General features: G+C 43.7%; 24 protein-coding genes across 30 annotated transcripts; 16 read left to right on the top strand and 8 right to left on the bottom strand.

The window, feature by feature from the left end:
* Positions 1–301: 301 nt before the first annotated feature.
* LOC310811031 (exostosin-1a) lies at positions 302–32,869 on the bottom strand. Its single transcript, XM_083679002.1, has 11 exons — positions 31,028–32,869; positions 8,213–8,306; positions 5,154–5,261; positions 4,808–4,927; positions 3,466–3,598; positions 2,282–2,400; positions 1,912–2,007; positions 1,648–1,737; positions 1,353–1,513; positions 916–1,087; positions 302–491 (listed from the first exon to the last, which is right to left on the bottom strand). Exons 1-11 carry the CDS (start codon positions 31,960–31,962, stop codon positions 306–308), a joined length of 2,214 nt encoding a protein of 737 aa, XP_083535128.1. The 5' UTR covers positions 31,963–32,869; the 3' UTR covers positions 302–305.
* A 6,805-nt stretch (positions 32,870–39,674) lies between these two features.
* Positions 39,675–48,105, top strand: washc5 (WASH complex subunit 5). The gene is made up of 29 exons (XM_083679000.1): positions 39,675–39,729; positions 39,986–40,220; positions 40,402–40,547; positions 40,641–40,725; positions 41,032–41,132; positions 41,255–41,447; positions 41,686–41,838; positions 41,991–42,104; positions 42,308–42,479; positions 42,691–42,818; positions 42,919–43,048; positions 43,363–43,475; positions 43,718–43,884; positions 44,039–44,114; positions 44,266–44,376; positions 44,495–44,635; positions 44,757–44,837; positions 44,951–45,052; positions 45,255–45,434; positions 45,522–45,646; positions 45,866–46,028; positions 46,163–46,265; positions 46,399–46,478; positions 46,594–46,697; positions 46,808–46,937; positions 47,137–47,233; positions 47,378–47,531; positions 47,655–47,742; positions 47,844–48,105. Exons 2-29 carry the CDS (start codon positions 40,035–40,037, stop codon positions 47,898–47,900), a joined length of 3,480 nt encoding a protein of 1,159 aa, XP_083535126.1. The 5' UTR covers positions 39,675–39,729; positions 39,986–40,034; the 3' UTR covers positions 47,901–48,105.
* A 369-nt stretch (positions 48,106–48,474) lies between these two features.
* nsmce2 (NSE2 (MMS21) homolog, SMC5-SMC6 complex SUMO ligase) lies at positions 48,475–51,100 on the top strand. 2 transcript variants are annotated; one of them, XM_083679024.1, is made up of 7 exons: positions 48,475–48,590; positions 48,711–48,842; positions 49,091–49,203; positions 49,467–49,617; positions 49,747–49,841; positions 50,005–50,111; positions 50,428–51,100. In XM_083679024.1, the coding sequence occupies exons 2-7, from the start codon at positions 48,728–48,730 to the stop codon at positions 50,549–50,551; spliced, it is 705 nt and encodes a 234-aa protein (XP_083535150.1). In that variant the 5' UTR covers positions 48,475–48,590; positions 48,711–48,727; the 3' UTR covers positions 50,552–51,100. The 2 variants fall into 2 exon arrangements, with proteins under 2 accessions (XP_083535150.1, XP_083535151.1); XM_083679025.1 differs by having other exon boundaries at positions 48,492–48,504.
* A 12,698-nt stretch (positions 51,101–63,798) lies between these two features.
* lratd2b (LRAT domain containing 2b) lies at positions 63,799–65,189 on the bottom strand. The gene has a single exon (XM_083679022.1). It carries the CDS (start codon positions 65,175–65,177, stop codon positions 64,353–64,355), a length of 825 nt encoding a protein of 274 aa, XP_083535148.1. The 5' UTR covers positions 65,178–65,189; the 3' UTR covers positions 63,799–64,352.
* Positions 65,190–65,268: 79 nt separating this feature from the next.
* On the top strand, positions 65,269–73,818 carry klhl38b (kelch-like family member 38b). The gene is made up of 5 exons (XM_083679008.1): positions 65,269–65,369; positions 65,652–65,742; positions 71,098–72,448; positions 72,538–72,643; positions 72,836–73,818. Exons 3-5 carry the CDS (start codon positions 71,099–71,101, stop codon positions 73,123–73,125), a joined length of 1,746 nt encoding a protein of 581 aa, XP_083535134.1. The 5' UTR covers positions 65,269–65,369; positions 65,652–65,742; position 71,098; the 3' UTR covers positions 73,126–73,818.
* A 3,746-nt stretch (positions 73,819–77,564) lies between these two features.
* On the top strand, positions 77,565–84,541 carry fbxo32 (F-box protein 32). Its single transcript, XM_083679013.1, has 9 exons — positions 77,565–77,753; positions 78,422–78,537; positions 78,628–78,677; positions 78,776–78,868; positions 80,977–81,070; positions 81,587–81,771; positions 82,050–82,232; positions 82,683–82,826; positions 83,324–84,541. Exons 1-9 carry the CDS (start codon positions 77,650–77,652, stop codon positions 83,411–83,413), a joined length of 1,059 nt encoding a protein of 352 aa, XP_083535139.1. The 5' UTR covers positions 77,565–77,649; the 3' UTR covers positions 83,414–84,541.
* A 1,242-nt stretch (positions 84,542–85,783) lies between these two features.
* On the bottom strand, positions 85,784–88,721 carry prelid3a (PRELI domain containing 3A). Its single transcript, XM_083679027.1, has 7 exons — positions 88,618–88,721; positions 87,893–88,061; positions 87,490–87,579; positions 87,247–87,317; positions 87,011–87,113; positions 86,646–86,722; positions 85,784–86,322 (listed from the first exon to the last, which is right to left on the bottom strand). Exons 1-6 carry the CDS (start codon positions 88,647–88,649, stop codon positions 86,651–86,653), a joined length of 537 nt encoding a protein of 178 aa, XP_083535153.1. The 5' UTR covers positions 88,650–88,721; the 3' UTR covers positions 85,784–86,322; positions 86,646–86,650.
* Positions 88,722–90,213: 1,492 nt separating this feature from the next.
* elovl4a (ELOVL fatty acid elongase 4a) lies at positions 90,214–92,935 on the top strand (the record flags this gene model as incomplete). Its single annotated transcript, XM_083679018.1, has 6 exons — positions 90,214–90,280; positions 90,447–90,634; positions 90,817–90,897; positions 91,600–91,771; positions 92,029–92,156; positions 92,612–92,935. The coding sequence occupies 6 exons, from the start codon at positions 90,214–90,216 to the stop codon at positions 92,933–92,935; spliced, it is 960 nt and encodes a 319-aa protein (XP_083535144.1).
* A 6,633-nt stretch (positions 92,936–99,568) lies between these two features.
* On the top strand, positions 99,569–103,287 carry mtcl3 (MTCL family member 3; the record flags this gene model as incomplete). Its single annotated transcript, XM_083679001.1, has 6 exons — positions 99,569–100,285; positions 100,420–100,644; positions 101,126–101,284; positions 101,505–101,576; positions 101,702–102,898; positions 103,177–103,287. The coding sequence occupies 6 exons, from the start codon at positions 99,569–99,571 to the stop codon at positions 103,285–103,287; spliced, it is 2,481 nt and encodes an 826-aa protein (XP_083535127.1).
* A 1,980-nt stretch (positions 103,288–105,267) lies between these two features.
* On the top strand, positions 105,268–114,684 carry mtcl3a (MTCL family member 3a; the record flags this gene model as incomplete). Its single annotated transcript, XM_083679426.1, has 7 exons — positions 105,268–105,624; positions 105,759–105,926; positions 108,749–109,027; positions 110,082–110,546; positions 110,981–111,060; positions 111,211–112,936; positions 113,718–114,684. 7 exons carry the CDS (start codon positions 105,268–105,270, stop codon positions 113,943–113,945), a joined length of 3,303 nt encoding a protein of 1,100 aa, XP_083535552.1. The 3' UTR covers positions 113,946–114,684.
* Positions 114,685–118,883: 4,199 nt separating this feature from the next.
* Positions 118,884–121,190, top strand: echdc1 (enoyl CoA hydratase domain containing 1). Its single transcript, XM_083679017.1, has 6 exons — positions 118,884–118,899; positions 119,410–119,655; positions 119,745–119,887; positions 120,003–120,055; positions 120,159–120,239; positions 120,353–121,190. The coding sequence occupies exons 2-6, from the start codon at positions 119,421–119,423 to the stop codon at positions 120,774–120,776; spliced, it is 936 nt and encodes a 311-aa protein (XP_083535143.1). The 5' UTR covers positions 118,884–118,899; positions 119,410–119,420; the 3' UTR covers positions 120,777–121,190.
* Positions 121,191–122,444: 1,254 nt separating this feature from the next.
* LOC310811037 (E3 ubiquitin-protein ligase rnf146-like) lies at positions 122,445–125,540 on the bottom strand. Of its 2 annotated transcripts, none has more exons than XM_083679012.1 (3): positions 125,452–125,540; positions 124,620–124,679; positions 122,445–124,469 (listed from the first exon to the last, which is right to left on the bottom strand). In XM_083679012.1, the coding sequence occupies exon 3, from the start codon at positions 124,456–124,458 to the stop codon at positions 123,373–123,375; it is 1,086 nt and encodes a 361-aa protein (XP_083535138.1). In that variant the 5' UTR covers positions 124,459–124,469; positions 124,620–124,679; positions 125,452–125,540; the 3' UTR covers positions 122,445–123,372. The 2 variants fall into 2 exon arrangements, with proteins under 2 accessions (XP_083535138.1, XP_083535137.1); XM_083679011.1 differs by lacking the exon at positions 125,452–125,540 and adding an exon at positions 125,290–125,412.
* A 174-nt stretch (positions 125,541–125,714) lies between these two features.
* On the bottom strand, positions 125,715–126,887 carry LOC310811306 (uncharacterized protein; the record flags this gene model as incomplete). The annotated part of the gene is made up of 4 exons (XM_083679425.1): positions 125,715–126,217; positions 126,418–126,490; positions 126,636–126,690; positions 126,862–126,887. The coding sequence occupies 4 exons, from the start codon at positions 126,885–126,887 to the stop codon at positions 125,856–125,858; spliced, it is 516 nt and encodes a 171-aa protein (XP_083535551.1). The 3' UTR covers positions 125,715–125,855.
* A 1,055-nt stretch (positions 126,888–127,942) lies between these two features.
* Positions 127,943–136,924, top strand: wdtc1 (WD and tetratricopeptide repeats 1). Of its 3 annotated transcripts, none has more exons than XM_083679004.1 (16): positions 127,943–128,210; positions 128,865–129,010; positions 129,288–129,371; positions 129,542–129,588; positions 129,691–129,802; positions 130,030–130,217; positions 130,960–131,142; positions 131,287–131,381; positions 131,476–131,591; positions 131,685–131,760; positions 131,879–131,972; positions 132,164–132,334; positions 132,463–132,698; positions 133,153–133,315; positions 133,859–134,051; positions 134,433–136,924. In XM_083679004.1, the coding sequence occupies exons 2-16, from the start codon at positions 128,945–128,947 to the stop codon at positions 134,628–134,630; spliced, it is 2,022 nt and encodes a 673-aa protein (XP_083535130.1). In that variant the 5' UTR covers positions 127,943–128,210; positions 128,865–128,944; the 3' UTR covers positions 134,631–136,924. The 3 variants fall into 3 exon arrangements, with proteins under 3 accessions (XP_083535130.1, XP_083535129.1, XP_083535131.1); XM_083679003.1 differs by having other exon boundaries at positions 133,150–133,315; XM_083679005.1 differs by lacking the exons at positions 133,859–134,051; positions 134,433–136,924 and adding an exon at positions 133,634–133,851 and having other exon boundaries at positions 133,150–133,315.
* A 944-nt stretch (positions 136,925–137,868) lies between these two features.
* On the top strand, positions 137,869–140,653 carry LOC310811047 (transmembrane protein 222-like). The gene is made up of 6 exons (XM_083679026.1): positions 137,869–138,096; positions 138,390–138,474; positions 138,614–138,645; positions 138,919–139,018; positions 139,211–139,341; positions 140,198–140,653. The coding sequence occupies exons 1-6, from the start codon at positions 137,978–137,980 to the stop codon at positions 140,283–140,285; spliced, it is 555 nt and encodes a 184-aa protein (XP_083535152.1). The 5' UTR covers positions 137,869–137,977; the 3' UTR covers positions 140,286–140,653.
* Positions 140,654–141,139: 486 nt separating this feature from the next.
* Positions 141,140–143,059, top strand: LOC310811305 (trophoblast glycoprotein-like; the record flags this gene model as incomplete). Its single annotated transcript, XM_083679424.1, has 3 exons — positions 141,140–141,399; positions 141,710–142,067; positions 142,472–143,059. The coding sequence occupies 3 exons, from the start codon at positions 141,140–141,142 to the stop codon at positions 143,057–143,059; spliced, it is 1,206 nt and encodes a 401-aa protein (XP_083535550.1).
* Positions 143,060–144,682: 1,623 nt separating this feature from the next.
* Positions 144,683–149,426, top strand: kdf1a (keratinocyte differentiation factor 1a). Of its 2 annotated transcripts, none has more exons than XR_014554453.1 (4): positions 144,683–144,948; positions 145,495–146,654; positions 147,333–148,195; positions 148,599–149,426. XR_014554453.1 is itself a non-coding variant. In XM_083679010.1 (4 exons), exons 2-4 carry the CDS (start codon positions 145,514–145,516, stop codon positions 148,688–148,690), a joined length of 1,308 nt encoding a protein of 435 aa, XP_083535136.1. In that variant the 5' UTR covers positions 144,683–144,948; positions 145,495–145,513; the 3' UTR covers positions 148,691–149,426. The 2 variants fall into 2 exon arrangements, 1 of the variants encoding a protein (XP_083535136.1); XM_083679010.1 differs by having other exon boundaries at positions 147,333–147,407.
* Positions 149,427–152,286: 2,860 nt separating this feature from the next.
* nr0b2a (nuclear receptor subfamily 0, group B, member 2a) lies at positions 152,287–153,538 on the bottom strand (the record flags this gene model as incomplete). The annotated part of the gene is made up of 2 exons (XM_083679023.1): positions 152,287–152,546; positions 153,004–153,538. The coding sequence occupies 2 exons, from the start codon at positions 153,536–153,538 to the stop codon at positions 152,305–152,307; spliced, it is 777 nt and encodes a 258-aa protein (XP_083535149.1). The 3' UTR covers positions 152,287–152,304.
* Positions 153,539–161,525: 7,987 nt separating this feature from the next.
* Positions 161,526–164,631, top strand: gpatch3 (G patch domain containing 3). Its single transcript, XM_083679009.1, has 7 exons — positions 161,526–161,951; positions 162,210–162,658; positions 162,818–162,992; positions 163,187–163,246; positions 163,488–163,609; positions 163,868–163,995; positions 164,379–164,631. The coding sequence occupies exons 1-7, from the start codon at positions 161,528–161,530 to the stop codon at positions 164,557–164,559; spliced, it is 1,539 nt and encodes a 512-aa protein (XP_083535135.1). The 5' UTR covers positions 161,526–161,527; the 3' UTR covers positions 164,560–164,631.
* Positions 164,632–165,128: 497 nt separating this feature from the next.
* On the top strand, positions 165,129–169,321 carry gpn2 (GPN-loop GTPase 2). Of its 2 annotated transcripts, none has more exons than XM_083679015.1 (6): positions 165,129–165,208; positions 165,828–166,299; positions 166,646–166,802; positions 167,150–167,310; positions 167,732–167,862; positions 168,375–169,321. In XM_083679015.1, exons 2-6 carry the CDS (start codon positions 165,880–165,882, stop codon positions 168,445–168,447), a joined length of 942 nt encoding a protein of 313 aa, XP_083535141.1. In that variant the 5' UTR covers positions 165,129–165,208; positions 165,828–165,879; the 3' UTR covers positions 168,448–169,321. The 2 variants fall into 2 exon arrangements, with proteins under 2 accessions (XP_083535141.1, XP_083535142.1); XM_083679016.1 differs by having other exon boundaries at positions 165,156–165,295.
* Positions 169,322–172,362: 3,041 nt separating this feature from the next.
* Positions 172,363–190,495, top strand: LOC310811304 (AT-rich interactive domain-containing protein 1A-like). The gene is made up of 21 exons (XM_083679423.1): positions 172,363–173,488; positions 176,752–176,961; positions 177,272–178,135; positions 178,215–178,322; positions 179,115–179,358; positions 180,148–180,237; positions 180,506–180,676; positions 181,471–181,801; positions 182,496–182,641; positions 182,988–183,103; positions 183,382–183,591; positions 183,767–183,968; positions 184,231–184,357; positions 184,470–184,672; positions 184,918–185,062; positions 185,540–185,668; positions 185,777–185,897; positions 186,059–186,232; positions 186,290–187,022; positions 187,251–187,381; positions 188,067–190,495. Exons 1-21 carry the CDS (start codon positions 172,577–172,579, stop codon positions 190,020–190,022), a joined length of 7,323 nt encoding a protein of 2,440 aa, XP_083535549.1. The 5' UTR covers positions 172,363–172,576; the 3' UTR covers positions 190,023–190,495.
* Positions 190,496–193,155: 2,660 nt separating this feature from the next.
* Positions 193,156–196,209, top strand: LOC310810474 (2-iminobutanoate/2-iminopropanoate deaminase-like). Its single transcript, XM_083678245.1, has 6 exons — positions 193,156–193,297; positions 193,868–193,970; positions 194,277–194,331; positions 194,421–194,489; positions 195,443–195,498; positions 195,647–196,209. Exons 1-6 carry the CDS (start codon positions 193,233–193,235, stop codon positions 195,707–195,709), a joined length of 411 nt encoding a protein of 136 aa, XP_083534371.1. The 5' UTR covers positions 193,156–193,232; the 3' UTR covers positions 195,710–196,209.
* Positions 196,210–196,464: 255 nt separating this feature from the next.
* LOC310810511 (uncharacterized protein) lies at positions 196,465–206,913 on the bottom strand. The gene is made up of 4 exons (XM_083678303.1): positions 206,561–206,913; positions 200,862–202,061; positions 198,225–198,329; positions 196,465–197,978 (listed from the first exon to the last, which is right to left on the bottom strand). Exons 1-3 carry the CDS (start codon positions 206,646–206,648, stop codon positions 198,250–198,252), a joined length of 1,368 nt encoding a protein of 455 aa, XP_083534429.1. The 5' UTR covers positions 206,649–206,913; the 3' UTR covers positions 196,465–197,978; positions 198,225–198,249.
* A 2,015-nt stretch (positions 206,914–208,928) lies between these two features.
* LOC310811436 (matrilin-2-like) lies at positions 208,929–219,253 on the bottom strand. Its single transcript, XM_083679588.1, has 13 exons — positions 219,162–219,253; positions 217,724–217,903; positions 216,687–217,259; positions 216,269–216,391; positions 215,945–216,067; positions 214,094–214,216; positions 213,219–213,341; positions 212,948–213,070; positions 212,073–212,195; positions 211,467–211,877; positions 211,039–211,191; positions 209,262–209,354; positions 208,929–209,143 (listed from the first exon to the last, which is right to left on the bottom strand). Exons 2-13 carry the CDS (start codon positions 217,857–217,859, stop codon positions 209,088–209,090), a joined length of 2,160 nt encoding a protein of 719 aa, XP_083535714.1. The 5' UTR covers positions 217,860–217,903; positions 219,162–219,253; the 3' UTR covers positions 208,929–209,087.
* Between the last annotated feature and the right edge of the window lie 1,788 nt (positions 219,254–221,041).

Raw genomic sequence — 221,041 nt, 5'->3', positions numbered from 1 at the left:
CGGCAGTCATGGATTAGACTCCCTCTGCTCAAAGTCATCTACAGAGTTCCTTATCGGTCCATGGTCAGGTGTGCATATGGTATATAGTGTGTACAGCTCGCCAACTAGGTCTTTATGATACACAGGTGACACCAGCAATGCACATAGAGAGTAGAGTGGAAGACAGGCTCTATGGTGTCCATTGTCCACAGGACCAGGCCTAGACCTGACTGTCCTCCCCTACCACGGCCCTCCCTTCCCTGGGAACCTCTGTCTCTGTTTGCCCCTCACTCTCCATCCAGGAGGCACGAGGGGGCTCAGGCTGGTTATAGTCTCTCGATGTCCTTGTACTTCTTGCGCAGTATGGACACCTGGTCCTTAAATAGAACCGGATCCAGTCTCATCTGGGAGTGGACCAGAGGCATGGTGCCAAACCAGCTGGCAAATTTGTTCATGCAGGTCTGCCGTTGGGCAAAGTGGTCTGGGTCTGCCCAGCGAGAAGCTCTGGAGGTCTGCAGGGGGAGAAACAGCAACAAAGGAATATTAGAAGATTAATAATGTATTACCAGTTAACTTCACCCTTCATGGTTTATTGTGATTATTTTATAATTTAACAGTTTTAGCCAGGAAGCATTTACAACAAGAACAACTACAGTGGTGGAAAAGTGCTGCATCTGTTAAAGTCATTAGGGAACTTTACCACAACAAGAAAAGGGCACAGTACTAAGTGGATTTCCTGAGGCAACACTACATTTACTTCAAACCACAGGAGATACATAATCACGCTTCCTTCAAAACAGAGGGTTGAGTTACTTAGCGACAATTTCCACTACGGCACACACAGAGGGTTGTCTATACTGTAGCCATGATTTAAATGGCGATAGGCATGTCCAGTGTTTTTACTAAGACTAAGACTAAGTGGTCTCTTTATCTCACCTGTCCCATCATGGTCTCCTTGTACTGTTTCTTCTGGGTGACCTTGATGGGCGGCAGCTTGGTGACAGCTGACACCAGGAAGTTCATGAGGATGTCTTCACAGTTGGACAGCTGGTCCACCATGCCCCTCAGACTGGTTGGCAGGTAACTGGTATACAAGTAGTGATAATATCTAGTGGGGAAGGACAGGCACAATCAACTGGGTTCACAGTCAGCTCATCCAACTCATACTGGTTTTGACCAGACCCCAGTCACACATGTCAAATACTTTAAAGCTGCAGTTGATTTAGTTTGACTGGTAAATGGAACCAATGGAACAGTCCCAGTAGTTTAAACTCCCAGTTTAAATCAGGCACGCCTCAAATGCTTTAATGTATATATTTGGTATATGTATTTGACATGGCACCCACACTGTAGCTCCTGACTGGCTCTCTCACCTGTGGTATATAGCAGCCCCCGTCAGCACCATGGAATAGTCATTGGTCCATTTGGAAGTGTAGCCCCATCGTTCCTTGTTGCTGTCCCAGAAATGACTGCGTGCCGGGTATCCAACAATCCTCTCCGGGAAACTCTGCCACACAGTGAAAGCGAAGTCCACCTACAAAGGGAGCAACATCGGTGAACATCAAAAGGATGCAAATTAATCTGCTATTCCTCTGCCTCCTAGCATCTGTATTATGTGACAATATGAGTTTGTTTGCATTCAGTTTAGGCAGTTGCCTATTGCATTACCTCAGTAGTGGAGAGCACAGTATCCTCATCAAGACTGAAGACTGCATCTGTTGGAATCGTCTCATAAGGCAGGAATCGACTGCCCATCACCTGACGGGACACAAAAACAAACACTCTTCATTTCAGAAGCAATCAATCAATGTTGACTGCTATACATTTCAGAATGCGCTTATTAGACAATTCTACAGAATATATTCATGGCATATTCATGTATATGAAGTTCTAGAGCCAGTGTCAGCGTCATGTGGCAATAGGGATTCTCACCTTGCTCTCCCCCTCTATGACAATGATGGGAACGGTGGTGGCAGGCCATCTGTGCTTGGCTGGGAGGGGCCTGTCACAATTCCACAGGACAATGATCTAAAAGAGGATTAAATACATTTAAACATGCAGGACTTGAAATGCTTAAACCTTCTTGTGTTGTCTATACAATATGACAGTAATGTTATAAGCATGGCTAGCGAGCCAAACTCAAATGACTTTAAATTCCTGGAAATAGTTTTTGACGTTGAGACCTAAGATTTTTTAAAGAATCTTGCTGCAGAAGCTAAGTCTATTTCTAAGTACATTCTATGACTCATGTCAACCAACCACATACTGACACACAACTACTTCACATTGTGTTTGGGATTACCTGGGCACAGTACTGTGATTTGGTGACAGCAGCCAGCAGCTTGATAATGGGCTGGGATTGGGAGACCAGGGGCGTCACAGCATGGATGACAGCCGTGAACTTGGGGTACGGTTTGATACCTGGAAAACAGTCAATGACAAATCATAAATAAGAAATATGTCTTGTAATACTTGTAAACACCCATGACGTTGGATATGCATTTATGACACATTTGATCATATGGTATGATTATTACTTGAGACAAAATCCTATGAAGTCATACAGTAGCTTGCATTGAGAGTCTCTGTACTGGATGTACTATGAAATTGTCCTTCAATTCTCCACTCAGAATCGTATGTCCTAATTGCACTGGTGACACAAGCTCCTCTCCCTCTGTTGGCTTGCAAATCATCAGGGAGTTGGGTGCCATATTTATACAGACACAAATAAGCCTCTGACAGCTGTGCTTGTTCAGTTTACATCTGGTGAGGCTTTAATTGGGGGGGGGGGGGGGGGTGTTCAGGAAAGGGTGCCAGTCACCTGACAGGTTCCCCAGTTGTTATGACAACTCCCCAACAGGCTGCGTGTCTACTAATTAATCAAGAAGAACTTCCCATGATACATGGTGTCCTTAATTGGTGTTTCCATGACGAATGATAAATTAATAAAAGATTTGACTTGAATAATTCATATCGATGTCACTGCGGGTTATTCCCAATGTTTACTTTCATACACACCAGAGACACTGATCCAGCTGTGCTATGAATTCAAAACACACAAATCCATCAATCAACCAGGCGGAAAGAACATGCATAATCTGTATTGTTTCTTCATGGAGAAACAACATATATCTATTACATCCTAATATGTGATTTGTATGCAACAACAATATTGAAGTTGTAATCATGTTGTTGACACTCTCTGTGTGCAATTCCCCTAATCTTTTATTATTTATGATTATTCCAGTCTATCTTTGAGTGTTTACAATTGGTGAACCTACTAATCTGAGGCTTTATCAGCGGTGTGAAGTGAAAAAAAAAACATGTTACTGGGACACAGATTACACCTAGCCCTAAACTAAAGAGCATATTCAACGGAGAGCCTCATTGAAAGTGCTGTTTAGTCCAGGATTTGGCTGAATCTGTATCTGGAAAACAGCCCCAACATATCCCATATTAACAAGTGGGTGAGAGAGTGGGCCTCACCAAGCTTGGCGTAGAAGAAAGGGAAATCCCCCAGGTATGTGGAATACTGTGGCAAGGTGAAAAGACCCCCAGGGACGGCGTTCCACATCAGGCTGCTGCGGGCCGTGTGCTGCAGAACCCTATCCTGGATGATCTGTCAGGGGACAAGGCAGGGTGTGTTATTAGGACAGTTTACAGAGGAAACATTCTAGAGGGACAAGGTTGCCGGATGGAGGTTCAGAGCAATGCTGTGTGACCATGAAGGGTTTGAGGGTCTAAAAAGGGCAAAGAAACATCAGTCAGGAACGGTCCGAAAAAATAGATAGATAACAGATAAAGATAATGAGAGGAACTTATCAAACATTTTAAAAGAAAGCAATCCATCCTTTCTGTATAGCACCACTTCTATCTATACAACAACCCTCCTTTCCTCCTCTTGACACAGGACACTGAGCAGATATCAACTAAGATACAGCGCTGCATTCTCCGACGCTCAGGTTTAAATGTTGAAATGTTAAAAAGGAAACCTTGAGCTCGTCAAACACTCGAGCTATGTCCTGAAGTGTAATCAAGGCCTGAGAGTCGCAGCGCTTCTTACAAACACCTGTTACTGTTACGGTGATACGATGCGATAGGGATCTGTAGACACAGGACTGGCCTGGGAGTCAGATTACCCAGAGACAGTCAAATAACCACTGGTAGCTACCCCACTGCCCGTAAAACTCCCTGCCCAGTTTCCCGGCGCCCTGCCGCCCCGGACTTCCTTCCTCCAGGGAGTGGCTCGGGTAACTCTAGCCAGAGAACTACGGAACGTTGCCTCTTTCTGGGAACAGTTCCCTGACATGATTGATTGGCCAGAGGAAAAAAAAAATGTACTGCAGAATATACAGTACTCTGTACGACACTTAATTATCCCTATTCATCTTCACCGTGGTTAGTATAACCCACATTTTTTTATCACCACTGACACCACTGTTGAATTAATGTACATACAATTGGCTTATTGTATGAAACATATGGAGCAAATCAGCATGTGGCGCATTTACAAGGACAGAATCCAATCTGAGGTAATTAAACAAATGTATTTGATTGCCTAAGAAGAGTAATCACTCCGACAGTAATCACAGTAATAGGATCACCAGGGCTTCCTTCAGCACACTGTAAACTTTAGTCCTTATATTACGCCTATAGCAGTTTTAAATGTTGATTTCACAGTGTATCTTGTCATTTCCTGTGGACTGATCAAGCGCTAAGTATCTAACAGGGACTTAACATACACCAACGGAAAACATAAATCTAAGAGTGCCGTAGTAAGCTAGTGAGCTAATGTTCCTCCGTAGAGCCACACTTGGTGGCCGCTCACCTCCAGAGTGGTGAGAACGATCCTCTCCACAGAGGAGAAGTAGGCCTCCCACAGGAACTGGGTCTGCTGCCTCAGAGACAGGATCTGGTCCTGGTGGATGGAGCGCACAGTGGAGGGGATCTGGAACAGGGAAAGAGCAGTCAGCACTATGCAATCACAAGGCTCTTTCAACAGAAGCCTGAAAAGCCTTGCATGCAAGGATTAGCAATGGCGGCTAATACTACTGTAGTATCAAAGTGTAATAACGGTTGGCTCTTTCACTATACATTTGACACGACTGATTACATATCTAAATCACTGATCTATCTGAAGCACAGATGAGGTTTACATTGGAGGTAAAAGGTACCTGCAGAAGCAGCCGTTCATCCCCAATGACAGCAGCAGTGTTCCAGTCGATGATCTCAGAGAAGGGCAGCTCCCAGCCATTACTGAGCATGACTGGTACACAGGCAGCCTGCACACAAACACACACAGGGAACACACACACACACACACACATTGTTAAGGGAAATGCTTTACTGGCTGTGGTAGCATTCAGGGTATTAAAACAACTTTCATTAAAAGTGAGGGCGTTAGGTTAATTTTGTTCAAACATAGTTAAGTAAATGTGTTCTTAAATGCTTCAATGGTCTTCCCTGGTCTCCAGGCAGTTGGGTGATGAAGAGCATATTAACACACTACCATTATAGCCCTTCTTAAACCCTGTGTTTGTCTTAACAACACGGTCCTGTAATAGCAGCTTCACGGGGAAAGCAGCACATTGGGAAGTGTAGACTGCCTAACCAGCTGTTCCTCTGTGTCAGCACTAATGGAAGCTAACGCAATGCAGTCACCGTATAATAATGCAAATTATAGTCCAGAAAATGACAACAAATCATTACAAAAATTAAATCAGCAGTTGGAGGTGCTGGGAAAGTACACCATCTGCCTGTCTTGTCGCTGCCTCCTGCCTGTCTGTTTATTCAGCATAACATCCAACATCCATTGAATTATGATACTGTGGCATATTTCATTTTGACAAAGTTATTTACCTTTGGCATCTACTCATTACAATAGCATAATGTATTCTATTCCAAAAGGACCCTTTGCTGAAATTCTGCTTCTGAGATTATAGCATAGGCTATAAATAGTAAGCACTAGTGTTAGCCTATTTTCATGTGTATATGTGTATGCAAATGTATTTCTGTGATTGAGTGCACATACATGTGCCCGGGTGTGCGTGCATGCACTGAAAAACACAGTTGAATCTAATCTAATCTTGAATCTAAAATGATCAGTCTTATCAGCTTTGTCAGTGCCCCATGCAAGGACCCATATGATATTGGTCACAGTGACTGAAAACTTCAACCTGTGTGTGTGTGTGTGTGTGTGTGTGTGTGTGTGTGTGTGTTTGCATGTGTGTGGTGTGTGTAGTGAAAGTATGTGCCTGCGTATGAGAGTGTGTGTGTGTGTGCGTGTGCGTGTGCGTGTGCGTGTGCGTGTGCGTGTGCGTGTGTGTGTGTGTGCGCGTGTGCGTGTGGCCAAACACAGCCTGTTGCCCTGACAGGGTGTCCTGTCCCTAATCTGTTAAGCTGGGTGCCATTCAGTGATTGGCCCTCACCAGCCCTCTCCTGCATCATCCTACTGCTATAATCCCCTCAGTGTCATTAACCAGACCCACAATCTGCTGAAATATGGCCCCCCTCACACAGTACTGAAGCAGCCTAATAGTGCTCAGCCAAGGAATCATACACACACACACCAACAAAACCTCATTAGACACCAAAACCTGTGTTAGAGAATAGTCAAGCATCCATAAACACAACACAAGTAATTGGCCCCTCTGTTTCTTTACCCACCTATTTGCATACATAAAGTGAGCAAATTCACCACACTACAGAATCTGACCTTCTCCACAGCAAAGGGAGCGGTACACGGTGGTTCTGTTTGATGTAGATCAGATGTAATAAGTTACTGTCACTCATGTTTGTTTGCGGAGGTGTCATGTGTACAGCACAAGCCGAGGGCATGCAGCAGCTAAACCCTCTGAGGCCTGGCCTCGGTTCAAGTTTCAGACGCGGGGTCCAACATAGAGCATGTTAATGAAGCTTGAGTAGCTGAGGTTAACACTGATGGAAAGTGACAATGCTTAAATGCTGTTTACTTTAGTCATAGGGTAGGGATTATGATTGACACACACACAGACGTTTCCATGATTAATTAAATCAGTGCTCCCGAGAACACACACCAATACATCTGGTTCATATGATATTTCTATTCCAAAAATTGACTATTTCCATTGACCATTGGCTCCTACTCACTGTACAGAAGAATAGCAGTAATGTTAAGTCCCTGCTTTCCTCCGATGCCCAGGCTGAAAGGCATAGTCTGTGTGATTGCTGTTTGGGGCTTTTTTTTTTTTTAAACAGGCCACAATGCAGACAGCTATTTCGCGGGGGCCTTGCACAGCGGGATGAGATCAGTCCATTCTGGCCCTCAACCAAGCTGTTAACAAGCTGTGCTGTTATTTTTCCTCTTTTTTTTCAGCAGTGTCTTACAAAAGATCAATTATGGGCAGAGTTCTAAGGCTAATGGCAGGCTGGGGAGTGCAAGTCTCAGCACTTTCACTGGCTACAGCCTTCGTCTGCTGTCACTGGCCCTGTGTGAATATATATTGGCCATTGTTAACTTGGCTCCTTATACAAATGTCTATTTCCCTTACAACTGGTGCTGGAAAAGTTTCTGTCAAATGAATACATCTCAATGGACATGAATACAATGATTCCAGTGAATGCTGGTGTTTGAGCATCTTTTAGACCCTTTAGAAATTACATGAAAAGTGGCTTCCACCTCAAAACAAGATAATGATGTCCCAATTTGGCAAAAGGCTTTGTGTGGAACAAGAGAAACCAAAATGTGCACCCACAGATAACCTCCCATATTTGAGCAGTCCTTGTATGGATCCCCTGTTGGTGGTGGATCTATACGGGGTTGCCAGAGCAGCACAGCAGATCCCCCCTGGGAGTGTCCCTGGTTGTTCAGGACACAGTCTCCGTCTAATTAGACGCCTTGAACTCCAATTTAATAATGCAGGATAAGATGCTGCAGTCTCTCTCTCTCTTTATGCACAATAGCATACATACACAGCTATTTCATTTAAGGAAAAAATGAAAATCTTCCGGCACAATCAAATTTCTAGGGGAATGAATGAGAGACCCAAACAAGGCAGCATATATATATATATATAATCATTGTATTTCATTTGAGGGCAAAACAAAAATCTAGGGCACAAGGTAATCAATATTACCACCTTGTAGGTCAATGACTCATACAGTACACACCTAGTACGTGCGTGAGCATGAGTGTCTGGATGAACAGGTTGCTCGTGTCCTGCGTCATGAGCATGTGGGTGTCTGCTGTGCTCACCTGCAGTGCCTCCAGGAAGCGGAAGGAGCCCAGGCGTCGTCCTCGGGGCACCAGGCAGAAGGTGGAGTTGTGCAGCAGCTCTCTGTAGTCATACCTGCAGGAGCGTGAGACAGGGACACACGGTTAGAGGAGTTCTTCTTATTCTACTACTTGTTGTACCTACAGTACCCTGGGGCACAGGACAAGGAGGAGAAGAGGAGATCCAAGCTATAGCATCACTCGTCTCTGCTACCTGGTAGCTGCTAAAGATGCTCTCAAGAGTAGGTAGGTGGTCCCAAATTAAAATCGCATGTCTTGAAGTAAGCATAGCCTAAGGCCTAAATGATAAGCCTAAAAGACCCCTAAGACAACCTTTTCAACTACACCCGCAGTACCTGGCTGTACCTGGAAGGCAGTAATCATTTCGTGGAAATTGTATGCTTTCATCTTACCCGCTAAAAAGCCCTGACCTCTCACCTGCACCTCTGAACATCCCTCCTCTCTCTCACAATCCCCCTCCCATGCCTCCAATCTAAGCCTCAGTCAGCACTTGGATTAAGGAGCTGCTTGGAATTCCTCCTGTGGGAGTGTGTGTGTGCAGGTGGGTGCATATGTGTGTGTGTGTGTGTGTGTGTGTGTGTGTGTGTGTGTGTGTGCGCGTGTCATGCCCTGTGAGCCTGTCTGGGGCTGCTCTACTCTTCTCTGACTTGGTCCTAATCAGCAGTGCTGTGCATTCCTCTGGCCCCTCCGGGCCTACCTGATCCTCTCTCCACCGCGGATCACTGAACTGCCAAGATAACCCAAAAGGGTTATCACCACCATCACACAGCCCATCCTCCTCCTCAGACAATAATGACCCTTTCTTAGGCTGGGTTTACGGTAAAATACAGGTGTGCCTTTATTGTGAAGATTAGGAAACCAACTTGGAACTTGTCTTGCCCTTTAAAAAAAAGATTAAGTGATGTAGAAACAGAAACACACAGGCAAGACATTCCATCACTCCAACACACATGCCTCGTCACTGGGTGACTGCACATGACCTATAGCTGGCACTGTCATCAAGAACCAATTTCCTCATTGATGTCAAGCTCTGCAGTGAGCGATGTCTCAGAGACTCCTATAGAGACCCTGCAACAGGGCCCCTCACTGGAGACAGTTAGATCATGACCTCTCCAGTCGAGAGATAGATAGAGAGATAGATAGATAGAGAGAGAGAGAGAGAGAGAGAGAGGGGGCAAGGGAGAGAAAGAGTAAAGAGAGAGAGAGAGAGAGAGAGAGGAGACACAGAGGGGTATGGGGGAGAGAGAGTAAAGAGAGAGAGAGGGTGGGTGAGTGAGTGAGTGAAGAGAACTGAAAACCGGGCTGCTATGCAGAATTACAGGGAAGTGTTGGAGGGGCCAGCAGTGATGAATCAAATGGGGAAATGGAAAAAATGGCTGAGGGCAAGAAGCCATTTTACAACAGCAGTGAAAGAGAGAAGACCTGTGGCCCTTTTTCTGGCCTTTCTGACATTTCAGCAATGCTCCTGTTGTTCATAATATTTGTTGACAGTTTGACAGTTAGCGATTTAGAGAGAGTCTTCCGCAGCTGTACTCCGTTACTGGAGCCACTTCTAGCAAGGAAACTAGATCCAACAACATCAGCACAATAAGAGGGAGATCATATTGGAGATTCAGCCGGCTAATTCTGCTCAGCGCTCGGATGAGACGGAGACATGCACAGCAGATAATCACTCAATAAATCTCTAGATCTGCAGGAGTCATATCTCTATCAATCTTCTGTGCTATTTTTAGCCCCCTCTCTCTCTATAACTCTCATATTCTGCATTGACTGTGTTGTTATCGAAGTGACCTTGAGAGTTGGAGAAAACCCATATGTCTGTTGTACTAAGGCCCAGGGGAGAGAGCAGAAGGCACAGTTGGTAGATGCCCTTCTTTCCAGGCTAATTAACATCAGAATCAAGTCCAATACTGTATACACATGCTGCTTATATAATAATTGGGCATAAAAGTCTGCCTCAGTGAACCCACTGGTCTACGAATGAGAACATATGCAGTCAATCATGGACTCTCGTATCTAGGCATCTCCATTGTAATTTGAATCGCATCAAACTAGAAAACTAATGCTGACAAGAATCCAGACAGCTGTAAGACACTCCAGATCTATGTAATGACAACATGGGTAGACAAGACGACATGTTCACACACACACTAAACAATGCCCTGTTGATTTAGCTCTGTTATGTTGATGCTTGAGAAGGTTGCCTTAGAAACAAGACAACCTTCTAAAAAAAGCCAATAAATCAGATAAAAGAGAAACTCACAGAGTGGCACCTGACAGATGTGGCACCGCCTATGTGTGTGTAATTAGTATGTAATTAGAACACGAGAAAGCCTGCAGTTATCTAACTTGGAGACCAACGATACAGGCATGTCGAAGATTAGATGCTAGAATCAGATGCTATTCGTAGAGCATATAAGTGAAGTGAAAATGGGGAATAATTTTGGCCCACAGCAGGCAGAATCCATGCTGTTCTTCACATGCCATTGCAGCTAAAATGTGGACTCATATCTTGACTCTGGGCTCAGAGCATGGTCGTATGAAATTGCTGTGCTACCGAGCACAGTGAGCGGTAGGAACACAATTCTAGACCACTTCTCTGCTGCATATTGAATTGCTGGGTTCCATATAAGCCTGGTGGCCTAAATCACTATTCAGTCCTCATACTGGGTAAAATGGATTCACAATCACAAGCAATTCATAGGCACTAATGTTTCTAACTGAAAAGGCTTCACAAAAAAATGTCAAGGTTATAATGAATGAACTGCACATCAAGGCAGTGACGCACCTTCAATAGCCTCCCAGATATAAACTGGATTATAGCTTTCATAACAATATAAAATGGTATTAAACTGCTAAAAATCTGTTGCTTTCAATAGAATGTTATCATTAACCAGTATGGGTCACAACTGCCAGAAGGCTTTAAGGATTTTCCCCTTCTCTGTGTTTCAGAGTGTACTACCGATCCCTCTAGTACAGTAACGTGCATAGAAATATGTTTCGGCCTAATCTCTGAATAGCAATGCTCTTAGCTGTCGCATCAAGATTACATTTCACTGTATTGATCACATACCATAAGCACATGTATGCCAACATCTGGATGCGTAGTGATGCATATAGATGACGAACTTGTATGGGGTCACAATGCACTACAGAGGTTTTAGAGGGATTACAGACAATGCATAAAAGCTGCAGTAAAACAGTAAGCTTGAGGCCATTCGAGGTACACAATCACATAAAACCACTCATCAACGCAATGTACCTAGAGAAAATGGTTCTTTTAAAAGCATCCTAGCTAAAGCATTTCCAATGCTATAAATGGTGTAGTATTGGTATTAATGGCATTTTCTGTCTCTTCAACTCTGAGAATCCACCATTATAATTTAAACAACTCTGACTCCACAAACTAAAAAAGGTCTAAAAACCTTTTTCTTTTTCTTTTTTTAAATCACACAGACCAACACTGGACTTGACTGGATTATCCACATGAAAGCAGAAGCACCATGGGAAAGAATGAACCTTTTGCAGTCCACAAAACAAGTGTATGTGACAGCCTGTATCAGAGACTAGCTGGGTGTGAGTTGCCCATACATCACAGAGCCTGTCAGCAGTAGGCGAACCAGATGTTCCTTTCCCTGCATACCTTTTCTCCAATTCCAGATGGCCTTTGGGAAGGCAGCCTCAGTCTCAGGGTAGGATGCGTCACTGCAGAGCTATGCATCTCTCAGCTCATGCTCAGATACCAACTGTTTAAGCGAGCCAAGTCTTAGAAGCCTATTTCCTACTTGTGAAAAACCAAGGACTGGCTAGGTCAGTTCAATAGGAAACTTGTAGGCTATCACCTCATGAACCTCCACGCACACACCAAAACATGACTGTTTGTTGGCCACAAATGCTCAAAAGAATAGCAATAAACTGTGCATACTTGCACATTGAAGCATATGTTCACAGAGTCAGTGAACATATGGAAACAACACATATGCCCCAGCTGTCATATCTGATGTATAATATAGATTTCTTACATCTCAAATCACTGAGCAAGTCACTCACAATTATATATCTTTTGTTAATCAAATGTTCTTTCAGGCGAGGAAACCGTCAATATGCTCTCAGCAGTGTGCCAGGTCAGCCCCTTTAATAATAGAGTTGTCTGAAAACATCAATTTACCATACAATGTTGACATTCATTAGCACAGTTTCTGCATCATTCAGCTACTTTCATAAGCAATGATACATTGTCTGCAAATGTAGCTATGTAGAATTACTGAGTGACTTAGATTTACTGCACATGTTTTCCAATAACAGTCAGGCCAAAGAGAAAGCTTTCCTTCCTCCTAATGACAGGGTACTAACAGAGTGCCTGTGGCTTCGGCCAACACCGACACGTTCACAAGGGTTTTAAACTTAACCAACCGTTCAATCAAAATAGCCACATTGTTGGCTTTTCCTGACCACCAGTTAGCTTGGTAAAGAGTTGCCATCATTCACTATTCTACATTCTTTCACTTCATTACAATGTAAACCGTTTAACAGCCATAAAGTGGGGCGTGGACATCAAACACCACTCTTAAATAACTGAAAAATAATTAGGAAAAGTGAACAAAAAAAGCAATTATGTACGCCTACACTTTTCCACATTATAGGCTATACGCCTAGCTTAAACACATTCCACTCTTACAACTCAGCTACTTGAGGCAATGCAGGTTACATTAATCTCTAAAAAACAAAGTTGTACACACCCTCCTGGGATTTGAACTCTAAAGCAGCAGGATTTAAAATCCATTTGCTTAAGTAAATCTTCTACTAAAGCCATCTTCACCTCTCACTTGGCTCTGAGTTCAAAGAGACGCCTAAATAGACTTTTTACTCATCCTTTCTTTGTGTTTCCAAACTCCCTCTCTGGAGAGTGTCTTGGAGAGGTCTGACCAGAGCAAAATAAATAAAGAATCGCTTGGGTGAGTCATAAATATAGGCCTTCACCCCAACTCCAATCATCAATGGAACATATTATACTGTCAGTCCTTCGCCAAAATCTCTTTTCTTTCAGAGCTACTGAAAGGGAACGAGAGGTATAAGAAAACTAGTGAGGAGCAGTCACCATCAGTTCCTGCCTTCTCAGTTGCAACAATAACAGATGAGATGGAATATAATTTCCAAACACTGCTGGAGAGAAGAGGGGGTGTAGGTGAGTACAGTCAATACAAAGATCAACTGGTCTCCTAGCAACGCAAGCAGATGCTGTATATAAAGAGAGGGTTCATGCTGTCAACTGCAGAAGGAGGAAGACTTTGCACAACTCATTTGATGTAGGCCAAAACAATATACATTGAAATGCAGACATACATAATGCCGATTAGCATCTTCAACACTTCTGGTACTGGAAGGCTGAAGCTAACTGACTTTAATAGTGGCGGGCTGTATTTGTAGGCCTATAGGGTGAAAGCAGTCACTGAGACAGACTAACAAGCTGCCTGCCAGCCCTGATGGAGCAGACAGTTGATCCTGGGGTCTAGTTCTGCTCCAGCACCCACATACCCACATGCTGCTGCAGCTCTGAACCTCTCCAACTGCCCCCTCCCTTCCCTTATCAGCACGAGTACCAGTCCCTGGGTGCTCCGAGAGTCCACACAGGATTAGCCTCTAGAGACTGGGAGAGTTAGGGCCCTTGCACACCTAGTCAGGGTATTTTGTTTTACGCTTATGAAACAAAATAAAAGCACCATTCAAAATGAACTGAAGAATAACTAAACTAACAAAAGAGAGAATACATACATGAGAACTGTGGGTTCTTCTCAAAAAAAGCTTTATAAAACCTTGTGCCAGTCCAACTAATGCTCAGAGCTCTCCTGCGCGAGTGAACAAGCCTTGAAAAACACTGCATCAGGCTGAAGATGAGAGAACCCGAAGGTTTGACTCAATGATGAAATGAGATCACTCAGAAGGATGCAAATGTAGGGCACTTCTACTGTGAACAATTGAGAGTCTACTCCCCTGTGGAAATCATAGAAGAGGCAGTATCCTGTATCTCTATGAGGGATGGAGAGGGTGGTTTCTCAACAACAACTCTACTTGTTCACGCAGAATGCTGTACAATATCAAAGAATGCTCAGATACAACATTTTGAGTTAAAATCTGGGTTCTCTGTTGACAGGACCGTGAGTTAAATCTAATGAATTGCAGCCTCAAAGGCAGTGAATGAAAGTTGACAGTTGAGAGGGGAGAGAAAAAAAACAACCAGTCTGCATGCATGCACACACACACACACAAAATTACAGGCTACATCTCACACTAAACTTCACTTTCAACACACATCAGAGTCCCAGTCACTTCTGTACCAGACTTTGTTAAAGCCTAGAACTCACAATTTGTTCCTCCACAGCTTCAGACTAGAACAGTCAGCCACACCAGGAGGCTGACACATATTTCCATATACATAAACACGACGACGGCCTGCTGCTGAGAGTTTCCATGTTTATACAGAAGGTCTGAGGTCTCATTTCATTTGTTTTGAATATGAGTCTTTTATACTGCAGTGGCTGCTGGTACATACATGTGATGTTAATAACTATATGCAAGTCAAGATGGTGTATGAGGATTCAATGGGAAGTCTGGCTGTAAGATCTGTCCCAATGGAATGTGGAAACATAAGATGCTCAGCTCTATTGCGCTTGTATGAGGAATCTGGTATGCTGCAGCTAAATTTCAATGTGGACCATTTGACCTTGATAGTGTACTTGATATGTATGACTGAAAGAGAAAACATTAGTGTCCCTGAGAGTAATATTGGTGTGTGATCTGAGGGACAACCTTCCATTTCAATAACCAAAAGTTCATCTACGGTTCCAAAATGAAGTGGTGAAGACAGAGGACATGCAATCAAGTTAAAGATTTAAACTACTGTTGACCTAAAAGGGGGAAACTGAATTCCAACTCAAGGAAGCTTAACTAACTGCTTTAACTGCCAAAATGCAACACTGCTAAAATAACATTTAAATAGAGTGCTCAAAGGGACTGGACATTTAGTCCTTCATTCTATGAGTAGAACATAACTGGTTCACCACCAGATCATTCCATACTATAGATGCCAATCCCTCTTTTAAATGGTCTTGCATCCCCATTACCCTTGTTGAAGTAGTGAGGTTCTATGGCTTCTCCAAACCCTCCTCTGTGTTTGTGATGCCTGTCGTAAGAGTGAGAGAGGTCACTATGGAAAAGCTACGGTGACTGCGGAGAGTAAAATCTTCGTGCAGCAATCGTTCCTGTTTGTTCTATTTGTCCAAAGTCTTTCCTTAATGGAAATGGCCACGTAAGCCTGTAACAAACATTTCCTGTGGAACATTCATAACCAATCACAACGGAATTCTTGCAAAGGAAATCTCAGGGCACCTCAGGACACCATGTAGGGACTAAATAGTAATATAATATGTGTTCTCTCTCTCTCTCTCATAAAGCAATAATAAAACATCTTAATGGATATTTAGGAACATGTTTAGAAAGAAAAGATATAGGCTTGATAAATTCAACTAGAAGTAAGCCTGAAAGTTAACAAGTACTGACGAAATAGCTGCAACAGTACAACACTGTTTAGAAGAAACAGAATATTAACCAATGAATCTATTTCTAATCTTTGATTTTTTTCTCTTTGTTCCAGCAATTAAAAAAATTCCAAATCACAATCAGAGGCTCATTCTCTGGCAGAGTTCAAAGGGAGCCTCATAAAACATTTACTACCATCCAGAGTGGAGTCACCTCTCTTGCTTCATCACAGTTTGACATGACCTCGGGTTAATTTATCTTATTATAGCACAAATAATTCACTACCTCCTCTCTATCAAAGCTCACCGTACAGACATGCATTCATCACCCCGCATCTGTTAAGGGGAGTATCTACAGAGTGCCTTCCATAAAACAGGGTGAGTGAATGTCTATTAGGGTTAATGAAATGTGAGTTAATGGAACAATCGTCAAAGTTGGATAGTCAAGGCTTGTGAAGTCTGCTACATAAAGACGTCAGATTGATGTTTGACCGTGACCAAGTGGGTATTTCCTATCTGCCATCAATACATCAAGATATATTGATCTAACCATGCTTTTCAAAAGGCACTTGGGGGGGAAATGAGGGGAAACATCAAATGACACAAACATCCTGTTTAGAAAAAAAAGATTAATCAAACGTTCCTTAGCTGAGAGAAATTTCTGAAACTTCAGTACTTCCTGAAAGAGATATGTTCCATTGGAGAGATAATTTCAGGACAGGAATGTGTTTGTTCCTGGGCCAGCCAGGTCACAGAGGGAGAGAGGGAAAGAGGGAGGGAGTGAGAGTGAGAGATGGGTTGGTTGGAGGGACAGAGAGAGAGAGAGAGAGAGAGAGAGAAAGAAAGAAAGAAAGAGAGCTGGGGGCTAAAGGAACTGAGAGAGGACAAGTACTAGGTTAGTCTTCAACAAAATGACCATCAGCTCCAAAGCCTAGGGATCCAAATGCCTTTCTAAATTCACATCACGGTCCATAGGACTCAACAAACATAAACAAAACCCTAATCCTTTGTCAAACATAATTTTGGTTCAGAGGAGGACAAAACATGTCTGACACTGAAGATGTTTCTCTTTCATGTCAAAGTAACCATGACTAATACCCTTGACAAGAGTTTGTAAATCCCAAATTGATGATATCTGCAGCACTCAATCACAGATACCATCAGATGGAACCAGGCTGGAGGCAAATCAGATCCCATATCCCAAATGACAGAGAGGGATTGAGATGTAATCCAACTGAACTGCAGGGCCAGGGCCCTGGGCTGCTCTGGGATAATGCAACAGTAGGTCTACCCCAGGGTCAGGCTGTAGGGGATGACATCACACAGGTCATCTGGAGGGTAAAGCCTGCTCAGTGTCACTTTAACCCCCCAAACGAGTGCATTCTTCTGTCAGCGTGAGCTTGTTATTTTAATCCCATGAGTCACTGAAAAAGCATGCCGAAAAAACACAGGACAACATAAAAGACAGGCGGAATGTCCTAAATACTGATGGATGCAACATCAGTGGCATCATAATGTCACACAAAAGATTTGGATATAGGCTACAGTATGTCCAAAGTCGAAGTCGTCCACACAAACACTAGGCTATCATGACATTTGTCAACATCCATTTAAAGTGAAAACCCACAAAACGCATCCGACCCAAGATGCTGCTAGCGACAGCCTAGAATTCAGGAAATTAATGTCTTGGAGTGTGAAGTAATGACAAGCGTTCGTCTGCAGAGAGACAAAATTACGATTTCACTGAACTGCCAAAAGATGTATAAATACAGCCTCAAGAGGGAAAAGATGATTACCTCACAATTACCAAACCACAGACGAGGTAATTCTTTCTCCGGGAGTAAGACAGATTATAATGTAATGATAATGTAATGACAGCAGAGGGAAAACTGGAATGAAAGTGATGTACAAATTTACAGCAAACCACCAATTGAAGGTATTTGGCTCAAATGTGTCGGTGCTAGAGCTGAAGGCTGAGAGGGAGATCCCTTATTCATATACTCTGCTGATCTGATAGGTAGGTAATATCTTCTTCAGAGCATTCTGCACAATAGCATTTCAATACAGAGCCTATATTTTCCTTACAATTGTTCTAAACCTAAGATTGTGAAGGGATAGGAAAATTATGAATCAAAACGACAACCCCCATTTGCCATCCAGCATACCCCCACCCAGTGGGAGTGACCACACCAGCCCCTCCCTCTCGTGCTCTCACAACTGGGGAGAAAACTGGGGCTTGCATTTCACGTCCTGTAAAAGAATAGAAATGAAAAATGAACGATTTTCAAGTAGGGATTTTTCCTAATCGAGTCCAGGTACAAGTACTTCTGTCCTCGAGTACATGTTCTCATCCCTAATGGAAACTAAAGTACAACACCCATATGCTAAACCAACCGACAAAGCACGGGCAAAATGTATTCCTGTCAGCAGCCCATAATCGTCTGGGGTCAGGGGGAGGGCAGGTGGGAGGAAGGGGGCGTGAGGAGGGGGACGATAGGCCCATGCAGAGTAAGAGGCAATGATGCTCCGTGAACACACTCAGAATGATGCCGAGCAGGAAGCACTGGGGCTAGCACCTACATGTGAAATCCTCTGGGGCTAGTACACCTACAAGGCTCATCCAGAGAGCTCGACACCCTTGAGAGTAAAAAATAAATTTAAAAAAATGGGTAAGATAATTATGTACAACAAAACTACTTCTTTGTTTAAAAGGGGCAATCTGTAATTGGTACATACAATTTTGGACTTTTAAATTAATTATATATTGATTCTTGAATGCCTCATGAGCTTAGTTCAACTGCCTTACCCCCATCAGAACCCAAAATATAAGCTTGTTTTACTCAATTGTTTGTAATTGTAAACAAACACTGTATATAACTACTTTGATCTCATGGATGCTCAATCCTTACATTCATAGCTCTTCTATGAAATTGTGAGTGGTTACAATTCTCCGGCCCCATCCCTCAGCAAAAGTAGCGGAGAGCCGGCTTTGTTGTTCTTTGAATTACAGATTGCACCTTTAATACACACTGATAACATGTCTGCTTTTAATTTTGTTTTGCTCATCTTTTATTAATTTCATTGTAAACTCATGATTATCAACATAATTTGCATAATAGGAATGCCGACTAAAGGTCTATGGCATTTGAATAGTCAGACAAATCTCTACAAATAAGGCCTGTTAATGAATTCCAAGGCCAACAGCACAGTGCTGTTAATTAATCCAACAGCGGGAGAGATCAAAGAGTGCACTTCCTGGCCAGGCCTCTGGTTATGACCTCACATAGGAAAGTCAAAAGTTTCACAGAGGTGGCAGGATTTTATGAAGCTCAGCCAACCGAGCAAACCGAGAGATAGTGTTCCCTGCTGGGAAACCAGGTGCCATATATACCCCACTGTGGAGTCTTCAACCAGAAAGTAAGCCTTACTGTGCTTCAAAACAAACTGCTCAAAAAACTGTTTGAAACTGTTTGAAGAAGGCCTAATTAGATGTAGAATATCCTCAAACATTTCTAATGGGTTCTGCAGTGGAAAAGCAGTAATATGTCGGACAGCTGTTTCCATAGTATTAAGCTAGCTCACCATGTTGAAAGGAAGAATGTAAACGAGGGATAAGTAACCTCCAGGAGGAGTTAAAAGGAGGAGGGTTTTTCCCACCGTTGGCCTGGTGATGTCCAGACAGGTTCGGAGCAGTTGTTCTTGTAGGAAAATCAGTGGGAAACCATCCATCCACTGTGGAATGGTGCAACATGATCTCCAACAATCACCAGCATTTTCCAACCAGTCAGTGGCCAAGACACAAGTCCTCTCAAGCAACGACGGCAATAAGAACAGCGTGGGAGGCAAATCAGACATTGTGATGAAAAATCATATTGCATGCAGTTTCTTATCAGCCCAGAACGATCTGTTCTCTTAAAAGATACATAAATTACAAAATGATGTATAATGACTCGTGTAATGAGTGCTGAGGTTTATCCGGTATTAAGGATACGGAAAGTTTGCCGACTTATCATCCCAAAAGTTTGCCACCTAGGCGAAAGCAAGCAGCATTAATGATGACGAGAACTATTTGTTTGCCAATAAACATTCCAATGTCAGCTGTTGTTTTTCATTAACCGAGGAACACAGGATGCCTTGTTACATCTACAGGCCAATCGCCAACCTATACACAAAACATGTCTGGCACTTCCATAGAAATAACATTTTCTGTGGCAATGGTCAATGAAAGTCCTTGTGACATCTAGCATTGAATATATGATCTGACACTGGACAAAGTGATAAAGGAATTGTACTGCGTCTGTCAACCAGTCCGAGAGTCTAGAGAACAAACTCCAGTTGGCCCTGAGACGGTGCCAACCTGACACTGGCAGCAGCCCTATCTACAGTGGTGATGTGGAGTCTCTCGGCTGAAGGAGATAGCGTCTGTGTGCAAGTGATCTGTGTGCCCAGCCTAGCTACGCAATGTTCTGCTGTCAAGGCATTGGCACACTTTGATGCCACACAGGCACAATGCCACTAGACTTGGTGGTGGTGTAGATGAACATGTCAAGGCAGGTCAGGGAGAATCTGACGGCGCCACAACTGCAGTTAAAGAGAGTGAGTTGACGCTTCAGGGCAGGATGTCATGTCACTTTGTCCAATAGTCACACATTAATAAACAACAGCTCACATCCATTACTTCAATTAACTATCAAAATGAGGCAACACCATTGTGTCCATTTATGTCCAGAATTAACATTCACTTTTAAATATTACATGTGTGTACAAACATTATGTTTCTGATCCAAGAGAGGACACTGAGGTACTATAAGAAGAATTGGGTCAATATGGTGCCTCCTAAAATTCACTCTGTTCCCATAAGCACTCAGTCACAACCCTCTTGTGTAATGGGCAGGCTACAGGTTGTAGCTCCCTAATCTATGGACGTTACTAAGGCTGATTAATATTGCAAGTAATCCCCCACAACGCAAAAAACAGGCGTATAGGCCTCAGTGGCAAAGAGTCAAAGATACAGTGCATGTCTCCTCTCTGCTGCAATGCAGGATTAAAAGCCATAGGATTTGCCTGTGGTCTTAGCCCTGCTTAATTCTCCATGTAGCTTTCAGAACATATTTCATTGTACATGAGGGATAATTGCGAATGCCTTGTCTTACTGAAGAAGCAAGTTATCGCTGGCTTTGAAGCAGCGTAAATGCAGAATCCTGGTCACGCACCCAGACTCTGCTGTAGTGGTGCGGCTGCCTGCACATGGACATATCTGCTCTCAGCATTCCAAGTGGAATACATCACCTGCACTGTGTTGCCAAGGTCCACATATACATCATCCTGTCAGAACACGGGGATACTCTGGAGGGAGAGAGCTAGGTAAACAAATGACAATGCACTCTGCCCCTCCCCTCCCCAACCCAGCATGCCGGACATGCGCATGCACGCACACACACACACACACACACACACCTAAAAGGCATCACAGTGTTCAGTGACTGGAAACTTGCCAAGTGACCAGACTAACAGAATAATTGAGTCCCAACAAAGACACTGATCAATGTTGGATTCCATATCCTCTAATTTCCCTGTCCGTTCCTTTGAACCGGAACAAGGCAGCGCAGATAGTCTTGTATTGTAATAGGGAGAGTATTTACAGGAATTGTCCTTGGGAAGAGTTGTGTGAAAGTAATGCTATTTAGTATCATCACTGAGACAGCTGTTGAGTAATGGTGGTATAAAAGGTAAAGTTTCATAATGAACCTCTTCTTAGGACAATGTAAGTGACCGAACATAAGGACTGCCATTCTCAAATTGCCATTCTCAAACTAGCCAATCATTCAAACCTACTTGAAAACTGACTACTAGTTACTTTCTGATTAATAGTGCATAGAGTTTCACATTCACTCCCACAGAATACCATTAGACACAGAAGGGGTATTGAACAGAGCCAGATCTAGGCCTAGCTCTAGCTAGAGAAGTCCCTATGGAGGTACTCCAAGCCTGTAGCTGATGAGCGATGAGATTTGAGAGTCGGTGGTAATACCCTCTCCTATTCCCCTATCTGCCTCTCTATAAATCTGAGCAGTGAAAAATGAGATGGCAATCAATTGAGAGGTGGGGGAGGCAGGGCAACGAGAGACGTTCTTGGAAATGCTGAGCGGCTGGTACGTTCAGGGCTTCCAAGATGAACTACAAACTCTACCTTCCCCAACACAACTTAATATGATTAAAGAGCAATGTACAAACATTTGTTAATCCATTCCCTTAACTAATCAAACTATGAAGACATGTCAGCTTTTGAGTGAGAGAGAATGAAGGACTCCCACCCCGAAATGGAAGAACAGGAATTGCCTGACTGTCACCATCAAGATGATGACTCCATAACAGAGGCCATCACTTCCATCTCATCTTACATAAAACCGTCAGGCAATCTTTACTATTAGATAAGACATTGTGAGTCACATGCATGCATAGTAGTAATACTTATTTCCAAAAATAATTATAACCAAAAATTGTTAAACTGAAAATGCACTCAACATTCCGCTCCAGTTTGAAATAACACACTAGAGATGGAAAACTCTGTGCAGTTGTCACTGCATCTCAAATGACAATCCTGGTCCTGTGATTGGACCACGTCCTTATCCTCCATTCTTGTTTCCAAAGCCATAGCTATATCATTTACTAGGCTGTAAGCCCTTCAGTGTGAGCAGCCAGTAATCCACACGGTTCAGTCCAGTCAGTCTCATACGGTTAAGAAATGTATTTCTGACTTAATTTCCCTCAAATTTCATTTAATTTGACACAATTCGATATGCTCTGATGAATTTCACATTTTGGTTCTCCTGGGTCCTTTTACACAGAACTGCCCATATAGAACCCTGCAAACCAATCTGTCTAGTTAAATCCCACCCATCCTCGCAGCTCAAACACATACTGTAGCTACATTGACTCAATGTTCAACCCTGGTGCTGGGGACAAACAGGGTGTTCAGTAGAGATGTGCAGGTTGGCTTAAGACTCGCCCATCACTACTTCTATGGACTAATAAAATGTCGGCTGTTATGGATTGGTATTTTGTTTCCACTTTATAGGCTTAGTCTATACATTCCTCTAAAATTAAAATAGAATCTTTTATGTTAATTCAGATTTTTTATTCCGCTTGTTTGCACTACTGACTGTCTATCCTACTTTATATTTGCAGTTCGGGTCGGGATCATTGTTTTATCTGCACGATAGCGGTTCAAGCGGGCTCGGGCCATGTCTACGAAACTGCGGGGTGATTGCGGGTCCATAAATAGCCGACCTGCGCATCAATAGTGTGCAGGATTTTGTTCCAGCCCTGAACTGACACACCTGGCTTCCACAAGCAAGCACTAACAAAACATGTAACACTTTCCACAAGGCACACACACACACACATACCCACAAATGTTTAAGTGTCACCAGAAAAATGTGGCCAATGCATGAAATATGACAGACGTGAAAGTTCTTGTAGGCTATATCAATTTATTCAGCTCTACTCTATCGTGTCAGTGAAATATGCACATCCGTAGAGATGTGAAACAATTCCATGCCTCCCACTCAATGGTGCCTTCCCATCATTCATTGTTGTCACAGTTTATTGTGCCGTTTTTCCTTCAGGGACTGAATCTGTTTACAGCAACCAATGCATGTTCAGGAAGGGAACAGCGGAGACAATGAAGACAAATGATGTTACGGGTATCAACAACAGGTATGAGATTAGTTGCATACGGTAAAGTGACAGTGCAACTACAAAATAAAAGTCCTCTTAGAAACTAGTCAGCTCTATTATCTGAAATCTGCGGAGCACATTATTGGCTACTAAAGCCTGACGCCATTATGGGAAACAAGTTGAGCAGACACAGAACTTGTTGGTTTGCTGATGGTTGTGTGTATGTTCAGCAGTAGTTAAACATGGCCAACACTGATGGATGTTGGCAGGGGAAAACATCTGAATACCATTAGGCCTACCTCAGCACCTCTCATCAGAGGCTCATTATCATGTTTGACCTAAAGCTTTGGTTTAAGATTCGGGCTACTTGCTGGTATAGCAACAAATCAGACAGCTACATTCTGTGAGAGATACTGTAAAGAACACATAGCTGAGAGAGAGAGGTCAGGAGCCTCCATTATAAAGGCTACCTCCAGTCCAGTTCAGTGTGGTGCACATAAAGAGTAGAGTATCATTAGGGTTGACTTGACCCCGTCTTCACTTTCAGAGCATTCCATCGTCCTGGGTCTTAATTCTATGCCTGGCTGCTAACTGACATGTCCAGGCTTGGCTCTGGTGCCTGGGTTGGAGCTTCGTCAAAAAATATATATGTGGGAGTGGGATTAGGGAATAGTGCTGAGAGTTGAGGAACAGTCTTTTCTTTCTTTGTTTGTTGCCTTGCGGCATTTTTAAAATGATCCAAATTCAAGGCTTTCATTCGGAGATCTGACAAATTTGACACCCCTCCTCCCCATCAAATCCTAGTCATAAATTGCAAACGTCAGGCAAACATCAGAGGAACCACCTACTTGATCTAAGCTCCAAGGGCTGAGATGTTTTCAAAGGCATCAAATTTGAGAAGTGACAATTGTCAACAATCAACCTCCTCCGCAACCTCAGCCTGGAGACATGAGAATAGCCCTATGGAAATATATTTAAAAGTTAAGCTCATTAAAATTGAAAAAAGCTAATTGTCTCACAACCATAGGAACTAGATTTGAAAAAAAGTATCCATATTCTGGACTACAGGAAGCGAACAACAGCGGTGTGTGGTATGTGTCAATCCTCATTAATTTACAATCTAAACCATGGGGGTGGATATCCCTTCTCCTATTGCAAATGCTACGGATACACCTATCCATTCAAATGCCATTCGGTTGCCTGTTCAGCCTTGTGAGGAAAATTATCTGCATTTACGATAAGGAGAACCCAATCCATCTTGCCTGTCCATCTTATTGAGTCTACAGGCCACAAGAAAGGTCATACTGCTACAGGGGAATGTACAGGAACATGACACAAGGTTGGTCCACTTCCTAAATGTTCATGCTGTCATGCAGAGACAGCCCTTATCAACTAACATCTTTACAGCATGTGCGCAGCAGGCACAGAAATTTAAAAGCACCATGCGACTGAAGGGGATCTATAAAACAAGTGAGGGTATTTCCTAACACCGAAAAAACGCATCGTGGAATGTAATGCCAGATGCTTGAGGATACATTGAAGTCCCTCATTAAAGATTCCAAGCACAACTGAGTGAATGCCAATACATTATATCTGACTGACACTAGTTATCAAAGGCAACTGTACAGGGACTGCTGAGTGTCTGATGAGACATATTGTAGGCCTATCCCCTTTCAATTTTCTTGTCACATCTAAGCCAAGACCTTATCCTCTGCTCTAGCCTTAATCTTAGGTCTGCACACCGATCTCTGGATAAGGCCCAAACCAAACATTAGCTTTACTCATGTCATCATTACCCAAAGTAACCCTGGTTTTGTCAGTACTGTCCAACTGATTTATTTTTTATTTTATAAAGAATTATAGATTATAATTGTATAATACTATATACATTGTAAATGGACCCTGCACAGCAACAAGTCATAAACATAGGGAAAATCCAATCCTCTAGACTGAAAGGAAATAGGCCCGTGCTGGAGATTTCCATCTCATTAAATTGAGTTTTATTGGGGAAACATGAGCTGGGTCTCTAATTATGTCAACAAATATTATCCCAGACAAAACCGTGGACACGCTTTTATATGATATGGTGGTCAAGATGGGGAAAAAAAAACACCTGGGGGAAAATTCAAGAGGTGGAATGCCCCTCCAGTCATGCAGATCTGCCATCACATGAAAACCATTCTGCCGTTAATATGCAAACTCGGTTCTAGACTCCCTGAACATTCCTAATGAGAACCTAGCTTCCCTCTTACCTGCTCTACCCCATCAATGTCAGGTAGCACACTTTTGTGTTGCACACACCGGCTTAGGACGGACACTAATGAGCTAGAACTGTCAAACAATTTGTGATCTGAGGACACACTGTGCACAGTACACACAATGTACATTGACAGTGAACTCATTAGCTCCCTAATCACATTTAAGCCTAATTACTTGTAAAGCACCATAAACCAACTAGGCCTACATGAGTTTTCCATTTCTGATTCAAGATCTCCTCCTGATGATTGACTAAGTGGGAAAACAAAATTCATACTAATTACTGTGTGTTGTGGATCGCCTCTTCCCCGGTATCTACAGTCATTACTGTGTGAGAAACATCGCTGTTGTTATCTGCACCACCTGGCAGCTGAGTCAGGGCTCAGTTCCACTTCCTCTACATTTCCCCTCATCAGTCAAGTCAACAGTTACCAACAGTGGTATAGCACGTACAATGCGGCCATAGAAAAGGAGAGACAGAGACTCTCCTGGAGGCAGAGCAGATCAAATGTTAACCTAAAACTGAAAGCTCACAGCATGTTTCCAATTAAGAGGCACTGCCAAGCCAGGGAGAGAGAGAGAGAGAGAGAGAGAGTGAGAGAGAGGGAAAAAGAGAGAGATGGAGAAGAGAAAAACACATGGGAGCAGTGTGATGCGAGCGCTGACGTTAGTCTGTGTGAGATGTATTTATAGAGTAGGTTTAATCCTGGGCATTGGCTGAGCCCTTGTGATGTGCAAGCCAACCTGATCTCTCCAACCCCCTCTGGACAGAGCAGGGTAATTGTGGGCAGTGGAGGAGGCTGGCAGGCAGGCAGGACCTGTCTCTCGCTTCCAACCAGAGTAACACTAATAGGATGCCAATGCTTGATAAACAACTACAGGAGGAGCAAGTGACCCTGTAGCTCACCTGTCCTGTTTATAGTGACTCTGACTCACCTCACAGACAAATGTGCTACATTATGAGATGCTATAGAGCTAGAGCAAACAAGAGGTTTCAGTCCTGGTTTACTAGCGCTCTTCCTACTCCCTTGAGACCTGGGACGACATTGAAATGACATGGTTATTCCCTACTACTTTGTCAAATGACTGCAAAAACATACTGGAGAGGCCCCAGCTTATCTGTGGCACAGCAAACACATATGGCAACACTTATCTAAACACAGGGGAGAGCAGCTAGGTTCAGGCCCCATCAAGCTGCTGCCACTATGTGGAACCTCTAACACCAGTGGACCTCACACAGTAGCTAAGCACAATTCATAGCTGTTAGCTTCAGCTAGCCTAAGCCACAAATGTTCCTGTAAACTGTACCATAGAACCTGCTTCAGACCTTTCATCAGCATGAGGAAGAATACTGAGGTAATTTGATAAGATGAGTGAAATGAGTTTCAATTAAATCCATCATTTCATTTAGTAGTTGTGGGGTTGAAGATCCTAAGCATTTCTAACATATTTGATATCTCAACAATACTGCCATTATGAGGGGTAAAATGCATGTCAAACCTAACCTAGGCTCTCATATCAACTGACACATTGGCTTTATTTGCTGCATGCCTGCCTGCTCCTCATGTTCTCTCACTCAACAAATCGGAAAAAAGGGGACAATCTATCTGACCTGATTTTCCATAAATTCCTAACATACCCACGGCTCCCTTTTTGAAATGTAGATGTGCAACTCAATCTCATCGAGTGGATATGCAATGCTCATCACTTTCCCAGAGGAATGTCAGGAGCGCAGGGTAGGAGAATGCCTGAGCAGCTCCCCAAGCCCTCCAGCTAAACTGGCTGGCCACAACTCTCATTACCTCTCAGGCTACACATAGACAGGAAAGAACTGAAGTGCTTTCACATATTGTTTCCACATTAAGTAGGCTAGATTTGGTAATACCTCATTCTCACAGAGAGAAAGAGAGGTTGGATAGACAAAACAGCAAGGAATTAGTGATTTAAACGTTCTTCGTACTCAGGCATGCATCAGGGACATCAACTTGAGTTATTATATGGTTATTACATGATCAGAGGCTGCATTCAGGCAGCGACAACTTCCTTATTGTCAGTGAGAGGGGAAAGGGGGATTTGTTCCACAATGGGCCACAGCGAGGGAGAAAAACAATTACTTCCACCTAGTTAAACCACAGACTGCACTGTCTGACCCATTCCCCAGCAAACAAGGCCAGGCTCATAACCACAAAGAATCTGATCAGTGGTTTCTTTATGGGAAAGGATCTGACCACACACACATGCACGCACACGCACAAACAACTTCCTTTTTTTCATCTAGTCTAGTTGGAGACAAAGGGTTGAACTATGCCCTACAAATGTCAATTTCCTTGACAAATACTGTACACATACAGTCCTTAGATAACAGAATGGAGAATGAAAAGAAAAAATTAGCCTAGACATTAATCTTCGGATTTGAAATCAATCAGTGCAGGTCGGCGTTATCCAACAGACGGGGACTGTAACCTCCATCCAAGAAGAACCTTGCCAAGAATATCATTAATCCATCAAGCACTTTCCAAGGAGGACCTGCCAACTCATACACATCTAACTGTGTTTGGGCCTGAGTAAGAACATGTGAGCCTGCTTCTCAGGATTCCTGTTGAGGAACAGTGTTACAAAGGATTGGGGGACTTTTAAAGTGATTAGACTGGATGATAAAGCCGGCACTGGGGTCAAGGTGAGGTCCTCACGTCAAGTACAGAATTCCTCGACGCAAAAATACTCCCATGACTATTTCAGTAATTTATTGATGGACACAGAAATGCTCCTGATGATTTGGAGCGTCTATGAATAAATGCATAAAGTAACAGAAACATTCCAAGTAGAAAACAGTGGCGGAAAAGAAAAATCTGATCAATTATTCATGATCAGCGCCATAAGCATTTCACATGAACAGTCATGTTCTCTACAACAACTTTAGAATTCATCCAAATAGAAAGCCTCTGGCTAAAATGACTCTTCGGTTTAGTAGAGGCACTGGGGCAGAGACGAAGTAGGAACTAATGTAGTCCTGGAGAAGGAGTGGTTTCTTGCACGCACACCTAGATAAAGCCAGGGCAGCTTCTAGGTACACCTCAAAACTATCTTCCTTTCCTAATCGTCTCCCCTTCATCAGCACTAACTGGAATAATAAATAATAGGTTAAACCATAGTAGAAGCATATTATGGAATCTGTTCTCACTAGTCAAACTGTCAGTGTGGCTGAAGTGAAGGAGATGAGGGGAAGAAGCACCTTCTTCTTAAGGGTTTATATCAATTGTTATTCTTTTCTTTCTTTCCATAAACTCTTTTGTAGATTTCCATTTCCCTCCCTCTGCTTTTATTTCCTTGAAATATTTTGTCTGCCTGTATGTTTCCTTTATCCCCATGGGCTCTTCTGTAAAAGAGACTCAGGTCTCAGTAAGATCTCCCTGTATGAATACATTTTTTTTTATTTTTTTATTTTTTTATTTTTTTTTTTAAATGGACTACAGAGACAACCTCCAGTGACTGGGTTTGGAGAATTGCTGGGGCTCACACCATAGGGCACTGATGATGACACGCTGACTGCACACTGCACAGCCTCACAGCGAAAGGAAGCTGTTACAGCCCATGGGCAGATTCCCACAGAGAAAATATGGCCTCTTCTCTCAATGCTACTTAAGACAGGATTAATTTTCCTCTGGGTTATGATGCCACTGTGTCCCACTGTGTGCAATCACTCTCAGCATTTGGCAAGCAGTGAGCTGGCACAGACTGCTGCAGATTGCACACGTCTTAACAGTGATGATATTCTACCCCAGCCTTATACCTAAGCAGACCACACACGCGAGGCCTTTGAAGCACAATGATAAACAAAAAATGGATCCACACACAGATTAACACCCAACTAGCCAATTCAAAGACATAAAGCGAGTGTGACCTCATTTGACCCTGGGTCTCTAATTAAATTGAACAATTTCTTCTCTGAGAGGGTGGGAGAGCAGAATGCTTGCCTTTTGTATCCATATTTCAGCATTGCCTAAAAAGAGTGCTCTGGGTGTCTTCGTGACTAGTCTAACAACTCTATAGGAGAAGGTTATAGGCCTATTTAATTATTCTAATCTGTGTGGCCAGCATACACCATGATCAGCTGATACAAAGCAGACTTTAACTCAAAGGGGTTGACAGTGGGGTCACACTGACAGAAAGTGCCACAACAGAGAGGTTAAACAGGACACAGGCATTCTTGGGCGATGGAGTGGGGTCTGGGAAATGACTGTGCAAACACGGGGAGAGCGGCTTTCCCCACTGGCACCAGGGCATTATTCCCCTTAATCCACTAAAGAGCCACAGTCAAACACACAGTGCGCCGCAGTCACCAGTAACAACACTGCAGGGTCTGGGGGACATGAATCTCACTGACAAAACAGAGACGCCAGTTTATTCATCAGGTTTTAGCCCCTGTTAAATGCCAGGGTAGTGGGTTTCCTGGCTATTGAGGGGGATTTGGCCTCACAGCAGTATGCTGCTATAGGGGACAGGACTATGACACCAGGACTGAGGGGGAGACAAACAGGTGAAGATTCGGCATATGAAATGTATACCTGATTAAATAAATTAAATAAAAAGGAAGGACAAACTCATCAATGCCGAATGGCTTGTCATGCCCTGATGGGGCATCAAAGCCAAAGCTAGAAGTGAACATAACTGAATGTCATACTATGCTATGTGTAGGCCTATTACAAGTATACTAACTAGTAATCAACTAGGCCTAGTTCAACTCCCTCGCATCTAATTCGATTCAGCTATTCACTCTACTGAATGTAGGCCTAGTCCCCGTCCTGTCCATTTCATTAGGCGTAAATCCATTGTAAGGATGACCTACAACAAGGTTAAGAGTATCATGTCTATTCAATAAGAGGGAGTGTGTCAATATCAATTGAATCAATGGACAATGCCCCTCCCCCCTCATGTCCCAACTTTGTTTTCAAAATCAGATTATGTCTGCTTTATAGACACCCACAGTAGTCTCATGACTAATAATCTGCTGCAGAGTCATATGACACTAATTGAAAACAAATCACCAGGGCCTAATAATAACGGCATTGTTGAGTGTTGAGGACTATCCCTGAATCAAATTCTATGTAAGGTGTTAGGCCTAATGCATGTCTCAAATGTCAGACAAGCTCCTCAACCGTTCTCATGCATGGACAGTTTGATGAGGTACCATGTCCAGTCATACACACAGATCAGACACTCTCAATGCTCTCCTGTGATACAGGGGAAAACCAACACTCAGTCATGATTCCAAACATGGACATGTTAGTGTTAGTGATTGACTTACCTGTCATACTCTGCATTGTCTCTGTCACAGCGGGCATCTTTGTGCTTCTGCCAGTCTTTGCCATGTTTACAGGTGGTGAGGAGAACAACGTCCTCAGAGTTATGGACATGATATAACGCATTCCTTGTGTCTGATCCAATTCCAGTGAGGTACCTCTTACCCTTGAACACAAGCATGTACTTCCTGAAAGGAGGAATGGTATTGTGTTTTAAATATCCCCTCTCCCCTCCTGTCCTAGGATGCTCTTTAGAGAAAAGGGGGATGGACACGTCGAAATCGGGTCTGAAGTTCTCTGTGCTGATGCTCGCCTTGGCCAGCATGGCCTGGCCAATGTCGAAGCCCAGATCCTCTGTGTAGTCCGGCCATGTCCCAGAGTACAAGTTGAAGATGAGGTGGTTTTTGCCATTGTTCCATAGATGCAGGTTCTGGACCTTTGTTTTCAGGTTGTGCACGTACTGTGGTGATAGCTGGTCCCTGTCCAGAGTGTCTAAACTCAGAATGAATAGGCAAGCCTGCCCCGGGTCAGAGGTGTACAACCTGGATGCCTCAATGGAGGATAAAATATTTTGGTAACTCTCTGACATCTTTTCTCCTTTCTGCTGTGGATAAACGTAAACTTTAAATCCGTGTTGTTTGCACAGAGAAAAATCAAAGCAGGAATCCATTCTGCATCGTTTCCCCGTGTAAACGCCCGAAGCAACATCCCTCTTCTGCCTTGGCGATATGTGCACATTGTAATCCTCGGTCTCCCCTTGATCCCAGGGACTGAAGGGCTGCAAAGGGTCCGAGAAGTGGGGCCACTGCGAATTGCGGCTGCGTTCATCACGCCGGTTCGTCCTTCTGGATAACGGAGCTTGCACCCCTCCAAAGTAGAACAGGAGGAGGAGACATGCACCGGCGGAGAACAGAATTAAGTACCGTTTTTTGGCCTGCATGTGTCCGATAGTCTGGGTCGAGATATTTACAAATAAATCCAGTGAGCCCCGAAGTTTCGCTCTCACCACTTCCAATTGAAAGGCTCCGCCATCTTCCCCCAGTCTGTAAGGGTTTTGCGCACACGTCTTCCACCTTCTTCTGATTCCTTACCCCAAGCCAAGGATTGATCCAGCGCATGTGGGCGATTTTTAATGCTCATCTACCTCTCTCCTCGTCAATATTTGATTATCTATGTTCCTGCACTGTGGAGTCTACCCCTCCCCCTGTGAAGTTAGGGATCCAAGTGGCACCCTACTTTTCTTTGTTTACCTGTCTTTACTAAAGGATCGTTTTCAGTGTTCAGTGTTTCTCCAGGTTGAAAACAGGAGGAGGCACTTTCAGTAAGATACAGCTACCAAAATTCAGGGACTTGAAGACGTCTTGCCTTGCCTAGCAGTACAGGATCCCCGTCCGCTAGTTAGATGCGCACGGCGGCGACAAGAATTTTGGCGAACAGTGATGTAGCCTAAACATCCCGTTTGCCCTCAGAACGCTCCTCCACTACGTTGAGCGACTTCATGATTTTAAACATAATAACAAATGATAGCACAGACCGACGCACTTTATCAATAAACTACAGCCAAACGTAACTAGCTCGTTCAATAATCTTTTGTGTGAAAACAATCCTTATGTAGACGCATGTCGATTCAGCTCAGCTCGGCTCACATAGTTCAGTTCAGATGCATTCATAGCCAGTCCTATGGTTATCTCTCAACCAAAGAAAGGAAAACTTACAGTCTCTTGAGTCGTCGGGAATTATGGCTAGATAATTCTAAACGGTGTGAGAAGAAACATATCCATCAATTCCTTGGCTTTGGAGTACATTTTAAAGTGTTTCGATAGTTCCGATTGCCACACAGAGAAACACATTCCGATCCCACGACGGCTCCTGATGATGTGACGTTCTTCCATTACGCACGGGCTATTTTCATTGGTTCTCGTCATATCCGAAACAGGCGGAGCTTCCGCTGCACCCATTCACAACCAGAGCCTATCCAGTCTTGGCACCAGCAGAGCCCTGGGAATGTGAAAAAGACTACAGCTAAATTTTCATTGCCAGTGCCCTCTCTATTTTTCACTTCACAATATATTTGGTTTCACTATGCATTAATAACATTGTGTAATACACTTTCATACTGTAATAACAGCTAGTGATTGAGTTAAATTAATCCAAATGTATCATTTTGTGATATAAGGAGCTGTATTAAAAACAGAGCATACACAGAAGCATCAATATTTGCAGGGGGTATTTTGCTAATCATTGTAAGCACTCAGAATGCAGAGTGTCCTTCAACAAACCTTTTGGTCATTGATTCATCTAATGGATGACCAGCATCAGAGGTGAAGGTTAAGACCCCCTCCACTGGATGAAGGGCATACAGTATACTGTCATATACATCATCTGCACTGCCATATTTCCATATAACTACCATGTTATTACTATATCATTATTTCATAGATGAGGTTTAGTTAGAGGGAAATCAAGGTAGCCTAAGCCTACTTGGTCCTTAGGCATGTCCCCTGAAATGTTTTCACAGCTGCTGTGGTCTGAAAGACTAGAAGTGATTCTGCAGAAGAGGGAGAGAGCAAGGAGGAATTTGAAGCTGCGTTCCTCAGGAGCTGTGGAGCAGTATCTGTGCGGCCCTGCTCCCATGGCCCAGTGATCAAAGACAAGGCCACCTCCTCTCTCTCTGCATAACATTCCTTCCACCCCTTCTCTCTTTCAACCCCCCCCCCCCCCCACCCGCCCCCTTCAACTCATTTACCAGAGGACTGTGCTGTGACTGATCACTAGACGTATAACCTAAATACGTTTGATGTGCTAAAGAATATCAGTTGCATTTCCATGCCAACTTCACGGCCCGCGGGGTTGTTTGCTGGACTTCTAGACTGTGATTAGTCTATACATGTATGATGATGTTGTATCATTGGCTCACTGGAACATCAAATGACAAATTCTTAGATATGGAGCTCACAGATTGAACATTGAGATAGATAGAACCGACACACATGGTTGGATTCCATGGAAACATGTCAAGCTAACAATGATTCTGTCTGGTTGCCTATTATGTAAGTGTAATGATAATATGGATGAGATCCCCCCTGCTGTTGTTTTCCATTTGTTGAGCTGAAAACTGCCCAGATTTGGAGCAGCAGGGTGACTAAGCCATAGCAGTCCTCCCACTGTGTAATGCATGCAGCCGCCAATATCTCATTCGGATGCACCCAGGTCAATTTTGCCTTTCTCTATGAGAACAACCAAATGGAGCTTAATTATTACCTACAGTGCCAGGTTAGCTTGAAGTCATTTGCAATAATGTTACTTTTCCACTAACTAACAAACGGTGATGCTTTTGTTTCAGCCGCAATGTTGAATGGGGTCTGCAACATGTCTTTTTATGATTATAAATTGAGCCAAACATTGTGTCATTTGCATACGTCATTGTTAGAATTTCTTTATGAGTTTGGCTCCTCTATACTATAGTACTTCAGTTGAATTACATGAGTTCTAGAGACAAAGTTCAATAGAATCTGCCCTGGGTACCCAGCAGAGTGTCTGACCCACATGTCAGACCAGCTGTGCTACAGTACCAGGGATGCATTTAGCATGTGTATGCTATGTGAGCTGACGTGTACTAAACAAAAGGATAAAAGTAGTGTGTGTGCGTGTGTGTGTGTTACCAGATTTATACGATTTATTGACTAAGCCAGAGGTATCCTGTAGTGTGATTCATAATCAAGTGTGAGCATCTAGATGCATTGGATTTCCTATCCTATCCTATCCTATCCTATCACTGTTAGGACTTGAGGCCCGGAGTGGTGTATTGCATCTGACTGTATGGCCTTGAATGTGATGACATGGCTCGCTGATTGAGAATGACAGCATCAGTGGAGCGTCATCCATCTGGGTTCTTATGTGGTTGAATACATACATTTAATTTAGCATTTCAGCACAGGCAGGATTCACCTTTCAATCTCAGCGGCAGATTCGTTCAGTACAGTCAGCCAACTCTCTTCACATTGAAATCCAGTTAATGAACACTTGACAGGCCCCCTCTAGTGTGAATGACAACCAAATACAAATTGCAAATGATTGTATTTACCCAAGATACAAGCTCTTGCTGAATCCACAATGACTTATTATTCACTCACTCACTCAAAGGCAAGCGTATAATCATATTTGCCAAATAACAGCAGCTTCTACCTTTATGATGTTACAGAATTAGGATGTGGAGCACACTACATTTCATGAAAAAAAAAAAAAAAAAACATTTCCTGCTAAATGAATCAGCATCTGGTTTCAATTACCTATATACAATAACTAAACAATACATGAATATTGAATGGGCAGCTTCTACATGTATGTGATCTCACATTTGTTTTAATTTCTATTACGTTTATTTGACATGGACAATGTAGAACAAAAAAACATAAATCTCAGAAGCTGAGATTTGATGTGTTGTACAAGATGTAGGCTACAGTATATAGACAGACAAACAGATAGATAGACATACAGCTAATTTTTATCTGCAGTCCTTGGAACACCAACAGCAACATGCACCCACCAGGGATGGAATGCACCAGTCTGTTAAAATACAGTTTCAAATGTGCCTAAAACTGATAAGGCACAGATAAAAGAGAGTCATCCTCAACTGTCTTCTTTATTTTTTTTCTCCTGAGGATGATCTGCCATTTTGCATGTCACAGAAGGAGCTGTCTCTTCATGCTGAGTGGCAGCCATTAAACCCTTCACACAGAAACAATCTGGTCCTCTTCAAAATTCAATGACATTTGCAAAGCCGTCAAAGGTTGAAAGATTGAAAGGCTCTTTGGTAACAAGCAACGTCTGCAGTTGAATCCATTTGTCTACTAGTGCATTGTTATTTAGTGACTCACATAAAAGGTTATGTTTGCACATGGTTCAATTAGACATCTCATCTTAAAGTCCCATGTGGGTCGTGGAGGCCATTTATATGCAAATGGATATGACCGTTGTAATGAGTTCTAATAAAAGGCAGCTGCCTGTTCAAAACCCATTCTACAGCCGTATCACCAGGGCAGAATTTCTGTGGCTTCTTTTTCATAAGTGTTGTTATAATATCAGCAGCTCAAAAAGTAAAGCACACCAAAAGTAGACTCTGCGCTGATACATTTTTCATAGGCTTACAGAATTTAGTTGACCCCCAGGCCTGTTTGAGGTTGCATTTGGTCCAATGCGGTCCACGGCTACAAACAAGTTTGTCACCCCTGCTATAGGCTATGTTTGCAACTTGTCGTCAGAACCTTGGTGCTTTAAATGTGCCTCATTAGGCATGTAACAGTTGGAGTGGATGTTATCTAACAGAATACAGAATTGTATTGATTGCTTTGGTGTATTGATTTTTTGTACAGTTAAAAAAATACAGAGCCCAGAGGATTACAGATAGAATCATTATTCAACACTTATTTCCAATGTGGTCCTCGGATAAACTTCAGGTTACCATAGCAACTTCACATTTATTTTTAAATCTCTGTGGTACATTTGCGGTTTCTACACTATGGGGGAGTTCCACACATCTGCAACAGCAAGCTGTTTCACAAAGTTAGTACAATGAGCAGTAGATGGAAGACTACAAAGGGCTCTGGGTCAATATCTCAATAGAACTGAGCCCTGAGCAGAATAGCAGTCACTTGAAGGAAGCTACATCAATCTCTCGTCTTATTGGCATATTGAGATTGTCCTCATTCTACAGTACTGTTCTTTTGGATACAAACAATAATTGGATTACGCAATAACTACTGTCTTTCCCTTTTATCATTCAGCAACACAGAGCTCCACATTCTGGTCATGAATAAAATATCAACTGTGTGATAATGTATAAAGTGTAACCTTGAACATATACATTCATAAATAATTTCATATACATACAGTACATTTCGGAAAAATGTGGAAGTTGAAAGGGAAGTGAGAGAGAGCTCAAATGTCCAGTGTTGCTCAATTTGGAGTTTCTTGAAAACATTTAGATGTTTGTGGACATCTGATGAATTGCAGGAAACAGCATACGATGGGGATGTGTTTGATAGCCATTTATTGTTTGCCATTGTGAAAATCAATAACATTTACCATGATATTCTCGCCTTCCTCCTTATCGAAATTACATCAAATAATGTCTCCAGCATTTGGGATTTACAGGCATATAAGTAAACTACTACATACTCAATCATACTCACTGAACACTTTATTAGGAACACCTGTACACCTTCTCATGGTGGAGGTGGTGTAATGGTGTGGGGAATGTTTTCTTGGCACACTTTGGGCTTGTTAATACCAATCAATCATCGCTTGAATGCCACAGCCTATTTGAGTATTGTTGCTGACCATGTGCATCCCTTCATGGCCACAATTTACCCATCTTCTACTGGCTACTTCCAGCATGATAATGCACCATGTCACAAAGCAAGTCATCTCAGACTGGTTTCATGAACATGACAATGAGTGTTCTTCAGTGGTCTTCCCAGTCACCGGATCTGAATCTAATAGAACACCTTTGGGATGTAGAACGGGAGATTCACAGCTTGAAAGTGCACCTGAAATATCTGCAGGAATTGCGCGATGCAATCATGTCATCATGGACCAGAATCTCAAAGGAATGTTTCCAACATCTTGTGGAATCAATGCCACGAAGAACTGAGGCTGTTTTGAGAGCAAAGGGAGGCCCTACCTTGCATTAATATAGCAATCCTAATAAAGTGCTCAGTGAGTGTATACCTCAATGCAAAATATCCCCAGTGAATGTTACAGGATCTTATACTGCATTGTTTTAACAACTAATGCAATTACGTGTTATTGTTCAAATGCTAGCTCATACAGTACATGACAGCTCATTAGGCTCCATAATTAAATCTGAAATATTTCCTAGAAATATTAGGTGACTTAAACTAAGGCAGAGAGCAGAGAGCAGAGAGCGAGCTTCTTTATCAAAGGTCTGGAAGATCAATCAATAAGAAAGGGACTTCCAGATGAACAGGCTTTAATCACCATACTACAGTTCAGATCCATGTGAAGGTTCCCACCATGAAAATGACTCCCTGGTTTAATCACTAGCACTGGTGAAGAGAGTCAACTCTTTCCGAATAGAGGGCATACAAGGCCTGAGGGACTCTCTCTCTCTCTCTCTCTCACACACACACACACACACACACACACACACACACACACACACACACACACACACACACACACACACACACACACACACACACTGTGAGTTCAATCAATTACTTATTACTGAATTCTAATAAGACTCCCATTAATGTTTAAAGCTCTGTTACCCTTTCGTGTAAATATTCATAACTAATAAAAGTCATCTGACATTGTGTTAAGTTCAGAGTCATTTGCATTGACTTTATCACAGGTGAAATCACCATCATTTGTCAGTCAGGGACATGCACTGTCATTTAAAAAGGTAAAAGAAATCCTCAAGGTTCCAAATGGTCAATAAAAATGACAAAGAAGAAAAACAAATTCAGAAATGCCAATTTGTAATTCCTTTTTAGAAGTCCTTGTAGATGACCTGTTCTGCTGAGCATTTGACCCTGGAGTGATCATAAATTAGTAATAAATCTCATGTCCTAGTGAGGGCAAAGCAGAGGAGGGTTGAGGGGGACAGTTATGGTCCTGCACAGAAGGTTCAAAGAGGGTCAAGGACTTTGGTTCATCAACCAATATGATTAACCCCTGTTGCACATTCCAGCTGGGAAACTGCTGTTGGTCTCAGGGACAAATAGCCTCTCAGCTCTCTCAGTCACACATGTATTGTTCTCACCTGGACTATTCCAGACCCATACTCTGACAAAGGCAGGTGGAGCGATGCTTCAGAGGACGGGCTCATTGTAATGGATGGAAGGGAATCAAACACATATCAAACACTTTTCCACATTCCACTCCATGTATTACAATGAGCCTGTCCTCTCATTTCTCCCTCCAACTAGCCTCTCGCATTTCTAATTGGTTAAAAACGTATGATATCTTGTGGAAGTTAAACAATTCTCTGCAAAATATTTTATATATAGAAAAGATCTAGGTATTCTATTCACTGTTTTCATACTAATTAATTATTAAGCTATATCATATCAGGGTAACCATAACCAATGTGTGTCCATTAACAGGAACTTCTGTCACCTCTAACATTAAAACAGTAATTATGTTGTAATTAGAAATGCATTGATGTAGTGCTAATAATAACTTCAGACAAGTAATGTCATGTTAGGTTGCTTTTACCCTCCAGGGCAAATATACCATGTAAACCAGGCATAAAAAGATAATTTCCTGCAGGCCTACTGTCTGGTAATGACAGAACTGCAGCTCAGGCAAAGATTTCATATGTCATATGACTCAGTTGCCATTAGTCAGCTGAAGACTAGCATTGTAATCATATTATTATCTTCAAAAGATTGCAAGACTTGTTAGCATTTGGTTGCATATGCACAGGCATCATGTCTACATTTGTATTGATAACACTGGACATGGCTACAGCGGCAGAGCAAGTATCGCAACTTTTTTCCTACTGTCCTTTTGTGGTTTGTGCTCTACTGTCGCCATCTAGTGTTCAAAACGTTTTTTGTCTGATACATACCTCCTTGAAATCATGTGGCGTATCATGTGATAGTAAACAGGAATTGAAATGGATCCGCTCAACAATTAGCACCAGAAGTATACGAGCCCATAGCTAGCTTTAAACCTAAAGGTAAGTGTGACAATTTTGGCATTGTGCACGGAAGATCTTGACAGAATAGAATATTTACAGCGTTTGTGCTCGAGCCGGTTATTATAATTCATCGCTTCCTTTCTGTCACCCCATTCACATCATACTCATTACCTCACTTTCGCTCAGACTATAGTATGTCTCAGACTGTCCAGCTAACGGGCAACTAGGGATAGCAAAGTTATAAAACGTGGTTTAGGCCTTGTTTTAACCCGTGTAGTCCGTCTCCCCCTATTAGGAGTGTGCAGGAACCCGAATTGCAGATAGGCGCTCGTTCTTCCTCCGCCATGGTGGATTTTCTTGCGGAGAATAACTTGTGCGGACAAGCTATCCTGAGGATAGTATCCCGGGGAAACGCTATAATCGCCGAGCTCCTCCGCCTATCCGAGTTCATCCCTGCAGTATTCAGGCTCAAGGACAAGAGTGACCAGCAGAAATATGGAGACATCATCTGCGACTTCAGCTATTTCAAGGTGCATTTTGATTGTCTTTCTTTCTTGTCTTTCTAGTGATAGGGGATCATCATTTTTGGTGGTATTTACACAAATAAATATGAACACAGTCAATGTTTGAACCTAAAGTGATGTGATGTAGTCACTAATGGCATGAATTAAAAAAACTTTCTTGATTGTGCTGTTGTCACCCGTCTCATAGGGTCCAGAGTACTATGAGGGTAAAATGGAAGCTAAACCAGAGCTTCAGGACCTAGATGAAGAGTTCCGAGAAAACAACATTGAAATACTCTCACGCTTCTACCTGGCCTTTGAGAGTGTCCACAAATACACTGTTGATCTGATCAGGTAAAATTCATAAAAATACCAACGCAGCTGTCTTACAATATAAAGTCGAGCACCATACTTTAACATGACAAAATTACACATTCTTCACTCCAGGTACTTGGATGATCTGTATGAAGGAGTGTACATTCAGCAGACCCTGGAAACTGTGCTACTAAATGAAGATGGAAAACAGCTCCTAGTAAATCACCTCTTATCACTTCTATTGTACTGTTTGGTACCTTTTAAAAAAGAAAAACAAATAAGCACATCTGATAATCGGTGTATCAGAATAATGCCAGCAACTCTGTGATGCTCCCCAGTGATTTATTGCAGATGCACAAATGTATGTCATAAATAACTGAGTAGCATTACACAGTTGCGGACACATTGCACAGTAACTCCCTTCACTGTTTGTATCTTTACCAGTTTTTAGACTGTGTCATTGGGTCTTACAACTTCTGCAGATGAAAGAATGACTTGATGTGCTGTTTCTCATTCCAACTAGTGTGAGGCCCTGTATCTTTATGGAGTCATGTTGTTGGTCATCGACCAGAAGATCGAAGGTGAAGTCAGAGAGCGGATGCTGGTGTCCTACTACAGATACAGGTGAGACTATGATCAACACGTGCTATTCTCTTAGGGGGTGCAATGCTTCCATGTATTTCATGTTCACTGTATTCACTGTATGATTAAAACTGACATCTAATCCCATAGTTTATTTTTTACAGTGCTGCTCGCTCCACTGCAGACTCCAATCTGGATGACATCTGTAAACTCCTCCGCAGCACCGGCTACTCAAGTCAACCTGGGGCTAAACGCCCAGCCAATTACCCTGAGAGCTACTTCCAGAGAGTGCCTATCAGCACCACCTTCATCAGTATGGTGATTGGACGGCTTCGCTCAGACGATATCTATAACCAGGTAAAACTGGAGGTCTAATCCATGTAGCTTGGACTGAAGCTCCCAGGGCATGAATGGAATTTGAAATGCAGTCGTTTTATTCGAGGTGATCCATGGGACAATAGCCAATTGACATGAAGGCGTATTCAGCTGTTGGAGCTATTCATTGTCATGGTCATACAATCATCAGATTCTTATTGTATGATATTCTCTTTTTTTCCTTCTTCATGTCTCTAAACCTTTCTTATATGTCCATCAGGTTTCTGCTTACCCATTGCCTGAGCACCGTAGCACAGCATTGGCTAACCAGGCAGCCATGCTCTATGTGTGCCTGTACTTTACCCCGTCTATACTACACACTCAACAAGCCAAGATGAGGGAGATTGTGGACAAGTACTTCCCTGATAACTGGGTGAGAGAACAGTATTAACATGAAATTAAATGCTAATGAAATGTTTTCAGTGAACCTGTTAAAATGATTGTAGTTGTATAGTGTGTATCTCACCACGCCTCCAACCATTCCTGCTTGTATGAAGTATGTTTATCCACATTCTTTTACTACAGGTAATCAGTATCTACATGGGGATTACTGTGAATTTAGTGGATGCATGGGAGCCTTACAAAGCTGCAAAGATTGCACTCAACTACACTCTGGACACAGCCAACATCCGTGAGCAGGTATACTGGTCTACAAACTACCACTAACTTCAAACAAAGCATTATTGAGTTATTTTCCCATTCGAGTATTGTATGAAAATTTTAGTCCCATCACATTCCTCCCAAGTTGATGTGACCACCTTGAGGCAAACATAACTGCTATTGTATCTACACCCTATTGCCATACATTACAATAACCCTCCTCCCTCCTCCTCCCTCCATAGTCCTTCCGCTACGCAGCCAGCCTGGAGACCCTGAAGCCTCAGGTGCAGCAGCTGCTTAAGGAGGGCTTCCTGAGGGAGGAGATCGTCCTGGACAACATCCCCAAGCTGCTCAACTGTCTACGGGACTGCAATGTTGCCATCCGCTGGCTGATGCTCCACACCGCTGAGTCAGGTGAAGATTTGGGTCACAGAGTGGTTTAAAAAGCAGTTCACATGCGTTCACATTTTTTAAATTAAAATGTTATGGTTATTTTCTAGCGAAGGGTCCCTTTAATAGTGTCTTATAGTATATTGAAGGACTTTGGTATGATGCTGAACAGAAAGCCCTAAGCATAAAAATATGAGGCAATATTTGTATTATTGTGAAAAATGTTGCCTTGCAGCCTATGATCCGAACAACAAGCGACTGCGCCAGATCAAAGATCAAGTAATCAACGACTCCAAGTACAACCCTAAGATCCTCTTCCAGTTACTTCTGGATACTGCTCAGTTTGAGTTTACCCTGAAAGAAGTAAGTCTAACAATATATACTGCATGTAAAGGCAAGTCAATTTCAAATGACATGTCTTTGAATATTCTGCTATAATTACAACATCTGTGTGTCCTCCCAGATGTTCAAGCAGATGCTGGCAGAGAAGCAGATCAAATGGGAGAGTTATAGGATGGAGGGCTCAGAGAGAATGACAGAGCTGGCTGAGGTCTTCTCTGGGGTGAAGCCTCTAACCAGGGTTGAGAAGAATGGTAATATGCATAACAGAACATCAGATGCAATACAACCATGAAGGACTTAGGAGTTAATACAAACTGCAATCCCTCTTTGATTCCCACTGCATGGAAACACATTTAAATAGACTAAATCAAGAACATGTTGTTAATTTATGTTAGGATACAAAAGCGTGTTTCTCACTATGCCAGACCAACCTACTACTGTACTCTCCTATTACACTGGTGAATGTTGCTGAAGTGTCCCCTGTTGCGGATGTGTCTGTTGCGGATATGTGTTCTGTGGCGGATGTGTCTGTTGCTGAAGTGTGTGTTGCTGATGTGTTCCACAGAGAATCTGCAGGCCTGGTTCAGGGAGATCTCCAAGCAGATTGAGTCCTTGAACTATGAAGACTCCACAGCTGCAGGGAGGAAGACGGTACAGCTGATCCAGGCCCTGGTTGAGGTGAGCGCCAGAGTTGGAAGAAGTAGTTGATGTTTGAAGAAGTAGGCATGTTTTTTTTTTTTACCTCTGGATAAAACTTCTACTAAAGTCTAGATGTTTGTTCAGTTTTCGATGTAGAACGTTTTGCAGACCCTTGATGTGCTTAACAAAGGTTTTGCCTTGTATTTCGATATGTTACAGAATCTCCAGTACTAACCCTTACTGTTCGGACTCATGTCATGTCATTGTGTTACTTGTTCCAGGTGCAAGAGTTCCATCAGCTGGAGTCCAACCTTCAGGTGTGTCAGTTCCTGGCGGACACACGTAAGTTCCTGCACCAGATGATCCGTACCATCAACATCAAGGAGGAGGTTCTGATCACCATGCAAATTGTTGGTGACCTGTCCTACGCCTGGCAGATCATAGACAGGTACTAAACACCATAGAAATATTACTAATATATGTCCATTCTATGAATTATATTTCTATGTCATACACATTGCCTGACCCAGCTTGTCATGGCACCTATGGCTAGCTAAATGATAGATGTTTCTTTGACTATTTCTCACTTGTGCTTTACACAGCTTCACATCCATCATGCAGGAGAGCATCAGAATGAACCCATCAATGGTGACGAAACTACGAGCCACATTTCTAAAGGTGAAGTATTCAGCAGTCCTACCACTGATCTAAAACCTATATAGATCAGTTACTCCTACACATATCCATAGAGGACAGGATAAACAAGAGCTGAGTATCTGAAAATGCAAATGTGCAGAACATTTAATGTTTTGTATTTTTGTGTTACCAGTTGGCCTCTGCCCTGGACCTGCCCCTCCTGCGTATCAACCAGGCCAACAGCCCAGACCTGCTCAGTGTCTCCCAGTTCTACTCTGGGGAGCTGGTGGCTTATGTCAGAAAGGTACGGCAGAGGAGTTGCCATTTCTACCTCTAGAATTACTTAAGAAGAAGTGGAGTAAATGGACCATGAATGATTGTAAGGAACTGTGACATTATTGCATTTCTTCTCTTCCGAAAAGGTGTTGCAGATTATTCCTGAGAGCATGTTTACTTCCCTAGCCAAGATCATCAAGCTCCAGATTCATGACATCATGGAGGTGCCCACTCGTCTGGACAAGGACAAGCTGAAGGACTACTCCCAGCTCGGAGCTCGCTATGAGGTTAGACTGGTGTAGGGATACACTCTTAAGTGCAATGGCTGATTAGCGTCATAGCCCTATGTTGTTATAGGATAAAATCTGGAAGATACAATGTGTCACTCACAACTTCATCTTCTTACAGGTTGCCAAACTCACTCATGCAATCTCAATTTTCACTGAAGGAATTTTGATGATGAAGACCACACTTGTTGGCATCATTAAGGTAACTATCGAAGGGGGTTTGTACGGCTGTTGTGTTTATTATTATTATTTTCAGAATTTACAATGTATGCCTAAATCAATGCACATATCTCACCTCTCATGGTGTTACCTCAGGTGGATCCTAAACAGCTTCTGGAAGATGGCATACGGAAAGAGCTGGTGAGAAGAGTAGCATATGCCCTCCACAAAGGCCTTATCTTCAACCCTAAAGCCAAGGTGAGATATCTGACCTTACCGTAGCACAATGTTAACCATTTCACAATGCAATTCATTCATCTGAGCTGTTTACATATTCTCTATTAATACATTTGAAAACAGTTCACTAATTAGACAAGAGCTGTATATGAAATCCCACGATCAACTCAGATTAAACTCATGACTATGAATATTAATTTTGCATTTTCTTACACCTTTTTAGACTAGTGAGCTGATGCCTAAGCTGAAAGAAATGGCTGCCACCATGGATGGGTTTTACCGGTCATTTGAATACATCCAGGACTATGTCAGCATCTACGGTCTCAAAATCTGGCAGGAAGAGGTGTCACGCATCATCAACTACAATGTGGAGCAGGAATGCAACAGCTTCCTCCGAACAAAGGTTAGTCTCAGAAATCTTAAAGCTGCATTTGTTATAGATCAACCAATTGGTTGAACAAAGTGTAACACTGATTTGTTTGTTAATCAGATCCAGGACTGGCAAAGTGTTTACCAGTCAACCCACATCCCAATCCCCAAGTTCTCATCTGTTGATGAGTCAGCCACCTTCATTGGACGACTCTGTAGAGAGATTCTCAGGATCACAGACCCCAGGTAGGTCTCATTGGAAGTAGAAGTCAGAATTGTAGAGTGATGGAAGGTAACATTGGTGCACTGTGGTTGTAAGACATGGCATGATCATCACTATTTTGAAGGAGCTTTTTTTTTTTTTTCATTAGAATACTCACCATGGTAGTATTGTTGGACTGTGACATTGGCATGGCACTGTAACAGGCTGCAATGCATATATATTTATCTGACAAATGTTTTCAGGGTGACCTGCTACATCGATCAAATGAACACTTGGTATGACATCAGAACACACCAGGAGGTGACCAACAACAGGCTGTTCTCTGAGATCCAAGACACCCTGGGGACCTTTGGGCTGAACGGACTGGACCGACTCCTGTGTTTCATGATTGTAAAGGAGTTGCAGGTAACTTGATATCAGTTTATTAATGAGGAAACACAGTCATTCTTTAAAAGGCTTTAAAAATGTTTCCGTGTCAAAAAACATTGTAGCATACCTCTGTTCGCTTGTCTAATTGGCATGTGTTATTCTCCCATTAGAACTTCCTGACCATGCTGCAAAAGACCATCCTCCGAGACAGATCTGTGGTTGACGTCTTCAAGGCCATGCTGAGTGCTGTGAATCCAGTGAAGGGCATTGTGGGTATGTATCAAACATAGAAAATATCATTGTAATTCTATGGAATCAACAGCTCAATAATAGCTGTGTTGTGCTGTTTCAAGTCTGTTCAAGTCATGATCATTCCAATTTCTTTATTGACTTATTTCTATCTCAGGCAATGCCAGCAAAGTCTACGCCAATGCTATTGCCAAAACACAAAAGATCTGGGGGCCATACTCTGAAGCAATCATGAAGGTACTGTGTTTATTTTGAAGACTTTAGCAACTTAACCACAACATTAATTGCAGTGTGAAAGAGTATGAATTAAACTTTGTGAAACTTATTGACCCAGATATATTTGTTTATATAGGTTGGGCAGATGCAGATTCTCAGACAACAGATTGCCAACGAGCTGAACTTCTCCTGCAAGTTTGATTCCAAACACCTTGGGGCTGCACTAGAAAACCTCAACAAGTCAGTCCTCTGAGTTGGATAACTGTAATTTTTCTACACAAAGGTTTAAAGGAATCTAGCATGAATCAACCTTGCTTGCCTTGATAATGATGCATTGTTTCATTTGATAGGTCTTTGCTGGCTGACATTGAAGCCCACTACCAGGACCCCTCCCTGCCTTACCCCAAGGAGGACAACACCCTCCTGTATGAGATCACTGCCTATCTGGAGGCTGCTGGCATCCACAACCCACTCAACAAGGTATGGAGATACTGCAGAGTAGTTGCTGGATGTCATCTTTTGTTTTTCAATAACAAATGCTCTACGCTACTGTATATCATGGACACAGCATTTTGACCAGCGAGGTATCTTTTAGAGTGAAGTACTGTTCCATAACAGGGATCCATTGAAAAATGCTGCCACAATATACATTTGGCTTATTGCTGTTTATTTTTTGTAGATATACATCACAACTAAGCGTCTACCCTACTTCCCCATTGTGAACTTCCTCTTCATCATTGCTCAGTTGCCCAAACTGCAGTACAGCAAGAATCAAGGTGAGCGTCCTCTGACGTGTTCACAAAGTGATATTTATTTTCACTGCCTTATTGATTTGTTTATGGATCTTTTTAGAATTATAATGGGAATTGCATTCACGTTGTCTTCTTTTTGATTGTGTATGCATCTTTATTTGTGTCCAGGGATGACTTGCAGGAGAGCTGCAGACCCAGTAGACTGGCCACCACTGGTTCTGGGCCTACTCACCTTGCTCAAGCAGTTCCACTCCAGATACACAGAGCAATTCTTGTCTCTCATTGGTCAATTCATCCGCTCCATAATGGAGCAGTGTACCAGGTACTGTGACCTTGTTGATAATGATAAAAGCTATTTCAAGTAAATTACATAAATTAAATACATCTTTGATTATATGCATTAATGATTTGCTAACCATTGTATTTTCATATTCTGTCATTGCAGTCAGAGGATTCCAGACATGCCCTCAGATGTGGTGGGAGCGTTGATGTTCCTCGAGGATTATGTGCGGTACACCAAACTGCCCCGCAAGGTAGGATATCAACAGAACATATGAAAACATTTATATTCTCTGGAATATTCAATTGATTAACAAATAATCTGTTTTGTTTTGTTGTTTTTGTATCTTAAAAGGTTGCCGAAGCACACGTGCCCAGTTTCATCTTCGACGAGTTCAGGACAGTCCTGTGAACCTGGATGAAAGCTTGATTATTGTTGTTTGATTCGTTTGTACTTAAGCTCTTCAATACTTTGACCAATAATGTCTTAATGCACTAATACAACTGTAAATAGTTAGACATTTTTAATAACGCCATGTGTTGCCAACTCTGTGTACTGTCACTTTGAGGTATGCCATATTGCTTCATGAAACAACATGTTTTAATAAATCTAATGATTCATATTTTGTGGATTGATTTTGAGTTCTGTGTGCTGATGTACTCCTAGTTTGTCTATTCCTAATGCAACTACATTGGTGTAATACTTTGTGCGGTCACAAGATGTAAGCTTTTTTATGGGCTAGCGCAAGTGATAGACAGTCGAGGAAAAAGCGCAGTCCGTGTAATATGCAAGAATTAATATCATTAAATTAACTATTTATTACTTCTATTCTAAGGTAAGCAATTAACTATGTATTAGTTATATTTAAAAGTGCTGCCCCCTTTCTTCCCACCTCATCAACATGCATGTGCAACACTGATGATATGCTGTTTATTTTGAGGACTTTTATTTTGAAGAGCCGGCTGACAAGTACGTGTCACTAAACCGGAAGTTAATGCAACAGAAGCCTTTCCGGGTATTTTTGTTTTTTGTGTATTTCTATAATATTTACATGTCTAGTTTTTAATCCAACACATTGTTAATATCACCTGTTTTATTAAGGTAAGAAATGAAGCTAGCTTTTGATTGGCATTAGCCATTTGCCAGTTATGCTTATATGTGACAGCTTGAGTTAACTAATCCTATGAAGTCGCACGATCACTTGCACCTCTCTTGTTTCAGGCAAGTTTGATTCCAAAATGTCTTTAAGCGCAGTCAACTCCACGTTGTCCAGTCTGAAAACATGTCAGACTGACATTGGAACGGGTATGGACATTGTGACAGACGTGGCTATGGACCTGATAGAAACCCAGGGTAAGTTTAGAAGCAAACACTAAGCCAGCTAACTACAATATGGGATGGTCTGATAACTAGTTCATCTACAGTAAAACATGATCATTTCTGAAGATCCCACCGCTGTACCTCAATAGCAAGACCCCTCCATCTATCTCATCAGCAGTAATCAGGAAGTTTAGCTGTGCTGCTAACTTCATCAGTCAAAAAACTTTGAAAGAGTCATAGTTGTTGATTAAAGATTTCAAGTAATTGAAGTGTATATACAGGCGCTGAAGACAATGCTGGCCTCAAGAAACTGGAGGTGATGATGCTAGACTGTGCCAAACTGGACAGAGAGATCAACTGCTTTGTTGGGGTTGTTGAGCGCATTACTGCAGAAGTGAGTATAGGCTCTTCCCTCACATTATGTCAATTTTCATTACTCCTTAAACACTAGCTATTAAATGCTACCTAGTCCTACATGTAGACAAACGCACACATTTCAGACAAGCTGTTGCTTATTATATCAGATCATTATGTCTATTATGTGGTCCCTGCAATTCGTAACTGTTCCTCAGGAATAGTTAAGTCCTCCGTGCAGAATGTGTGGATCTGGAATGCACCCGTGGCTATAATGCCCTCTGATAGCGAAATAACTTCTAGGTCAGGCAGCAGCCAGAGGCTATGTTTGGTCTGAAAGCCATGGTGAAGGACCAGTTCACAGAGACCATGAACAGACTCTCTGACACAGACCTACAAAACCACCAGAAGGTGGTAGCCTTCAAGGAAAGCATCAGAGATTCACTCAAACAAGGTGAGACACACTAGTTCTGAGTAGACTACCATATCATGAACAAAGCAAACTAGTATACATGTAAAGATGTTACAGTGTAGGCAATGTCAATTGACAGGCTGACACATTATGCACGCCTTGTGTTTGCAGCCAATCTTGATGCAGCTAAGAACATGGAGGAGGAGCTTGATGAGGACATTGCTGTGACACAGAGTGAAGTGAACTTCACATGTCCCCTTACTCAGGTACCACGTCTCTCCTGTCAATAAGATGTTGCACTTTGGAAATTACAATTTACACTAAACCTTAGATAATATGGTTGTTGTTGTTGTTTCCTTGCTTGAGTTATAGGTAGTGTCATTGCTGGATTTTTATGACTATGTAATGTATGCTGTTGTTATCACACAGCTTGAGATGGTCAATCCAGTGAAGAACAAGAAATGCAACCACCAGTACGACCACAAGGCAATTCTGGGCTTGATCCAGGCAAGGCACAGTCAGAGGAAGAAATGCCGGTTAGTAATGTTCTGTAAGAACGGTTCACAGATGTCTTTCATTTGTTTGTTCATTTAATCGATAACACACCTTGTTACTTCAAGCCATTATGACACGAGGTGGGTCTCTCTGGGCTACTGGGGCTGTCTGTTTTCTGTCATCTCTTAAGCATATTCATGGGTTAGTTTTTAGTCACTGTGATTTCAGTTATATGGATCCTTATGGTAACTTATAAGGACCACTGACACAATTGATAAGTCTGATAATTTTCAGTCATGGGATATTGTCCTGCCTCAACCCCTGTATGTTATTAATGATGTTCTCTCCTTTACACAGTTGTCCTGTAGTGGGCTGTGGAAATACAGATGTGAAGCAGACAGACCTGGTAGTGGACCAGGCCATGAAGAGGATGATTCAGAACCACAAGAGGCAAAGTGCAAAGAATACAAGTCCTTGTTAAGTTATTTCAGTTGGTGGGTTGAGCATGTTTGTCTAATGTTCGCCTGACTGAATGTTCATGTGTTATTGTTTCATTGCCTTTGTTATTTGTTCATCACAGAAATGCACTGTTTACATACTGTTTTTGTTCTCTAAGAGTTAGTTGTGTTTGAACTATCTTGTACTGTTCAATAAAAGATTTGTCTGCATCTTGTATTTTATGGCCACTTTTTTGGCTTTATAGCATTGGTTATTTTATAACTTTGAATGGTTTGGGGAATTGAATTGTAATGATAAACCCTGCCAAACTGTTGCCAAATAAATTACTATTTGAGAGAATGGACTACTATTCCTGCTATTCCTGACAAAACTTCTCACAGCACTGTGGATCTAGTATGTTTTACTTGTGTGTGCAGCATAGCTGTGTTGTGACAAATACAATTTGTTTGCCTGTGGGACAAGCTACAATACTGTACAATTTGTAAATAGAGAGTGAAATGTTTGTATTTCCCACATTAACCTATAAATGTGTATGTTTTTGTATGACCAAGATCATTAAACTAAAAATAGTTTTAAAGTGTCATTTATTTACTCTACATTCAGTTGGGGGCATAGATGTATTAGGTTGGGGGTAGATTCATATTTGGTAGTAGTAGTTAATGTAATGTAGTAGTAAGGAGTGCCATCTAGTGTTCAGAGAATTAGAGTGGGATTACTAACTCAAAGATCAATAGGTCAATTGCATATTTTATGGCAGTGAATTCAGCTGGATAAATACCAGGTTTCCAATGTAGAGAAGAGAAGATGGATGAAATGATATTGATATTGGTGATATTGATACCAACGTAAGACACACCTGAGGTCAAACAATAACAAAAAAAATGTTTTTCAATTTGTCGTTAATCTATATTTTGCAGTTGCATCTGAAGGAGCCACAGAATGCTGATTTTAGCCAGTAGGCCACTGGAGGGCAGTCTCCTCTATGGAATACGTAATTGGATCAAGAAAGGTGATTTTGGGTTGTAATGAGAGTGGTTGCATACTTTTTGAGGGTGTTGAACCAAAAAAAAGAAAAGTGAGTTTCCTAAATAGCAACAACAAACAAATAAAAAGATAAGGGCCCTTCTCTCCGGGTTATTTGAATGCATGAAATATTTGGAAATGATAAAAGCCTGGTTTTAGTTGAAAGTGCAGTTTTATGAACAAAGACAAGAAGGAAAACATATTTTTTTATGACCACACACTGATTGTGTTAAATCTGTGAATGCACTTGAGTGATTAAATCCCTCTCCTCCTGCCTCTCCTGGCTCTTTCTAAAGGCTCTTTGTTCAAGACAGAAACAAACAAGGAGAGTGTTGAGATGAAACTAGGTGAAGCTAATCTTTTAATAATCTGACGTCAGGTTTTTTAATACGATTTCAGATGTTGCTTATTGTTTCTTTCCCAGTCTATTTGTAAAGGGTACTTCATGCTGCACTAACCTGAGCCAGAGCTTTCTGGCAGTGAAGAAATGTACCAACAAATAACGCCATGAGTCATTTATTCCAGCAATCTGGGTCACTTTGAATTAGCTTCTGCAATTTGCCAACTCAAATCAAGTTGTTGTACTCTTCTACAATTAGTTTGCATCACAGCCAATTTCAAAACAATCTAAATTGTAGCAAAACCACACACTGGACTGGCTAGAATACACAATGGAGACAAATGGTGTTACAGCTTCAGCACCTAGTAAAATAATGTCTTCAGTAGAATTATTCATTCTCCAGAGAGGTTCACTTTTTGCAGTCCAACGGCATGTTTGATCCTCAACTTATCCTTCAACACCATCCTTTCATCATTCTGGCCCCAGCATCTCTCTTTCTCCACACAGGCTGCTGGTTCATCTCTTAAAGGCAGTGAGGGACTGTTTACTGTGTCATTTCAAAAACATGCCTGTCCTCCTCCTCCTCCTCCTCCACCTCCTTCAGAACTTTCACAATCACCCTTATTAAACACCACTGGAATGTACACACTGATAGCATAGGCAGAAGAAGTGCTTAGGGAGTATCCTCTGACCTTGACTAAAAGGGGTGTTTTCCCAGAAAGCTCTGCACAGCATCACAAACAGAAATGTAAGCTGTCTCTCCTTGGCTGGCTGGCATGGCTGCATAGTGATAATACTAACAAGGTGAAATTGTTATTAGGGGACACATAGGAACATGGTCTCCAATTCAAATTACCTTACAAAAATTGGTTTTCCTTACCACAGCTTCCTTACCTAATCGTTTTGCTTCTGTCTGTGATTTCAGCATTAGTCTCACAGGCAGGACTTGACAACAATGAGTCACTGAGACCAACATTTGCAATTTGCCTCATGCACACTATGGTTGTTTCACTGGCTGCTGAACCCTGACCCAAGAGCACTCAAGCACAACAAGTTTACACTACCAACATGGGATAGGTGGGCATCATCATGTTAGGCCCACTTTCCCTGATTGTAGTTCAAACAAAGGTAAGGACAGTTAGAAATAAGAGCTACTACTATGTCCATCTACCATATAGACAGAGGAGCTTGTCTGTTTCAAACAGAGGTTTTCATTTTATGAGCACTGGTAAGCAGGGCTTATCTCCCTGTGGCGGCGGCAGGCAGGCAACACTATTAAAGACAAAGCGGCAGGTATGCCCTCAGCCAGTGTCCAGACAAAAGCAACATCCATCGGTCTGATTTACCGAACCAAAGCAAACCTGAAATAATGGCCAGTTCCTGGACACAAATATAAGCAGATGCAAGTACAATCAACAGAATTGTGGGATATTGGGATTCAGTTTAGAGTCTAGTCAATGTTCAATTGTAAATCAAATCTAGCATGGCAGAACATTATTGGGTAGCCTACATTGTTGTTTGTTTACGCGACAAGCTCAGACACAATAGAGTAACCTGAAATAGCAGTTGTTATTCAAAACACATACACCCTAATTCTGAAATGGGACCAGTACAGGCGGTTCTGGCAGGTTTGGGGTTATTAGCTTAGGTTCTCAGCACATTGCTCTCTTTATGCTGCCCTGTAATCCAGTGATCTGTTGTCCCGGCAACAGCAACGGCTACTGTTCCCCCACGTGGCGTTCCAGCCCTGGGATGAAAGTACCAGGGGTACGCAAATAAACCACTAGGGCCCAATAGGATATCCTTAGAAATCCTGTATACCATGTATTATGCTACAATGAAAACACTACAGTAATGGGCTCTGTACAATTCTGATGCTCAAAAACACTAGTTACAGATGGTCTCTGTTGAACAAAATGGAAAATCATATAGTCAGACACAGGTATCCATCGAGACCAATTTAATGAGGTTTATATTGACGAATGCCTATTGTCAATAGTTTATTATGGTGAGAGATTCACTTCTAACTCATTGTTTTGTTTTTGCTATTAACATTAACCAACTAAGTAAATAAGTGCTGTTGCTTAACCCTCATGGCTTATGCAGTTATTGCATAAATCAATGGATGTCTGGTTTTTTTAGAACACAGGGATAAGAGGAACCTGTCTTGTTGGAATGTGGAATGTTGGGTCTGAGAGCAAACCCCACCCACCAACATACAAATGAACATGGATACACACACACACACACAACAAAAAAACTCATCCAACATACTGGATACTTGTGGAATTAGTCCACAACCTTTTGCATAGCTCACAAGCTTTTTTTTTTTTTTTTTTTTAAATCGCTCTTGCAAACTTAGAGTGAACTCCAGTCCACATAATACCCTCATTCATGTACCAATAGCTTGTGAAACAATGGTAATGATGTCATTTGTAACTGCAGTTGGTTTGTAAAAGATCACTGCAAAACACATCTGAACATTGTGTTAAACAAAAAAATTGTGAAATCAAGGGATGGAGGCCTGTGTTTAGAATGTTTGTGATTCCCCGCATATTGGTCACGTTGAACTAATGGCGCAGGGTCAGTAAGTCATCAGAGGAATGGAAGTGGACCGAAGCCAGCCAGCGTTCAGCCCAGCTATCTCTCTCTCTTCTCTCCAGCTCTCCTTGTGTTTCTTGGCCTGGTTATTAGCCCTGGTGTCAAATCAAAACAAGGCGTCCTGGAGGAGCAACGCAGCATGGAGCCTGATTCAAATTAAAAACCTTGTCAGTAAACAGGCTTTACATGCCAACCTCAACAGGGGTGGTCAGAGAGCGCTACCCCTTTAACAAAGCGACCGAAGCCAAGACGCTGTTATCAAAGTGATGTTTAATAGGATGAGATTATGGTTGAAGCAATGCATAAATACATGAATGATTAACTACTCTGCCTTATCTCTGTGTAACAAAACAAGCTTCTCAACAGGCTCTAAAGTTGTTTTTACACCACTGTCTCCACTCATTTTCTTTTTCACTGCTTACCAAGTGATATACTTAGTTTTTAATGTTCTCTGATCTACCCCACAGTCATTGTAAAAAGGCACCAGTCATTAACAGCTAGTGTGATTTGAGACTGAGAGAGAGAACATGAGGGGGTTAACAGCCCAAACCTCTGGATTGATTTTCAACCAAACGAGCTGAGTTGCCGATTAGCTGAGTGCCTACATCTGATCAATTATTCCAGAGAAGCAGGAACAACAACTGGTGAGGACCATCAGCTGCGTGCGAAATTTAATTCACTTGCAAACAAAAAGCTATCCAAATTCAGCTCAACAACAGATGTCTGTTAGATATTCAAGTGTAAATTTGCTTTCATAGCAGACGGCGGACACCGCATCCAAATTGCCCGCGGCGCGTGCAAGCGTCGACCATCCCACTATAAATAGTGTCACAATCAGCCGCTACCGTCAAAAGACTCCGTGTGCGTCTAGGCTGTTAGGTGCGTTAACGGATGCCTTGCCTCTTTTTCAGACGCATGCGCCTGGTAGTTCCATACATTGCGGTTAGTTTTGGTGTTGTCTTTCTGTGCCATCTGATGGATCATATCAGGACAGGCTCTGTAGCGACGTTGACGCAAGCGACGGAGTATATTACACAGAAAACACACCTGCCGCGCGCGTGCCAACGTCATGCGAGCTTTGCAAAATTCTTTCACGCTCCCATTCTATTCAATCATTTCATCCATACCACAAGTGTGCGCCTGCGAGCACATGTTTTACCCCGTGTTTCAAATAGAAACTGGTGCTTTTTGAGATGCTACACTCCAAGCGATATTTCTCATCCTGATATGAACCGTCAGATGGCATAGCAAAACAACACCAAAACAAATCACAACTACAACTTGGACGGACACGGCTGATTAGGACACCCAAATTGATTATAGCGAGAGATCATTTTTTCACCTCGACACTTACACACTCTGTGGGCAATTAGGATGTGTTATGCCGCCAGGACTCTTACCTCATCCCTGTAGGTTGACTCATCGTTGTTAGTGATCAGGCAAATTTGATGATGGAGTTGGAGCTGTGCGTGGCCAGACAATTGTGGGTATGGTGTTGAATGCTGAACTGTAGTCAATGAACAGCATTCTCACATAGGTATCTCTCTTGTCCAGGTGGGATAGGGCAGTGTACAGAATGAAAGCAATGGCCTCATCTGTGGATCTGTTGGGGCAGTATGCAAATTGGAGTGGGTCCAGTGTGGCAGGTAGTGTGGAGTTGATGTGGGAATTAACCAACCTCTCAAAGCGCTTCACGATGACAGACATGAGTACAACAGGGCGGTAGTCATTAAAGTCAGCTTGGTCTTTTTGGGAACTGGAACGATTGTGGTCACCTTAAAACAGGTGGGGATTACAGACTGAGACAGGGAGAGGTTGAATATGTCAGCGGCAGAAATCGATAGCACACTGTCCTCATGAGCCGTGAGAACCTTTATGGGGGGCTCTGTGTTATTTCCCTCAAACCGAGCGTAGAAGGTGTTGAGCTCGTCAGGTAGCGAAGCATTGGTACACATGCTGTCAGATTTCCCTTTATAATCCGTAATCGTCTGTAGTCCACGCCACACTACCTCTCACATCAGTGCCCTGGTGTTGTGATTCAACCTTGTCCCTGTCTTGCCTTTTACGGTCTCAAATGTTTGAAGCAACTGAGTATTCTAATAAGAAGATGAGCCCCAGGTGTATACTAATTGATAAATCTAATGCTCTAGTCGCAGGGGTAATTTTGGTTGCAATTAGGATAATCTCTTTCATACCTGTATCTGAATTAACGAGAGACAAGTTTATGGTCATCTCGTTCTGAATTTTGGTTGCAACTGAGCCCTGATCATTCCGGTTGGGAGGAGTTGAGTGGAAGTTTGTAAACACTTTCTGTTTGCCCTGATGTGGCACAAATACCCACCGTGACTTTGACAAACTCCCACAAAGATAATCCTCAGCGTTGTCATGAGTCAAGGATTGTGCAGAAAACCGTGACAGCCAGGGATGATTTTCCTGTCCTGGATGTGGTGAGGGATGAGGAGGGACAGACAGAGAGAAGAGAAGTGAGATTCAGCGCAGGCATCTCTGTTTGTCCTGGTGGCTTAGTGTGGCAGTGATTGTGAGTGGCAGTAGAGGGGAGAGCGGTGGGTTTGCAGGCTCAGTCTGAGCTCTGATGGTAATGCATGTCACATTGATGATCCCCAGAAGAGCAGAAGTTGGGAACGGGGTCAACTCCTTATCCCGTCATGTCATGCTGTGTCACCCCATTAACAGACCAGGCCTAAGGGTTTTTCAACCAACTCTCTCTCTTTGCTACAGTAGTCAGTGCTTGTTTTTTGCTCTCTTATCTTCTCATGGTTGTCATTCATACAGTACTGTATCTTATCTTACGTAGACATATATACTATATATAGCTCTTTACAGCTCGAGCCTTGACTACTGGACCTTTGGCATTAACTTGTTAACATGGACTGACATTGGTAAACTAAAATGACATGAAGCTACAGTAGGAATAGAATATTGTTTGCCCTGTCTAGGTTAGGCTACAGAGTGCTTGATATCAAACTTCAATGTCTTGTTACAATGTCTTGTTACTGTCAATGTAACTTATGTAACTGTAATGCAGTGAAATGTCTTGTAACTTGTAACTGTGTTGTTGGTGCAATATTACAGATGTGATTAAAACACCCACTGGTGAGGTAATACATCCTTTGGCTGCAATATGCTGTCTCTCCTCCATAGCATACCACACACCCATATTCACACTGCCAAAAGAATGCCATCACTGGGTGGCATGGGATTTAACGACGCAGAGGTGCCCAAAATCTGTTGAGAGAAAAAAACAACCAGTCACTCCCCCTCGCTTTACTCCCCTCATTAGCTCTAACTCTAGGAGAGCTAGCTTGCACACTGATGTATCATTAAACACTCTTAATTGAACCTGAGGATTTTTAACGTTCCATCCGTCAAGTTTTTACTGTGTGAGTGTGGGCTCAGTTATTATTCCCTGTTCTGTATACCACAGAGGCCTCTGACTGCATGGGGACTCGACGCTGCCAGATTTACACAGGCAATGGGAGATTGGCTACTTAATATAACAAGGGGCACAAAAGCAGTCACTTGGTGTGGGCACGATGCTTCATCATCAGGGGACATCAATAGCATCCCAAGCAGGGGCACAAATTAGCCAGGCGGGCTGCACTGCATGGGAGCAGACAGCTGGGCCATTCGCTCAGCCACAGAGGATTAGCAGAGGTTCAAAATGTGACACAGAGGGGATGAGTGTCACAGGCAGAATAAAGAGCAACCATGGGATTAAAGGGCTTCCAGACACTCCACCGACACTCATGAAGGGCTTAGCGGGCTATGGATATCATTAATGAATGAATGACCATGGACAGCTTATTATATCACATATTCAACAACACACATTAACACTCAATGAGGAGGAGCGAGGAACATCTGTCCACAAGGCTGCATTGGTGTATTTAACATACCCAACAGAAAGGGTGATCACATCCTCTTGAGGATTTGGTAAATAATTCATATCAAGTCCGTAGTGAAAATGTTATGTTATTCTAGGCCACAATGCGAGTAGTTCCAGCTCTGCATTCAAATGGTTAGCATGTCTGGTGATTCAGGGTCCTGTCGTGTGTCTGCTTCAGAGAGGAAGTGAGTTTCACTGATAAACACGGTCTCCAGAGAGGATAAAGCACAACCAGAGAATGTAAATAACCAGCAGTCAGTTCACAAACTATCAGCACTGGGGCTCAAGAAAAGCCCACCATGATAACGTGAATGCCTTTGAGCAAAGGATATCCTGGAAACAACGTCAATGTCTGATAAGGATGTGTTTGGGAACATGAAGCTACCGCAAGGAGTTCTGACTCTTAATCATTGAAGACAAACACCTATCACTTGTTTTGACTTCACGGTGAACATACTGTACTGTACTGTTTTTGTTCGCATAAGGGCTATAAAGTAAAGTTCAATAATCACGTTACGGCCAGAGAAAACAGACCCTTGCACTTTTTGTTCTATTTTCTGAAACTATAATGAAAGTGTATGCTGCCATTGTGTTATTCTCAGCCCCATTGTGTTTGTGCCATAAGGCATGGGATGTCTTTGAAGAGGTTCATTAGGGTGGGTCTCCTGTGTCCAACTGTGTCCGACCCACTGCATGTTCCTCCATGTGGAGTCCCACCATTGTCCCAGTGGTCCCTAGTGGCCAGGAGGAAGGGTGGGGAGCTCTCCTTTCTTCACATTATCTGATAAATAAGGCATAATCTCCATTACGTAACAGTATAACTGAGATGATGAAAGCATAGAAGCCAACAGTACAGTAGGCCTATATTTAATTGAACAAAATGGCTGCTCATGTTTTCATATTTTTCTAATCTTCAAAATTAACTATATGGTATATTTGCATCAAAAACAGCAAAATAAGGGAATTCCAATTCTGTAAATATGTTCTGCCTCTATTTCTGTGACTGTATTCATCTCACTTCCTTATTTCGTTCAACACAATGAGATTTTAATCAGACTAGTGTGAGGGATTTGTGATTGCTGTGGGGGGCAGGGGGTAATATGAGTGTGTAATTAGTCTCATAATTAAAGGCAATAAACTGCAGCACACGTGGGAAATCCATCCTATAGTATGTATGCAGTTGTACTGTAATTGCCTGAGTTGTGACTGTTTTCCTATAGAGCCACACCACAGCTTTCACATATCCATGGACAAGCCACATTAGAACACATAATACTGTTAGTAGCCTAAGGATGAAATAAATTGAAGAAACATGCCTGTGTGTGAGGGAGGGGGGTGCACACTATCCAATGAATCAATTTCCTTTCAACTATCACAGAGGTGGACATAAACGCTTTGCATATGAATATACAATATAATACACTCTGAATATCGCTTGTGGATAGATGGCCACTACCACTGAGGTTGAGGGTGTCACATAATTTGCGCATAGCATTTATATCAACTCTCGCTGATGAATTACCATTGAAGATAATTCTGCTTTGTTAAAACAGAAGCATGTCTGTGGATAGACAGAATAAGTGCATCAGCATCCTACCCCAAAAAATATGGATATCATCAATCATTTAAAATCCAGAATGTTTCTGAAATCATTGGTAAATACCCTCATTCCAATTCTCATACTGTTAAACAACACAGTCTAATCTATGCAGTGGAGGCAGGGAGTAATTTGTATTCTTAAAATGTTGATGTGCAACAGCTCAAATTTCTTGTTGATCCAGTTAGTGAATAATATGCAGCCACTGAGTGTGGAATAAATTGGCTCTCCTACTATTTGTTTCAGCGGTTGGTTATTATCATCGTCCAGCGTCTCGCCTCCAGTCCTTCTTAACCGCCTGGAATTTCCATAGCTTTGATTGACCCAGCGGGATGTCACATCGCTGTTATGCACACCTGCTTCGGCAATGGATACCCAGAATGGATGATATGATTTTCAGCAGGGGGGGTTGGCAGCCGGGATAGAATATGAAAATAAGTTTAACCTTACTATTATCATTTCTTTGGTGGATAGACTTGTGACTGTGACAATAACAACAGGGTTATCTTCTCTTATCCGCTAGAACAGTGAACCTGATTGTGTTAAAAAAAAAACAGTGTAAACATCAAGCCTTCAATAGCAGGTAATTAATGTTTAATCACACTCTGCAGACCTCTTTGACAATATGGCCTCCCACTCATTGGCCGTGTGTTCATGTGACTTCCCTCTGGGCCTGTGTGTGAGTCAGCTCCCTGTTTGTTCTGTGGTGAAACATCAACAGGGTTCCCCCTCAGACCAAAGACGCAACAACACAACCTTTTACATAATTCCCTGATATTTAATTTTCATAAAGAGTCATAAAAAGTCATTGAGCATAAACATATTGCCTCTAAGTGAACTTGTCAGACGTCAGTGATTCATGTTTGGTCATATTTTTCATCAGGGGCTACAAGATTAGAATGGAACATTTTTAGTGAGGGGTGGAGAAGACACTTTCTGCACCTGACAATTCTGCTGAAGGTAAAGGAGTCTTTCAGAATAAAATTAAAAGAGGAGTGCTTGAAAAGTTGTTTTTACTCCTAGATCATTGAGGATTGTTTAAAAGACAGCCGTGAGAGCTCATTAATTCCCAACAAGAGACTGTCAGAGGATTATCACGATTGTTACTAGGTATAGTTAAATCACCCCTCACAAATCCCCATTGAAAAATAGTATGAGCTGCACAATAGGCCCCCTTACCACTCCTCTCAGTTAGTTACCCTGTTACAGAACAGAGGAGGCCATTTTAACCATTTACATAATTGCTCCGTTTTTTATTTTCAACATCCGTTCACACTCATAATTAGTCATTTGGGCCAAAGATGCAGGGCAGAAAAAGCTTAGATGAGTCAGGGAAGGAAACTGTTGATAGTTATCAAATCAGTGAGCTATAAATAATTGAAGTGACAAAGCAGAGGCGTAGTTTGCGCCAACATTCAGAGTCACATCAGAGTTCACTGTCAAAATGGTACTTAATGCCTCTACAGGGGTGGCATGGTATCAAAGTAAAGCAAGGGATGATTTCATCAATGTTCTATTCACTGTTGTTTATGATTTCGGTATCTAAGAGAGACCTAATCAGGGTCAGACTGTCCAGGAGGTTGATTAAGCATTTCCTGTGTGTCTCATTCCTCTGTCTGTGGGACTCAGACAGACCCAGAGTGACTGGACATGCCAGTTCAAACAATATCTGCAGCCTCCATGGAGCTGGAAAAGAGGAGGGAACCAGACCATTGTGTGACTAGGAAAACAAGTCGCCACGGAGACAAGCAAGGATCGGAAGGCAGTTCTGCAGTGCATAGTAAAGTAAACACAACTCTGTCCAAATCAGACCTTTGCCATCCACATTAACCCTATGCTGGTTGGTTGGTGGTCATCTAGATCACTTGCAATTGCCTGATTTTGGGGTTAAAAGCAACACATCAGGCTAGATCAGATTAAATTACTGTACTGTAAAAGAGTGATGACATGTTACACTCCTCTGTTACTACATTCTCCCTTCTCACTCACAGGAAATACATGTCATCCAAAGTACAAACAGTTGTAGGCATCGTGCAATTTCATCAGATTATCATCTAGCCAAGCAATTTCAAGTCTCAGGAAGTAGAGGCACTATCAGGAGAGGAATTTCCTTCCAGCCCCTTAACTTGCAACGAAGATATGTTGCAAATTTAAGAGAATTCTAATGTTCATGACCATAATTGGGCTTTACATACAGTAGCTCCACAGTAAGAGTGCGGGGAGGTTTACAGCGACACAGACACACGCACAAACCTCAAAGACAATTACGGAGGCATGGCCTAATTTCAAAGGGTATCAGAATATCAAACGAGGAGAATGTTGTCAAATTAGGATTTAAAATCATATTTTAACTTTCAGATGGCAACACTAATCAAAAGCTGTTCTTATCACCCCAATCTATCTTATCTTATAAACACAGTCAGCTCTCCCAGCAGCGATGAATAAATCCTCTCCTTCTTTGGCAAACATCTACAGATCTAATTGGCAACGTCACTTTGCAGTGCTGAGATGCTGTTTGTATGTGAGGAATAGCAGATATGATCATGGGGCATAGAACATCCCTATATCTGAGACAACCCAGGGTGCTCAGTGACCATGTGGTTTCGACTAAGGCCAGACCTCCCAGTAGGGTATGGGCTCCAGGCCCAAGGAGACACACAGCACCATCAACAGCCATCGGCTTTAATTAGGAAATTCAAAAACTGAGAATGTTCCTTGTTTTTTCATAGTTTGTTTCATCAATTATTGTGCTTAATCGTAACCTTTTCAAACTGTCTCATCATTTCAGCTTTATGATAAATCATACAGGTGAATTAGGGGTCTCTGATAATAAACTGTATTGTTGACAACATTGTATCTCTACTACAGTTGAATAGTTAATTTAAACTGAAAAACACAGTGTTGTTTGAAATGTACTGTAGAAACATACATATTTGATTTGTTACTGTTTGAGACCACAGAGGATTGAAGAAATGCAAATGTTTGTAGACTTCCTGTCCAATAAAAGAGTTTAAGATGTAACCTCGGGTCCAATAAGACCTCACCTGGAGAAAAATGACTGCTGCATTATCTTAATGCAAATATGAACCATGGAAAACAATTAGAAATCGATCTCACTACAGGCAAAAGGAGGCCTCATCACTGAAACTCAATGAAAAGCAGTCTCACCTAAACAGTCAAACAGAAACCATCTCTGCTACAGGAAACGGATATACAAATGAAATGACAATGTAGTATGCAACACTAATTAACAGAAATAACCTTGTCTGACATAACACATTTCAAGGAGTCAGTTTACAGGCAAACATTTGCTTAGCCTTATGAAACGGATTACAGTAGCTGGGTATACATTTCCAACTACAACACTCAGGAATTAGATCAATAAAGCCAAAGGAATGCAACAAACTGGTTAAACAACTTCGTCTCAACTCCTTCAGGGGTTAAACTTTTTTAGAGATTTTAGAGGTGGAACTGCATTCAAAATGAGTTGGCGCTCAAAGATGAATGTAGAGGTGTTGCTTCTTTTCACTTATGCAGTAAAAAAACAAAAAACACCATACCAAGTTAACCACATATGTACCTATAATACTATACTGTAAGTGGATGGTCTTTTCTTTTAGATTTTGCAGTGGATGTGTAAATGAAAATTGCATAAATAGGTCTACAGTACCACCAGTCCCTCAACATGATTACTTTGCCTACAGTACTTTATTGCTTGCCTGTGGCTGCATTTGACAAAATGAATTGCGCCACTACTCTGTGCAATCAATTAAAAACTAGTTATATCAAAGAAAATAAGCATTTAGATTAAATATATATTTATTTCCATCTCCTCATACAAACACTTAATTCCAAAAATAATTGTTTAAAACCCATGAATCAATTAAAGTGCGCATCGTTGTGGTTGTGAATACAATAACCACACAGGAAAGATAGACTTGGTAAAGCTGAGATATGAGGGAATAAAGCCACAAAGGGGAATCTTGAGAGTGAATTGTCAATGGATCACATTAACTTCTCATTTCTACTCCTCTCTACATTGGTCTCCAACACCTGAGTTGTACAGGAGCATTTTCAGCAACCCTTATCTTACAAAGTTCAATTTCACGTTGCTCCTCTTTAGAATTGATTGGGGGGGGGGGGGGACAGTGACAGTGACAGGTAAACTGGATTACAAATGTGTGCTTTTGTCCAAAAGGTTGCTCAGGTGTAACTAAATTAACGCACTTCATTGGTTGACTAGGCCTCTCCAACCAAGAGAAATGCTTTGGTTTTACGCAATAGGCCTACTGTAGCTTAGATCAACAGTGTAGGCTAGTAAAGCATAGTTACAGTCAGCTCAGTCTCTGAATGCATCAATTAACACTGTGGTCATCCTTGATTTCATCATTTGAATTGAGGTGATTTGCAAGCTCTTGGATCACAGCATCTTTTCCTATTTGGTCGTTTCTCCTCTTTTCCATGATCAAGTCCTCCAAACTCTGAAATTCCAGGACATGGCTCTTCTTTTCCGAAAATAGTAATTTCAACCTGTAAGGCTGCTTTCCAATTCGAATCTCTCCCCCAATTTTGAATTCGCGTTTTCCAAACCTGCACCAAGCAGCAAAGCATTCAGAGTTTCTCCAGTACAGCTCACTGTCCCTCGCCCCAACTTGCTCCATTGCGTTCTGCACCACCACCTCAGGTGGCAGTGCGCGGAATTTATAAAGACCGTTTACTATTCTGCCTCTTTTGCCTTGACTTGCATCTGTCAGAAAAGTATTCTTTATTTCGGCCCTGTGCAAATGAACGACCTGAAAGTCCCCGACGTACACAGCCCAGTGAGGGTACTGCCCTGTTGCCACAAACTCCAACAAGTCGCCCGGTTTGCACTTGTTCAATAGATTTTCGGGCGAATACGTGCTCATGTCTGAGACTTTGACATTTCTCTCGTACACGATTTCCTCCCGGTAATATACAACGCACTCCAGCTCGTTGCGATTGTCATACTGCTTCTCTTCCTGGTTCTGAACCCTCTCGGATACTTCAATATTTTCCTCCTGTTCGTCGTCATCGGCGGAAAATATATAGGACACTCCGATCCGTGGACCTTCATCATCTGCTGGGTCGAACCCATTCGGGTCTGCGGTCGGAACTTCAGCATAACTTAAATGTGTCAGTTTTTCAACCTGGTTCCCCATGCCACTTCCAGGTGGATGACAGAAAAAAGACGTTTCCACCTGTTACAGGCGGGGTGAGGTGCTTTGGAGACGTAATTCGACCAGAGCAGAACTAATTCCAAATTGAAGGAGGGTTCCAATCCATCTCCAAATGCATTCAGTGAAGAAGAATACGTTGGAATAATGTCCAAGGGGGATATGAATGTGAACCTAGTAAGAAAAAAGATACATGTAAGCCGATGGCTAAATAGAACAGGCCTAGCCTACAACAGAGCTCTTGTCAAACTGTTTCCTGTAGTCTCTAGTACGTTCCAAACAGGTGTAACGCACCTGTTAGCGTTCATGTAAACTCAAGGAAGCGCAGTGGTAAACAGCGATTAGACTCACCCGCAGGTCTTGAGAGTAGGCTACATCACTGATGACCTATAATGTATTATTAGCAAATGTAAACAACATATAACATTATTTTGATTCGGTGCTCTTCCAATATTTCAGAGGCTGAACTGAAGCTGTCAGGTGGACTAGCGGACGCGCACTGAGAAACTACAGCGCTTGTTGCGGCGAGACTCACCACGGCTGTAATTGGGTAAGGTTGTCACTTAAAGAGACAGCGCGCATTTATTTGACTCAAGAAGAAAAGACCACTTGAATACCGTCCTACACTTGTCTCCCATCCCTGACCAGGAACACTATGTTAAATTATTGGTGACAGCATTTGGGTAGCAAACCATCATTCCTGCTACTGATATATGTGGTGTTGAATGGAATGAGGAAAGAAAGCCAATACACCATTTAAGAGTATTGGTATCGGTCTTATTTCTGAATCAAAGACTTTAAGTTGGGTTACACAAACCCATAATTTTTCATTAACATGGTGATAGAATAATAGTGATGATTTGCTTTTCAGAAAATACAGTACTATGCATACAGTACACTATTATCTTCTTAACTTTTAAGTCTACTGAGTAAACCACCCACTGTGTACCTCTTGATGAGTCTACATGTAGTGGAACTTATTCATCAAACCAATGTTCAATGTTCAATTGACTTATTATGTTAGTTGCAGTCATTTGTGTCAGTTCTGTATTTGTAGCAGTCATTGTGCATCAGTGGTTCCTGTCTGATTACTCTGGGTGAATTTCCATTACTTCTTGTATTCCGAAAGCTGACATTTCAGTCTCTGTCCCAGAATCCTGCCTGACTGCCTGCCTGCAAGGGCACCAGAGAAGAAAGTTATACAATTCTTCAAAGACCAAACAATTGCGCAGGTTTCACCCCCAGAAAGCCACTGTTCTTTTGACTCCCATGGTCTCACTGCTCTGTCTGCTCTGCACCTGTCTGCTTTCAGTGTCACATTTAAGACAGTGGCTTCCGCTGCAGGAGGTATCAAATAAAATAACACATTTCAACTCCACAGCCCACTAGGCTGACTGGGGCACTATCAGAAACATCAAGGGAACCCAGTTCTTCTTCTATGGTGGTGAAAGCTCTCTTGAATTCTGCAAAAAAAAAAGTAACAAAGAAGAAACAGCTTAGTATGAAACGCCGAGGCTGTGTGGGGCTATGAGTAAACAAAATTCATTTACCACAGAGCACTTTTTGTTTCCAACTGGCGTGCTTTTGGTTACATCAGAAGAATTTTAAGCAGCTAATAGTAAGCCCCTTTAAGACCCCCCCCCCTCTCTTGCTCTCTCTGTAGGTTCCTGCAGGGACTGCTCTCCATCAAAGGTAGATTACAGCTCTCAGGGCTTGGCGTGTATCTCTTTTGTGTTCTGCTCGGGGAGAGAGTGCCCGTGTCAGTCTGACAAAGGGTGAGGGGCTAGGGATTATTATCTGATGATCTGAGGCTTCCCACTGATTGTAGTGATTCTAGAGCATAGTCCAGTCATTTAGGACCCACAGATAATCTAACATTTCGGTCCCGTAGGAGATCCTTGTTATGCTTTGTTTGAATGAATAAGTAGCTGAGCATGAAATTCTTTGTTTCAAACTGTAAACATTGTTTTATTTAAATCCAAAGTTGCTTTTTCCTAGTACATGTAGAAAATGTCACAGGTTTTGATTGAACATGTTTCTAATGTTTGTGTCTTGAACACATGCTTTGCTGTAAAACTGACCACAGTGGCCCACAGGAAGTTAAGGAAGGCTAAACCAGACCTCACTAATAGGAGATTTTATACTATGTTTGGCTGACACCTAGTGGAATAGGGCATAGCTGATTCACAATGGCTGCTTCTGAAAAATAAATGTTTGTAACTTCAAGTAGACCTATAGGCTTACGTATGTACTATAGCTGTATGAGTAAAAGGAGAACAGCCTTCTTTAAATAATATACACAAAACCTACCACAAGTTATACTTAAAAAAATATATTGTTCACTTTGGGTGGTATTAGTGGGAGGAGGCCTGGTAAATAGGTCAAGCCAAGCACTACAGTAAGTTCAGTGAACTGCAAGATGTGTGTTCAAATGTGTCTGTGCTCCTAAACTGAAGTGACAAAGTTGTAAAATTCAATCCAAATCAAACCCAGATATTTTAGATAGGATCACTTTAATGTCCCAGAGGGGGGAATTGCCTTAGACACACAGTACTGCTGTATACAAAATAAACACATTCTAAAGATGGAGTGGGAAGAACAAGAGCTGAAACGAGGGAGATCAAGAAACTTGCTGTTTTTTTTTTTACAAAAGATAACCAGCTATGAATTGACTCACTGAGCTTGTATGATATGATGCTTGATGAGCAATATACAATAGACACAAACAACACTGAATGAGTAGAATGAAATGCAGAATAGCATTACCTTTTAACACTCTTACTGATAGACCACACTATACCATTTACACAAAGACTCTAAATCCCCTCACAAGAGAAGCCTTTGAATTTGATGAAAACAACACAAGCACATAATTGTGCACAGAAGATGAAAGTGAATCAACCGTAGCCTTGTCAAAGCATGGATACTCCCACTCCCTTCTGTTTCCGGTATACTTAAAAAATTTCCCTTTATTTGCCTCAACCGATGGTCCACTCAGGTGCAATTAGGCTACATTTTCTGTCTGAGACTGAGGTACCATCTTTCAAAGGGTTTGTTGAATAAGATCTATGTATTGTCAAGAGGGTAGTAGTACAGTAGGCCCTACATAGCCTAAGAGGCATGCACTCTCCAAATAAGCATTGTGTATAAAGAACACAAAAAACAGGCAGTGAGCTCCCAAGCAGTACAGTCTCCCAAGCACCACAGAGTCTCCTGTAGGAGTTGACAAAGGACAATCCTTTGCCCTTGATTTTGAATTTCCTGCTTTGTCTCACATCAATGATAATTAGTGTGATTCAGCTGGAGGGAAGTCTCAATAGCATTGGTTTTATTAGAGAATGTGCCTCCACTGACTGGGAGATAATCATTGGTAATACCAGGACGTCGTCCTCAAGGGTGGGTGAACAGAACAGTGATGCAAAAACACTGCTTCAACTCTTATCCTAACATCAATGCAGGGCTTCTCCTTCAATCTCCTTCCCCTTGTGCTTTTGACCAGAGGGTTGAGATAATAGATTCTAAAACAGGATATAATGGCCCATGGCTCTTAGAAGATATTTTATTTAAAATGATTTTTTGGGGGGGGGACAGCAATACTGAGTAGCTTCTTTGATCTGCTTGTATGCTTAATTCTATACTTATTCAGGATGTAAAATCAGAGCTGTACCCTGAGCTCAAATATGTACTGTAGAGGGATGACAGAGATATGTCTAAGAGGGTCTTAGATTTTAACAACCAAGTTCTCTGGTCAATGCACCTTCAATGGTCAATGCGTCTTATGTTAATGTTCTCACTTCCATTTGCAATCACCCCAACCCCTCAATTCACCTGGAAGGTTTCCTGGATTTCATGATAAGCTGAAAACCCCATATCTACAATAAGACATTTCTGAAAAATTCTCTCACTTCACACATTGGAACACTAGATGGTGCTATTGTTATAAACAATGTGTTTTTCTGGATGAAAAAGATCAACAACACACTCATAACCACTGTCAGTCTGGCCTCTCCCGTCTTAGTAAAGATCTGTATTTACATTTGAGTCCAACTTGGGATACTAGGGAACTAGGGAAAATATGGTAGGCTACATCCGTTTGCTCTGGGTGTAGGGGCTATACAGTACTTGATATATCTCTACACTAGAGGAATAAGCACAAGCTAACCACAAGCTCTCTTTAACAATCTGAACCTGCTTAAAGTAGCGTGCCTGCCAGTAATGGATCACCTGGCCTGGGTGATGATAATTGAGTGAATCAATTGAAAGGTTAGTTATAATAGCTATAACAAACATGCCACTGCTTTGCACCAGGTTGTTGTGATCCAACTATTGCATTCAGCTGTTCCACTATCTCAGTACCAAGCTTCAGCCGTCATCAGCTCAGTGTGTTTACTCTGCTGTCACGGTAACACAATCCAGTTCCTTGTCCAAGCACCTGGCCAGCGCCTCCAATAACTAGTGGGTATCATCCCTGTTTATGTCTTTGTAAACACACGTGAGCATCGGGCCAGGGCTGAGCAGAGGGGAGGCGAAGAAGAGGGAGGCTCATGAGAGGGGGGGGGGGGGGGGGGGGGGGAGGGAGAAAGAAAGAGAGAGAGGGGGGAGAGAGAGCGAGAGAGAGAGAGAGAGAGAGAGAGTGAGAGAGTCACATGCAAGCCTGGCTGCTGTGGTGTTGCTAAAGACCCAGGCCTATTTTTAGGGCTGGAATGTACACAGAGGCCTCATGGAAAGAGACCATAACAACAAACATCATAGAAAGTGTCCCTCCAAACAGCCCCCTCCTTAACTTGCAGACTTAGCACAGCAAGAGAAAGAGACAGAGAAATAGAGAGAGGGGAAAGTGATGGAAAATGTCAAGTCCTCACAATTTTGCTGACAGCAAAGAGCAAGGAACCCCACGGATGCACTAAACAGACAGAGCGTAAGGTAAGGAGGACCATGCAGCTGTGCACAAACTGGATGTTAGAAACAAGGATGATGAATAGTTGTGTGGTTTCTCTTCCCAATTTGCAATAACCAGAGCATGTTTTATGATTCTGTTTGATGTGAAAAGAAAATGATCACTGAACTTTTGATCAACCTGACACCTGCTTTTACGCTTCGGTTAGGAGCAGACTTTAGCATTTTTACGATTTTCAAGTTATCAACCTCAATATGATACATACTTTACTATGTATCATGAAATAATGATTATTATGAATTGTCTAATTTAAAACAAATTGTTCAATCATTCATTAGTGGACAGTTTTGATCTGTACATCATAACAATGGATGGAAAATCATCATGCGAAAAAGGCAGATGCCTTATTTTCCATCTTTGTTTCTGTAATCTAGAACTCTTCAAACACTCAGGGCTGGTTTCCCGGACACAGATTAAGCCTAATGTTAGAATATACTAAATATTGTCTTCAATGGAGATTTTCATTGAAAGTGTGATTTAGTCCTAAGCCTAGTCCTACTAGGCTTAGTCTTTGTCCGGGAAACCGCCCCTTCGAGTGTTGCTTTGAATATTTATATTTATATCACCGGCCATAAAACACTGTACACTAACTAATACTGGCCTATGACAATGTGATGCCTCAGAAATAGCTGTTTATTAGAGGGGTGTCTGTCATGATCCAGCCTGAAAATACATGAGCAGCTGTCTCCAGGGTGATGAGACAGAGACAGACCTTTCCCAGTAATGATAATAGCCCTGTTGAATGTTGGTGTCTGAATGCTGGCACTGTCAAGGAAAAACTGCTGGAGCCAACAACCACTTCAATAAGTTAGCTTTGATCAGGAGTCTTGTGCTATCTGCATGCTTTGACATGATTCCGAGGACCCTGCTCAGAGTGCAACATGTGTCTCTGAAAACACATCAAAACCAACGATAAAACTACTGTGACATTATCGCTCTCCTTTTCAGAATGGACCGACCAATACTTGAGGTCTTTCACTACAAGGACAAGGAGCAATCATCACACCTTCTCTTGCAACTAAACAGACTGAGACAAGAGAGGCTTTTCACCGATGTGCTCCTCTGTTCAGACAACAAGGAGATCCCCTGCCACCGGAACGTCCTGGTGTCCAGTAGCCCTTATTTCAGGGCCATGTTCTGTAATAACTTTAAAGAGAGCCACCAGACCAGTATAGACCTGAAGGGAATCACCTCAGCCATACTAAGTGACATTGTTGACTATGTTTACACAGGCCTCATCAGCATCACCATGGAGATGGTGTTGCCTCTGATGCAGGCGGCGTCCATGTTGCAATATGGCCGTCTGTTTGAGGCCTGCTCCGCGTTCCTGCAGGAGCAGCTGAGTCCTGACAACTGTCTGAGTATGATCCGTCTGTCTGAGATCCTGCACTGCGGCAGCCTGAGGGACAAGGCCAAGGAGATGGCGGTGCGAAACTTCTCCGATGTGGCCACCACCGAGGACCTCTGTGAGCTGTCATTACCTGAGCTGATGGGTTACCTGGAGGACGACCGCCTCTGTGCTGAGGAGGAGCAGGTGTTTGAGACCCTCCTGGCTTGGATCCACCATGACCCGTTCTCCCGACGAGGCGCCATCCATGACCTGTTCAAGAAAGTGCGTCTGCGTTACATCCACCCCACCTACCTGTTTCAGTTCATCGCCAATGACCCTCTGATCCAGTCCTCCAACATCTGCACGGAGATCATCGACTCGGTGCGGCGCCTCTTGTTCTCGGTCAGCACCAAGTGCACTGGCGATCTGAAACCGCTGTGGGTGACCCCGCGGCGCTACACCTGCCGCGAGACCTTGGTGCTGGTGGGCGGGCGTAAGAACAACGAGCAGACGTCCAGGGAGGCCCTCCTGTTTGACGAGAGGACACAGCGGTGGCAGTGGCTTGCCAAGCTGCCCATCCGCCTCTACAAGCCCTCCTACGTCTGCATCCACAGTATCCTCTACGTGCTGGGGGGCCTCACCATGAACACCAAGGAGAGCGTGGTCAGCACCACCGTCTATACGCTGTCACTGAAGACCAACCAGTGGAGGACGGCTGAGCCCATGCTGGAGCCCCGCTTCGCCCACCAGAGCGTCTCCTACCTGCACTTTATCTTTGTTCTAGGAGGCATCGGGCCTGAGAAGCAGGTCTGTGATACAGTGGAGAGGTATAATAGTATGTTCAACCTGTGGGAGGCCATGGCTCCTTTGCCTACAGCTGTGCTGCACCCAGCTGTGGCAGCCAATGATCAAAGGATCTACGTGTTCGGGGGAGAGGACTCCATGCAGAATCCAGTCAGAATGATTCAGGTAGTCAGACTCTGTTATAGACTGCACATTTCTGAGATACACAGTGTAACATTGTGAGGAAAGATTGACATACTGTCCCTCTTTTTTAGGTGTATCACATTGCCAGGAATTTGTGGTCCAAGGTGGAGACCAGAACAGTGAAGAATGTCTGTGCTCCAGCCACTGTCATTGATGACAAAATCTACATTGTGGGAGGTAGGTGGGCCAAAACGACGTGATGGATATAACATGAACATATAATAATACAGTACAGTACATATGCATATGATATATTATGGATATGTTTTCATATCAAGACAAACATGATTAGACTGATAATATTTCAACATTTACTGACAATAACAAGCCAGCAGCTTTTTCCCTAATTGTCATTTTGTCCTGTTGCAGGATACACAAGGAGAATGATAGCTTACGACACTAAAGCCAACAAGTTCATCAAGTGTGAGAACATGAAGGAGAGGAGAATGCACCATGCTGCCACCGTGCTCAACAACAAACTCTACGTGACCGGGGGCCGCTGCATCAACGGCCATGACGTCATAGAGGACTCTGATAGCTTTGAGTGCTATGACCCAAAGACAGATGTTTGGACCTCCAAGGGGACACTCCCGTACAAACTGTTTGACCACGGTTCTCTGTCCATGATATGTGTCTCAAACAAACCAAACCCTCCCTGAGTGCTGCTCTCACAATCGAAGAAGTATTTGAAATGCATTTGTTTGCTGCTTGTGTGCGAGACAGGCTGCTCAGACATCCATGATGTCCTTCACTGTCCTTCCTATTCACATTCTACATACGTTCACCAATGGACAAGAGTATTTCCAGCATGACTTAGATTAAAATGAGTTTGTACTTCTTATGGAAGCCATGTGCAGTGTGTTGTGTTATCTAATTAAAGGACATTGTTGTATATATGATGCCCAACTGTTTGGCTACACGTTGCCAAGACAGTTTTTTCAGGAGACCAGTGTCTTATTATTACAAACCCATGCTATAGGCCTACCATGCAAGTGAAACAGTGACAGTGTTACTATGCTTGTTATCATTGCAAACACATAGAGTGTGCCAGCATGATTCATGGTCTGTTATTTGAGAACATTTAACATTTATTAAAAACATTCCTCTGAAGTGACATTGATGGAATTGCTGATCTTATATTGAGCTTTTTATACAACCCACTTATCAAAACAAGAAGAAAACGGAATTAATTAAAAATAATTGCATATGCATATATTCTGTATTTTAATTTGAAAAGTGATCAGTATGCTTAGTCTAGTACCAGCTGATGTTGTCTGGTAATTGAATTCTTACTTTGATGTGTAAATTGTTTGCTAGTGTTGCAAACTGAAATAATTGCTATGCATCCCACATGTGAAGCTCAAAGACATCAATGTCTAAATATTTGTTTCTTGGAGTTTTTTTATATTTGTGTTTTTTGTATATTTATTGGTTAATAAAAGACACGTTTAGCCACAAAGTGTGGCAATATAAGTCAGTGTTAACTTTCAAATGTACTTCCCTGACTCTTCAAAGCAGAGCTTAGTCAAATGACACCAGATGCAATTTGAGAAGCACATGTGTGTCTCGTGTGAGGCCTGTATGAACCTGATCATGCTCCAGTGTACACATGAGCTGTACAAGCCCAGACGAACTCTAGGGGACTTCTTTCATGAGAAAACATGAGCCATCCATGCACCTTGAACAACCATCTCATACAAGAAGCTGAGAGCAGGGCTGCATAGTGGGCCTATCTCCAAAAGCAGCACATACATACGTACTCCTGATAACCAACATTTCAGTGTCCCAATGCTTGGCTCACCATGTGGTATACTATAGAATGTACAACAGTGTCTCTATCATTTTATGAATACATACATGAATCATTATCTAAGTTACTGTATTGAGGCTGGGTACTGTACAAAACATGTTCTCAACAACTGCTTTACAAACTAATATCAGAGCTAATTCACATGGAGTAAACAGTGGCGATACAGCATTTATTATTATGAGGACTCAGCTGGAACATTCCGTGCCAAAGTTGCTCCCACCTTTTCAACAAGCAAATGGAGGGTGAGGCTGAGTGGGTGGGGGGTGGGTTGGGGGTTTTGGAAACTATAGGTGATCTCATGTTATTTTGGGAAGCAAACAAGGGGGGAATATTACACCACTTGAATCATGTGGCCCAATAGGTTGTTGCTGCTCTGGCTGGGAGAGCCTAACTGAACTGTTTCACAACCAACACAACCTGAACCTGAGCAAATGATGAAACCTGCCTCTCTGAGGGAGAGGGACAGCAACAGGTGGCTTGCCAGTTGTCGCCTGACGGTCACAACAAAAACAGACAGCGACAGACAGAGAAATATGACAGTACTGTTATCAATGCTATGACCAATTATTGACATAGGCAACGAACAATAACTTGTTGTTTTGCCATTCATTATGTGGGGATGTTTGGGATGTTTGGCAATGCAATGCCAATCTTCAAGGAAACCCCCTTGTAGCATTTTGCACCATGAGCCGAGCATTTCTTGAGAAAATGTATTTTGGGAGTTAGAACAAATGTCACATGTCGCAGAATATAGTTACAAAGCAATTGAGGTCAATGGTTTCATAGTACAGTTAGTATGAAAGTATGAAAACAGCCCAAAATGATTACATGTACAGGTCAAATGAGAAGCACAACTGGGTAGAGGGAGTTGATTGTGTTAATTTATTCCTAGACTAAACAGACATGATTCATAGTCAAATCCTGCAAGACAGCTGAATAAATGGTTGTCCAAATAGTTTTTGAGGCTGAGGTCATCAGCCTATTTCCCACACAGCCACTAACTGCTTGTTTGACCAGGGACTTTCCAAAATGCATCGTTTAGCCCCATCTGGAAATAGCTTTCAATGGACCCAAGGGTTGTTGGCATCAAATTAGACCCAAGTCTATCACTACATATGCATTGTATCAGAGTTCTATATCTTTGTGCTCCAGATTAATCTGGTCTTGTTTACATTTTTATGAGGTGTGACTGTGCCTTTTGACCTTTTGTGCATGTTAGGACAATCCATTGGATGATCAGACATGAGTGAGGCACCTGCTCTGGGGCTCCAGTTACTCTGCATCTGGGGTGGGGTGTAGAGGGTGGCGGGGATGGGACTGCACAGTAGCCGTCAGCCAGCCTGGTCATGCAACACCCACAGTCGCACAGTCATGATGCATCTCTAGTGAACCTGAATGAAGATGTACTTTACAGAGCAGCACATAAAGCACACTTTATACAGGACAAACAAACACATACACACATGCACACGCACACACACACACACACACACACACACACACACACACACACAGACACACACACACACACACTATTGACTCTGCTGCTTAGCTTCTGAAGTTAAATGTTCTGTGTAAGCAGTTTCAGTGTTTAACACTCACAGAGCTTACGGTACATAGTAAATCTATAGGGAAGACTATTGTACTGTAAGTGAGTTTCAGTACTTGGTATCTCTGATTAAACAATGGGTTCAAAGTCATAGATTAGATAGTCAACTGCTGTATTATAGCGAGCACACTGCTTGCCTGGAACACACAGAAGCATTGTATCTTCATAACATATTACACATACACTCACTGAACACTTTATTAGGAACACTATACTAATACTGGGTAGGGCCTCCCTTTGTTCTCAAAACAGCCTCAATTCTTCGTGGCATTGATTCCACAAGGTGTTGGAAACATTCCTTTGAGATTCTGGTCCATGATGACATGTTTGCAACACGCAATTCCTGCAGATTTTTCAGGTGCACTTTCAAGCTGTGAATCTCCCCTTCTACCACATCCCAAAGGTGTTCTATTGGATTCTGACCCGGTGACTGGGAAGGCCACTGAAGAACACTGAACTCATTGTCATGCTCATGAAACCAGTTTGAGATGACTTTTGCGTTGTGACATGGTGCATTATCATGCTGGAAGTAACCATTAGAAGATGGGTAAATTGTGGCCATGAAGGGATGCACATGGTCAGCAACAATACTCAAATAGGCTGTGGCTTTCAAGCGATGATTGATTGGTATTAACGGGCCCAAAGTGTGCCAAGAAAACATTCCCCACACCATTACACCACCTCCACCATGAGAAGGAGTACAGGTGTTCCTAATAAAATGTTAGGTGAGTGTACAGTACACATCATCCAACATGATTCCAACTTGATCATGCTAAAACATCTGTTGCCTGAAAATGCTCAGTTCAAAGCTTGAAAATATGTTTTATTTTCCCTTGTGAAATAGGCCCCTGACAAAGTTAATAATTAGGTTCATTTTAAAGACTGTATCTTAGGAAGCTGCAGGCCACTGTAAGAGGAAAATGTGTGTTCGTGACAGATTGATCCACTTTATGATGCAGCTGTGGAAGTACTGGAAGTACAGGAAATATTGTTTGAATACATGAATTGTAAGGACATGTAAATGACAGTATGTATAGAATTTTGGCACAGGCCCTACTTTGACAATTCCTAACTTCCCTATACCTTCTTACACACATTGAAACTAGGCTGCTTATTTTGACATTCACTACTGTTGACAACTGTTTTACAACTTTGAGGGGATGAGCACACACTGAGATACAGTTCAAAACAACCCTCACTGGCAACAGTTCAAAATAGCAATTATAAATGTGTTTTGTTTCGAAACAATGTGTCTCTGAAGATCCATAAGGAAACTCTGCACTGAAGTAGAATCTTGAGAAAAGCCATGACTATTTTTAACCTCATGGGTAATTCTCAGAAATCATGCCTGGAGGATTGTTTTTCTTTGGTTTTTCTGTGGTTTTAAGTTGATCAATAATGTTTTCTTGTGTGTTTATCAAGCAAAAAGGTCTTATTCGGCAGTCGACAGGGTTAATGAATGCTTCGACAGGCGAGATCTTCCCTCAAATAACATTGGTGATTATATTCCCTGTTCCCTGAGTAGTTTTGCAATAGTCTAGATGATAAACAAAGCCACGTGTTGCAGGATAGTTTCCAAAGGGGGCGGATCTCAAGTGTTTCCGGATTCTTTACTGGAGGATATAAGAACAGCTGCGCATCCAAAACATTAGACTAGACATCAAAGACGATAAGGGGAACAGGGATACAAACACACTGTTGTACATAAGAGCTCTGCGACATTTTCAGAACTGTAGTGTTCTTTTGATACTATTATCTTGAACTATGCCTTTTCTTGGACAGGACTGGAGATCGCCCGGTCAAAGCTGGGTTAAAACTGAAGAGGGATGGAAACATACCTCATCAGACGACAATGAGTCCGACGTGAGGTCAGTGACGAATATCTATGTGATAGCTTAGTGTTTTTAGGTCTTGATCAAACTGAGTGTCGCAGCATCACCAGAAAGCTCTTGAGATGCTGAAAAAGTTATGTGCGCCATCAACCTACTGTAGGCTACAGGACGTAGCAATGAAACAATTCCCATCAAATTCAATAGAGAAAGAGAGACAGAGAGCGAGAGAGAGAGAGAGAGCACTGACACCCAGACGCACTACTTAAATAATAGGTTATAAACTCTGGCAATGTTTTCCCGAAAGTCAGAATCAGTTGTCACAAACCGAGGTGGTGTCCATTAACAACAGTCCTATAGAGAAGTGCGTGCTCTGCTATTGTTTATTGCATGCCCAAGCATTGTGCTATAATTAACTGCCCTAGTGATGGGATTAGCGGACATCTGTTTGAGCTCTTGTCTTATGCCATCCAAAACATTAACATCTAGATGTTATGAAATTCACAGCTTGAACCTGTATGAAAAAGATACTGTAATATCTCGAATTAGCCATTTAGACATGCAATCAGTCCTTGATTAACCTTTTATGATTATACACTTGGTTTAAAAACAATGTGATAGAATGGTAGGCTAACATGTATTTTCTAAGACTCTTGGAGTATACTGTATCTTGGAGGTCAAATGTAACTGTATGAGGTCTTTTCCAGTTACTGCAAATCTGAGGAGGAGTGTTACAAGGAGAATCTGATACTCTCCATCACCTATGACATGGCAGCCAAGAAGAGAAAGAAGGACCTGATGAACAACAACACAAAAATGCCTTGTAAGTGTTAATTTAAAGACTCAGTAATAAGGCTTTACATACTGCAATTATATGTACAATCCTCAATAACATTCCCCCTTTTTTGTTCAGATTTCCACAGAGAAAAATGGATTTATGTCCATAAAGGGAGCACTAAAGAGGTAATTACTCTTTTTTAAGATTACCATTATAGACGTCAACATACTAGTATCTTCTGCAGTGAATTGGAGACTAATGCTTGATCATTTAATTATCAAAGCGCCATGGATACTGTACACTGGGAGAAGCATTCAACCGCTTGGATTTCTGCAGCGCCATCAAGGACACCAGACGATTTAATTACGTTGTGCGGGTGAGTTCTCCTTTTTCTTCAAAGTGTCAAATGGCATCTCATGATGGGGGTTTTATCACAAGAGAGTGAGCGCTGCGGGAAAAGTGTGAAACTACAGGCTGGGCGTGTAGACCTCACTAGAGTCCTTATCACTACCCTCCAGACAGGAGCCCCTTTGGAGATGTTCTCTCTCTCATGTTGTTCACAGTGGGTAGTGTGGAAATATTTATGAGTGTGTGTACTGCACTGTATGTGTTGGGGTGGTGAGGACATATTTTTGTTTCTCTTACTGCTGACACACAGAGAGCACCCTAGAGCCATTAGATATGAACACAGCATTATACTTCTTTCTGAAGAAAGTCCTACAGGTTGACTAATCATACAGTATAGTATCATATGTATCATATCACAGCCATATCAGATCCTGGATTACGTACAAATAAACATGTGCTCCCAACCATGAAAGCTGAGCAGTAAACAGTTAGATGTAAAGGTCATTGTGACAGAGGGGATAAACCCAGGGAGGTGTGATGGGAGTTCACCACGAGGCAGTGACCTGTCCTGGGTGACAGCTGTGTTGTGAGGTGAGACCACACAGCTTATGAAACTGGACCTAGGAGTCAAATGACTCAGTTTCTCCCCTCGCCCCTGCTTCATTCCCCCACTCCGCTCTGCTCTCCCTCTGGGTTAGGGGCCAGAGCCAAGCCGAACCACTGTTCTAATCATTGTTGCTTTATCACTGTAATGTCTACTCCGTGGGGGACGGAGAGATTAGTTTTCCACTTTGGCGAGACAGGGCTGCAAAGGGATCAGCGTTATGATTTTTTTGATTCTTTTGTTTACCTCCAGAGAAAGGGAATTTTGGTTAATCTGCTACACATGATATTCCTGAGATGATAATAGAATAAATAAGCTATTTCCTGTAGTAGTTACAGTATATTGTGTATTTGGGAAGACAATCTAATATAATTACAATCACTCTCAACTCACTCTAAAACAACAACAAAAACTCTGAAAAATGTATAAATTCTCCTCTTTATACGTTTTAACTCTATAGTATAAAGGCTGGTTGAGGGTTGAACTTTTAGTTTGTGTTGTGAGTGGAGGCAGTCACAGGAACAATAGGTAACGCTAGTATCGGGTTTGGACGTATTGTCCCAGCCTCCTAGGTCATGCTTTACTGGTGCTGCGTAATGGGCATTTGTGAGGCTCACTTAGCCTGGTTCTCAGTTACACCGATCAGGTTATCAGACAACCACACAATGCTGAGATGTAGGGAGGGTAAGGGTTTTATTGTGACAGTTCTTGCTGGTACAATAACCATAATGGAAAAAACAGGTACGTACTACATGTATTGGGCGCCATGCACTCTCTGTTAGTGGAAAACTGAGAGACCCAAGCCAAGTTGACGTTTAGAATACAAGTGAGTGGTTGCTAAAAGCAGACACACAATGTCCTGTCCTGCTCCACACTGAGAGAGACACTCTTGATGGGGCTGTCAAGAGCAAAGGGAGGGGGGGGGGGGGCTTGTGTTGTTGGGGTGCTGCTGACAATGGTCACATGTTCAGGGTTGAGCAAGGGGCAGTGTTTCTTCCATGATGTCAGTGACTCTGTTGTTACATACCAGACATGCCACCATGCCTGGCCTGCCAGGGCCTGGGTGCCCAGTGGAACCACAAAGTCACCCGCTTGGAGACCCCTTTTCTCTCTATATCTATCTCATGGGGTGTCTTGTGTATTAAACACAACCTGTCTCAGCCAAGCCTTGTGTAACAATCTTCTAGTGGCTTCTTCGTTAAAGAGACAGGGATAAGAATGCACACACACAGGCATGTGCACATTAACACAAAGGCAGACAGACAGACACACACACACACACACACACACACACACACACACGCACACAAAGATGACCCTGGCAAGAATGTTGACCTATGCATCCCTTGAAACTGTGAGCCTCTGTAGAGTTATATCCAGGTGGAGCGTGTCCAAATACCTTCATCTATCGAGACACTCGCATTTTGTTTTGAAGTGAGCCCAGTCCACAGGGAAGCATAACAAGCTGTTAGTAATGGAGGAACAGAGAGTCTCTGAGTCTGACAGCCTGATATTTATGTGTTCTTCTCTAGCTGCTGGAGCTGATCGCCAAGTCCCAGCTACCCTCGCTGAGTGGAGTGGCCCAGAAAAACTACATGAACATCCTGGAGAGAGTGGTGCAGAAAGGTGATCTCTCATTTTCTTTGTTCTCTTAATCTCTCCTGACTCTTTTTCTCTGTCTGTCCCTCCCCATTCTTTCCCTCTCTCTATTGTCTCTCTGTCTCACTCTGTATCTCACTCTTTCTTTCTCTCTCTCTCTACTCTTTCTACTCTCTCTCTTTCTCCCTCCCTAGTTTATTAGTTTATATCTGCATACTTCCTCTCATCTTGTTGACCAGGTTTCTTCAATCACAACCTCAAAGGGCACATTCTGTGGTGGACTGATAAATACAGGATACTTAAATGTTATCACAACAGATTAATCCTTCAGCTCCGTTGACACAGATAGCTTGACCAACATGTTTAATTGTCCCTGACCATTCGTACCAATTGGGAATGTACAGTAATGGTGCCTGACTAATACTAGGGCTGGGGAATTTCATGATTACTTTCAGTGGAAAGAATGGCAGTCAACAGAGCCCGCGAGTTTACTGGTCTTTCTGCCTTTTGTATAAACCTGTCACCTGTGCTCTGCTCTTCCAGTGCTTGACGACCAGCAGAACGTGCGTCCCATAAAGGAGTTGCTGCAGTCCCTGTATGTGTCCCTGTGCAGCCTGGTCCAGGACATGGGCAAGTCTGTTCTGGTAGGCAACATTAACATCTGGGTGCATCGCATGGAGAACATCCTGCAGTGGCAGCAGCAGCTGGACAACATCCACATCAACAGGGTGAGCAGGAGACTCTAATAAAATAGACCCATCATCACACAATAAATGAGGAAATTCAACAATAAGAATGTATACACTGTATTTGGAATAGTGTATACAGTGCATTATTATGGGGAAGTAGACTAGTAGGAGCTGAAGCAGAAGCTGAACATGTTTTAGGCAGTGCAAATGGATAATATACAATAGCAAACAACAAAGTTGCACAATCTCCTACAAACACTAGGCTGTGTGAGAGGTTGACAGCTCTTGATGTTTGTGCCCCCCCCCCCCCCCTACAGCCCACCTCTACGGGGATGACTCTGACAGACCTGCCTGCCAGCCTGCAGCTCAACATCATGCAGCGTCTGACAGACGGTAGAGACCTGGTCAGTCTGGGCCAGGTGTGTCCAGACCTGGGGGTTCTCACTGAGGACCGCCTGCTCTGGAAGAGACTCTGCCAGTACCACTTCACAGACCGACAGGTATGACTCCCTGCCAAGTCAGACACCACACACACACACACACACACACACACACACACACACACACACACACACACACACACACCACACCACACCACACTCCCTTATCTCAACAAGCATCAGGGGTAGTAAAATACATCTATGGGAACATCTAATTGTATAAATGGCTCTCTTGGGCTTTTAAGCCTTATTGAATCCAGATGCACGCCACATACTTCAGAAGCTATGAAAACAAGCTACTCTATATGTAATTGCTTTTCTGTGATCTGCAATCATGCATTGCAGATCACAGAAAAGCAGTTACATTTTAGAGTAGCTCATGCATTTACAAATCAGTCAGCATCTCTGATACACTAAATACCAAGAGGAAAACATATACTCAACATACGCACACTCAGAACATACAGTACAGAGTCAGGCTGTAATATGTCTATTGTTTCATCCACACAGATCCGCAAACGCCTCATGGTGTCAGACAAGGGTCAACTGGAGTGGAAGAAGATGTATTTCAAGCTGTGCCGGTGCTACCCTCACAGAGAGCAGTACAGTGAGACCCTGCAGTTCTGCACACACTGTCACATCCTCTTCTGGAAGGTAGGAACTCAGCTGTCTGACAACACCCAAAGTCTGTCTCTGTCTCTGTCTCTGTCTCTGTCTGTCTATGTCTCTGTCTCTGTCTCTGTCTCTGTCTCTCTCTCTCTCTCTCTGTCTCTTTCTCTCTTTATCTATCAAGTGTCTCATTCTGTATTTTACTGAACTGACCGAGTTATTTCACCAATTCAGTCTGCTGTTGTTTTATTAAATCAAGTTAGATGCAGTGCATTAGTCACTGTCTGCCATGTATACAGTAATAACACGGTAGTTACACTTTATTTACATAACAATATAACCGTTTTGTTCCTTTTGGATTCATTGAAACAATAGCATTCACCAAATGTGTCTTTGAAGTAACAAGTAGAAAGTACCACTTGTTACTGTTAATAAAATAAAGTATGATTCAATTATCAAGTTTTTGTCTCAACAAAGCCTTCATTCATAAAAAAAATCATGAACCATAATCTGTGTTTTTCTCTCTGTCTGTGTGGTTCCAGGATACAAACCACCCCTGCACAGCCAACAACACAGACAGCTGCTGCGTGCTTCTTTCTCCACAAGGCTTCATCAACCTCTTCAAGTTCTGATTAGCCTCAGGCCCTGAATGACTTTGTACATATTGTTGGATTCCTAGGCGGCCTTAGACTGGGCACAGGCAGTGGGAGAAATATGCAATCAACTTTCTGTTGGAAGAACAGAGACGTCTGAGATGGAATGAATGTGACAAGAGACTGATGAAAGAGAGTGGGGAGAAGAGGATGTAGCGATATGGAGTACTCTCAAGTTTAGGAGTTTGGTCCTGTTTTAATTTGAATTCAAATACACCCCTTTTTCCTATCTGAGTGCAATTATAACATGAGTCACTTTAAAAGTTTTCTTGAATTTTGAATTTGCAAGATTTTACTTGTTTTAGTTTTAAAACTTAAAAGCTTTATTTTCAGTAAGATAATAATAGGAAAATATTATAACTCATTTAATGTTTGGAATTAGTAGGCCTACTTGAAATTGAGCCAAAAGTATATTATTAGTATTTCAACATTTTGGAATGTCATTTTGGGAGGCTCTGAGAAAGTTTGCAATAATGTCCTCGTAGTTGAATTAAGGACATATTTCAGGGGGACTTGGTCATGGTAAAGATTATGAATGTTATCCTAAGGGAATATGTGTTATTCACCAAAGCTGACTTGTGTGATATACTTTGATATGGTGACATGCATATCTTTTCTAAATCCTTTTTCCTTTTTTCACTTTTATACATTTAATATTTTCAAAGGTTTTTGTATGAATGTTTTAATTTGCTGGTGTAGAAGGTGTACTACAACAGTATCAGAGTGCGGTATTACCAAATATATTACAAGTACTAAATGATGATGGTGTGCCTTAGAAAAAAAAAGAACTGCTGGTTAAATACATGTTTTGGATATTTTCTTGTGTTCATTGTGTCATTAACAGGTGCTTTGTTGACAAGAACTGAAATGGTACAAAAGAAGCAGTTTTTAAACCAAATTAGTAGAGTGCTTGAATGACATTTTCATTTATGGCCACCTGCATGATGCTACTTTTTTATACCCAAATATTTTCATTGTCTAATTTATTTTGTTTTCTGATATACAGACCTTTGTTAATGTTTAAAGGAAGCATGGAACTACTTATTGAATGGTTCGATCTTGACTCCGTATTCACACTGCCCTGTGTGGCAGTAAGAGTAATGTACATGCAGTGCAATTCTAATGTGTCATATGTTCTGTTGAATAAATAAATAACTGAAAAATGCTTATGCTTTATGAGATGGATTTGTTGTCACTTTGAACATTTCACATGAAACATTTTGTGAAATATGAATTGAAAGTTCATCAGAGCCATTTCTGAACTCATTCCCACCATTTGTAGCAGTAGGCCCAATGCTGCTCAGTTGTCACAGATTTAATACAATATACAGTAATATTTCTAAAGACCCGTTAATAGCATACTTTCAATACTTCAGAGCTGCATAGAGGATTGTGGTTACAGCAGATGTTTCATAGTGACCTATAAATTAGTGACCACCATAATTTTATTCGTAGCTTAATAGTGTCATCTGCTGGAAACTTATGTTTACTGCAGCTTTCTTACTGGTCAATGGGTAGACATTCTGTAGTAAAGTAATGTTTGCATGTAATGTAATGTATGCCATTTAGCTGACGCTTTTATCCAAAGCGACTTACATTGCAGTGAGTGCATACATTTTTCAGTATATATGGTCCCCGCATGTTTCAAGATAAAAGGACAAACAGATCAAAATAGGTTTCCTGTTTTGTTACTTTTTAATTGTGACATGTTTTTCTCCATTTTTTTCTCTCTCAGTCAAACATAAACAAACATACATTTTCATAATGTTATAACAAAAATAATTAGCTCTCTAGCATGAAATTAAATGCATTCAGTATAATTCAAGTAAACATGCTTTTACGAAAAAACGTTTGCACAATAAAGTTGCGCCTAATATAACATAACCTTCTATAAATAATATGTACTTACTTATCCTCTTTGTGTTTACTGCCGCATAAGGCAAAGACAAGACTCCTCCACTTCTGTGGTACACAGCAGCATTTAACATATCAACTTGATCTTCAGAGTGAAGTCATTCACTTTACGACATTGACATTTGGAAGCGTGTGCGATCAGCAAAGGCATAATAGCATTAATCATTCAACGTTCTATCTAAAAAGCTGCATTTTCAGCTACTTCTCTAGCCTTTAGTTGACCTATTTAATTTACATGAGTTGGCTGTACAATCATTTACACCCTCATAAACCCAGGCTATTTATGTGCAAATACAAATTTTGCAAGATTTCAAAGAAACGTTTAGTTGAAGTAGAAAAGACTAAGCACCTCTCATGTTTGTGATACCTTGAAGAAAATTCCCCTATCATGTGCATACATATAGTGTATGACAATGTACTGGATAGGGAGAAAGATCATTTTCATAGCAAATATCAGCAACATTTCTTATATGAACATGTGCACATTGTCAGTGTGGTTTTTCACATGTTAAAGAGTGGGCCGTTACATCTACACAACACCATATCATACACAAATATCCAAGTAGTAGGTCCTGCTGGACACCAAAATGACCTCAATCTCTCTGTAGGGGTACTGTCTGTATCTCTGGTTGGATCGAATAAAGTCTGATTTGGCATCCATAACCCTTTTGCGTTGTTGGTCACGCAACAGCAAGCAACTTCCTTGACTTGAGACCTTCTGGGAGTCCTGCATATAAGGAGAGATGCTATGATGTAGTCTTCATACTCCATATGGATGAGTTGCCTGAGCTTCCGGTGCACATACTGTACTCAGAGTGGATTCCAGGAAACGTGTGCAGATGCCACCCCCGAAGCCACAGGCTCCTAGACAGGGTCAGTTCAGATACCCAGCTGTGATGGGTGAGGTGTGGCTGTTGAGTCTGCACTCCCTGATAATGTAGTCTACACTATGGCACACTATGGCCTTCCAAGTCCTGCAGTCAGAAAGAGAGTACAGAGTGTTATCAGACAGCCAGAAAGTAACTGGAAGACAGAGAGTATGGAACACACATAGGCCTACCCACAACCCACAGATATACACATCAGACAGTCACTCCTCATATTTTGTGGTCATGTTGAATAAGAGGACTAAGAAGCCAAATCACATACTGTAGGTTGCTTATTACATCAAGCATTGACATACTCGAAACAAGTTTTGAGATTGAGGCAATTTATGTAAAAGGAGAAGAAGGCATCTGACATGAGGCATGCATACAATCATCTGCTTAGCGATGATAGAGAAGAAGAGAGTAGTTACCACAGTTAGTACAGGTCACAAAGTGGAACATTCTCGCTTTCAGAGTTTTGAATGATCCACTCAATAGCATCCCAACCCTATAGCAACACACAGAAGAAAGGAAGACCAAAGACCTAGAGATTGCATTCAAACTTGAGAGGAAGACATGCAGTCATATTGAGAAAGGTTTTTCGAGACAGTTTACCTCTCTAATTAAGACATCCAAGTCAAAAGCATAATATACAAATTGCATGCTGAAAACACCCCGGAAGGTTCACACTAATATATCACATAATCAGATTTTTGCTCATTTCCTTGATTGCAAAGTATGCACTCCCCTGTGAAATATAATTACAACGATTATAAATTACAGGATAAGCTCTTACCTTCCTAGCATTAGCTGACATTCTGAGAGCCATCATTCCTTCCAGGTAGCTGCTCAGACTGACCCCTTTCACTGTGATGATGGCCTCCTGAGTCAGGATCGTCCTGGGGGAGACAGAGGGAGAGTGTGTGGAAATATTAGAATTAGGGCTCTGCCCAATGCCATTCACTCCAATGATAAATGTTATAAATATCATACAATGTGAATTAATGAATGAGGGACCATGTTTTTACTTACACCTCTGGATTGTCTGGATGAGGTCTGTAAACAAGTCTTTCATCAACCGACACCAAGTTTGTCAGAGTTATCTGGAAAAACAAGAGCACTGTTAGGTAGATCAGATTCAACTGTGGAACTGATAGATGTTGAACGTATGACATGAACAACACATCATGCTTCATGATAATGTCTTATCTCATTAGACCACACAGTCCACATTATTGATTTCAAGTTCAACTCATGAGTGTGCCACCAACTCACATTTGTAGAACAAAGCTCCATCTTCTTCTCATCAGGATCCACAATGGAATGCTCCTTCACATAGGTGTGAGTATGACCGGCCCCTATAATCTAAGGCAACAAGAGTCATGAACACTTCAGCGGAGAGATTCATCAGAGAACAGTATTAAATAGCACAATTCATAAAATCAAGTGAGCTTTACAAGTCAAGAGCACTATATCAAAGTGATATCCTTTTGCATGCTGAGTAAAAGAGAGTGTGTAAGGAGCGTTGTTCCAGATCTGTACTCCTCTATTGTTTTCATGCTATACATGGCATACAACAAGGGAGTTGACTGAAGCATAGATACTGTAGATCTGGGACCAGGCTAGGGTTAGGGTTAGGGCTCAAGGGGATGATAACAGAGATTACTGAGTGACTGACCGCTCGGACAATGCCCGGTAGGCCCCACTCCGTGCTGAGGAGTCTGTGGCTGTGGAGGCGCCCATCCGTGTCCAGTTTCCTGTCCAGGACGTCCACTCCAACCACGTGAGGGTTCATAGGGTTGGGGTACTTCCTCATGGCAGCCTTGATCACTGTCTCCCAAGGGTAGCTGGAGAAATTCAGACAATTGATGAAGATTCGGCACACTATCACCAGAGTAAGAGGGCAGTGTGTCACACTTGAGAGAGCAAATAAGTACTTACTTTCAAAATTAGATAGGTAATAAAATGTGGCCACTGACACTGGAATACTGTTAATTTACGACTTCCCACGCTGTCAATGAACTGACAAGTTGAGGGACCCAAGATTGCAACAATGTATCACTGCATGATTGGTTACGGGGCTGCGATTGGACGACTCTAAACCCCAAAGGTTATCCCGAAACTCTAATGTAGCCTAATCTTCATAGCAATTTATCGAATCAATTTAGGCCCAAATTTAAGGACATTCATTTCTTTGACATAACGGCGTGCATGTAGAAGACCTTGCTATGGGCCTGGATGGGTTGGTGCAAGAAAGCTATAGGCTATAGGACAATGAACACAACAGCATGATGATATTCTGAGAATAGGCGATTTGCTCAGTCAAACTCTATGGCTAGGCCTGCTGTTTATTATTATAAATACGCAAGTGCTGCAACAATGCCGTTAACGGTGGTAGCCGACCTGAAAACGTGTTCCGTGCTCCAGATCTTCATTTTGCAGTTATACAACTGGCCTCATCTGTACGATTATTCCCTTCACCCAGCGAATCTTTCGTTATCGGTCCATTTTCTTTTTTTTTCGTTTGATAGATGGAAACGACAGTGACCAATAGACAGCTCAGGCCTTTCCTCTGTGCGCTTCCGTGCATCTCAGCTCTGCGTAAACACTGCGCAAAATGTCCATTAACCACCCCACGGCGCTTGAGATCTAGGAGGGAAAGTAGCACGGTGCGATGTATAGAACAAGATGAATAGCTCGTGTACAAAAAGGCCGGTAACGGCGTAATCCCGCTGCTCCATCCGTCTCCAGATATGCGCATGCGCATCCAAAGACCTCTCCGCTATTCCTACGAGTGGCAAGAGAGCCGCGGCCAACGCAGTGAAGGGTTGGGGACGGTTGGGTGTATTATGGTCCATCAATAAGGAATTTATGCATTATATAAAAAGGTCTTGTATTTCAGCATAATCACGGACGAAATAACATTTTTCGGTTTTCATTATACGACGGAATTGTTATATTGCATGACCTTGCACTGAATGTCATTATAGAAGAATTGTTATCCCTTGACACGGTAAGATAATAAGCATCTTAATTTTCATCATATATAGTACGGAGAGTTTCGGGAGATTTCACTTCGATATTCTTACAAAATGTCTCATTCATTCTGTTTATTATGGATATCAATTTATTGTGCAGAATAAGCCTGGATTTTTTTAGGCTTCACCAAAACAGCATCACCGTGGTGCACGGGCCAATATATGTTATGCTGCAAAATGCAAATCAGTCATCTTGGTAGGTTATTGTATCAAATAGAGTCGGCCATAGAGATATTTAAAATGTTCCTCAAATTAATCCTTTCATTTTAATTGCGCAGAATGCTTTATTCATTGAAGATTAGGCGCATGGCAGATGCTGCTATAGTCTACCGCTTATCCAGGGTGAAGAGGGGGCGTCTTTTATTTAGGCTACAGTTCAGATAAATCACGTATGGAATTATCAATATGCATTGTAGGCCTATATGCGTTGGTCCACTATCTAGCACACTGAATACTTGACCTAATTTGGTGTAAACTCGGCCATGTATCTTCAACTGAATGAAATACGTATTGAACGCCATTTAACGGTTCGCCCGCTCCGACTAAAACCTGCTGACACATGCTCCCCCAGCCTTTGTGCGGAAAGAGGACCATTCCTCCATCACAGCATAGCAGCTCCCCATCACCCACGTCCTGTTTGTAATGGGCCTCTATGCTATAAACCTGATTATTTTGATTAAAGAAGGCTGTGTATAGGCCCTTACCTTAGAATATGGTGAAGTGTTTTGAAAATCATTTTTAATTAATGAAGTTAATGAATTAATGAAGTTATTGCAAATACTTCATGCTCATGAAATACACTACAGAGATTGTCAGAATGAATGAATGAATATCTCCAGCAGTTACTGGAGGTAAAATTCCATGATATAATAGGGCTACATTTATTCGTATATTAATGTGTGTTTTAATCTCTCTTTTATGTGTTCTCTCTTCTATCTTTTGCAGGACACTGGCCACAACCATGGAGATTGTCACACATCTGATAAATGACACCATAGAATTCTATAAATGGGCTCAAACCATCGCAGGTGATCATTGTCCACTGATTTGGTAGAAGCGTGCGTTCATATGTACTGTGTGTGTGTGTGTGTGTGTGTGTGTGTGTGTGTGTGTGTGTGTGTGTGTGTGTGTGTGTGTGTGTGTGTTTGTTTGAGAGAGACTCAAGTGCTGATAACATTGTAATATGTGCCACAGACAAGCGAGTGGAAAAATGGCCACTTATGGACTCGCCCCTCCCGACCCTGGCCATCAGCTCATCGTACCTGCTCTTCCTGTGGCTGGGGCCAAAATACATGCAGAACAGAGAGGCCTTCCAGCTCAAAAAGACTCTCATCGTCTACAACTTCAGTATGGTCATCTTCAACTTCTTCATCTGCAAAGAGGTGGGGGCGCTCATGGAGCTGTACAGCATTTACACCCATTTAAAAGTCTCATTTAGATACACAGAGAGACACATTGGATTCCCTTTTTCCACGAAGGAAAAAACATCTGTCTGTCTTTATTTTTAGTCCTTCCGCTCTCTCAGTTCAATTGACAGATCTGTTTTGATCCGGTCTATTTCCAGCTCTTCATGGCGGCGAGGTCGGCAGGCTACAGTTACCTCTGCCAGCCAGTGGACTACTCTGACGACCCCAACGAAGTCAGGGTGAGTGCCTCCCTCCCATTATCTGCCTCCCAGAGAGGACCCCCCGATATGATAAGCATCTGGATCACGCCGACCCCTGATCCTTACAGCGACTGAGAGGATGAAACAAGACACTGCTCCTATGCCAGGCAATTAGAAACATGATCAGCCCCCATTTAAATAACCTAACCCTCTTATCAGATGTGGAGGTGGGTGGGGTAGGGGGGATTCAGTTTCGCTCGCTTACTGCTCCATGACGTTTACACCCTGACACATCAGCCACGAGTTAGTGTGTGGATGCTGAAGGTCAGGGGTCATGATGATAGAGTATTATATACAGTAGCAGACATAAACTTCCCCTCACAGGGATCATGACTTTTTAGCTATGCAATGAATGGCCTGTTGGCCTTGAGATGATCATCATCGTCTTCATCACTCATGGTTTCCCCTTATCTAAATGATTTACTGTAAAAGCACGGTGGTCTGCATACAGTGTCTGAAAAAAAGGTTTCTTTTTTAGTTATTTCTAACTCACGTCATGGCTAGACGAGAAAGCATATTAGCTAATTAGTATGATCATGCTGTATGACCTTATGCACCCGCATCTAGTTAAGTTACATGATTCAGCAGTGCAGAATATGAGGAAGTAGGACCTACCGTATATACTTCATATCTCTATCACTTTCTCAGTCCTCTCTCCTTCTTTCCCTCTCTGATGAACAGATAGCTGCAGCTCTGTGGTGGTATTTTGTATCGAAGGGAGTTGAGTACCTGGACACAGTGTTTTTCATCCTGAGGAAGAAGTTCAACCAGGTTAGCTTCCTCCATGTCTACCACCACTGCACCATGTTCACCCTCTGGTGGATCGGCATCAAGTGGGTGGCAGGAGGACAGTGTGAGTATCTCCCAATATCACTGCACTGGTATTAGGGGAAATCTGTGTGTGTGTGTGTGTGTGTGTGTGTGTGTGTGTGTGTGTGTGTGTGTGTGTGTGTGTGTGTGTGTGTGTATGTGTGTGTGTGTGTGTGTGGATGGGTCGGGGGGGGGGGTGTAGTTCAGTTCAGTTTACTTTATTAGCTTTGTTCACACTATTTATTGTATGGACCACAGCTAAAGGAACTTATTTCCGTTGTCTGATTTCCCCTCTTGCAGCATTCTTTGGTGCACACATGAACGCAGCCATCCATGTTATTATGTACCTCTATTATGGACTTGCTTCCTGCGGACCAAAGATCCAGAAGTACCTGTGGTGGAAAAAGTACCTGACCATCATCCAGATGGTAAGAGATCTGTTTACAGAAGCTCAAGTATCCCATACTCGAGTTATAGACAGGGCCAAGAGTTTTTTCTGACCACATGACCTGGCCAGGAAAAACGACTGGCCCGTCATAGGAATGTAAGACAGGTGCTTGAAGTGGTCATATAAATATAGTTATGAAGCACTATGCACTAATGCGCATACCACATAATCGCAAGGTTCCTGGTTCAATTCCGACCCTCGACATACAGTATCTTGCATGTCATCCCTCCTCTCTCTCACCCATCCTTCCTGTCAATCTCTACTGTCTCCAGCCCAATAAAGCAGAAATGCCCTAAAAACATGTTTAAAAAAGAAAAAAAAAAGTGTAAGAGATGTGTGGTATACATTCAAAAATGTATAATATATATATACAGTAACACCAAACCTGTATAACTACATGTATGACCATATTTCCCCTGTCTCTCCCTGCCTCAGATCCAGTTCTACGTGACCATCGGCCACACGGCCCTGTCCCTCTACATGGACTGCAACTTCCCCCACTGGATGCACTGGGCTCTCATCTGCTACGCCATCACCTTCATCGTCCTCTTCGGTAACTTCTACTACCAGACCTACCGCCGCCAGCCCCGCAAGGAGGGATCCTCCAAGGCAGGCAAGGCCCTCTCCAACGGGGTCATCAATGGTCTCTCCAGGGCTGGCAGTACCAATGGGCTGGTGGGCAAGGCTGAGGAGAAGCCTGCCGCGGTGGAGAACGGGAACGGGAGGAGGAAGAGGAAGGGCCGGGCCAAGCGTGACTAGAGGGAGAGGTGGAGAGGTGACGTAGGCAGTCAGGCCTTGATGTGGATGACCCTAACAGACTCAGAGAATCAGGACGAGGAGGAGGAGGAGGAAGTGTGGATGTGTTTTTGAGGCGTGGTATCAGACCATGATCTGGGTTGGTATATGGATGGATAAGATGATAACTTTAGCCTGTAGGGGAAGGAGATGTTGGAGAGGCAGAGGCTTGGTTCATGTCTTTTTCAAGGTGACCATCATCACAACTACAGTAATAACAACATAGTTTCTCGTATGGTAAACATCAAACAAAGTGCTCCCTCTATTTACTGCGGTGTGGAAGTTGACCAGGGATGTAGTGGTAAAAAAAAAAAAGATGGGTAAACACATGACACCCGAGGGAAAATGACACACATAAACACTAATGTGAAAATCTGCTAATGTTCGCAAAATGTGGGTTAACACCATCCATTATAAAAAAAGGTCAGTAAATAGTGTTTACATATGTTTGCCCACTACTACATCCCTGTTTGTGACCGACAGATGCGAGTGAACACCGCTGTAAAAAGATAGGAAAACACTTTACACACATCCAGCGCAGCATCAAATGTCAGTTTATCTGGGCTTTGTTTTGTTCAAACTAATCAATGTTGTATGCCTTTTTACAGAATATAATAACCCATAATGTGTATCATTTTTGTCCTTTGTCCGGATGTGTTAGTTCATGTTATGTTAGGCCATAATGAGCAGAGAAAGACAGTCTTGAGTTTACAAACAGTACCCCTAAAGAACACAAACATTCCAGCAGCAAGTCACCTGGGGTGTCTCTTTTAGACAGGGGATAAGCTGTTGACAATACAATACAAGGTCTTAGAGTACAAAAGGCTATTGAATATATCGTTATTGATTTGATGAAACAAAATCAATACATATTAATTTGATCATTAATATGTATCATCAATTTGACTGGTTTTATTTTGTCACCTGTATACAGTAAGTAATTAAGAACATCATTTATTGTTAAGGACAGTCGATATAAATGTTGTAATGCAAAATGTAGTTCTTTCCACTTTGACAGGTTAGTCAGTGGAATCTTGTCAGAAATGTTTGCTTATGTTTTTTTTTATGGTCTTTCAATGTCCCGATTGCCTCTACAGTGCATACTGTATCACTACTTGTCTTACGCAGTGGACGTGTTGTGTGCTGAACAGTAGATCTGTGTCAGGAGATGGTTCACTCTGAGAGCTGCTATGGATAAGGGCAAATCAAAACTAGTCAAACACAATATATTTAATGAGGGAAACTTGGATGTGAATGAGGGGAGATAGTATTTACACAATAAAAGCTGGTGAACTTGCTGTGAAGGACAACTATCGTTCTTAAATATGATACTGTACATGTACCATAACAATAGTCTGCTTTTCTGTATATCATCAAATTCAGATTTGTATCAAGTAATGTAATGAAATGTTATCTATTGCATTTATTTATTGATAAGTTTGAGTGTAAATATGGATTTCTGAAGGGCAAAGTGCTTGTCTGTTTTTGTGTTTTGGGATTTTTTTTTTTATCAGTCAGTGTTGTACATATGCTGTGCAATTTTGTACATTCCACATTTGGAAAAGTACCCAGCTTATCATGAAAAGACATTTCTTTTCCAAGCAGCTTCCAATGTATGTTATTTTTTAAATTATCATGACTTCCTCAAATTAAATTAAACAGAATGCCTGTACATTTTTACTTGACATTATTTTGTCTCTTTCTCGCACACTTGAGTTTATTACATGACTGTATATTTATTGATTAAATGTAGTATTTGGTATAGTTTGAACCACTGTTCACTGTCTTCTGTCCTCCACTTGCTTCTCAAAATGCATTGGAGAAAGCGAGTGGAGGATGTAGGGGAGGACGTGAGGAATTGAGGTTCTAATAATTGAGAAAGGGCCCCTGACATCATCAGCATCATCACTCCTTACCATTTCCAGCCCTTATAAACATGTAGATACAGATGAACAGTCTCCCTGACTAGGGTTCAAACTATATGAAATACTATATTTAATCAATAAATATACACAATTGAGAAAGGGTGAGGGTGGATGTGAGGTGGTCTCAGTTAGGTCTTGCTATTCTCCAAGTGTACACAGGAGGGCGTCATTGTCACATTGAATCTGACATTTCTTGCAGAAATCTTTAGCCAGATAATGAAGAAGGTTTCACTCAAAATTATATTTTGATAATGATGTTTTTTCTACAACATTATGTTGGGTGTAAGGTTCAAACTCATATGCTATGTGACGTCCTTTCCCTATCTACAGCTCACATACTGTACATGGCATTGTGGTATCTTTAATCTATAATCTATTGCTAGCTGTTTCCTGGCTGTGTGATCCTAGGAGGGTAATCTCTCCACCTACTCTTTTATGTCTCCTCCCATTCTGTATTTATGAGGGCCCTCTAAGGACCAATCAGAATCCCTCTTCTTGTGCCTCTCTCATCCCAGAGACAAAGGTTTCCATGGTAACTATACACAGTTGTCTTCTAAATGAGGCTCCCACCCCCTCTCTGCAGGTCAACTGTGATCCACGTGGACTCATACACAGTTGAATTGAGTGTGTTTGTGTGTGTGTGTGTGTGTGTGTGTGTGTGTGTGTGTGTCTGTGTGTGTGTGTGTGTGTGTGTGTGTGTGTGTGTGTGTGTGTGTGTGTGTGTGTGTGTGTGTGTGTGTGTGTGTGTGTGCATGCGTGCATGAGTGTGTGTGTGTGTGTGCGTGCGTGTGTGTGCATTGTTACACAAGAGAATTTATGAGTGGGTTTTTTCTAATGGCAGAGAAAGAGATGAATGGCTGTTCTTTGTTATGTTGTTACCCAAAGCAATACTCAGAATTCAATACCAGAGAAACTGTAAATTCAGTAAGGCCTCCCCTTGGGGTTCCCTCTATTTTTACTGCAGTTTCACCATTTCCTCAGGATACAGAGAAAGAAGATTCCATTCCCTCTCCAATCTCCATTTCATCTTGAGTTATGTAGGCACGATAGGAACATCTCAATTCTAAAACATATTCACATTTTCTGATTCAAATGTCTGAAGTGAAAGTCCATGTAATGTGGATTGTCCATAAGAGTAAAAAAACAAGCAGTTCTCTACGCCGCCATACTCCCACTTCCTCTCCTCCCACATGCAGTGCATTGATCCTTCAGGGCATGGGCATAGCAGGCTCAAGCCTGGTCTGTGCTGAACTTGTCTAAAATCCTCCATGGGATTCCACAGCATAAAGTAATCCTCTTTCTGCCTGCCGGAAACTGCCGGAAAAGTGGATATAGAGAGGACACCAGAGACTGGTGCAGTGGACTGGAGAGGCAGGGTTTTATCTCTATCTGAGGAAAGTCTACCGGTTATTGTCGCCTCATGAGGCCCTGCAGTGAGTCATAAGGCAGAGTGGCAGCCACAACATCAGAAAATCAATATTCGGTCAGACTTTTCATGAATCTACTCTTATGATTGTGTAGTTACACTGTAATTATCTCTCCAGTAACATCATTGTATTAACATGTTACATAGTAATTTGGTAACGACTTTGGAATGACATAGTCATCGAGTAAACACTGGCCAATCCCTTTAGGCCATCGTGGTCATTAGGAAGCAAAGAATGAGTTATATTTACATTGAGGCTGTACCATAGGCTACAAAACCCTGCAAACAAATATGAAGGATAGGCTACTATTCTAGATATCTCCCATAATTTCAAACAATGCAGCAGTCTGGATGTCTGGACATGATGTCATTGTAATGGTGTAGGGGGAAGGGAAGGGAGAGGAGGGCATGGGGAGGGGAGGGTGAGACAGGCCAGGGGGGTAGAGGAGGTGTTATTTTTGGATGTGAGTTCATCAAGGGCTCTCTCTGTGTAGTGATGCCCTTGTGCTGATACAGCTGTCCTTGATGCCCTCACAGATGTGCCACAGTACCTCACAGTCAGCTCATCGCTACAGGGTCATTCATGTTTCTGTTGCATCAGTTATGAATCCCAATTCAACAATTGAAACAACAAAATATGAGCTCTGGACAATTGCAAGACAATAAGTAAATACAATCAATTCAATCTAATTTGAAGGAAGCGGGATAGACATTTGAGCATTAAATGAATATGCTGTAAACAGAGGCATTAGTGGGACAGGCAGTGTTGAGTGGATTTCAGCATGACAGCCCTGGGGATACGGACATCTGTCATGTGATGATTAATGACAGGACGGTCATGGGGGTGGAGGATTGGAGAGCTGGAGGTGGGGCAGAGACAGAGTAAACCATTGGTGCAAACCCCAAAACATCTGTGACCCTTTAAAACCGGACCAATACCCCTGAACAAGCCAGCTAATTGGTTTTAGAATATATTGCCGGGCAATTAGATTGTGATTGCAAATGATAAGTGTCTTGTTTTCAGCTGCACCAGTAAAGGGTAATACAAGCCTCAATGGGTCTATAGGAAAGCTGCTGGCTATGGTGTTAAGCATTCAGAGCAGAACCAATCCAAGATCTAACTCCAACTTTTCTTCAATTCTACCCCCTCAAACTTGTTTCTTGGGACAGCAATTCAGTTGTGTGTTAGCGTGAGGAGGTTGAGAGATGCCCAGCGTGAATCTGGAGACTGAAGCACACCTTGGGAGAGATGGCCCCCTCCAAATTACATCTGTAACTCTTATCTCTAACAGCATACACTCTGTCCAAACCAAACCATTCAGCTTTGACAGTTTCCCTGCTCACACAGAGCCGTTTTGCAACACAGCTTGGGGCAGAGGGAGATTTTCAGAGGGCAGCCAAGAATTAATAGAAAAATGACAAGGTTGGCTGAATGTCTTTAGTACAAGCTTGTTTGGAAACACAAAGGCACAGAGTACAAATCTCTCCTGACTCCAGATTTTGAAACGAGTCTTAGCTTGATCCTACTAGTACAACAAACACACCACAGGTTTATATCACACCAACTATGACCAGTTATGTGTCCTTGTTATAAGGCATTATTCATAGACATAACTAATAATTTGCACAGGAAACTAATATAATCTCATTAAAATGTCAATCATCAGCACTGCAAAATCATCTTTTCCTCTATGGTTTAGAATTCCTTCAAAAAACGTGTTCATATCATAGGTCTCCATTAGGCATACGATATATTGGATAGGGTTTGTCCTGTGTGATGCCAGAAGACAAGAAGGACCTGCTGCGGCAGCTGAGTCCTTCCGACAGCAGCATGTAGTGCTGTGCAGGGCGCGGCAGACAGGAATCGCTGACATCATTATTTATAAGCAGGCAGGCACGCTCTCTTTATTGGTCTCCGGTATTAATGATTCTCTCCTTTTTGCCATTTAGAATTACATGTTAAATTGGTAGCATTTTCATAGATGATGCGCTACAAAAATGGAGGCCCAATATGTTTGTATCTCTTGTATTTGAATAATGCCCTAATCATGGCCCCCAACAAAGAGTTTCAACTTCATTTCCTGGTTAGTCCCTGCGTCCCTCCCTGAGCTGACGTCATTGCATGAATATTGAAACTGTTTCGTCGGATGCTCACCGGCAGCATCCCTTCTTCTCATCACTGTCGCCGGGATCCTACAAAATTTCTTCTGTTGGTAAGATGACCTTTGCTTTTGAATTCATTATGACATTGGTTTAGAAATAGCCAACTTATATGATTGATATTTTTTTTTTACAGAGAGCAAATATGTTTCAATGTTTCAGTGTTGTTCTTCATCACATTGTTACTGCTTTAGTGTTCATGCTTTCTTTCGTTGTTGGGACATCTCTTCTTGTTATCAAAACCCTTAGCCTATATAATTATTGTATACTGGCTCTTGAATTTAAATACGCTTGGCTTAATTTTCACCCATTGTACTATATCATTATTTGGAAATTGGACCTAAAAAACATAATTAGGCTACATCCAGATGCTATATTATACAATATAGAAGTCAATTGATCCATAGTCTTATCCAAAATCATTGTTTCTATGGGATAGGCTACAGCGAGCATCGTGCAGCTTGTGCTCCTGTCGTTCCTTTATTTGTTGCTCCTTTCCATCCGTGTGAGTAATGAATCATCGAACATGTTGGGCAGCAGGAGTGAAATGACTGGCTCGAGCCTCGAACGTGGCAAAGACTTTCCCTTATTCACAAGACTTTTTCGAGGTCAGAGCTCTGCTCTAATTAATGATTTGTCTTGTTGAGGATAGCACCAAAGTCAGATGGCCATATGCGCAGCCCCAGTTCTCTTTAATTGGATGATGAGATTTACAATTACACGGCAATTCCCTGGTTGTAGGCCCTGCATAATGCGAGATGCAAATTCGAGATGGGTTGACTCCATTGGCCTACAATCCTATGTATTGCACAACACAACCCTTGTACACAACCCCAACATGGATGGGTTGTTGAATGTAATCACTAAGTGCACACTTGGCACATACAATATTCAACCAATTACGTCATATCTCTCGAAATAGCTTGGCCTCTTCAAATATTTAAACCTAGGATGCATACAGACGCAGGGATATGCGTGAATCAAGCATTCGTATCATCAGATAATAATAATGTTTTGGTAACGGGTTTTTTTTTCATCTAGAGGGACACAAGGATATGGATGTACTGAACGTCCGCCTATGACACCATGAACCCCACCACAAGCGGCGCTGCCGATGCGCGACAGCCAGACAATAGCAACCGAAAGCAGCAGCGGGCTTCGTCTCCGGCTGGCATCAAAGACAGTGGATCTAAAACGACACAGAAAAGCACCACACCGTCAAAGCCCATCATATCAAAACAAGGAGGGCGAGGCAGTCGAGGCCATTCTCCCGTCTCAACAGCCACTGGCAAAGAGAGACAATCTTCCAAAGGCGCGGCAGCTGTCCAGCCCAGTGGTGCTGAAAGTCCTACGTTGAGCAGGGCGGCGACGAGAGGCAGAGCCGAAGAACGCAGTAATAATTCCGAAGACTCACGTTGCACTGACACATCGAGTTTAAAGGGAGACACGAATCGTGTAGTTTCCGATCAGCCTTGCTCATCGAAATCACCCAAATTAAAGAGCAAAAATCCGAGAGGAGAGGCCTCCGCGACCGGCAATAAGAAGAGCTCGAAGGCCACTGTGGGTTGCGGGCCTGGCTTTTGGAAAGAGGGATGCTTGCAGTCTGAGTTGATACAGTTTCACCTGAATAAAAGCTTAAAGAAAGGGGAAAAGATGCAGACCAAGAAATCTCCCTCCCCGGTCTCGGAGCCGGAGCTGTCCCCCGAGGCCGTCGTTTCCGAGCCAGTGCCTCCTCAGCCAGACCCAGACCAGTACCTGCAGGATGAAATAGAGAAATTGGAGGATGAAAACGACGATCTAAAGGTAGGCTATGACAGTCGCACCTGGTCGATATTAAAGTGGGCTTCATAACAGAACAGGCCTAATTGTTAATAAATGAATGTCACGTCGAATACCACTAATTTTGCCATATATCACTTATTCATTGTTTACGTCAGACCGAAATAGAGGAAATGCGAGCAGAGATGGATGAAATGCGAGACACGTTCTACGAAGAAGACGCATGTCAACTGCAAGACATGCGACGTGAGCTGGAGAGGGCCAATAAGAACTGTAGGATTCTCCAGTACCGTTTGCGGAAGGCGGAGAGGAAGAGGATGCGGTTTGCACAAACTGGCGAGATGGACGATGAACTGCTGAGGAGCTTGGAGCAAGACCTGAAGGTATGGTCTTCTAATGGCTGTTCACAGTATAGCCTACAGGTGTGTGACAGTGGAACACAAAAGGGATATTCCTCATACCATTACAAGAATTATAATGAGCCTGTCCCCCGATTTCTGCTTCCACCAGCCTCCCCTTAACCCACCCACCCACCCTCATGAGTCGACTGTGCTGCTGCCAGTATTCATAAATCGCGTGCCCCAAAGTCACCAGATCGACTAGACAAGGGGATAAATCAATTATCTATATTTAATATGAATTCCATGCTCAGTCTGCCTTTCCATACAGTTTGGCCGGCAATTCACCAGAATGTTTATTTATTATTATTATTCAACCCTTATTACAGGTACTTTGACTGAGAACTGGGTGTCCATTAAAGTATAGGTGATCATTAAAGTATCAGGGCCATATTGGGAATTTAGCCAGCATATCCATGTCCATTGAACTTGTCAATTTTTATGTCCATGTGTGGTATTCATATAGGTTGCGAAAGATGTATCAGTGAGGCTGCACCATGAGCTGGAGAACGTGGAGGAGAAACGTACCAAGACAGAGGATGAGAATGAGAAGCTGAGGCAAAAGCTGATAGAGGTGGAGGTGACCAAGCAAGCCTTACAGAATGAACTGGAGAAGGCCAAAGAGGTGAGGAGGAGAGGGAAGGAGAGAGAGAGAGAGAGAGAGAGAGAGAGAGAGTGTGTGTGTGTGTGTGTGTGTGTGTGTGTGTGTGTGTGTGTGTGTGTGTGTGTGTCTACCTCGGTCTATTGTTTCCACTGACTGAGTTTCCACTGACTGAGTCCAGTAAATACTGATGATATCACTTCCCCCTCATCATCGCTGATGATGTAATCTTTATTTCCCAAAGCTGTCATTGAAAAGAAGAGGAGGCAAGGATGTGCAGAAATCAGAGAAAAGGACTCCACAGACACCAACAGAGGTAAGTTTCAGATACTATATATACATACTGTACATACACTACTGAATGGGTAATGCATTGATGTTCAATCACAAAAGTTTTAATATGGCAAATACAAATGAACAATGTGTTTTTTTTCTCCTCAGGAAGAAAATGAGGATCTAAAATGCCAGCTGGCCTTCATCAAGGAGGAGGCGGTCATAATGAGGAAGAAGATGGCTAAGATAGACAAGGAGAAGGACCGCCTGGAGCAGGAGCTTCAGAAGTACCGCTCCTTCTACGGAGATGTAGACAGCCCCCTCCCTAAGGGCGAGGCTGGGGGCCCTGCCACCACCAGAGAGTCTGAGCTGAAGCTACGCCTGCGCCTGGTGGAGGAGGAGGCTAACATCCTGGGCAGGAAGATCGTGGAGCTGGAGGTGGAGAACCGCGGGCTGAAGGCGGAGCTAGACGACATGCGTGAGGACAACCTGGCGGGGGCCTCGGCGGACCACCCCTCCCGGGAGCAGGGTGAGGCTCTCTCCGAGCTCCGACAACAACTCCAACTGGTGGAGGACGAGGCCGAGCTGCTCCGCAGGAACCTGGCCGACGTGGAGGAGGAGAATAAGAAGGTCACTGGCGAGCTCAACAAGCTGAAGTACAAGGCGGGGCAGCATGAGGGCTCCCGGCACGGAGGAGGAGGAGGGGGGAGCGCTGCGGACGTGGCCAAGGTGGAGGCCCTGCAGGAGGAGCTGAAGGCGGCACGACTGCAGATCAATGAGCTCAGCGGGAAGGTGATGCAGCTGCAGTATGAGAACCGCGTGCTCCTCTCCAACATGCAGCGCTACGACCTGGCCTCCCACCTAGGCATCCGGTCCAGCCCCCGGGACAGCGATTGTGAGAGCGACGGGGGCCGTGACGACGACTCCTCCTCCTCGCGACTTACGCCCCACCGCAAACGCGAAGGCCCAATCGGCGGGGAAAGCGACTCGGACGAGGTGCGGAACATCCGGTGCTTGACCCCCACCCGCTCCCTATACTCCCCAGAGAGCCGTTTTTTATCCAGGAGCCTGAAGGACCGGCAGCAGATGATTGACATCCGCATCGAGGCAGAGCGGTTGAGCCGGACCATCGACAGGCTGATAGCAGACACCGCCACCATCATTGCAGAGGCCCGCGTCTACGTCACCAATGGGGAACTGTTTGGCAGGATGGACGATGAGGAGGATGGCAGCCGTATCCGGGAGCATGAGCTGCTCTATCGCATCCACGCTCAGATGAAGGCCTTCCGGAAAGAACTGCAGGGCTTCATCGATCGCCTAGAGGTTCCCAAGCCAGAAGACAGGGAGACGGAGGAACCACTCTCTGTGAGTCACACACACACACGCGCGCACACACACACACACACACACACACACACACACACACACACACACACACACACACACACACTGTAGTTCGATAGATAGTTTGATATATATCGTGTGCATGCTGGACATGTTTTGAGATTAATATGGCATATTCATCTATTTAGTCCTGAATGTGATCTCTGTGTTTTTAACATGCTTTTTACACTTTCTCTCTTTACAATTATGTTTTCCCATCTACTATCCCTATTTTTTTTATTTTGTGTTAACCCACCCAGATGTTTCAACCTATAATTTTGCTGATTCTCATTCTTGTATTGTTTTCCTCACTTTCGTATGCCACCATCTTTAAATTGGTATTTCTTTTCACCCTATTCTTTGTCCTGTAAAGTCCATTTACCATAGCTTAGCTTTTTTATTTCGTTTTTTTTTTATTTTATTTTTTTATCCATAGCTGTTTTTTGTTTGTTTACATGCCACCCATGGTCATTCAAGGTACAGGACACATTTCATTTTCCACGCATGGCCCAAGTTATCCAACTACTCAGAAGCTTTCAACACACTGGAGACCACACAGCTCAGAGACATCATGGGGTATTTACAGTCGGTGAGTAGACATTAGGTGAAGGGTCCTGCCTTATCTTATGTGTCCATAAACCTGTGACAACATGGAAGCGTACAGTATACAGTCTCAGCTACAGTGTAACAAAGTTAGAACATGTTGTAGTATCTACCAATCAATAGTCTCCTTAACAAATCATCTAACAGGTAGGTGTTAAGCTGTGAAAAGAGAGGTTGATGAGCTCTGGAGTGTAATATGCTCTCCACACTCCTTGGATATTTCGGTCATTTAGGTCACCTGACCTAGGCCTTCTGTAAGTGAATGCCCTGCCAACAAGGCGAAATAAGCGCCTGACTGACGTGCAATCACAGAGAACCAGACGTAACCTAAACTATTATCACAAGATGCACACAAATATCCTCGATGTTTTTATGTGTGTGTTCACATACTTTGCATCCGAAATAGGTGTAGACATCATGTCACCGTCTGCCAAATTCGAGTTGCCCGACATCGGAATGTCTTTGACAGTTATATGACACTCAATCTTGTCTCAAATAATGCACTAGGTCTTAATATAAAGCCAGAAATGTGCTGGATATGGAGTTGTTTATCCGAAAGTTCGAATTGCCCCCGCGATGGAGGCGGGACGGGTCCACTTTCATCCCACCGCTGGGATTCTACGTCATATATTAGGACCAGCTGTGAGGGAGATGCGCACGGGGCTCTCGCTGTCCCTGCTAGAAAAGTTGTCAATGAAGGCATCAGTAGACCTCGTTCCAGCAAGTCTTCTGATTCCGTGGGATTATGCAAGGACCTCTCAGATTGTACCAATATTATTAACTAAAATACTCTACTTTTGACAGATTATTCGGGCATTTTGAGGACCTTCAGGATATTTGGACATTGCAGAGCAGGTAAGACATTAAACGTCTCCATTATCCCCTTAAAGAGGCTTTAGGAGTACCATGGAAGCATTCTTAAGATAAGAAAATAATATAGCCTGCTTGGTTTCGTGCGAAAACAATCTCGAATTTGAAGATGTATTGGGCAATAGGCACTGGAGCGCAGCAGCTGGCGTATGAATTTGCACGTGAACATCATTTAAAAAAAACAAAAAAAACAACTGGCACGGCAGAGCGTGTAATGCGCGTAAACTGATTCATTGCCATGGACACGGTCACAACTTATACCACTTGATCCTCCTTGAATTTCTTTGAGCGGCCGACCTAATGAGACCTCGTCTGAAAGTGAGCAGACGTGATTAATTTATGCCTCAGGTTGTTTCCGTCAGAACTACTCTGAAGACCCGGTAGGGTTATTGAGGAAACTATATGCATGGTTACAGGAGTAAAAATACTCCCAGCTCTTACATCAGTGGGCTATGTATATTTTTGGGTACTCGCTCTGTCTACAACGGCAGTCGTTATTGGTTGCCTTTACTCGTGCAGGGCAATAGGCTAGGCTATAATCATTCCCTAGAATTCAGCAGTGCATGGTAGCAGTATGTTTTCGATTAGGAAGAAGGATTTTGCTACTTTGATTTGAATGCTACAAGACACCAAGAGATCATTGGTGTGGGGCGATAGAGCAAGAATCCCAGTCCCGCACCAGAATGACAGCTTGACCTTGTAAAAGCGCGGTGACATGGAAGGGACAAATGCGCCCTGTGCAAGTGGAGCGGCCGGGGCTGCTGTGAGAGAGCGGGAGACGGGCGAAATGGCCGGGTTCGGATAATTATGTTGCAGCGACATATCGGTCATCAGAAGGCTGTCATTTTGTGTTTGCTTTATAGGCTACTGGTTGAGAAATGTGGAATGCGATCGGAAATGGTTCAGGGTTGCATGCGAGCGGCGGCGGGTACGTGCCAGCGCAGGGCTGGGAATTCGTTCCGTGTTCAAGGCTGGAGAGAGAGAGGGGCAGGGGAAAGAGTCGAAGTCCGCTCAGGACACTCTCATCCCCGCCCACAGTCGGTCAGTTCTTCGAGCAGCCTCAGCCTGGGGTTGGAACGCTTGGAACATCGCTTGAGGCTCGGGGGCACGAGCCACAAGCTCATCACAACCGCCTAAAAAAGAAATTTGTGGACTTGAGAAAACGCCATGGACAGGACAAAGAGGAATGGATGAGGGAGAAGGAAGTGCTTCTAAGACAAGTTGCTGACATTCAAGTAATTGAAATTAGTTCGAGAGATTTTTCGAGAGACTTTAAAGTGAATAAGGTTGACATAAAGTAGCAATTTGTCTATCTTGATTATGTATTGTGGTGTAACCAATTAAAAGTTGTTCTATGTCACATTCCCAGGGTGGGGAGAACAGAAGGATTTTGTTGGACTTGAAGTCGGTTCTGGAGGAGGTTCAGGTGGAGGTGAAGAGAGAGGAGTCGAAGCGGTGCGAGCTACAGCTGCAGTATACAAAGGACAGATGCGCTTGGGAGCTAGAGAGAGCAGAGCTGAAATGCCGAATTGCACAGGTACAATAAGCCACATCAGATCAATCAATTCAATCATCTCTGCCTCAAGTGGCTGCAATGCTTTTGTCTTGTCTGTGATCATCCTTTGACGAGCCAACTCATGCAATAGGTTTGTTAAGCCATTAGACAGAAAACAGTACAGATGCTCAGTTTCAGATGGCATGTGTGTTTTTCGGAGTGTATAAATAGTAGTTGCCACACTTGTCACTTAGTTGGAGAGGTGATAAGTATTCATGGCACCAGTCCAAGTCCAAGTTCTGCTTAGACAAAAGCTTTGCACTGTGAAGGAGAGAAGCTTAGTATATAGTCTAGTCGGTCACACAGTTTCACTTCCAGGGGGCTCGTAAGATGAGCTTATTTAAGAGCAGCTGTCTGTGTTAACAATAGGTTAAATGTTTCTCAAAAGGAAAAGGAAAAAACGTTTGTAGAGGATTGCATAGCAACACCATGTCTTGATACGGCATCTCTCACAGGGCATATCCACTGCAGGATTAGGTTACATTTGAATGCATCATTCATCCCGAGCATTTCTGGAGATCTTGTGTTACTTTGTGAAAGGAGAGCTCTGTATAGTCTGTTTAGTTTTTTTTTTTATCCATCCCTTGTGTACATAAAAGTTCAGATGATATCTGTGCATTCTTTCAGACTGCTGCCTGTGTCCTTTGTTTATCTGTATGCTATGTATCCCCTCGGCCTAAGTCCCTAGGTCTAATGGATTGGTCACACATTCACAGATCCCATTTAGTTTTGTGCCCTCACACCATGTTCCCTGGCATCCTTATAAAGACACAAGCCAGCCAGTGTTCTGTGTTTATGAATCGCGTTGTGGCAGTTTTAATCCTCTGCAGAAGTGTCTGCCATGATGCCAGTGTGAGTCATCCAGATCACAGACCGCTGAGATGCCTGGCTGTCCTTCACTAGAGCTCTGACGCAGAGGGAGCTAGGAAGATGTACTGTACTGCAGGGGATTGCGCGCGCGCGCGTGTGTGTGTGTGTGTGTGTGTGTGTGTGTGTGTGCGCGTTCATGCGTGCATGTGAATGCATATGTGCGTGTGTGTATGTGTGCATGTGTTCAAAAGTGTGTGTGTGTGTGTGTGTGTTTGTGTGTGTCTGTGCAGCATGTACGGTATGTACCTGTATATATACACAGTAACTGCTTGTCCATTCACTCGTGTCAGTATTCCATTTTGATATATTCCATAGCACAATTTGTCTTTCTGTGAACCCAGTATGTGACTCTGAGAGAAACATGTCCCAAAGGAAAAAGTCAGGTCCATGTCCATGTCTCCGACCAAAACACTACCAATGTTTAGAATTCACTTGTTGTCCTCTAGAGGTTTGAGTAAATACACAGTATTCTATAATTGATTGCATAAATAGATTGGGAATGTTGGTTTGGCACAGTGGGGATAAGCAGGCCAGGGAGGGGTTAGTTAGTTCCATTGTAAAAATTGTTTTCTCCCTGAGCCACATCCTGCCACAGCTTATACTTCTGTTTCTCCCGGCAACCATGTCTTCACCACCAGGCATCCCAGGCCGGATATTTGCAGGCATATTTCTCCACATAGTTTAGATTTTTATAACAGAAACATCTCCCTCCCTCCATGCAACCCCAACCCCCTCCCTTGAGGAATGTGACATTGTGAAGCTTTGGCTGTGTGTCACCTATTTATAGAGGGCACCATGGTGTCACCGTCACCTTTACACAGACTGTACAGTCCCAAAACAGCAGGAGATGGCTGACTCTAGTCTGTGTGTGTGTGTGTGTGTGTGTGTGTGTGTGTGTGTGTGTGTGTGTGTGTGTGTGTGTATTTGTGTGTGAACATTCATGCCTAGTGTATGAGAATCAGCCTCTATCTCTGTTTTGCTTTTCTGACCATCCTCATTTGAGCTCTTTCACTGTGTGTTAATGTTATGGTTGTGAATAGACTGTAGACAGCTCCAGTCACCCTTGCACTGCAATTGTGGAGAGAGTTCAAAACAGTTCAGACAGACAGAAACACTCTGTTCATACTCCATCATTTTATGGCCCCTAGCTACTGGCAAAAATAGTAGCATGACAGAGAGCCGTAGTTGGATGTGTATGTCTTCTACACAGAGAAAGGCGTTGTCCTGGTGTCCATCCAATTCTCAAGGCCTGCATAGTTTCTCTACAGACTTCAGAGAAAAGCACATATTGCCCACGGACAGAGAGAGAGCTGATACTCCTAACACACACTAACCCACCCTTAAACACACACTAACCCAACCACTCAGAACAGAACTAAAGTCCACTTGAACTGTGAATGAGAAAACAGGGGTCTTGACTGGGACTAAACGGCAGATGTCCATCTGTGGATAGAGAGGCGATATTGTCAGTCTGTTCATCAACTCCTCTCCTCCACACCCCCTCCACACATAGGCACAGGAAGTAGCTAACTGTTAAATTGGCCTTGCTGGAATATCCTGTCAGACGAGAGAGAGAGAGAGAGAGAGAGAGAGAGAGAGAGAGAGAGAGAGAGAGAGTGAGAGTGAGGGGGAAAGAGAGAGCGCAGGAGGAATTGGCCATGAACTCCTGTGAGTTATGCAGGATGTTTTTGTCTGTCAATCCCCTCCTCTCTGTCTGCTCCCTTGTCATTCACTGAATTCTCTCTCTCTTTCTCTCATCCCTCTGGTCCTTCATTTCCCCCCCATCTCCTTTCCTGCCACCCCCAATGTTTGCATTTTTCTCTCCCTCATTCCTTCCCTCCCTTCCTCCCTGCCTCCCTCTCCCTCTCTCCCTCTCTCTCTCTCTCTCTCTCTCTGCTCAACCCTCTCTCTCCCTTCCCTTTGTTCCTCTGCAGTTGGAGGTTAGAGGAAGTCCAGGTGGTGTGGAGGCGGTGCCGGTGACTGTACCAGCGGTGGCGAGAAACCCGGAGCCCCGGGAGACATTGCGGCGGGAGCAGGAGGAGCAGAAGAGGTTGCTGGCCGACACCCACACAGCCGCCATGGACCTGCGCTGCAGGCTGGACCACAGCGAAAGGGGCTGGGTGAGGGAGAAGTCGGAGCTGCTGGAGCGCTTCGACTCAGAGAGGAAAGAGTGGGAGAGCCAGCTGGGAGACATGCAGAGGAAGATCGAGCAGGTGAGACTCGGAGCACTTCTGAGACCGAATGTGTTTTGTGAGATAGTACCGTTGGGTTGGGTTGAATTGGCTGATCAGCAAAAAATTTGGCACTGTAGTTTTATGGTAATGTATTTTTTATAGCAGCACTCATTTACAGCGGGAAGCATGCAGAGAGGAATGGTGACATGTGGTTTGGTCGGGCCTTTCAACATCCAAACATGTTACTGTGCACTGTAGGCCTTATAACTCTTACCCTACCCTTCTGATATATGGTAGATTTATGGGCTGTAAAAGCCCACGATGCTACTTCCATACACTGAGGTACTTGACCTCTCCTCCTACTCACCCTTTGAAACATCAGGCCCATCAAAACAAACTGATCCCTGGTCAGTGCAGCTGCGGTGGGGGTGGAACGGAAGGAGGCTCTCTGTCATGCTCATGTGAGGAGGGGTGGAAGAGGAGCTGAGAGGGTTGGGTGAGGGTGAGAGTGGGGGGTGGTGTCGGGGGTGGTGTGTGTGTGTGTGTGGGGGGGGGGGGGGCAAACACAGGATCCCCCACAGAGGATTTAAATCTGACACACTTAGCCAAGGAGATTAGCTCTCTCTAATGAGGGAAGTAATACAAAAGGACTGGACTGAGGGCTAAAGCACTGGAACAGTCGGCTTTGATGGAACATGTGGGTCTCGTTTGGCCTCCCAGGAACAAAAAAAAACGGAAAGAAAAAAGCAGCTGAAAAGAGAAAGAGGCAAAAAGGCAGAAGTCCAGGCATTGCATAACGGCAGGATGCCAGTGCTCATGAAATATGTTTCAGCTTGGGACTGAATGGTTGGAGGCGAAAGGCCATCCAATTTGTTTAGCACTCTTGTGTAAGGACTACGGTCTAACTTCCAAGTTGTTGTTTTTGAATGGCTACATATGTTTATTAGATCAGTTATCTTTCTTCGTATAGGATAGGTGGAGAATATCTGCCATGCTGAACAGTTGGTCTGACTAGCAGTGTGTGTGTGTGTGTGTGTGTGTGTGTGTGTGTGTGTGTGTGTGTGTGTGTGTGTGTGTGTGTTCCATTCTTTAGTTGTATAATGAGGTGAGGGCAAGACGAGAGGGAGAGGAGACAGGACCGGACAGCAGGACACACGACAGCTCAGCTGCCCAAAGGCTCAGCTTACATTCCACCAGCATTGAGTCCAGTCTGCTCGGCGAGCCCCCCTCGGACCCCCATAGCGGCTACAGCAGCCACTCCGACCCCCCTGACCGTCAACGCAGCACCGGCGGCAGCAGCGATGGTGACTCACCCCGTCGCTGTGACGACAGTGAGCCCAATGACGACTGTTCGGCCCAGAACGACCTCCGAGACTCTGTCTGTAGCCAGGATGTAGACACAGCCGAACTGGAGGCCATCCTGAGGGGGGTCATGGGGCGAGGGTTCGAGAGAGACACTTTCTCTTCCAAAGGGAGTGTGAACGTCAGTCCGCCACAGAGCACCTTAGAGATGTACTACGGGAGTGACAAGAAGAAGAACATGACTGCTCTCAATGCTGTGAGTCCACGATGACGCTACTACGGTGAAATCTTCCTTCTGTCATTCCTCTGCCTTTTTCACCCCCCCCCCCCCCCTCGTGCTCGTCCTCCATGCCCTGTCTAATCCTTTCACTGTCTCTGTCTCCATGTCTACATTCCATCGTCTATCGTGCGATCATCCCTCTCTCTTCTCGTAGGCCTTCTTTAATCGCTGTATCTGTTTGCTGCCATTGCTCTTTAGTCTCCTTTTGTTCCTGTTTAGATTTAAGTCGCTCTCTCTCCCTCTCCCTCTCCCTCTCCCTCTCCCTATCCCTCTCGCTCTCCCTCTCCATCCTTCGTTCTCGCTCTCTCCGTATCCCTCTCTATCTCACTCACTGTTTCTCCCTCTCTCTCTCTCCCACCCCCTCTCTCTCTCTCTCTCCCACCCTCTCTTCCCTTCCCTCTTCTCCCCAGGCCCTGAAGGAGATAGCCAGAGTGAGTGAGGAGCTGTGTAGCTACCAGGATGAGATCAGGAGGAAGTCTGGGGATAAGAGGTAATAATCCTTCAGCTACGTCAACACACTGCCTGCCATCAATGTGGACACGATGGCACTATGAAAACGACTCCTGTATTAAATACCTGGGATGCTTGCTGTGCTCTGTCATGTCATGAGTTTCTTCCTCTGTTCAATATCCTATCCTAGGAGCCGGACAGAGTCCCTGTTCTTCCCAGAGAAGAGCCAAAGAGTGGACAGCGTTCTGAACAGACTGGGGATGGACGAGCCTGCGTTGGACCTCAATCAGCTGTGTGAAGACCTCCGGTCCCTGGAGGAACAGAACTGGACCAGCTGGGCAGCCATCAGCAAAGAGCCAAACACCAAACAACCCCCTGAGAAAGAGAGCGAGGCCCCTCCTACACCCCCTCCGCGCACCACCTCCTGGTACCTCTGCAGTCCCACACCTCCAGAGCAACAAGAACTACACGTCCCAGAATCCCACACGGGCAGGAAGTGCCACAGCCCCTGCGTGCTCATGGACAGGAAGTGCAACAGCCCCTCTATTGTCAGGAAGTTTGAAGCAATGCTGCAGGAGAATGAGGGGAAGATTCTGACTGATATTGGGATGGCGTCCTGCACGGCGCCTGCTAACTCCAAGTGCAATATTGGCTGCTGCCATAACCGGTGGTCCGGCGATGGGAGCAGGTTTGGCAGCAGTAAGTCATCCACTTATGTGCCTGTCCAAAAATGCCTCTCTGAAGTCAATATTCTGACTGTTGGGAAAGACTTCAACCTCGACCACAGACCTGCTGAGAATCCAAAAAGCCCAGAGGGACATATGCAGCCCATGAGACAAGATGTAACTGGCGTTGCTGGCCTCTCTGTTAATTTAAGTATACCCTCCTTGGAGTCACCACATCCCCACCCTAACCCTCAAAGCCCCCGTAGGAATAAGATGCTGGAGCAGAAAACAGCTGAGTTTAACCGTACTCTCTTCCAGGCTGGGATGGGCCGCGGGGTCGAAGAGGACAGTTTGACCTCGACAGATGTCTCTGCGGGTCTTAAACCAGTTTGTCCAACAGTGTGTGCTGAGGTCACACCCAGGGAGGCCACCTTTGACCTCCGACCTCAGTTCGCAGAGGGCAAACATAAGGTGGTCCCCTCTGATATCACACCATCGAGCTCAGAGGTAAAACACAGCAAAACCCAGTCTGACTCCACACCACAGTACCCAGAGGTCAAACTGAGGAGAACCACCCTGGACCCAGCACCACAATATCAAGAGGTCAAAGTGGGGGAAATTACCTCTGACCTTTCACCCCCACGCCCAGAGGCTGGGTTCAGGGATATCATGACTTCCCACACACCCACTCATTGCCCTGAGGTCAAACACAAAGTTACACCCCACAACAGTCCATCTAAGCTCTCCCCTGAATACAATGTGCCTGCTAAAACCCATTTGGCTCCGGGTGTGAGTGCCAGTCCTAAACGGGATAAAACCCAAGGAGAGAAGCTTCACCCTCCCAAGACCCAAGGGCCCACCGCCCAACATCCTACAGAGTCAAGGTCGAGGCAGCCTGGGCACGCCACAGTGCAGGACACCCCCAAACCTGGACCCCGTGTTCTGAATGAGCATCATCCCTGGAAACCCCTGACCCTGGCAGCCTACCCGCGGCCCGCAGAGTCCAGGTCCAACTACGGAGCGGTGGAGAGGATTCTGAAGAGCTATGAGAGTTCAGCCTGGAGCAAGCAGTACCAGCAAGAGAAGCAGGACCAGCGTGTCCAGCCCAGCCCCAGGCAGGAGGAGGACCTCAGAGAGCTGCTGGACATGTTGGACATGGATCATGTGTCCCATCCTGCTTCCCCCAGACACACACATACACACCACAGTCAGGCCAAGTCGCATCACAGAGGGACACGGCTGACTGTGCAGGTTAGTACAGCCGGATACACACATGCATGCATGTGCACACTCACAAAACCTACCCCGCATCTACGCACCCTTGCACGCACAAATGCACGTGCACACTATGTGTCATTGTTTTGACTGTCTGTATGACTTGTTGTTTCCATCAAAGTGTTTCAAGCCTTACACAAGTGGAATGATAAAAGTGGACCTCACACATTCCATTGTGAAATACTTTGTGATTGCCCCTGGCTAAGGACGCCACCACAGGGAATGGTGTTTATTTCTGGTATGTGCAGAAAGAGGCCAAAGCCTTCTCGTTGGGATGTGGGCCATTTTACTATTAAAGCCTCATAACAAAGGACTGGTGGCACAGAGTTAACTTGGCAGCTCCGCCCCCCCCCCCCCAAAAAAATCCAATTCTTTCATCTTGGGGCTCTATTGGAAACAGTTTCTGGCTCTTGTGTTGTAATTACAGAAATATCTCCAAACAGCCATCTGACACTGAGCCCCATCCAGACCACAGGAATTACAGCTCTCTAGATTAACTGCTTTAATGTCATGCAAATGTTTCTGAAATCGTGGGAATGATTACTAGGCCAATTAGACTGGACATCAGAGCATGAAACTCTCCACTCTGTCTGGTATGTTTGTTCATTTAACCTTGATCGAGGATGGCTGTCTGTTTCATATTCACAAGGGCTATGAATGACGACAGTGGCAAAAATGTAATGTATTCTAGTTAAAATGTTGTTCTGGCAGCTGATTGGAGTGATTCACCTTAACGTTTCCTCATCTGTTTCCACAGGAGAGCAAAGAGTCTTCCATCTCATCATCTGTCCAGAAGAATAACTTCTCCAGGCCGGCTCGTCCAGCCAACCGCCGCCTCCCCTCTCGATGGGCTAGTCGCTCCCCCTCTTCCTCCTCCACGTCATCCTCTGCCTCCCCCTCTCCCATCTCACACCACTCCCTCTCTGGCCAGAAACACACGTCTTACTCCTACTCTGCCTACCACACAGAGACAGTCATCATCTGACCCCAAACTGACCCTGTGTGTTCAAATCTGAACCAATGAGATGCCTTCATGTACTCTGAAACCCGCCTCCCCCCATTTCCACCTCTGTAAATACCAACTCCAGACTGTTATTTCTACTCTACTCTGAAGTGCTTTACCTGTGGACAGCGTGAGTTCACAACTCGTCTTTAGAATGTATCGCATCATCATGTGGAGGAGACGTCACTTCCCAGATTTGTTAGTATTTCCATAGCAGACTGTACATTTGTGACTAAATCAACCGATTCTCTTTTCATGCTCATCTTGACTTACTTGATGTTACATATTATATACATAATTACAGTATTGCAGAATAATGTATATTATGCTTTGCCTTTCACCAATACAGTATATCAGCAGTTTAGATGATATGTTCCTCTCTCCAAATCTTTACCAAAGGCAGTGATTAGCTCTATTTGAAGATGAATTACATAGTTTCTATGGTTTTATTTGACTCTCTAGTTGCCTAGCACTTACTGTTGTCAAGCAGATAGCTACAGTAGCTCCATGTGTGGCTTCCTGTTCCTGGGGGTATGTTTTTTTCCTTTCTCGTTTACAGCATATCTGAAATTCTAACATGAAATGGACAAACCCCTTTTGTACTTTTATTAACTTTAATCAATGGTTCAGTACCTGGCCCTTAATAATACTTTGCCCTGTTGAATAGTACAGTCTGTTGGATTAATGTGGTGAGTATGTCATGAAACCTATCATGGAAGTGATGCCTTTGCTGTTCTTTTCGTGTAATAAATGTAACTACGAATTTACTAATATTGTTGGATTGCATATCAAGTGATGATAATGTTAATAACAATGAATATTCTAATCATATTTTCTTATATACTTTGAGCTCGTAGCGATTCAGGGTAACACTCATACTCAGACAGATTGTATGATGTGTTTATGGTGTGTCAGTCATGGTCATTGGGTCATTTCATTTCAGCTCGGTGAATGCATGGAAATGTCAAAGCACAAACACAGGAAGACCCCAGGGATATCTGGGTCACTCAATCTTCTATTGGTTGACATCGACTGTGACAGTCAGTGATCTCTGTCTCCCGTGAGCGATTGCTGCCGCGGGCGATGAGACCCCGTTGACGGCTCCAGGGCCGGTTTCATCACAGTGACAGGGTTGTTTTGATTTCATGCACTTCCTCCCAGGGACACATGATGTGTCATCAACCTCAACTCAGGTACAGTGATCTGACGTGGACTCTCAATCTCCTCACTCTCTCCGATCATCCTATCAGCCTGTCAGAAGATAAAAGACACCCCGTGAAGTTTTAGTGTCTCTGGAGGTAAATCAGTTCTCCGCGGTCTACGTCCCGACTGGCCCTGAGACACCTAACCCATGTCTGAAACCTTGTACCCCGCGCCGACTGAAATAGCAGCTGCAACAATGTTTTGGTGCCAGAAATCCTACCCCAATGCATGATGATATAAATACAGTGATCCTTCCCTATGTTCCTGTTTACATGTCTGCGTTGGGTAGGTGGTGGATCTCAGGTTGTTCTGAATGTTCAGTCGCTAGAGGTGCAACGACACAAACATACTTACTAAACGTACTAGTTAACACTCAGCAGCTAGACATGGTGTACCCTTGTGGATCCAGAGGGGAGATAGCAAGACTGGGTTCGCAATAACTGGGTTAGCTGGATACACAACCAGGCAGTCAATAGTCGGTGAGGTGTCAATTGGCACAACTATTGCTAATATGCCCGGCGATAATGTCGAATGCTCAAAAGTATGTAATGATGGTTATTTTCACTTCAGTTTCAGATGATGATGCTGATGCTAATGATCAGCAACAAGCCAATATGTTTCACGACAAAACAGGTCAATGTTCCAAACTGAACATCTGCTATGAGGAATAATGAACAGATTTTAACTATAAACCTCTCATCCAGATTTCGAACCTAGTCTTCAATCATCTTTATCCCCGACATTCCACTCTTTAAGGTTTATGAGGTGTCAGTGTCCATTGAGTTCAGAATCACATACACACCTCGCAGCAGCTGTGACATCCGGTCCCCTCCACAGATGTACTGCCTCCCCTATCGCCCCTGCTCTCTGTCTCCTGTCCCCTTGACCCTCTCCTTCCCCCTGCAGGAAGCTTGGGGCCCCAATGATAACAGATCCATTGAGAACTCTGGCATCTACCAACCTGTCTCCCTGCCCTGAAATAGACATTCAACTGCCACTTAGTGTGTGTGTGTGCACGCGTATGTGTGCGCGCGTGTGTGTGCCTGTTCTTATCTCACAGGTTTTACAGCCATGCTGACTCTAGCACATTCACTGACTTCCTGTGAAGCAGCAGACAGCTGCGTATCGATCTGCGTTGATGCATCACTTAGGGGGCCTCTCAGTGCCATGCACAGCCTCTGCTCTGGCAGGCAGCAACCATTAGCTTGGGTTGTAGGTTGTAATTTCAGACCTGCTCCATTATCAAACGGAAACTCCCAGAACATCAGAAAGAGACATCCTCCACACTGGGCCAGAACATCACACCAGAATTAGCCACTTTGACACATCAGGGAACAGAAGGTTTATGTATGAAGGTGTGCAGTACACAGTATGAGCTGGTTTCCCGGACACAAATGAAGCCTAATCCTAGACTACAAAGCATCTTTAATGGAGATTGAACAGTGTGATTTAGTCCAGGACTAGGCTTAATCTGTGTCTATAGGGAAACTGCCCCGATGTGTTGTGCTGTAGGGAGGAGAGGATTGTATCTCACTGGCATGTCAACACTCATTCTGTGCCACCGTTGGTCGACTGAACTGTCAGTGTGGCTATGTAGCTATCCATCATAGAAAGCAGGTTATTGTTGACCTTGTCGACTTACTGTACAGCAAAAGGGACAGGCAGGGAGTCTGGAATGTCTGGGGAAGTGTCCAGCGACTTTTGGAATTCCTGCCGTGCTTTTAAATAGACTGTGGGTTGGAAAATTGAGCTCTCTCCAGTAGTACTTTTAAAATGTATCCAAGCTTGTTGTAGCAAAGATTTTGTTTTTGTTGGTAATTGCTGTCCAATTGCGGGCTGAGTTTAAGCTAAGGATGTTTATTTATTCACTGTAAATCAAATACAGGGTAGTGTTCATTGATACATTCATCCAATGTAGTTCTAAATTTAGTGCAAAGCAAGCCGTGTCTGAGACTATAAGACTATGAGAGCGTAAGGGCTTACTTACTGAAGTACTTACTTCTTTGGTCTGGAGCAGATCTATAATCACACTCATATTGCAGTACGCAAACATCTTTGATCCATTTGTTTATCCCTTTGATCCCCTCCCCCTGCATTTCCTATCCACTGAGGTCCACTCTACGGGATTGGACTGGATAGTATTCACAACTCCAGGACAAAGAGGAATGTGCAATTTTTTTCTCTTTAGCTACAGAAGAGAGGGTGGGTGACGAAAGGATGTGGAGACATGTGGGAGATTTATGCCCAGGCATATGTCCACAACTGAAGACATTAATCCCCCCCCCCCCCCGCCCCGCCCCCTCTCTTCTTCCGCAACCTTCCTGCCTCTCCCTCTTTTCCCCTGGATTAACTTTCTGTCTGCATGCCAATATGAATTTACTGTACCACCTCACACACCCTGTAGCCCTGTTTCTGGGCAGCCTATGTGTCTGTGTTTATCTAAATATTCATACCAGAGCACAGATATTGGCTGTCAGGTCATTCACCCGAGCTCTCAATATCAGCCTTCCCTCTATGACTGTGTTTGTACAGTATCATGATCACCATATCATTCTCAAATTTCACTGCCCTATGAGAGACCCAGTGTCGCTCCATGTCGGTATGACATTACACTTACAATGGCAATACCTCTTGATCATTTTTAGAATTGCTATTCATGCTGAACAGCTCATGGTACATCAGTAGTATACTGGCAGCATCTGACACAGGCACAAATGTACTCTTATAACTCACTACAAAGTGACCTGGTATCAAGCCTCCCATCGTGCAGCTGTACCTATAGATGAAAGAGCTTCACAGGGCTTTCAAGGCTATCGGTAGCACATGTGTGATTTGAGAATAAGCCAACTCTCCACTTAGATGAGCATGAAATAAGGCCATGTGTTATTGCTAAGCCCCTTTTCCTTACTGAATAAGGACACTAAGCCCACTATGTATTCCTCATCATGATTTGTTTATACAGAAGGAATGGAATGGAGAGAGCAGAGAGCGATCCTGTCTTTACTTGCACTATTAGGTCTATACACTCCTCTCTGTGTGAAGGAACAAGAGCAGAATTATGGTTGAATATCATGAGGAGGGGCGATCAGTGACGTAGCACACTAAGGCGCATTCCACATCGCAAGGTCCCTGGTTCGTTTCCGGCCATCAACATATCCTGCATGTCATCCCTCCTCCCTCTCACCCATCCTTCCTGTCAATCTGTACTATCTCTAACCCAATAAAAGCAGAAATGCCCTAAAACATATTTTTTTTAAATAATAATAATATCATGAGGAGTAGGCAAAATGTCACTTTTTTCTTCAAAAATGATGTCTTGGGAGAAAAGTGGAAAGATGGAGTGGAGGATGATATAGTTTAATCGAATTATTTAAAGCTGACAGAAATGACTGGTGCAACAATGTAACAATCAAAATTATTAATGAGTAATGATCATATTGTAGTCTGGCTCTGCCTAATGTGAGTATTAGCCTGCCCTCGTGTGGTGACTGTATGGAAGTGCAACTAGTATTCCCGCTACAGGTAATGTAACAATGTAACAATATTTTGATTGTTGACTGTTAAATGTATCGCTCAACTACCGAATGCTACAGTTTCAGTAACAATATGTGCATTGTTTTCTCGCCGAATGGTTGAGACCAAGCAACCTGATCATGTCGCTTTTTCAGGGGTTATTGTTTCTAGGGGGAGGGTTTTTATTGTAACTCCACAAGCTTGTCATTTCACAGTCCAGGTTCGTGAATGCTATTTTGCAGATTTGATTGCTTTTCGATTGATTGGGTTATGTCATGGACATGTTTTACAGCTAAGAAATAATCTTTATTGTATACGGAATTATAAATTCTACGTGTCGAGGATCAAAATAAGGTGCAATGAATGTACCCTGAAGGACACAGAGAACAATGTTCCACAACAATAACAACATACAGTTTGAAAGTTGTCAGAAGATTGTTTTGACATGAGAAAATGCCAATGTGTTCACTCATCAAAAAGAACACACTTCACCTATGTTATTACTTCGCTGTCTATAGCTACTGTGCTGTACTGAAGACATGAGCAGCAATTCATGCATAATGAACTGTATGAGGAGTTTTCTCTAACACTAGGACTATTGTGAGATGTGCCTCTAGCTTCTTACTTCTCACATGACCTAGCCATAACTTCTCATACTCGTTCTATTAATATTGATTAATTCACTCTTGTTTTTCTCCCCTCTCCCTCCCCCCTTGTCTCTAACCTCTAGCTAGCAGCACAATGGTTCTGGTGTCAGGAGTCAGTCATCATGTCCTGAAGGGTAGTCGTGGTGCCTGGGGGAAGCTGCTCAGACGGAGTGGGTCTGTGTACACCAGTGGTGCCCATGGGTTCCATAAGGAGGAGATCAGAGAGAAACTCCAGGCCTTCCCAGGGGGCTCTATTGACCTGGTCAAGCAGGAGTCTGGTATTGCAGTACTGACCGTCAACCAGCCCACTCGCATGAATGCTTTCTCTGGTATGGAGACATATTAGCATGTGACTTTTTTACTGTTGCCTTCTTCATCTCTTGAATAGGATCACATGGTGAAATGCTCACCTTTGCAGGTACCATGATGCTGGAGCTGGAGGAGCGGATGTCCCAGCTTGAGGACTGGACAGAAGGGAAAGGGCTCATTGTCCGAGGAGCTGCTGGAAATTTCTGCTCTGGGTCTGACCTGAATGCTGTCAGAGCGATATCAAACCCTGAGGTGAGGCAATCCCCCTGCCCCCCCCCCTCTCTCTCTCTCTCTCATCACACCTTTCACTGAGGCACACCTGCGTGTACCAAGCCTAGTTTTCAAAACGATGTCTCTTGTCTTTTAGGATGGGATGAAGATGTGTATGTTTATGCAGAACTCTTTGACTCGACTGCTGAGGTAAGAGGCTTCCCTATGTGTTGTCAAGTGTGCTCACTACTTCCTCAGCATTTTTGTAAAAAATTAAAAAAATCTCCATAACACAGCTGTTTTCTCAGTGCAGGCTGCCACTAATCTCTGTTGCTCTGGTGGAGGGGAGAGCGCTCGGGGGTGGGGCTGAGCTCACCACAGCCTGCGACTTCAGGTAAAGTCACATCTGTATTTTGTCTATACTAGCATATCAGCACTGTATATCAGCACTGTATGATCAACAGTATACCTACCAATATACAGTTCATGTGTTGCCCCCCCTGCTAGGTTGATGGCTCCTGGCAGTGTGATCCAGTTTGTCCATAAACACATGGGCCTGGTGCCTGGATGGGGTGGAGCTGCCAGACTGGTACGGATCGCGGGCAGCCACAACGCCCTAAAGCTGCTGGGTGGTGCCTTGAAAGTGGACCCGGAGCTGGGGAGGCAGATGGGTCTGGCAGACGGGGTCCTTGGTCCCCAGGCAGCAGGCGAGGGGGAGGGAGAAGGCAGTGCTCTGCAGGAGGCTGAGCAGTGGCTGGACCGCTACACCAAAGGGCCTGCCCCTGTGATCCGGGCAGTGAAGAAGGTGGTGGTGTCTGGGAGAGAGCTCCCTCTAGAGGAGGCCCTGAGGACTGAGAGAGACGTGTTTGGGACAGTGTGGGGCGGTCCTGCCAACCTGCAGGCCTTGGCCAGCAAGTCCAAACACAAGTGAACCAGAGCTAGCACTCTGAACTCAACTGGAATAGACACTCTGCTATGACCTGAACTGAGAGCTTTCAAAGTGAAGATACCTTACTGTGGATTTGTATTGCTGTGGATTGGCAAACAAACAACTGTGAAAGTGTTGTATTTTGTTACAGATTAAATCATTGCATAACCACTCACCAGGAATGCAACTTATCTTGAGACTGTCAGGAAAATGCTATATGTATTGTGTAGCATGTATTGTGTGCTTTCTGTTCTCAACAATTTGACCGTCAGCTCAGTGTTTACGACATTTTCACAACATTTTCCTTTGAACCACAATGGCTCTTCACATTTTGCTGTAAATTGTATACATTAGTGATGTATCTTCTTTGAGGAGAATTTTATTTTATGATTTGGAATAAAATTACAATTTATGTTTTATGTTTGCATGATATTTTGTGAGAAATGTGTCATTGTTTTCAAGATTTCAGGGACTTGAAGATCATCTGAAAGTTTTTTGAGGAGTAATAACACAGTTGTGATTCATTGGGGTTACACCAAAGATAGTTGCATTTCGAAGAAAGCCTTCGTTTCACCAAAGAAAGTAGTGTCTTCCTTCAGTTCAAACCCCCTGAAGACTATAATGAAAGGACTAATCAAGGCTGAGCTAAACAATAGCAGCACACAGCCTACTGAGAAGAAATAACAAGCACAGAATTCAGTATCCAGCTTCTGCAGTCAGGAGTGCTGTTCTCCTTCTTCAGTTAATGGGTCATACAAATCTATCTATATCCATTCAACAAGAGAACAGCATCAACCACATGCCCATTCCTCTGTGGTCACAACAGTTTGTTGACCTCAATACCACACAATTCATCACACAGCTCACCCACTAAACTGCTCCTTATAAACTGTACTGTAGTGATATGCCCCACTAACCACATCTCTGATGTTACCTGTTTGCAGACTTGAGGTACTGTAGAAGAGTGGTATTCTGAGGGTATAAACAGTATCTATTGTGGGTCCTCTTGTCATCATAATAAATGCAGTGCCCACTGCAATCATTCAGTGCATGTGTATACTATAAATTATCTGAGAGTAAAAAAGCAACTGAAAACCTTGTTTGCATGTGCATGTTTTACTGTGCTGTTTGGATCTAGGTTAGAGCTGCTCCTCCTCCTCCCTTCCTGAGAGGCTCCATTAAAAGTGCTGCTGCTGCTGCTGGCAGCTCCCAGGAGAGCACCAGGGCTTTTGTCTACATCTCCCCCTTCAAAGGTCATCTGTTTCCTGGCCTTATACCAGGCTTTGGTGCTGCTTACACCAGGGTGTGATCAGAATATTAAAGCAGAGGGTGAGGGGAATTCAGAGAGGCTTGATCCTGGCTGAGGACCTGGCAATTGAAGTGGATAATGATACTGTATAAAATACATCGACCTACAGTACAGGTATATTATGGAATAGACTTGTGGCTGTAGTGGGTGCCTTTGAGTGATGTGGAGGGTGAATTATCATATCATACATATTATATAAATTAATAGGACAAGATATTTTTCCAGGTTTCTTACAGAACTCAAACAGGCAGTACCAGTGATAGGTGCAGGATGTAACCTTATCCTGCAGTGACGTGATATACATATTGAATGACTTGAACGCTTATATCACACAAGAAATACAACTACTCATTTTTTTTAGGGTTGATGAAATGACACACATTTTATTCTTAAATTACAAACCATGTAACAAAAGATTACAAAGCAAAAACTGCTACAGAAAGTTAAGTTTCCTTTAATTTGTCAAAGTACTCTTCACCAGAGTCTAAAATTGAGCTGGAAATATAACGATGAGAATAGGTAAGAAGAAATATAAAAATAATAACATTTAAAACTTCAAATATTTGCAGGTGACAGCCACTAGCAAAATATGCTCTTCTCTTACTGTCCTGTTATCACACAATAGAATTTACAACCAGAGGAAGAAAACAAACAAACAAACAAACAAACAAACAATTATTCAAACTAAAATCTAAAACATCAGTCCTAGTAGTGTTTAAGAAGAACCCCCTCTCCAAAACACATGCACAAAGTTATGAAACAGACTAGCATTTAAGATTATGAATGATGAAACTCAACACTCAAAGACCATGCTTCGCTTTTGAAACACACAAATTAAGAATACTTAGTCTGGGCTATGATCTGGAGACTTAGCGTTAATCATGTTGGATCTGCCTAAAGCTCCACAGCTGCAGAAGAAGAAAACACTTAACCACTGATCAACAATAAACGGTTAGGTGATTAGAGGCTACCTGATTCAATTAAAAGGCCTGCTTGTTTCTGATAGGTCTCCATCTCTTTCATCAGGGCATCATAGGGCATATGGACGTTCAAAAACCACAAGTTTACACAATACAACAATAATTCAATGCTCAATGAACAAGTTGTATGATAAAAGACTGTGTTCCTATGCCCAACAGTACATTTTGATTGGGAAATTCTTAAGGGGGTTTATTTTTTATCTTTAAAGTTGACCTTGAGACAGCTGGATGCGCTTAGCTTTTAAGAACCTGTTTCTGAGTGCTATGTTAGCTAAGAGAGTGTTAGGATCCAGTGCAGAGGCTCACGAGTTCACACTTCAGTCACTGTACACTGGCCATCAGGCCTTCTCGACCTCACACTGCTGCTGCTGCTGCTGGAGGACTCTGCACCAGGGGGAGACCTGTCTTCTGGGTTCTCCCCCAAACGCAGTCTCTGCCTGGGCTGCCTCTCCTCCTGCTCCTCCACCCTCTCTCCATCACCCTCCTCATCCTCGTCGTCACTCCAGCTCCCAGACCCAGACTCATCCAGACCCAGACTCACAGAGGTTGTTGGGCCAGAGGACCTGGAGGGTGTAGTGGCATCCTCTTCCTCCTCCTCTCCCTCCCCAACATCAGCCCGCTCCGGGGCATCTGTGGGGCTGATGTGCAGCTGGGCGAGGGCATCCTCCAGTGAGGGGCTGGTGGGGCTGCTGGGCTGGCCCCCAAGGGAGGTGGGGGGTCTGGCAGGGGCAGGAGCTGTGGCAGGGCCTGTAGCCGGCTGCCCCCCCAGAGTATCAGCCCCATCTGCAGAGTTCTCTCGCCCCGTGGCCTGCGCCCCACCCTCTGTGTCCAGGCGGAGTCCCGCCACCCCTTTTTTGGGGATGTCAACAACGTCCCGTTTCATTTTGCGGCGGCGGCCGTGTTCGTTGCGTCGGTACTGCACCATGTTCTCCAGGTCGGCCACGTAGAGGAACCCAGCTATCAGCATCTCAGCAGTCTTCTTCCCCTTTGAGAAGGCATCCTCCAGCTCACGACTGGTGCGTTCGTCGTATTGCCACCAACCATTGCGGCCCTCGTAGTACCAGGCATGGTCACCCGCTGCGCCCCTCCCACCAGCCGATGCCTTCAGCTCCTCAGGCGAGAGCAGTGTGGGACGCTCCAGGAAGTCCTCAGGGACCTCCTGCCTGCAGAGGGCACAGCGTTTGCTCTGCCAGGATGCACCCTTCACACACAGGAAGCAAAAGACATGGCGGCAGGGCAGCTGGACAGGGTGAACACAGCTCTGCAGGCAGATGGCACACTCTGGGACTGGCAGGGCGGGGGAAGGAGTGCCGGAACCAGAGCAGGCCTCACCATTCCCCTTCTTGCTGGATGGGAGCGAGTTCACTGAGTGGTCAACCTCGCCACAGCTTGCCATCCTTAGGAATTCTGTGGGGGGGACAGTTGCCGGATATAAATGTGACGTTGTTGACTAGTCATTATGAAAAGGTGTCAATACATTGAACACACAGCAAGTTCCAGTAACTTCATCTCGCTTTATCTTAAGTAACACAGAGGAAAGGCAGAGACACGACTTACTGTAATATCTGCTAATGCTGCTGTGTCATCAGGAGTATTGTTGAGTCTTCAAAGTTCTCACTGCCAAAAACAGGGAGACAACAAAACAAAAGTTTGAAGTGGATAACATGCAAAGTTATAGCTAGCTAGATACACCGTAATCATGTGTCTATATAGCAAGTTAAGTTAGCTGGCTCGCTAGCAAACACCATTGACAGGACATTGATGTGCAAAGGTAAGGACTGTTAAGATAATTAGCTGGCAGCAAATTCAAGGGTAGCCTATTGTTAGTTAACATTTAGCTTGCCAGCTAGCTACGCTACAACCTCAGCACATCAGCTTGTTAAACTGTTAGCTAGGCAGCTAACGTTAACCTCCCCATTCGCATTCTCCTTTATTATTGTATTTACAAATCGTATGTGTTTTTCTTAACTAGTATTGGAGCATAACTGTAACGATAACCATTCACACGTACAACGATCTGACATTAGCTGGCTAGCTCGCCCCCATGAAAGGGGATCACAACAATGAGACCTGTTGTTGTAGCTACAGAGCTCAGCTGTCAACCTTCGCTAGCCTAGTAGCTGCCATCTCAGTTCAAAAAGAAAGCCAGCTAACGCTAGCCAAATTCGCTTCTCTTCGCAATGAGTATGACATTTTCTAAAAATCTTACGTTGCAATCACTACGTACCTGTCGTATCGTTAAATGTCGCTATATCGATTAGGTCTACGCTTATAATTCACAAAATCGTTTATTTCTGGCTACGGCTATTTTAGATTAGCACGACGCGTTATTCACCAGTCTGTTTTCCTCCTTCACAAAAAAAAAATTAGTCCAGCTAAACGTACTTACGGGCGTATTGACGTATAGATTACGCTTCTTGTACGGATCACACGCACGTTATCCACAAATAATCTTTATCAGAATACAAAAAATCATGAGTGGGTTTGCAAGGGATAGACGAAATAATCTCAGAAACCTATAAATAGATATTTTGTTTTCTTTAGACTGAAAGGAAATCCTTTGTATTATCATAGATCACTACAGTCAGCAGACCACATAGAAAATAATAGAATAGAAAAGCTTTATTTTTCCCTGGGGGAACAAGCGTGGCATTCAGATGAGACAGTACAACAAATACATTCAGTGCAATACATAATACAGTACATGATAATATAGATACAGTTTAAAAAGAACAGTTTTTGTCTGAAACACAGTATTTTAGTATTTGGATGACATATGCCACAATCTATTAATTAGACATTGCAGAATAGTTCGGACTTCACCTCCTGGGAGTCAATCTTGTTCACATTGGCATACAAAGATAAGGGTCTGATTGAGTGATCAAGACGGACTTTCTTGTTGACTTGGGCGTAGATGGGGAAAGCCACCTCTCCCTCATTTTCATCTACTTTCTCCAGGAAGCTGCTGCCCTCTGCAGTCTGTTGTTGTGGAGTCTTGCTGTCTTCAGGTGGGAAGTGATCGTGAACCTCCTTTACTGTGTCGTATATCGTGGACCCGGTGTAGCTGCTGTGTCGTCGGACACTGCTCTTCTGTTGCTCAGGCAGAGGAGGCAGCTGCCTTATAGCCTTCTTCACTGGCATCGGAGTGCTCTTACCTGTGAAAGACCATGGCTGTGTAAAAATATCCACACTAGCATACAACTTACAATAAAGCAATGTTTGCCAATGCATTCCAAGTGGTATGTTGAATATAGCCATTGACACACACCATACCACCATATGTAAACATAGGATTGTGATGTGTGGTGTGGAGACATATTTACAATTGCAGGTGTGATGACACACTGGCTCTGACCTTTTTGTGTTGTATGGGACTCTGTTGACTTTCTCTCGGATGCTGAAGTCATGATCTCAGGTGGATCTTGAGGCTGCAATGAGCAAAATTGCATCAATCGCACCAACAAAGGGAGCCATTGACTGCAACACAGTATTATTTCATTTACCGGTATTTGACAGCTGTTGGAATTGCAATAATTGCAATATACATGACAAGTCTTTTGTGCACTGACTTACCTCTATGACAGATATCTGCCCCATCTCAGCCGATGACAACCTGGACTCCTTACAACTGGTACCAAAACAATAAGCAAGATTTTTTAAGCCTAAAAAAAACTTTTGTTGAGTGAAAGAGATCAAGATTCCTAAAAGGTAGAGGTATTACCTTTTTGATTTGATGGCACATATCATTAGTGCAATGGGGAGCAGAAAGAACAAAACACCCAGACTACACAGCACTGACCATAGTATCTCCATCTCCAACCCCATGGTGTTGACTTCCTGACACAGACAGACAGACAGACAGACAGACAGACAGACAGACAGACAGACAGACAGACAGACAGACAGACAGACAGACACACACACACACACACACACACACACACACACACACACACACACACACACACACACACACACACACACACACACACACACATTAACGAAGCTTATTACAACTATTGAGCAGACATTTGATAATAATATTACAGTTAATGTTTCCTCAATTTCTACTGCATCAACTATCATCACAGTTATACATTACATTACCACCACTTTTAACAAAACGTGCAATATTGTAATAAACTAAATAATACAGTGATATCCACATGAGACATTCTGTCGGCCTGTGCTTCAGGTGGTGTGATGCAACAAATTACCTTGTATATATTTACCCTTAGCTTTGTGTCTTTTCCCAACTAGCGGACAGAGCTAGTGTCTCATTTGGAGTGAGAAATAGCGATAGTGACAACTTCTAACAGCTAGAAGCTGCAGAGAAGTTTTGAGGAAATCCAACACTACCTCTTTTGTTTGTTATGCTAAGTGCGCATTGCACACTGTGTTCACCTGTCTGTCACTTCTCTAGAGACAAAGTGGGTCCAATAGTCCAAAGTGGGTTAATTCCTTTATTATCCATTCTGCAAAGGTCTGAAAACAGCATGGGGAAAGTCAAGGTCTTGAGGTATACTATCTATACCAGATATTTTCAACTCTTTCACAGTGGCACAGTGGTAAAGCAATATTCTGTCAAAGATTCAGAAAATGGTCCCAAGATGGTCCCACCCTCCCATGACAAACAGAACAAATTAAATATTAGTATACTTTATCATTTGACAGAATAAGCTACTTTTATGACCCTCTGCAGTCAGCCACTGTGATTTTTATTTGTCAATGTTCCTGTCATTCAAAAGTCCAGGTTACGTGCAAACAAATTCAGCGTTGGAATTCACGGAGGATTGTACACATTTCATCGCATATTCATACATCCAACGCGACGTAAAGTTCACGTAACCGAAGGTTTAGTGGGCGGGTCCAGTTGGAATTGCAGTAAACCTATGCAGCCTGTCAACAACACCTCAGTGGATTCAGAGTTAAGTTATTATTGAACATGATGGTGCAGCACTTTTGTCAACATTCTGGCTTTCGCCGCTAAAGTAAATAGTACAGTTTGGTGCTGAGCTAGCTTGTTTCTGAGAATTCCCTTCCAGTAGCACATCATTTCACGTTAGCTGGCTATAGCTTGCTAACAGCTACCACCACCATAACTACTTGGCCAACGATTTTCGCATTGAAGGCCAGACTGATACACAGGTAAGACACGTATCAAGGGAAATAGCATCAGGGATAGCATAGGTGGATGTCTGATATGTTGACAGATCTGTCTGTCCATCTATTTGAACTAGCTTCCTCTGCTGGCCTGTTGTGCTGCTGTTGTGATGTACTTTGATGGCATGGCTAGCTTGACAGCTAGCTGCTGGTGGCTGCTTCCTAGAGCTAATCTAGCTAACTAGCTAATATTGGTAAACATCAATGCAATGGATTCCCGAGTATTTGGGATGGAGTTGTCATGATATAATAAGTAATAGCTAGCTAGTTCGTTGGTTTGCCAGCTAGTCAGTAAGTTTATTATTAGTTAGCTTGCTAGCTGGGTTCTATTTAATTGGACAGTTAGTTAGACTGTTAGTATGCTATGACGTCTTTTGATAGGATTTCAATGTATATTTGTATTGTTAAAACTACCGTGCTAGCTATTTCATTATGTAGCTACCCAAACACTTAGGAGCCCTGCATTGCCACAATGACAGGTGTGCGTTGCCTGTGTGCCCATTGACAGCTGACACAATAACAACAACAACAACAACAGCAGCACATCTGATGACTGTGCACTGCAAGCAAGCACATTCGTCCTCAGTTACGGTAGCTTCATTATTTGTGTGTCACCCTTCTCTATGTCTCTCATTGCAGCCTATTCCCAGAGACTGTGCAGATGCCATCTGATCTCTGACCCCTGACCCCTGGGACCCTCCACCTGTAGGCCGTGCTCTATGACTTGCTGTGAGGCCATGTCTGCTGTGAACATCACCAGGGACATCCTGCACAGGCAGATCAGAGTGAGTCCATAAAGTCTAAGCCTCTGTTGCTGTGCTGGTTATGTAGTAATCCAGTCTTTAGCCCAAACCAAATAGCCTAATTCCCTCAGGTTTTGAAAATTGGACTTTGTTCTGCATTTTGGGGGAAAAGTTGACATTGTTTCAATTGCAGATAGGCAGTATAACAGCGTCTATGCAATATTGTCAATGCTGAAAATACCCTATCCTTGTAAATACTGAGTTATTTATTCATGATGGACGGAATGAGACAAGTGATTTTTTACTTCCATGTCTGCAGGACAAGAGAGCATTGAGCTTCCAAAGGCTCTACCATGTGACTGATCCTTTTATCAAGAGACTCGGTCTGGAAGCAGAGCTACAGGTAACCAGCATATATGACAGTAGTCTATGTGGTGTGGTTCTTTATGGACAGTAGGTGTGTGTGTGTGTGTGTGTGTGTGTGTGTGTGTGTGTGTGTGTGTGTGTGTGTGTGTGTGTGTGTGTGTCTACGTTATTAATCTGACAGACTATATTTACTGTCTGCGTCACCAGGGCCACACTGGGTGTGTCAACTGTCTGGAATGGAACGAACAAGGAGAGTAAGTCCAAAGCTGAGACAAGCCAAAATCATTATCTACTGATCATATTTACCATGTAAAGTTGTATACTGTATCTGACATGTTTCCTCTTGTTCTCTTCAGTTTGCTGGCCTCAGGCTCAGATGACCAACACGCCATCATCTGGGACCCCTTCAAACACAAGAAGCTGACCACTATGCACACTGGACATGCAGCAAACATCTTCTCTGTGAAGGTAAGACAGAAACTGATAAAGAGAAAAGCTTCTATCAATGGCAACCGCCCTCAAAACCATAGATAAGGGGGCAAGTTTGTAGGCACTTACCACACCATACAAATATGGCAATTACATTTGCCAAGACCTACCCGTATAGTATATATGCAGGGGCAGAATTGTCTAGAAATGAAAGTTCCAGGTTGAGGCTTCTGTTATTCTGTATTGAATGGTCTTGTTCCATGCAGTTTCTTCCTCACTCTGGCGACCGTATCCTGGTGACGGGTGCAGCAGATACCAAGGTCCACGTGCACGACATCACGGCCAAGGAGACCATCCACATGTTCTCTGATCACACCAACCGTGTCAAGCGCATCGCCACGGCACCCATGTGGCCCAACACCTTCTGGAGTGCTGCAGAGGATGGCATCATCAGGTCAGGGCCCAATCTGACCCAGGTCGTGGTGGGGTGGTACTGTAGATTTAGCCTGGTTGGCGCACAGGGCAGACGTTGTTTTGTTTTGTATTTTTGAGTGTTGGTTCCATTTGCGCATTTACAGCCAAATCAAGTTCTCCCCAAGTAATTGAAAACATTTTAACATACTTTTCGACCCAGTAGTCTGAGTAGTTACCAACCCTGGTTTAGAACATGCTGAATCTGAAAATGTTCACTGAGAGATTATACAGTATGTGTCAAACAAGCTAAAAATGTCAGATAGGCCTATATTATGTGTTTTTACTTTACTGGTTAGTACCAGAGCCAACTAGTTTATATTGTATATAAACTATTATGTTACACACTAGGATATTAAAGGTGAAACTGTAAGGTGAGAAGGGAACCATTGATGCAGGTCACATGTTTTATTGCCAACCCCTAGTCAGCACCCCATCAGTTTGTTGGCCCCCCCCTGGGAAGTCTACTAGGTCTAAGGGCTCATGCCTCCAGCATCATCACACCATCTTGAAGGTTAAATGGAGGTTTATTCATCCCCGGAAAATAGCCTTAAGTACCCTTGAAAGCTCAGGTGTGCAGTGGGCATTGTGGAATACAGATGTTAGCTCCAGGGCAGGCTATATAGTTCCCATTTGGATAGTGGAGATGGTAGTCTTTGTTCCTCTTTATAACACCTGTTATAAACCTTTTATAAACACCCCCATGTTTATAACCCCAAACTCAGGCAGTACGACCTGAGGGAGAGCAGTAAGCGGTCCGAGGTGCTGATCGACCTCACGGAGTACTGTGGTCAGCTGGTGGAGGCCAAATGTCTGGCTATCAACCCCCGGGACAACAACTACATGGCGGTGGGCGCTAACGGGCCCTTCGTACGCCTCTACGACATGCGCATGATCCACAACCACAGGTCAGTGAGTCCTCACTGCCAAGAAGTCAAATGTTAGCATCATGTCAAATTAGCATTTTGCATCGGTTCACAGACTGGAATGATGCCTTATTCTTTTCCCTTTCTCCCACAACCCCACCCCTCCCACCCCTCTCCTACCCACAGGAAGTCTATGAGTCCGGGCACGTCAGCAGGAGTTCACACGTTCTGCGACAGGCAGAAGCCCATTCCAGACGGAGCGGGACAGTATTATGTTGCTGGTGTGTGTGTAATTACTTGTGGGACATGTATTGCGTGTGTGTGTCTTTCTCTCTCTCTCACCCTAACTTTCTCTCCTTATCCCCTCCACTCCAGGCCACTTGCCAGTGAAGCTGCCTGACTACAATAATCGCCTCAGGGTCCTGGTGGCCACCTACGTCACCTTCAGTCCTGACGGCACTGAGCTGCTAGTTAACATGGGTGGAGAACAGGTGAATTACCAGAACTGTCATATTTAGACACATTTGTTTTTTCTTGGTTTATATCTCGCATTCACTCACTGTGTTTGTACTCTGTGTCTGTAGGTGTATTTATTTGACTTGACATTCAAGCAGAGGCCATACACCTATCTACTACCCAAAAAGTGCCAACCAACATCAGGTATCAGTCTGCTTGTGTAAAACAAAGCTTGACTATTTGGCTATTCATATATTGTTTTGAATAGTTTGCATTTTTATTTATGTACTTGCTGAGGGTCTGACAATTGATGTCCCAACAGATGTGCAGAACGGAAAGACAACCAATGGCGTGTCAAATGGAATTCATTTGCCAGCCAGCCGCCTTAGATTGGCTGAAAGCAAGTTCTACTCCAGGTAACCGTCTTTCTTTCGTGTTTTCAATCGTGAATTTTTACTCTTAATTTCATATTGAAAAATAGACTTGTATTGTATGAATGTATTGAACGCTGTGATGAAACACCCTACTCCTACTTACTCATTTTGTGGGGGTAACTTTTCCTCTTCCTTCTCCACCCCCCCCACCCCCCCGTCTCTCTTTTCCCTAGTTCTGGAGAGCTCCCTCCTCACCTGGAGAGGATCAAGCAGCAGGCTAACGATGCGTTTGCACGGCAGCAGTGGACTCAGGCCATACAGCTGTACAGTCTGGGGATCCATGAGGCCACCCGTAACGCCATGCTGTACGGGAACCGCGCTGCAGCCTATATGAAGCGCAAGTGGTAGGCGGTTTCACACCTTGACCCTTGACCCTTAACCCCTAGCCTCAAATACCAGTTTTCTCCAGAAAAACAGAACTAGCTGAGACTATTGTGTGTGTGTCTCTCTCTCTCTCTCTCTCTCTCTCTAGGGACGGTGACCACTACGATGCTCTGCGAGACTGTCTGAAGGCCCTGTCCCTCAACCCAGGGCACCTGAAGGCTCACTTCCGGCTGGCGCGGTGCCTCTTTGAGCTGAAATATGTGGCCGAGGCTCTGGAGTGTCTGGATGATTTCAAGGGGAAGTTTCCAGAACAAGCCCACAGCTGTGCCTGCGATGCCCTGGACAAAGACATCAAAGCCGCCCTCTTCTCAAAAACTGACTCTGGTGAGAAATGGTTGAGAAAATGGAAATGGTTGTTTAAACATTGTTTAAGAAAAGTGATGCTAGGAGAGGAGACGGGGCCCTGTTTCAATACATTTTTGGAATTTTGAAATTGTATCCTTCCTTCATACCTTAGAGCAATCATTTATTTAGAGAAATTGGATTGAGTCAATCAAGTCATGTCAGATCAGTGACTGACGGAAGTAAGGAAGGGACGATGCATTTTAACAGTATTCTAACAGGTATTTGACTACACAGTATTTGACTTTCATACAAACCAAGTGTAACTTTTGTATGTAAACATGTTTACTATGTTTGTGTGTTCTATGCTGAACATATACTGTACATTATACCATAGGCTCATGTATCATGTGTGTGCTTCAACAATATAAAATGTAGGTAGTTGTATGCACTAACATTTGTTGTTAACATCCCTGTCCTGTGTCTTTTCTAGCAGATGATAAGAGCTCGAAACACAGCTCGAAACGCACATTCAGCCGCAAGGAGTCCATCCCGGAGGACGAGGTCATCCTAAGAGAACGCAGTTACGACTACAAACACCGCTACTGTGGCCACTGCAACACCACCACCGACATCAAGGAGGCCAACTTCTTCGGCAGGTCAGTGGAGCTCCGATAGTGGGATCAGAGGTTGTTTGTGCAGTTGGGAAACAGGCTAATCAGGCCATCAACCATTTGGAACTGGTTTTCACCACACCCAGTGATGGTGAGTGATCAAGTTAAGTGTCCAAAAAACAATGAACATGCAGGTTGGTATGACATGAAGATGTAAATGACTGGGTGATAGGTCAAACGGTAAAACACTAAAGAACCCACACAGCTGGACCCAGAGCATGGACTTGCTCTGCTGCCTGATACACCAAGTAAAAGATTCCTTAAACACAGAAGTTGTTATTGTCCTTTATTTTCTTACAATAGATAGCAGCATAAGCAGAATGACGATAGCTTCATCTGGCCCTTCTATGATTTGACGATGATGATGATTTGACGATGACAGTAACTCCCGCTACACAATAAAGGGCGTACAATTCTGGTCTACTACAGAAACTTAACTACCTCCTCCTTATGCAGTACTATTCTCTTCTATACAGTATTCTGTGCTGCTGTTACCAGATCTAACACTACATCTCCCTCTCTCCCCAGTAAAGGCCAGTACATAGTCAGTGGCTCAGACGATGGCTCCTTCTTCATCTGGGAGAAGGAGACCACCAACCTGGTGAGGATCCTCCAGGGGGATGAGTCGATAGTCAACTGTCTGCAGCCCCACCCCAGCCACTGCTTCCTGGCCACCAGCGGTATCGACCCTGTCGTACGGCTCTGGAGCCCCAGGCCAGAGGTAAACACACGTTCACACAACCATCACAACCATCACAGCATTCACACACAACCATCACAACATTCACACACAACCATCACAACAGTCATACAACCAACACAGCAGGTGAGGCTTTACTAGCAATACAAACACAATACTGGGTCAAGATTTATTAGCAACATTCACACAACCAAGACAATTCATCTACTGTGTATTTTGGGATTATTTTGATCATTTTAACATCCCTATGATATAGTTTATGGCCTTCCACATTATTGATTGATGGAAAGAAAAGGTGATAAACCATGTATTTCCTCCACCCTTTGCTCTCCCTCCCTCCCTCCCTCCCTCCCTCCCTCCCTCCCTCCCTCCCTCCATCCATCCCTCCATCCATCCCCATAGACGGAGAGTGAGAACGGGCGCGTGGTGGAGGACATGGAGGGAGCTGCTCAGGCCAACCAGCGGCGTATGAACGCTGACCCACTGGAGGTCATGCTGCTCAACATGGGCTACCGCATCACAGGCCTGAGCGGCCGCGGGCCCGATGGCTCGGACGACGAGGACAGCTCTGAGGGACAAGTGCAGTGTCGGCCCAGCTAGAAGAACAAACAAACGAGACCTCACTCAGTGCACTATCTATGGAGGCTGGACACAAGGCACTCACTCTCACTACCCCTCACCCTACTACCTGTGTGTGTGTGTGTGTGTGTGTGTGTGTGTGTGTGTGTGTGTGTGTGTGTGTGTGTGTGTGTGTGTGTGTGTGTGTGTGTGTGTGTATGTGTGTGTGTATGTGTGTGTGTGCGCGTACGTACGTGTGTACCTGTACGAGTGTGTGTCTGTAAGGAGTTGAAAAGCACCATAGATGTTCCAATGTTTAAATTTTAAATTCTCCCCTCGAAACAAAAGCAACATTGAGTGAATGTTACGTGTCACAGCTCTGCACTATGCACCGCCTTCTCCCCCCACATCCCACGACAGGATTAGAGGAGACCAGTTTGGGGAGGGGAATCCATGGGGAGGGGGGGGGGGGGACTTTGCCGCACCCTTTCACCCCTTCGGAAACACCAACGTCACCCCAGCCTCTTTCTCCTCCCTCTGAGGCTAGGAGGTGCACATCTTAGCACACCTCATCACTCCCCAACCCTCATTAGGAACGAGGCGTTAGCAGCACTTAGCTAACCCTTTTCAGAAACGTGGTGGAGGGAAACCGTACGACCTTTGACCCAGGGTCAGGTCAGAGCGCAGCAGCCCCACAGTCACAGTGTCCTCGGTGGAGGGTCGTCGTCAGACTTCAAGACAGTGGAAGTGGCTTAGTTTAACCACCAGGGGGCTTGTGAATTGATGTACAAGAGTATTTTAGGCCTTCGCAAGCTTTGAAAAGGCTGCCTGCAAGTCTTTGATTTCAAGTTGGACTTTATCATATTTTGTTTGTTTGGGAATTGGAAGAGGGCACTGGAGATCTAGAAGTATTACTCAGTCTTTCTTGAAGTGTTTCATTTGATCCAGAAAAGTTTTCTTTTAAACTCCTGTCTGACGAAACAAGTGATTTCTCTTGTCAAGAGTTTTCATTTGTCAAAAAAAGTTTTGAAAATCAAAAAAATGTTCACTGTTTTTTGAGTGGCCAAGGATCCATGTTGCATTTTGCTTTGTCTGTATCAACGATCGATAAGTTAAGTTCTTCTGGGGCTCTATATGCCTCTTTTAGTGACAGGTATGCAAATCATTTCCGTTTTTTATTATGTAGGGTGAGGTAAAGTTAGAACAGTTACTGTTCATAACAGAGGGAAGCCTCTATAGAAGTATGTTGGAGCCTCACATTCTATCAAACACTTAACTTGTTGAGAAAGCTGTGGAGAGAGGTCATTATGAAGTAGACTGTTGGGTTTAAGTTTAGGGGTGTTGACTGCAATGCATTGATAGTCAAGTGATGATTGGTCTGAAAAATCTATGTCAAACTGTGTTGGGCTGATGCTCTAGCTAGCCAGAGAGAGAAGAGTATTCACTACCCTGTTTAAAGGGTATTATCACTAGCTTGTCCCTTTTCATTTCTGTGAATTCAAGACCTGAATTGAAATTCCAGTTAATTTTTTTTGCTATTTTTGAATTGGAATTTCAGTTCACCTTCTAAATGGACAGCGTTTGAAAAGGAATTGACCCCAACCCTGGTTAAAACCATCAGTCCTTATATACAGTAACACAAGCATGTCATATAGGCAGCAAGTTCATAGACGCTATATTTGGTAGCGCTTGGGGACTCAGCATCCCCACACACAAGCACTTTCAGCTTTCCACCTAGAACAGATCTTTCTAGAGATCATTTTGGGGGAAGGATGGGATAGAGATGATTCTCCCTCCTAGTAGCTTTGGATCCAGCAGCACTAGACATTTGCTGCAGGCCTAGGTTGGAGTCCTGGTAAGAGGAGTTTTGTCTAAAAGGCAACATGGTAAAGGGCCAAACTGGACAAGGAGCCATCAAGAGCTCTGGGTTGGTCTCAGTTATCTAAAGTGGCTTCCTCTCCTCGTTTCCTTTCCTTAATCTGCACTGATGTAAAGATACCAGGCAGCTGAGAGATGATTACCTTTGAAAGTGCTTTCACCTGTCCAGTCTCCTGGTCAGTGCAAGTGAAGGAATGGAAACTAGGAAGGGACGCTACTGTGCTTCAGACTATTGAGACCCACATCCTGTTTACTCCTGCTCAACCAGCCGACCTCCAGCTCACTGATGCTGATCGGCTCTGAGTGAAACCTAAAGAGCCAGTCTTCAGACATTAGGCTTCCATGTTTATTTCTTTGTTAAAATCATTCAAGAGATGTTATTTTCTTTTATTCGAGAAAATCCAGTGACAATGTTTACTGTGAGAGAAAAATTAAAAAAGAGGACTATTGTTGTTGAACATCCTGTGCCTCTTGTCTGTTCATTGTCTTTTGTCTTGGTTAAATAAGGGACCAAAAACAATGGATAATGGTGATTTGGATTATAGCATACTAGAGATCTACACGCACACTTTTATCTAGGTTTATCCGGGTGCAGGACTCTCTCTCACACACACATACACACACACACACACACACACACACCTGTACAGTATATTACACGCTGTATTACCTGTATAGTGTGCTGTGACCTTCGGAGTAAAATGCACTAAAATGGGCTATTCGGTATCTGTGCTCCGGATAGCAAGATGCAGGTGTCCCTGCTGAATCTTTGGCCTACAACATGATAACTTTTCGGTGTTTCCCTGCAATCTATCAACGTCTTCTATCCTGCTTTTGGCTTCTGCCGAGTGTGGTGTTTTTAATGTGTGTATAATACATCATCTACAAAGGAGATGTCTGGGTTAGGAGCAGCCAGTTGTAGGTCCTCCACTCCCGGCCTACAATCTCTAATGAGGGTGACCCAGCTCGATCAGGGTAGGGGTTACCATTGGTGGGAAATATCACATGAAAGTTCACAAGGTGAATCTATCCTGACGTTGACTCTTATTGTAGACTTCAAGCTTTCAACGTTTCTTAGCCACAGATCCATCCGGGATTATATGCGTTCATGTCACACAGCTGTCACAGAATAATATAACGACATGCCACAGTACATGCACTGATATGATATCACAGAATTGTTCTACTGTTTATAACTGACGCTGTCATAACAGTCTAATAACAACAATAACTATATCGTGACATGATACAGTAAGATAGGCTTTAATGCAATACCTGGTAAATATAAAATCGAGATAATCGAGATATTGATAAATAGAAATAGAAATTATTTTTAGATGAATGTCTTTCGTTTCAATCTAAAAGGACACATTTGAAAATGCAAAGACGGATATTATTGAATTTGTGCAGTCGTTGATAAATCTATCCCTACGCACTCGAAATCACCGACACTGCGGCTACGCAGCCGCTATCGGTTTAGCTGCATACGTCACAGCGTGTCAAAATTAGTGATGGCGGAGGTGGATGAAATAGACATAATGATGAATTACCAAGGGGGATTCGAGAAAATAGACAGAAAGAACATCCGTTATCCTTATTGTATTGTGTGGACTCCTATTCCAATATTGTCGTGAGTATTTCCCCCAGCAAGCTTGTTTTTTTCCATACGCTAAGCAAACAGTCCCGTCGCTGAGTGAAATAAAACGGGATCATAATAATGTAGCTTTACATTATTACAAGAAGCATAATTCCTTGTTTTTTTAGCTTGCTTGCATACGGTATCTGCTAGACCCAATAGTCCAGCCAATTTGTTGAGTATTATGTCTTGTCAGTGCCATGCAATACTGTCACATTCCTTAATACTACAGTATGTTTCTCATACAATAGGCCAGTAACTGAACCCAATACTTCTATTCTACACAGGTGGCTGCTCCCCTTCATTGGTCACATGGGCATATGCACCTCTTCAGGAGTGATACGAGACTTTGCTGGATCATACTTTGTTTCTGTGAGTAGGAGTATGATAGCCTACATCTCGTCTTAATCAACACACACATGCATTATTATGTCGGTCATAAGATGAGTAGAAGACACTAAAACAAAATACTAGTTCCTCAAAATGTTACTTTGTTTCACTTGTTTTTCAGGAGGACAATATGGCATTTGGGAGACCCACAAAGTAAGATGATAATTATTAATTATTAATTTCATGCTGGTAGCTTTTAAACAGGCCAGGGGAGTATAAACCATATTATCATATACATGTTCACTGTCATATCATATTCATACTGTCACCAAAATGTGGAATTTATTATTAGAATTCTACCTCAACCGATCTCAGAGTAACAACCAGATAAATTAATTTGTCACTAGAGTAGCCCTTGAAGTAGCATAGTATTAGGTTGTCATTATGAAAGCTTGTTTGAGGTATTGCTTTGTTGTGTTTCTCTAGGTACTGGAAGCTAGATGTTGACAAGGTCTGTGGCAGCAGTGGTCTGGCAGCCTGGGACAAGGCAGTGCATGACGCCTCAGAGGAGTACAAACGCAGACAGGTAGGAATATGGACAGTGCCATTAAAGACAGACAGACAGAATAGGGAATAGTATTTTTTAGTAGGGGGGGGGGACAATAACATTTTAAACAGACCAATCAATATAAAGTACATTCAGGGATGAAACACATGGAATTGGCCGATGACTTTTCTGTATAGTGAGACCTGACCTCTGTCTCTCTGCCTCCTGCAGCACAACCTGTGCTGTGATAACTGCCACTCACATGTGGCCCTGGCCCTCAACGGCATGCGTTATGACAACAGTACTTCCTGGAACATGGCCAACCTCTGTCTGCTGTCTCTCATCCATGGCAAACATGTCAGGTGAGCAAACGACATTACATGTAGTCCAAACACAATTAAATTGAATAATAACAACTAATTTACATATTTCATTTTGGAATTAGCATGCACTGTATCTGCCAGAAGAGCTCTGCAGGAGGGAGCACCATATGTACGTGGAAGGGAACATATGGTGTAGAGAAACTCCCTCATTACTCTTACCTGACCCACATTGGGAGCCGGACTGGCGTCACTGCTTTGTGCTGCCTGTGCATTACTGTCCTTGATCACCGTGTCCTCAAACAGTAGGGGAGGCTGAATCATCCATCACTGCCAGATGGGTTAGGTAGTAGGTACCCCCCCTCTACGTCACCTCTCTGCACGGTCTCCCACTGGTGGTGGTGGGGGGGGGGTGGAGGTGTTTAACAGTGCATTTGGGTTACATTTGCACATTAAGTTTGATGATGCTGTGATCATTGTGTTATGACTGACCTTGTCCTGCAATAGTTCAGTTGTGCATTAAGCAACAATCAACACACTATCATAGAGCCACAACACGGGGATGGGCTGGGAGGGTAGGGGGTTGGTTTAACCTCTGGGGGAGGAGAGAGTGGACCTGTATGTGGTTTGAGATTATTTAGCAGACTGGACTACCGTACTAGACGACTACTGTACTGTGTCCTTACCTGTCCCAACTACATGACAAATGAGCTGTGAGTCCCTGTGGATATCATGGTCTCACCAAAGTTTTTTAATGACTGTTCACTACCGAGGACTACACATTCACTGTACTCTCTCTGTCTCTGTCCCCCCCTCCCTCTCCTCCCAACCACACACACACACACACACACACACACACACACACTCTCTCTCTCATTGTTCTTTCTTTGTCCCTCAGCTGTGTAGCATTCCTCAAGACCTGGCTACCCTTCCTCATGCTCACCGGAGTCATCGTCACCTTCCTCCTCACGTTCAATCTGCACTGACCTCAGACCTCTGACCCAGAGGGAGATGGAGATGGAAAGAGAGGGAGATAATGCAGGAGACATCTTCTTGCTCAGTTGAAATCACACTGGCTAAACAAAAGACAACAATCAAGATGGGACACTTCCCTGTGCAGTACTATTACTCAGATTGTCAGATTGAATACAGTAAATGTACATTTACTGAATACAGATTTTGAAATTCAGTTACTGCTACTCAATTCAATTGTTTACTTTATAATAAGTAGCTTATTCGGTTCTTATTCACACGTTTTCAGAGGGAACATGAATTCCTGGGAAATAGGCCTGATGACTTTACATGCTGCACTGCAAATTCCATTGAGTCACACACAATATGGGCAATACATACAGTACAGTGTTTGTTTTTGATGTTATGTATTTGAAGAGCAATATTGTTTTGTTATTTATTACGAAAAAATATAGCATATTTTATAAATATGGGTGTTTGTTTCTTTTTTGTGATTATGCAGTAATACAACTGATTTAGTTTGTGTTAGTCTGTTGAAGTATTTGTTGTATTCTATAATATACAATGTGCATTTGCACCAAGTACATTCACTCAACTCATCTGTACCTTTAAGAGAAGGACCACCTATTCCTCTGCTAGATTCTGCGCGATATTTCAACTCAAACCAACCCTGTTCCTCACCAGATGCCCTCCAGATGCCCATCTTCTCTCTTACTCACACACACACTTACACAGAGTGATCGTTTGGCATCGTTTTTTCGAGGACAAAGTCTAACTTTATGTGGCTATTAACACAAAAGGATCCCCTGTATCCTTTATAGTTTCTGGAATTTGTTCAGTTTAAACCTTGATATTAGTTTTTATCGATATGCGTAATTTGGTGATCCGTGCGTTTTTTTGCGCTCTGCTCTGTGCGCACCAGCATGGTTCCGAATGCCCGTCTGGCTGCGAATGTTTTGCCGCTACGCACACGGTGAAGTGCGTTTCCAAGAACCTGCTGGTGGTGCCTCAGGGTATTCCAGGATACGCGAGGACTGTAATAATTACAGGAAATAATATTCACCGAATCGGACCCGGTTCATTTAAAGATCTGGAAAATGTCACCAACTTAATTTTGAGCAATAATTGGTGAGGAAATGTATTTTTATCAACTACTTGAATGTGTTATGGATTAAAACATGTTTGTTATTGAAGACACCACATTTTTTAATTTTAGACCATGGCTTCACATGGACATGACCTTTCATAAAAAAAAAGATAATAAAATTGTATATTGATAACTTCAGTTCGTGTGACAGTTCGCCTGAATGTCATCACACCAAATAATATATTTTATGTGTTAGATACTGTATGTAGTTGTTTAACACTATATGTAAGCATAAGAACAAGTCAGGTTAACATTTATTTTGAGTAAGAAAGTTCTGTCTATCTGTCTCAGGATCACAGAGGTAGCATTCCACAGCTTCTCCTCCCTGTTTAACCTGAGTTCCCTGGACCTGAGCTCCAACCATCTCTCCCTCATCCACCCCGAAGCCCTCAGCATCCCTGGCAGCCCTCTCCAGGAGCTCAACCTCAGCCTCTCCCTCCACAACTCTACCTCCCTGACCGACCTCACCACTGCCCTGCGCTGGGGGGGTCTGGGGGGGCTGCTTCGCCTGGACCTCTCTGCGAACCGCTTGGTTCTATTGCCCCAAGGCATGTTCTCCCACCTTTCAAGCCTGCAGCATCTCCTCCTGGGCAACAACTCTCTGGTTGACGTCTACAATGGCACCTTTTCTGGCCTGAGGTGCCTGGAGGTACTCAACTGCTAATCTGCACACTTTTTTTTATCACTCTCACTTAGAAAAAAATAAATAAATAAACGTTCCATAAGGGTTCTTCAGCTGTCCCTGTGGAAAAACTATTGTGGAACCCTTTTGGTTTTCATTTAGAATCCTCTGTGTAAAGGGCTCTACATAGAATCCAAAAGGCTTCTTCAAAGGGTTGAACCACAGGGACAGCTGCAAAAACCCTTTTTGGTTCTAAGAGTATACTCCTAATCATGCACTTGCACTTTTATCATTACTGCGGTCCACCCTGTCATCTGTATATCAGTTGTTTGTCTGTATGTTGGTTGTTTATGTGTGAAGATGCGCTGCAGTAGCCTTCAAACTAGTCGCCCCAAGGGGATGATAATAGATACAGTTGTATTGTATTGTAGGTGCTGGACCTGACCCACAACGCCTTTAGGGCTTTCAGAGCAGACGCTCTGGGGGAGCTGAGCAGGCTTAGGGGACGACCCCGCATCCTACTGGGACACAACCCCTACGCCTGCTCCTGTGAGATCCACAACTTCGCCATCTGGCTCGACAGCTCCAAGGCTCAGGTGGGGGACATGGAAGCCCTAAGCTGCGCCTCCCCCTGGAAGTTTCAGGGCATGGCCCTGCAGGGGCTGGGGGACCAGGCCATTGGCTGCCACGGTCTGGCCCGAGGTGAGGTGTCTGCCCTGGACCACCTCTCCCTGCATACCTCCTATGTGTTACTGGGGCTGGTGCTGGGGTTTGTAGGCATGGTGTTCCTCTTCGTGCTCTACCTCAACCGCCAGGGGATTAAGAAGTGGGCGGTGGAGATGCGAGACGGTTTCCATGACGTGCTGGAGGGGTACCACTACCGCTATGAGATCGACTCTGACCCGCGTCTGGGGCAGATCGCGTCAGACGGCCATGTGGGGAAGGGGCCAGGAGGAAACAGTCGGCTGCCTGCCAACACCTGTATGGTTCAGATCCCCTTGGACACGCAGCTCAAGTAGGTGTCCACTTCTCCCCCTGTAGATCTATGATCCCTCAACCCCTCTTGGAATGGACCTGGAGGTGTGGGATTGACCTGTAAAGAAAAAAAAATACATTTGTATGTAAGTTATATAGTTTACAGTGTGCAAGTTTACATCTTGCAGAAGTGATTAGATATTGATATTTATTGAGAGCTATTAAGTGTGAACAGCTTGGCTCTTTGTACTGGTATGTGGCTTCAGAACCCACAGTACACTAATCACACTACAGAGCTGAGCCGAGCCGAGCTTAGCTTAGTTGTACTGTACCGCTGTACGCATCCACCATAGTTGCTGACTGTAACAGTGCTTGAAAGGACAATGTAAAAAGAAAGTATCTGCGAACGCACTGTGCATTTCAGGTCGGTCTTGTAGTGTGTAAAGGAACATTGTCATAGAACCTCATGGTCTTCAAGTGCCTTAGTCTTTAGAGGCACTCCAGCTGTCCATCCACCCTCAGGTATAAAGTTGGCTGAAGCTGTGGACAGACTCTGAAAAACAACACAATGGAATGAAAAGGCTAGTCCATCTACACCATTTTCTAGAATTATATCTTTTGGATTTAATTTTGTGTGGAAAGCTCTTTTAAGCTGACACATCAATCTCTATGTACTGTAGACTACACATTGGTGTGCTCTCCTCTGCGCCTTCTAGAAACAATGGACATACAGCCCATGCAGAAGAATTTGACCCTCACAACAAATGGCTTGGGTCATGATTGTTGGACAACAGTGGGGTTCTACTGTAGAGGTGGAAAGCAAAACCCTATAGACCTAGGATTCCATATAATTATAGTTTTATAGAGAATAGGATTTGTTTAAAAAGAAATGTGTGTCTTGAATGAATACTGAAACTCAACTGATTAAGCCATGTATATGTGCTGTGTTGTATGTGAAGATGTGTCCAATGTAGGATTTACTTCCCATAGGATATATGGTGCCAACTGGCTATGTATAAACTTATGTAGTCTATATCTAAAGTACACAGTCTATTTAGGATGATAGTATGCAAGCAATGTACATTCCCTTTATGCTGCTCAATAAAACATTCAGTCAAAATCCCATTTACTGTATTTTTCCATTTAATTTTGATTTAGTAGCCTTCACAACTCTACAGGGAACCCATGGAAATACACTGCTTCTTCTATGGAGAGCTATCCCCATGAAGTGATGAAGTGTTGGTGTAGAGGGAAAGTGGGACAGAATGACGAATATAAGTTGGAGCTGCACCTGCTGGGTCTGCAGGTTGCGCTGTATCTTTCCACTGTGTGTGTGTGTGTGTGTGTGTGTGTGTGTGTGTGTGTGTGTGTGTGTGTGTGTGTGTGCCCCTTTTTTAATTGATCCCAGGGGGCTCATGAAAAGATTTAACCTGTAGTAGGGTGCCCTTTAGTGGCTCATCAACAAAACTTCCTGAATTCACATCGAACTGAACCTGTATGCACTGATCACTCTAAATAGGTAAAATCGGGTAAGTCACGAATTAATCCTTTATGCTACTTTAAGCTTTAGGCCGTCCACTCATGTCTTATGAATTAATATAGGCCTACGCCTTCTTCCGTGACGTCATGTGTTACCTGTCAGTGGGTGGGTGTCGGATTTACCTGTAGCCGCAGGTAATAACCTACACGGGAAGACGAGGTAGCAACACTGTGGAATTTACCCAAATAAGTTAAGACCGTGTGGGCTGGGTTGGTTGCGAGCTATTTGGCTACAAACTTTTGTGTTAGGCTATAGAAAACACTCTCACCCAGGGAGTTGAGATCCGATCCAATCTTACAAACTCGTCCAAAGAAAGTTTTTCCGCGCGGACTTCCGTGATTTTAACGCGATCAAGAGTTACCCAAAGTAACCCAAACTCTTTCCTCATATGCGGTAAGTTGTTTATTAAAATCGTAGTAGTGTAGTGGTATGAAAATGCATTCCTTTACAGAAAGTGTATCAATCTCGAACAAGCTGGGGGAGTCGACAAGTCGACAAGACAGCCTATTGTTTGTCTATATGTAAATATTGTCTATACAGTAACATTTGAATGTTATTCTGAACATTATAATTTCCCACTTCTTATTCATCGTCAAAGTCAAGGCCTAGGTAAATCAGTCCAATAGATCAGCTGCGCACGGTCAATATAAAATAAAGTATGGGACAACAGGCCTGCGCAAAACTGACGTAAAAACATCGACTTCCAAGTCATGAGAATCTATGCATGGCCTATGTTTATGTACCCAAGTGATGGTTTGTGTGTCTTAGATTATTTTGTGTTGTAGACATATAATCTTAGTAGGCCTTGTTAGACATCTAAGATATGTGACTTTGGCAGACCAAAGAGAAATGGATAAGAATCATTAATAACTTACTGCAAGTAGATCTGAATTGTTATTGAGTGTTCATTCATGTTTCAATGTCTTCACCACCCCACAGGTCCCGGGTGCACTGAGCCATGCCTGGCCACAACACAGGGGCTCCCCAGACGTCCCGCCACCACAAACCTCACAACAACAACACCTCCGCCAGCACCAGGGCCGATGGGTACCGGCATGGCCGCACCATCTCCAGGGACAGCACCACCAGCCAGGAGGCCTACAAGGATCCCCATGGTGACTACTCCCGCGGTCACCCTGAGGCCCAGCAAGGCCGTCGAGGTGGTGGTGGCAGTGGTGGTGGTGGCGGCGGCGGTGGTGGTGGTGGAGGAGCCCCCCAGCGACACGCCAACGGGCGGGGGTCAGAGACACTTGGCTTCATCCCAGGTTCAGCGGACTCCCCCCAGGGTAGACATGCCTGTGGCTCCTGTGCCTCCATGGGCTGGAGCGGCTGTAAGGCCCTACTCTGCTGCGTCCTGACCTGTGGCTTCTATGGCAGCCGGGAACCCTGTCTGCCTGTCAACGAGACCTCCACAGACCACCCCACCAAGGCCGACCCCGACCCCCACCACCACACTGTCTCCTGGTCGAACCCCACCTGTGGCATTCCTCTGGAGCCCAGCAACAAACCCTCCAAGCCATCCAAGCTGCCCATGAGCGACAGCTTCCGCTACCAGGACGTGCGCATCGGGGGGGAGAGGGTGGTGTACCCGAGCCACATCCCATCCGCCCCTAAACGGACCCGCCCGGCAGGCGGTGGCAAGGCGGTGGGAGGCGGTGACAGCAGCAACCAGCAGCGCCCAATCAGCAACACCAGCCTGTACTCCCGCGAGGACCTTGACCTGGACGCGCTGAGCGAGACTGGCACAGACATCGACTCGCTCATCACCAAGAAGCTTCTGGAACTCTACGCCCTGCATCAGATAGACCAGCTGGCCAAGTGCACGTCAGACTCCTCCTTCTCCCGCAAGACCAACGAGATCAGCGAGCTCATCTACAGTATCGCCCAGGACTACAACCTGGAGGAGCAGGAGGCAGAGTGTCGGCTGGTCCACGGGGTCATCCGCATCAGCACCCGCAAGGGCAAGAGGAACAAGAACCCACCCCCCCAGGAACCCCTCCAGCAGCAGCAGAGGGCCAACGCCAATGGGAGGACCGACGGAGGGACACTCCCCCCGGACAGCGGGAACGAGACCATGACTTACACCTTCGACAGTGACAGTAAGGGGGGGTTATTATTACCATAAACATACACATTTGGAAGATGAGAAGAAGAACAGTATGTCATTGTCCATTATCAGAGAAACAGAAATTGGTCTCTTTGCATGCTGCCCCCCCCCCCCCTCCAAGACACACACATAGCTTACAAATGCACACAGATGCCATATTAGAGAGAAGTACGTGTTGCACAGTAAACATAAACAGCATTATAAACTAGTGGGTTTCGTTGTGAAGATTTCACGACTTGTGTGTTGTGGGTCTTGACTCTTGACTAGAATAAGTGTGACACAATGTTTGGTTTATCTCTCAACCTGGTTTCAGGAAACCCTAATAATACTGTTCCTTTTACTGCAAACCTCTCCATTCTATTCTTCCTTGCATCTGTCTATACGTGAACCAGACGTGATATGACAGTAATATGATGTCACCACTTTATAGGTAATGACTCATGTCAAAGTGTTTCTTCTTTCTTTGTCTCACCTCATACGATACTATCTTAGATTTCCCCAGGTGGTGTTCATATGTGTGTCGCATTACTTTTTGTTTCTACTGTAATTGTGGTGTTTTGCATGAATGCCAATGTGCTGAAGTTGCAAAAAGTATCACATTTTTTGGTTTATCTTTGAGCATCTGGAGAAGCTATAGGTGTGCGAACATTCTCTCTTGTTTCTGTTGCAGTGCCAGAGGTGAAGGTGTCTGAGTTGACGTCGTCAGACGAACTAGCCAGGAAGATGAGACACTACAGTGGGAGAAGTAAGAACTGTACTTCGGGACACTTTTCACACTACTGAGCCAAGCCGAGCTGAGCTGTACTGTGCTGGCCTATTGTCTTACTACAGCTGGCATCATTCCTATGTGATGCTCGGAGCTTCAACCAATCAATGCAGACTGAGCCGCGCTTCTTGACGTGAGACAATCGTGCTGGCCTGGTTACAAAAACAACCATAGTTGCTGTAACAATGCTGGAAAGGCCAATGTGAATTTAAAATATCTGAGCCAGCACAGTATGGTTTGGGTTGACCTTGTAGTGTGTAAATATACTTATTCACACACAACATGTGAGTCAAATGGACACTGTTCAAACACTTGAGCTGCACTTGAATTAATTCACTTGTTACAATGAAAGTAATGGACAAAGTGCAAACTTCAAGCTAAACCAAGCACACATTGAATACCTTCAAAGATTGGACATATGTGTTTTAATGCTTACAGTCCAATCAGGGGACTTGGTCGCTTTGTATCCAGGAGCTATTGTTGACCCTGTGCAGCTGCAGACGTTTTCTCACCTCCTCTCTGCTCTCTGGTGGCATACCTGGCTTTGATGTGCCTCCTGGAGAATAAAGAGCCCACATTCCTGCCTTTCTCTGTGTGTCACCCCCCTCTCCTGCAACCTGTATCATCTTCCCTCTGGGCTCAGAGGTGTGTGTGTTGGGGGTGGGGGGGGTGGGAATACCTTGCCCCCTCACAGTAGCATCAGATCATTATCATAATGATCATTAAACACCTGACTCATTATGGTGGATGGTTTATTAGGTAATGTGGTGAGTGACTCAGATTACTGATGGATAATTGTGGAATGGACAGGTTTTATTGTTGTTCAGTGCTGAGAATAGGGGGAGAGGAGAGAGGGGTCCTATTACGCTGCCTTTGAATGAAGGAACATTGTGTTATGTTTCCACACTGCATGCGTCTTGGATTAGGAGTGTGACAGGGTTTCAGATTCAGATTCTCTCAAAACCTTTTTAAAACAAAAGTTGCATATCCTTACAAAGTATATCATAGAAAGTCAAGTCAAGTCAGTCAATACACTTTACAGAGAGTTATAGGTCACTAACCATTGATTTGAGCTACTGTAGGTGGCATTTTTTATTCAATATTGCTTGTACCTTCTCTATACAGTAGGTTCCTAAGGGTAACTGTCTCTCTCCGTTGTCGCCCTCACAGCGTACTCCTCCAGCTCTGCCATGGCCTACTCCCCCTATTTGCACGACACGGAGACAGACTCTTCAGGGGCTCCTCTGTTAGACGTCCTCTGAAACACACAACGTCAAAACAATGTTGAATAACATCCAGAGCACACCATCACAATGATTGCTGAGGAAGGCTGTAGTCTGATGGAGGGACCAGGACTCCTCAGCCTTTAGCTCCTTTAACACGGCCATGCTTCCCTGGTTTAAGGACTTGTAAAGGAACTGAGCCGAGCAGTTTACAACTGGGACTGACACGCTTTACTGTTACTGCCTGTGTTTGAAATCGGCATGGAACTATTTCAAACCATCTGTGTGGTCCACTTTGCAGGAGGGAAAACAATGGGATTTTTTAGATGGGAAGAAAACTATGGACATTTTTATGTGTTTGCATGCTATGTTGCAAGTTGTTTTTATACTAGTGATGATGTTGTTGACTTACAGTTTCACTCAATGCTACTAAAGCAGAGACAGTATATCATCACTCCATGCCATTTTAACTCACTCCATAGTAAAGAGACTGACCCGAACGCATAACCGTCCTTGTGGTTGTTGGTTGTTGGTTGTTGTTGTGTGTGTGTGTGTGTGTGTGTGTGTGCGCGTGTGTGTGCGTGCCTGCCTTTTGGTCCCAGTAGCAGGTTTTGCTTCATGCTTTTCATTTTTTTAAAGACATTTTTAAGCCCTTTTTTGTTTTGTACAGACACCTTTTCCAGGTAAACGTTGCTTCTTGGGTTGCCTCACCATCTGGGGCATTGGGTCACTCTTTTGCAAATTTAATGTATAGTTTTATTTTTGTCAAAATAAAAAAAAAAAGAAAGAAATATCCCTATGTCTGTTTTTGTCACCTTGCCTAGTTTCTCTAAATAATAAGTAATTTAGTAGTTACATTAGTTAGTAGTTACATTATTCTCAATGACTCCGTTTCTACCTGTGATTCTTAGGTTGGTGCTGATGTTTGGGAGTGTGTTATTTTTGATGTTCTGAGAGGTATAAATTAGGGGTGTTACACAGACACAAACTGACACAAACTCTGTCTTGTAGAGTTTTGGTCAGACATACAATTAGCTATGCCCTAAATGCCTACTACATTATCAGAAACAGAGACGGGTAATTCACTGTCATGTCATCTCACTACTTCTCTTCATCTTTCCTCATCAGCTCTTGCCATGTGTTTGTCATATGCCATTGGCCTAATGCTGCATATGCTTTCAACAACATGCACTTCTGCGGTCTTGTCTCAGAATGCCTTCCCTGCTTTTCCTGTCACAGCAACAAGTTTGTGTTCAATATTGTTCTACCACTTTTTCCAGCCTCTTTCTCTCTGTAGCCTCATCTCTCAGATTACAATGCTGTCAGGCTCCACTCTCCCCCAGGTCAGTGTTGTCAGGCAGGCAGGCAGGCAGGCAGGCTTCTTTCCGCCCTCAGCAAAAGCAGAAACTTGTTCATCTGGTTCTGACAAAAGAAAGGAAATAAAACCCTTCTGTTTGTCACTGCTGAAGAGAGGAGGAGGATCGCTAGAGAATATTAACCTTGTTGTAGTTCATCTCCAGCCTAGATCTGGTGTGGTCTAAATCAGCACTCTGTGACCCTCTCTCTCCATCTGATCAGACAGTGCCCCCCTCCCCCCTCCCCTCCCCTCCCATCCCCTCTCCTCTCCTCTCTGCTGGCTCTCTGCATACCTGTTCTACCTGTACGGAGTGTTGTGTAAACGTTCACTGTTTCACAACTAACCACATATAGGTCACATCACTACTGCATTGTGACTGCGAACGCACGCTGAGGGTGGTTGGAACATAATAAATCAATAAGCATGTTCAAGTAAAATCCTATAAAAAAACTGATGTTTTCTACTCTACTGAAAATATGTGTGTGAAGTTGTTTTGTCATTCCATCCAAACCTCTCTGGGGAGAATGATACATTACTATCTCGTTGTAAGGGATTAGCCTGGCCATAAGTAAACCATACTATTTGGTGTGCCAAGTTAATGAGTTGGGATAGATTTGGAGATGCCTCAATATTGCCAGCAGGGGTCACCACTATCCAATAAAATCACAGGTATTCTGCTCTGGACTAGTACATCATCTAGTGGATAGAAGGCAATATAACACCTAACTGCTTAGCCATGAGGAGGAACAGAAATGGAGGGGTGGAGGGAGGGAAGGAGAGAAAGATGACAGTGCCAGCAGGCACAGCTGGCTGCCTGTGTGTAGGTTAATGGGTGTCCTCTGCCAGTGAGGTAACATGTACCTTACTGTACCTCAGGTTCAAAACATAGAAAAACGAGTGGAGCTGGATGGGGACAGGAGGTGTTCTGAGCGTGTGCTAACAGATGTTCTAGAACAGTGCAGCCATACTGGTGGGAGCCAGCTCGATTCAGAATTCTAACAAGACTATGGAATGGCAAGGTGGAGCTACTACCATCTTGCTTATACCTGTCCAAGGGTGTTAAGAAAGTCATCAGCTGCAACCTGCCATCTCTCCTGGACCTGTTCCACTCCAGGACCAGTAAGAGAGCAGGAAAGATCATCGCTCATCCTTCCCATCCTGGTCACCTCTTCCATAGACTTCCATCCGGCAAAAGGTTCGGGTCTATCAAGACCAAAACCTTGCGCCACCTGAACAGTTTCTTCCCCATGGCAGTGGGGCTCACAAAGAAGCTCCCTGCCTCTCACTGACTCTGGGACTTCCACTCCCCCCCCCCCCACTAGCCTCATTGCCTCTTAGCCTCGCACAGCCTACATAATTTATTGTTTTATTGTTTTATTCTGTAAAAAAAATAATCTATTTTGTTAATATTTTGCTTATATGTATTGTTTCTGGACAGGGCCATGTTAGAGAAGCTCTGTTGGTGACCCCTAGTCCTCTTGAACAGAAGAATGTTTTTTGTATCTCATGTTTTATGTTTCTTTTGGCAAATAGGAGCTGTTGATTATGGGCCTCAACTATGGCAACTTCATAATCAGAACAGCAATTTTTACAATACTTATTTCAAACAGTATGTTGCTAATGCTATTTGTGTGTTGAGTTTCGCAATGCTCATTCCAACAGAGAGACACTGTGCAGCAATCATTCTAGAAAAATATATTTATTCAAAATATTCTGTAGGCAGTCCCACTTATTTACAATATTCATGCAAACATGCACAAAAAAACAGTATATATAGATTCATTCAATATACTACCAAAGCATCAAAGGAGATGTATTGTCAGACTGTGGTACAGTCTCTTGACTGACTGACAGTATATCCAGTAAAATGTCTGTTAAATAAAACTCAGCCACAGCAAATCATGAAACTATTACTGACCCAGTCTATGACCTCAATTTTGATAAGACATAACTCATGTAAATGTTGCTTATTCAGTTGATGGATGTAAACAATAGCAAACTGTGTGTCTGTGAAAATGTTTTTCTCTTTTGTCAGACATTAAACCTAACAATAGTAATGTGTCATCTACACACGCTGTTGACCATTTCTTCATCACACAAGGTGACACTCCAACTCAGTCCTGGTGACTCAACGTAGCTTTAGAGCTATGCTTCTTAGTCAGTGGGAGTCCAAGCCCTCTGCAATTCCTGGGCTCACAGTCTGCTATAAACAGGCCTGGATTTGATCAAACCTGGGATAAAAAATCCCTGATAAAAGCAGAGTTTGTATGTAAAAGGGGCTTTAACTTTATTCTAACTACCTGCAGTAAAGCATATCGACCAGCAGTTCGAGCAGATCTGCCTGGCCGATGACAGGTCGGAAGAAGAGCTCTGTGACCAGGTTTGGTGTGATGGTCTTTAGTGTGGAGGCGGTGAGCAAGACCCGAGCAAAGCGGCCTCGGTCCCCAGGGTGAAGAGGTAGGACGACCTCCCTCAGAGCGTGCTGGGCTTCCACCTGCAAGCCCTCCACAAAGAGAGCCGCCTTCAGATCTGGAACATCTGTGGATGAAATTAGTCAAGAGGTTATGTTATGTACTGCAGTCAAGACAGTATATAGGTTATAGGTCATCTCTGAACCCAGAATCTCATTTATGGAGAGTCTGACTTGTGAGTCTGATTAGGTTATAGATATTGCAGATTAAAAAATTGACTAGACTAGACTGAATTATCTTTACTCCTCCGAGAGTACATAATGTATATTGATATACAGGCACTATAGTATTTCAATAGAAAGATATCTTATAACATATGTTTTGTGCAATGGTGTTTTTTTCAAGAGGTCTACAGTTTGATGTGTTATATAACTGAACTACAATGAACAATTCCATATTAAATCCATATTAAGATCCCTACCCTCATAATGTATATGTATGTACAGGACTCTAATGGAAATGTCTATTAAGGAAAGTATCATGCCATTTACACTGAAATGTTAAAAATGCCATCAGACACCTACCTGGGTTGAATAATATGGTGCCTTTGAGGTATGCATACTCCTTGGGACTTAGATCCAGACTCCAGAACTTCTTGAGGCAGGACTTGAGTTTGTTGACTCCAGCCAGTGTGGGCTGCTCTCGCTCTGTCTCGGAGCTCTCCTGCGAGTTCAGGAGGATTCGTTTCAGCATGCTGTCGGCAGGGGTGTCAATCACCTCAAAACTCACACCTTCCTGAGCCAGGCCCAGGATGAAGAGTGGCGCCCAGCAGCTTTGGAGAAGCGATAGCTGGTCGTTTGGAGGGAGTTGGCTAAAGGCTGGTAGGCTCTTCATAAAATGAATGGTTTTTACCAGGACCCCCGATGCCTCTTGGCAAATGTCACCTGGACTTTTCAAGCACACTGTCCGCCGTGTCTCACAGTTGCACCTGTGGGATGTCAGGTTGTAGTTCAGGTTGGTCTGGGTGGTCTCCTCGTTGTCTGTACGGCTGAGGATGTTGTAGAGGATAGCATTCGACTGCCTGTCATTGTAATCTGAGCAACGACACCCGTTATCCATCTTGATGATCAAAAATGCTCAATTCAAAATGCTCTTGTCCCTTGTCACCTAGACAGGCTCTTCTCTTCTCTTCCCGAGGTTGTGTGTGCTTTGATGCCACTGCCTCTCACTGTGCTCTGTATTTATAAGGCCAGCCCTCTGAGCTAAACAGGTGAACCTTGACCTGTCAATACTCCCGCAGTGAAAAACAACCCTGGTCGTCCCAGCGCCACCAGGGTGAATGACAGCATGCCCTCGAAAGCAGATAAGGTTTTCTCAATGAAGAGCTACTGATACACCAACGCTGGAAGGATATCAGGTTGGGTTGAGCCTTATCTCTCAGCCCTGTGTCATTAACCCAGGCAGTACCAAGCCACCAAGGACTGTGGGAGTAATCAGGTACACTGTATATGGCCCTTCTGGCTGCCAGCTCACACCTAACAAGGTGGAGGGAGGCCAACTCAAACAGGAGGAGCCTGGGAGCATTGACCTGTAAGGAGTCCTTGAGAGACGAGGACAACTGTTACCTCTTACTCAATTGGTGTGCTTTAGCATTTGGTTTACTGAGAATCTTCAAAACAGTCAGTGACCCTGTGTAGGTCAACACATTTTTGCAATCTTGTAGGCTGAAGAATTTAATACAACACAAAAAATGATGGAGAAGCTGCTCACTCCAAAATAAATGTTGGTATCATTCTAAGAGGCCCCATATTCACATCCCCACTTTTGCCTGTCATACCTACAGTATATATCATTCTTATATCTCTTGTGGAATTACTCAGCTCAGCTCACAAAACTGATAATGTTAGAAATCCACCTCTACAACAATGACACTGACAATGTCAATGTGCAAATCTGCCCTATTCTCAACCAACTGAAACCATTAGTGTGTTATGACTATGACTATGATTATTAATATATTCATCTGACATTTTAATGAAATTCAATTGCCCTAATGTCTTATCTTGGCAGTGCCTGGAACCGAGGTTTGAAACAGATAAGCAAATTACTTTATTAGTCCGACTTATAACAACGATATGAGCAACGAGCATGTGTCATATTTACTGGGCATGGAAACATAGGGGGAATTTCCCAGACACAAATTAAACCAAGTCTTGAACTATATCACACTTTTGATGGAGATTCCACTTCACTGAAATTGTTTTTTAGTCTACGACTAGGTTTAGTCTAGGTGTAACATCTCGTCTGGTTTCTTAGTTTATGTCTTTGTTTCATGTGATTCATTTTTTGTTTCCTGTTTGTTTTGTGTTCCTCACCTTGTCTCTCATTTCAGACACTTCACCACCTGCCCTTGTGTGTTTCCTGCCTGTGTGATTGTCAACCCCGCCCTGATTAGCTTAACCTGTTCTTCATCATCCTTCCCTGTGTATTTAGCCTGTGTGTTCCCCTGTCTCTGTGCCAATATCTTTGTACCTTGTGTCAAGTGTATTCCTGTTTTTTTTTATTTATTTTTTTATCCCAGAGTGTGGTTTTTGACTTTGCCTTTTTGCCTACCCCTTTTCGGATTATCTGCCTGCCCTTTGACTGCCTACCTGTGTACCGAACATTTCTGAAAGTAAAGACTTTTCTATTGGATTTAAGTTTTTGTCTCCGAGTCGTGTGTTTGAGTCCTTTGCCTGAGTACTCCAGTCACTACATTAGGTCTGGGAAACGTAGTGTTCAGGTCCAGGATGCCTCAAGGTTTTGGTGATTAATGGAAAAGATGTTGACGAGAACTTTGCTTTAGTATCACTTTTAGTTTCTACGAGGCACTATCTTCAGATGCTGTCTCATAGACATCTAGAATCTCAGACCTAGGGCTGGCTTCCTAAATCACACTTTCAATAGAATTTCTCCTATGAAGATGCTGTTAGTCTTGGATTAGGCTTAATATGTTTCTGGGAAACCACCTGTACTGTACAGAGCTAGTTTAGAGGACTCAGATTACACCACTGCCTAGTCTTGGACTATTTGACAGTGCTCAGTGGCTTTATTTGTGTCCTGGAAACGAGCCCTATAGGTCTAGGATTCTAGATGACTAGATTTATATGAAACAGTATCTGAAGCCATTGCTTATACTTTCAAAACGGATATACTGAAACATAAGTTTTTTTGTTTACATCTCATCTTTATAGGCCTACAACCACTCTTAAACCTGATGATCCATCCCCAAACACTTCACCTTGACACTACACCTCTATGGAGTCTATAGAAATGGCTGTGTCAGAGGCAGAGGTTTCCATCCTCTGTACAGTAGGTAGTCAAGGTCAGTCCAGGGGGTGAACGACCGCAGGAAAGAGATTATGGGTGCTGTCACGGGCCGCCGTGTTGCTACCCTGGCAGCACCAGTCACCTGAACGATAACATTACTTCATCTGGCACTGACGTCTCAACATGACACTGAGCCAAGACATAAAACCTGATGGGTTATCAATGTATTATGGGACCAACATTTTTTTTATTTGGCTTGTCCCTTGTAAGAGAACCCTTTGAAGAATCATTTTCAGTTCCATGTAGAACAGAACTCTCCACAGAACTCTCCTGAGAGAGGGCTCGACTTGGCACTCCACGTAGAACCCTTTCCACAGAGAGAACTCTACTTGGCACTCCACGTAGAACCCTTTCCACAGAGAGAACTCTACTTGGCACTCCACATAGAACCCTTTCCACAGAGAGGGCTCTACTCGGCACAAAAAGGATCCCACATGCATGGCACCAAAAAGGATTCTTCAGAGTGTTGCAGTAGACTCTCCTCTGAGAGTGATGTGTGTATTCTCTCCAGGCTGTCTCCCAGTTGTAGTAACATTACGGGGCCTCAGGCATGCAGATAGTTGTAAATGCCTGTGATAAGAGCCGTGTTTATGGAGGCCAGGAGCAGTCTGAGACGGGCACGGAGGACACACCTTATCACCACGGAGATAGCGACACCTTAAAAAAACCCTGCCCTTCATTCTCGAAATGTAATAAGAGTTACATTCTGCAGTCCTGGGGAGAAAAACATTTCTTAAGCATTACGTTTTGCAACAACAACTATACCAATCACATGCACAGTACTCAAGTTATAAAGACATGATAACCAAATAAAAACAGATGTCACTACATCAAAAATGTCATAGGAGACAACATATATAAGAAATGACATACACATATCAAAAATACATATATTTTCTTCAATCATCTCATTTTAGAGATAACGTAATAACTATGGAATGTCATCTGAGGATTACTGTACATAAATGTAATAAATGTGAAACAGTTGAAAGTAACTGTAATTATGACTGGATTAGACCATTCTAGTAAGGACAGTCTTACCATGATTACTATGCTAATCAAATGACTATCCAATTGTTATGAGAGATAAAATGAAATTAGATTAGATTTATAAAGTATAATCACCACAGGGAAATTGGTTTGTCAGTACAGCACAACACCAGTAGTAACTGTCACCATGATATAGGCCATGTATTTGTAAAAAACAATTTTCCCAAACAATTGGCCTACATAACTAAGTTAGCCTACAGGGAGGGGGATACGCAGTGACTGTGCAGGCTGGGAGTCATTGAACTCTGTAGTGGAATACACTTAGTGTATTGTGTCAGTCTGTGTGTGGTTGACACGACTCCTATGGCCTTGACCCACTGTTAATGTAACTGAGGTTCACATGGGATCGATCTTCACAAGGGCAGTAGGCCCACGCGTAAGAGTGTGCTGTACCTGCCTGTGCTGAATCCCCTCCACATACACATTCAAGTTCCAGTTCCACTTACTATACCTGTGAGTTCTTGTCAGTGCAGTGAACTAGTGGCCGAAGCTCCATCATACTGTACTGTAGGTTTGGTGACTCGCATAATTTTGTGTAAGACATAGAAGAATTGAACACAAACAAGGCAAAACACTGTTCACATTTAATAATAGGAAAATATAATGGGGTTTAGGGACAAGACATTTTGGAGACTTTTGTTGCCACCATCCATTTCAATTGAATTCTGTCTGTATTCTGAGGTTCTTACAAAAGGGGTTATGAGTTGAAATGTTGTGACTGAATGTTGTGACTCCAGGTAAAAGCTGTGAATCATCATCCCATCTCCACCAATGCCTCTCCAGCATGACAAGAGTTCATGTCTGTGTCATTTGGTGACAGTCAGTACCCAGAAGCCACCTGCATTTCTCATTTTATTGTCTCTTGTCAAAAATACTGTCATAAAAGTTGAAGGCCAAGGAGAGCGGCCTCTCCGTCTTCTCTAGGCTGATGAACTGAAGTAATCCACAGGTATTCCACAACAGTTGTGTCTAGGGTCGAGACAGCAATAAGGAACTCAGGAACCTTTCTTTTATTTTTTTATGACTTCATGTCAATTAAAAGATGGATCATTCTTTCATGGCATTGCATAAGAAACTTATATTAAGACTCAGACCGATGTGTTCTGTGTTTTTGTTAAAGAGGACGCTTATTGAAAATGAAATAAAAGTACCTAAATGGCCCAGAGTGCCCTACACACGCATGGAACTGATAAGTGTCATCCAGTAAGCGGCACTCTTAATTGTAAATGTATTTCTTTCAAGAAAAAACTGGTAGAAATCTGATGACAAAAGACATAGAATACAGATATAAATAGAAACATCAACACATCATAGAAAATAAATAAATGCAATTTGGGGTTTTCATCTAAATAAATCTCATTATAAAACTTAAGTAATAGATAATTGTTTATTTAGTGCCAATTTTAAAGCTTTTAAGAGACTACATAATGTTACATTTATGAATTCATATAATTAACTATATGAGTGAATCTTTTTCTTTTTCTTCGTCGTCCTCTTCTGACGTCACTTCAAAGCGTCCACTACAACGTTTGACAAAGCACAGACAGTTTGCAAGGTAGTGGATGCAAGCAAGATAGTACTTCATGTGAAATACATACATATCCTACAGTTTTCTCTGTGTCAACACGAATACAATTTGCGTTCAAAAATATATTGTTGCGTATTATTACAATTCATTCACTGCCCTCGGGGTTATCCTCTACGTAACCTCGTTGAGACTCCAGGACATATTAGGGACCAAACTGGGACCTTATTGGGATGTTCTTACAACCATTATCTATTCCGCAGGGCGTTCTAGGGACGTACATGGTCGTGGTACATTCTGGAGACCTTTTAAATAACCTTCTAGGGACTTTCAGAGGACATTCTCATGACATATTTACCACCATTTATTGCTTCTACCCTCTGTCAACTCAACAATTATTCAGTCATTAGTCTTGTTAAATTGCGAAGACATGCAGGAACTGCTTTAAATTGCAAAATAAACTCCCAGGAATGTGAGATCAGGCTGACTTGTGATTGTTGCATGTTTGTAAGATCCCCATTGGAGATTAGCCAGACATCTATGGTTTATACTTTTAATATTTTTATTCAAATATTCAAAGTTTACTTTGTTTTGTTTGAAATACTAGCCCTCTTCCTCACCATTTCTGTTATTATGAGGGAAACAATCAACAAAATAAGTTTTTCTTCTTTTGATTTCACTGACATCTAGTGGTTTTATGGAGGGATTATTTCTGAGTACTGTGTATGTGAATACTCATCTTAGAATTTTCTCAGCCAAGTCATCTCTGTATTGTAAACCATGAACAAAGTAATACTTCTGTATGGAGGAAAGAGTGCACCGTATTACTGTACATTCATATGCGTGTGCGCGCATGATTAGAAGTATTCCTTTTGGATTCTTCTGGAATTTACTTGTTGTGTGAGTCATGTTAATTCCATGTAAGAGGGGAAGCTCATATTGCCCACTGTTTACTGAAAGTATCTACTTAATACACATCTAGGATCTATCATATCTTGTTTGATGAGATTGTGGAGATGCCTATTGTGGCACTTTGAGTATTAGAATTGAATTACAGGTGAATGATGTCAGAGGTCAGGCGGCCAAGAAAGCTTCCTGGCCCTTCATTGGTGAACTTATGTATTATTGGATGGTGTGTGTTTGCAGGTGTCCCATGTCCTGGGTGAGGTCATCTTCCTGTGGTGCTGTAATCTCTTGGCACACTTAACACCAAAGCTGTGGACGATAATGTAAGTCCAGTACAGACACCCCTAAACACTGGTCTAGGATAAGCTGAAGCTGCAAAAATGTTAACTCTAAATCCACAGTGAGAATCTAGAACACTTGCTCTGGATCAGAACTTGTAGCAGCATGTCTGCCATGAGATAGGTATTGGTCTTTTTGTATTTGTGAGTACACAAATTGACATAATCGGTTGGCAGTACAAGACTTCTAGGTTTGTTTTAAAGTCAAAGGCAGATACAGTGTATAGTTAAGGGTTTCTTTAACAATTAGTTATTTTGACAGATGTGTACTATGCATGGACAATCTGTTCAAGATGAATAAGCTGTGGTATAGCTTTGTGGCTTGTCTTCATCTGCCGTGATAGGGTGGAGTGAAGTCATGTTGATTGAGCCGGAGGAGGGCACAGCGTCCTCTGAAAGAGGGTAAATAACATAATGTTTAGCTGACCCTCTTATACAATGTTTTGAGCAATTTATGATTGAATATTCCTAAAATATGATGCTTGAGGTTTCTAAATGAGCCCAATTTAGATTTCCCACCTTACCTTTACATTTCACTGTCTTTGTATTGAATTGGAACTCTGACTTTTTTCACACGTGTTACCTGCACATGAATTATAACATAAGATTAAACAATAAACGAGATAAAGAGAAAGCAAGATTGGATTAAAATGTACTGGATGCTAAGTTCAATAATGAGTTTCAGAGCAAACTAACATACCAAACATGCTATTTAACCATGAGTACAGTAACAGTAAAACATATGCTGCATCACCATCATCATTATGGACAGTAACATCATTTTCTGTTCACCAGTGTGTGACATTTACATTAAGTTGAATTGGTACTAAGCAATATATTACACATATAACAATATATTATGTACACAACATGGCAAACAGTTGAACAAAAACAAACTCAGCACAGCAGATTATTTGGTACCTTACCTGATCACAGTGATCGGCTAAATCAATGCAGTGTTCTATACCTCCACCTCAATCAGTTCAGCTGAGAAGATCAGTGAAGATCCTCCCTTATTAATACTTTTTGTCTGAAAGTCACATAGCTAAGCAAATCACACAGCCAGCTAGCTAACTGTCTGTGTTTACAGTTCAGCTAATGGGTTTGTCGGTTTGACTTTAGCTAAACAGTTATGCAAAACAGCCAGTGAGTTTACAGTTGGTGCAGTTGTAAGGAGCTACAACTCATCTCGAACTGAAAGCTCTATCCACCTTGTCATTTAATGCATATAAAGTATATATACATTATGATTTAGCCTTTAAAACCATGTGAAATGGATAGAAAATATGTTGTTCAAGTGAAATCTGTTGAAATCCCAAAACAGCCCATACTAAGCTTTTTTGTTTTGTTTTGTTTTGTTCAATATATGCTAATTAGGGGCGGGAAATGAAAATGATAGTACACGTCACATTTATATTTAATATAAAATATGTCTGTACGGTTCATTATATGTGTCCTATGGAGTTCAGATAGTGCATGTTGAGCTGTATGGTGCCAGTAAAGAGCAAGTAACATTTGCTAAGACCCCGCTTTAGACTCAAACTCACCTGATCTGCATTCTAGAAGTGGTGCCAAGTAGATTGGTACCAGAGATGAATTGAAATGATTGAAACATATTTCTGTACAGTCCATTATTCTGGGACAATACTATTTCATCAGGGTAATTGGGATATTAGAACAATTACAAACCCCTCTGGGGCAATACTATACCAAATATTATATGGTGATTATTGATATATATTTATTAAGATAATTAGCCTATTGTTTGTGGTTCCTTGATCCCTATTTATGATGTTTAAAAGCTAAATAAAGTTGAACTTGGGAACTTTTAAAATGTAAAATGCCATACGTTTACATTCACCGGAAGTAGGTGGGCGGAGTTCCACTATTGGAGCTCAGAGAACACTGATGAAAACAATCATGGCGACAGACCCCAGCTCAGCTGTGTATTTTGCTATCAGTAATATACCCGCTGTATTTCGATCTGCCGACCTTCGAAACTATTTCAGCCAATTCATAGAAAGCGCAGCCTTCTTGTGCTTCCATTACCGACATCGACCTGAGGTTTTGAGAGAGTCTGAGGACACCAAGTCGGACCAAACAACGGAGAGAACGACGGCGGCGACAGACATACCGTGCGCGGACACCGACGGTAGTTCCAAGTCTGAGGAGAGTGGACCTTCGTCGAGTACTGTAAAGACGTGTTGTTGCGTGGTGTCTGTACTTTCAAAAGAGGCAGACCGGTTTGTAAAACTGTATGCGGCGAATCAATGGATCGACTCTAAAGGGAATTGGCTGGCGAGACGATGTGTGCTAAGAAGAGTAAAAGTGTCAGATGCCTCAGGTTAGTTATGATACTTTGGCTGCTTTTTCAAGTTAAAATGGTCTCTCACTAAAGCATTCGCACCCACCCACCCAACCTAGTACAGTACATGAATGCAGAAATGTTTAGATGTATTGGTAGATTGAAGTGCAAGCATTTGAATCGGCCCATTAGAAGTTCTTTTGATTGAAAGCTTTGCCTTTGCAGATCTTTTGTTTTAAGACTCTTAAACCAGCTTGCTGATGTTTAAGAAATGACAACATGTTAATCTTGTTTCAGGTGAGGATAGATTCCCCTATAAGACAAAGTCACAGCAAAGGCGTCATGTGGCGTTAACAGAACGCTTCACAGAGACAGACCTCAAGGGTTTGCCTGAGCTGAACCCACCCTCCCTGATGCCCGCCGGTAACGTGGGCACAACAGTGAAGGTCTTCCTCCAGCTGATCCAGTCGTGCCGCCTGCCCCCGCGCCTCATCCGCAAGCTGGGCCTCACTTTTCCCAAGACCAGCTGCAACCGTCGCTATGGCAATGTGCCCTTTCAGTACTATGATTCCAGCATCGTACCAGCCTCCGAGGAGAGTGTCTTCACCGCGACTGGGCATGAGATATCTGGCCCAGGAAGTGTGACGTTGCCACCCCCAGATGCCCAGGGACCTGCTGACACACCAGGCACACCAGAGGCTGGGGAATGGGAAGAGGAAGAGGATGCCCAGTCCAATGCAGATGATGTGAGTTAGGACTTTGTTTACTATAGATGTCAAATTTGATGATGTAATAAAGATGTTCATTAAGTGAAGGACTGAATAGAGTAATAACATGAAGAAGCAACGCACTTCTCTCACTACTCTTCTCTTCTCTATCCTCTACTCTACTTTACTCTGCACTAGGATGATGACCGCTGTGAGGAGTGGGAGCGCCACGAGGCGCTGTACGAGGACGTGACGAGCCAGGAACGCAGCAAGGAGCGTCTCTACGAGGAGAAGATTGAGCTGAAGTGGGAGAAGGGCGGCTCAGGACTGGTCTTCTACACCGATGCTCAGTACTGGCAGGCGGAGGAAGGAGGTACGTCAAGAGATGGGCTGCTACACACTCTCTTTAAAAATCTGCTTTTGGTTGGAAAACGTAGGCCAGGTTGTACATGGTGAACATTTTGAAAAAAAGCGTAATATTATTGTTAAGTTCCTTTGTGTATAAAAAGTATGTAATCTAAACTCTTTACTGATATGTTGTCTTGTTTTATCTCTTTCCCTGCATAGATTTTGATGAACAAACAGCAGATGATTGGGATGTGGACATGAGTGTTTACTATGACAAAGGTAATTTGCTTTTAAATCCATCTGGGGGAGTATTGCAAACTTCAGGGGAAAATGGTATAGCATCAGAGACGCAGCATATATCAAGGGAGGCTGGTGGAGGTAGAAATTGGAGGACAGGCTCATTGTAATGCATGGAATGAGGAATGGAGAAGGGGATATTCCATGCATTACAATTTCCATCTCCACCCGCCTCCCCTGATCGGGACGCAGCATACATCCAGTTGTGTCTCTCTCTCTACAGATGGCGGTGACATGGACGCCCGGGACTATGTCCGCATGCGCTATGAAAAGAGGCTGAGGGACGGGCTTGAGGACAGGTCTGGGCACGAGCAGCCAATCGGCAGCTTCGAGAAGTTCACAAGGGTAAGAAAGAAGACCTTGATCCAATTCTTGTAAACTGAGTAGCTATGATGCAATATAAATCACAGTTAGACACATTTTACTACCATAGCTTTTATTAAGTGGACAGAATTCACAACCTGTTTGGATAGAGAACCTCTCATTTTATATGAGGTATTCAATCGTTTGGTTAGACACTGGCCCTGAAGGGTGCAATTCAAGAGTATTCAAACAGGGCCACTGAGTGCAACAGGACTGATCCTTGGTGTTTTCCTTGTTTAGGGTGTGGGCCGGCGTGTGATGGAGAAGCAGGGATGGAAGGAGGGAGAGGGGCTGGGGAACAGTCAGGCAGGGATGCCCGATGCTCTGGAGAACGAAGGACAGCATCCTAAATGCAAGAGGGGCTTTGGGTGAGTGAAACATCAACTTACACCATATTTGGGGTCAATTCAGGAAGTGATGTGAATTTAGAATTTCTAAATGCAAACACTTTTTGATGTAAAAAGATTCTCATTTCCACTTTATTAAGAAATCATTGAAAATAAATGCCCTATTTGCAATCATTGAACTAATAGACATAAAACTGTCTGAATTGAAATTCAAATGACCCCAAACCTGACTTACACACACTAACCCTATATCAGATATGATAAAAACAAACTCTGGAATAAAAGTCACTTGGATAATAAGGTGTTTATACTGTATGAATGATTGTATGACATAGCATAGGCCTGTTTGAACCCCACAATTATTTTGTGTGTGTTCCTAAAGTAATATGTTCTGTTTTGTGAAGGTACCACGGAGATAAGTTGAACTCTTATGTGAAAAAGGCCAGACCAGACTTCCACATAACCACTGTTTATGACAAACCCAAAGACTTAGACCAAGGCGACAGCCTGCTGCGACGTCAACCGAACACCAGCATTAAGTACAGAGATTGGCAGCCGGGGGGCAGCATTGGGCCAAAAAGATGACAAAATCTATATATTATTTTACATGTTTTATAGTTTTTTCCTAATATGCTTTGTTTTAAATAAAACTACTTCTTAAATATTATACCTTTGTTTCAATTATTTCACGTGTCATGCTCTTTGATATATCAATGTATTACAAAGATTTTGGGTGATGTTTGTTTGGAGTTGATCATAGGCCTATTATAATAAAGTCAATTGATAATGACTTAGGTTTACTCTGCACATAACTGTACCCACCACCATTGGCTTTCGTTGCTAAATAGCAAATAAAAAGTACAATAAAGTATCTTCCCTTCTACCTACTGTACCATGGTTAGGGTTAGCCCTAACCCTAATACATGGTAGATCTGAAACCGATGTGATCCCATATGCATTATGTCATACTTATGGCACTGAGAGATTGCTGCTATTAGCTATAATTAATAGTCAAGAGGTAGTAAGTCTATATCCATTGTATCGAATTGTGTATTGCCCTTATGGGGTAGTCAAAATACCAATTGCGCAGCATGTACTTTTATTTTGACACAACCCGGAAGTACATTGAAGTAGCTTGTAGCTCGCTAATGTAGCAGCTAGCAGTGCTTCCTGATACAAACCTTAACCGCGGCAGGTGATGAAGTTCATGCCGGTTGGTTACATTTGACCAAATGTGAGTTCTTAAAGAAACGCTTGTGTTTTGGGAAGCCAATTTTATGCCAATGAACATTGTGCTGGCAGTTGGTGCGTGTGCTTACAAGTAAGCTAAATAGCTGCTACAATCAGTTACAGTATCTGTCAATTTGCATGCCATGGGTTGCATTTGTGGCCATGCTAGTTTGTCAGCTATATCATTCAGGAATAGTAGCATGGTGATGATAAAGTCGTGATGTTGGTAGACAACTGTTGTTGGCAAACTGTATTAAAGATATATTCAGTGAAGTAAGTGAAACGTTCACAACGTCGCAGAGTAATGAGACTCCCTCCTAGTTGAAACTGCAATTCTACGAGGTTTGCATAAAAAGACAGACTGAAACAGAAAAACACAGTGCCGCACTCTGTCGCTGAATATAAACTTCCTCCCTGGTTTTGGAAGCACTGCAAGACACATGAAAACACTACATGACACGGAAACATACATGTTAACTGTTGCCTAGAATTAAGTCTTTGTTGTAATAGCAAATGTTGCACACTCCTGAACAATTTAGTACAATTTAATTTAGCTTTCCTTTTTGTGGGTTTGGACAACAACAAACAGTTTTGTTTTTTTCCGATCTTTATTTTCTCCTCAGCATTCACTTCCCAGCAGCCTGAGAGTGGTTTGAAGAAGCAGTAGTAACCGCCATGTCAACCCAGCTCACAGAACCTCTATCACTGTGCTTTGGCCAGGTGGTCATTGGACCCCCGGGCTCGGGTAAGACCACCTACTGCCGTGGGATGCAGGAGTTCTTGAGCCACCTGGGACGCAAAGTGGTAGTGGTGAACATGGATCCTGCCAACGAGGGGCTGCCCTACACCTGCGCCGTGGACGTGTCTGAGCTGGTCACCCTGGATGACGTCATGGAGAATCTGAAGCTAGGGCCGAACGGTGGGCTCCTGTACTGCATGGAGTACCTTGAGGCTAACCTGGACTGGCTGGCGGCCAAGCTAAAGCAGCACAGTGACTGTTACTTCCTGTTTGACTGCCCTGGTCAGGTGGAGTTGTACACTCACCAGAGCTCGGTGAAGAACATCTTCGCACAGCTGGGCAAGTGGAACTTCAGGGTGAGTGGAGTAGTGGGGGTAGGACTGGACGATCTCCCCTGTGCTCATCTAAGCATAACAGTGATGCCTCGTATGAATGGAGACTGTTGGTGTTGATGTTGGCTCTCGTCAATAAACACCGTACATCATTCCACACACAATACACACTCACCATCTTATGAACTTTGCTTAATTGCTCTGAACATAAGGTTGTCATGTGAATAGCTTTGTAATAATGTATAAACTTTGTAATAGATGATAATAAAAGTTCAAAGTGTTTAAAGTAGTTTCTTGAGAGAGATGGATTGTGTGAGGAATCTCTCTCTCTCTTTCTCTCTCTCTCTCTCTCTCTCTCTCTCTCTCTCAGTTGGCAGCGGTGCATCTTGTGGACTCTCACTACTGTGCTGACCCAGCTAAGTTCATCTCTGTGCTGTGCACCTCGCTCTCTACCATGCTGCACATAGAGCTGCCTCACGTCAACATCCTCTCCAAGATGGACCTCATCGAGCAGTATGGCAAACTGGGTGAGAGAAAGAGAGACCCCTGTAAGGATAGGGTTGATTAGAAATATGAAGAAGTGAGAAGTGAATTGAAATTCAATGTGGGAATTCAAAATGGACGGTCCATTGTTTTCCATGAGGATTTTGCAGTTCATGGACTGAATTTAACCCTGGAACTCTGGGTGATGACGAAGGACTACTCATGGTTACATTTCCTCAACCACGACTACACCACACCAGTGTCACTATCATAGACGTTACCCTAAAATTAGGCTGCTGCAATGAATTTGAGATGTTGTGCCTCAAGTCCCACCACTTGATGCCCCCCATCCTCTCTCTTTCCCTCTCCCTCCCCCTCTCTCTCCTCTCAGCCTTCAACCTGGACTTCTACACTGAGGTGATGGACCTGTCCTACATGCTAGATCACCTGGCTGCAGACCCCTTCTTTAAGAAGTTCCTCCGCCTGAATGAGAAACTGGCTGAGGTCATTCAAGACTACAGCCTTGTCTCCTTCGTAACTCTCAGTGTGCAGGTGAGTGAGGTGTCACCCTTAACAGAACAGAATATAACTGTATTTGCTCTTGGATGTCCTCTCCTGTTCTTGGTCATGCAATCTAAATTTATGATAGTAATGGTCCGTTTTAAAAGCTGAACCAAAGCACAGTTATCGGTCTCATGCAAAATGTTGTGACTTCCGAAGTGTGTACTCTTTCACTCCCCCTCATCGGCCCATGCCACATGGGCTACATATTGCTTTCAATCCAATACTTCTTTAATACACAAGAGAAAGTGAATAGATACACACATTCTGGGAGGCAGGGTCGAGAGTCAGAATGAAGTAACTTCAGGATGAAGGTCTGATTGAATAAATGAATGAATGAATGAATGAATGTGATGTAGTTTGTGACCCCTGGGCCATGATCTTGTCCCCCTGCTCTGTGCTCCTTCCCCAGGACAGGGAGAGTATGACTCAAGTCCTGCGGACGGTAGACAAGGCTAATGGATACTGCTTTGGAGATTGGGAGGAGAGAAACCTGCAGGCTATGATGTCAAAAGCCGTGGGGGCAGACTTCCAGTTCACCTCGTATCCTTTCCTCACTGCTGCTGTTGGATTGAGATATATACGTGTATGGTCCAGTCTCCATATATGTATTATAGAATACTCTATATCCCATTTATCAGATGCTTTTATCCAGAGAAACTTACAGTACAGTGAGTGCATAAATGATTTGTATATATGGTCACAGCGGGAAGCAAACCCCCAATTTAAGAGTTGCTCTACCAACTGAGCTACACAGGATCACCATATGTATATGGTCTTAAAAGAGCTACACATTACATTTTTACTGTACTACAGCATACAATGGCCTTGAAAAGTCTGCAGGGATTGTAGAGCGATAGTATTTCAAAGTAATAGCTCCCCATCCTTTTGATTGGCTATGGTATTGGCGCATTGACTTCTTCTGGCTGATACATCCACGCTGTTGTCAAATCGTAGCTTGTTACTAAAAGTAGGAAACTCAAAACTACTACAGTACTTTTAATAAATGACAGGTTGTCTATTCCCCCTATTTTCCTCAACATTCTGACCCCCAGAACCCTAGGAGTACAGGAGAGATATGTGGGAGAGGCTGACAAGACTGTGGAGGAGGAGGTGATGGATCTGTAGACCATCATCAGACACGACTGAATGGACAGGACTGATCTCCTCATAACCTGCCCCAGGCTAAGCAGAGGACTACTCTTGGCAACACATGAACTAGTCTCTGCCTACACCCAGAGTATCAAGGCTGAAGTCTGGCAGTAGAAGATGTCATGTCACGTCAAGGCACCACAGACACACTCAAGCGCTTCAGAACCGACAGGGTCTCTCACGCGGTCGTGTTCTTCTCCCCAGAGATCCCACTGAGAAAAAAAACAAATGGAAAGTGGTGTGCTCCAAGAGCAGCAATTGTTTCTCTTCTTCGGCTCTTTGACTGAACTAGTAAATTAACAGCTTCTCAGGTTGTAGCATGGGTGGCTCATGACACACGCAAGCCTCTATCTCCAGTAATAATAGCAGTAAGCAGAGCTAACTACAATTATCCGCCATCTGACAACACAAGACTATGCAAACACACAGACCGCCCCTATCTCTCACTGGGGTCTATACAGACAGTATACAGAGTAGCGGAATCATGTCAAAACTCCAAGCCCACTGCTTCCTGGTAACTGGATCACAGTGAAGTGTTCAGACTGATCCATTTGTGGCTATCTGGCTGAGTTGTAGTGCCAGACAGTAGTGCAGAGTAGACTACATTGAGTAAAAGCGGTGGTTAATCTATTTTGCCAATGATTACAAGTACACAAATCCAACCAAGCTTTTTGTGTAATGGGGAATTCCCTGATCTGAAGGGCTGTTTGATCTGTTCTTCAGTTGATATTTTATGTTTTATAGGTAAGAAACACAGGGTACAAATCCCACCGGATTAGTAACATCTACTGTTATTGAAAATGAAATATGTATTTTTTAAATAGCTCATGAATAAAGCTTACTAAGAGTTGGTCTTTGACACATTTACCCCTGATTTTTTGTGTGTGTTTTTGTGTTTGTGTGTGTGTGTGTGTGTTCGTGTGTTCTCAGAGCTCATGGCCTCTTTCTCCCCCTCAGGAGGTATCACAGGTGTGTGTTTACTACAGCTCTGTGCAACAGGTGCAGTAGAGGAGATGGGACATACAGTGGAACTCAATTTACAGTGTCACCCTCTCTCCCTAATACCTCCCCCTTGGCCAGAGACATGCACGAGTGAGGATGAGGGAAAAGGTACTGGGCACTCTGTAGCTTTCCCCCTTGTTTTCCTAATGTTCTCCAGTATGTATTTAGTTAACTCTCACTGTTAAAGTGGGAGTTGACAACCAACAGAGAAGCTCACAGACAGACTAAAACATTAGCACAGTATTGTGCAATCTAAACCTGAATTCATGAATGTTAGCGTTTATGACATTAAGTGATAGACTGGGGCGTCATATACAACCTTGGTGTGTCACCCCTGTAGGCAGACGCTCCGTTTGAATGAAACACAAATGATAACCTTCACTAAGCATTGCAAGCATTGGCGTAACTGAGTCAGTACGTCGCCTCATAAAGCTCACAGAACAGAGTTACCCTCAAGACATGGAGTGGATTTCTGTCTTTCAGAAATATTGGTCACCGTTTAAAGGTCCCACCCTGAAAATGTATATGCATATTCTTTTGAAGATGTAGCTGAACCACTTCTGCACACATTTGGAAAGGTGGACTCTATAAAAAATAATTGATACACTCATCTGCTCAGTTTTTTGTTTTTTTGTTTATCTATGATTTCCAAAGGTCTACCAGGAATTATGTAGTAAATTCTCTTGCCCATAGACTGCTTTTGCCCAATGAGATATGTAAATATAAGGAGTTTCTTTTTTACTCGAGACTCTCTTCCCTTCTGTCCAGGAGATGGCACTAGTGTATCCGAATCCCCCTCCCAGCTCCAAAAAAAATCTACTCCAGATTTTATTTGTGGCCAGGGCATAAAAAACGTAGCCAGGCGGGGAGAGGAAGCCACATTAAATCTGTGTTTCTGCACAACTGGCCCTGTGTCTGTTCTCTCTGGGATAGAAGGCTCTTCGTGGCTTCTACTAACAGAACCCCACTGCTGCCTCTTTACAGTGGTTTAGAGAGAATAGAGACCTTATAATAAGTCCTTTCTTCTTTCCTCATACAGTACAAAGCATTTCTGGGGCTATTCTGCTGTAGTTTCTTAATATAAAAAATAGCAGTTTAATATTGATATTCAGATATATATTCAGTATGGACCTCCTAGTGCCTCACTCAACATTTGGGGGTGTAGATAAGATCAGGGGCAGGTGGCATATAGACAAAACAATGGCAGCATAGCATACTAAGGACATCCATATCCCTGGTTTCATTATCCAAATATAACAGAAAGGTTATGTTACATATCCCATGTCACAAAAATATTTTCTGTGAGTACTATTGTCTATGAAAGAGACTTCTTGCGAGGTTTATAGTGTAGTGCTTCTTATGTGTGTGTGTGTGTGTGTGTGTGTGTGTGTGTGTGTGTTGGTCAAAAGAACCTCCTTCCTCAGCACACTTCAGAGAGTGTGTATTGATCTGATGCCTGGTACTCTGTTACTCCTGCCCATCACTCATTCTGAGCATGAGGGGGTGTGTCAGGGCCAACCTTTAGTTGTGAATGTTTACATGTGTGAGTGAGTGTGCTTCTTGGCTTGTTCCTCCTGCCTCCTTCGTCAGAGCCCTCCTGCTGTGTGTGTGTGTGTGTGTGTGTGTGTGAGAGAGAGAGTGAGAGAGAGGGGGTGGGGGTATAACAGCTTCAATGTGTGTGTGTGTGTGTGTGTGTGTGCGTGCGTGCGATAGAGAGGGGGTGGGGGGGGTTCCATAATATCTCTCAGTAAAGACTCCAATCCAGACTATTTCATTCAAACTTGGATGGTTTTTCCCCCCAAACTTCATTGACCCCATTGTTTTATCGTTGAATAGAACACAGGGATGAATACACACGTATTGTGAAGCCTAGGGCATAGAGCTGAACACAAATAATAATGACAACATTTTCTTCACAGATTTCCTAATTGACTATATTACACGATGAGGCTGTTAACTATAAATGAGAGAGATTTCCCTCCTTCTCGGGGCAAGGTCAGCGTTAGCCGGCCCGGTAGAGTTGTTCAATGTTGGTGGCTGAGAAAGCTGTAGTCTGTAGCTGTGTAGCTGTACTCTTTCTGCCCATCCCCCACATTCACAAGAGAAGCGTCTCTGCTAGCACGGCTGCCGCTAGGAGCGAGAGACAGACAGAGAGGGGGTGGGTAGGGAGAGGGCGGGGGAAGCAGAGAGAGAGAAGGTGCATGGCATGCAACGCTACACGGCAGTTTTCCCTCTGAAATTCTATGCAAGTGTCTCTGTTTCTTGCCTCAACTGAGTCTGTCTTTTGAGACTGACAGAGACTGATTAGATTGGTGTTAGCTCTCCTTTCTCATTTTTAAATGTTCACTATTCATTTCTTTATTTGTTCTATCTTTTCTCCAGCTCTGGTGGTTAACAGGCCTACAGTGTTCCCCATTCAATGTAGTCCTGCAGTTTTCTCATGATGACACATCGACACTGGTGATTGCAAAACCTCAGGTTCAATCACAGTAGGATTCAAGAGTTTCCAGATTCTCTTAAGTGGCTGTGGATACAATGAAACATAATGTGTCTATGTAATAACCAATATAGTTCATGTGTGTGTGTTGATTTTCCATCAAAGCTGCCTGCCTATACCCCATGCTGAGAAAAACGGTGTTATTAAATATGAATGTGCATTCATTCATGAAGACAAATTATGAAACAAGTTTTGTTTGATACCAGAACATGACTTATTAAACGCAATGACTAATATTCAATGTAGAAAACAAACTAATCCACTCCGTGTTCCCACTGGAATCCAATCCGTACTTTATCTCCGTCTGTGCGGCTCAGTAAAATGGCTGTATCTCGCAGAGCCTCGTGCTGGTTTGGTCCGTTCCTTGCCTCTACTCTCGTTCTGTAATAGAACCCCCACAATATTTTGTGTCGGTTTTATGCATCCCTTGGATTTACAAATACGTGTCCTATTACTTTTACATCGGAATCGGGAATGAGAGCCGGATTCGGTCCGGTTTAAGGGGTGGGAATGAGTCGGGACAAGGATAAATGGTTATAAACAATTATTTATATTCAATGCTAGCGTTTGATTGTGACTGACTCGCCGAGAGGGAGAGGGGGTATCATGGCCGCTCAGGTCGCTAGCGCCACCACTCTCAACACTAGCCCGCCTTCGGAACTAAAAAAACCGGATCGAGACCCAAAGGAAGAGTCGGTACCGGGAGAGAAGCAGCAGGAAAATAAGCAGCCTGGATTAGAGAGCGGATCTCCGGGCCGGGGGGATCTGCAGGACGGCGGGGCCGATGTTGGAAATGCAGGGGGAGGAGGGGAACCTGAGATGAAGAACGGGAACGGGAACCCTTCCAGGGCTAATAATAATCAGAATGATTCCATCGGACCCGAGGGGAATAACCACCCCGGGATGGGGCACCACCATGGGTCCGGTTTTCCTCCACCTTCTTATGGATACAGTCAGCACTACGGCCGGGCCCCTTTTCATCAACATGGCGGACAACAAAGCCCTGGCATGGCAGCTGCTGCAGGTCCAGCCGTGCAGGCGAGCAACATGATGGACCCATATCAGCCCAATTCGCACGACCATGGCTTCCCTAACCATCAGTTTAACAACTACAGTCCATTCCCGAATAGAACTCCCTATCCCGGTCAAGGGTACGGCATGAACTCCCCGCGCAATACCCAGGCTCCGACAGCTGGGGGACAGCCAGCTAAGCAACAAGCAGCGGGAGGACCCACAGCAATGGCTGCATCTTACAATAATCAGAGATATAATATGGGAAATCCACAGCCAACGTCCACCCCGACCCTAAACCAGCTCCTAACCTCCCCAAGCTCAACGCGGGGTTATCCAAACTACCCATCTAGCGATTATAGTAATCAGGAAGGAGCTAGTAAGGGACCAACAGACATGGGCAGTAGCGGTCAGTATGGAGGGGGTAATCCGGGTTGGCAACAAAGGACCCATCAGCAGCCGCCTATGAGCCCGGGAAGTACAGGGCAACCACTAGGTAGAAGCCAGGTAAAGTTCCATGTTCTACGGAACCTGTATAATATTTTGGTGTGCTTCGCACAATCTTCCCTAGTTCACAACGTAGCGGGCCAGCCATTGTCTATTGGTAAGAGACACTCTAAAATGGCTGCCCCTCTCGTTTTTCTAACACCACAATATTAAACAGTATTTATTTCTTTGGTTACATATGTATCACTATTGGGCAGCAGCTACAATGTAACCCTTCTTATAAAATAGTACTTCGAACGTTCATGGAGTGCCAAAGGCCCAAATTCGAAACGCAGTGAAATAGCAGTAAAAGGCGTGTTTTCCCCCGTGCTGTTTGTCTGCATGGGCGGCATATAACGTAATTAAACTGTTATTCCGTGTCATATGTATTTATATGTGTTTATAATGCTAACGTTTTGTAGTTTCACGGTAATACCAATTGTTTATGATGCTGTGCATAGATTGTTCATTTTCACATCGACTACTTTTGATCATCGTGATATTCTTGTTGAAATTGTGAAGGAAATGCACAGCATTGCAAGCTCGGGAAACTCAGATGTTGCATACACTGTGTATCTGTGTCTGTGTGTTTGAGAGCGATTTGAAGTAAAGTGAATGAGTTCTTAAATGCTATAAAATGTTGCATCTCAATCATCACATACCACTGACCTATTTATTTTGAAAGATAGTGTAAATTGGCGCCTCTGTTGCCAGGCGCCGCTTTGCCATCCGCATGCTGCTGCATGTAAACAGTGGTCTACTAGTGATTTGAGTGACTGGCTGCAGATTGCTTTGCTCTGGGATTTGAATTGTGGAGGTAAAATCCTTCTGTCAAAGCCAGGAGACAGTTGGTCTTGGGTTGACATGCTAGCTGGGATCTGATTGGCTCGGCATCTTGTGCTCTTGGCCATTTATAATTGCATATGATGTAACGCAACAGCAGTTGCTGATAAGAGCACACTCCTCCACACTGCTCAAACTCATGATTACTCACACTAAATACACTTCTGGCATTTTCTCTAAATTGACTACGTTGCAGTCATCACCTTTTCCTCATGCACTTATTGAAATACAATACAGGCCATTTAATTGTGTATTTTATATCATGTCCATTCTGTGATAAGGAGAGAGTTGGGCCTATTGACCAAGTATATCTCCCTTATTTGATCTAGTTTTATATTGAGTATCATGGTGAATTTTTGTGAAAGCCTGTTTAATAGGATGTAAACTAAGCCCTTTGATTTAGATTAATGTTGTATTAAATAAATAGAAAACATTTTAGGCCTAATTGTTATAAATATAGGCTAAAGAGCTGAATATGAATTGTAATAGAAATGCATAAATACTCCTGAGAGACAAGTCTATGTGAACATGTTCTCTCCCATTTGGAGCCTGAATCCAACTCCAGGCAGGCTACTGTGGCTACAGCATGAGAGAACAAAATGTGCTTCTTACATCTTTGGGCATGAATTGTGGTGATGAACCGAAATATGGTGCATTTCACAAATCCAAAAATACGCATGTTTCACACATCCATAACAATAAAGCTGAACACACAATATATATATTACCCAGCCCTAACTAGCCTATTGCTATTCAGTTATCTTATGGGCACATGCATAGGGACTACAGTTTGCCTAGTGTGACCCAAGATATCTTTGGCTATGTAATCTTGCTGTTAGAGAGTAACTACATATGAGTAGCTGCATATGAAAAGAGTCAACTAATAAGCACACTTGCTCACAAACAAAAAAACATTTACATTACAATGTTTTGATCTCCACTGGGATTTAGCCAGGTCTGTGATGGTGGTGGTGATGTATGTTAAACATGGAAATAATGATATGTCATTGTCCCTGTGATGGGCTTATAGCCTAGTGCTATTCAATATTATAGCCCTGCCAGTATATGACCATCAATATTTACCTGTATAGATTACTTTTTCTGAATTTGGCTTTAGCCTATTTCCTGTGTTGCATTGCTGTGTCTTGGCCATGCATAGTGAAGGTGAATATGAGCTGTGTGTGTGCACACAGAGGCATGTGTGGATTGTGTGTGTGTTTGTGTGACATGAGTAGCTGCTGTATCTTATGTTCCACAAGTCTCTGTCTGTGTGTGACTCTTAAGAATTCCCCCCTAGCCCCCCCTGGCCAATCAGTAACCGGTCCAGCCGCCGTTCCCCCGCCTAGGGAGTCTCCTCTCTGTCTTATGCTGATTAGCCATGTGCTGCGCTTATTTATTTCATTTCAATTCATTATCTGGGAACTGGGAAATGTCAAGAAAGGCTTTTTGCCTGCTAGGCTATTTGTAAGGGCCTTTGTGTAGCAGAGAAGTGCCTAAGCTGTCTTGTTTCTGCCAGCACAGACTTGGGCACAGATAAAGAAATGCCCATGAGAGTTCATTAAGATTAATTAAAGCCATTTCTTTACAGGTAGGCCTAGTATTATTGTTGACAGGCCTGAATTGGCTTTTTTATTGTTCTGCTTTGAGTTGTAGACACCTTTTTTTTTTTTAAAGGTTAATAATGCTGACGTTGAATATGGTATTCACATCAAAGCTGACTTAGTCTGGTCCTAGATCTGTATGTGCTTCACCATTTTCCTAGTCCTTGGTCTCTTCTAAGACGCATAAGCAGATCTGGGACCAGACTGGACAGATTTGGTTATAGCGGAGTAGTACCATTCCCTCCATTTCTGCTGTCATTCATTGAGAGCCAAAGTTGCATTTTAGTTCTCTCTAAAAACAGGGAAAGTAGGTTTGGCCCGTAGTCAACCCCAGAGCACAGCTGGGTTGTGTTTAAGATTGGGCAGACTGCCCTCCGTTTGCGATGAGATATATATAGCTGCTGTGTTGACATCCGTAACTATGGCACCGAAAGGTAAAAATCAGGTTAATGACCGTGGGAAACTTTAAAAAAGCCTCTCTTTGGTTCTGTTTACTCTGCTAATGAACTCTTCTTCTGTAAATGTGCTGCTAGCTATCATTTCTGTAGATTTGGTAACTATGAAGAATAGGAATATCCCTTTGGTGAATATAGATGGGTTCTATCTGTGTTGAGAGCATTGAGGTATGAGTTGGCCTACTCACTTGCTAAATACCTTTTTATGATGACTTTTATGATTTCTATGGTCAGCCATGTCTCATACCACTATATTCCACTTATAAAATATTGAATGATACAACCGAGGCTGCATTATATATTTACAATACATCTACAAAGGAATAGCAGCCTGCAATGATGTCATGATGGTATCTTACCCGTGTTCTTTTTCTCCTCTCTATAGCCTCCAGGCCCCATGGACCCGATGGTGAAGATGAGGGGCCAGCCATACGGTGGGGGCAGCCCGTACTCCCATCAGCCTGGTCAGGGACCTCCCCCTGGGGCACAGCAGGGGCCAGCGTATCCCGGCCAGGGTTACGGCCCCGCCGGACCCCAGAGATACCCCGTGGGCATGCAGGGCCGGGGTATGGGTGGCATGCCGTATGGACAGCAGGTCAGTGAAGACATCCACTCTGAAACCTCAGCCATGCGTTGCTGCATTGCACCTTTTTTCTTTCTTGCTCTCTTTCTTGCTGACTTTACCTTTATTGCACATACTATTTTACCTGTATTTTATTTGAACACTTTTACTTGTTTTTCCTGATAGTGAGCAGGATAAATGAACAGGCCTAAACTAGATGAGAGTAACTAAGCCCTCCCTCTCTTTTTATCAATATAATCTTCTCTTCTCTACTCTACTATGTGGTTTGTCCTATCCTCCCACTCTCTGATGGTCTAACCAAATGGTCTGTGTGTCTCTTCAGATGGCATCCTATGGACAGGTGGGACCAGGGGGCTATGGGCCTCAGAGCCAGGGGCCCTACTACAGCCAGCAGGGCCAGGCTCCACACCCAGGCCAGCAGCAGACACCATACCCCCACCCCCAGGCCCAGGGCCCACCAGGTCACCCCCAGGGCCAGCCAGGTCACCCCCAGGGCCAGCCAGGTCACCCCCAGGGCCAGCCAGGTCACCCCCAGGGCCAGCCAGGTCACCCCCAGAGCCAGCCAGGACACCCCCAGGGCCAGCCAGGACACCCCCATGGCCCCCCAGCCCATCCCCAGGGCCCCCCAGGACAGCAGGCTGGAGGGCAGACACCTTACCCAAGCCAGACCCATCCAGGACAGGCCCAAGCTCACCCCCAGGCCCACCCTCCCCAGTCTTCAGCCCCCCACGGCCAGCCCGGCCCACCCTATCAGCAGCCCCACATGCCCCCCCAGTCCCAGGGGCCACTGCCAGGCTCGTCCCAAGGGCCCCTACAGTCCCAGCCACCTTATTCCCAGGCCCAGACGCAGCCCCAGGCTGGCCAGTCTCCCTATCCCCAGCAGCAGGGGCCTCCCAGCCAGCCGCCCCAGCAAACGAGCTCCCAGGCTTCAGCAGGCCCACAGTCCCAGACCCAAGGCCAGGGCCAGCCCAGCTACCAAGGCCCCACCCAGGGCCCACAGCAGCCCCCCTCATCCCAGCAGCAGCAGCTGCCCCAGACGCCTGCGCAGCCTTCCCAGCAGCCACCAGGACACAACCAGCAGCACCCCCAGGGGCAGTCTGGATCCTTTCCCCAGAATCCACCACAGCAGCAACAGCAGCCACCGTCACAGCAGTCACCATACCAACGCTTCCCTCCTCCACCACAGGTATGACTTCCAAAGTGTGTGTGTGTGTGTGTGTGTGTGTGTGTGTTATCAGAGCTCATTGCCTCTTTCTCCCCCTCAGGAGGTATCACAGGACTCATTCAGTTCCCAGTCCAGTGCCCCTCCCTCCAACCAACCCAAAAGCGGCTCGGAGGAGGCCAGCATACAAGGTCGGCCGGCCAGCCTACCGGTGAGTCCATTCTGCCCACATCAGGTACTTGCTCTCCTCCTTCAACCTCATCTCTCACCCACCCAGACTCACATTATGATAGTACACCAAAACTGGTGATTGGGAAATGCTTGTATGCTTTTTCATGGGTCCTGTTGCTGCTGTGTTTTGCCCTGCCGCTGATGATTGTTTAGGTAAATAAATGATGTGTATTTAAGTGTCTGACATAACTGAGTAGTTTTTTTTGTTGTGTATTCATGGTAGCTCAGAGAGATGTATGAGCTTAAGTCAGGTCTTGGGAAGTGTGTGTGTGTGTGTGTGGGGGGGGGGGGTTGGTGTGTGGGAGAATCACATGGCAGGGCTTCTCTATGCTGACTCAGCTCACATTGAATAAACCTTCGTTACCATGGCAACCCCAAGGCAGCACTAATATGCCTCGAAAAGATAAATGAGGACAACACCCTGTGTTTGTGTATGTCTAAACCTGGAAGTCGAAAGGAAGTGTGCTTCTGCTTTCTAAGAGACAGAAGAAAGATAAACATGTCTTTGTATCCACTGTGCTTATACTTCATGTAACAATACATTGAGTCATTGACGAGATTGACTAGTATTATATTATCATCTTGTCTTTCTTATCAAGCCAGTGTTTCTTCACCTGCCTTCTAACCCCTTCCCTCCAACCACTGGTGTGAAGGGATGTGGTTAATCACTGAAAGTAGATCACAGCTTTCTCCTCACCATCCTCACCATACCTTTCTCTCCCGTGTGTGTGTGTGTGTGTGTGTGTGTGTGTGTGTGTGTGTGTGTGTGTAGGATCTCTCAGGCTCCATCGACGACCTACCCATGGGCACAGACGGCGCTCTGAGTCCTGGCGTGAGCACTTCAGGCGTGTCCAGCAGCCAGGGCGAGCAAAGTAACCCGGCGCGGTCGCCCTTCTCCCCCCACACCTCACCACACCTGCCGGGCATCCGTGGTGGGCCCTCGCCCTCCCCCGCAGGGTCCCCCGCGAGCGCCACCACGTCACGCACCGGGCCCCTCTCGCCTGCTACCATGCCAGGTGGGTACACACACACACACTTATATGCTGGGGGCTTCTGACACGCATTTGTGCACAAACATTGATGTCTTCAGTTGTTATACATACATCTTTACAATACTTGCCTACACTCACATAACACTTTATTAGGAACACTATACTAATACTGGGTTGGGCCTCCCTTTGCTCTCAAAACAGCCTCAATTCTTCGTGGCATTGATTCCACAAGATCTTGGAAACATTCCTTTGAGATTCTGGTCCATGATGACATGATTGCATCATGCAATTCCTGCAGATTTTTCAGGTGCACTTTCGAGCTGTGAATCTCCCGTTCTACCATATCCCAAAGGTGTTCTATTGGATTCAGATCCGGTGACTGGGAAGGCCACTGAAAAACACTGAACTCATTGTCATGTTCATGAAACCCGTTTGAGATGACTTTTGCTTTGTGACATGGTGCATTATCATGCTGGAAGTAGCCATTAGAAGATGGGTAAATTGTGGTCAGCAACAATACTCAAATAGGCTGTGGCATTCAAGCGATGATTGATTGGTATTAACAGGCCCAAAGTGTGCCAAGAAAACATTCCCCACACCATTACACCACCTCCATCTGAGAAGGTGGACAGGTGTTCCTAATAAAGTGTAGGTTCTAACACATCATGATACTACTGGTTCCAAGCACTGCCATCTTAAGCACTCTCATATTTATAAATACTCAATAGTCAGTGGTGATGGCAATGCCATTGTGCCTGTCCAGACCCCACACTACAAATCACACTAACTGATCCTCTTGTTGTTGTTGTATAGGGACTCAGGTGCCCCCCAGGCCGTCAAGTGTGCAGTCAGAGGGTGGTCTGCACCCCTCCATGAGCCAGTCCCCCATGGCCCAGGACAGAGGTGAGGTCACAATCCAACCCCGTCTGGTCGAGAGAGACCACTGTCAATGTGCTGTGTCATTCCTAGTTGGCCAACTGTAGCTCCACCCTCCGAGCCGTTCGTATGAGGATTTGATTGGCAATGAACATTATTCCTTTGCCTTCTGAGAGGAGCAGCTACCAGATTGCTTCCATCTGTCTAATCTTCAGTAGGGGCTGTTTTTGAAAATCAGCGCTGGGGGACCTTTTTTGTGTTTTGTCAGAGAATTAACACTCTCTCTCTCCCCCAGGGTTTATGCAGAGGACCCCCCAGATGCCCCCCTACGTTTCCCCCCAGTCTGCATCGTCCCTGTCCCCCCGCCAGTCCTCCGGGGCCCAGATGCATGTTGGGATGGGGCCCTATCAGCAGAACAACTCCATGGGAGGCTACGGACCTCAGGGTCTGCAGTACGGTCCCCAAGGTGAGCGCTGTGAGCTGGAGACCAGAGGAGGGCCAGAGAAGAGAAGAGAGGAGAGGAGAGGAGAGGAGAGTAGCAGAGAGGGGAGGGGATGAGGCAATTAGTCATATTATCCTTCGGGTGACAGTTTTACATTATGTAAAGAGCTGTTGTGAGTTGTTGGGCTGTTGTGATATAAATATTTTCACACCGTCTGAGCATGGCGCACCACAACTTGGAAAGAAGCTAACATATTTGATTTATCACCAGAAGATAGACTTTTAATCAAGCTGACCTTGATAGTTATGTCTGATTGCCCATTGACATAAATGCTCCTCTTTTACTGTCTCACCTTTCTGTCAAGTTGCCTCTTGTACATTTCCTCAAGCCAAACTGAACCAATGGAATATATGTGTTTTGCCTCCCAGGAATTCCATCCTCTCGTTGGTCCCTCCCTCTCGGAGTCTAGTGCATCTATTTTTAGCGGAGAGTCAGCTGACGTAGCAGAGCCTCCTGTCAGTAGAGCTGCCACTGTGACGGAGCCTCAGAGCCTCACAGCTCAGACTGCACTGCTTTCACTGCTAAAGCTAGAGCTAAGCTAGCTCACTGTTTCAATGCTAGTGCTGTTCTAGCTAGCTCACCCCATTTAGCTGTAGGGAACAGCTTTCACTGCTTGAGCTGGGCTGGCGACCTCGCCTCAGTAACTGTCTCGAATACAGTTTCAATGTCTTTGGATATAACAGGTTTTCACAATTTCACATGAGCTTTTTTTTTAACACATGCATTTTTTGTTGTATTTTTCCCCCTTCCCCCTACAGGTTACCCCCGGCAACCTGGCTACAGCAACATGCCCAATGCCAACTACCCGGGCCCTGGCATGGGCGGTCCTATGAACCCTATGTCTGGTCAGGGAGGGGGGCCACCATACCCTGGCATGCCCCATGGCAGGATGCCCCCGGGCCAGATGGGCGCCCGGCCCTACGGCCCAAACATGGGGCCCAACATGGGGCCCAACATGCCCCCCAACATGGGCAACATGCCCCCCCAGGTGGGCTCGGGGATGTGCCCACCTCCCGGCCTCAACAGGAAGGCACAGGAGGCTGCAGCCGCAGCCATGCAACACGCCACTACCAACTCTGTACACAGCAGGTAGGGTTAAGATACACACGCGCACACACACACAAAACAGATAAACGGTTTATGGGACAGTCTTTCAACATACTTCTATTAATCATGCCCCAAACAGTGCAGGAGAACTCTATAGGTATGCAGTTGTCAACCCCACTCATGTTTGTGTATGTGCTCAGCTCAGCGCTAACTAACCTTCTAACGAGTGCTCACTTACCTTGTCCTATCTAGTGTGTCCTAACGAGTGCTCACTAACCTTGTCCTCACTAGCAGGTTCTACTCTGTGTTGAAGGTCCAGAGAAGGGAGTGAGAGGAATGGAGGGGTGGTTAGAGCAGCAGGAAAGGGCTTCATTGGATAGAGAGACTTGAAACTGAGGCAGACAGAATCAGGATGATATTCCAGTCCCTGTTATTGTGAGGAATACCTGACTCTCACATAGTTAATCTACACATCTAAAAACATCTAAAACATCATGGATTTTTAGATTTAGCGTATTTCCCTTCCAACTTCGAGTTTGCCGTATATTTTCTAGTCTTTTTCATACCAGAAACACAAGGACTCACGTCTGACATGACACAATAATAACATGCTCTCCTTCTGATTACTAAGACATTACATAAACAGCTGTTTTTCCACCGGTAGATAAATGTCAATAATAATTCTGATATGATTTGTCTGTGCTCATAGTCTTCCTCCTCCTTCTCCGTCCTTCAGAATGCCTGGTTACGCCAACATGTCTCCTGGTATGATGGGCTCTGGCGCCCCCTATGGCCCTCCCATGAATAACATGCCTGGCATGATGAACACACAGGGCGGTCCTCCATTCCCTATGGGGCCCAACATGGCTAATAACAACAGTGGTGAGTCTCACTGTCATACATGGGCGCCCTCCCTGTGTTAGATCTGCCCATATGGACCCAGTCTGTGACATACTGTTAGCAGTGGGATGGCTAGGGTATGGGCTGATGCTATATATGTGCTGTTTCTACAATAGGGGGCAAGTCCTAGTTTTATGTTATTCTATGTTTTATTTTATTCTGGTTCATCCAAGTTCTGTTATTATGAATGGAGAACACTTTTAGATGGCAGCTGCTTCTTATTGTCACTTACAGTCATCTGTTCTTGAATATTGTGAGTGTGGTGGATGGATGTAATTCCTTAGCAGTGAACAGTTCTCCCTGTCCCTCCCTCCTTCCCTCTGCCCAGGTATGGCCCCAAGCCCAGAGTTTGGCATGGATGGCAAAATGAACCCGGCCCAGAAGATGAACAACAAGATGGACGGTGGTCCGAGTGTGACGCCCAAACCGGAGACTAAATCCAAGGTGATGGTTGACTTCATTCTATATACCCATACACACCCGGGGGAGAGAAATTCACCTCAACAGCTTTGTCATCAGGGTTAGCTAGGGTTCTGTCAAAATATAAAACATAGTCTTACCTGTGTGTCCATAGGGATCATACAGGTATGATGGGATTCTCAACCGTGCAGACCAAGATTTCAACACTAGCCACTATAGGGATGATTATTTTCCAATAGGTGTAGGACTCTCTCCCTAAAACACTGTATTCACTTCCTGTGTTCATTGGTGCCCAATAACAGAAGTCCAGCTCTTCCACGACGACCAATGAGAAGATCACACGTCTGTATGAGCTGGGGCCTGAGCCGGAGAGGAAGATGTGGGTGGATCGTTACCTGGGCTTCATCGAGGAGAAGGCTATGCCCATGACCAACCTGCCCGCTGTAGGGCGCAAGCCTCTGGACCTCTTCAGGCTCTATGTCTCTGTTAAAGACATAGGAGGCTTTGCACAGGTAGGCAGAACATGCACATATACAGGCACAGGCACAGGCACAGACACACAGATGAACACATACAGATACAAGCAAACACACACAACCTAAAAGCTCCTTGGGCTAGCTGCTTGTCCTGCCTTTCATTGGTCCCCTTTTTAACTCTCCCTCTCTCTCTTCCCCTCCCTCTCTCCAGGTGAATAAGAGTAAGAAGTGGCGTGAGCTGTCCACCAACCTGAATGTGGGCACGTCAAGCAGCGCCGCCAGCTCTCTGAAGAAACAGTACATCCAGTGTCTGTATGCCTTCGAGTATAAGATTGAACGAGGGGAGGACCCCCCTCCTGAGCTCATCACCGACAACAAGAAGAACCAGGCCAAGGTCCAGCCACCTTCCCCAGGTTGGTACAAGACAGATCACCATACCGTCCACTGTAGACATTTGCACACACTGGTTCCAAGCCATTGTGACAGACTTGGTTTGAACGCAGGCCGTATGCATGTCATAAGACTCTATTGGCACAAGATGAGTTTAAGGCAACGCATTTGCTTGGCGAGCCAAATGTAAATGCCTTAGGTTTTCATGTCAACAAAGGTTATTTGCTGTCTGTCTGGATCCCTAACTGAATAACTGAAGCATCTCTCTGTCTGTCTGTCCCACAGCTGGTTCGGGGTCTCTCCAGGGCCCCCAGACCCCCCAGTCTACCAGCAGCTCCATGGCCGAGGGCGGAGACCTGAAGCCCCCCACTCCTGCCTCCACCCCTCATCCTCCCATGCAACAGGGGGGCAGGTAAGAATTCCTCAGCTCTCCTGTCCTCCGTGTTCCATACACTGTCAGAGGCTTTCATCTGCCCTGATAAGATTCTTCTCACCATACAATCTCCCCCCCCCCCCCCTCCTAGGAGCAGTGTGAGCCTCCAGGACCCCTTCTCTGACGGTAGTGACCCAGCCTTCCCCAGGAGAAACTCCATGACCCCCAACTCTGGCTACCAGTCGGGCATGAGCACCCCTGAGATGCCCGGGCAAGGGCCTGGACCAGGGCCAGGGCCAGGCCGCATGGGCCCCTATGAACCCAACAAGGACCCCTTCGGTGCCATGCGGAAAGGTGGGCATTGGGCACAGAGACACTGAGCTGTGTTTAGTAGGGCTCAATGTTGTAGAACATTCAGATAATAGAAATATATTAGATGCTTGTCTGTTTTACCTAAGACCCTTCAGAGTCAGGAATCATGTCAGGTTCATGTCATGAATATTTGCATCTGGGTGAACTGACTGAATAAGTGCTGTAAGATACCAAAGAAGTGATTGCCAGTCATGTCCCTAGCTGACTGTTTGTGTGTCTGTTTCCAGTTTCTGAGCAGTTCCTGCCTGCCAACCAGGGCCCTAGCAGTGGGATGGGAGAGCAGCAGTACAATAGAGGACCACCTGGGCCCATGGGGAACATGCCTATGGGCCAGAGACAACAGTACCCCTATGGACCGGGCTTTGACAGGAGGTACCACCTTATACAGGCAGCATCTGTGTTTGTTTAACTTTTGACGTTGTTTATGATGAAGGTGGCCCTTGCCCTGGCTATTGCTGAGTTCCAAACTGACCACTAGCCAGTACCCACCAACACTCCTGTAGATCTGAAAGGATGTCATAGATGCCTGGTAACAGTATTGGCTCGGGTGAAATTTAGCCAAATTGCTTCCCTCTATCCAATCCTCTCAGATACATATATAAGAGTGTAGGGGTTGATTCAGCATACTGTAAGAGGCAGTTTACACACTACAGGACCAAAACCATACCATGTTGGCTTGGATATTGTAATTTCACATTGTCCTTCTCAGTAACATTATGACAACTGTGGTGGATGTGTAACCAACCCAATACAGCTTAGCTCAGCTAGGCTCAGCTTGGGTTGTGCTCTGTATTGTGATGAGGGGTGTATGTGAGATGTCCTAACCCTGTTGTTCTACTGTGCTTCCAGGCCAGAGCAGGGGATGGGTCCGGAGGGCAGCATGGGACCTGGCGCCCCGCAGCCAAACCCTAACCTGGCGCCCGGTAACACGGACACAGGGATGTACTCACCAAACCGCTACCCGTCACAGCAGCCACGGTCAGTTTACCCTCCGCACCCCCAAAACCATCAAGTTCCATTTGTTCGATTGAGCTGACTTCATACATTCACCTGGAATGTGTAGCTAATATGAAGTATTCTTTGCAGGCATGATTCCTATGGTAATCAGTATCCTGGCCAGGGTACGCCCCCTGGTGGCTCATACCCCAACCAACACCCAGGAATGTTATCACAGCAGCAACAACAACAACAACAACAACAACAACAGGTAGGTACTTGCTCTGCCGCCAATACACATTAAATGTATGGAGTTACTGTAAAGCATTCTTACCTCTAATACAGGAAATACTTGTATATTGCCTTCTGTTTTTAAGGTTAGTGTAATTGGATTTTACTGTTCTACTGTCTGACTGAGTCTGTGTTGTGCAGAACTACAAGCGTCCTGGGGAAGGGGGCTACCCCCCAGCGAAACGCCACGAGGGGGAGATGTACAGCGGACCATTCAGTGGTGGACAACAACAACAACAACAACAACAACAGCAGCAGCAGGGAGCCTCCCCAGCGCCCTCTGCTGGCCAGCCAGAGATGTACAACCAGTACAGTGGAGGTGGTGGTGGAGGTGGTGGTGGTGGTGGTGGAGGTGGTGGTAGTGGTAGTGGTAGTGGTGGTGGTAGTGGTGGTAGTGGTGGTGGTCCCGGTCCCGGTCCCGGTCCCTACCTTGGCCCTGACCGTCGCCCTCCAGGCTCCCAGAACCAGTTCCCTTTCCCCTTCAGCCGGGAGCGTATGCAAGGGGTCACAGGAGCCAACACCCAGCCCTCCATGCCCCCCCAGATGATGCAGCCAGGCTCTGATGGTCCACAGGGGGGCATGTGGCAGGGGAGAGGGGAGATGAACTACCCTAATTACCCCAACCGGCAGGGCGGGCCTGGAGGCTCCGTTCAGGGACCAGGGTTCCCTGGTATGAACCGCTCCGAGGAGGGGATGTCATCAGAACAGCGCATGAACCACGAGGGCGGGCAATGGGGGGGTCAGATGGGCCCACGGCAGCCTCCCTACGGCCCCGGAGGAGCGCCAGGTGGCCCGCCCTTGACCCGCGCCCTGCAGTCTAACTACCAATCAGGGCCTCAGGGCATGCAGAACCACATTCCACAGGTGTCCAGCCCCGCACCCATGCCCCGAGTCATGGAGAGCAGGACGTCACCCAGTAAATCTCCCTACATGCACGGCGGCATCAAGATGCAGAAGGCAGGCCCCCCTGTGCCTGCGTCTCACATTGTGCCCTCCTCGGTGCAGTCTCCGATGATCAGACGAGATATGCCCTTCCCCCCGGGCTCCATAGAGGCCACACACCCCATCCTGAAATCACGCCGACGCCTCACCACGAAAGATATCGGTACGGCCACAGATCATAACATTAACACAGCAGTGCATAGAAAACAATGTTATTACCACAGTTGGTATGGTCCCATTTAATTACTGGAGGGGAAAAAATCACCAGCCACTCTACAGCTGCATGTGGTGCAAATATCACTACTGAACTATTATAGATACCCATGTATTTCAATGATGTATTTATAAGTCAAGTAAAATATAGTATGTTTGTTTGCCCCTCCCCCTCCAGGGACTCCAGAGGCATGGAGAGTGATGATGTCACTAAAGTCCGGTCTGCTGGCGGAGAGCACGTGGGCGTTAGACACCATCAACATCCTCCTGTACGATGACAACAGTATCACTACCTTCAACCTCCACCAGGTGAGACCAGCAGACACAGGCCTCAACGCTGGGGCGAGCTTAGCTCCGACGCAACACTCCATATCATTTCATGAGATGATGTGTATTGGCTTGCCGGAGCTTGCAACTTAATTAAACCATGAGTACCCTTACCTGTTTCGCTTATCCTAGTTTTGAAAGTATCCACATGCTCTGCTTCATCTGTGATTTTCTTTAGCTCCATGAAATATCCAAAAGGCTGCTTAATATCCATACAAATTAACTTTGTTCATGTCATTACCCAAAGCCACGGTTGAAAACTCTAAACATGGCACTCTGCATTTCATCATAGTGTGCAGGTAAACCAGAGGGTGACTGGCTAAACGGCATAATTGTAAATGAAGAAGCAAAAATGCAATTGCGATACAGTGTGCCATGTTTGGAGTTTTCCACTGTGGCTTTGTGTAATGACTGGTATAAAGTGTGTTGCATCGGAGCTAGGGCTAGCACAGCCAATCAGACACAGGAAAACTTTGCTAGGAATGTACTCTAGTGTTACAGTTTTGTTTTTTTTAATTCTTATTGAACTCTTATTCTGGAGACGTGTATATATATTGAGTTTATTGTATCTAGTTTTTGTTTTAATAGTAGTTTGAAGCAGTAATTAAAACCTCACACAATCATGCACATTTACATCTCTTGACCCTCTCATCTCTGTCCCCCTCAGCTGCCTGGCCTGTTGGAGCTTGTGGTGGAGTACTTCAGACGCTGCCTCATCGAGATCTTCGGCATCCTGCGGGAGTACGAGGTGGGAGACCCTGGCCAGCGGACACTACTGGACCCAGACGCCCTGGAGCGAGACTGGGCCAGCACAGCAGGGGATGACCCCCCAGGGGTGGAGGACATGGAGCAGGATGAAGAGGAAGAAGATGAAGAGGAGGAAGAGGAGGAGAGGAACTCTAAACGGCCGGGTGGAACCACAGAGGGGCAGGCTCAAGTAAAGCAAGAGGATGAGGAGGAGGTATGTTCGGAGCGAGGGACTTTGAGGGAGGAGAAGACAGAGGACAAAGTGGAGGATAAGAAGGGGAAAGGGTCTTCGTCAGAGCAGCCAAGCACCTCGGAGCCCCCTGCGACCCTCCAGGAGAAGCCCAAACAGGCCAGCAAGTTTGACAAGCTCCCACTCAAGGTGGTCCGGAAGAAGGATCCGTTCCCGGTGGGCCGCTCCAGCCGGCTGGGTAGAATGCAGGAGTTCGACAGCGGACTGCTCCACTGGAGCGCTGGCGGAGGGGACACCACCGAACACATCCAGACCCACTTCGAAAGACGGGATGAGTTTGTGGGACCACGAGAACGAGTTCCTGGTGCCCTGCTGGTCAACAAGAGGAAAAGACTGGAGGAAGAGGTGGTGGCGAGTACATCTTCCACAGAGAAAGAGACAGAGAAAAGGAAGGGTGAGGAGAAGGAGGATGAGGAGGAGCGGAGACCAGCCCAGACATCAAGCAGTGAAAAGCCCTCAATGTCGACCAGCTCATCAGCTGCCTGTGAGGAAGGGGGGTCAGACCGCCCGGACGCTGAGACAGACTCGCCACCCCAGAGAGACGAGAGCAAGAGCCAACAGGAGAACAACAAATCCCCCCTCTCCTTGGCCGGTTGTCCGGTCCAGCAGATCCAGCGAGAGGTGACCATCCTGGAAGATGAACCACACAGCAAAGATGAGGGGCCGCTGATCACGCTGGCCAACTGGCAGGACTCCCTCGCCCGCCGCTGCGTCTGTGTCTCCAACATCGTCCGCAGCTTGTCCTTCGTTCCAGGTAACGACCAGGAGATGTCCAAACACCCGGGCCTCCTGCTGCTGCTAGGCCGCCTGGTGCTGCTCCACCACAGGCACCCTGAGCGCAAGCAGGCCCCCCTCACCTATGAGAAGGAGGAGGAGTCAGACGATGGGGTGGGGCAGCAGAGAGACGAATGGTGGTGGGACTGTTTGTCGCTCCTTAGAGAGAACTGCCTCGTCACTTTGGCGAACATCTCTGGCCAGCTGGACCTCTCCATCTACCCTGAGAGCATCTGCCTCCCCCTGCTGGACGGCCTGCTCCACTGGGCCGTGTGTCCCTCAGCGGAGGCCCAGGACCCCTTCCCCACCCTGGGACCCCACAGCGCGCTGTCCCCCCAGAGACTGGTCCTGGAGACCCTCAGCAAGCTCAGCATTCAGGACCACAATGTGGACCTGGTCTTGGCCACACCGCCCTTTGCCCGGCTGGAAAAGCTGTATGGCACACTGGTGAGGCTGGTCGGAGACAGGAAGGTGGCGGTTTGCCGGGAGATGGCGGTGGTGTTACTGGCCAATCTGGCCCAGGGTGACAGCATGGCGTCCCGAGCCATTGCTGTGCAGAAGGGCAGTGTGGGTAATCTCCTGGGCTTCCTGGAGGACAGCTTGGCAGCGACTCAGCTCCAGCAGAGCCAGAGCTCCCTGCTACACCTGCAGGGGATGCACTTCGAGCCCGCCAGCGCCGACATGATGCGGCGGGCAGCGAAGGCCCTGCACGCCTTAGCGAAGGTGGAGGAGAACCACACAGAGTTCACGCTGTACGAGTCCCGCCTCCTCGACCTCTCCGTGTCACCCCTCATGAACTCGCTGGTGTCCCACGTCATCTGTGATGTACTCTTTCTGATTGGCCAGTCATGACAGCTGTAGGGAGCTGTGGCTCCTCCTCCTAGCCCCCGCCTCTCCCCCACCAGGTTACCTGGCTTGTATGTGTAGGGGGCAGGGAAAGGTCAAGCGACTGTTTTTTTAATTTATGCAAACCTTCAGATCCCACTTTCTGAGCCCCCCACCCCCCTGCCACCACCACCACCACCACCACCACCTCGGCTGTTCTCACTCATAGGGGGACGTGACAAGGCAGCGGCATGGACTACAGACCAGAGACTCAACACAAACAAACTGACACAACTTGTAACAAGAATGCCAATTAGACAACATTATAGGGCAGAACACCTGGATTTAGGAGACTATTCTGCACTCGAGGGAGGGGGTACAGAAGTACAGTACTTTTTCTAATAAATATAAATAAATGAATGAATAAATAGCTGAGAAAACAAAAACTGTAACCAAAGTTGCTGTCTTGTTTACAGTAAGTTTGGGTGGGGGCAGGGATGATAACTGTGTTCCCCTGCTCTACCCCTGGGGGGGGGGGGGAGGCATAAAGAGTGAATAAAACTGGTTTGTGGTTGGAGGGGGGGGGGGGGTCGGGGCAGTCTGAAGAGAGGTCTGCTGGTAGAGTTGCTCTGCTGACCAGTCAGGCCTAAGGGGGGAGGGGGGGAGCTTGTGGGCTGTTACGAGACACCCCCAGTGGGGAGACCAGCCTGTGCAGTGTGCAGTAGATTGTAGTAGGACATTTTCTGTACCGTACTGCTCTTGAGTGTAAGCATTCTGTAACACATTTTCACAGAGACACGCTGGTAATGCAGCTCCTCTAGAGTTTCAAGGTCTTTTATTTTTATTTTTTTGGAAGGTAAAGAGAGAAAAAAAAGGCTTTCTTCCCCAAAGTACTGAGAACCTACAACACCCTTACCTCCTCTCTCTAGCCCTTGATTGTATGAATCGACCCTTATATGAAAGAAATCGCCTCTTGGGACTGGTTTTCAACTTCAGATGCAGCTTTGCTGTGATGTATATATATGATGTTGTACATTACACTTCTTTTCTCTGTGTCTGTCTGACTCTCTCTATCTCTCTCGCTGTCTGTCACTATTTTCACACTTGTTCTGGAGGGATGGAGGGTGACACGTGAGCTTGGTCCCTGTCCTCCACTGCTGATATAGACCCACCCACCCTCTCTTCCAAACCTATCTCTTTCTCTCTTTCTCCACGGCTCCCTAGTACAGCAGACACGGCTCAACCCTGTTATCTACTCCTGGTACAACAATAATAAACTCTAGATGAAGAAACACATTTTACAATTATTTTCTCCAGTGATATGGGATTCTGCATATTTGTATTTCAGACTATGTAGCTAAAAACATCATGTAAATTCCTCCTTTTCCCTTTTTTTGGCTCAATGAATATCATTTATTCAGTATGAAATCTTTATACTATATGTTCCATGTGGTAAGAATAAATGTACATTAAATCTTCGTAAGATGTTTGATGGTGTTTCTTTTTGTGTCTTGCCTTGTCATTTATTGAAAAGTTCTAATTCTAAAATTCTAAGATAAACAACAATGAAAGCAAATACACTCACTGAGAACTTTATTAGGAACACTATACTAATACTGGGTTGGGCCTCCCTTTGCTCTCAAAACAGCCTCAATTCTTCGTGGCATTGATTCCACAAGATCTTGGAAACATTCCTTTGAGATTCTGGTCCATGATGACATGATTGCATCATGCAATTCCTGCAAATTTTTCAGGTGCACTTTCAAGCTGTGAATCTCCCGTTCTACCACATCCCAAAGGTGTTCTATTGGATTCAGATCCGGTGACTGGGAAGGCCACTGAAGAACACTGAACTTATTGTCATGTTCATGAAACCAGTTTGAGATGACTTTTGATTTGTGACATGGTGCATTATCATGCTGGAAGTAGCCATTAGAAGATGGGCAAATTATGGCTATGAAGGGATGCACATGGTCAGCAACAATACTCAAATAGGCTGTGGCATTTAAGTGATGATTGATTGGTATAAATGGGCCCAAAGTGTGCCAAGAAAACATTCCCCACACCATTACACCACCTCCACCATGAGAAGGTATACAGGTGTTCCTAATAAAGTGTTCAGTGAGTGTATACCAGAGTAAGTGTGTCATATAACATCTCACAATTAAGTATTTAACACTGGATCATGCATCAGTAGCAGCACAGCTCAGTTTGAGGCAGGATCAGCATATGAACAGTTGTACATGTGGATATTTCATGTAAGTAGTTTGCTAAAGGGGAGAGAAAAGTCTACAGCTTGATCAGCAACATTGGCCACTAACACTGAAAAACACAATGTCTCCCTATGGTTAGCTGATTGGAACTCTGCTGATTTACCGTGAATGGAATTGGCCATGTCAGAATGCTCATACAGCGACCTATTTAGTAGCCATTTTCAGTATGTAAGATTAGAATGTTTTGCAGTAGTCTGTGAAATGTACCGAACTTGAGTATGTATAAAAGGCCAGGACGTCATAAAAGATTTGCCTTTCCATGTAGTATGAATTCACTACACACTATTCAGGAAATCCTTTCCGATTTTACTCCCACAATTCAGAAAATCTGAATTCAAAACAGAGCAAGTAAGGGTAGTAGCGAAATTCGACCAATTACCATGAGCAACATTCAGCTACAGAGACTTTCTCAGCATGAATAAGGTGTAGTATGTTGTAATATGTATGTATAATTTTTTCTAAGTAGTATGGTTACTGGTTAGTATGTAGTAGATATGTTTAGTAGGCAGTATGAGCTTTCGGACATGGCTGTACCCTCCCTCAACCCTTTGCTTTGCTCTGCTCTGCTCTACTCTACTCCAGTGTGAGTGCGCAAATGCTAACATTTGTACGTGTTTCCGCATGTAATTTGACGTTATCACGTCGTTCTGGTTAAATGATACTCATGGGAAATGTAGTGCAAGTATTGATATACTTACCTTAGTAATGTCAAGAAGCCACAAATTAAATACAATGTTTTTTGAAAGCATTATTATTTTTAAGTATCGGTATACCATTTATGACAACACCATGACTACTAAACAAAACATCAATCTAGTAGGTATATGTTGGGCCAGTCTAGTTCAGAATTTACGGTAGTAGACGCACTCCACCAGCTGACCTGTCTTATTTTCTCTAGCATACTGGTACTGTGGTAGTGGAGTGGACAGTTTTTAAAATAAATTGCACTAATCGGTAGAATACAATGTCTGCAATAATCAGGAAGATAATCAACACAACAAAAGCTCCAGGAGCTATTGGTCCATACAGGTAGGTGGTGCAGAACCATTTCATTGCACTGTTATGCACGTGTTGAACTTCAGGATGCTAATGTCTGGTGTGTGCTAGAGTGCTGTGTTTACACATTCAAACAATGAACTTAGATAATTTAAACTGAAACCCCAACAAGATAATGTGCTAAAACGCAGTACCAGGAGACCAATCACAGCTCATGCTTTGCATTGTTTCTGTCTTATGAAAGATGGATTTGTTCTCCATAGTTTTTTAGTAAGTTTTACCGAATAGTTGTGGGAGGTTGAGCGCTGCGCCGCTGTAAGCTGCATTTAGGGTCAAAGTACGAGTTTTTGTCTGATGTCCGAGGCGAGTTTTTGACCTGTACAGAGCAAGCATGTATTGTTTCTCAGTTTAACCACTAAGGGGCAGTAGAGCATCGGTTAGGGATATCAAACTAATGTGTTCTGGATCACAATCATCTTTTAGCTCCTTTCAGATAAGTAGGGTTTAAATACTCAATATCTCAAATAACTGCCACTGTTGACTTGAGACATACCACATCAATTGCCCTGTGTTATATTTAGTCAGTGTTTCTTACATTTCCAGCCAGGCCGTGGTAGTTGACCGCACCATGTACGTCTCAGGCCAGCTGGGGATGGACCCCTCCTCTGGCCAGCTGGTGGATGGAGTGCAGGCCCAAACCAAACAGGTGATCTTTAGAAACCTCCTCTCTGTCTCAGCCACACCACAAGACATGGCACGCGGACATCCATCCAGTTCCCCCTGTTTTAGATCATTGCAACACCGCCTGTCTATAGTTGGATGTGGTTCAGTGTGGTATCTATGCTACACACATGAATCTGCATTGCTGATTTGTTGCTTCCTGTATTTATAATTAGTGCAAACTTAACTTTTTTGTAAACATGTTCTATGAAATGGTGAATGTCTGTCAGATATCTCATGCACTTGTAACCTTGATAACCCTGAACAATCTTCCTATCTTAATATCAAACAGGCTCTTGTAAATATGGGTGAAATCCTAAAAGCTGGAGGGTGTGGATATGAGAATGGTAAGAATTCAATTATGGAAATATTTAATACAGATGATCATTTTAAACCTGAGCTGGCAAAACAATCCATTTCCTGTTTTATTTTCCAGTTGTCAAAACCACTGTACTTTTGGCTGACATGAATGATTTCACCAATGTCAACGATGTTTACAAACAATGTAAGTACATACATAATTACAAACTGCATATTATTCTACATATTTGTATCTTGCACTTCAGACAGTATCCATAGGGTGTCACTATTGCGTAAGGGACTGAATATATACACTCAGTACTAGGCGGATGTGACTTTTTGTGTATGTGGCACTTCTGTTGAATAACCTTGAGCTGTTCACATCACAGTGACTAGTTCAGTCAGCACACAAATACAAAATTAAAGTCCCTTACTTAAACTGCTTATTGCAGTAACGATTACGAATAACGATTCGCTTTTTAAAACATTGTTATGTTTAAACATTGTGTATACACTACTGTGGGCATCAGCTATACTGTAGGTTTTCATGGCACATAACTTGGTGTACCCTGGCACTGGGAGACAGACCCCTGTTGAAAAGATAAGCCATGATGCAGGGTGAAACTCGAGCTGGTATAGGCTAAAGCCCTCCTCCAGGCCCACCTCCTGTACTGAAGCACATCATGGCTCTTTTCTGGGCTCAGGCTAACAAAGAACTGCTCGTGTGCTGAACAGATATCCCTCTATTAGTGATCAATCAGCACTCTATAACAATAAGTAATCATGTAGCTACCCACATTGTACGTCTGAATGTCCACGCTAGCTGGTGTATGCAGTGGGTAAGGCATGTGCTGAGGTCATTCACTCTGTAAATAAAGAGAACACATGCAGTACTGGTCGATGATCCACCTATACACATGTTGAATGTACAGTACAGAGACACTCCCACTTGGCAAATGTAGACCCACTGGTTTGGGTGTATAGTATAATGCACTTCACTCACCATCCCTCCAATGCAGAAATACCCAGATGAAAAGTTCAGCTTGTTAACTATGTCATACTAAAAGCTCATATAGATTTTCACTGCCAGTGTGAAACAGTTTCAACATTGTTTTGTGCAACCCTTACTGTATGTAACCGTGTGCATGCTCTTTCTAGTTTTCTGCAGCAACTTCCCAGCCAGAGCTGCTTACCAGGTTGCGGCTTTGCCCAGAGTGAGTATCTGTTGCCTTTTCATCGTATGTGATAGTTTAAGTTATTTTGTGACAATTAAATACTGACAGCAAAAGCCTATTTATACAGTTATGGTAAATGCAAGCTCACTGCCACTTCCTCTCCTCGACTTCTCTTTTACGCTGATAGGGTGGACTTGTGGAGATTGAAGCTGTTGCTGTGTTGGGCCCTCTTACGGATGCCTCTTCTTGATGTACACAACAATGAGAAAACAGGAAATAACTTAATCTTATAACCTTGTAATCACAATGCCTTTGCAAGTCAGGAATCAGATGATGTTCCAAAGAAACTGAATAATCTAATATCCTGTTTATTTGACTTTCTATCTTCAAGTTAATTGTATAGATATGACCAGAGCCCTACTGTCTATCAAGTGTTCTGAATATGACATTATATAAGATGGCAATTGTTGCAGGGTAACATTGTGTGGTTGGGTAAGGCTGTGCTTGCTTGCCATGGTGCTGCAGTGTGCCTGCTTGGCCCACTGCACTTTCACTACACTCATTACCATTAATGAGCAGTGTTTGGAGCCTGTCTCCAGACAACAACAGTGCGTTTTATATTCCCCCGACTCACATTTCAGCCACAATTACATGGCAGGATATGTCTGAAAAGTACTCGTTTTCTGTATCAAGTTTCCCCTTTCACTCTTCTCCCTGACTGCTTTCAGTCAAACCCAGCAACTGTCCTCTTCCTTCCTATGGAATTATAATTATGGAATTATTCTATGGAACAATAAATATGGAGGAATCATGTTTTTGACTGTAATGAACATATACTTGCAGAACACATTATGCATGCATGAGGAAATGTAGGTGTGTCTACCTGACAGAGCTATTTGTGCACTGTGACGTGTGGGTGTATTGCCCATTGTTCTGCCTCAGTCTCAGGCCAGCCCTTCCCCAAACTCCAACCTCCATCTCTTCCCATTAAGACCAGTCCATATATTAGTAAGCAAAGCTTTATTTATACTGTACACTAAAAATGTAGTGCGTAATACACAAAGCTCAGAATGAATATATTACAGAAGAATGGCCACTTTTCAGGTCTTGTATAGAAAATAAAAACATCAACACACTTGATCCCAATGCCCGTCACGCCTACTGTACCAAAATCAGATGACTTTCCAGTAACATTACAGTCTCTGACAGGGTATGCAGAGCCATTGTTAAATTCAGGGGTAGGTTTAATCAGTAATCCCTATGAAATGTCAGATAGTTGTTACTCCAAAGCTGCTCTTCTCGATGGACCAGACACTTCTGGAATGCATATGACACCAGAACCGTATTGGATTAGAACAGCCTTTATTCTGTGTTACACCCTGATGGGGTATTTAAAGGTTCAGGAGCTGGAGAGTGCATGCTCCTGGTTCAGGAGTGTGTTTGTGTCTGAGAATAACAATGTATATTCCACGGCAAAGAGCTAAAAGATGAGGGATGGTGGATATCAAGCCAGCAACAGGTCATTAAACATGATAAATCAATTGCTTACATACTGTGACAACATAGAATCCTAAATCCTGAACTTTTCAATGGCTCAACATACCATCATCGTTCGCAATCTACATTTAGTACATTTCCTCTGCATAGATGACTCTGCAAAAATACTAATTCACTTTCATTCATGATTCTTTGTGTAGTGAAATATTCAAACAACCAAAGGTGATATGGAAAATAAGTACTAACGTGCATGCAACATACAGTAGCTCTTATCAACATTACACTGTACACTCCAGGTCTATTGTTAAGCCCTTAGTATTTCCATAACCTATTTGTTAAATAAACGTATTTGAATTGGATTCAACATTAGCAGGATTTAGAAAAATATGCAAAAAGCAAGAGGGTTTCAGTAGATCTATCTGCTATATCCCCATGGTTGAGCACGAGAGTGCGCACATTTTCCATTCACAGTTGTTATATGTTTGGCTTGTATTCCTTATAAGAGCAGCTAGTTATTAAGTAGTTATGGATTTTATATGTAACATTTTCACACGAAGCTGTTCAACACAATGTTGACTCTACATTGACGTTAAAAGTGTCAATGTGGTCTCTGAACCTGGAGTTCACAGTTTTGCTAAATAGTAGTGCATCATTTTGCTTCACCTGTCAGAGTCTGAGATCTCTCTCTCTCTCTTGAAAGCACATGTGGCTTGAGGCACGTCTTAGTTCTAATTAACAATGCCTGTATCACAAGTGAGAAGGATTATATTTACAAATGTAGGGAAAAAGTGACCCCTCTTCCTTTACAGGATATTAAGGCACCATGGTGTAAGACTAACAGTAATATGGATTTAGCTGGTCTGCATCTGGGTATATGCGAGTGTGTACAGTAGATGTGTGTTTGTTGTTTTCCAGTAGCCTTTTCACTTGAATCTTTGGGTTTGTGCATTATTTCCACCGATCATCTCTGTGAGGAAACAGAGGTTTGTCCAAAGTAGATTCTGGTTCCTTTCCACTTGCCACTGAAAGACAAGACATTTTTTGGTTAAGAAGTATACAGACTAAATGATACTGATCTCTTAAACTAGTACTAAATGATCTAATTGAAGGACATTCGGCTTTAATGCGTCATCAGCATCCAGTCTTGAATATTTCAAATAACTGGAGGTTCAATCTACATATTTTTGTCCATCTACCAATTGTCCCCAGTGTTTACTGTTTACAATGCAAGTGTCCTTTCTAGGGATCATATTAGGGTTGAATCTTACCAGGGGCTTCAGTTTGTGGGTCTTCTTAGTCCTCTTTTTCGGCATTCTTAGTTGCAGCTTCCAGTGCTACCTCTGCCGCTGCCACCACTGTCTCCACCGAACTCCCTAGAAACAGCACACACACACACACACACACACACACACACATAGGAAATCAGGCATTCATGTGTAAAGTGCCTTGTGTGACATTCCACCACTGAAGGGGGTCTAATGGTGACACTGGTTGAGTGATGATGGACCATTATCTTTTTTAAAACAAAGAAGAGTCAACATTCCTGATACCAGAACATCTTGTTTAGTAGGGCCAGTTTAGTGAGTCTTCCTCAAACATACACTCACTGAGCACCTAATTAGGAGCACCTGTACACCTTCTCATGGTGGAGGTGGTGTAATGGTGTGGGGAATGTTTTTTTGGCACACTTTGGGCTTGTTAATACCAAATCAATCATTGCTTGAATGCCACAGCCAGTTTGAGTATTGTTGTATTGCTGACCATATGCATCCCTTCATGGCCACAATTTACCCATCTTCTAATGGCTACTTCCAGCATGATAATGCACCATGTCACAAAGCAAAAAGTTGAAAGTGCACCTGAAAAATCTGCAGGAATTGCGTGATGCAATCATGTCATCATGGACCAGAATCTCAAAGGAATGTTTCCAACACCTTGTGGAATCAATGCCACAAAGAATTGAGGCTGTTTTGAGAGCAAAGGGAGGCCCTACCCAGTATTAGTATAGTGTTCCTAATAAAGCGTTAGGTGAATGTACATGTAGGCTATAGGGTGTGGGACATGCACACACAGCACACACCACAGAGGGAAGGCTGCTCGTGTTATGCAACGCCTCCCAGCCCTGCACGTGCTGCCTGAAGGGGCCTCTCTGCCCAAAAAGTACAGTATGTTCTTTCTGGGTTTGAAGAGCACATATACAGCGTGAATCACAGAAGTCTCTCCAGCACACTTTCTAAGACTGATTTATCAATAATGACAATTACTAACATATTCTATTAATTATACATTTATAATTTGTATACCATTAACGCTTACATTGAAAACATACGATTTAAAGACAAAATTAAATATAATTTCATAACATGACAATATACTATTCATCTCCATTTTAGTAGGTAAAAAAAAAAAAACTTCTGAGAATTTCAAATGTGTTTCAAACTTTGTGTTTTGAATGGGTACCTAGCTAACCATATCCTGAACCAGGGAATTACATTCCTAAGTAATGTAAGGGACATCTACACATGTCACATGTAAAATGCAGTGGTTATCTTTGCCCTCTTTAAAATGTGTGGGGGTGGGGTGTTCCATGCTTCTAAATGTCATTGTAAAGATTCCATTGTAACTTTACAGATTCATGGTGTTCTGGCATCTCTTGAACAGGGCAGTGATAAGATCCTCTCAACCATTCCATTACAAGGTCTACGTGATCTATACAGAGAAGTGGACACACTACTCGCATCACGGGGGACAAAAGACTTGATTCTCTCTGGCACTCTCCATGGCCATGTTGAAATGTACAGTTCACTTGACATGCATTTGCATTGGAGCTGAAAGCAAGGGCATTTACATTGGTTATGTAATTCAAGGCAACAGTGCTTAAGCTGATCTGGGGTAGTTCACAGAGCACAATAAGTGAGAGATGTGTGACTGGGGCTGTTGTGTTAACAAGGCCTCAGGAAGAAGTGACACACTCAAGAACGGCCTTTTGTCATTCTGGGGCTGCATTGTTTTACACTGCATTATTTGTTCAGCTCTCTGTGAAAACAATATCCATCCTGTTTATCTGTAAAGCTGCCTGGACCTATCAAAAGAGTGCTTTGAAAGTATACAAGGAATTATTCATTAAAAGAAGAGCTGAATGGTTCAATAGTTAACCATGAACATTTTTTACACCACTAAGTGTGGTGGATACTGCTCTTAGCAACCAGCTCATGAGGCCATAAAAGCCTTGGGGGGTGTCTTTGTGAAATTAGATCTTCTATGTCAAACTAGTTCTCCTACCTATAGACCCATACACACAGCCATCTTAACAAAATATAGACTAGGCATTCTGACAGCCTTTATAAGTCTGACATGAGTAAATATATGCAGGCCTGTTTGCAGTTTACTGATTAAGGCCATTCAATTGTGTTTTCCTTATCTCACCGCTTGTTTGCACATGTTCAATCTCCTCACAGCTAATGCATGTTTGTGGAGATGTCTTAGCTATTTCAGCCTGTGGCAGGGGTGGACTCCCCAGCCTCCCTCATACTGTGAGCCTGATCAGGCAGGTTAATACATGGCACTGGGCACACCCCACTTACATGTGGTAAGACAGGTGATTCAGGAAACCAATGAGTCCAACTGATTGAATACATGAGGTAGAACAGAGGTAGATTCCTGTCATACAGCCATAACCTGTTTGTGTTGACTCATATTAAATATGTGACCACACTACATTGCAATGGATCCAAAAGTCCCAAAAGAATAATTAAAAAGTGAAAATGTTAAGAGTGACTCTCTGTGACACTATTTTGGAAACGTGGCACATTAAGAGGTAGTCATTTCATTAAAGTGTCCATTTTATGCTGATTAGAATGAGCAAAGTGTTGGTTTTAAGGAGGAGGCCTCATGACAGTGCATACCTTCAGCCTGGACCACTGGGGCAGCCACAGGGACAGGGGCTGCTGGTGAGGGTTCTGGGACCTCGACAGGGGCTGGTGCTGGTGCTGGTGCTGGTGCTGGTGCTGGGGCTGGGGCTGCGCTCTCTACTGCAGGCTCTGGGACTGGTACAGGCTCAGGGGCAGCGGGTGCTGCTGCAGGGGCCTCTACACTCTCCACTGCCACACTAGAGGCTGCTGCTGCCTCTGCTGCGGGTTCAGCCTCCTTCACAGGCACCTCAGCAGCCAGTTCAGTTGTGGGGGCCACTTCTGAGACGCTGGGTGCTGCCTCCACTGGAGCGGTCTCGACAGGGGCAGGGGTTTCTTTGGTCTCCTCCACCACAGCCTGGGGTACAGCTGGGGTCTCCACTACTGCAATAGGAGCTGCCTCTGAGGTTGGCACCTCTGGGACAGTTTCAGCTACAACGGCTGCCTCAGCACTGACTGCCACCTCAGGGGCGGAAGCCTCAACTGGAGCAGCAGCTTCTACAGGGGCAGCCACCTCCACCGGAGCAGCCACCTCCACCGGGGCAGCCACCTCCACCGGGGCAGCCACCTCCACCGGAGCAGCCACCTCCACCGGGGCAGCCACCTCCACCGGAGCAGCCACTTCCACCGGAGCAGCCACTTCCACCGGAGCAGCCACTTCCACCGGGGCAGCCACTTCCACCGGGGCAGCCACCTCTACCGGGGCAGCCACCTCCACCGGAGCAGCCACCTCCACCGGGGCAGCCACCTCCACCGGGGCAGCCACCTCCACCGGAGCAGCCACTTCCACCGGGGCAGCCACCTCCACCAGGGCAGCCACCACCTCCTCAGTCACCACCACCTCTGCAGGAGCCGACACCTCTGTAGGGGCCTCAGCCACCACCTTTTCTACAGGGGCCACCACTTCTACTGGAGCTACAGCTTCTATAACAGCCACAGCCTCTAAAGGAACCTCTGGTGGTGCGGTATCAGCAGTAGCCTCTATGGTGGGTGCAGGTTCAGGCTCAGGTTCTGGTTCGGTGACGGCCAGAAGGTCTTCACCACATCCTAGGCTCTCTTCAGCCTCCTGGGCCATGGATATAGGCTCCTCATCACACCCCCCTGGGAGGAAGTCGTCCGGTAGGGCGCTCTGGACCGGCAGCTGCATCTGGTCTGCAATGGTCTCTGTGTCTTCTGCAATAATGCCATTTCTGACCACTGTAATAACACAGAAATAAACATATGTTAAAGATCATTCAAACATAAAATAGTGTTCTGATAAAATAAGATAGATCAGAATGACTGTAAATCCCCAATAAAGTTCCACCATTGTGTTTTAAGTAATCAAATAAATGGCAAGAGACATTTTTTCTGAAGAAAAAAAAAATCACTAGTTTTTAGTGAGGGATTTGGAAGGCTTGAAGGCTAAATTTCACATGTAAACGATGATTGATCACAGATTTGCCTTGTCTCTCCTGGTGATAACTAATGTGGTTGCTATGTGGTTGTTAAAACAACCTCAAATAAGTCAAGGCAATGGTTTCTAAAACATTACAATACCCTGTAAAGCATGTCTAGAGCCACAGGTGATGTATTACCAGCTAACACAAATAGGCTTATCATACAGAGACAAGGAACCTAAAGCTCAGTTAAGGAAAGCACAAGAGTGATTTACTGCATATGCATCTAAAACATACAATGGGTAAGCTATGCATCACAAGACATACATCTCCCTTTAATAACGGAGCCAAGACCTGCAACAATGTGTACAAAAATATGTTACAAAGCAGGGGGCTGGTATACAATTAAACCATGCATGCATACTGCTGACCGATGCTTATGTAAAGGAAAAATGTAACAATAAATCCATTACATGCTGAGATTGAACCAGTCCAGAGAAGGACTATACAGTAGGTCACATAAGCTTCTTTATAGTCAATTAACTGAATTTCCCCCCAATGGAAAATATTATGTAAGTGTCAAAGGATTAAAATCCAACTGCAGGAATCTTATCATTTATTTCAACTGGCAAATAAGCCATTTTACTGTTTAGGATGCCAGGTCAGCAATGTAAATGTACCATTTGTTCAGTTTGGCTAACATGTCATTTAAACATTTGCTGTTATTGTGCCATTTCATTTCACTTTGTATGCAAATACTTGTTGAGTATCCTGGAGTTTTCAACTGAATGTTTTGGATTATTCAATGAACGCAAAACACGGTAAGTCTGATTTCTTTAAACTTTTCTTTCACACTTATTTATTTTACTTTCACACATCATTCATATTATATGTATTAAATTTGCAGTCTCTCTCTTTTGACTGTTCTGAAAAGCAATTATTTTCATTTGAATTTGTTTCGAAGCTACTAGTCTAAATCAAAGAGCCTCATGTCTCATAACCTGTGCCTGCGCCTCCATTTCAGAAGGTTTATTACAGATTCCCAATAAAAGATTGAGTTCCTTCCTGTGACTTCTAGGGGCATATTTCTGTGTAGATCCAATAACAACATAATGAGAACACACAGCTTCCTGAGATCACTGGAAGCCCATGGTTGGAATAATAATAGAAATATAATTCTATGGGAATAACTGCCAAGCAAAAACATTTAAAAAGAGGATTTTACTAGATTGTTAACAAAATAGCTTCTATTAATGTATGCTACAGTAACTTATAGTATAGGCCACTATATGTTTATAGAACCTAATGGTATATCCATATATTTATGTATGAACTAAATAGAAATACACCTTGTTAAAACTTGGTTAGACTGGGCAGTGAGGGAAATCAAAAATGAGATGATGGGGGGAAAAAAAAAAAAAAAAAAAAACATCCTTCATTTCCGTGGCTGAGAAAGAATGTGAATTATTGAAACCTGCATTTGTCTTAGCCCTGGAGACAAGGCACACACACTGGATTTATGTTGGTCTGGTTCTGTTGTTCCAGAACCTCTTAAGCCAACATTGGCCTTTAAAGACAGACACTGATCAGCCCTTAGGTATGAAACTAGTAACGAGTAATGCCACAAATTAAGTGGTGACATTCAGGTACAGTATCTGCACACCTGGGAAAACCAACCAAACATATGGGCTCTGCAGAGCACAATAGATCAGGACGTCTACTAAAAGAGACTGATCACCACTTTCTCATTAGTTTACACATGTCACTGTTAACATCCCGACATAAACAATAAGCATTGCTCATGCATGACATAAACCAAATGATCGAATTAACCAATGGTCTCTAGCTTGACGCACCAGCTTCCTGACTTTATTGGACCGTTGGAGCACTCAAAAGGCCAGGGAGCAATGACTGGAAAGGAATGTGATGGGCTAGCACAAAATATGAAAGTGGGGCAATGGAAGGAAAGCAACAGAGACGCATTAACACATTCAAATCTTTCCTCAATAGACTAGAGTAGGCTGAGTTATGAGGTGATGGGAGAATATTTATGAACTACTCTCATAAGGTTGCACTGTAGTAGAGTAGTTATGCAGGATGTCTGTATGTTACATAATATGATGTGGTGGTGGAGAAAGACAGCGCAGCAAAAATGCTGGGTTGGTGTAACTTCTTTAGGGGGAGGGGGTCATTAGGGAACACCTGGGTCAAATTACACTTCTCACGTGGCTGAGCAAGAGCTGAGTAAAACTGTTCAAAAGAATGTTGTAGTTGTGTGAGGGGAACATTTTTTGACAAAGGGAACAGACTGTACACATCTGATTCAGAAAGATCAACACCATTCACAAAGCTTGACATTGCTCTTTTTAAAAGATGATCACTTATTCAAGTTCTTACGTTTAACACATGTACGTTTTCAGTTTACAATCAACAATCCTTGCATCTCTTGCAGCTTACACAGATAGGAAAGCTGTTGTCTGTAACTGATGGAGCCTTGAGGGTCAGGCGAGACAGAGCCTCTCTTAGCATGGATGACTCGTGTGTCAACATGATTAGCAGCCAAAGATGACAGAGATCCCAGTCAAAACAGTGCCTGGCCAGAGCTGGGGGTTGGGGGGATGGGACCACTGTCATCTTGGATGGCATACAGCTGGTAGTGAGAGGCCACTCTATACCACCACTACCACCCTGTGCCATATTTACAGGGCAGCAAGCATGGCACAATCGCTCTTGTCATAGTGACGTAAACCCCTGGAACCAGAGAGAGCATCTCCAGGTGACCTGGCTCTGAAATACCCTGGCACAGACAGCCCCAAGCCCCATCTATGATCCACAGTGCCAGCACTGCACCAGTAATGGTAACAGAGGGACTTGTCTCTTATCCTAGTTCTCCAGATCCTTTCAAATGTCTGAAATGCAAAGTAGCCAGATGTTCCCAAAGGGACTTTCCCATCTGATGTAAATCTGATCATTTTCATTTAGAAAGTATCTCACATAAGCCAAGCAAAGTTAACCCCAATGTATAGTGCTGCACCTACTGTAGTCCTGTGTGCAAGTCAGAGTTGTATATAGTGAGGGGAATGTTCACACGCTAAATTTACATCAAAACAATCTGTGTGTAACCCTAACCCAAATGGCCAGAGAGTACACAATGTACATTAAATGATTACATAATCCCCTCAGCTGTGCCTGGCATGAAGAAGCCATGTGGCAGGGCCCATGAATGGACAATATGGCCTGTGTGTGTCAGGCTTCTCAGTGGGCAGCTCCAGGCCTAGAACACAGGCCAACATGCAAAGCTAAACAAATGGTCCCCAGTACATTTACATGCCATACTGATTTACAAAAGAAAGTGAAGGCTTCGCTGTGCTATCAATGGAATGTTGGTATGGCTCAGGGCTTTTTCCAAGAGACATCACACTACAGTCTCTCTCTCCACCCCACCCCCCTCTCTCTAACGTTGCCCTTGTATCTATTGTTTGAGAGAGTTGCAATCTCCAAAGACATGAGATATGTTGTGTACTAGTTTAGGGACTCAGAACACATAGCTTTGGAAAGGCATATGAAAAACAATCTGATCCATTCTAATACTGAAACTGGTAACTTTTGAGGTAACTTTTAACTTTCACAGAAAACCTGATTCACCAGCCTAACAAAGAAAAATAACACATCACATCATCATAGCCAGATTTCATTCCAATCAACATAAAAAATTATGTTCAAGCTCAGGTCTGATTTGGGATATGCTATGTATGCTGTGCCAGGGCAAACAGGTTGGGTCAGAACCCTGCCCTCAGGGTGAAGATGTACTCATTGGACACACACCCAAAGTGCTTTCAAAAAACAACTTGATCCGAGCTGCATGAGCTCGAACCAACAGCACAAAAGAAAAGTTTACTGTCTCTGTCCTGTTTTACTTTACTTACTGATAAATAAGTCACAAAATGCATTGGCTGGAGTTGGTTAATAGATTAGATAAACACATTACATAGTCTACAGTACAATATTATCCATGTAAATTAGTGATGCACAATAGCTGAGTAATCACTTGCAAGTGATGAGGTTTTCTTGTAATCACAAACAATAGGAGAAAGGAACGGATTTGAGAAGAGGAATATGCCAAAACAGCAAAACTCAACCCCCCACCCCCTATGAAAACATCATTTTCAATAGTTTTTACATAAGAACATGTAGCACAACATCAATTATTGGCATTACACAAAATTACCCTACAGGGTTAAAAGTTGTTCAAGGGCAAAAAATGACTTTGGATACATCTTTGCTAAAAGTTTTTTTTTTTTAAATGTGTCTACTCACCAAATGTATCTCCATTGCTCTCCTCTGGTTTTGTACCTGGTCTCTTTTCTTGATCAACAGTTTGTGTGCTGGAGGAGGAACACCCCATTGTGAAGAGAGCAGTTATGAAGAGATGGTTGAAAACTTGGGAGACAATACAGAGGTTAACAAATGCCCGATGCTCTGTTAACACACACAGAGAGTGGTTAGTGAAAACATGAACAACTCTTCGGTTTCTATGAGTAGCTGGGCACCATTATCTCCCCTTGTCTGTTTGTTTATGCATGGCCTGTCGCCCTCATGCCCTAGACAACGAACTGTTGTGAACAGTAACCACACATACAGACTGACTGGATGAAATGAAGACCCTCAGCCACGAACTCTCTTTACATTACTTTGTAGGAAGGAGCATGCGTGTCCAACTCCTCCCCCTCCTTCCTTTCCTAAAGGACTCCGCTCACTCAAGAAGATCCACCTGGTGGTCATATTTGACATTATTCTGGAAACGCAAAAGAGTACAGTTTCTCTGTAAAGTGCTGTTCAATTCAATGCATTCTACGTTTTACATATACGCCGGAATACATAGTTGAATCTTGGAAATAGTAGTTGCCATAAATTATGTTTTTTTTTCAGCTAAGGGTTAGACAATCAACATATATCTTTCTTGTTGTCAAACATTTCCGACATTATCCAAGTTACATTGAAATTATGTTAGTTGGCTACAATATAGCAACTGTCGGTGTTACATTGTTTCATTGGACGATGAGGGGCGTGTGCTCTGAATCAGTCTAGGTTAAGTTGTTAGTGTTATGCCGCCATCTAGCGGAAAAAAAGAGGTAGGCCTACTTGCACCCAAAACATAAATTCAGCTGGTTGCGTTGATTTTGACCTCGTTCACAAGTTATATTCATTTTGACGATCATAATTCAAATAGTTGAGATGCCAATGTCACATTTTGTGTTAACAGTTTTTTTTGTAATTCTACAGCTGTTTGTTATCCTATAATAACTGGGCTTGCTTCAGCAAGAAAGGATGATGCTTGACCTTTTTTCCTTTCACCAGTCACTACTGCTTCACTCAGTATAACCCATACTGATTAACCTCTTAATTGTTTTAATCTTTCCCTACCTCTCTCATATATCGATCCTCTCTTTCATCTATTCATTCATCCATCCAATCAAGCAACCTCTCACTTTCTTTCAACTATCCGGAAAACCATCATCAATCCTTATAAAAGCTTTCTGATACCCATTCAACTTTTAAAACTATTAAGCTTTTTGTAACTCCAAAAAGGCTCATCTAGTTAACAAACCAACTCTCTACCCCCTCCACTGAACTACCCCTGGCACATCCTATCTATCTATCTATCTATCTATCTATCTATCTATCTATCTATGACCTTCTAACATACTATCTAACGTTCTATCTTTCCAACCATATATCTATCTAACCTTTCAACGACCTAGCCATCATCCTTTCACCAGTCACTACTGCTTCACTCAGCATAACCCATACTGATTAACCTCTTATTTGTTTTGATATTTCTATACGTCCCCTCTCTCATCTATCCATCCTCTCTCTCTCAATCTCTCTCTCTCATCTATCCATTCATCCATCCAATCACCCAACCTCTCACCTTCTTTCAACTACCCAGAAAATCATCATCAACCCTGATAAAAGCTTTCTGATAACCATTAAAACTATGAGGCTTTTTGTAACTCCAAAAACTCTCATCCAGTTAACCAACCAACTCTCTATCCACACCACTGAAGTACCACTGGCTCATCCATTCTATCCATCCAACCAACCAACCTCTCAAACATCTCTAACTTCATCCGCTACCATCATAAGATTCTCACTTTCTTTCAACTACCCAGCAAATCCATCTATCGAAACATCCTTCCACTACCAAAATAACACTTTGCAAGCCCACAAAGTTTCTTCTGGAACTTCTTTTTCTAGTTCATTTTGTTCTGACATCAGCAGAAGTATGCCTGATCTACTTTCCTCTTAATGTAAAATTAAATACAACTGCCAATACGATTTATATTATTCACCATCATCAGTCCATTGCAATTGTATAAGAGACACCAACACATTGTACAGAATTATTTGCGCATAAGGTTTTTTCCAACATCGTAATTGTATATGCTCCCAAGAGGAGTAAATCATGAGAAAATAATGACTAATTCAAAGCTTTTTATTTAAAGTACAAAGTGTTTTTACTTTGACTAGTCATTATACAATGTTATAACAGTTGTTATCATTTATGAATTGCAATTATCTGACAGATAAAACTTCTGTTTTGATACCTATCCTGAAGGTAGCAAAGATATATTTCTGGCCTACTCCAGGACCAGTCCATAGCCACATGCAAAAATGCATGGAGTTGTACTGAATATAAATAGCTGTTACAGTAGAAAATATAGCATAAGTCTCAGTGTCACTTGTTGAAACAGCTGAAAGGTATCAATTGAACTGTAGTCACTCTGTTGCACTGCAGGCTAGAGGAGGAACAGTTGAGAGCAGGTGAAAAACAATGTGTCCTTCATTTGTGTCCCAGACTGTTCTCAAGGATCTCCAGCCTCTTCGTAACAACATCTAGTATTCACATATTAAGGAAGGTCTGTGATTGAAATAAAACAGTTTTCTTTACAATCAAACAATGTCATGAAGTATATCAAATGATACAGAGTCTGTACACAATGCCTATAAAGGATATTATTCTGGGTCAGTTTCGTCAGTTGCTCATTAACCTGCTTCTGGAACAGCAGCACATTCTCACACTTACACATTTCTTCACCAGTGGGCTGCTCTGCTGGAATAGAATGCATTGTGTTAGGAGTAGATGCAGATAAAGAGTGCAATACAATCATTTCAAATTCACACTGCCTGCCTCATATCAACCACATTGACTGGCGTCCAATGCTATGGCCATTGTAGACCATCACAACACCAGCAGGTGGCAGAGATGTACAGCTTTTCTAGAGTGGAATGCTCGACTTACAAAACTACCCAGCAGGATGCAGTGTTTTTACATTGAGCAGATGAGCAGTGAAAGATCTATACATTTTATCTTATTGCATAACCGCTCCATTAGAGCGAGAGTATTTAGAGAGTATTTAGCTTTATACATCTCACTCAAGTAATACTTTTCACTTTGATTCTCAATCAGAAAAACACTATTTTATATGTGTGGTAGTCTTTCCAGTGATACGATCTTATGGAAAAACAGATGTAGACAATTAGTATTTTCCCATGAAGCAGAACAACCTTTCACCACATCACTAAAAGCACTTCTGATACATCAAGAAACATTGGCTGACCGACAGTGCATGATCAACAAGAGAGAATATAAATCTTCGACGCCTAGATGTACAAACAGTTTAAAGAATTGTGCTGTATGTGTATTTTTTATGACATGAACTCCCTTCATGACAAACCAGGTTGTTTAGAAATGTTTCTCATGAAAGAGTTTTTATTTGAATTTAAACTTTTATTAGTATTTAGAATTCACAATCACCTTTATGGGTACCTTTGCATTACTGTTGAACAGCCGTTGGAATGGAAAATACTCCTCACATTCATCGACTTCCAAAAAGCATTTGACAGTCTGGACTGAGAAACTTTTTGGAAGCTGATGGCACACTATGGCATAGCGATGAAGTTCAACCATCACCCAACAGCTATACCTATCATCTTCCAAAGTAATACACAACGGACACCACACCGACAGCTTCATGTAAACACAGGAGTTTGTTGTCCCCCTTCCTCTTTCTCATGGCAGTTGACTGGCTTATGAAGGAAACCACAAGGCAAAAAAAACTAAAAATAGTGGACACTCTGGTCCCAACTAAAGGATCTAGACTTCGCTGATAACAAAGTCCTGATATCACACACACATACAACAACAGATGCAGAACAAAGCCTCAAAACTGACTACCACTGGTTGAGTCCCAATGGGATTCAACATCAACAAGTCAAAATCCAAGGTGATGAGCATCAACCAATTCAGACAACACCATAAACCTGGACGGAGATACACAAGAGGAAGTGGAAACATTCACTTACCTGGGAAGTGTCATCAGGAAAGAGACAAAGATATACAAACAAGAATAGGAAAAGCGAGAACCAAGAAATGAACCATGCATCTTCAACTCTAACACATGCCTATGAGACATCCTGAGGCAAACACCATAAGAAACAAAGAGCTCAAATAAAACACAGGAAATTGGTCTGGATTGGGCACACCTTAAGGAAAACACCAAACACGACCAGACAGGGCATGGAAGCCAAAGGGAACAAGAAAACCAGGAAGACCCAGGAACAGCTGGAGAAGGTATGTGGAAGCAGAACTAATAGAAGCTAAAACATACCAGAAAGAAGTGGAGAAAACATGCACAAACCCGATGGAGGAAAGTTGTGAATGATCCATGCTCCCCAAAGAGCAAAAGGATTAAAGTAAAAAAAAAAAAAAAAAAAAGTAACGCAGTGGGTACCTTTACATATCCGTGACTTCAATTTGTCTGTTATTTCTCCCATGTGGCTAAAATCTTCTGCATAGTACAAATGCTTAGAGTCTGGCTCTGAAGCAATTTCTCTGAGCTCCTCTTCAATTGCTTTTCCAACACCAAGTGCATATAAAGTAATACCTGAGAATAGTGAAGCAACAAGGGTCAGTAGAAAGTGGAGAAGTGACTTATAGTCAGACAAGTTTTACCTGTGTTGTGATGCTGTCATTACTCTAGTAAGATGCGTAGTAATGGAATGATTTGCTAATTGTCCATGCAACATTTTTATACAATATCACACCTGTGTAGTAACACCAATTACCCTAGTAATAAGAACAACTGCATGCACAGTAGTAAACTATTCAGGAAACACTCCAACCACACAGTGAATACAGGCTAACGAGAAGGACCAGTACCAGCTTCTTTTGCCTTTGCTGCCCATTTTGAGACGTCGTCCTGGGACCGTCCATCAGTGAACACTATGCTCACACGTGGTGTGTTGGACCTGGCGCCTTCCTTGGCAGAGAAGCTTTTCTCAAACATGTGGCGCAAGGCAGATCCCGTCATGGAGCCTCGACCCATGTACTGCATGCCTGACACAGCTATCTTGATGTCCTCAGATGTGGTGAACTGGCCTAGGGTGAACTCTGTCTTGACTTTGGAGGAGTACTGCAGCAGCCCCACGTGTGTACCCATACTGGACACATCCAGCGAGTCCACGATGCCGTTCACAAACTGCTTCACCAGCTCAAAGTTGGCCGTGCCCAGGCTCTTGGAGCCATCAATCACAAACACCAGATCCATCACTCCATCCGCACACTCAGGCTCTGTCACAGACGCACAGTGTTAAACACAACCCAGCTTCAAGGTAGCCTACATCGGTAAAACAGTAGCACCCAGCACTAAATGTATACTAATCACTTCAAGAAGTACAGTTCAAACAAATCAGTTGAAAGGTAACAACAGAGCAGAAGATTCTGTATACATGTTGCATAAATGGAGAATGACTTAATGAGACTAACTTTTGCAGCTCTTGCCATCCTCTGCCAGTGTGTATCCCTCAAAACACTTGCAGATGTAGGAGTCAGTCGTGCTTATACACTGATGTTCACAGCCATGGAAAACTGTCTGGCAGATGTCCAGACCTGGGATTGGTGAATAGGCACATTGTATAGGGTTTAGGTTCATCACACAGGAGCATTATAGATGTTTTAGTTGTATCATTTAATGTCAGACATTTATAAATCAATTTATGAATGTTATATGAGGTGGTTAAACCATTTTACTGAGGATATGGATTAATTTCACAATAATGGAGTAACATTTTGGATTATTTAAAGTTGGCAGTGCAGGTCAACTTTAAATAATAATAAAAACATTGTATTCTCCGCAACAAATCTAACTTGAATATTGAATGAAAAGATTCCAATGATTTTAAAGATGATAGAAAATACACTGTCATGATTTTACTGGTGGTCATGTGTACAAATACCCTTAAACAACCCATCTAATCTACCTAATCTACTGCCTCTATTCTCATTTCATGGTGCATATTGCTACAGCATATTCCTCTTAATCCAAGAAAAAAAAAACAGGGTTTGGAGTGAATATCAGGATTAACGATGACCTCACTCTCATCTCATTTAAAATGATGTAACATAAATACCAGGATGGAAAAACACTGTTGCAGATGCATTCTAGAATATGCAGTTACAGTGGGTTAATATTTGAACACAGTCTACTTACAGTAGTCACATCATCATTACAGGCATCAATTTAACACATTTTAACTTTCATTTATCTTAATGTTAATCATGTTAAATTACAGCTGTATAAATCCAGAGGGGCCAATTATGTATAACACAGCTGATAAAATATTGTTGAAGTGTGGACTTACTTTTACAGGTTTTACCATCAAGATTGAGAGTGTAACCTATTCGACATATACACACAAAGGAGTCTTCAGTGTTCACACACTCATGCTCACACCCATGGTAACCAAGAGCGCAGAGGTCACCTTCTGCAGTGGGTAAAGGTTGTCAGACCAGGTTGCTAAGGTTAATGACCATAGGCTAGTTAGATCTAGGTAAAATGTTGGATAAAGTATATGAAAATAAATAATTATATTAGGTGTGAGTGTACATCAGTAAGAGGCAGGTGAGACTTACTTCTACAGGTTTTACCATCAACATTGAGAGTGTAGCCTGAATGACATTTGCACACAAAGGAGTCTTCAGTGTTCACACACTCATGCTCACACCCATGGGTACCGAGAGCACAGTGGTCAATATCTGAGAAGCATTCATCAAAAAGCAAGTACAGAGAGAGAGAGTGAGTGAGTGAGAGAGAGAGAGAGCGATCATGGGAAAAAAGGACAAAGCACACTAATGCCCCTTCAAGATCATCATAACACCTATGTGCCTGTATTCAGATCCAGCAGATATACAATGACTCAACACAGGCTACAAAATATGCATTCTCTAGGACTGCCTTCCCCTCAATACTGCCAAATGTAACATCTCCTTCTGTTGTGTCTATACTGTCTGTACCCAGAATTGCTGAGTGGTGAGTAGGAGGACATGAAGGAGATGTTGTGTCAGCACCTGACATGGATTTTCAACACGTCTACACCTCTACCACAGAACCAAGTCCAAGGTTCACCACTCACCACCCTATAAAGGGACAAGACTCAGACACTCTGGCTGAGAAATAGATGTCATATTTACTCATCAGCCAATGGGAGATTTTATGGGCCTACTCAATAACAGACAGAAAGAAGTGTCTTGAGGCACTTGATTGCCCTTTCTCTCTGCATGACAATGATTTTAATAGGATTAAACTGTGTCAGACATTCTGGTAAAAAAAAAGTGGAACTTTACAGATATTTTATGAGCGGTAATGACTGATATCAGCAGTTATGTGTGTTTTATTCATTGAGTTAGAGATCTTTAAAACAGGATTTAGATTGAGTTTACTGCCAACTTAGGAGGGAGGTTGAGTATAGTTCTGTTGATAACTGATAACCAGAGAGTGATGAACTTACTACTGCAGGTCTTGCCATCCAGGTTGAGGACATAGCCCTTCTTGCATCTACAGATGTAGGACTCTGGAGTGCTCACACAGTCATGCTGACAGCCGTGGTCCCCCAGGTCACAGAAATCGATTCCTGAGGAGCAAAACATAAGATAATATGTGTATGAAAATAAAGGAATAGAGTGTGCTAAATAAGGACTGTATAGGGGCTAGTATGACTAGGTATGGTCTGAGGCTATAGAACAAAGCATATGTATGAAAGTTGAATGTGTGAACGTATGAAAGATGGATGAGGAGAATTCTGGGTTTATTTACTGTACACAAGCACAAGCATAGCACAAGAGCACAAAAGGGGGGGTAAGGATTATGCTGCGATAGTTATGAATGCTCAAGGATAGCTGTGGATTTAGGTAGTTGTGGTTGTCTGGGGGAGACACAAAAGGAAAAACAATTAATACACAAGACAAGTGTGACAAGCATTGCTACTGACTAAAGGACTAAACGTGGTAAACCAAGAATGAACACAATAAAGGAAGACCATAATGTGATGACCTTAAAAGGCTTGAATATTACCACAATATACAGTACCAGTCAAAAGTTTGGACACACCTTGCCAAGAGCGTGCAAAGCTGTCATCAAAGCAAAAGGTGGCTACTTTGAAGAATCTAAAATATAAAACATATTCTGGTTTGTTTAACACTTTTTTGTTTACTACATAATTCCATATGTGTTCCTTCATAGTTTTGATGTCTTCAATATTAATCTACAATGTAGAAAATAATAAAAAAAATAAAGAAAAACCATTGAATGAGAAGGTGTGTCCAAATGTTTGACTGGTACTGTACATAAAATTATCAATTAGGTTTACACAACAAAAACACACTTACTTTACATGTCACGCACAACACATAGGAACAGGAACAAGCCGCCCCGTGTGCACACCAATGGACCATACTGACTAACTGACTTGGAAAGAGAAAACTGACAGATTATGAAGGAAAGGGAAGGAGAGAGCTAATTAGGGGGGTAAAGACAGGTGTGTTGTGTTGTCAGGAGAGGGGTGTGGCCAGAGGTGATTAGGGAGTGCAGGAGTGGAAGGATGAGCCCATGATCCTTCACAACTGTATATGTAATATTATAATGTCTATGTTATCCCTGCCTGCAAACCAGTTACCCTTTGGGCTTATACAAAATGTAACTGAACTGACTATGAATAAACGCTTTTTATATTCAATTTGGTCCGGTGTTCTCCGTCCTGACACAGCACTTAGGTTTTATGAGTAATCCCCAGGGGGTGATATCCATATCCAGGCTTCAAACTTTCTTCAAATGCATATACACTAGAGGTGGGCTTAGTGAAATATGCAGAACTTGCTGTGATCCAGAGGTATCAAAAAGTCACTTCTTGTTATGATTTGTTGGTATTCTAACACCCTGGATGCACTCCCCCATATATGAACAGCTGGTGAGATAATTCAAAAAGCATACTCCGTCCAGGAGATCTCCCCCACTTTACTCTCAACTTCAGTAGCATGTCCAAATGTGGGTGGACCTGGCACCAATATAGACCTGATACTGTATTTCAATTGAATTGGTCTGGAGGATTCATTCATCCAGTAACTTCCCAAAGAACTGATTGTGTACACACTTTTACAGCATGGAGCATCAGCAAGCCCATGAACTCAATTTCAGGACAATGCAATTCAAGCAAATCTCCATGCATTGGGCTCATTGAGAGAGAGATAGAGAGAGAGAAAGATAGAGAGAGAGAGAGAGAGAGAGAGAGAGAGAGAGAGAGAGAGAGAGAGAGAGAGAGAGAGAGAGAGAGAGAGAGAGAGAGTGAGTGAGGGAGGCAACTCACTTCGACATGTCTTCAGGTCCTCGTTGAGCTCGTATCCAGCCCGACAGCGGCACTCATAGGCTCCCGGCAGGTTGACGCAGGTATGGGCACAGCCATGGTCCACCACAGCACACATGTCATCAGCTAAAGGACCACAACAGGGTTATTGCTACTGCTGGTGTTCCTAGAGTCCACCAGCCTCAGTACTGCATCTTCCTACTGGCCAACATTCCTCAGCCATGCCTCACTGAGCAACATCCTTCTGTTAACTAATGTTGGACATGGATTCAATGCAGGCTTGGTGAATCAAGTGTGGTCAGCTTTCTTAGTGTGAAGTAAACTCACCATGACATGTCTTGCCATCAGGGTTGAGAGTGAAACCTTTCCTGCACCTGCACATGTAGGAGGCAGGGGTGCTCACACAGATGTGCTCACACTGATGGTCCACCTCAGAGCACATGTCTTTATCTAATGTACACAGAGAGATAATATAGAGAGTGAGTGTGTGTGTGTGTGTGTGTGTGTGTGTGTGTGTGTGTGAGAGAGAGAGAGAGACACACACACACACACACACACACACACACACACACACACACACACACACACTCACACACACACACACACACACACACACACACACACACACACACACACACACACACACACACACACACACACACACACACACACACACACACAGTGTATAGCCAGATGACTAGGCTAGTGGATGAAAAACATCCCTCAGAGAAAGAGAGACTCTTACCTTCACACAGCGTGGACTGGAAGACAGAGGTGAGGGTCTCTATCTGGCTGAAGTTGGCCACCAGGAAGACATGCTCTGAATGAGGCTCACTCCCTATGGCGCGCAATGTGCTCATGTCCACTCTGCCCACTCCGATGGCAAAGATCTGGATGCCAGCCTGCCGCGCCTGCGCTGACACCTCCTCCACCGAGTCCTGGGGTCGGCCATCCGTCACGATCATGGCGATGCGGGGGATGTTGGCGTCCACGGGCCGGGCCCCCTCCGCCTCAGAGAAGGCAATGTCCATGGTGTACTGGATGGCCAGGCCTGTCATGGTGCCCGTGGCCAGGTGCTCCATGCTCCGCACGGCCTGCTCCACGTCTGCGTTCGTGCTGTAGGTGCGGAGGGAGAACTCATTCTGCACCACGCTGCCATACTGAAGCAGCCCCACGCGTGTGGAATCGAGCCCCACATCCAGGAAAGGCAGGAGGTGGATGATGAAGTTCTTGACCTTCTCGTAGTCGTGGGGACGCACACTGCGGGAGCTGTCGATGATGAAGACGAAGTCCAGGGGCTTACCTCTACAGGGGCTCTCTGACAAAGACATAAACGAAGTATAAGTGGAAAGATATGATTCTGGTATTTAGGAGTTGGATTTGATTGCTGTTTACAGAATTGTGCTCAGATAGTAGGCTGCTAAACACAGGAAACGGCCTTGAGTGCTTTCCAGCAGTGATCTATAAATCAGTCAAGAAGACAAGACAAAGCGTGGGCAAACTAAAGAAGGAAAATCTCTTGGTTCCAATTACTCCTCAAAGGAGCTACTTTGTCAGGGAGCCTACATTTGCTTCCACTCAAACCTGATGACTTCATTTATGTTTTCAGGGGAAAAGCAATGAATCAATGACTCTTTGCAATGAATGATGAAAGCACACACACACACACACACACACACACACATACACACACACACACACACATTCTATGGTCCATCATTACACTAACCACATTAGGTACCAACTCACTCTTTCAGTTATATTAACCTCTGCTTATCTTACCCACTAAGTTGGTCTGGACTGCAGGGTCGATGTGCCCTCTGGACACAGTTGGTTTTGGGCGGCGTCTGTCTCTGCCATTCACACGGGCTGCATCACAGCAGAGCAGGCAGAAGAGGCTGAGGGCCAAGGATCTCATCTTGACCAGGAGAACGGAGGAGTTGACAGCAGCTGATATCACTTCTATGTGAGGAGACAAAAATAACAGACTCAACCACCTCAACCTCCAGGTTTGGATGGATACACAGACACAGACACACACCGCTACACACACACACACACACACACACACACACACACACACACACACACACACACACACACACACACACACACACACACACACACACACACACACACACAGCAACAGTCACTGAGAGGTTGTTTAAAATGATTCAGCAACCTCTTTGACCCTGAATGGTTGCCTAATATATAAAGTTATGTTTATTATTTGAAAATAACACCAATGGTTGCTGATGGTCTTCCCATATAACATGTAATGTATTGGACAAAACTACATTCTCTGTTGTTGATGTTTAGGTGCACAGGAGGTTTGAGTGATGCGCAACAGTCTGTTCCTCTCCTAGTTCTCCAGAGAGCCATCCATTACCACCCTCATTTAGACTGCATGGTCCAAAGCCTCTCTACAGCCTGCTGCTGCAACAGCACACAAGCAGCCACTATCTGAATGGAGCATTCTAGAAGACATAGCTAAGTTCTGTACAGAGTTCACAGAATTCACATGTTCACAAGTCTGAGATGCAACGTAAGCAGACATGTTTATGACTTGCATGTGAAGTGACCTGGAACAAGCGAGGTCACACACATGAAACATCCCGTACTGTTGAAGGAACACATCTGCACTAGCAATAAGGAAGACTCAAAACAATCAAGACACTAGGCAAACACATACAGAAGATCAACTGAAACAGTTGAAATCTGTCATGAATGAGATGAACATTATAGGACTGCAATTCTAGTAATTGCATACAAAATAGCCATTTTCCATGTTAACTATTAAACAGTTAAATCCCTATCATGTAATTCATGCTGACATATTATAACAGCAAACCTATTTTCCTTACCTTTCTAAATCCATCTTGTCTTATAAAAACAGAATCAAAGTCAACTTGTTTACCATAAAACACATTTTAAAAGTTTTCAGTTTTTCTGTTAGCATTGAATCTGTGATGGCTTTTCATGATGCAGTAGGAGGAAATCATCTGGTGCCAGAACTGTAGCTCATGTAAACACATGGTGAAACAGGTGTCAGCTGGTAATTCCTCATTTTGAGATTGGTAACATATTGAGAGATAATTCATCACAGCTCTCTGTCACATCAATATGAGGAGTGATTCAATTATTTATGCTAGTTACTAATAAAAAATATATAGTCAGCTAACATGAAACACAAATATTATGTCAGGAAAAGCTCACTTACCTTATTGCCAAAAGAAAATAACTTTCTCTAAAAAGTCTCCCAATACTGTTTAACCAAACAAAAATGTTTAGAACAAGAATTCCACCTGGGGGATTGCCTACAGTAGCTGGAGACTCCTTGCTTGTCTGAATATGCAGATGTCCTTCAGCTTTCTGCAGGCACGTGCAGCAAACTGGCCCACAATCTTCACTCTTCACTCTTCCATCCTCTGGCTGCTCCTCTATTTACTCCCTCAGCTTACCTCTACCTCTGACACTAAGCTGGGGGAGGCCTCTTTCCTGAGTGAGTCATTGTTGAAAAAAAACAAAACAGTAACCATATTCTCATGTTCATATACAGGTACAGGGATTTTACTCATTTCAGATTCACAATCAGAATCAAGACATGTCAACCTGAGTGACCAAGCATTTTAGTGACAATAAGAATGATCTTCTTGGCAATGTTACAAAATGTGACCAATAATCAAACCAGATATGCCATACGTTTTTCTTTGTGACGTCTGCCAATCAACATGGACAAATGTTATTTATTGGTGAACTGATCTATGATAGATTTATCAGAGAAGAGTACAGTATGTGTATTGTCTTGCACATACAGTAGTCACATAGTCACTAAAGTGGTCCAAGCTACAGTGAAAGGGGTTTATTGTAACTGTGTGGCATCTGGATGAACTTTCTCCATTGAACTGAAGGCAACAGTGGAACGACAGTTTATGGAAAGAGGTCGTAAGCAGTGTTCACAGCTTCAATCACCCTGAAAATACAGTACCTGTCTTACAATGATGACAGCCCTGACAGCCAATGGTCAAGTAGTTTCAGCAGTATTCAGTCAAAACAGAAGGAAATGATGGCAGAATTAGTGCCAATAAAGCCAGAAACAGAAAGGGCCCCTTTCTTCTAAATGTATTCCTTTAGTTATTATGTAATGTAACACAACAATATCATACTGAACTTGATTCTTTTTTCTTTTTTTTCAATATGTTTTTAGGGCATTTCTGCTTTATTGGGATAGAGACAGTAGAGATTGACAGGAAGGATGGGTGAGAGAGAGGAGGGATGACATGCAAGATATGTCGAGGGTCGGAATCCAACCAGGAACCTTGTGATTATGTGGTATGCGCATTAGTGTGCTACGCCACGAAGCGCCCCCTGAACTTGATTCTTAACTTGAGTCTCAGACTTTGAGCTAATATCATACAGTACACAATGAGATGAGAGCCCACAGTCAATACCCAGCATGCTTATAAAATCAAAACAAAACATGAAGTATGTCAATAACATTGGTTTTAATAGACAAATAAATATCCCATCTTTCTTTCATACTGAATCATCACCAGCAGCAGACCGTTAGATTTGATTGTGAGTCCTCAGAGGACATTCCCCATCTTGGGAGCAGCTTGCCAATAGCTGCATCGGGGAGAGCAGACTACTATGATTACATAGAGGTTACGTTGGCTTAATTGAAAAAACAGGACCATGACTTTTCTTCATTGGAAACACAGATAAGATCACATGTACAGGTGATAAAACTCAAACCTTTCAAATAAAGAAACGTCACTCAACACTATGATAATTGAAGATAACACCATTTTGCACACACACACACTTGAAAAAAAATTATAGGTGATTTATATCTTTTGGGCCTCGATCATGTCAGATTACAGGCATGTGCAGTTCTTTGGAATCCTTCCACTCATAGTGACACTTCATACATCATCTTCTCAAAAGGCAATCAAATGCTGATCACAAACATATTATCAAAGAAACACTTTTATGAGTTAAGGATGCAATCCTCATCTTGGGTGATACAATTGAATTGTGTTTGATTTAAATTGTACCGGTCTCTCAAAAGCAGTTCTGACAATAGAGTACACACACACA

This window comes from Argentina silus (genome assembly GCF_951799395.1).
Source record: "Argentina silus genome assembly, chromosome: 10".
Taxonomy (NCBI): domain Eukaryota; kingdom Metazoa; phylum Chordata; class Actinopteri; order Argentiniformes; family Argentinidae; genus Argentina; species Argentina silus.
The sequence above is the reverse complement of the archived record's forward strand: the minus strand, read 5'-3'. Positions and strand labels throughout refer to the sequence as shown.

Excerpts from the sequence above, each read along its gene's own strand:
- prelid3a (XM_083679027.1), bottom strand. The coding sequence starts at position 88,649 with ATGAAGATCTGGAGCACGGAACACGTTTTCAG. Across the intron at positions 87,114-87,246 it reads CATCCAGACAATCCAGAGGT|GACGATCCTGACTCAGGAGG; the intron begins GTAAGTAAAAAC and ends TGTCTCCCCCAG. Across the intron at positions 86,723-87,010 it reads TGTCAGCTAATGCTAGGAAG|GGTTGGGATGCTATTGAGTG; the intron begins GTAAGAGCTTAT and ends GTGTTGCTATAG.
- LOC310811031 (XM_083679002.1), bottom strand. The coding sequence starts at position 31,962 with ATGCAGGCCAAAAAACGGTACTTAATTCTGTTCTCCGCCGGTGCATGT. Across the intron at positions 1,738-1,911 it reads TCATAGAGGGGGAGAGCAAG|GTGATGGGCAGTCGATTCCT; the intron begins GTGAGAATCCCT and ends GTGTCCCGTCAG. Across the intron at positions 1,088-1,352 it reads GGGGCTGCTATATACCACAG|ATATTATCACTACTTGTATA; the intron begins GTGAGAGAGCCA and ends CTTCCCCACTAG.
- kdf1a (XM_083679010.1), top strand. The coding sequence starts at position 145,514 with ATGCCTGGCCACAACACAGGGGCTCCCCAGACGTCCCGCCACCACAAA. Across the intron at positions 146,655-147,332 it reads TTACACCTTCGACAGTGACA|TGCCAGAGGTGAAGGTGTCT; the intron begins GTAAGGGGGGGT and ends TTTCTGTTGCAG. Across the intron at positions 147,408-148,598 it reads GAGACACTACAGTGGGAGAA|CGTACTCCTCCAGCTCTGCC; the intron begins GTAAGAACTGTA and ends TCGCCCTCACAG.
- echdc1 (XM_083679017.1), top strand. The coding sequence starts at position 119,421 with ATGGTTCTGGTGTCAGGAGTCAGTCATCATGTCCTGAAGGGTAGTCGT. Across the intron at positions 119,656-119,744 it reads TCGCATGAATGCTTTCTCTG|GTACCATGATGCTGGAGCTG; the intron begins GTATGGAGACAT and ends TCACCTTTGCAG. Across the intron at positions 119,888-120,002 it reads GAGCGATATCAAACCCTGAG|GATGGGATGAAGATGTGTAT; the intron begins GTGAGGCAATCC and ends CTTGTCTTTTAG.
- gpatch3 (XM_083679009.1), top strand. The coding sequence starts at position 161,528 with ATGGCGACAGACCCCAGCTCAGCTGTGTATTTTGCTATCAGTAATATA. Across the intron at positions 161,952-162,209 it reads AAAAGTGTCAGATGCCTCAG|GTGAGGATAGATTCCCCTAT; the intron begins GTTAGTTATGAT and ends ATCTTGTTTCAG. Across the intron at positions 162,659-162,817 it reads CCCAGTCCAATGCAGATGAT|GATGATGACCGCTGTGAGGA; the intron begins GTGAGTTAGGAC and ends ACTCTGCACTAG.
- wdtc1 (XM_083679003.1), top strand. The coding sequence starts at position 128,945 with ATGACTTGCTGTGAGGCCATGTCTGCTGTGAACATCACCAGGGACATC. Across the intron at positions 131,592-131,684 it reads TTAACATGGGTGGAGAACAG|GTGTATTTATTTGACTTGAC; the intron begins GTGAATTACCAG and ends CTGTGTCTGTAG. Across the intron at positions 131,761-131,878 it reads AAAGTGCCAACCAACATCAG|ATGTGCAGAACGGAAAGACA; the intron begins GTATCAGTCTGC and ends ATGTCCCAACAG.
- LOC310811304 (XM_083679423.1), top strand. The coding sequence starts at position 172,577 with ATGGCCGCTCAGGTCGCTAGCGCCACCACTCTCAACACTAGCCCGCCT. Across the intron at positions 180,677-181,470 it reads TCTGCAGTACGGTCCCCAAG|GTTACCCCCGGCAACCTGGC; the intron begins GTGAGCGCTGTG and ends TTCCCCCTACAG. Across the intron at positions 181,802-182,495 it reads ACCAACTCTGTACACAGCAG|AATGCCTGGTTACGCCAACA; the intron begins GTAGGGTTAAGA and ends TCCGTCCTTCAG.
- washc5 (XM_083679000.1), top strand. The coding sequence starts at position 40,035 with ATGGTGGATTTTCTTGCGGAGAATAACTTGTGCGGACAAGCTATCCTG. Across the intron at positions 40,548-40,640 it reads TACACTGTTGATCTGATCAG|GTACTTGGATGATCTGTATG; the intron begins GTAAAATTCATA and ends TCTTCACTCCAG. Across the intron at positions 46,029-46,162 it reads TGATTGTAAAGGAGTTGCAG|AACTTCCTGACCATGCTGCA; the intron begins GTAACTTGATAT and ends TTCTCCCATTAG.
- LOC310810511 (XM_083678303.1), bottom strand. The coding sequence starts at position 206,648 with ATGGGGTGTTCCTCCTCCAGCACACAAACTGTTGATCAAGAAAAGAGA. Across the intron at positions 202,062-206,560 it reads GAGCAATGGAGATACATTTG|TGGTCAGAAATGGCATTATT; the intron begins GTGAGTAGACAC and ends GTGTTATTACAG. Across the intron at positions 198,330-200,861 it reads CCCAGTGGTCCAGGCTGAAG|GGAGTTCGGTGGAGACAGTG; the intron begins GTATGCACTGTC and ends TGCTGTTTCTAG.
- lratd2b (XM_083679022.1), bottom strand. The coding sequence starts at position 65,177 with ATGGGGAACCAGGTTGAAAAACTGACACATTTAAGTTATGCTGAAGTT.
- klhl38b (XM_083679008.1), top strand. The coding sequence starts at position 71,099 with ATGGACCGACCAATACTTGAGGTCTTTCACTACAAGGACAAGGAGCAA. Across the intron at positions 72,449-72,537 it reads ATCCAGTCAGAATGATTCAG|GTGTATCACATTGCCAGGAA; the intron begins GTAGTCAGACTC and ends CCTCTTTTTTAG. Across the intron at positions 72,644-72,835 it reads CAAAATCTACATTGTGGGAG|GATACACAAGGAGAATGATA; the intron begins GTAGGTGGGCCA and ends GTCCTGTTGCAG.
- fbxo32 (XM_083679013.1), top strand. The coding sequence starts at position 77,650 with ATGCCTTTTCTTGGACAGGACTGGAGATCGCCCGGTCAAAGCTGGGTT. Across the intron at positions 81,071-81,586 it reads GGAGAGAGTGGTGCAGAAAG|TGCTTGACGACCAGCAGAAC; the intron begins GTGATCTCTCAT and ends CTGCTCTTCCAG. Across the intron at positions 82,233-82,682 it reads ACCACTTCACAGACCGACAG|ATCCGCAAACGCCTCATGGT; the intron begins GTATGACTCCCT and ends TCATCCACACAG.
- LOC310811037 (XM_083679012.1), bottom strand. The coding sequence starts at position 124,458 with ATGGCAAGCTGTGGCGAGGTTGACCACTCAGTGAACTCGCTCCCATCC.
- gpn2 (XM_083679015.1), top strand. The coding sequence starts at position 165,880 with ATGTCAACCCAGCTCACAGAACCTCTATCACTGTGCTTTGGCCAGGTG. Across the intron at positions 166,803-167,149 it reads CGAGCAGTATGGCAAACTGG|CCTTCAACCTGGACTTCTAC; the intron begins GTGAGAGAAAGA and ends CTCTCCTCTCAG. Across the intron at positions 167,863-168,374 it reads GCAGACTTCCAGTTCACCTC|AACCCTAGGAGTACAGGAGA; the intron begins GTATCCTTTCCT and ends TCTGACCCCCAG.
- LOC310810474 (XM_083678245.1), top strand. The coding sequence starts at position 193,233 with ATGTCTGCAATAATCAGGAAGATAATCAACACAACAAAAGCTCCAGGA. Across the intron at positions 193,298-193,867 it reads GGAGCTATTGGTCCATACAG|CCAGGCCGTGGTAGTTGACC; the intron begins GTAGGTGGTGCA and ends TTACATTTCCAG. Across the intron at positions 194,332-194,420 it reads AGGGTGTGGATATGAGAATG|TTGTCAAAACCACTGTACTT; the intron begins GTAAGAATTCAA and ends TTTATTTTCCAG.
- LOC310811047 (XM_083679026.1), top strand. The coding sequence starts at position 137,978 with ATGGCGGAGGTGGATGAAATAGACATAATGATGAATTACCAAGGGGGA. Across the intron at positions 138,475-138,613 it reads CTGGATCATACTTTGTTTCT|GAGGACAATATGGCATTTGG; the intron begins GTGAGTAGGAGT and ends CTTGTTTTTCAG. Across the intron at positions 138,646-138,918 it reads GCATTTGGGAGACCCACAAA|GTACTGGAAGCTAGATGTTG; the intron begins GTAAGATGATAA and ends GTGTTTCTCTAG.
- nsmce2 (XM_083679024.1), top strand. The coding sequence starts at position 48,728 with ATGTCTTTAAGCGCAGTCAACTCCACGTTGTCCAGTCTGAAAACATGT. Across the intron at positions 49,204-49,466 it reads TTGAGCGCATTACTGCAGAA|GTCAGGCAGCAGCCAGAGGC; the intron begins GTGAGTATAGGC and ends AATAACTTCTAG. Across the intron at positions 50,112-50,427 it reads AGTCAGAGGAAGAAATGCCG|TTGTCCTGTAGTGGGCTGTG; the intron begins GTTAGTAATGTT and ends TCCTTTACACAG.
- LOC310811436 (XM_083679588.1), bottom strand. The coding sequence starts at position 217,859 with ATGAGATCCTTGGCCCTCAGCCTCTTCTGCCTGCTCTGCTGTGATGCA. Across the intron at positions 216,392-216,686 it reads CCAGTCCACGCTGTGTGAAG|ATAAAGACATGTGCTCTGAG; the intron begins GTAAGAGTCTCT and ends TGTGTACATTAG. Across the intron at positions 211,192-211,466 it reads AGCAAAGGCAAAAGAAGCTG|GTATTACTTTATATGCACTT; the intron begins GTACTGGTCCTT and ends CACTATTCTCAG.